This window comes from Oncorhynchus clarkii, chromosome 9, assembly GCF_045791955.1.
Source record: "Oncorhynchus clarkii lewisi isolate Uvic-CL-2024 chromosome 9, UVic_Ocla_1.0, whole genome shotgun sequence".
Lineage (NCBI taxonomy): Eukaryota > Metazoa > Chordata > Actinopteri > Salmoniformes > Salmonidae > Oncorhynchus > Oncorhynchus clarkii.
In genome coordinates this window covers 46773559-47052115 of record NC_092155.1, presented here as the reverse complement: position 1 = coordinate 47052115, position 278557 = coordinate 46773559, and the positions used below count along the sequence as shown (strand labels likewise).

General features: G+C 43.2%; 4 protein-coding genes across 10 annotated transcripts; all 4 read right to left on the bottom strand.

Moving 5' to 3' along the window:
* Positions 1–49337: 49337 nt before the first annotated feature.
* On the bottom strand, positions 49338–95031 carry LOC139416424 (potassium voltage-gated channel subfamily KQT member 2-like). Of its 3 annotated transcripts, XM_071165022.1 has the most exons (17): positions 94592–94989; positions 79368–79458; positions 78785–78911; positions 77986–78161; positions 77528–77653; positions 77137–77247; positions 76632–76727; positions 76335–76429; positions 72511–72573; positions 72068–72097; positions 68808–68864; positions 67460–67650; positions 59370–59417; positions 57979–58081; positions 57585–57716; positions 52589–52706; positions 51042–52079 (listed from the first exon to the last, which is right to left on the bottom strand). In XM_071165022.1, the coding sequence occupies exons 1-17, from the start codon at positions 94885–94887 to the stop codon at positions 51228–51230; spliced, it is 2712 nt and encodes a 903-aa protein (XP_071021123.1). In that variant the 5' UTR covers positions 94888–94989; the 3' UTR covers positions 51042–51227. The 3 variants fall into 3 exon arrangements, with proteins under 3 accessions (XP_071021125.1, XP_071021123.1, XP_071021126.1); XM_071165024.1 differs by lacking the exon at positions 59370–59417 and having other exon boundaries at positions 49338–52079; positions 94592–95031; XM_071165025.1 differs by lacking the exons at positions 59370–59417; positions 68808–68864.
* Positions 86010–91010, bottom strand: LOC139416425 (E3 ubiquitin-protein ligase TRIM39-like). The gene is made up of 2 exons (XM_071165026.1): positions 90894–91010; positions 86010–89226 (listed from the first exon to the last, which is right to left on the bottom strand). The coding sequence occupies exon 2, from the start codon at positions 89222–89224 to the stop codon at positions 87557–87559; it is 1668 nt and encodes a 555-aa protein (XP_071021127.1). The 5' UTR covers positions 89225–89226; positions 90894–91010; the 3' UTR covers positions 86010–87556.
* Positions 95032–98652: 3621 nt separating the features above from the next.
* On the bottom strand, positions 98653–215128 carry LOC139416423 (phosphatidylinositol 3,4,5-trisphosphate-dependent Rac exchanger 1 protein-like). Its single transcript, XM_071165021.1, has 40 exons — positions 214546–215128; positions 192000–192065; positions 191706–191828; positions 182004–182108; positions 179777–179878; positions 179146–179307; positions 172326–172459; positions 171821–171936; positions 168917–169066; positions 165706–165853; positions 153593–153693; positions 147994–148097; positions 145605–145654; positions 140581–140656; positions 140374–140446; positions 132848–132993; positions 130298–130390; positions 128402–128550; positions 128189–128274; positions 126915–127048; positions 124312–124438; positions 124010–124188; positions 123588–123749; positions 122923–123133; positions 116518–116791; positions 115647–115853; positions 109036–109124; positions 108753–108835; positions 108154–108244; positions 107833–107961; positions 107667–107708; positions 106683–106900; positions 105766–105868; positions 104444–104587; positions 103078–103192; positions 102620–102686; positions 101884–102059; positions 101539–101641; positions 100915–100982; positions 98653–100767 (listed from the first exon to the last, which is right to left on the bottom strand). Exons 1-40 carry the CDS (start codon positions 214687–214689, stop codon positions 100725–100727), a joined length of 4893 nt encoding a protein of 1630 aa, XP_071021122.1. The 5' UTR covers positions 214690–215128; the 3' UTR covers positions 98653–100724.
* Positions 215129–215642: 514 nt separating this feature from the next.
* Positions 215643–257312, bottom strand: LOC139416421 (ral GTPase-activating protein subunit beta-like). Of its 5 annotated transcripts, none has more exons than XM_071165017.1 (30): positions 257144–257312; positions 256186–256392; positions 255412–255614; positions 252235–252401; positions 249226–249412; positions 244322–244453; positions 243627–243805; positions 241752–241900; positions 241234–241459; positions 239145–239346; positions 237144–237311; positions 236622–236736; positions 236157–236304; positions 235982–236046; positions 235699–235843; positions 234780–234901; positions 234123–234305; positions 230799–230947; positions 230295–230482; positions 229742–229845; positions 226330–226485; positions 223364–223573; positions 222943–223101; positions 222647–222815; positions 222115–222234; positions 221648–221781; positions 219616–219724; positions 219306–219378; positions 218865–219013; positions 215643–218610 (listed from the first exon to the last, which is right to left on the bottom strand). In XM_071165017.1, exons 2-30 carry the CDS (start codon positions 256360–256362, stop codon positions 218414–218416), a joined length of 4485 nt encoding a protein of 1494 aa, XP_071021118.1. In that variant the 5' UTR covers positions 256363–256392; positions 257144–257312; the 3' UTR covers positions 215643–218413. The 5 variants fall into 5 exon arrangements, 4 of the variants coding, with proteins under 4 accessions (XP_071021118.1, XP_071021119.1, XP_071021120.1 ...); XM_071165018.1 differs by having other exon boundaries at positions 219616–219721; XM_071165019.1 differs by having other exon boundaries at positions 226330–226482.
* Positions 257313–278557: the final 21245 nt, after the last annotated feature.

The following is a 278557-nucleotide window of genomic DNA, read 5'->3' as shown; positions in this document are numbered from 1 at the left end:
AGGAATCAGCCTGATTTCCACAAGACTGGGAGATAAATTCACCTTTCAGCAGGACAATAACCTAAGACATGAAGCCAAATCTATACTAGAGTTGCTTACCAAGAAGACAGTGAATGTTCCTGAGTGGCCGAGTTACAGTTTTGACTTAAATCTACTTGAAAGTCTATGGCAAGCAGTGGCGATTTGCATGTAAATCGTGGTGGTGCAAAAAAAAGTGGGATACATTCTAGCAAAGCCACTGCACAACACTAAACAATACATTAATTGCACTATAACGGTGACAAACGGTGCCCACAAACTGGCCTACATAAAGCTGTCCCAACAGCAAAGACCCAACAGTAGTCCCAACACCTTACCACTGCTACACCTGGCTATCAGCGGAGCCTTGTCTGGCAGCGAAACAGTTAATTCAGCCTCATTTACTGCCTTATAAAAAACATAGCTGATATGGCTGACAAACTACGGCATAAGGGGACGACAAGTGGATAAGAGGCAATCCGTCATTTCGATTAAGACATTAATGAGCAAGCGACGACGGACGTAGTCAATATAACTATTTGTTCAGCACTTTTGAAATGTACAGGGCCAGAATTCAGAATATGGGCCGTTCTTACAGTGTACTCCCTGCACACCAAGTCAGAACCGTAGGATAAATAAAGGGTGCATATAAGCAGACAATGAAAGCTCTTACAATATTCGATGATTACATTTCTCTAAAACAGATTATAGGCTACATGTGCACCACCAAGTTAGAACAGTAGGTGAAATTAAGAGGTGACAATAGACCAAATTACTAGGGTGAGGCACACTGAACGGCGTTTGGGTCTTTGCGTGTCAAAAAAAGAAATAACACTATTTGACTCGTTAAATAAGCTTTTAATTTGAACCGTCAAATAACACAATTATATTATAGAATGTTGTGTGTGCTGAATTTGCACATGCAAGCCAAGCGCCACCACTAATATCAGTAGCACTGTCAAAGCTGTACAAAAAAGTCTGCAAACAATCACACACCGGCCACAAACGATGTGATTACAATACCGCGTTGGTGAAAATAGACCAAATTATTAAGGTAAGGCACATAGGCTACCAACAGCTTACCACACAACATACACTTAGTATTACTTTGTTAGTTATGGTATGCATATCTCCCGGGCATATGACATAATTTATGCAGCAGCATACAAGACATCTTTGCTCACTTAAGCAGGAAGGTGGCTCGGCAATCCTTTGTGGGCTAATTTTGTAATCAAACTTTGGCATCAAAGTCTGGCCTTCTCTGGATTCATGGTGAGAACTCGGGGGAAAAAACACACAGCCACTCCACTGAATAGCAGGCTAGCGGATTGCTTTGCAATGCTTGCAGTTAGCTACTGATTACTTCCAAACCACTCATTGTTGAATTAGCGATTTCCAACTTGTTGTGTAATGGGTATGTCCAATGGCCGATGAGCACCGATACGTTTTATCTGCAAATTCTGTTCATTATTTCTCTTCATATGACAAGGATTAAAAAGATTTGCCAGTAGATTGTCCACTTGATTCATGATGACTGCTAGCTAAGATTTTGAAAGTAAGATGTTGACATGAGTCCAATCAAAGCTACTGTACTGTACATATAACGTGATTTGACGTCATTTTATCTGTGGCCGATGACCTTGAGCCTTCTTGGAAGGGCACTTATAATATAACTCTACGGCAGGACCCAAAGGGCAGACGTTTTTGATGTCTACTCTTACTAAGGACTTAGACTTGGCCTGTGGCGTAGTGTCCCCATGAGTGACAGAACACTGAGCCGGTGCTATGCTCCTATTTTCTGCTGGCTTGCCCCACCACCACAAAAAGCACTGGGATAGGCTGAAACACCTGCATTTTGAAGCTGCCTTACTCAAGAAAACAAAAAAGAGACCATGTTTGTATGCAGCTTTATTAATTCAATTATATATATTTATTTTTACATAGTTTGCAAACTGATATGTGAAACTGACATGTGACACATAAAATAAAAAAAACACCTGCCCTGAATGATGAGTCGCCACTGATGGCAAGACATGAAAATGGTTGTCTAGCAATGATCAACAACCGAATTTGGCAGAGCTTGAACATTTTCGAAAATAATAAAATGGGCAAATGTTGCACAATCCAGGTGTAGAAAGTGCTTAGAGGCTTACCCAGAAAGACTCAAAGCTTTCATCGCTGCCAAAGGTGCTTCCACAACGTATTGACTCTTGGGTGTGAATACTTATGTAAATTAGTTATTTCTGTATTCATTTTTAATACATTTTCTATTTTCACTTTGTCATTATAGGGTATTGTGTGTAGATGGGTGAGAAAAAAATCTATTTAATCCATTTTGAATTCAGGCTGTAACAAGTGGAATAAGTCGAGGGCTTTCTGAAGGCACTGTATATCCGCTTTCTGAGTTTGGAACACTTCAGATTTCTTGCTTAAAAAATGGTCACATTATCTACCACTGCGTGTATACTTGACCGTTCAGCTGACACCAATTACTTGAGTATGTGCCATAGCTTACATTATTGATCGGAAGGTGTGTAAAAAAAAAAAAAAGTTGCCTTATTGTAAAATTGAAAAACACTGTCATTTGTTAAACCTTTTGATATTGCATTTACCCCATTCTGCATGCATTGCTGTGTCAGTGTTTTCTTCTTGACATGGACACACTAACTCTTGCTAACGAAGGACAACAGAAACACACAAAATACTGTATGTCCAAATAAAGAAAAAAAAGGTGAGGAGTCAGAATACCCTGATGACTTTGCCAGTTCATTAATATGGCTCTCTCCCTCTCCCTCTCTATCCCTGGAGGGTATAATCTGTTGGAAACACAATATTACTTTATATTACACACTGTTTGCATCATAGTGTGTGCTGTGGTCTCAGCGTAATTACAAATGGGAAATGAAACGCATCAGACAGGAAGGATCCTGCGATCATTGCCCTCCCCAAGGTATCTCATTCCCCCATATAAAGGTCCCACCCCCACAATGCATATTTGTTTTTAACACTATAAGTGACCTTAAGTAGCGTGATGTTAAATGAAACAAAAGCTCCTGGGAGATGGTGTTTGAGGTACAGGAAGCCAGCAGCGAGATCTTTCTAGATCCTTATTGGTCAGTTATTACTGTGGGGTACTTGTCATGATTGACAAAAAAAAAGGGGGTCTTAGTTTTATCAAAACTGGCATCCCGTCCCGTAATGTGAGGATTACAAAACGTAATCATAACAAAAAGATTGTTTGATATGTGTAACTACTCAAATATTCTACTTGGATAACAGGAAACTATTTGTAATGGAATTGAAAATATACAAACATATCGAGAAGAACGGTGAGGTTTTATATTGGTTTATTACTGTACTGCTGATATTATGGCTTTCCAATGTAGTCTTAATACTTCTTAAGTTTTTATTTTAATCAACCTCCAATAACCTTCTTATAATTAATATCTGAGCATGAATAAGGATGATAAATAAGGCTACAGGCCTTACCCCAATCATATGGCTGCAGAATGCAATTATGATCGGAGGATATGTTTAATGGTGATTCATGGTATAAACTGTATGGGGTTATGTTTAAGGTTATGGTATGTTCTCTCTCTCTGGTGTGTTGAGGACATCTGAGGGAGAAAGAGCTGAGGATGCTCCTCTGGGAGTCTGAGTGAGTCAGAGGTGTGACCAGCTTCTTTATTCCAAATACATTCTAAATATTGGGATATTTCACCTCTCCTAAAGAAAAAAAGTTTTGCGTGTAAGAAAGCTAGGCTTATGTAAACGTAAACTAGTGTCGTGTTAAAAGCTTTGGCACACTTTAAATATAATATTTGTATTATATAAATAATGTATTTGAAACTGGGTCTGGTTGGAATTAAAATCAAGAACAAATTCATTTAGATAGTACAGAAATATTTGTACATATTGTATTGTATGTATCGACCACCCATGACTTACTGGCGAGATGAGTAAAAGGCTTGACGAATAAAACATTGAAATAGAACAAGGAATTAGGAAGCTGCCGACTGCGAAATGTCAAGTAAATTAGAGGATTTCCAATGCATAATAAGAGCTATTTATCTCCGCTATGTGCAAACCACACGCTGACACTGGCCTGCTTGCATTTGGGTTTCCCTCGCATGTTGGGAATGACTCCCTCATCCATCACAACTCAACATGACAGGCCACCATGGCAGAACGCGCCAGGGACCTGCCTGTGAAGTGTCAACTCTGATCCCAGTTTGCTCATCTTACACCATTACCCAACCAGCCATGTGCAACTGTCCCAAAAGGTGATCCGTCAATGAAATCATCAGCGCTGAGAAAATATATCACCAGTCACCACTTATGCACCTCAACGGTGTGTGTGTGCGAGCCTGTTGATTGTTGAGGCTGTGGCGTGTTCAGTTTGGTGGTCAAAGTCACCCCCATTGGTGTCAATCCAGCCAGCTACAGATTGGTAATGGCACATGTAGTCTTTCTTACAACTATTTGTATTAACAAAAATACATTTAATTTACTCTTTATTAATTCCTTTCAAACTGAGACTACAAACACAATACAATACAGTGAGTGCTAGTCTTGGGCGGTATACCGTATACTGGGGCATGTACGTTTTTCAATAAGTTGTCATGTTTGTAGCTACTTTTAAGTAAATACTGTACCTGCAGTCAACTTGTGCAATATACTAGGAGATAAAGCAGATTGTGTTCTTCATTTCACCTGTAACATTATTTTACTTTACATTAAAAAGGCCATCAGACTGCTAGACAGGATTCATTAGCACATCATAGGCGGCTGCCTATAGACATGAATTAGGAATCACTGGCCACTTTTAGAAATGGATCACTAGCCACTCTAATAATGTCTCCGTATCTTGCATTACTCATCTCATATGTATAAACTGTACTCTATACTATTCTGCGGTATCTTAGTCACTTTAATTTGTGTGTAAATATTGCATCACCCATTTCATATGCATATACTGTATTCTATACTATGTCACTGTATCTTAGTCCAATGCCGCTCTGACATTCTTAATCCATTCCTTACTGAGATTTACGTATATTTTGGGTATATGTTGTGAAACTGTTAGATATTACTTATTAGATATTACTGTCGGAGCTAGAAGCACAAGTATTTCGCTACACCCACAATAACATCTGCTAAACACTTGTATGTGACCAATACATTTGATATGATTTAGATTTTTACCATAGTTCCCCAGAACAGTCACATGTTTGTCTGTAAATAGCACAAAGCTAGAGCAAGCTAGAGCAGGTGAGTCCAGCTGTGTATTGACAGGGGTCACATTTTATATTGAAAGTCAGTGTTTTATGCCTCAATAGAGTGATCAGGGACATGCATGTATAGTTTCACAGAAAATACATCAGTGCAACACATTCGGCAGAAAATTCTTTAGGAACATGGTGAAGTAAAAGTTGTCAAAAATATAAATAGTAAAGTAAAGTACAGATATCTCCCAAAAACTACTTAAGTAGTACTTTGCTCTAATGAACACCATACAGGAGGAACATCAGGTACTGTACAGTGTGCTACCTCAAGGCAAGAGAACTCCTCAGAGATCTAGATGGAAGTCATTTATCTGTCTCAGCATTTTGGGAGGTTGAAAGCTGGGGGGTGTTCCTCTCTATATTCTTTGCACCACTGGTATTGTGATGGTTTTGGGATGCTCTGCTGCCTCGGGACCTGGACGACTTGCCATCATTGAAGGAACCATGAATTCTGCTCCGTATCAGATAATTCTACGGGAGAATGTCACCCCATCCGTCCATGAGCTGGAGCTGGAGCTGAAGCACAGCTGGGTCAAGCAGCAAGACAATGATCCAAAACACACAAGCAAGTCCACATCAGAATGGCTTAAAAGCAAAACATTTTGTTACCATTGGAGACAAACCCAGAAATGTCGCCGTTAAAGCAGTTCTGCATTGAAGAGTGGGCCAAAATTCCTACACAATGATGTTAGAGATTGATCAACAACTACAGGAAGTGTTTGGTTGCAGTCATTGTGACTAAACTGCGGCAGGTAGCCTAGTGGTTAAGAGCGTTGGGCCAGTAACTGAAAGGTCACTAGTTCAAATTCCTAGGCAGGCAAGGTGTGAAAAAAAAGATTCCGTTCGGCCCTTGAACAAGGCAGTTAATTAAAACTGCAGTCTGTAATAATAATTTAAAAAACAGCCGCCTGACTGTTTTTTGGTAAACAGCTGAGACACGGGGTTGGAACATTTTTACCACTTAAATTCACAGACAATGCTGTGGATGCAAGGACTGATCATACAGGAAATATATTGTTTGAAACATGTTTTGAAGCTATACAGTGTTTGTTTACAAGACTAATTTTGACAAACAATAGAGGAAAACAAGTTTATATTTTGGGTACTGATGGTGTAAAACAGAAACTCAGAAGGCGAATGCATAAGTCATATTCTTCAAGAATCATTGAATGAATGAAGTCAAGCCTGTTCAGACAGGGAACCTGAGTGTTTACATCAGTTGTAGCATCACCTGACATTTCACCAATCGGATTCAACTCTCTTACTTAAGGTAAAAGTGGCCGTCTATTTAATCTATTTAAATTGACCAGTTCTGTGCAGGCCTCCTCCAGCTATGCGCTGATGTTTCTTTGTCACTTATTGCTGCTGTAACTATTGTTGTTACTCTCTATGCATTGTCTGTTTCTGCTAGCCCACCACCACCCAAGCCTCCACCTGTTTGGCTCTGCTTTTGTTCCAGGGGGGATTGGTATAGGATTTAACTTTGCTATGGCAGTGAGATGTCCTGAAACTACAGAACCTAAGGCCAAGACCTGATGTATTGCCATTTAATTTAGAAGAAATTGTAAAACGAACGTAGTGTTCCCTGTCTGAACTATGATTAATTTAAAAGTTTTTAAAAATGTATGTACAAATCACAGACTGCACCTTTAAAACAATTGTGCAGATCACCTCTTGGCCTTAGTAGTTCTACCACTCAAAAAAGTAGTAGAAGAGTGTTTATTCCATACGAATATGGCCGCTGATATCTTTACCTTTACAAGTGCCATGCCTACTCTGAACCAGTGCTTTTCAGATGTCATTACAATCACTGTATTAGATCACTGGGTTCAAATGCCAAGACCTCTTTGAATTTGGGTAAGCCATTTATTACATTACAACATGAATAATAATTACTGTGCACTGTGCTGGTGGACTGCTACAGTTGTTTGGATCTGGCCTAACAGAGGACTATAGAACATAACATTTGATTTGAATCTGGAATTACATTGATTACATTGGGAGGAGAAATCCATTCAATCAAGCAGAAATGCTGTCTTCTGTCCAAGTTGATTAAGCTTAAACACCAAAAAGTATTTGAATGTCCCACAGCCCTTGCTAACCTGGGTGCCAGTCTGTTTGTCATGCCAAACATGAATTGTCAAGAGAGCAGAAACAGACTGGCACACAGGCTAGGCCCTTTGCTACAATATTACTACCAACTACCATAAAAAGGGATAACTTTGAATGCACTTAAACTTAAACTGCATACCGACACTACATTACCAAAACTATGTGGACACCTGTTGTCGAACATCTCATTCCAAAATCATGGGCATTAATATGGAGTTGGTCCCCCTTTGCTGTTATAGCAGCATCCAATCCTCTGGGAAGGCTTTCAACTAGATGTTGGAACATTGCTGCAGGGACTGGCGTCCACGCATTGGAGCAGGTAGCGTTCTGCTGGCATCCGCCAAACCCAGATTTGTCCTGTTGGACTGCCAGATGGTGAAGAGTGATTAGTCACTCCAGAAAATGTGTTTCCACTGCTCCAGAGTTAAATGGCGGCGAGCTTTACACCACTCCAGCCGACGCTTGGCATTGCGCATGGTGAGCTTAGGCTTGTGTGTGGCTGCTCGGCCATGGAAACCTATTTCATGACGCTCCCGACTAACAGTTCTTGTGCTGACGTTGCTTCCAGAGGCAGTTCGGAACTCGTTAGTGAGGGTTGCAACCGAGTACAGATGATTTTTAAGAGCTATGCACTTTGGCACTTGTCGGTCCCGTTCTGTGAGCTAATGCGGCCACTTCGCGGCTGAGCCGTTGTTGCTCCTAGACGTTTCCACTTCACAATAACAGCACTTACAGTTGACCGGGGCAACTCTAGCAGAGAAGAAATTTGACGAACTGACTTGTTGGAAAGGTGGCACCCTATGACATTGCAACATTGAAAGGCACTGAGCTCTTCAGTAAGGCCATTCAACTGCCAGTGTTGGTCTATGGAGATTGCTTGGCTGTGTGCTCGATTTTATACACATGTCAGCAACTGGTGTGGCTAAAATAGCCAAATCCACTCATTTGAAAGGGTGTCCACATGCTTGTATATAGCATATTTTAAGTTCCGAAGTCTGCCAATAATGGTCCTTGTTCCGTCATCTAAAGAAAACAATGGATAGTAATCTGCTGTTGCTGCAACCTGAGGGCTGTGCCAATAGTTCCCAGCAATATGCCTTATTACATCTGAATATTTAGGCATAGCCTCACTGAGTTATGTTGTACAGCTGTTTTATTTTGACCACCCTCCCTGTACAAAGAGATAGTACTGAGTTATTGTCTCCATACTTCCACCAGCTACAGATAAATGCCTCTTTTGTCCCTTGTGGCGCAATTAGCAAGGTCTCACTCGGAACACTGCACATCGACATCCATCTTCAAGTCAACTCCTTTAAAACAAAGGTTTGGCTTTAACACAAATGACAGCCAAATAATGACCGTCCAGAGTATTTTTAGTCCCTGGGAAAAGTGAGAGTGCTATTCAAAGTGCCATTTAATTATATCCCGTGATTACCCACGTCTTGATACACACCTCTTAATTCACTTGATGAGTCTGGGCGCTGACGCCTTTGGGCATTTATCCAGTGCCTCTTTTAATCTAATGGAAGCTGTACAAATTGGTGTCCAGAATGAGTCCTTAACTGTTTTGCCCTTGTCTCACTCACACAATCTAATGAGCAGTCCTATTTCACATTCCTGAATACAGATTTGTCATTTAGTAAAAGTGCAGCACACATTACATCAACTTGAGGACAAGATGGCATACAGTAAGGATATCAACACCCAAATCAAATCAAATGTTATTGGTCACACACACATGGTTAGGAGATGTTATTGCGAGTGTAGCGAAATGCTTATGCTTCTAGACCCAACAGTATCTAACAGGTAATATCTCATTTGTTAACAACAAGAAATATAAATGATTAAGTCATTTGAAGGATAAGAGGAGATGAGACAACTCCAGTGGAATGGGACACACAAAGACCATTACCTTTCTCACTGAGGTACCAGTTAGGGAGAACAGTGGCACAGGTTGTGCGGCGGTTGATGACATCACTCATCAGTCGCAGCTATCGCTTTCATAGGTACGGGGCGGAAGAAGAAGCTGGATCCTCAGAAAAGATGGCCCTGATGGATGAGGCACAAAAAGCCAGGTTTCAGACATGCGCTACCAGAGAAAACTCAGATAATCTCTAATACTCATGCACACACTATTACACGCAAGTGCACACACACACACACACACACACACACACACACACACACACACACACACACACACACACACACACACACACACACACACACACACACACACACACACACACACACACACACACACACACACACACACACACACACACACACACACACACACACACACACCTGATGGCTCAGGTGAGCCCAGCAGTAAACACACTATGCAGAGAGTCGTTGCTAGCTGAACCCACAAGCAATGTAATTATGAATTTCAAGTTACGTATCTCTCAAACAGATCAATGGGAACCTATATCACATCACGCAAGTACACACGCACGCACACCTGATGGCTCAAGTTATGTATCTCTCAAACAGATCAATGGGAACCTATGTGATGTTCTACACTGACTTAATATGAAAGTTCAGATTATTCTAAACTGGGATCAGACTGGGCTAATTGTGCTCTTCTCTGTGATATTTCACCTTGACTTATAAACTGAATTATATGTAATGGCAAATGACGCACAGGTATGTTACAGGCTTGGTTTTAATTATACTGAACAAAAATGTAAATGCAACAGAATGTAAAGTGAGATAAAAGATCCCAGAAATGTTCCATACACACAATTTATCTCAATTATTGTGCACAAATTTGTGAGCATTTCTCCTTTACCAAACTAATCCATCCACCTGACAGGTGTGGCATATCAAGAAGCTGATTAAACCACATGATCATTACACAGGTGTGTAATACCCTTGTTTGAACTAGGTGTTGAGTTTATTCTTGTTAAAACCAAGTATTGAGTTTATTTGTTATAATTAATTGGTATTATATTTAAAAGGTGATTGAATAGCTCCTAAATTGTAATGTTTATTTTGAAGAAATATTTATTTAATGTATAAGTGAATAAGTTGGTTTACTTTTAAGTTTAAGTTATGACCAATACGGTCACTTGTTAAGCTGTGGCCAATGAGAGAGTGGACTTGGTTAACGGGAGGCCTGAGAAAAACAGAGAGGGAGAGAGACGTTGAGAAAAGGATGGACTTTTACATTAGGACCGTTGGTGAAGAAAAATGATAAAAGACGACAAAACTAGAACAAAACCCATACCTACTAAGACATACCGATGGAGTCCACCAGAGCTGTTGCCAGAGAATTGAATGTTCATTTATTTGCCATAAGCCACCTCCAAAGTCGTTTTAGAGGATTTGGCAGTACCTCCAACCAGCCTTACAATCGCAGACGACGTATAACTATGCCAGCCCAGGAACGCATCTGGTTTCTTCACGGGCAGGATCGTCTGAGACAAGCCACCCGGACAGCTGATGAAACTGAGGAGTATTTATGTCTGTAATAAAGCCCTGTTCTGGGGAAATGTTTTATTCTGATTGGCTGGGACTGGTGCCCCAGTGGTAGGCCTATGTGATCCCAGGCCCACCCATGGCTGTGCCCCTGCCCAGTCATGTCAAATCAATATATTAGAGCCTAATTCATTTAGTTCAATTGACCGATTTCTTGATATGAACTGCATTTTGCATTTATATTTTTTGTTCAGTATAGGTGTGGACGCGCACTGATTGGAATCATCCTTGTTGTCCAGGATGTGTTCCACCTGTGCTGGCACAGGTGATATTTAAGAGCTGCAGAGCCAATGCTCCAGGTGGCGTGAGAGATGTTGGAAGAGCTACACAGCTGTTTAGCGCTTCCTCTTTAAGTTGTTAAACAAAGCCTTATTATCGTGTCTACGTCCCAAAGCATGGGGACAACGACTCGGGAGAGCGGAATGATGGGTGCACTCCGGACAGGAACCTCTCCCAAAACAGGAGAGCTGCATCAGCTTTGATGCTATTTGAATCTGGGCTATATGAGAAGGTGAAGTCGAATCTAGCAAAGAAAAGGGCCCACCTTGCTTGGCGCGGTTTCAGCCGCCTTGCTGCCGTATGTGCTCCAGGTTCCGATGGTCGGTGAGGATGAGAAATGGGTCCATTGTGCCCTCCAGTCAATGTCTCCAAGAGCTCCTGGTCACCGATGTCATAGTTCCTCTGTGTAGAAGACAGTTATTTAGTATACACATGGTATACAATTTGTGGGTTACCTTGACGTTGGGATTGGACAGCCCCCACGCCCACATCTGAAGCGTCCACCTCCGCCACAGCGTAGGATCTGGGTGTTTCAGCAATGAGGTGAAACGCCCCTTCAGTATACAGAAGGCCTCATCGGTTGCTGGACTCCAGACCAATTTACGGGGCGATGGAGCTGAAGTTCCTAATGAAGCGGCGGTAGAAGTTGGCAAACCCCCAAAAAACGTTATAGCCCCTTTGTGATTGGGACTGTCCATAACCTGACTGCATAAACCTTCCTCTCCTCCATCACTCCCTGTGGACTGATCTGGTATCCGAAGAAGGAGACAGTGGCCTGATGGAACTGGCACATCTCCGCTTTCACATACAGGTGATTCTCCAGGAGGCGTTCCAGGACTACTCTGACGTGGGCGATGTGATCCTGCACGGTGGCAGAGTAGACCAGGGCGTCGGTGATGTACACGACCACTGGTGCCCAAGCATGTCCCGGAACACCTTGTTAACGAATGCATTGGCTAATCCATAAGGCATCACCATGTCCTCGTAGTGGCCAGACTTATTGCCTTACCTCCCTATTCTTCTACATTTGCACACACTGTACATAGATTTTGTCTGTTGTGTTATTGACTATAAATACAATTTAGATTTCCAAATAAATACAACATGCAACAATTTCAAATATTTTACTGAGTTACAGTTCATCACAGGAGGTTGGTGGCACCTTAATTGGGGAGAACGGGCTTGTGTTAATGGCTGGAGCGGTACACGTGGAATGGTATCAAATACATCAATCACATGGTTTCCATGTATTTGATGCCATTCCATTTGCTCCGTTCCAGGCATTATTATGTGCCGTCCTCCCCTCACAGCCTCCACTGCAGTTCATATAAGGAAATCAGTCAATTAAAATAAATAAATTAGGCCCTAATCTATGAATTTCACATTATTGGGCAGGGGCGCAGACTTGGGTGGGCCTGGGAGAGCTTAGGTCCACCCACTGGGGAGCCAGGCCCAGCCAATCAGAACGAGTTTTCCCCACAAAAGGGCTTTATTACAGACATAAATACTCCTCAGTTTCATCAGCTGTCTGGATGACTGGACTCAGACCATCCCGTAGATAAAGGAGCCGGATGTGGAGGTCCTGGGCTGGCATGGTTACACGTGCTCTGCGGATGTGTGGCCGGTTGGACGTATGGTTAAATTCTCTAAAACGACTTTGGAGGTGGCTAATGGTAGAGAAATACACATTAAATTCTCTGGCAACAGCTCTGGTGGACATTCCTGCAGTCAGCATAACAATTGCACTCACCCTCAAAACTTGAGACATCTGTGCCATTGTGTTGTGTGACAAAACTGCACATTTTAGAGTGGCCTTTTATTGCCCCCAGCACACGTTGCTCCTGTGTAATGACCATGCTGTTTTGTCAGCTTCTTGATATGCCACATCTGTCAAGTGGATGGATTATCTGGCAAAGGAGAAATGCTCACGAACAGGGATGTAAACACATTTGTGCAACATATTTTTGAGAAATACACTTTTGTGAGTGTGGAAAATGTCTGAGATCTTTTATTTCAGCTCATGAAACATGGGACCAACACTTTACATGTTGAGTTTATATTTTTGTTCAATTTTATTTTTCATGATATTTCCATAAATAATAACTGGCAATGTTGCATAGTTTTAGAAAGGGCTGGTTCTCATCATTCTGGTAAAAATATATATATATATTGCTGAGGTGTACTCACTTATACACTTAAGGAATAGCAAGCTCAAGTACATTGGAAAAAAACATGATTTTTTCCTATTCAACAAAAGTGGGGTAATAGGGCTTTAAATGACTGAAATGCTTTCTAAATATAGTAACAATCAAGTTATAAATGACTTACTATAAAATTTCACCTTTCTTATAACTGTAAAATAAATATGATCATACTTAGTGACAATACAATATTGACACCTTTTCACATAACTGACGAGAGACTTGTCTCCTAAACATCCACTGAGTGGCAGAGAAACACCATTCAAATGTGTGCACTCAATACAACTTTAGCTTTAAGCATGAAGTGACTTCGTCCATCTGTGACCAAGAGAAAGTGGTCTAGTTTCAATCCTATGAAATTAGTATACATTTTTCATGTTGAGAAACTCATTTAGCTGAGAATATCACAGCTAAATGAAACCACAACTGTTGGATTTGCTAGATTGTCGCCTTTCATATGCCGCCTACCCGGTTGGGTGTCTGTCGCTCAGAGAGAGAGCAAACCAATTATTTGTCTGGATAAACTAGAAAATGTGACACGTCACTCCATATTCAAATGTTGGGTCTGAAACCTTAAGTCAGCTCCGCTGAGAGAGTGGTAGCGAGAGCACACAGATGGGGCTTTCTTCCACTAGAAGTCACAGGACCCTTCGATGTTCACAGAGTGTTTGGTACACCAAAATGTCAGGCGGAACCGGTCCAGAACCACTCAAAGTCCCCAATATAGGGGACTTAACGTCTAAAAGTTAAAGACACTCGTACTACTTTATGAGCACAAGGAGCTCACTCTTGAGATAGCTGCTGTCCTTGTAGATGAGTTTGTGCTGACACATAGAACTACATTCACAAACAAAGTACCCAGTACTTATCCCTGCACAAAAAGTAATCCAAAGAAGTCACCTCCTACTACGAGGTATCAGTCTTTTTCCACAGTGCCCAAAGACAAGGATTGTCCGAGAACTGGTTCTACGTATCCGCCAGTGCTTCTTGTGGAAGCACACCAGCCCATTGGGGCGGCAGGGTAGCCTAGTGGTTAGAGCATTGGACTAGCATGTTCAAATCCCCGAGCTGACAAGGTACAAATCTGTCATTCTGCCCCTGTTCCTAGGCTGTCATTGAAAATAAGACTTGCCTGGTTAAATAAAGGTAAAATTTAAACAAAAATGTTTAATTAAGTTTCTGGTTGGGACTGATTTATCTCCTAAACAAGATTTTGGATTAGATTTGTATGAACCCTTTGTTTCAGATGCGTTCGTGTCTCTGCAGTGGTGGTGCTGTTAATCAGTCCCACCGTTCTGCCGGCACATTTGGATACCTTCAGTGGTTCCTCCTAAAAGTTGCATCATTCTGCAGCACACCTTGCGGGCTGCCGCACAATGTTATTTAATTGTCAGCCATTTTTTCTGTTAATGCAAGTTAGTGCTAGTTTGATCACCAGAGGGCATTACCAGAGAATTGAAAACTTTTTTAATAACCCATTTACTATGTAATAACATAGTATATGGGATTAATTGTAAGAAATTTGGCTTAACTAATTTGATTCATATTATGGCGTTTCTTTTCAGATAATAAAAAAAAAAAATGAAACCCTCAGGGTTTCCTCTAGGATGGAATGGAAAGTATGGTGCTGTACAACATTGGAGGATTCTAAATTGTTTGCCTTCATTAGACAACTTTGTTCCAATATTTATGTAAATCAGTGATATTTTTTCCCATAGTAATTTGTTAGGGATCCATAACTAAATCAACATCTGCATTTTGAAAGAGTATTTTTATCATTATTTTATTAATGAAAGCATAAAGATGCTGATGAAGAAATACAGTACTGTACAGTATATGCTTTTACATTAGGATAATAAAGCATTTAAAGCATTAAAGATATAAACCACCTGCGTTTGTTTACTTGGCTACTGTGCAGTCTGACAAGTAAACATAGCCTACAATACATACTATAGTAAACATGGGAAAGTGCCTAATTCCTTACATAAGGGAGAGCAGGCCATGTCTGTACTAGAGAATGGGAGCATGCGGGAGACCGGGGTTCAATTCCCAGACGGGAGAAAGGAGTAGGCTGTCCTTGTAAATAAGAATTTGTTCTTAACTGATTCCATATATGTTATTTCATAGTTGTAATGTCTTCACTACTATTCTACAATGTAGAAAATAGTAAAAATAAAGAAAAATCCTGGAATGAGTTGGTGTACTTTTGACTGGTACTTGCTTAATTCATTTGATTAATTTAATGGTGTTTCTATTCCAAGAAAAATGAAAAACCCTCTGGGTTCCCATTAGGATGGAATGGAAAATATGGCACTGTACAACGTGACTGACAGGGGCAGTACAGTATTGGGCTATTTAGCTAGAGAATCCCTGTGTCATGCGCAGGCAGGGCACATGGGAGACCGGGGTTCAAATCCCAGATAGGGAGGAAGGAGTATGCTGTCCTTGTAAATATGAATTTGTTCTTAACTGAACAATCCTCTAAATGTAATTATTGGAGGGTTTATTTACAAATGAGTGAGAATGTCTCACCCCATGTTCAAGAATTGCCTTTTTCTCGCTCACTCTAGGTTAAATGAAAACGAAATCTCCAAAATATGATTACTTTTAAACAACGCTATTATTATTATTAATTAATTTACAGTGCCTTGCGAAAGTATTCGGCCCCCTTGAACTTTGCGACCTTTTGCCACATTTCAGGCTTCAAACATAAAGATATAAAACTGTAATCGCAGCAAAAGGTGGCACTATTAACTTAAGGGGGCTGAATAATTTTGCACGCCCAGTTTTTCAGTTTTTGATTTGTTAAAAAAGTTTGAAATATCCAATAAATGTCGTTCCACTTCATGATTGTGTCCCACTTGTTGATTCTTCACAAAAAAATACAGTTTTATATCTTTATGTTTGAAGCCTGAAATGTGGCAAAAGGTCGCAAAGTTCAAGGGGGCCGAATACTTTCGCAAGGCACTGTAGAATTATATGAAATCCCCTTAGGATCTGTGAGAATATCTAAGGGGCTTTTATATAATTCTAAATTGAGTTTTGGGTAGAGTTTGGGCAAAGTGAGGAAAGGTGTGACTTTCTGTTACGGTGCGTGAATGAGGACCCAAAAGCGAATTAACGTAAACAGAGCTTCTTTAATAACAAAACAAAACGTAGGCTCAGATGGACCGGCAGGTTCCGACAGGACAGGACAAGGTTGCAGCAAACATGACGATAGTCTGGTTCAGGCATGAACAACACAAACAAGAATCCGACAAAGACAGGAGCAGAAACAGAGAGAGATATAGAGGACTAATCAGAGGGAAAAAGGGAACAGGTGGGAAAAGGGGTGACGAGGTAGTTAGGAGGAGACAAGGCACAGCTGGGGGAAAGAGGGGGAGAAAAGGTAACCTAACAACGACCAGCAGAGGGAGACAGGGTGAAGGGAAAAGACAGAAACAAGACACAACATGACAGTACATGACAGTACCCCCCCACTCACCGAGCGCCTCCTGGCGCACTCGAGGAGGAAACCTGGCGGCAACGGAGGAAATCATCGATCAGCGCACGGTCCAGCACGTCCCGAGAGGGAACCCAACTCCTCTCCTCAGGACCGTACCCCTCCCAATCTACTAGGTACTGATGACCACGGCCCCGAGGACGCATGTCCAAAATCCTACGGACCCTGTAGATGGGTGCGCCCTCGACAAGGATGGGGGGGGGGGGGGGGGGGGACGAGCGGGGGCGCGAAGAACGGGCTTGACACAGGAGACATGGAAGACCGGGTGGACGCGACGAAGATATCGCGGAAGAAGAAGTCGAACTGCGACAGGATTAATGATCCGAGAAATACGGAACGGACCAATGAATCGCGGGGTCAACTTGCGAGAAGTGGTCTTAAGGGGAAGGTTCTGAGTGGAGAGCCAAACTCTCTGACCGCGACAATATCTAGGACTCTTAGTTCTACGCTTATTAGCAGCCCTCACAGTCTGCGCCCTATAACGGCAAAGTGCAGACCTGACCCTCTTCCAGGTGCGCTCGCAACGTTGGACAAAAGCCTGAGCGGAGGGGACGCTGGACTCGGCGAACTGAGATGAGAACAGCGGAGGCTGGTACCCGAGGCTACTCTGAAAAGGAGATAGCCCGGTCGCAGACGAAGGAAGCGAGTTGTGGGCGTATTCTGCCCAGGGGAGCTGTTCTGACCAAGACGCAGGGTTGCGAAAAGAAAGACTGCGTAAGATGCGACCAATAGTCTGATTGGCCCGTTCTGCTTGACCGTTAGACTGGGGGTGAAAGCCGGAAGAGAGACTGACGGAAGCCCCAATCAAACGGCAAAACTCCCTCCAAAATTGAGACGTGAATTGCGGACCTCTGTCCGAAACGACGTCTGACGGAAGGCCATGAATTCTGAAAACATTCTCGATGATGATTTGTGCCGTCTCTTTAGCAGAAGGAAGCTTAGCAAGGGGAATAAAATGAGCCGCCTTAGAGAACCTGTCGACAACCGTAAGAATAACAGTCTTCCCCGCTGACGAAGGCAGTCCGGTGACAAAATCTAAGGCGATGTGAGACCACGGTCGAGAGGGAATGGGAAGCGGCCTGAGACGGCCGGCAGGAGGAGAGTTACCGGACTTAGTCTGCGCGCAGACCGAACAAGCAGCCACGAAGCGACGCGTGTCATGCTCCCGGGTGGGCCACCAAAAGCGCTGGCGAATGGAAGCAAGCGTACCCCGAACGCCAGGGTGGCCGGCTAACTTGGCAGAGTGAGCCCACTGAAGAACGGCCAGACGAGTAGGAACGGGAACGAAAAGAAGGTTCCTGGGACAAGCGCGCGGCGACGGAGTTTGAGTGAGTGCTTGCTTTACCTGCCTCTCAATTCCCCAGACAGTCACCCCGACAACACGCCCCTCAGGGAGAATCCCCTCGGGGTCAGTGGAGGCTACTGAAGAACTGAAGAGACGAGATAAAGCATCAGGCTTGGTGTTCTTAGAGCCCGGACGATAAGAAATCACGAACTCGAAACGAGCGAAAAACAGCGCCCAGCGCGCCTGACGCGCATTAAGTCGTTTGGCAGAACGGATGTACTCAAGGTTCCTATGGTCAGTCCAAACGACAAAAGGAACGGTCGCCCCCTCCAACCACTGTCGCCATTCGCCTAGGGCTAAGCGGATGGCGAGCAGTTCGCGGTTTCCCACATCATAGTTACGTTCCGACGGCGACAGGCGATGAGAAAAATACGCGCAAGGGTGGACCTTGTCGTCAGAGAAGGAGCGCTGAGAAAGAATGGCTCCCACGCCCACCTCTGACGCGTCAACCTCGACAATGAACTGTCTAGAGACGTCAGGTGTAACAAGGATAGGTGCGGATGTAAAACGATTCTTGAGGAGATCAAAAGCTCCCTGGGCGGAAACGGACCACTTAAAGCACGTCTTGACAGAAGTAAGGGCTGTGAGAGGGGCTGCCACCTGACCGAAATTACGGATGAAACGACGATAGAAGTTCGCGAAGCCGAGAAAGCGCTGCAACTCGACGCGTGACTTAGGGACGGGCCAATCAATGACAGCTTGGACCTTAGCGGGATCCATCTTAATGCCTTCAGCGGAAATAACAGAACCGAGAAATGTGACGGAGGAGGCATGAAAAGAGCACTTCTCAGCCTTCACAAAAAGACAATTCTCTAAAAGGCGCTGGAGGACACGTCGAACGTGCTGAACATGAATCTGGAGTGACGGTGAAAAAATCAGGATATCGTCAAGGTAAACGAAAACAAAGATGTTCAGCATGTCTCTCAGGACATCATTGACTAATGCCTGAAAGACAGCTGGAGCGTTAGCGAGGCCGAAAGGAAGAACCCGGTATTCAAAGTGCCCTAACGGAGTGTTAAACGCCGTCTTCCACTCGTCCCCCTCCCTGATGCGCACGAGATGGTAAGCGTTACGAAGGTCCAACTTAGTGAAAAACCTGGCTCCCTGCAGGATCTCGAAGGCTGAAGACATAAGAGGAAGCGGATAACGATTCTTCACTGTTATGTCATTCAGCCCTCGATAATCTATGCAGGGGCGCAGGGACCCGTCCTTCTTCTTAACAAAAAAAACCCCCGCTCCGGCGGGAGAGGAGGAGGGGACTATGGTACCGGCGGCAAGAGCTACAGACAAATAATCTTCGAGAGCCTTACGTTCGGGAGCCGACAGAGAGTATAGTCTACCCCGGGGGGGAGTGGTTCCCGGAAGGAGATCAATACTACAATCATACGACCGGTGTGGAGGAAGAGAGGTGGCCCTGGACCGACTGAACACCGTGCGCAGATCGTGATATTCCTCCGGCACCCCTGTCAAATCACCAGGCTCCTCCTGTGAAGAAGAGACAGAGGAAACAGGAGGGATAGCAGACATTAAACATTTCACATGACAAGAGACGTTCCAGGAGAGGATAGAATTACTAGACCAATTAATGGAAGGATTATGACAAACTAGCCAGGGATGGCCCAAAACAACAGGTGTAAAAGGTGAACGAAAAATTAAAAAAGAAATGGTTTCGCTATGATTACCAGAAACAGTGAGGGTTAAAGGTAGCGTCTCACGCTGAATCCTGGGGAGAGGACTACCATCCAGGGCGAACAAGGCCGTGGACTCCCTTAACTGTCTGAGAGGAATGTCATGTTCCCGAGCCCAGGTCTCGTCCATAAAACAGCCCTCCGCCCCAGAGTCTATTAAGGCACTGCAGGAAGCTGACGAACCGGTCCAGCGTAGATGGACCGACAAAGTAGTGCAGGATCTTGAAGGAGAGACAGGAGTAGTAGCGCTCACCAGTAGCCCTCCGCTTACTGATGAGCTCTGGCTTTTACTGGACATGAAGTGACAAAATGACCAGCAGAACCGCAATAGAGACAGAGGCGGTTGGTGATTCTCCGTTCCCTCTCCTTAGTCGAGATGCGGATACCTCCCAGCTGCATAGGCTCAGCACCCGAGCCGGCAGAGGAAGATGGTAGTGATGCGGAGAGGGGGGCAACGGAGAACGCGAGCTCCTTTCCACGAGCTCGGTGACGAAGATCAACCCGTCGCTCAATGCGAATAGCGAGTTCAATCAAGGAATCCACGCTGGAAGGAACCTCCCGGGAGAGAATCTCATCCTTTACCTCTGCGCGGAGACCCTCCAGAAAACGAGCGAGCAAAGCCGGCTCGTTCCAGCCACTGGAGGCAGCAAGAGTGCGAAACTCAATAGAGTAGTCTGTTATGGATCGATTACCCTGACATAGGGAAGACAGGGCCCTGGAAGCCTCCTCCCCAAAAACAGATCGATCAAAAACCCGTATCATCTCCTCCTTAAAGTCCTGATACTGGTTAGTACACTCAGCCCTTGCCTCCCAGATTGCCGTGCCCCACTCACGAGCCCGTCCAGTAAGGAGAGATATGACGTAGGCGACACGAGCAGTGCTCCTGGAGTAAGTGTTGGGCTGGAGAGAAAACACAATATCACACTGGGTGAGGAACGAGCGGCATTCAGTGGGCTCCCCAGAGTAACACGGCGGGTTATTGATTCTGGGCTCCGGAGATTCGAAAGCCCTGGAAGTGGCCGGTGGATCGAGGCGGAGATGGTGAACCTGTTCTGTGAGGTTGGAGACTTGGGTGGCCAGGGTCTCAACGGCATGTCGAGCAGCAGACAATTCCTGCTTGTGTCTGCCTAGCATCGCTCCCTGGATCTCGACGGCTGAGTGGAGAGGATCCGAAGTCGCTGGGTCCATTCTTGGTCGGATTCTTCTGTTACGGTGCGTGAATGAGGACCCAAAAGCGAATTAACGTAAACAGAGCTTCTTTAATAACAAAACAAAACGTAGGCTCAGATGGACCGGCAGGTTCCGACAGGACAGGACAAGGTTGCAGCAAACATGACGATAGTCTGGTTCAGGCATGAACAACACAAACAAGAATCCGACAAAGACAGGAGCAGAAACAGAGAGAGATATAGAGGACTAATCAGAGGGAAAAAGGGAACAGGTGGGAAAAGGGGTGACGAGGTAGTTAGGAGGAGACAAGGCACAGCTGGGGGAAAGAGGGGGAGAAAAGGTAACCTAACAACGACCAGCAGAGGGAGACAGGGTGAAGGGAAAAGACAGAAACAAGACACAACATGACAGTACATGACACTTTCAGGTTACAATAATACAACAATACAGTAAGTATACAGCAGATCCCCGATTGCCTTTGATTATGATGTGATAACATACTGTAGCACTATGACCAGGATCTCTATTCATTTAAGTGAGAAGATTAGGGCATTCAGGAGGAATGGAAAATCTACTGGAGACATTTCAAAAATACTGGTAGACTTGGGGATTTTGGTCACAGATAGTGGTATTCGCAAACACTCTCATCAGATGCCTGTTTTACGCCGAACTTGAAAGCCCAGGAAAATGAACAGGTACAGTACTACAATACTGTAAAGTAGGCCTAATAATGCTAAAAAATAATGCTTCAATAAATCGACTGCTGGTCTTTACAGTATGCAGCACATTTTTACATTGTATTTAATTTCCAGAGAGAATATTCAAGCCATCGACTCACTGATGGATGAAGATGATGAGCGATTGGCAAAGGCCATCTGTAATCTGCTGGCTTCAAGGCACAACATCAATGTCGCTCTAATCACAGTCAGAAGACAGTTGAAGAAACGTGCGTGTATTTATGGAAAGGCTCGGTAAGAAATGTTTTATATATATATACAGTGGAATTCTGAAGTTTACATACACATAGGTTGGAGTCATTAAAACTTGTTTTCCAACCACTCCAAAAATGTCTTGTTAACAAACTATAGTTTTGGGAAGTAGGGTTAGTACATCTACTTTGTGCATGACACAAGTCATTTTTCAAGAAATTGTTTATAGACAGACTATTTCACTGTATCACAATTCCAGTGGGTCAGAAGTTTACATATACTAAGTTGACTGTGCCTTTAAACAGCTTGGAAAATTCCAGAAAATGATGTCATGGCTTTAGAAGCTTCTGATATGCTAATTGACATAATTTGAGTCAATTGGGGGTGTACCTGTGGATGTATTTCAAGGCCTACCTTCAAACTCAGTGCCTCTTTGCTTGACATCATCGAAAGAAATCAGCCAAGACCTCCACGAGTCTGGTTTATCCTTGTGAGCAATTTCCAAACGCCTGAAGGTACCACATTCATCTGTCCAAACAATAGTACGCAAGTATGAACACCATGGGACCACGCAGCCATCATACTGCTCAGGAAGGAGACGCGCTCTGTCTCCTAGAGATGAACGTACTTTGGTGCGAAAAGTGCAAATCAATCCCAGAACAACAGCAAAGGACCTTGTGAAGATGCTGGAGGAAACAGGTAGAAAAGTATCTATATCCACAGTAAAACAAGTCCTATATCGACATAACCTGAAAGGCCGTTCAGCAAGGAAGAAGCCACTGCTCCAAAACCGCCATAAAAAAGCCAGTCTACGGTTTGCAACTACACATGGGGACAAAGATCGTACTTTTTGGAGAAATGTCCTCTGGTCTGATGAAACAAAAATAGAACTGTTTGGCCATAATGACCATCGTTATGTTTGGAGGAAAAAGGGGGAGGTTTACAAGCCGAAGAACACCATCCCAACCGTGAAGCACGGGGGTGGCAGCATCATGTTGTGGGGGTGCTTTGCTGCAGGAGGGACTGGTGCACTTCACAAAATAGATGGCATCAGGAGGTAGGAAAATGATGTGGAGATATTGAAGCAACATCAGGGCTTTCCATGTATTTGAATAGTTAACACAACACTTTTCTAGAGGTAAAAAATACTGTTAAAATTGTGCCAAAGCGTGCAAAACTATTTATGTAACATCTAATTCTGCCATAGCTGTGCCACATATCTCTTATGCAAAGGTCATGACACATTTCTTGTCCTATACATGATCATCCTGGGCTCTCGGGCATCTACCCCGAGCTGTTAGAACCACTGTTGAGTCGCCAGTCATTGCTGTATTGACCAGACCCTCCTGCCCAGTGTTGAGCTGCCAGATATCAACCTCTACTCTGCACCCATCATCACTGGATTGACCAGACCCTCCTGCCCAGTGTTGAGCTGCCAGATATCAACCTCTACTCTGCACCCATCATCACTGGATTGACCAGACCCTCCTGCCCAGTGTTGAGCTGCCAGATATCAACCTCTACTCTGCACCCATCATCACTGGATTGACCAGACCCTCCTGCCCAGTGTTGAGCTGCCAGATATCAACCTCTACTCTGCACCCATCATCACTGGATTGACCAGACCCTCCTGCCCAGTGTTGAGCTGCCAGATATCAACCTCTACTCTGCACCCATCATCACTGGATTGACCAGACCCTCCTGCCCAGTGTTGAGCTGCCAGATATCAACCTCTACTCTGCACCCATCATCACTGGATTGACCAGACCCTCCTGCCCAGTGTTGAGCTGCCAGATATCAACCTCTACTCTGCACCCATCATCACTAGATTGACCAGACCCTCCTGCCCAGTGTTGAGCTGCCAGATATCAACCTCTACTCTGCACCCATCATCACTGGATTGACCAGACCCTCCTGCCCAGTGTTGAGCTGCCAGATATCAACCTCTACTCTGCACCCATCATCACTAGATTGACCAGACCCTCCTGCCCAGTGTTGAGCTGCCAGATATCAACCTCTACTCTGCACCCATCATCACTGGATTGACCAGACCCTCCTGCCCAGTGTTGAGCTGCCAGATATCAACCTCTACTCTGCACCCATCATCACTGGATTGACCAGACCCTCCTGCCCAGTGTTGAGCTGCCAGATATCAACCTCTACTCTGCACCCATCATCACTGGATTGACCAGACCCTCCTGCCCAGTGTTGAGCTGCCAGATATCAACCTCTACTCTGCACCCATCATCACTGGATTGACCAGACCCTCCTGCCCAGTGTTGAGCTGCCAGATATCAACCTCTACTCTGCACCCATCATCACTGGATTGACCAGACCCTCCTGCCCAGTGTTGAGCTGCCAGATATCAACCTCTACTCTGCACCCATCATCACTGGATTGACCAGACCCTCCTGCCCAGTGTTGAGCTGCCAGATATCAACCTCTACTCTGCACCCATCATCACTGGATTGACCAGACCCTCCTGCCCAGTGTTGAGCTGCCAGATATCAACCTCTACTCTGCACCCATCATCACTGGATTGACCAGACCCTACAGCACAGTGTTGAGCTGCCAGATATCAACCTCTACTCTGCACCCATCATCACTGGATTGACCAGACCCTCCTGCCCAGTGTTGAGCTGCCAGATATCAACCTCTACTCTGCACCCATCATCACTGGATTGACCAGACCCTCCTGCCCAGTGTTGAGCTGCCAGATATCAACCTCTACTCTGCACCCATCATCACTGGATTGACCAGACCCTACAGCACATTGTTGAGCTGCCAGATATCAACCTCTACTCTGCACCCATCATCACTGGATTGACCAGACCCTCCTGCCCAGTGTTGAGCTGCCAGATATCAACCTCTACTCTGCACCCATCATCACTGGATTGAACAGACTCTGCCTCAGATGGAATGAAGGAAGGCCTTGGACCCTGGACCACCACCCTCATGTGCCAGTTTCTGGCTACATCATGCTCCAATTATTAACATGACCTACTTCTTTACTCCACACATCTATGACTACAGTTGAAGCTGCAAAGCTATATCTTGCACATTCATTCATATTTGATACCTTCAAATAAAGTAAACGTTTGTTTACTATGTTTCAAGATTATTGTTCCTGTTATTCAAGAGTTAGTAAGAAAACACAGGTTATGGCATTATTTTGTGCTGGACTAGAAGAAGTGACCTCAGTCTTACTGTTTACATTTAAACAACAGCTGAACTTAGACCAGTGCTTAGAGGTGGCTGTACTTTGCTTACATTTCTGTCCACTGTGTAGGTGTTGACGAAGTGGACCAGGAAGTTACAACACCCCACAAACTTACAGCGTCCAATAAGGGACAAGGGCAAAAACAGCAAAACAATATCAAAACAAGAAAGATTTTAAGCAGTAACATTGAATATGAAGATAAAGAATAATGATGTCGTCGCCTATAGAGCAACAAAAACTAGGAGACCCACATAAACTTTGTGGAGACAGTGAGAATAACTAAGAGCAACTCAATCCTCACACGTAAAAATAAATCATAGAGGAAGAAATGATTAATAGTTACATAACTAAGTTAAATTTGGGCATTACATGGTATTTGTCCAACAACTTGTCCAGTAGCTAGCTATGTGTAATACATGATACTTGTATTATGCAAACAATGACCTCTTAACTATACATTGAATAAACATGCATTGTATCATGTTACCGTTTTTGATGGTTGTACAGGTGATCTCCATCAGAGTTGAAACTTCAACTTTACAGGCTGTTGTACAGGCTATTACAAAAGTCCTGGCATGGTTTGGTTGTTTCTTCCCCTATTTACTACAGCGGCCTCATCAGTCATTCTACTAGCGTAAGATCTGTTTCCTCTGATTGGCCTGCCAGCTGTGATAATAATTAGGAGGTGAGTACCTTTCTGTCAGTTGAGACTGAGGAGATGGATGGGATATTAAAGATGTATGAGCGATTAATTGTGTTGCGGTGGCAGACAAGACTTACTGGTGTTCACGATCCACCACTCTCACCACCTTCAGTGGTTTGAGGCACACCTGCAGAGACCACCTTCTTACCTCTGGTGAGGTGTGCTGTGAAAATACATACAGTTGTACCACTTGTCTTTTTAAAGATTTGTGTACAGACATCATGCAACGTCTTTTCATCTCATGTAGAGTGGACACAGGACTGCTGTCAATATTAATACAAAAAATAGCTGAAGTTTGTGGTTGAATTTCAGCAGCACAGCAATTTCAAAACTGTCTCTGAAAGCATAAATGCATACAAATTATTGCCAAAAAGAGTCAAGACATCTTGCCATAATTATATGGAGTTCCATTTCCAGTCTTTTTTTTTTTATACCTCAACGCTCTTTTAAATATCACTAATGCATTAAGGGTCAGAGTGCATCTGATTTCTTAGGTGCATACCCAAGAGACACAGCTAATGGAGATTTTGAGGTGAAATGGCAAAACTGCTGAGAAGACAACTTTTTATATTCACAGATTTATCAGTCATGACTGTGCATTTTACAAAACAAATGCTTGTCAGTTCTTATTGAAATATGTTGAGGTGTTGAGTCTTTGGACATGTTCATTTCAACTTATGTATATTAATACTGTAGCATTTTAACAGAACAGAATGTATAAGAAAAGTATTTCCATTCTAGAAATCGTAGGGAAGGGAAGGTACTCATTGTGGAGAAGAAACTAATACATCTAAATTTAAGGTTGTCGACTTAACGACTTAATGGTGAAATGCTTGCTTACAAGCCCTTCCCAACGATGCGGAGTAAAAATATATATATTCAAATAGTAACACAAGTGTAATAAATACACAAGGGAGCTATATACAGGGAGTACCAGTACCAGATCAATGTGCGAGGGAACGAGGTGTTTGAGGTAGATACTGTATGTACATGAAGGCAGGGTAAAGTGACCTGGCATCAGGATAGATAATAATAGAAGTCAAATAAAGAACAGAGTAGCACAGCATATGATACGTGTAAAAGTGTGTGCGTGTGTGTGTGCGCGCGCGCACGTGTTTGTGTTTTGTTTCGGTGTGTGTGATTTGTGTGGGTGTATGTAGTGAATGTGTGTGAGAGTGTCAGAGTCAGTGTAGTGTGTGTGTGTATATAGTGAATATATGGGTTTTGTGAGTGTCAGTGTAGTTTGTGTGTATATAGTGAATGTATGGGTTTTGTGAGTGTCAGAGTCAGTGTAGTGTCTGTGTATATAGTGAATGTATGGGTTTGGTGAGAGTGTCAGTGTAGTGTGCGTGTATATAATGAATGTATGGGTTTTGTGAGAGCGTCAATGTGGTAGTGTGTTTTGGGTGGCTGGAGTCTTTGGCAATTTTTCGTGGCTTCCTCTGACACCGCCTGATATAGAGGTCCTGGATGGCAGGGAGCTCAGCCCCAGAGATGTACTCGGCAGTCCGCACCACCCTCTGTAGTGCTTTGCAGTCAAGGGTGGTGCATTTGCCATACCAAGTGGTGATTCAGCCAGTCAAGATGCTCTCGATGGTGCAGCTGTAGAACTTTTTGAGGATCCGATGGCCCTTGCCAAATCTTTTCAGCCTCCTTAGCGATGTGGACGCCAAGGAACTTGACGCTCTCAACTCACTCCACTACAGCCCTGTCAATGTGTAGTCACTTGACCCTGCCAAATCTTTTCAGCCTCCTTAGCGATGTGGACGCCAAGGAACTTGACGCTCTCAACCCACTCCATTACAGCCCTGTCGATGTGGATGAGGGCGTGCTCTCCCCTCTTTCTCCTGTAGTCCACGATCAGCTCCTTGGTCTTACTGATGTTGAGAGAGAGGTTGTCGTCATGGCACCACACTGCCAAGACTCATCTCATCGCCGCCGGTGATCAGGCCTACCATCGTCGTGTCGTCAGTAAACTCGACATAGAGTAATCCAGACACGTCTCTGCAAGGCATATAATATGGCATCTTTTCAAGTCTCTCTAATAGGAGACTCTCCAAAGAAGCTCATCCATCATATCCTCGAGTTACTGGACATTTGCCAATTGAATGGAGGGGAGTGCCGGTTGATATTCTGGGTCTCAATCTCACCACGTCTACACCTGCGGCATTTTGGTAGCGCATGAAACAAAGAAATGGGGTCCGGTATGAACAAGGGAACAGCTGAGCCAGAGGCGAAGTCGATTTTTGAAGTCAGAATCAAAGTTAGTAACTCTCGATCTGATGTCCAGAAGTGCTTGGCGGTCATACAGTATGTGATAATAGTATGAAGTTTCTGTACAAAGAAGATAAATATGAATAAGTCACAAAATAGCAAAGATGGGTTGGAACTCGTAAGATGTCTCCCTTCTCTGTCGGTGCCATCTTCTAGTCGTCCATAGGCTGGTGTAGCGTTTGGCCGGAGCATGGAGTTTGGATAGCCAGGGAAAAATATACTAGGCCTATAACTATTTCATACTCATTAATACAATATACTAAAGTATGCCTGCCCTTCCCTATCCCCAGTTTTGTTTGTACTTGGAATAGTACAACTGGACCCACTCCAGACCTTGAGCAGACAAGCACCATTATGTACTTTTATTCAGATCAGTCAGAAAAGATGACTCCTTGCTGTCCCCAGTCCACTTGGCCATGCTGCTGCTCCAGTTTCAACTGTTCTGCTTGTGATTATTATTATTTGACCATGCTTGTCATTTATGAACATTTGAATATCTTGGCCATATTCTGCTATAATCCCCACCCGGCACAGCCAGAAGAAGACTGGCCACCCCTCATAGCCTGGTTCCTCTCTAGGTTTCTTCCTAGGTTTTGGCCTTTCTAGGGAGTTTTTCCTAGCCACCATTTGATTTGAAAAGAGCTATTATGTGTCCTTATTTCAACTGCTATTGATAAATGATGACAGACAATTGGTTTATCCAGCCCAAGAATCGGCTTCGTAACTTTCCAGTCACGGAGGCCGGATCAAATCTGCATTTAATTTGTAACATTCACATGCTCCAAAATCTGGGGTGTATTCATAAGGGCACACCATGGCAAAATGTTTTGCAACGAAAAAACTAAAATTAGTTTAGTAGACAATTTCAGATAGTACCTCCCTGTTTCACTCTATTTTGGGTAGTTTTCTTCCATTTCTGGCCTGCAAAACATGGCTCTGGGGGAGTGAGTAAGCATGCCGTGCCATGAGACCAATGCAAATTCCACGTGTGACAGTTGAAGTTGCGTGGCACTGAACGACAAGGAAATCAATCGTGTGTTGTGGCTTTGTACTGTTGTGTTGAGTTGTTGTGACAGCTAGATTTTAGCTATCAAAAACAATTAAAGTAACTGTCCAGGGTTTCTATGAACGTCTATGTAACAGTCCAGTGTTTCCATATTTCTATAAAATATGACCTAAAATGAATTACAGTACGTGAAATCGTTTTCCTTCCAAATATTTTTAATTAAGTATGTTAAAAAGCAACTCTTCTGTGTTGGAATGGTGTGGGCATACCCCAACAACAGAATGGTATGGGTGTATACCAGTCGTAAAACATTAATGTGAGTACACCTCTGATTGGCCAGCTCATCCTCCTCACTTTCATGTTTTTTTCAATTTTTTTTCTCCCAAAAATGTTTACTTCGGCCCCAAATAATAGTATAGGATAAGTCAACAACATTAATTGGGTATGATTTTAGATTTTGACTGGACAACTAAGTTATAATATTCTCAATGCTGTTCTGCTTGCAGTTATGGAACCCTGGCCTGTTCACATGCTGTTTTCGACCCTCTCTCTCTGCTATGAAAAGCCAACTAACATTTACTCCTGAGGTGCTGACCTGTTGCACCCTCTATAGCCACTGTGATTATGTTTTGACCCTGCTGGTCATCTATGAACATTTGCACCTCTTGAAAAACAATCTCGCCTTAATGACCATCTACTCTTATAATCTCCACCGGCACAGCCAGAAGAAGAATGACAACCCCTCAGAGCCTGGTTCCTCTCTAGGTTTCTTCCTTGGTTCAGGTCTTTCCATGTGTTTTTTTCTAGCCACCATGTTTCTACATCTGAATTGCTTGCTCTTTGGGGTTTTAGGCTGGGTTTCTGTATCTGTATTTCTATCTGCTGATGTAAAAAGGGCTTTATAAATAAATGTGATTGATTGAAAATACATTTTATTGAATGGAGATTAGGTACTTTGAACACCATTCCCACCATGTCAGAAAATCTGACGAGACACTGCTAAATTATCCGGCCCAAACCAACAATACGCTTTACCACTGGGAACAGCTCATTGAATGCTTCTATTACTGAGGCATCCAACACACCGCTGCTTGGCTTTGTGATAGGAATGCCCCTGGGAGAAGATGACAGTTCCACATAGATTAATGAGAGCCCAGTCATTTATGCCAAATGAAAGAAATGCCAGGGATTGTCACTCACTTTTAGAGCTAGAGGGACATGGGGTCAGCACCTCTGCACAATAGAACCAGGGGTGATGAGATTGCAAGTCTGTGCAAGTAACTTGCATCTCAGCGGTCAGAAGCGGACCATCTGATCCGATCTGAAATGTGTGAAACGGTGCCATGATACAGCTCGTTAGGTATCGCCTTGTAATTGGCTATCCTTGACCCCCATGCTGTAATTCGATTGAAGTGATAGAGGAATCGAGATAAGCATGAGTGACTTGAGCCATCATCAATTTTAATGTATGAAATGAAGACCCTGCGGACCTGTCATCTTTGATTTGGAAGTGGCGAGCTGGAACTTCCTCTATTCCGGTTGCAGAAGTGCCACCTAAAATCTCTCTGAGCATGACACAACCAAGGACAGAAAGAAGTGGAGGGAGCTTGTTGTGGCCTCATGTCTCATACGGAATGAAGAAGAATAAGGTTGTGTAAGGACAATCAAATTTGACCCAGCATTTCTTTTCAGTATTTTGTAGCTAAATTTGAAATAGTTTTTTTTACAATGGATAAAAGTCAACTCAGAGCTGTAAAATTGTATATCATGGACTGGAGTTGAGGAACAGTGGAAATATATTCTGAACAAAAATATAAACGTAACATGTAAAGTGTTGGTCCCATATTTCATGAGCTGAAATAAAAGATCCCTGAAATGTTCCATATTCACAAAATTTCGTGAACAAATTTGTTTACATCACTGTTAGTGAGCATTTCTCCTTTGCCAAGATAATGCATCTACCTGACAGGTGTGGCATATCAAGAAGCTGATTAAACAGCATGATCATTACACAGGTACACCTTGTGCTGGGGACAAGAAAAGGCCACTCTAAAATGTGCAGTTTTGTCACACAACACAGATGCGTCAAGTTGAGGGAGCATGCAATTTTCGTGCTGACTGAATGAATGTATACCAGAGCTGTTAACAAAGAATTTAATGTACATTTCTCTACCATTAGCCGCCTGCGTCATTTTAGAGAATTTGACAGTACGTCCAACCAGCCTCACAACCACAGACCACATGTAACCACGCCAGCCCAGGACCTCCTGGCTTCTTCACCTGTTGGATTGTCTGAGATCAGCACCCGGACTGCTGATGAAACTAAAGAGTATTTCTGTCTGTAATAAAGCCCTTTTGTGTGGAAAAACTCATTAATATTGGCTAGGCCTGGATCCCCAGTGGGCTCCCCAGGCCCACCCATGGCTGCACCCCTGCCCAGTCATGTGAAATCTATAGATTAGGACCTAGTGAATTTATTTCATTTTGACTGATTTCCTTATATGAACTGTAACTCCGTAAAATCGTTGAAATTGTTGAATATATATTTTTGTTCAGTATAATTTTGCTTTGAACGTTGATACACCTGTAACTCCACTTTTGAGAAAATTATAATTGAACGTTTTGGTACACCTACTGGAGAGCTCTTTGTCTACACTCATTCACTCCCTCTTAAGCCTTAGCCCCACCCATCTCTTTAAGGATTCACATGTGAGGCCATGTGCTAAACAGAGTGAGTAAGGTAGTGTAGTAAACAACCAAAGATTTCAAGACTAAAAGGGGTGAAAGTAGCAGTAAAAATACATTTCATCTAGTCCTTGGCCTGTATCCTAATCTGACTTTGGTGCAGGTCATGTTGTGCTTCACATTACTGTCTCTGGTAAACACACATACTGTATCAAATAAAATCAAAATGTATTTGTCACATGCACAGGATACAGATGGTGTAAACGGTACATTGGAATGGTTACTTGCATATTTGCATATTAGCAATATAAAAAATAGAAAGTGTCCAGATGAAAATATTGTATAAATATTTTATAATTATTAGATGACACACTTTGATGGGTCATGATGGGTCATGTGAAATAAATCCCCTAGCCACATCTAGCTAAGTGGGTGGGTCACTATTGTCTAGACATGTACACGTTCATGAAATATAACAGATGGCAGTAATCACCCCCAGACACACCTGGCTAACGCGATGGGTCATGTGAAAGAGAGACTATAACCACCCACGGCCACTTGCACATCTGCGTATTAGCAATATCGAAAATAGAAAGTGTCAACAAAAAAAATAAGAACAAAAAGTATAAATTCCAGTAGAGAAAGAACAAAATAATATACAGTATGTACAAGAACAATATCAATTACGATATCAGTGATACTGGTGATAGATGAGGTAGTTATACGCATATACAGTTGAAGTCGGAAGTTTATACACCTTAGCCAATTCACAATTCCTGACATATAATCTTTAGTACAAATTCCCTGTCTTAGGTCAGTTAGGATCACCACTATTTTAAGAATGTGAAATGTCAGAATAACAATAGCCAAATCTGAGTTGTATTGAGGTAGGCTAAAGTTAGCCAGTTACAGTAGCTAGCTAGTTAGTTAGGTAGCTAGCTAGATACATAACTAGCAGTCTATGGTCTTTGGGGAACATTGGGGAACAACAAAATTTGACCACCTATTCTGCATGGTAGGGTACTAGTGTCCTTACTTTGGCTGTGCATCCTGCTGGAAGCATGCATTGTCAAGGCTGAGGCATGGTCAATTCGTATAGGGCTTTTCAGTCTCAATGGCCATGATCCTTTGATCACACTGATTCCGTGTTGGGGGTGATGAAACAACAGAGTCCCATTCAATGAAGCGAAGCGAAATGGGCGGAGGGGTGATTTGCACGTGGAGCTTGTCAAAAGGGGGTATTCATTGTTGACAATTATAATCCAAACCAAACATTAATTTACTCATTGTGACACACTGAGGTTCCAAACAAGACTGGCATTATTAACAAAATGATCGTACTTACACTTTGTAGTCAATCTTGACACTACAATAAATGTTTGATTCATATCGATGCCACGTGGCCGTTTTCAATGGACTACTTGGTCTGTTTGGAGGACACTGGGCAAGATGTCAGGACGGTGCATGTTGTTGACCTAAAGCCCTGCTACCCTCCAACATAAGAGCGGGATTGCAGGCAAAAGCAACACCTGAAGGATGTCTTCTTGGAGGACTCTGAGGATGAGGACTTCCCTGGTTTTTGTGTAGCAGGAACATGAACCTGCCAAAGCCTGCATCCTCTCTGTTTCTACCGGCTTTGTTTTTCATGGGGGAGGAGTGTGGAAAAATCCTGCACGGAGCCTTCACAATGCGTTTCCACATTAAGAGTGCATGAGCAGTCAGAAAGGAGGAAATAAATATAGCTCTTCCTGCTCTATGTGAATGGCTCTTGGTTGGCGCGACAGTTTTATAGTGTATGCAATGCTGCGGAAGTCTTGTTTATTTTCAGTGTGCTTAGCTTTTGAAGTGTTTAATTCGATCATCGGTGGCATGCACGGGTCCATTGGAATTTCACCCCCTTCTTCTTAAGGTGGTTGAGGGGTTTGGCGACCTTTGAAAAGTCAGGCACAAACCTGCAGTACCATCCTGCCATACCCAGAAAGCACTGAAAACGCTGTGAGTGATGTTGGAATTGAGAATTCCTGCACCACTACAACTTTAGTTGGATCTGCATGGATACCTTCAGCATTAACCACATGACCAAGGAACTTTAGTTCTGGCAAACAGAAATGACACTTCTTCAAGTTCAGGGTCAAACCTGAAGCCTTTAGTCTGTCAAAGACAGACTGTGTGTCTTGCAGTCTATCAGTGACAGAGGAGGAGTAGATTATGATGTCATCCAGATCATAATCTACTCCACACAATACCATTTCTTCCCCTCAGATCTCCCAGGACAGTCTCCATCAGCCTTTGGAAAGTTGCTGGAGCATTCTTAAAACCAAAAGGCATAACTTTGAAGGAGTACAAAACAGCAGGGCCGACAAAGGCAGTCTTGTCCTGACTGGCGGGATCCATTGCCACCTGCCAATATCCGCTGTTCAGATCCAGATTACTGAAGATGGATGCTCCTGCCAGAGATTCCAGTATGTCATTGATGGTTGGTAGAGGGTAGGCATTGTTTTCTGTTATGGCATTCTGCATCCTGTAGTCTACACAGGATCTATAACCATCATCGGAGTAGCCCCTTCGGAAAAAGAACAACTCCATTCTCCAACATGCTTTTGAGCTGTTCATTGAGAATTGCCAGTTTGGCAGGGGACAGCCTGTAGGGACGCTGCTTAATGGGGACTTCATGCCGGGTATAGATTTTGTGTTTGAAAACGCACAGACCTTACTATTAATCTCCAACATCTGGGAGAGCTGCCACCTCTCGTCATCCGACAGACATGCCTGTTCCACTGCTTGTTTGATGTAGAAATCAGCATCAGGTTTGATTTTGCTCTCGAATAGGAAGGGGGGTACGACTGTAATCAGGGTGATAGCTGGGTTCTCTGACTTCACTGGTGGAAAGTGTTTTTGTCTTTGTCTCTTCTTTGTATTTTCTCTGTCTTTGTCTTCGACTTGACCTAGTCCGGACTCTGAATAAGGTAGCAGGCTCCAGCCTGAAATCAGTGTATCAGGTTGAAATGGATGAGGCCGGGAATGGTCAGAGTGCAGCCGATAAGATATTTCAGACATTGAGATGTCCACTGAAGGACAGAAAGTCCAGGCCAAGGACTACAGCAAATGCAAGGCTTGGCTCTGCTCGGCAGGTTAATAGTCTCATCATGCAGCTTTATTGTCATATCAATCCAGCCCAAGGGTTCTCCATTGGCCAGGTACAATGGTCCAGGTTCGAGGCTCCTCATGAGGTAATGCCATGTTTCGCCACAGGGGCTCTTGCATCAGGGTGTAAGTTGCTCCTGTGTGATTATGGACTTCCCTCTCCAGTTTCTAACAGTCAGAGGAACCTATAGTTGTTGCGGAATAGGACTAAGACAGCTAGTTGTGCCTTCTGAAGGCTTCATGTATGCAAGCCACAATGCCTGTCTAGACTGTTTGTCTTCTGTCCTTTTCCTGAATCCTGACGCTGGCCATAGAGGGGGCAAGAGCCTGGAGGATGTTGGACTTCACATCTCCAGGACATCACTGGACTTTTGACTTGAATCTTGGGCACAAACTGCTGAGACTGTTTAGCCCCAGGAGAATTATTGGGTTGAAGGAACAGGGTTTTGAGTTTCGAGTTTAAAAAAAAATTATATCTATTTTTAATTGAACCTTTATTTAACTAGACAAGCCAATTAAGAACAAATTCTTATTTACAATGACGGCCTACCGGGGCTTGTTCAGGGGCAGAACGACAGCCTTTTACCTTGTCAGCTCGGGGATTCGATCCAGCAACCTTTCAGTTACTGGCCCAACGCTCTAACCACTAGGCAACCTGTCCTTCTCAAACTGAGTCCCAAGATGCACCAGATCATCCACATTCTGCACACGTTCCCAAGGTGGGGATCCATGTTCTTAAGAATGAGTTTGACCATCTCCTGCTCAGTAATGTCAGCCTTCCATCTCCTGCGTAGAACTCGATAGGAGAAGGCAAAGTCCCGTGTTGGCTCTGCTTCACCCTGGACTCTGTTACGACCTGTCCTGCCAGTTCATCCTCGTAGACCTCTGAGAGGAATATTTTTTTTTAACTCCTCCAGGGTTGACACATGTTCGCGGGCTATCTCCCACCAGTCTCTTGCTGTACCAAGGAGAACACTGCGGAGGGTAGCAATAACCTCCAAGTCAGTAAGAGGCCAGATAGAAAGGAAATCAGTGGAGCAACATCATCTTCTGAACTGCCAAAAGTGGGGAAAAATAGTTTGATCGGGAGAGAGCTCTTCAGAGGAGGCATGACAGTAGCAAGGGGTCTTGGGGAAATGGGAGTTCTGTATAACAATATCTTCAGAGGGGTCTTTGTAGGTCTACTGTACCTATTCCTATTCCCTTAATGGCAGACAAGAGGTAAACCCAGAGGGAGATGCAGAGGATTTGTCCAGAAGGGAAAACACAGCATTACCTCCTGGTGCAGCTCCTCCAGTTGAAGATCTGTGGCCTTCTGTGCTTTTTCCATCTCATTAACGGTCTCATTTTAAGTCTGTTCAATCAAACATCGTAGTTCCTCTGTGAGAGAGTTCTTCATGTCCTCCATAACCTCTTTCAGATAAGAACACACTCCCTTCACAACAAAGGCTGACTCCTCTGCTCTCTGTTTTTGTTCCTCCTCAAGATAGGTTATGACTAGATGATAGTTAGTTTCTATGAGTGTTTTGAGACTTTGCATTTTCCCTTGAACATCCTGCTTCAGAGAATCTTGCAAATATTTCTGTCTCTGAACAGTTTGTTGTTGGTTTTCCTCCATTTGACGGGCGAAGTGAGCCAACCTCCACTGCATATCTTTCTGATGAGCCTCCACACTTTCACTGAGTTTGTGAATGGCATTCTCCTGCATTGTCAAACTATGATTGGTGTGTGTCCATTGTTGTTCCCTTTGTCCAGTAAGCACAGACTCCTCCTCTCCCAGTCTGTCTGGGCAGAGTAACAGGAAGAGGTTGAGGGGAGGGTAATGATGGAAAGAGTCCAGCGACACTGAACATCAAAGGGAAGTGCATTGAAAAAAAGAAAGTCTGCTGCAGTGTAAAGCACTGGAACGATAGCGGAAAGAGAGAGAGAGAGCGAGAGGTCTTAGCTGTTGACTTCAGACTTGCATTTGCACTGTCTGTCCGTCTGATGGTTTGTATGTAATCCATACGATCCATAACCGCTGCGGTCCCATAAGATAACAACCACGACCTAGAGCGGTAACACCGAGTTAAACACTTTCCAACCTAAGCACGCTGAAAATAAACAAGACTTCTGCAGCATTGTACACACAATCAAACTGCCGCGCCAACCAAAGCCTTTTCACAGAGAGCCGGGACTGTCATCTTATTTCCTCCTTTGTGACTGCTGATGCGCTCTTAAAGTGGCAGCGCACGGTGAAGGCTCCGTGCAGGATTTCGCCACAAGTGTTGCATCTTGTAAATGTCCCCAGGGAATTTAGATCAATTCAATAATTGGCTGGTGTTGTATGATAAGCTGCCCTTATTGAATCAACAATCTATCACTTCATTTGGACAGTGCAATACGCACCAATTTCAAAAGGCCTAGATAAAGAGTTTAGCTATATCATACATTGTTGATTAACTCAATAGTTGTGTGTTTATAATTGTGTCTTGTTTATTTGTAAAATAAATCAGAAAAAAAATCATAATTTTTACAACTATTTTATTAACTGCCTAAAGCTCAAACTTGATAAAAAAACAAACTTTTATGCACAACTTTTACATAATGTTGACAACCTTTTAAATTCCTGGCCGACCATGCCAGTTAAACTCTTAAGGTTTGACAAAATCACAAGTGACCCTAACCAAAGAAGCAATTTAAGTCACGAATTGGAGCAAGACTAATTGTCTATGCAAATTGCCCTTATCATTTTACTTTTGTGCCCCCACCTCACCCCACCCCGCCTTCAATGAGAAAGCCTCCGTCTGGAATAGATGTGTAATGAATGTAAATGGTGCTATATGTTAATCAATGCCATACAGACAACCTTCTTTGCGCACCGCCAACATCATGGATCTTTGCAGTGTGCTGCCCTTGGTTCACATTAGTGGCATTTTGCTATATATAAATCAAATGTTTACAAGCCCCCCAGACACAGGGATACACATGGCTCTGGGAACCAAAGACAAAGGCGTCAGTGACAACAAACACCATTGACGGACAATCTAAGGTAATCTCAAACTTTTAAATATTTGTAGAACAGATAGATAGTAATGGATTGTTAAACTTGTTGTAACTGACCCAATTTATCTGGATTTCTTTACATTATAAAAGGGATGTGCGCAATATTTATATTATTATTATTATCATCATCATCATCTGTGGAGTTTATAACATATAATCAAAGACAGAGAACGCCACAATCAATCAATAGCATTTGTTCGATGCTATAATAATATCTTTGAATTTCTATACGACAATGAATATGAATGACAAGTTATGTAGTCGTTTTTTGATCAGTCTCATAGTGCATCTGATGAACATATTGATTTGATGCTCACCCAACAACCCCAATCTCAAAACATAAAGACATAGAGCAAAAATGTTTTTGATAAAACTATATGCTGCACAATGTGGTCAAATGGAAGGGATACACAGCAAAAAAAAACTTTGTTCATTGTTCAAACCAGCCAATCAAAAAGCACATCGGGCAGGCATTCTAGGCCTAGCATAAACTAAAAGAAACAAATCCACATCTGGATGGTCTCTCTTTTGACAGGTTTCCAATAAAGTGTGATTGCTAACGGCTTCATTGATTGTTGGTCGTTGTTATTTATCATGCTCTCAGGTCAATTACCTACCTCCACCTAATGAGTTAATGTAAACATAAATATATTTCCTTTCATTAAATGTGATGTGTATCTATTTCGCAAACAGCCAATAGTTGGATCCGTAATGTTGGATAAATGAGGTGGTTAGGTGAACCACACAAACAATGAGTAACCTTGACTCACTGAGATCTAAAGACATTAGGGCCCTGATCGAATGCTCACTGACGAAGTCTTGTGACTCACACGAGAACCAGATTCGGGACTTCAGGGTCGTACTCACTAGGTGCTAAACAGAAGAAAATGGACTGAAACGGGGAGGGACTACCTGAACTTATCCAAGAAGTAAAACTTGTTTTCGTTTTTCTCTGCAAAAGGTTTGGCTATGGTGTGCACTGATGAATACAATCTCGGTCTCTGGCAATGTTACTCGCCATCACATGAGCATAGTTCACAAAACCCCCTCTGCTATCTACATCAGCAAGGACACTCAAAGGATTTCACTGAACCTTCATTCCCACATCAGATCCCCAAATATCAGCTCGTCTTACTCAATTGTTTGTAAACAATGCAATTATAAACAAACACTGTACCGCCTCAAAACATGCAAAACATGGTTACAGCTACAATGTACAGTGCATTTGGAAAGTATTCAGACCCCTTGACTTTTTCCACATTGTTACATTACAGCCATATTCTAAAATGGATTAAATCAAAAAGTTCCCTAATCAATCTACACTCAATACCCCAAAATGACAAACCGAACAGTTTTTTTTTTTTTTTTTTTGCATATGTATTAAAATAAAAAATATATAAATACCTTATTTATATAGAAACAAATATTCAGAACCTTTGCTATGAGACTCGAAATTGAGCTCAGGTGCATCCTGTTTCCATTGATCATCCTTGAGATGTTTCTACAACATGTCCAAATTAAATTGATTGGACATGATTTGGAAAGGCACACACCTGTCTATATAAAAGGTCCCACAGTTGACAATGCTTGTCAGTGTAGAAACCAAGCTACGAGGTCAAAGGAATTGTCTGTAGAGCGTCGAGACAGGATTGTGTCGAGGGACAGATATGGGGAAGGGTACCAAAAAAAAATGGCAGCATTGAAGGTTTCCAAGAACACAGTGGCCTCAATCATTCTTAAATGGAAGAAGTTTGGAACCACCAAGACTCTTCCTAGAGCTGGCCGCCTGGCAAAACTGAGCATTCGGAGAAGGGCCTTAGTCAGGGAGTTGACCAAGAACCTGATGGTCACTCTGACAGAGCTCCAGAGTTCTTCTGTGGAGATGGGAGAATCGTCCAGAAGGACAACCATCTCTGCAGCACTCCACCAATCAGGCCTTTATGGTAGAGTGGCCAGACGGAAGCCACTCCTCAGTAAAAGGCACATGACAGTCTGCTTGGAGTTTGCCAAAAGGCACAAAGATTCTCAGACCATGAGAAACAAGATCCCCTGGTCTGATGAAACCAAGATTGAATTAACTCTTTGGCCTGAATGCCAAGCGTAACGTCTGGAGGAAACCTGGCACCGTCCCTACTGTGAAGCATGTTGGTGGCAGGATCGTGTTGTGGGGATGATTTTCAGCGCAGGGACTGGGAGACTAGTCAGGATCGAGGGGAAATGAACAGAGCAAAGTACAGAGACATCCTTGATGAAAACCTTCTCCAGAGCTCTCAGGACATCAGACTAGGGCAAAGGTTCACCTTCCAACAGGACAACGACCCTAAGCACACAGCCAAGACAATGCAGGAGTGGCTTCGGGGACAAGTCTCTGAATGTCCTTGAGTGGCCCAGCCAGAGCCCGGACTTGAACCCAATCGAACATTGCTGGAAAGACCTGGAAACAGCTGTGCAGCAACACTCCCAATCCAACCTGACAGAGCTTGAGAGGATCTGCAGAGAATAATGGGAGAAACTACCCAAATACAGGTGTTCCAAGCTTGTAGCGTCATACCCAAGAAGACTCAAGGCTATAATATTGTGTATAGATTGATGAGGGAAAAAAAACGGATTTTAATCCATTTTAGAAGAAGGCTGTAACGTAACAACATTTTGAAAAAGTCAAGGGGTCTGAATACTTTCTGCATGCACTGTAGATACAGCGTCCGTAGCTCTGTCTATCCATTTGTGTGGTTACATTTCTCCAGCTCTGTCCCTCAGCTGTCTACCAAAACTTGTTATTGTTTGAACTACAGATTGCCCCTTTACGTGCATTTACTCACAGGGAGATGACCGGGTTGGCTTTCCAAGGTTACACTAAGTGTCTGCAACTCCCTAGGTACCATCGTGAGTAAATAGCCCTACAGGGGTTTGTATTAATGATGCAATCAATTTCTCTTCGTATTGCCCTTCCAATGGGTTCAGAACACTTAAACAAATTGCCTGGCCCAGCATCACTTTCGTGAGTATGACAAAAACCCGCTTCCTGCCATTATGCCTATCAATCACTTCCTCTCCTCAGGAATTTATAGGCGATAGCAATACGTTGAAAGTCTAACCAGACCTTTCACCGAACAGCGGTCATGAATGACAGGGGGCAAGGTAAGGAACCCAATAAAAAGGAAACCGGTATTAGTATACAAGCTAGCCTAATTCCTTTTTATTTTGGGATTAATCACATCGGGGAAACCCATTGAGATCCTGATGTGTCAATGTCTTCATTTCAAGGTGGATTCTAGCATGGCCTTATCCCTCACTCGACACTTTCGCAACCACTGTGTCCAAATAATGTATAATTTTCTGTGCACTCCCCTTCATGGATTCGAATGAACTTGACTGGGCCATGATATTAAATGTTCGGGATCTTTAATGTTAAAGTTTCCAAACAGTGAAAATCCTGTTTTTCATCAAATTGGTTGATATTTGGATGAAACCAGTTCACAATAGTTTGACCCAAGTATGACAAAATACTGTAGCGGGTACATTGAAAAATTTGATCATAAAGTTACTGGTCTCCTCCCCCATGAGCAACCCATGTCAAGCGCTTGGATTCAGGAAGCAAGCGTTACTTCCGGCTTTATGCAACGTCACGTAAAGGCAAACATTTTATACACCAATGGTAGTGTTTTATAATCTTAACTCATTTAAATATGTAACGCATTAAAACCGTCATCACGTGTACATCATACGGAAAATAGCTCAAGCAGAATGTGGCAGAAAGATACTGGTATTAAACCCATTTTCAACTGTGTTATGACTTAGCTAGCAAGCTACTTACCAGCATGCCGGAAAAAGCACACTGTGTTGTGACTGGATGCCATAGTGTTCATTTAAAGTTAAACTATTTTCAGATGAATAAAGACATCAGCCAGCACTGGCTTCTTTTCATGTCGGGTGAACAGGCTGAGGCTGCACCTAAAATGACAAAAATGCAACGCGTGTAGTGCACATTTCAAATAAAGTTGCTTTAAAAAAAAATTGGGGACAACAATCGATGGGTCTTGCCAGGAAGCTAATCATGAGGACAGTACCATCATGACAGTGGATCTTGCAAGTGCTCAGAGTTGGATGAGTCTGACACGGTTGGCAACAACGTTAGCTAAAGCAACTGTGTATGCTTTAATTTGTGAAAGGTATTTGAGTGTGGGACATTTGTTTTATTGCTTTATGGTTACATTGGTTATTAGCTAGCTGCCCCCCGGACAGTCACTATATGTGTATTGTTCTTCCACCACGAAGCCCCCTGAGTGCCAGCCCACCAACAAAGGAGATTGACACCCAATGTAAGCTTCCAGTATTACCAACACCAACAAATTATTGATTTTATTTAACATTTATTTATCAGGGAGATGTACTGAGATCAGGGTCTCTTTTACATGAGAGCCATGAATTATATAAATTACAGAAAATACACACATCAAAATATAAATACAAAAGTAGAAAGAAAGAAACACATGGTATTGAAAAGCGAACACATTCATCAGTAATAAGGTCCTCAATCAGCTTTCTGAATTGCCCCAGAGGTACCAAAAAAATCAAAGTTAAGAACATCTTGAAGATTGTTTCATAAATAAGATGCATGATTTAGCTTGCTAGAGGATCCTGTCTCGGATGTACGTACAGAATAATACGAAATTCTCTGAGACCAGGTTGCAACCTACCCATAGGAGTTTAAGAACTGCCAGCAAACAGCTGGCACAAAGGACAGTTTTCCACAAAAGGAGTTGCGGTGTGTAGAGTATGTTATTTACCCCTGACAATAATTTCCATTCCATTGTGTGGGCAGTTGTCTTATAGTTGATTGGGTTGTTGATGTATATATAGCTCGTCATTGGGACAAATTATGATTATTATATTCTTTCCACTATCATCAAGCTGGAATGATAGACATTTTTGAAGATTCTATATCTACTCTCGGCATAGCTTCCCAGGCAAATACATCCACCAAAACTGTTGGTGGTGGCACCACCTTGATTGGGTCAGGACATCCCAACCGCCACCTCTAAAACAGTCACGGAGGAGTCCTCTTTTGATGAAAGTGACACTGCAAACAGATGCCCTGATGATGTTCCCTCATACCATCCAAGTGTCTCAAGGTTGGATGAATCGCCAATCAAACAGTAAGTGTAGATCTTCATGGCTCTGTCTTCTATATCATACTCTACCATGGCCTTCCTATTGGAAGAGGAATTGCCAGTCCCAATTCAATCCCTCCCTCCATCTCCCCCTTGTCCATAACACATCAATGTTTATAGATCTAAATAGTGTGGAAAGGTAGTAATGGAGGGCTATTAGTAATGGAGGGCACATTAGGGCTAAGGGAGAGGGTCAAGAAGTGAATTGGGACTGGTTGTGACACTGCTTTGAATGTCTCTACACCACACTTTACTAGATATCGAATAATTACTCCCATCCATGTGTCCTCAATTCCTTGTCTCAATGGCATTGTTCATTGGAGGAGGATACCGTTGATTCTCATCCATCGGGTTTGAAGAGGTTGTGAATAATAGAGACAACAGTGATGGGAGGAAGCAAGTATTTGACAGATAGTTACTCAAATGATTTTTGTTATGACCTTTACTAGGGGCTTGTTTTCTACTCATACTGTAAGAATGTAGATTCAACCACAAAACATTATTTCCATGATTGATAACGTCGATAAAGTAGCCTACATATATTGTCATCGTTTGAAATGTATTGTCTGGATACTTTTTGGAGTGTTGGGAGGTTTGTTGAGTCCTGTGAGTGTGTTCTTTCCCCACAGATCACCACCGAAATCCATGCAGGACATTGCAAAATACATTATGTATGAGGATTGCCTGTTGGAACTCTTCCAAGACTGCCCCATCTGCACAAGGGTGTGCCGTGAAAAAAATCACCACAACATGATGCTGCCAACCACCATGCTTCACCATAGTGAATGGCGCCAGGTTTCCTCCAGAACGTGACGCTTGGCATTCAGGACAAAGATTTCAATCTTGGTTTCATCAGACCAGAGAATCTTGTTTATCATGGTCTTAGAGTCCTTTAGGTGCCTTTTGGCAAACTCCAAGCGGGAAGGTTCTCCCATCTCCACAGTGGAACTCTGTCAGAGTGACCATCAGGTTCTTGGTCACTTCCCTGACCAAGACCCTTCTCCCACGATTGCTCAGTTTGGCCAGGTGGCCAGCTCTAAGAAGAGTCTTGGTGGTTCCAAACTTCTTCCATTTAAGAATGAGGGAGGCCACTGTTTTCTTGGGGAACTTCAATGCTGCAGACCTTTAATGTCTCTGACAAACACTGCCAACTGTGGGTTACCTTAGACAGATGTGCCTTACCAAATCATGTCCAATCAATGGAAACAGGATGCACCTGAGCTCAATTTCGAGTCTCATAGCAAAGGGTCTGAATACTTATAAATAAGGTATGTTTTTTATTTGCAGATGCAGGTTCGATACCCGTGCAGGCCGCCACCCATGAGGTGGCTTTTGGTTTTAATTTAGAATCCTCTATATGTAATTATTGGCGGAGAGTCAGGTCATATTTTTCTATATACTGTAGGCCTACCGTAGGCGACATGAGTCTCACTAGTGTTGAGTAATGTGATGTTAAAAGTGGTGTAGGTCTTGTTTATTTAAAGAGCATATTGAAGTGAGAAGCAACAGGATTTGAAGCAAAAGCCTACAACTATTTCAACACCTTTTCGCTCTGCTCTGAGACAAGCATGAGGACTGGTCTTGATAAATAAGAGATTTTTATTTCCACTTAATCACTGTTTGGGTATTGGTTAGACTATAATAAAAAAATTAGGGTGCAGAAATGTTATGCTCTTAGTGTAACCTTTATTTAACTAGGCAAGTCAGTTAAGAACAAATTCATATGTACAAGGACAGCCTACTCCTTCCTCCCAGTCGGGGAATTGAACCCCAGTCTCCCGCGTGCCCGCATTCCCAGGTTTACTACAGTATGTATTGTAGGCTATGTTTACTTGTCAGACTGCACAGTTGCCTAATAAACAAATACAGGTGGCTTATAGCTTCAAAATACTTTAAACTTGAAATGCTTTATTATCCAAATTTAAAAGCATATACTGTACTATCAGAATAAATATCACTGAATTAGAGAATTATTGGAACAAAGTTGTCTCATGAAGGCAAATAAATGGTTGCTTACTGGAAAATACTCTTTCAAACACACATGGTGAAGTTGTACAGCGTCACTATGGCTATTAGCAGGGCTATATTTTGGCCTTTATAAATATTATAAATTTTGGCCTTTATAAATATTATAAATATTATCAGATTACTGTCATTTTTTTGAAAGCGAAATAATCTCCAAAATATCCTTGTATATAGCCTTCCCGCTGTTCTGAGACAAGCATGGAGAAACTAAAATGTTCAATTATATTCCATGATATTCTTAAGATATATGTGTTGACTGAATATAAGCAAGTGATGTCTGCTAAATAATCAAGTTAGGTTTCTCCAGAAATAAATCATTCTAAATAAAAGGCTTTATTTACAAATTTGTGAGAATGTCTCACCCCATGTTCAAGAATAGCCTTTTTCTTGGCTCACTCTAGGTTAAATGAAATCTCCACAATATCGTAACTTTTTAAACAACGCGATTATTATTATTAATTAATTTATAATTATATCAAATCCGCTTAAATATTCTCACAGATCCTAACGGAAAATTCCGCTTCGATATTAATTTAGAATCCTCCAATTCTCTAAATGTAATTATTGGCTGAGAGTCACATCATTGAAAAAAAATATTTATTTGGTACAGCGCAACATTTTCCATTCCATCCAAACTGAAACCCTGATGTTTTAGTTGAGTTTTTTCTCGGAATAGAAACACCATAATATTAATACAATTAATTTAGACAAATTTCTTAAAATCAATCCCATGTACTATGTTATTACAAAAAAAATGTAAATTCTCTAGTAATGCCAATATGGGAGACTATCAAATGCTTCTCAAAGTTACTCTCTGGTGGTCAAACTAGCACTAACTTGCATTAATGTAAAAAATGGCTGACAATTAAATAACGTGCCATAGAATGCTGCAGCAGCCCGCAAGGTGTGCTGCAGTATGACGCAACTTTTAAAGGAAGAATCACTGTACATCACAAAAAAACATGTTTTTTATCATCACGTGTAATGCATAATGACTACAATAGTATAGTTTTTCCTAAACAAATGTGCATGTGGCATTAAAATTTGAAACAAACCCTTATCGCTGTCCCTGGCCGCCATGCATTTCAATGAGAATGCCGACCGCAGCAGGAATGCTGCTATTTAATATCAGCATTCCCAAGGCAAAGAAGCGAGATATGCTGTGACTCTTGTGAAGACAGATCCAACATAATGTAAGTCATAGTTTTTCATTCCAAATCTGCATCAATTTAGCATTTCAGGCACACAATAATTCTAAATACTAGCATTGAAAGTTGTACTTCTACAACACCAGAAAACACATTGCAGAATAAGTTGCTCACCACATCATTGAATTGATAGCATCAAAACTCAGTAAAGTATAGTAAAGAAAATATAATTCACTACCTATAACATTTCCCTTTTAAAACACATTACAGGCAACGTAGACAGACTCTTGGATCTCCTCTTCAACAAGGTCACCCTTGAACCAGCACCGTATGTGGCGAAGCTGTGCGAGCTGTCCATCCCAGGACCCGTCTGCCCAGTGTGAGAGGCCTGACAAGGCTGGATTTGTTTCCCATTTCAATCGCACAGTGCGTGACTGAAGCCTGCTTAAATTAAGCGGGGTACATGGGTCCCCCTACCCCCCTCTCCCCATCAATCTCTGTAGTTGGTGCTTTTTGGAAACGCAACCAAGTAATTCCTTTTTAAGTGATAATAAAAAATATAAATAAATGGTATTGTTTTTTCTAGCATTGGGACGGGAGATGACTTTTACAAATTGTACAAATGGGTCCTGCACACAGTAGGGGGCCAGGGTCCTACATTCGGCTTCAGGTTCTAATAATAATTGATGACACCATTATTTTGATGACTATTTAGAATATGCTGGCCTATTGTAAATGATCAAAGAAATGTAATTTATAATGCTAATGCAGAGGCACCAAGACATTGTCCAGTACATTTCTTATATGTTGTTTTCACCCTCATGTCTTAGCTTCAAAGCTTACTCAGGCTTTACTAATTTCTTGTGAAGAAGTGTATCCACTGTATTCTGTAATTAGTTACAAAACAATTGAAAGGCAATTAGGTATCTGACAAGCAGCAGCAATACACAACAGTCCATGAACAACTCTGTTAACCCATTAGGCCATTTGAGAGAAAAATGGGTTGAGACATAAGCTGTGTTGGAATTCTCATACTAACTGCACTAACCATACTATTTGTGACATAAATTGTGTATGTAGTATGCTTATTGGTCATAGTATGGATATAGTTAGTATACCAAAAGTTCCCGGATATCCCGCAATGACCACAACGATTTCAAAGAGCTGTCAGTCAAGGTAAACTCATGAATATAAGTGCCCCGCCCACTCAACCTGTTCTTTCAGGCTTCCTGATAGATGGAGATGAGATAAAAAGGTACAATTATGAGCATTTTAACTGCGTAAAAAGATTATAGGTGACGTTTCGGTCACTACAAGGCTGTTTTTACTTGGGAAAAACAATGACTCTGTGGGACCTATAAGAAAGATAGTGGAAACTCCCTCTAATGGTCCATGTTGGACACCAATCCAATGCTTTCACACGTGGGAAGGAACGAACAAGTGCACACTGGAGAAAAATGTATTATTGTGGTGCAGATGGAGCATACTAACCAGCTTCCCCTTCACCCACTTCAAATGACTGTCAGTCAGATAACATTCTCATTTTCTTCACATGAAGTGTACATTTTAACGTGAACTGATGGGGAGAGAAGGCCAAAATACAAATGGAATCCAGGTCTGCTTCTCAACTAGAGGACTTGATCGCCCTCTAGTGATATTTGGTTATCATTACACCATTCTGGTTCTATGGCTTGTTGAAGCCAGGAATTGAAAACAAAAATTATTGTTTCATTATGAAGTGAAACTAATGAAACAGAGCAATATTCAGTTTGGATTCTGACCTATGGTCATTGGTGACCCTCATCCTTTAGGGTAGCCTAGTGGTTAGAGCGTTGGACTAGTAACCGAAAGGTTGCAAGTTCATATCCCCGAGCTGACAAGGTACAAATCTGTCGTTCTGCCCCTGAACAGGCAGTTAACCCACTGTTCCTAGGCCGTCATTGAAAATAAGAATTTGTTCTTAACTGACTTGCCTAGTTAAATAAAGGTAAAATAAAAAAATAACTGAAAGAATCCTCCTCAACACAATCCCAGTGATGTACAACGTTTATTTTTGTCAACGCAGGTACATAACTACAGATATTACAGATGTAAAAGCTGTGGTAATTTCTTTGGGTTGTAACATTCCGGCAAGCATATATTTGGACAAATAACATTGCTCTTTTATCTATAGTTGTGAACAGTGCCTAGTATGGTGGTACTGAGACTGCAGTATTTTGGCTTCATGTAATGGCATAGACAGAAAAGGCAAAAGGGTGGTTCTGACAGTAACATTTATGTCTCAGTTGGGGAAAGTAATTAAGGCTTTGATGATGGACCTCTGATGCTACTAAACATATTGACAATGCTTGACTGCTTATTTTGACCTTATTCTTTTTAAATTGCATTTCTAGTTCTGCTCTCTTTTCTTCATTTGAATTATGAACATGAAACTGAATAACAACATAGAAAACGTGTGAGTTAAAGTGCATTGGGGTTACATTCAAATGTATGTTTTTCTTCGGGTCTCATTCAGTGCCATGAAATTATAACTAGCAACTACTAAAGTCTGCATATTCTTTGAATGAATCTGATAATGTCCCTGAAAAAAGAAACATTTGCAAGCAAGACTGCATTTACAGAAATGTTCCAAATTCTTAGCGCCATTACATACACTACCGTTCAAAAGTTTGGGGTCACTTAGAAATCTCGTTTTTGGAGAAAAAAAACGGTACACCAGTCTCAATGTCAACAATGAAGAGGCGACTCCAGGATGCTGGCCTTGTAGGCAGAGTTCCTCTGTCCAGTGTGTGTACATTTGCCAACCTTAATATTACATTTTTATTGGCCAGTCTGAGATAAGGCTTTATCTTTTCAACTCTGCCTAGAAGGCCAGCATCCTGGAGTCGCCTCTTCACTGTTGACGTTGAGACTGGTGTTTTGCGGGTACTATTTAATGTAGCTGCCAGTTGAGGACTTGTGAGGCGTCTGTTTCTCAAACCAGACACTCTAACGTACTTGTCCTTTTGCTCAGTTGTGCACCGGGGCTGTCCAATCCTCTTTCAATTCTGGTTAGAGACAGTTCGCGTTGTTCTGTGAAGGGAGTAGTACACATCATTGTACGAGATCTTCAGTTTCTTGGCAATTTCTCGCATGGAATATCTTTAATTTCTCAGAACAAGAATAGACTGACGAGTTTCAGAAGAAAGTTATTTGTTTCTGGCCATTTTGAGTCTGTAATCGAACCCATAAATGCTGATGCTCCAGATACTCAACTAGTCTAAAGAAGCCCAGTTTTATTGCCTCTTTAATCAGGACAACAGTTTTCAGCTTTGCAAAAGGGTTTTCTAATGATCAACTAGCCTTTTAAAATTATAAACATGGATTAGCTAACACAACCATTGGAACACAGGTGTGATGGTTGCTGATAATGGCCCTCTGTACACCTATGTAGATATTCCATAAAAATAAAACAAATCTGCCGTTTCCAGCTACAATAGTCATTTACACCATTAACAAAGTCTACGCTGTATTTCTGATCAATTTTATGTTATTTTAAATGGACAAAAAAAGTGATTTTCTTTCAAAAACAAGGACATTTCTAAGTGACCCCAAAATGTTGAACGGCAGTGTATATATTTAGGTTGAAGTCAATAATGCAATGTTGCTTGGTTTTATTTTCCTGTTCTGCCCACTTTCTGTCGATCATCTGTGGAATGGTTGAGGAAATGGTTGAGGAATGTAATTTAGTTTGGTTCCTACTTGCCACAGTCATACACATCCTATCTAAAGCAACTATTCTGTTGTACATGCGATGCAGTTCATTTATTATTATTTTCGTGCAGTTTTTTTTTATTAAGAAATTGACTTGACATATTTAACAGACACCACCAGTGAGATATTATTGATGAAAACTCAAAAGTAGAAAGCCTACCTACTAGCTTGTGTCTCAGTTCTACAACTCCTCCTCTTAAAAATCATGTCATGTGAATCTTGTCATCTCGCTCTGTCACCGTGCGGTTAAATAAGAGTGTAGAACTGTACGTTGTGTATTACTCTGCAGAACTCATTTAAGGCATGCGTTTCCAGGAGTCAGCACAGTGTTTAATAAGACCATACGCTTAAGAAGGGTTGTGCAGCGGCATCTACAGTATTCTCTATTTGTTTGCGATAATGTTTTCTACCAAGGACAACAGTACATAAACCACAGCACACAACCCATCAGCACATTACAGTTTGGCTTTTAGAATTATACTGAATTTGCCGCAAAAATTCATGATTAAATCATATACTAATGCCACTGATTTAACTGAGCGCCATATTCAGAATGAAAACTATTAGCAACAATTCAATTCTAATAAAATGTCATACTGGAATAAAACCAACAAGGCAGTGATCATTTTCGAAGGCTCAGCATAACCTAAACATACAGTAGGTGACTTGTACTGTAGGTATAGCCGACTGATGGGCTACTGTACTGACATATCTTCCAATATCCCCCCACATTTTTTGGTCCAGAGAAATCACTGAGTGTTCAGAAAGCGCAGTAGATATTAATCTTTTAACTTAAAATCGGCTTCAGTTCACATGAAAAGCATCAACTCAAGCATTTGGGTGATTGGACACCCTATCTAAAACAACTCTGAATACCTCAATGGTCATACACATACAATCACACAAGACAGATTCAATTGGGCCATTTTTTGTTTGTGAAAGTTTCAGTGACAAGCGTTAACATATGCAATCTTCTTGATCCTCCCCTCATATCTCAATCCATCCCAGCTCATACTAGGGGCCAGTTATTCTGATCCTAGCCTACTTGAGAGGTGGCCAGATTCTGTCTCCATACCCCCCTGCCCCCTCACCGCTGAAGGAGAGGGGCGAGGGGCCGCCAGGGGTGTACAGGTCTGAGTCTGTGTCTGATTCACCCTCAGCAATGAAGGGTCTAACCCTGGCGCAGAGAGATGCCCCTGTTTCTGCAGCCACCCCATTGAAGAACGACGCCCCAAAGAAGTCCTCCTTGGCCTGGGAGATGCTGAACCCACTGAAGGAGCGCTCCAGCTCCTCGTGGTCCACTGATGGGATGGACAGGGACGTGTCACTCTCCGCGGTGGGCAGCGGGGCCACGTCTGGCTGACGCCTCTGCCTCCTGTTGCGCTTCCTGCCCTGGGAGGAGCCCTCCCGGCTACTGCTCCCTCCTGCCCCGGAGGATGAGCGCTCGTGGATGGGTGGGGGAGGGGGTGGCAGGCGGAACAGAGAGGGGGAGTGCTCTCCGCTGCCCCCCCCTATAGGTGAGGGGCTGTTGGCCACACTGCTGTTCCAGGCGGGCTGGCTGAGAGGGTGCTGCAGCTGGTGCTCCCAGGAGGTGCAGGGGCGGCTGCGGCTGCCGGAGGGCGTGCCCAAAGACCTGGGCTCCGGGGAGCACTTCTTCCTCTCCACGGAGCGGAGGACCTCGGCAGCGGAGCAGCTCTTCTCCTTCTTCTCCTCCTCTTTCACCGTCTTTTCCTCCTCCTGCTTCTCCTCCTTGCAATCCTCGGGGCTAATGTAAGGGGGTGCAGGGTAGGCTTCCTTTGAGTTGAAATAGGCCTCTGTCTCAGAGCGCGGGATGCCCATGCGCTGTACGTACACGTTGACCAGGAAATCCAGCTTTCTGTCCATGGAGCCCACCTGCAGGAAGAGAGAGAGTCCCATAGAATCTCTGCATGTGTAGTGTAGCACGGCACTCCCCATAGACACTGATCTTAGGTCAGTTGGGCCTTTCACACCCAAACGGTTTGGGTTAGGATTTGGGGAGTGTAATCAGATTACAAACCACAAAGATGAACGGCTAAAAGCAATGGGTTAGAATCACCTGCTTTGGGGAGGGGAGGGTAATCTGATCCTAGATCTTAGATCAGAATACACACCACAGAGATGAATGGCTAAAAGCAGCAGGTTAGAATCACCTGCTGGTTGTCGACAAACTGTGGCGATTCAACATGTTGCATTGTCAGGAAAATGAACAGAAAATGATGGCCGATGTTCAGGTCAGAGGCGACAGGTGTCAGAACGGCCACCCCCCTGCTTCTAACTGTTCGTTGACACGGTGTGTTTTGTCTCTAAGGGCATTTCTACCAAGAGCCGGGACTGTTTAGGACAAAGAGGCTGAGATAAGGTCAGAGGAACACATGGCTTACCCGTTTCTCCACTTTCATCATACGTCCCATCATGCTGGGGTCCACCTCCTCTTTCTCCCCGTCACCGCCACCTTTGGCACCTTTATCTGGAGGACCTTTACCAACAATCTGGTCCACTCTGGCATTTAGAGAAAGCGATATCGAGGATAAAGCTATTGCTTTGATTCAGAGAGTCAAAGAGATGTGTTTTTAGCAAAAGGAAACATTATAGAGTAGACTAACTTCACAATTTACTAATCCCCCTCTGGATTAGTGAAGCAGGTGTATAAAATTAGAAAGGTAAGACAAAACTAGAATCATGTCGGTGAAGTTAGAGATTGGTCTTTTTAGAGTGCATATGGAATTGGTGCTGAAGAATGATCATGTTCTTTGACGCTGAAAATGGTGAGTTCCACGCCTCAACAATTATTGATGGGAAAAAACGACAACTATGAAAATGAGGAGACAACGTGGCATGCTTCACTATGTTTCAGGCTTCATTTCCACAGCTTCCTAACAGGGGAGCTCTCCCTCTTTCTCCGATACAAAAGCAGCCGTGTCAAACTCCTGTTGTGTAAGGCTACATGACTCAGCCCATTGCCTGTGCGTGTGTGCTATTGGCCTTTTCTTCAGAAAGAATGAGACACTGATTTCCAATGGAAATAACATATTGAAGGCCATGAAATGAGCAATTCAGCGACCATTTTAAACTTTTGAAAATGCCCTGCTGATTCACTTCTTAATGACATTCAGAATGAAAAGATCTATATAACTGTATTGCTATCACATGAACACTATTGAAGCGTCCAGGTATAATGCTTTATAACTTGTTTAAAGCATGTTCAAGCCTTTGATAATGTCTTCTATCAAGGTTTGTAATATGTTATGTCTCTTTATGGATAAATACTTAAACTGTCTCAAACAGGCTCTCATTTAGTCCGTATCATTATGAGATGAATACAGTAAGAGATTATAAAGGGTAGGGTCATACTAGCTCATGACAAGTCGTACAATACATTGTAATGGCATCATAATGCATTTTGCCCGGATGCTTTAAGTAAAGTATTACCACTATCACTATAAACTATGAGCAACATTTCCCCCACAACAATATCCACAAACGTTACGAAAGAAGAGCGTGAGGGATTGCTCAATCTACTACTTCTGTTTTTTTTGTGTCTTACTAGACTGCAAATCCACTCAGATGTCGACTGTCTAAAGACATGGTTCGGTCTATCGGGCTTTAGTTGGAGTGATACAATGAGCTGTCAAGTAGCCAGAGTTACAAAAGGGTTGTTATTCATCTAAATAAATACATTTGATGGCACTTTACTAGAGCCCCAATTGACGTAAAGACGTGTAGCAGAGTGACCTAATACCGGTCATAACAGGACATGATAACCCACTACACAATTATGGCACAATTATGTGCCAGAATTGTGTGAGTCAGTAACCTAGGACCTTCTGTAGACTTCTTATGGCGAGGAGGAGATTGGCCAGGAGGCCACACAATCATATCTACCCTGGCAAGGCACATAGAGAAGATGTGAGCGCAACGCAAAATGAAGCAACACATGGGAATCTGACCAAATACATGGACAAATAAGTCAAAATATATTAGCTTCTCAAACACTTTGCAGCTACCATGGTTATTTATGTCAAACATAGATCTAACATTTGTTACTTTCTCACAGTTGTGTGACTGGGTTGTCGAGAGAAATAAAGAACCACGTTAGCTATGAAATATTGGTTGTTGTTTTAACAGAAATTTACACAGGCCCTACAGTTTCATTGTTGGAATAGATGTACATATGTGTTGGACATGTATCATCTAATCAAAACAAATGTGGTAGTTATTTGAGGGAGAAAAATATATTAAATCGACATTTCCCTTGACTTGTTAAATACTGTTCAAGTGAATTAAGTTGTTTGTAAGCTATGAAACATCACATAAATGTGTCCGTCATCGGGATACGTGCCAGAAGAAGGCATAGCACACATAGGGGTGGATGTTAGTTTAGTGATCATCACAACATGCATGTGTCCAGTGACACAACAAATATACAGTGACAAAACCGTGTCAAATCTACAGTGCCTTGCGAAAGTATTCGGCCCCCTTGAACTTTGCGGCCTTTTGCCACATTTCAGGCTTCAAACATAAAGATATAAAACTGTATTTTTTTGTGAAGAATCAACAACAAGTGGGACACAATCATGAAGTGGAACGACATTTATTGGATATTTAAAACTTTTTTAACAAATCAAAAACTGAAAAATTGGGCGTGCAAAATTATTCAGCCCCTTTACTTTCAGTGCAGCAAACTCTCTCCAGAGGTTCAGTGAGGATCTCTGAATGATCCAATGTTGACCTAAATGACTAATGATGATAAATACAATCCACCTGTGTGTAATCAAGTCTCCGTATAAATGCACCTGCACTGTGATAGTCTCAGAGGTCCGTTAAAAGCGCAGAGAGCATCATGAAGAACAAGGAACACACCAGGCAGGTCCGAGATACTGTTGTGAAGAAGTTTAAAGCTGGATTTGGATACAAAAAGATTTCCCAAGCTTTAAACATCCCAAGGAGCACTGTGCAAGCGATAATATTGAAATGGAAGGAGTATCAGACCACTGCAAATCTACCAAGACCTGGCCGTCCCTCTAAACTTTCAGCTCATACAAGGAGAAGACTGATCAGAGATGCAGCCAAGAGGCCCATGATCACTCTGGATGAACTGCAGAGATCTACAGCTGAGGTGGGAGACTCTGTCCATAGGACAACAATCAGTCGTATATTGCACAAATCTGGCCTTTATGGAAGAGTGGCAAGAAGAAAGCCATTTCTTAAAGATATCCATAAAAAGTGTTGTTTAAAGTTTGCCACAAGCCACCTGGGAGACACACCAAACATGTGGAAGAAGGTGCTCTGGTCAGATGAAACCAAAATTGAACTTTTTGGCAACAATGCAAAACGTTATGTTTGGCGTAAAAGTAACACAGCTGAACACACCATCCCCACTGTCAAACATGGTGGTGGCAGCATCATGGTTTGGGCCTGCTTTTCTTCAGCAGGGACAGGGAAGATGGTTAAAATTGATGGGAAGATGGATGGAGCCAAATACAGGACCATTCTGGAAGAAAACCTGATGGAGTCTGCAAAAGACCTGAGACTGGGACGGAGATTTGTCTTCCAACAAGACAATGATCCAAAACATAAAGCAAAATCTACAATGGAATGGTTCAAAAATAAACATATCCAGGTGTTAGAATGGCCAAGTCAAAGTCCAGACCTGAATCCAATCGAGAATCTGTGGAAAGAACTGAAAACTGCTGTTCACAAATGCTCTCCATCCAACCTCACTGAGCTCGAGCTGTTTTGCAAGGAGGAATGGGAAAAAATTTCAGTCTCTCGATGTGAAAAACTGATAGAGACATACCCGAAGCGACTTACAGCTGTAATCGCAGCAAAAGGTGGCGCTACAAAGTATTAACTTAAGGGGGCTGAATAATTTTGCACGCCCAATTTTTCAGTTTTTGATTTGTTAAAAAAGTTTGAAATATCCAATAAATGTCGTTCCACTTCATGATTGTGTCCCACTTGTTGTTGATTCTTCACAAAAAAATACAGTTTTATATCTTTATGTTTGAAGCCTGAAATGTGGCAAAAGGTCGCAAAGTTCAAGGGGGCCGAATACTTTCGCAAGGCACTGTATGCTCTACATTTCTATCTGCAATAGTCCACCAGACTGAATAAGCCTGGACAATTAAGGCAGGGCTATTCAATTACGGTCCAAGAAGGGCAAAACATTTCTGGTTTCCCTTTTCAGAGTGGATGCGTTGCAACATTTTCTGAACGCCTCTTTTTCGATAGATAAACAACTGAAGCTTCTGCGCATGTGCAGGATTTGTATGGCTGCCTAGAGGATACACTGCCGAATTTCAATGCTGAATTGAGAATGGTGCTTGTTCAAGTAAGTTAGATCAAAGCAGAATCCATGTCTGCATGATCACATAATTATTCATTCATATTCGACATAACATAACTGAATATAATAGCATAATGTAAGACGAAAAACACCACCTCATTTCTTGTGAGATTTTAGGATGATTATTTTTCAAACATTTTGCGCAGCATGCCCCACTAGGCAATATACAGTATGTGCTTGGATTAAACACAGGTAGGCTACAGTTTGTTAAATTATTTCACTGTACATAATACAAAAACACTGGAGCTTAGGCCTGTATCATTCAAGAAAAATACCAAAATGCATATTCCCATGAAATTGATTGAGATCAAAGGGTTGGCATGCAGAAGCTGCATGGACATTTCACTGGTAAAACTGGAAGAATTATCATTCACAATTGACGGTGAGTAAAATGGAAAATATAGAGTGATGGGGAGGGTGAGCACACACAATTGTGCGTAAAGTAGAGGTAAAGAAACATATGTGCAGAACATAATGGGTGGGGGGGCGGAACGGGGCGGTTACCATTGGTAGCGTAGCCTTCCATTTTTTCCTTCTAATCAAGGACTAATTCAGACCTGGGACACGAGGTACGTAATGTCTCAGGCCAATCAATGACAAATATGTATCATTTAACTACCAGGCTAGAAATACTCCTGGCAGAACTTTGGCACTCCAGGGCTGGTAATTGAATTGCCGAGGTGAAGAGTGGCAGCTGTCAATGTGTGTCTACTGATGAAAAACCTGGTGGGTCTGTCGATGTTTGAGGTTCAAATAGTAGAATACTTTTTTCTTCTACATAGTAGAAATAGTATTTTAGTTTACTTTCTAATACTTTGAGTGTTTATTGAGCTAACCTTCCGTGCCAGATGGGTGGGTTTGCACATTGATCCTATTGTGCCAGACATGCTCAAACAAACACAGCTAAGCTAGTATTAAGAACAAAATAATCACTGTTCGAACACAAGTCTGTTTTGAGGTACAATAGATGTGAGCTGTGCTGGGAAAGGGTGTGTGACGATCGGTGAATGAAAGAATGGGGGAGGTCTTGCCTGGACTGTAGTTGCTTAATCCGACTCAGCATGTCCAAGTGGCCTGCGGAGTACTGCTCTATCACATCCATCACGTCGTATGGCCGTAGGCTCTCCTTAAACCTCCTCTTTGACACCAGAAACCTCATGATGCTGAAGCAGACATTTAGGAAAAAGAAAACAGAAATATGTCTTTTTCAAAACAAAAGCAGCTGTTGACACACTTTAGTATGGTAATCATTCAGAAGAATAGAATCAGATTTTCTATCAAATGTATTAATCAAATTATACTGCGTGCATGTTCATAAACAGGCCAACTGCCTTTAAAAATCAGAGGAACTCATTTCTAAAGTGCTAGTTTCTGCACAAGACACTGGGTTCTTCTGGTATGAAGTGAATATAAATCCTCTCTTACATTATTGCCCTAATTGTGACCTTCAACCCAGGAGATAAATCTTGAAGGAATTCACAGTTGCAGTTTTTATCATCCCCAACGTCCTCCCCGGGGAGGCAAGCCTCTATGGAGCAAAGACAAGGACACCACATCAACCACAATGTCAAAGCTTCAACCACCGGCTCCCATACATACTGTAACACCGTTATTGTGTCCAGATTAAGTCAAGCAAAGTTGGTGCATAGCCGTTAGCATCAACAGTGCAGTTCAGAGCTTCCAAGCCAGTGTGGAATGTTGGCACTGTTAGCATACCATAGCATTGGTGGAATTCAACGGTATTGATTTGTGAAACAACAACAAAAAGACTGAATGCAGGAATTGAGGGATCTACTACCGAACAGAGGCAGTTTAAGTCAAGAATGCTTTCTGATGAGGTCCCCTCCGTCCACCACCAATGACTCCACAGCCATGCATTACGTTACACTGCTAGCAAAACAGGCTCTCTAGTCATCTCAATAGAAATTTCAAGCTAACTAGGCTAACAATCAGACTATTTAAGTCCTTTTGGTGTTGGTCTGTACTGTGGTGCATACTGATTACAGTACATGCTGGTCTATATTTGGATAGAGTACATTGTTAAAAGGGTCCAGGAAAAAATTAGGAGATGAAATTAAGGTTTCTTCATGCATGTTAAATCAGGAACAAGCTGACCGCACTACTTTTAGAATTATTTACAAGTTACCTCTAGGTTATACTTGTTGGTAACACTTAACTTGAACCCTCTGTCATACAGGCAACTTAACTCGATGATAATTGACTTATGAGTTGTCATAAGCAGTCATAACAACTATAGCATAGCAATAATTCCTATGGACAGAGGATTTAAGTTGGCAAAGTTCAGCAAATTTGGACATGCATGGTTTCCAGGCGCACTGTCATTTGTAAACGTGTATATAAACAAATGCGCTGTGCTTTTGCTTCTTCCCTACAGCCAACCAATAAAACATAATTAGTTCTTACTTATTAACCCCTCAATTGCTGCAAAGAAAAGGAGAGGAGAGATATACAATAATGGCATAAACAAAATGAAAGGCATTTTATAAAACAATGCCAAAACAACACGTGAACCCACGTATGGAATCCTCAGTAAATTGTCATGTATGGGTACAGTACATGAAGGAAAGTCATAAGACGGCAAATGTTAAGCCATTAAAATCTTCACTATGACATTGTTTCAATGATAGGTCTATAGTATCATACAATGCATAGGCATAATGTGAAAAAAAAGCGATGCAATCTAAGTGTTAAGATGTTAGTTACAACTTATCATTTGATTAAGAGACTGATGTAGAATGTTCTCGTCATAAATATCAGTTAGCTAGTAAATACTAAAGGCCAGGGCTGTATCTAACCTGGAGAACTCTTCAGTCCAAAGTCTTCATCCTGCATTTCAATCAGCACTTTAACGTGCATGCCGCAGAGGAGAACAAACACAACTCATGAGGATCAGCTTGGTCATTCAATGTATACAGTTCCAGTCAAAAGTTTGGACACTCCTACTCATTCCAGGGTTTTTCTTTCTTTTTTACAACTTTCTAGGATAATAGTGAAGGCATCAAAACTATGAAATAACACATATGGAATCATGTGTTAAACAAAGCAAAACATATTTTAGATTTGAGATTCTTCAAAGTAGCCACCAATTGCCTTGATGACAGCTTTGAACACTGTTGGCATTCTCTCAACCAGCTTCATGAGCTAGTCACCTGAAATGCATTTCAATTAACAGTTGTGGAATTTCTTTCCTTCTAAATGCGTTTGAGACAATCACTTGCGTTGTGACAAGGTAGGGGTGGTATACAGAAGATTGCCCTATTTGGTAAAAGACTAAGTCCATATTATGGCAAGAACAGCTCAAATAAGCAAAGAGAAACAACAGTCCATCAGTACTTTAGACATAAAGGTCAGTCAATACAGAACATTTCAAGAACTTTGAAAGTTTCTTCAAGTGCAGTCGCAAAAACCATCAAGCATTATGATGAAACTGGCTCTCATGAGGAAGACCCAGAGTTACCTCTGCTGCAGAGGATAAGTTCATTGGAGTTAACTGCACTTCAGATTGCAGCCCAAATAAATGCTTCACAGAGTTCAAGTAACAGACACATCTTGCCGTGAAATATTCCATTAAAGTGAGAGAGACTTTGTCATTTCTTCAAACAATCATCTTTATTCAATATCGATTAATTATTGCAATAATGAAACCGTCGACCCCACACTCCGAAGTGTGTTGCCGAGTGCTTAACTAATAATGAATAAACAGATGATACAGTGCCTTGCGAAAGTATTCGGCCCCCTTGAACTTTGCAACCTTTTGCCACATTTCAGGCTTCAAACATAAAGATATAAAACTGTATTTTTTTGTGAAGAATCAACAACAAGTGGGACACAATCATGAAGTGGAACAACATTTATTGGCTATTTCTAACTTTTTTAACAACTCAAAAACTGAAAAATTGGGCGTGCAAAATTATTCAGCCCCCTTAAGTTAATACTTTGTAGCGCCACCTTTTGCTGCGATTACAGCTGTAAGTCGCTTGGGGTATGTCTCTATCAGTTTTGCACATCACATCCTCCTTGCAAAACAGCTCGAGCTCAGTGAGGTTGGATGGAGAGCATTTGTGAACAGCAGTTTTCAGTTCTTTCCACAGATTCTCGATTGGATTCAGGTCTGGACTTTGACTTGGCCATTCTAACGCCTGGATATGTTTATTTTTGAACCATTCCATTGTAGATTTTGCTTTATGTTTTGGATCATTGTCTTGTTGGAAGACAAATCTCCGTCCCAGTCTCAGGTCTTTTGCAGACTCCATCAGGTTTTCTTCCAGAATGGTCCTGTATTTGGCTCCATCCATCTTCCCATCAATTTTAACCATCTTCACTGTCCCTGCTGAAGAAAAGCAGGCCCAAACCATGATGCTGCCACCACCATGTTTGACAGTGGGGATGGTGTGTTCAAGGTGATGAGCTGTGTTGCTTTTACACCATTGCATTGTTGCCAAAAAGTTCAATTTTGGTTTCATCTGACCAGAGCACCTTCTTCCACATGTTTGGTGTGTCTTCCAGGTGGCTTGTGGCAAACTTTAAACGACACTTTTTATGGATATCTTTAAGAAATGGCTTTCTTCTTGCCACTCTTCCATAAAGGCCAGATTTGTGCAATATACGACATGATTGTTGTCCTATGGACAGAGTCTCCCACCTCAGCTGTAGATCTCTGCAGTTCATCCAGAGTGATCATGGGCCTCTTGGCTGCATCTCTGATCAGTCTTCTCCTTGTATGAGCTGAAAGTTTAGAGGGACGGCCAGGTCTTGGTAGATTTGCAGTGGTCTGATACTCCTTCCATTTCACTATTATCGCTTGCACAGTGCTCCTTGGGATGTTTAAAGCTTGGGAAATCTTTTTGTATCCAAATCCGGCTTTAAACTTCTTCACAACAGTATCTCGGACCTGCCTGGTGTGTTCCTTGTTGTCCTCATGAGACCTCTGAGACTATCACAATGCAGGTGCATTTATACGGAGACTTGATTACACACAGGTGGATTGTATTTATCATCATTAGTCATTTGGGTCAACATTGGATCATTCAGAGATCCTCACTGAACTTCTGGAAAGAGTTTGCTGCACTGAAAGTAAAGGGGCTGAATAATTTTGCACGCCCAATTTTTCAGTTTTTGATTTGTTAAAAAAGTTTGAAATATCCAATAAATGTCGTTCCACTTCATGATTGTGTCCCACTTGTTGTTGATTCTTCACAAAAAAATACAGTTTTATATCTTTATGTTTGAAGCCTGAAATGTGGCAAAAGGTCGCAAAGTTCAAGGGGGCCGAATACTTTCGCAAGGCACTGTATATAGGACCTAAAAATGCTTGGTCAGCGCTGGTTACAGTACTCCCATAAGCCACCTTGGTTATCTACACGGGATGTTGTTTTACCCCCAACCCGGCTTAGTTTTTTCCCAGATGCCAGGAAGATGAGACAATGAGAGATTGTTATATACTCCTTCACACTATCTCCATCTCGTGTCACACACACCACATAGTCTATGAAATTCAAACTTTAGGTTTTTAATCACCAAGTCATTGTCAGCTCAAGATATCTCCAGCAAAACCCATTTCCTTGACCATATGCCCAGACCAACAGCAGGAAGCTAGAGTGGAAACCATCTCTTTACAGAAACACAGAATTAAACAGAATAGAATCATCTTCCTATGTGTTAAGTATTAATTGCTAGCTATTAATATCAAACAAATTAGGTAAATACGCAATTTTTCTATCACAATCGCAACAGGAGTCTACGTGATTCAATGTCGAATTGCTGCTAAGAAACCACCAATAATAAGAAAAGACTTGCTTGGGCCAAGAAACATGAACAATGGACATTAGACCGGTGGCAATCGGTCCTTTGGTCTGATGAGTCCAAATTCGAGATGTTTGGTTCCAACAAGCAGTGTCTTTGTGAGACGCAGAGCAGGTAAAACTGTCTGTGATTTATTTAGAATTCAAGGCACACTTAACTAGCATGGCTACCACAGCATTCTCCAGCGATACGCCATCCCATCATCTGGTTTGTGCTTAGTGGGACTATCATTTGTTTTTCAACAGGACAATTCCCCAACATACCTCCAGGCATGTAAGGGCTATTTGACCAAGAAGGAGAGTGATGGAGTGCTGCATCAGATGACCTGGCCTTCACAATCACCTGACCTGAACCAATTGAGATGGTTTGGGATGAGTTGGATCGCAGAGTGAAGGAAAAGCGGCCAAAAAGTGCTCAGCATATGTGTGAACTCCTTCAAGACTGTTGGAAAAGCATTCCAGGTGAAGCTGGTTGAGAGAATGCCAAGAGTGTGCAAACCTGTCGTCAAGGCAAAGGGTGGCTACTTAAACAAATCAAAATATATTTTAGATTCTTCAAACACTTTTCGTTTACTACATTATTCCATATATATATATAATTTAATAGTTGGTGTCTTCACTATTATTCTACAATGCAGAAAATAGTCAAAATAAAGAAAATCCCTTGAATGAGTAGGTGTCCACACTTTTGACTGGTACTAATATATTTATATAAATATATATATACATATATATAAATATATATATATACACATATACACATATATATAAATATATATATATATATATAAATAAATATATACATACATACATATATATAAATACATATATATAAATACATATATATAAATATATATACACATATATATAAATATATATATAAATATATATCACCTCTTCAAATTAGTGGATTCAGCTAGTTCAGCCACACCTGATGCTGACAGGTGTATAAAATAAAGCACACAGCCATGCAATCTCCACAGCCAAACATTGACAGTAGAATGGCCTTACTGAAGAGCTCACTGACTTTCAACGTGGCACCATCATAGGTTGCCACCTTTCCGATAAGTCAGTTCGTCAAATTTCTGCCCTGCTAGAGCTGCCCAAGGTCAACTGTAAGTGCTGTAATATTGTGAAGTGTAAATGTCTAGGAGCATAAATGGCTCAGCAGCAAAGTGGTAGGCCACACAAGTTCACAGAACGAGATAGGCGAGTGCTGAAGCACGTAAAAATCATCTGTCCTCGGTTGCAACGCTCACTACACAGTTCCAAACTGCTACTGGAAGCAACGTCAGCAAAGTAACTGTTCATCAGGAGCCAAGTGTTGGCCTGAGTGGTGTGAAAAGTTAGACGAACAGGTGTCCACATACTTTTGGCTGCATAATGTCCGTTATTCCAGAGGAATATCCTGTAATATCCTACAGGAACATCCTGTAATTCTTCATTTTTAATAAATTGAAAGTTATTTTTATTTATTTTATTTGACCTTTATTTAACTAGGCAAGTCAGTTAAGAACAAATTCTTATTTTCAATGACGTCCTAGGAACAGTGGGTTAACTGCCTGTTCAGGGGCAGAACGACAGATTTTGTACCTTGTCAGCTTGGGGGTTTGAACTTCCGATTACTAGTCCAACAGTCTAACCACTAGGCTACCCTGCCTCCCCATGTCCGGAGGCTGAAGGTTTTTTTCTAGGTGTGGCGATATTTCAACAAGTCCAGGCGATAACATTGCTACACTAATAACAGGAGCAATGTTTCCAAGTTTCGAAACCATACCAAACCATATTCGGTATAGTGTCACCATAAAATTAGAATTGAGGAAGTGTGATTTTAATCATTACGATATTCTTCTGATCCGCAGCAGACATCCTAAATTCTCTAGCTCTTCTTCAGATGAGCTAAACAGTCAACTTGCACTTGAGATGTGTTTTAAAGGCTGAAAAAGTGAACTTTCCAAAGGTTCAGGTCAGTTGAATACTGCTTTGCCATCTAGTACATATACATATGAGATGAGTAACGTAGGGTATGTAAACATTATATTAAGTGGTATTGTTTAAAGTGGCTAGTAATAAAATTTTTTTTACATCAATTTCCATTATTAATGTGGCTGGAGTTGAGTCAGTATGTTGAACAGGCAGTGGCTCGGGTGGTTGTTGTCCTTGATAATCTTTTTGGCCTTCCTGTGACATCGGGTGGTGTTGGTGTCCTGGAGGGCAGGTAGTTTGCCCCCGGTGATGCGTTGTGCAGACCTCACTACCCTCTGGAGAGCCTTACGGTTGTGGGCGGAGCAGTTGCCGTACCAGGCGTTGATACAGCCCGACAGGATGCTCTCGATTGTGCATCTGTAGAAGTTTGTGAGTGCTTTTGGTGACAAGCCAAAATGGGAAAAAAATATGGTACTTTTTGGAGAAATGTCCTCTGGTCTGATGAAACAAAAATAGAACTGTTTGGCCATAATGATAATGCAAACCGAAGAACACCATCCCTACCATGAAGCACGGGGGTGGCAGCATCATGTTGTGGGGGTGCTTTGCTGCAGGAGGGACTGGTGCACTTCACAAAATAGATAGCATCATGAAGGAGGAAAACTATGTGGATATATTGAAGCAACATCTCAAGACATCAGTCAGGAAGTTAAAGCTTGGTCGCAAATGGGTCTTCCAAATGGACAATGACCCCAAGCATACTTCCAAAGTTGTGGCAAAATGGCTTAAGGACAACAATGTCAAGATATTGGAGTGACATCACAAAGCCCTGACCTCAAACCTATAGAAAATGTGTGCGTAGAACTGAAAAAGTATTTGCAAGCAAGGAGGCCGACAAACCTGACTCAGTTACACCAGCTGACAGGAGGAATGGGCCAAAATTCACCCAACTTATTGTGGGAAGCTTGTGGAAGGCTACCCGAAATGTTTGACCCAAGTTAAACAATTTAAAAGGCAATGCTACCAAATACTAATTGAGTGTATGTAAACTTCTGACCCACTGGGAATGTGATGAAAGAAATAAAAGCTGAAATAAATAACTCTCTACTATTATTCTGACATCTCACATTCTTAAAATAATGTGGTGATCCTAACTGACGGAAGACAGGGAATTTTTACTAGGATTAAATGTCAGGAATTATGAAAAACAGTTTAAATGTATTTGGCTAAGGTGTATGTAAACTTACGACTTCAACTGTATACATAGGCTATGCGCAGCACTTCGTTCAATTTATCAAATAACTTATTGTTTTCTTCCTCAAATCGTGATCAACACCTGTCAAACGCAGACATTTCTCTCAAAACACAGGGATGTCGATTCGCACGGGGATAGTATTGCCAGAGGAGTTCGCCAAAAAACAGTAGGTTATTCTGGCTGGAAATGTAAAAATTAAGACATGACAGATTGGGACAGGACTAAAATTACAGGTGGTGTTTGTGCTCGTTCACATACTTACATTACAAACCCACCCCCAGTAAAACAAACCCTGTTTAAATAAGGCTTAAGATGTTTGGTGTAGTATTTCTCATGTGAAAAACATTGCATGAAAACAAGTCGTCTCTCATTGAATGACAACAATCACTTCATTGAAGAATCCTGTCCATAGTTCCCACTTCTACTAGGAGTAGTATCGTTGACCAACCACCGACGAACGGGCATTGACATTGGCAACCTTACTCGCAACCTTACTCTGCATCCCATCTGCATTGTCTGACTGCAACATTAGTGCATCTTCCAGACACTAGACCGTAATTAAAGATGCATGCTGGGATCTTAAGCACTTACTGAATTAATTGAAATTAGTAAACTATCACATGAATTGCAACAAGTAACATATGGATGACGTAGTACACAATTGTGCACAATTTTCAGGGAACCATTTTTGGCTTGTGAGCACTACTTTCAAAACTTCTGGCTGAAATTATACAAAAGTTCTGGAGTATCACTTTAATGAAGTGCCATTGGCACATCCCTTAAAGACTACAGTTGGCACGCTGGGTGACAGCTGGCATGGGGCCACAGAGTAAAACGTCCTTGCACATCCTCTGAACTCCAAGTTGAGGACATACAGTAGAGCTAACGACAACAAACAGAAGGTTGTCCAGTAGATAACTATAGTCAAACAGAATGCTAGTCAGATAGATAGTCAAACTGATGTCTAGCTCGGGAGGTAGCTAGTGAACCTGAAAGCTGTACAGGTAGATACAATAGTAGTTCAACAGAATGCTAGCCAGGTATACAGTAGCTAGTCAAACAGATTGCTAGTCCGATACCGTAGATAGAAAACAGTATGGCTTTCAGGCAGATAGTCAAAGTCAAAATGCTAGTCAAGTAGCTAGAATGCTTGCCAGGTAGACAGCTGGTCAAACAGAATGCTAGTCAGGTAGACAAAGATAAGCAAATTGGTATTCCATTAGATGTCTAATCAAACAGAATGCTAGTCATGAAGACAACTATTTTTACAGAATGGTATTCAGTTAGATGAATAGTCAAACAGAAATGCTAGTCATGTAGACAACTAGTTTCACAGAATGTATTTAGGTACATGTCTAGTCAAACAGAATGGTAGGCAGGTAGTAGCTTGTCCAACAGAACGCTAGCGCTTGTCAAAGAATGTTAGCAAATAAAATTCACAGGTTCACTTGCTCACAATGGTTAAACACATTCATTGGACGATTGATCTAGGGGTTAGGCCTAATTAGCTAGGCAGATAGCGTATTTTCAAATATAATACTGGTCAAGAAGATAGCTTATTATCTTCTTGACTTGCATTATATTTCAAAATATGTTGTCAAGAAGATAATAAGCTATTTGACTATATATTTTCTTGCCTAGCATTATATTTGGTATCTGCCAAGCTAATTAGGTCCAACTCCTTGGACTATCATCCAATGAATGTGTCATACCATTGTGAGCATATGCACTGTTTTCTTTGTCTTTTGCATATCTGACAGCGTACTGTACTGCATAGCCTACTTTGCAACAGTGTAATGTCTATATAGGAATATTACAATATTGTTACTATCTAAAGAAGATAAGCTAATCACACAGAATACTTAGTCATATAACCAGTGGTGCAGATTTAGAATCTCCTCACCCTCTGAGTTTTGGCGCGAGGTGCTGCCCCTGGCACGGAAAGCATGCATGGCCCCTTGGGCCCGGTCAGCGAAGCTCCAGCTCGGCCCTCCCTCTGCCCCGTCTTCAGGCCCAGGGGACTGGGACCTCCCTGTGGCCCCAGCCATCTTGGAAGGACTAGGATGCACCTTGTCCTTTAGACTAGGCTTCCGGCTACAGGGACCGGTGAAGGAAATACAGAACGGAGTGAGAGGGAGATAGATATGTATGGATGATGCATCTTTTGCTGTGATGTAAGGATAATCCATGTGGGTTTGAGTTCCCATGGTGATATGACTCATGTGCATACTGTGCAGTATAAGAGCAATATAGGGCTGTGTCGAACAAGAGTTACTTTAGACATATTGTCTAGGCTGTGTTCACTATGTCTAGTTCAAGTATCATATGGGTAGGGAAACTAAAATAGCTTGGCAGTGTCAATGTGTCAACAAGTAGTTAAATAATCAAGAATACATTTTAGTCAACTTTAGTAATGATGTGGGCTTGACTATGTTGGCTATTCTCACTCATAAATATAGCATGTTAACATGGAGCCACTTACTGTATATCTATACCTGCTTATACATAAAGTAGTAATGTGATGCGAGCATAGTGTGATGTCTGAGATATGTCTGTGCGATTAAAGGTCTTACCTCTTACGGTAACTTAAAATGAGGCAATGTCCTACAGCGGAAGGAGCCTTTTCCGTGTGCACATAGTCGAGCATTCGGTCAGGCAAGCAGCAGAAGCAACAAGCAAGCATGCATGGGAAGCACAGTGATAGGCCTCGAAAAGAAAAAGAAGGGTTGTCATCTCTATGCAAAAAAGTAATCAGGTCATGCAGACAGGGTTAACCATCATGTCTCCCACTGTACTGTATGTGGGAATCATTTCAAAGGAAATGCTTGTTAGATACCAACGTAAAAGGCATGTTGTTTTCTTGCTTTTCAACAAAAGTTGTCAAAGGGATGACTAAGCAAAAAGCCAACAAGCGGGAAAAAAAACTGCATAAGAGAAACAACAAATCAATGCTCTGTCACAAAAAACTAAGACGTACATCTGTATTTTCTAGGAAGCTGTTCAGGTAAATGTGCTTTTTTACTTCAAAGAAAAAGTGAATGTCTATATGCTATGTGGATAATTTAATGTTACATTTGACTGATTCTCAATAGCTGAGGGGGATTAAAAAGAGTCAGCTAGTCATGTGCTTCATCTACTCAGCTGAACATGTGTCAAAAGTGGGAAAATATAAGAACAGATAGGAAAGTAAGGACAGGTATATAGAGACTTAAATACTTGCAGTGCAGATGTTAGTATCTGTGCAACAGTACCTATAGGTTCTCGGGCAGCACCCACAAAGCATGTCGTCTTTGTGTGAATGGTCAATACTGGACATTGGAGAGCGAGATAGTGGAATGGTGGGCAGTAGAGGAGACACAAAAGATAACAGTGATGGAGGATTTAAGTGCATCTGAAAAATGAAGTGGCTGGCCTTGTAATGGTCAGTAAGAGGATGATATGATGCAAGAATGAGCAATGGTAGAAGATGAGGAATGGTTGAAGACTTAGAACATATTCTAAGTACTTTGGTTAATCAGAAAATAATGGGAGAAAAAAAAACTGTTTGGAATGATATGACGAATCGGTTATCATTTTATAACAGTGGGGCCTTACACAATAACACAGGCCAACATACTGCATTATTAATGCAAGACCAGGAAAACAGGAAAATATACTTACTTAATAAAACTAAGAATTTGTAATGGTAAAGCGAGCGTTGAGCCTTTTCCTTTCCAATGATGTTTACACGTTTAGGTTGCACCTTGCATCACATACTGTAAATGTAACACCCTCTACTTGTTTCCAATAGGATTTGTATTTATTTGTTCAAGGAACAGAAACAGAACCTGGATCAAAAGTGATCCATACCTTTCTGGAAAATAAACATTGCAAGAATATTTTTTTGTCCCACAAAAAAAAACGCAACAAAGTGCATATGCAAAGCCCTCTGTCAATCAGAAACAGTAGGCAGAAATATCTACAGTCCACACCACAGCATTGGCTGTTAAATGTAATCGTTCTACAAATCGCAAAGACATGGCCTTACAGTGACCCATTATGAAATTCATATATGTTACTGGGTCACTAAGGCCATGTTCTCTATGCCGATGGGGTAATTAACACATTTCAAATGTTGATCTTGGGAAAGGACCTAGAATTGTGGATAAAAGCTTAATGTTGGCAGTGAGGGCAAAGTGAGCTTAGCTAGGGCAGTGGTTCCCAAACTGTCAGGGGCGCGGGGGTCCCCACCCCCTCAAAGAAATATATCTATAAATAGATAGATCAAAAATATATATAGAGTACCAGTCAAAAGTTTGTACACACCTACTCATTCATGGGTTTTTCTTTATTTGTACTATGTTCTACAGCAGAATAACTATGAAGTAACACATATGGAATCATGTAGTAACCAAAAAACAAATCAAATTGTATGTAATATTTGAGATTCTTCAAAGTTAGTCACCCTTTACCTTGATGACAGCTTTGCACACTCTTGGCATTCTCTCAACCAGCTTCATAAGGAATGCTTTTCCAACAGTCTTGAAGGAGTTCCCACACATGCTGAGCACTTGTTGGCTACTTTTACTTCACTCCGTGGTCCAACACATCCCAAACCATCTCAATTGGGTTGAGGTCAGGTGATTATGGAGGCCAGGTCATCTGATGCAGCACTCCATTACTCTCCTTCTTGGTCAAATAGCCCTTACGCAGCCTGGAGGTGTGTTTGGGTCACTGTCCTGTTGAAATACAAATGATAGTCCCACTAAGCACAAACCAGATGGGATGGCCTATCGCTGGAGAATGCTGTGGTAGCCATGATGGTTAAGTGTGCCTTGAATTCTAAATAAATCATGACAATGTCACCAGCAAAGCACCCCCACACCACCTCCTCCATGCTTCATGTTGGAAACCACACATGCGGAGATCCTCCGTTCACCTACTCTGCGTCTCACAAAGACACGGCGGTTGGAACCAAAAATCTCAAATTTGGACTAATCAGACCAATCAGTCCATTTCTTGTGTTTCTTGGTCCAAAAAAATCTCTTCTTATTATAGGTGATTCACACAGTCTTTTCTGAACAAATGATGTTGAGATGTGTCTGTTACTTGAACTCTGTGAAGCATTTATTTTTGGGCTGCAATATGAGGTGCAGTTAACTCTATTGAACTTATCCTCTGCAGCAGAGGTAACTCTGGGTCTTCCTTTCCTGTGGCCGTCCTCGTGAGAGCCAGTTTCATCATAGTGCTTGATGGTTTTTGCAATTGCACTTTAAGAAACTTTCAAAGTTCTTGAAATGTTCTGGATTGACTGACCTTCATGTCTGAAAGTAATGATGGACTGTTGTTTCTCTTTGCTTATTTGAGCTGTTCTTAACATAATATGGACTTGGTCTTTTACCAAATAGGGCTATCTTCTGTATTCTACTCCTACCTTGTCACAACGCAAGTGATTGGCTCAAACACATTTGGAAGGAAAGAAATTCCACTACTGAACTTTTAACAAGGCACACCTGTTAATTGAAATGGATTCCAGGTGACAAGCTCATGAAGCTTGGTTGAGAGAATGCCAACAATGTTCAAAGCTGTCATCAAGGTAAAGGGTGGCTACTCTGAAGAACCTCAACTATAAAAAAAAAAACATTTATTTGTTTAACACTTTTTTGATTACTACATGATTCCATGGGTGTTATTTCATTGTATTAAAAATAGTAATAATTTCATTGTAGTAAAAATAAAATAAAAACCATTGAATGAGTAGGTGTCCAAACTTTTGACTGGTACGGTAGATTGATTTAAGGAACTCATCCTGCTTTCAAATTAATCTTGAAGGTTGTAATAGTAGAATGAACAAGGTACAATTTCGAAATTGGGTTGGGCACCATCAGTTATCCTCTTCACGTGTCAGCCATTGCCTACCTTAGAAAGCGACTGTATATATAACTTGTCAGGAATGTCCAGATCAACTAGCCCAAGTCAGGCAACTTTTTTTGCTAGTTTTTTTTTTGCCCGTAGATGTTGTTGTAAGGTTTGAGTCATTCAAATATCTCATGAATACACATTAGACACTGCAAGAAAATTAGCTTCAAAACTGCAACATTTTCTCTGCACCCCATGGCAAAACGTGTAGAATTACAGGAAAATAAGCTTTGAACCTGCACATATAGAGGTGTGTGAACAGTTCGTGTCACGAACGGTGCCTGTGCGCATAGAAATAGATGGATGTTTCCCAATGCTGGAAGGGGGGCCTGAATAAAAAAGTGTGGGAACCCCTGAGCTAGGGCACTGTGGGTAAATGTAAGGCCACTGTTCTTGAAGGAGGATCTTATCAAAAAGGTACATCCATATCTGACACACATTGTAAAAAAACAAGACTCATCAAAACCTCAGTCCTTTCTGCCCCGGGACACACACACACACACACACTCCCTCAAGAAGAGTGCCTCAGCAGCTTTGAGCAGAATTGAAGTAAAGCCAAAAGGGGGTAGAAGAAGTGTGTGGTAAAACAACAAAGGCTGGTTGAATAACAGACCTGGGGGAGGCTTCTGTCTGAGAGTCCTTCCTTTGTTTCCAGACAAATGAAAAAGACACACACAGAGACACACAGAGACACACACAGAGACACACACAGAGACACACACACATGCATTTCCGTGACAAATCCCAACGGGCAGCATTATTTTGGTTATTAAAGTCAGAGAGGTTAGGACAAGGGTGAATATCTGAAAAAGTCAACAGCAGTAGCTATATGTCATTAAGATCCTCAGGACTTAGCATTTGGGTAAGCAAGCACCTGTCAAGTAGCAAGGGGAAAAAAAGAGAAACAGAGTTGTCAAGGCACTGACTTAATCGGGTGATTAGCAGTAAGTAACTGCAGCCCTGAGACACCACGAGACTATGCATTCAGGTGAGATTCTCCAAACAGAAAGAATTCTCCATTCACATAATCATCCTCCTCCTACTGTATATTCAGACCTGCTGAAGGATTTGGCCTTCAGATTCCTCAGGAGGTCCAGTTGATTGAGGGGGGGTATGAGCCTGGAGAGAGAAGATGAGACGGTTTTCATGATCTTTTATACATCCCACTGGAAGGCTAGTGCATGTCTTTCTAAAAAAAAAAAAAATGACCTCTTAAGTTCAGTGGCCCTCTCGTCTGGAGCATTGAAGCTTAACATTATACTGTTTCAAAATAGAACCATTCCTTAGACACTGCTGCACAGAACACAGTACGTGGCTCTAAAATGAAATAAAAACCAGAAAGCTGCTTTGAGAAAGCCAAATATTGCAGCCTGCAGATTAATTTCCCAATGATTCCAACAGACTTAGAAGGTAAACAGAATGATTCATTTTCAAAGTAGCTACAGTGCCTTCAGAAAGCATTCATATGTCCTTGACTTATTCCTCATCTTGTTGTGTTACAGCCTGAGCTCAAAATGGATTCAATATTTTTTTTTCTCTCACCTATCTACTACACACAACAACCCATAATGGCAAACTGACATTTTAGATGAAAAAACAAATGAAATATCCAATTTATGTAAGTGTTTACACCCCTGAGTCAATACTTTGTAGAAGCACTTTTGACAGCTATTACAGCTGTGAGTCTTTCCACACCTGCATTGTGCAACATTTGCCCATTGTTATTTCAAAATTCTTCAAGCTCTGTCAAATTTGTTGTTGATCGTTGCTAGACAACCATTTTTAGGTCTTGCCATAGATTTTCATGCAGATTTAAGTAAAAACTGTAACTCAGCCACTCAGGAACATCTACTGTCTTCTTGGTAAGAAACTCCAGTGTAGTTTTGGCCTTGTGTTTAAGGTTATTGTCCTGCTGAAAGTTGAATTCATCTCCCAGTGTCTGGCGGAAAGCAGACTGAACCAGTTTTTCCTCTAGGATTTTGCCTGTGCTTAGCTCCATTCCGTTTATTTTTTTATCCTGAAAAACTCCCCAGTCCTTAATGATTACAAGCATGCACATTACATGGAATGGGTCCTCATATCCTAAAAAAGTTCTACAGCTGCACCATCGAGAGCATCCTGACCGGTTGCATCACCACCTAGTATAGAAACTGCTCTGCATCTGACCGTAAGGCACAAGAGGGTTGTGCGTACTGTCCAGTACATCACTGAGCCCAAGTTTCCTGACATCTAGGACCTATATACTAGGCGGTGTCAGAGGAAGACTCCAGTCACGCAAGTCATAGACTGTTCTCTCTGCTGCCGCACGGCGAGCGGTACCGGAGCGCCAAGTCTACAACCAAAAGGCTCCTTAACAGCTGCTACCCACAAGCCATAAGACTCCTGAATAGCTAATCAAATGGCAACCCGGACTATTTGCATTGCCTGCCCCCTTCCCCCAACCCTCTTCTATGCTGCTGCTACTCTCTGTTATTATATACGCATGGTCACTTTTATAACTCTACCTACAGTGGGGCAAAAAAGTATTTAGTCAGCCACCAATTGTGCAAGTTCTCCCACTTAAAAAGATGAGAGGCGCCTGTAATTCTCATCATATGTACACTTCAACTACTATGACAGACAAAATGAGAGAAAAAAATCCAGAAAATCACATTGTAGGATTTCTAATTTATTTATTTGCAAATTATGGTGGAAAATAAGTATCTGGTCAATAACAAAAGTTTATCTCAATACTTTGTTATATACCCTATGTTGGCAATGACAGAGGTCAAACGTTTTCTGTAAGTCTCCACAAGGTTTTCACACACTGTTGCTGGTATTTTGGCCCATTCCTCCATGCAGATCTCCTCTAGAGCAGTGATGTTTTTGGGCTGTTGCTGGGCACGGACATTCAACTCCCTCCAAAGATTTTCTATGGGGTAGAGATCTGGAGACTGGCTAGGCCACTCCAGGACCTTGAAATGCTTCTTACGAAGCCACTCCCATGCTTCACAGTAGGTATGGTGTTCTTTGGATGCAAGTCAGCATTCTTTGTCCTCCAAACACAACGAGTTGAGCTTTTACCAAAAAGTTATATTTTGGTTTCATCTGACCATATGACATTCTCCCAATCTTCTTCTGGATCATCCAAATGCTCTCTAGCAAACTTCAGACGGGCCTGGACATGTACTGGCTTAAGCAGGGGGACACGTCTGGCACTGCAAGATTTGAGTCCCTGCGGCGTAATGTGTTACTGATGGTAGGCTTTGTTACTTTGGTCCCAGCTCTCTGCAGGTCATTCACTAGGTCCCCCCGTGTGGTTCTGGGATTTTTGCTCACCGTTCTTGTGATAATTTTGACCCCACGGGGTGAGATCTTGCGTGGAGCCCCAGATCGCGGGAGATTATCAGTGGTCTTGTATGTCTTCCATTTCCTAATAATTGCTCCCACAGTTGATTTCTTCAAACCAAGCTGCTTACCTATTGCAGATTCAGTCTTCCCAGCCTGGTGCAGGTCTACAATTTTGTTTCTGGTGTCCTTTGACAGATCTTTGGACTTGGCCATAGTGGAGTTTGGAGTGTGACTGTTTGAGGTTGTGGACAGGTGTCTTTTATACTGATAACAAGTTCAAACAGGTGCCATTAATACAGGTAATGAGTGGAGGACAGAGGAGCCTCTTAAAGAAGAAGTTACAGGTCTGTGAAGCCAGAAATCTTGCTTGTTTGTAGGTGAACACATACTTATTTTCCACCATAATTTGCAAATAAATTCATAAAAAATCCTACAATGTGATTTTCTGGATTTTTTTCTTCTCATTTTGTCTGTCATAGTTGAAGTGTACCTATGATGAAAAGTATAGGCCTCTCTCATCTTTTTAAGTGGGAGAACTTGCACAATTGGTGGCTGACTAAATACTTTTTTTGCCCCACTGTACATGTACATATTACCTCAATTACCTTGACACTGGTGCTCCCACCCATTGACTCTGTACCAGTACCCCCTGTATATAGCGACGCTATTGTTATTTACTGATGCTCTTTAATTATTTGTTATTCTCATCTCTTACTTATTTCTTAAGGTTTTTTATATATGTATTTTTAGGTATTTTCTTAAAGCTGCAATGTTGGTTAGGGCTTTTAAGTAAGCATCTCACTGTTGAATTTGGCACATCTGACCAATAGAATTAGATTAGATTTGATTTGAGTTTTCCACAGACACCATGCATCATGTGAGGTGAAATGTGTATATTTGGGGAAGTGAGCACTCAGTTTGTTTGTTTGACCTGACGAAGATCCGTTTCAGATGGAAACGTCAATAAAGCGGTGAATTGGGAGCTTTAACAGTGTCCGGGTCTTCTTCTTCTTTAGTATTCTTTATTAGCCCAGCACCTATGTTTTTAAGGATGTGCGTATGACCACAGACTTTTCTATAAACAGTATTATTGCACACAGAGTGAGTACATGCAACTTATTACGTGACTTGTTAGGCACATTCTTACTCCTGAACTTATTTAGGCGTGCCGTAACAAACGGGTTGAATACTTATTGACTCAAGACATTACAGCTTTTCATTTTTAATACAATTTTGTAAACATTTCTAAAAACATAATTCCACTTCGGCATTTATGGGGTATTGTGTGTAGGCCAGTGACACAAAATCTCAATTTAAAATTCAGGCTGTAACAACAAAAATGTGGAAAAAGTCAAGGGGTGTGAATACTTTCTGAAGGCCCTGTATTAGTTGTGCTTTGAAAGCCCAGCAGTATGTCAAAATGAAAGGTATTAGAGTTCAACTTCAAATTGGAAAGCCAGACTGGTTAGTGTTATTTCAAGGATATAAATGGAATTTCATTTCCAGGATATAAATGTATATAAAGTATAAAGAACAGATATGGTCTGTACCTGTACATTGGGAGAGAAACGTTCTCCTCATAAAAATCCCACGTCGACAGCAGATCAGTCCGAGCGAGATTCGTAGCGTAAAATCGCCAAGCATTCTATTTGTGAGACAAATGGTGTTATTTGCGAGTGATGCAGACAATGTCATAATGCAGAGGATGTTCAATGACCCAACAGGTGATATATAATTCAATAAAATCAGTCAGAAAGAACCTGGTAAAAAAAATCTAGAATAAAGTAAAATGGTACACAATGTGTCAGTGGGTGTGTCCAGACTAAATGGTGGTGCGTGTTGGCCACCTGTATCAGACCAGCAGCAGGTTGGCGTCGCTTCTCAAAATGCTTCTGTCTGTGCTGCTCCTGGACCTTCAGAGCAAAACCAGACCCCAGGATACCCTGCGCATGTGAGTAGGTGTGGATAAAAGAGAACATTTACACACCGTCAGAATATCTCTACCCTCTTGAATATGAACACCTGAAACTAGAATGTAGGACTAACAGATTAAAACATAATAATAATGGTTATCGGAACGTTTTAAATGCAAGTGTTGTACCAGGCCATGTTTTGCCTAAGCAGAAGCGCACAATTGAAGAGCACAACAACTCTAAAGTGTACTAATGACACAGAACATTGCAAAATGTTCCGGAATATAACCATTGGAGTTCATGCACTTGGCCGTAAGGCTAGAACTGTGAGTAAAGGTTTTACATCTCCTTCATATTCAGAAACATAATACAGTTAAATTAAGTTGCCTTCTGCACCATGAGGGTTTGAATTAGCACCTACAACGTCCCTCAAACTTACAGCTGGGAGCGCAAAGAAAGCCACTCCTATCATACTGAACATTGCAGCCAGCAGACGTCCATTCCAGGTCTTTGGGAACTTATCCCCATAGCCTATGGTGGTCAGGGTGATCTAGAGAAAGAAGAGGCATTTTCAACAGCACCTACAGTAATGCATACCTTATATAATACAGTGGTCCGCCAAAGCTGGTAAGTCAAGACCCCATTCCACGACAATACATTATACTTTCACAAGTGACGTTATGGCTCAGTTTTAGATATGTATTTTGCTGGGTACTGCAGATAAATTAGGGAAATATATTATTGGAAAGCTAACTGTAAGTCTGTCCTAATAGAAACATACTATTCAATACCTTGTGCACTTTCTAATTTGGAAATATGATTGAACTTACCAGCCCCCACCACAGGGCATCAGCATAGGTCTCAAACATGTCGTTGTCATCTTTCTCGACCGAGTACACCAGGAAACTAGCCAGGATGAGACAGAGGAAGCCTATGTACCAAGCAGTGATAAGTTCCTGGAGAAGAGGAACAGAGCATCAGATATAGAATTTGGTAACACTTCATGGTATGTATACATTCATAAAGCCTTTATAAATAATACATATTAATATCGGCATCCACCAAATCCACCTTTTCGGATTATGACTGGACTATGTAATCAAATTCATGAAGACACAGTTTATTCAAATTTGTAGATTGATTTACTTCTACCCAATGCCTTTTACGTAGGCTTTTGATTGTTTTTTTTTGCAGAGCCTTCCTTCCAAATCTCATCTCGCGGGTGAGAAACCTGGGCTCCTGAGGCTAACTAAACCCCAGCTAAACATATAGCCTTTCTAGCGGTCACCTTGCTGTGGGCATAGACCACTGATCCTAGAAGTTTCCAGGTGCCCCCGCGCCGGTCCATCCGCAACATGCGGAGGATCTGCAAGAAGCGGAGACTGCGGATGGCAGAGGTGGCGAAGACATTTCCCTGGGAGCCAGCAGCCAGCACCGACACAGATGCTATCAAGACCATGATGTCTAGAGGAGGAAGGATATTCACATCATGTCAATGGTGTTCCATGCGCTCACACTCTCAAGCCCACGATGTCTGGGGAAGGAAGGGGATTCACATAATGTCAGCAGGGTTTCCATGGCAACCAGCATCACCAAACACTGTTGAGATTGTGTTGATAGTGTTCAATGATTACTGACATCCTCCAACACTGAGAAGCCGACCCCACATGACAATCCCATGAGGCACTATTCAGGTGTTGCTATTTAATAACATGGTAGTGAACAAAATTACTTCAGAGAATGTGACTAGTGAACTGGTGTAGTTCAACACAGCCTTGTTTTAGAATGTTGATGTTAGCTTTTCCTTTTCTTACATAAGGTATGGGAGACTTGAGAGAAACCGACTACCCTTAGAAATAGAAAAGTAATTTTTGGTTTAAAAAAAAAGTGCTTTATGTGAATAACGCTTATTTTTATGGAAATGAGAACAGCAAAGTCGGAGGAAGAGGTAGAGAGAGATAAAAGGAGAGAGTGAAGAGAAAGGAGAAAGAGGAGAGAAGACCAGGACAGGGGAGTTGTAAGCCAGAACAGAAGAAACATCCTGAAAAGTGAGAGGTAGAAGGAGAAGAAAGTCTTTCTGTTCTCACCGATAACACAGAAAGGCTTGCGGGCGAATTTCAGCCTTCCCCTCCATCCTCTGTAGCGACAGCAGCAGCCCGCCGCCCATATCCTCACAATGTACTCAACTCCAAACACCACGATGGTCACTATTTCCTGTGGTAATTGGGAGCAAATTCAGTGTGTGGGCCTTTGTTCTTTTCAAGTACTTCTGTACTTCCTTGCCCAACACCTGTTTTTGGGGGGATGTGCGTATGACCACACACTTCCCCATTTCCTGTGACACATCAAATCACAGATGTATTATACTGCCACTACACCCCAAATCTTATCATAGTGCAGTACCATGCGCAACACAACCAGATGGCTAGAGTAGCACTTGGGAACTACTTAAGATTCCGAAAAAAGATAAGTGACATAAAATATATGAGTGGCTATAATGTGAGAGATATGAACCCGAGAGAACATAATTCATTTTAGGATTACGTCGGATTTAAAAATACATATTGCACATATTTGATTGCGGCACACTTTGCCGTCTTGAGCATAAAACGAGCGTGGAAACCATGGACAGAGCACAGTACTTTTCAGAGCAGACCACCACATACATACCAGAATGTACAAGGCAGTCTCAGAACTGTTCTTGAACTCGTTGATGGTAGCGAAAACAGAGAGGATGAGACAGGAAAACACCAACAGGAAGCTGAAAGAAATAAGAGGACATTAAACTATAGGCTCCTGTTCAAATAATTCAGAAATGCATCCTTCCTTGCTTGAGGTAAACACACATCAATAAGCAATTGGATGGGTGTAAGCCAATGTCACCACCCTATTACTTACCAATCCATGACTCAAGGAAGGACGGGTTTATTTCTGAGGTATTCGAAAATGGCCTGGTAGAATCCCCCATAAATGCTACCCGAACAGCTGGCTAGCTGTCAACAGTCCTTGACCCGGGTGGTACTTTTAAACATAAGCCAATTCCCCCATCTGTACATTTATGGCTGTAGCCGGGGGGGTGGACTTATAGTAAGTGATTAATGACTGCAAAGGACACTGGGACCTGTCACAGCCTTGGTCATAGAGTTTAATAAGAAGATCTGCTTGAAACAGTTTACAATTTCATTCATAAAATGCATAAGTTAAACGTGCATGAAACAAGTTTGCAGTCAGTTGGACCTTTCACTAATAATAATAATACATGTACATACCCTGTATGTTGAAATTGTATTTGCGTATTTCACAAGCACACAAAATAATCACATTACTTTCACATGTAGCCTAACCTGTCAAACAAACTGGAAACTGCTTATCCTCAACTGGCAGCTTCATTAAATAGTACCCTCAAAACACCAGTCTCAACGTCAACAGTAAAGGGGCGACTCCAGGATGCTGGCCTTCTAGGCCAGTGTCTGTGTTCTTTTACCCATGTTAAACATTTATTTTTATTGGCCAGTCTGAGATATGTATTTTTCTTTGCAACTCTGCCTAGCAGTACAGCATCCCGGAGTCACCTCTTCACTGTTGATATTGAGACTGGTGTTTTGCGGGTACAATTTAATGAAGCTGCCAGTTGATGACTTGTGAGGCGTCTGTTTCTCAAACTAGACACTCTAATGTACTTGTCCTCTTGCTCAGTTGTGCACTGGGTCCTCCCACACCTCTTTCAATTCTGGTTAGAGACCGTTTGCGCTGTTCTGTGAAAGGAGTAGTACACAGAGTTGTACGAGATCTTCAGTTTCTTGGCAATTTCTCGCATGGAATAGCCTTAATTTCTCAGAACAAAAATAGACTGATGAGTTTCAGAAGAAAGGTCTTTGACTCTAGCCATTTTGAGCCTGTAATCAAACCCACAAATGCTGATGCTCCAGATACTCAACTAGTCTAACGAAGGACAGTTTTATTGCTTCTTTAAATCAGAACAACAGTTTTCAGCTGTGCTAATATAATTTCAAAGGGGTTTTCTAATAATCAATTAGCCTTTTAAAATGATAAACTTAGATTAGCTAACACAACGTGCTATTGGAACACAGGAGTGTTGGGTAATGGGCTTCTGTACGCCTACGTAGATATTCTATTCAAAATCAGCCGTTTCCAGCTACAATAGTCATTTACAACATTAACAATGTCTACAACTGTATTTCTGATCAATTTGAAAAAATAGATTTTCTTTAACAAACAAGGACATTTCTAAATGACCCAAACTTGCGAATGGTAGTGTATATTTCAGGATGTTGTGTATTCCTGGAAATTATCCCAATTCTTATAAACATTACAGTTTTAAAAACATTGCTTGTTAATTTTTTTTTTTTTAAGTGTTATTTTGTCACAAATTCAGCTGAGGGTAAATTTCTGTACTGAATGAAATATTACCACTCTCTCTTTAAAACAATGTCTATCTTTAAACACAATCACCCTTTTGGTCTTTTAATCATATTTTAACATGGGCTTAATACCTAACACTTTGTACTTTAATTTAACATAGGGCAGGCCCTGATACCTCATATCCCATAATGCCCGGGAAGGAAAAACTGGGCATTGGCTCAACTTACCCTAAGGCAAACATGGCTATTGGCTCAACTTACCCAAAGGCAAACATTTTGACTATATTACCCCAGACAGATACAAGGATGCTCTTTCATACTTGGTTTAGGACCTCATATTGAAGCTTAGAGATCCCAACTGATGTATAGAACACTCTTAAAATGATCAAAAATGTAGATACAAGCATCATGAAACCGTTTAACACATTAAATTAAGTTGACTTGAAAATCTGTTGTTTTTCCTCACCTAACTTGCTTACCACTTTTCCCATGTGGTTTCCTCCTTCAGAGTCCATGAAATGGTGACCTCTTCCTAAATATTTGGTCAAATGATTCATTTTGTGTATGGTTTCCGAGAGACAAGGATGGCTCATCTTACCCCACTCTCCCCTACTGTATATCCTATTGTGTACATACAGTGCCTTGCGAAAGTATTCGGCCCCCTTGAACTTTGCGACCTTTTGCCACATTTCAGGCTTGAAACATAAAGATATAAAACTGTATTTTTTTGTGAAGAATCAACAACAAGTGGGACACAATCATGAAGTGGAACGACATTTATTGGATATTTCAAACTTTTTTAACAAATCAAAAACTGAAAAATTGGGCGTGCAAAATTATTCAACCCCTTTACTTTCAGTGCAGCAAACTCTCTCCAGAAGTTCAGTGAGGATCTCTGAATGATCCAATGTTGACCTAAATGACTAATGATGATAAATACAATCCACCTGTGTGTAATCAAGTCTCCGTATAAATGCACCTGCACTGTGATAGTCTCAGAGGTCCGTTAAAAGCGCAGAGAGCATCATGAAGAACAAGGAACACACCAGGCAGGTCCGAGATACTGTTGTGAAGAAGTTTAAAGCTGGATTTGGATACAAAAAGATTTCCCAAGCTTTAAACATCCCAAGGAGCACTGTGCAAGCGATAATATTGAAATGGAAGGAGTATCAGACCACTGCAAATCTACCAAGACCTGGCCGTCCCTCTAAACTTTCAGCTCATACAAGGAGAAGACTGATCAGAGATGCAGCCAAGAGGCCCATGATCACTCTGGATGAACTGCAGAGATCTACAGCTGAGGTGGGAGACTCTGTCCATAGGACAACAATCAGTCGTATATTGCACAAATCTGACATTTATGGAAGAGTGGCAAGAAGAAAGCCATTTCTTAAAGATATCCATAAAAAGTGTTGTTTAAAGTTTGTCACAAGCCACCTGGGAGACACACCAAACATGTGGAAGAAGGTTCTCTGGTCAGATGAAACCAAAATTGAACTTTTTGGCAACAATGCAAAACGTTATGTTTGGCGTAAAAGCAACACAGCTCATCACCCTGAACACACCATCCCCACTGTCAAACATGGTGGTGGCAGCATCATGGTTTGGGCCTGCTTTTCTTCAGCAGGGACAGGGAAGATGGTTAAAATTGATGGGAAGATGGATGGAGCCAAATACAGGACCATTCTGGAAGAAAACCTGATGGAGTCTGCAAAAGACCTGAGACTGGGACGGAGATTTGTCTTCCAACAAGACAATGATCCAAAACATAAAGCAAAATCTACAATGGAATGGTTCCACATATCCAGGTGTTAGAATGGCAAAGTCAAAGTTCAGACCTGAATCCAATCGAGAATCTGTGGAAAGAACTGAAAACTGCTGTTCACAAATGCTCTCCATCCAACCTCACTGAGCTCGAGCTGTTTTGCAAGGAGGAATGGGAAAAAATGTCAGTCTCTCGATGTGCAAAACTGATAGAGACATACCCCAAGCGACTTACAGCTGTAATCGCAGCAAAAGGTGGCGCTACAAAGTATTAACTTAAGGGGGCTGAATAATTTTGCACGCACAATTTTTCAGTTTTTGATTTGTTAAAAAAGTTTGAAATATCCATCTTTATGTTTGAAGCCTGAAATGTGGCAAAAGGTCGCAAAGTTCAAGGGGGCCGAATACTTTCGCAAGGCACTGTATCTTACTACTAAGCATACTACTTCTTCTACTACTGGTTATTTTTGATAACTCTTATTATGTTTGATTATCAAACTGCAATGTTGTGGGAACTAGCACAAGCACTTCACCTTTTATGCCTTCTGTAAAACTGTGTACGTGACAAACAAAATTGGATTTTTATTTGATTTAAGGCGCTTCTCAGTTATACTAATTCCATCCTCTGTTGGCAGTTGCACACACTATTTATAAACTTCAGGTCAGTCTTAAGTTAACACAGTGTTGGTGTGCTGCCAGATCCTCTAACGATGCCATCAGCTTGCTGTGCCAAAGCTCTGTTGTGAGACAGTATTTATTGCTTCTGTCGCTTGGTCAGTACCACCCCCGAGAGTGAGAAATGCTCCAAGTCTGCAGACTGTAGTCCACATTCCTGCAGTTCTACAGAAACCACTTTTTCTAGGCCATCCCCACATAACCCAGTATAGTAGCTTTCACTGGGACTGTTCGAAACAGAATGGTGAATGTGATTTGGGGAGGGATAGGAAGAGGCAGGAATTGGGTGTGTGCTTGGAAATAGATGGACAGAGACTGGTCTTTGGGAAGCTTCTTTAGGTGAACCATTTTGGAGCTAATCCAATTCGGGGCTAATGGAGATGTCCTTACGAAAGCAGATTTGTGGGGAGGGGGGGGGGGGGTTTAACAGCAGCTTTCAGAAAATGAAGCAGTCTGGCTAGCTAGATAAATCACACAGCTATGCCGCAAGAGACAGTAAACGACACTCCCGACCTGCAGTATAAATCGTTTGGTCTTACAACCCCAGTGGTAGTCAGGAGAGTCTAGGCCACACACAGTCACTACATAAGCGTGTTTGGGTCTGAGAAAAGCACTAGACTAAACACATGACGAGCATACCTTAGAAAAGCCTCAATGTATAGACAGTGGAGCTTGAATGAAGATTATTTTATGAAACTTTTCACGTCTCCTTTTAAATTTCAACAGTAGCTCATTATAGCACACACACACCTGATGCTGCCAAGCTCATTAGCACTCCCTGACAAGCACAGCTGTAACTGGTCAATGCCTAATAAGAGGGGTGGAATAGAACACTTTCCAAAGCAGCCAACCAATTAGACACAGTAACATTTTTCATTCAAACAAATAGCCGCCAACAAGAGCGCAATCAACTTCCCTAGATAGTCACTTTTGTAGTGACAATACCTAATTAATAATGCCTAATAGTGGAATAGACAGTGTGCGATTACACTCACAGCATATGTGCAGTAGATACATTACTACTGTTTGTGCTGTACTGTGGATGAGAAGAGACAATGGATCTGGTCACCTTGCGATAGAGCCACACACACACAAGTCAATAGAGCTCAATTTCCGTAACATCTCCGCTATTGCAAGATTGGCATTACTACTAAAGATACATTAGAGAGAAAATCACATTAATTAATTCCTGATTGTGCCTATACATAAAGGCACCTTGGCATCGCTCTGCTTGTTGCCGGATGTCTCGAAGTTTTCACGCGAGACAGGAATTGATAAACAATATGGAAATGGTTTCTTGGAACCCGAAAGAGCTGCACTTTCACTCAGTTGCAGATAAAGAAACATTGATCTGCCCCGCTCAGCAAGATGTCCAGACCCAGACATGTATATCTGCCTGGCTGGGTCTATGAGGACTTTAAGAGTGCAGTTGAAGCAGATTCCCCCAGATGACTTACCAGATGGGGAAGAAAGGGCCCCAAAGCAACATCCAGGCCTTCTGAGACTAAAACTGCCAATTGCAACCAATAGAAGCCAAACTGAGGTATACAATGACAGAGGAAACACAGTAGCAATACACTTTTTTTTTACTAAAACAATTGTCTGTTATGCTAAAAAATGTATATATTTAATGCAAGTGCTGCACTTCTGCTACTATTGATTATTGTGGAGACATGTGATGAAGGTTCTGAAGGAGCCCATCTGACACACAGTGCAGATACTATAGTGTTGCTAACATACCAAATATTTTCCTGTGTTCCTTAATGAAAATTAAGTAATTTCCTCTTAACAGTCCATGGATTTGTTGTTGGAGGACCATTTTATGATGAAAAGGACACTAAATATGATTCAGAATTAATTTAATACGAATTGGGCTGGTTAAGAGAATCAACCAATTACTTTACATCTGAATGGACAAAGCCATTGATTACGTGACACCATTCATTCCTATGTGTAGACTCGATAGCGAATTTGAAGCACTATTAGTGGATACTCACACTGCTCTCCAGGCAGGTCTGCCAGTTTTAACTAGCAGAAGTGACTTTTCATAGCAAGTTAGGATAATCTATGCAGCAGGCTAGGAAAATGAACGCCGTAGGTTAGTAGAATTAGGTTACGGTTAGGAAAAGGGTTAAGCTTGCTAAAACGCTAAAATTGTCTACCGATACGAATCAAACAAATCTAGCTATGACCAGGCCTGCCATCAGAAATCTTGGTTTCCCACCTATGCGATTCTGCACATTTGAAGCCAAAGAAGTTGGTTAAGATATCTCAGGTGGGCTACTCCATGAGCTACTCCAGGAAGTGACGTTGCAGGCAAACTCAGTGCTGCCCCCTCTCACCGAGTATCTTAAGTTGGAGGCCGAACGGGGTACTGCATTCTGCCATTAGCAACTAAAAACTTATTCTGCTAATAAAAATAATAACTTAAAATAATTGGTTCAAGAACATACATCTGGTGTAATAGAAGCAATTATTGGTACCAAGACTGTTTTCAAATGTATTTATCTTTTTATTTTTGTACACAAAGATTGACCATGAATATTGCCTTCTTCCCATTCACTACAATGGGGGATAATGTTTTCTGCAAACTGCCTGCAGTACTGTGGTCGGCCTTGAACTTTGTGGCTTCAATGAGAGGGGGCAGTCCTTCTCCCTTGGAATAAACACCAAATAAGAATACGTGCTGAATGTTTATTTGATAACAGGACATTGATTTGTCGTTCAAACCTTTTTTGCTAAATTCCAACATTAAAGGACGGTGTAATTACGGTTAACATCATTTCAAACATCAATACTCTGCAGGCTGCAGAGCATCTCCAACCACTTTGTACACTTTGGAATATTTAAAAGAGTCCAACTCATGCACCTGTGTAAACTGTCATAAAGCACTGTGGCATTTATTTTTTCTATTTTAAGAAAAACGCCCAACAAAACCTTTCACCTCACCCCAAAACGTACCCTCCAAATATACAGAGCAGTACTCCCTCTCCAGTAGCCCATTGATTATACACATATCATCGTTACGCATTTCAAGGAAATTAATATCAAGGTAACTGCCAAAATACTTGAGTAAATAAGGGATATGAAACATATTGAAAGCAGGTGTTTCTACACAGGTGTGGTTCCTGAGCTAATTAAAGGTAGACTCAGCGATATGATATGAGTAAACGGCATAGTGAGTACATTTCTGCAACAACTAAGAGCGTTGAAGTGTGAGGCTCAACTTCTCGGCTGTTTTAGTCCCGTGGCTATTACATTGTGAACAGTGTGAAGTGAACCCATGCACAGATACTGTCTGTGACTGTGTGAGAGCAAAGTCTTGCATCTCTCTCATCTGAATATCTGCGGTGATGCTTGTGGCAACGTCATTTCTGAGTCTCACGTTAAGCAAATTAACATCCCCATCATGCTTAGGGAAATGATTAAAAATGCTGGGCAGGCCATTATTTTGGCTGCCATGCCTATGCCCCCATCCACAGGGCACAAGTGGTCACTGAATGTTTTGATGAGCATGAAAACAATGTAAATCATATGACATGGCTGTCTCAGTCACCAGATCTCAACCCAATTTAACACTTACGGGAGATTCTGGAGCGACGCCTGAGACAGCATTTTCCACCACCATCATCAAAACCCAAAATGATGGAATGGTGTTACATCCCTCCAGTTGAGTTCCAGGCACTTGTAGAATCAACGCCGAGGTGCATTGAAGCTGTTCTGGCTCGTGGTAGCCCAACGCCCTATTTAGACACTATGTTGGCGTTTCCTTTATTTTGGCAGTTACTTATATATGCCACAGAGAAAAATAGGCAAAATAATAATGAATTCCTACATGATTGTGGAGGTAAAATATATGTTTTTGTATGAGGGGGACTTTGTCCATTCAATCTAAATGAAAAGCTAAAAAAAAACATTGTCAGTTGCACGCCTGATTAGACACCTAACTTTCTCACTGTGTCATTCCAATGCTGTGACCATTTTCGAAAAGCTGTATAGAAGTATCAACAATCACTTGACTGAATCAATTGCTGAAATCTAAGGTGTATCATCGAGAGATAAAATCTCATACTGATTGACGGACATGATCGGACAAATGATCAATGGGGCAGAGTTTTTATCATCCTTATTTATGCCTGTAAAGAGGTATGGGTAGAGTCTCTCAGTGAAGGTGCAGACGGTGAAAGAGTAGATATGAGACCCGGCCTCCACATCATAAAAGGAGACCTCCCCCTCCTCATAATCCACAAACACCCCCACCTTCTGAGGCTCCTCTGACAGAGAGAGAGGGACACTGGGCCCAGCGTGAGCCATGTACTCATCCCCATTCATCAGCCCAACAGTCCAGTATCCATTCACAGGACTGGGCTGTACATTCCCCTTCCTGTTGATGGACTCTCTGGCCACTCCCAAAGCCCACCTAGTCTTCCCCTCCACCTGCACCTCAAAGTAAAATCTCCCAGAGGCGAAGCCTTCATTTCCTAGTACACAGGGTACAGGATCAAACCTCTTTGGGTTGTCAAGGAAGAGCTTTTGTCTGTGTCCTAGCTTCACCTGTTTCCCATCCTCAGACAAAATGAGTTTGGGATTTGCCGTATCAGAGTCCAGAGTCACATCCACAGCTGACTGCTGCATTCTCTCCAGCTCGGTCTCACACAACTTCTCAATCTCTTCATAAAGCGTCTCCTCCAGTTGAGACACAGCTCTCCTAAGGGTCCCGACCCACAAACCGCTGTGAACCCTGATCTCAGACCAGTCCTTGGTGCGTGGAAGGGTGCAAAGCGATGGAGAGCTCTGGAGGACGTGGAGGTGGTCCTCTGTGTTTGACAGCTTCTGCAGATCAGTGAGTCTCCTTTGTAGTTCAGTGATTTCCTGATCCAGCTCTTTGATGAGCCCTTCAGCACGCCTCTCTGCTGCTTTCTGTTTCACCTCAATCACCTCAATGAACTCAGCCTGGCTATTCTCAATAGCGCGCACCAGAGTAGTGAAGACATGCACGCTATCTTCTATCTCTCTCTCTGCACCCCTCTTCCTGAGTGCTATTGAGTGTTCCATCTGCTTCACCTTCTGCAGTCTGTCCTTGATCATCCTCTGCACTTTTCCCTTGGTTTCCCACAGTAGACTCTTCCTCACTCCACTCTCTTCCTCTATGGGGACAGTCTTGTGGAACTTGTGGTCTGTCTCAGTGCAGAACTGACACACACAGGTCTGGTCGCTCCTACAGAACAACTCCAGGGGTCGTTGGTGCTTCTCACACACCCTGTCATCCAGGTTCTCCACAGGGTCAATTAGCTTGTGTTTCTTGAAGGAAGCAACTCTCTGATGAGGCTCTAGGTGAGTCTCACAGTAAGAAGCCAGACAAACCAGGCACGACTTCAAGGCCATGAACTTCCTCCCAGTGCAGACATCACAGGCCACTTCTCCAGGCTTGGCGGGGTGCTGTTTGAGTGTGCTGTCAGCTGGAGCTAGCTTCCGGACGTGGGCGGCCATTTCAGAAATAAAAGTATTGACACTGAGATCTGGTCTCTGTTCAAAAGCCTTTTTACACATTGGACACTTGCATAGCCCCTTAGCGTTCCAGTACACTCCGATACAGGCCATGCAGAAGTTGTGTCCACACGGGATGGAGACTGGGTCAGTGAACACATCTAGACAGATAGAGCACTGGAACTGCTCTTCAGACAGGAGACTGTTGGAGGAAGCCATAGCTGAAAGAGGCCAAAAAACATGTTATTATTTTCATGTGTCAATATCAGTCAGTGGAGGCTCCTCAGAGGAAGAAGGGGAGGACCATCCTCCTCAGTGAATTTCATAAAAATAGTGAAGTTAATCCTTTTTAAAGAAAACTATAGTAAAAATATTCACGTCACAAAATAACTGATTAATCACACTGTTTTGCAATGAAGGTCTACAGTAGCCTCAACAGCACTCTGTAGGGTAGCACCATGGTGTAGTCAGAGAACAGCCTAGCTCCATCCACTTCTGGGTACATTGACTTCATTACAAAACCTATGAGGCTCATGGTTCTCACCCCCTTCCATAGACTTACACAGAAATTATGACGACTTTCGGAGGACGTCCTCCAACCTATCAGAGCTCCTCCAGCATGAACTGACATGTTTTCCACCCAATCAAAGGATCAGAGAATGAGTCTAGTACTGAAAGCATAAGCTACAGCTAGCTAGCACTGCAGTGCATAAAATGTAGTGAGTAGTTGACTCAAAAGAGTGAGAAAGACAATCGTTGAACAGTTTAGAACAAATTAATTTCTTCAAAAATTGAAGGAGACGCAAAAGAGAGAGAATGCAATATTCTATTTTTTCCCACTTTCACTTACTTAGCTAGATAATGCAGCTAGATAGTTTAGCCTACTCAAACACCTGGCTCAAACAGAGGGATGCTATTTTAGCTAGCTGGCAATGACTATCCAACACCGGAACTCTTCCAAGTCAAGGTAAGCTTTTGGTTTTAATAATTTATTACCACTGGGGCCTGCCAGTGTAACTGCTAAACTGCTCACTGTACTGCATGATTGTAACAGGTTTACTAATGCGTTAGTTCCATTAGCTATGTTGACTATGACGTTACTTGAGGTAATATGGTGAGAATAATGTAGGCTGTGTGTAGCGGTTAGCGGTTATGATATGAAGTTGTGTCTTGGAAAGGTATTTTCATTTGTCACAGACAGCTGATGTGCTGTGCATTGAAGTCCACACGCGAAGGGAAAAGGTGAGGAGGAGAGCGCGTAGATGTGAGAAGGAATACAGCGAGCTGTTTGTATGTGCTATGAAAGTGAACTGTGTTTACGTGTGATCAGGGTTCTATTCATTCCGCCGAGTCGGTTGAAAAACGTTTCTAAAACGGAAGCAAACTGAACGAAACAGGGATGAACATACCTGAATTTGTCCAATAGAAACTCTTGTTTGCAACTGTAGGACAAATAATTACACCCTAAATCAGCTAGATGCAAGCAAGAGTGTGCAAAGTGGTATTGAATGTGTCAATGTATTGAATGGCTGTCCATGTGTCACTGGCTGTCAGGTAAATTTTAATTCATTCATAAGCTGGGTATAGGGAAAATTTGAGTATCATGTAGGAGCCTGAATGGAATATGAATAACAGTCATCCAATATGTGGTTATAGAAATAAGGCCATGTTCATAATTTAAACTTTTTTTTTTAATCGTCCTCCCTCATCTTAAACGGCACCGACCGCCACTGATATCAACCCGTGTAGTAACGTCAAACTATACTATTTTAACCATTCTTTAACATATTATATCATGAGAGTCAAAAGCAGACAGGATAATAATTAGGGCTGTCATTTGTTTAGTGTCTAATCTTGTCCAGGCAAAGCTCTTAATTTTTCTACTCACCTCAGTGTGCAGTATGTTGTTGACTGTTCGTTCTCCTCTTCGGATCAGAGAAAAAGGATAACAGTGACTGGGGATTTGGTACAGTTACGTGGATATACTCTTAAGTTTCACTTCAGCAAAATTACGTAGTAAGCCCCTCCCTTCTCCATAGTGATGACTAACCTCTGCTCTTAAAGGAATACTGCTTTAAATAAGGTGTATATTTCATTTTACCACACAGATGCCAACTGATAAGGTTTTTGTGTTCAAGAATATTGTATAAACATAATATCATTGTGCCGACATTGTAGCTGTAGCTGCTTCTAGGCTAGATTGAACAGACTCAAATGAGATGCTCAAAAGCTACTGCTAATGCTCATGTTCTGTGTTAGAAAAAGTTACCTGCCCATACAAACACACAGGAGATTTTGGAAGGTACTGTTGTAGTCGTAAGATGATGTAAACGAGTTTTAATGACTCCAACCTAAGTGTTTCAACCACCATGTTGTCATGGCTTTAGAAGCTTCTGATATACTAATTTACATCATTTGAGTCAATTGGAGGTTTATCTGTGGATGTATTTCAAGGCCTACCTTCAAACTCAGTGCCTCTTTGCTTGACATCATGGGAAAATCAAACGAAATCAGACCTCAGAAAAAAATTGTGTCTCCTAAAGATGAACGTACTTTGGTGCGAAAGGTGCAAATCAATCCCAGAACAACAGCAAAGGACATTGTGAAGATGCTGGAGGAAACAGGTACAAACGTATCTATATCCACAGTAAAACGAGTCCTATATCGACATAACCTGAAAGGCCGCTCAGCAAGGAAGAAGCCACAGCTCCAAAACCGCCATAAAGAAGCCAAACTACGGTCTGCAACTGCACATGGGGACAAAGATCGTGCTTTTTTGAAAAAGGTCCTCTGGTCTGATTAAACAAAAATAGAACTGTTTAGCCATAATGACCATCATTAGGTTTGGAGGAAGAAGGGGGAGGCTTGCAAGCCGAAGAACACCATACCAACCGTGAGGCACGGGGGTGGCAGCATCATGTTGTGGGGGTGCTTTGCTGCAGGAGGGACTGGTGCACTTCACAAAATAGATGGCATCATGAGGTAGGGAAATTATGTGGATTTATTGAAGCAACATCTCAAGACATCAGTCAGGAAGTTAAAGCTTGGTCGCAAATGGGTCTTCCAAATGGACAATGACCCCAAGCATACTTCCAAAGTTGTGGCAAAATGGCTCAAGGACAACAAAGTCAAGGTATTGGAGTGGCCATCACAAAGCCCTGACCTCAATCCCATAGAACATTTGTGGGCAGAACTGAAAAAGCGTGTGCGAGCAAGGAGGCCTACAAACCTGACTCAGTTACACCAGCTCTGTCAGGAGGAATGGGCCAAAATTGATCCAACTTATTGTGGGAAGCTTGTGGAAGGCTACCTGAAACGTTTGACCCAAGTTAAACAATTTAAAGGCAATGCTACAAAATACTAATTGAGTGTATGTAAACTTCTGACCCACTGGTAATGTGATGAAAGAAATAAAAGCTGAAATAAATCACTCTCTCTACTATTATTCTGACATTTCACATTCTTAAAATAAAGTGGTGATCCTAACTGACCTAAGACAGGTCATTTTTACTAGGATTAAATGTCAGGAATTGTGAAAAACTGAGTTTAAATGTATTTGGCTAAGGTGCATGTAAACTTTCGACTTCCACTGTACATATACAGGTCTTAACATGCAGTGCCCATGGACTATCCCTTGACTGACACTCTCCTGGTTGAGAAATGGGGCACAGTGTGGAATTTGTTGTTGTTTAAAAATGGACAAGCCCTCTCTTGTTTTCGCTTTGACTGGTGTTGGAACACTGACAGGATAGAAGAGGAGGTAAGATGTCCTCAGAGAGAGCGCACAAGAGAGAAAGAGGGAGTGAGATAGAGAGAATACCACCACTTCCAAGTATTGATCCTTCACACATAAAATCCCAATAAGACCATAGACCGAGCCTAACATTTCTGGATTGTACATCAAGACCAGCATGCAGCTGGCTAGCCGACACAAATATGAGCAAAGTTTTGCTTCAGCTCCTGGAAGAAGAAGATGGAAAACAAGACAAAGTGCCATCTCTGCATTTCGAGATGTGATAGAAAACCCTTGCAGGAGGACAAGATTTGACTGAAGACAGCACATGCCAGTTATATAAATCAGCTGGCCTGAACGTAAAACAAGACTAAATAGATTAAATGAGGTGGATGGTATAAATGATGCATCACGGCGAGCACACAAATGGGATAGAAGCAGAGCTGTAGTTGCTTTACTAGCTCCCATTTTGAGAGGGTGGATACCGTGTATACATTCACAGGTGCCTTGATACCATCTTGCTAGGAGGTCCACTGCATTTTCACTATGGGCTTTCGGGCTTCCACAGCAGTCATGTGATTAGAATTCAACAGCCTATTTAACCTGCCATTGTGGCGTGTGTGGGTTGCCTTTGACACAAGCACGATGTGCTAACAACATAGATCCTGTCTAAACGAGAATTTGATTGGAGGCATTGGTAACATATCACATGCCTATAGGCTACATGCTTACCATATAAGATGACAGCTTACTACATGGAAGTAAGGCATTGTCTAGGTTAGATGATCCTCTACGAGTCTACTACCCACTAGCAGCTAATTTCAATGATGACCCCCAAAAGCTAACCAGGGTCAAATGAGGGTTGAGCTTTGAGTAGCTGTTACAGTATCCCATTATTAATGGTTGACGACAACCCCAACAGGCAAGACTCAGTTAGGCTACTGTAAGTGTATTTTAACGAGGCAAATTTTGGGGTATTCAATTTCTGAGATTTGTACACAGATTTCCTAGCTTTGTTCCAATTTCAGCACGTAGGCCTACTACACAACAAAGCTGGCTCTTCATTAAATAGGTCTACAAACAAATGAAGCAGTTAAGGTGCAGAGCAACTTCATGCCATCACAATCGCTCATTAGGCCTGTACAATGTATCCGATTTTAACTAGAGCCTCAGCAGTGAAGTCCCAGGGTGCTGGACGCCCTCATAACTACTACACTGATCAATTTGAATGACTCAGAGACAATGACTTGCTTGCTTGCGCGTTAGTCTAATACATTTGGCAATATACTTTTTTGGTTGATGCGGTTGTCATGCATATTTCCTGATACAGTGCCGCTTAGTATCGAGAAGCGTGTGTGTATGTGTTGGCCCGCCGGACTATACAGGCCATGCATGACTGCAACGTCAATTAGTTAAAGTATAGACGCCGCACGGGAGCTGTCCATCAGGAAAAGGTGCTGAAAGAAAATAGGAGCGCCAATTGGAGAGGGGGGGGGGGGGGGGGGTGCGGGTTACTAAAGGTTTGGCACAAAGTTGGCAAATAGGCCTGCTATGCATGTGAATGATTGCATGGATGTTATGCAGGGGGTGGATTAGCCTAAATATTGTTTCCCTATGCAGATAAGGGCTGTGGTGGTGGTGATTCACACTAGTCTACTCCTGCTCAACCCTTTTTTATCTGCAGAAAACGCATCACTGAAGAACAATGGCTACAAGTCCAACTTCACACCCCAAATACCTACGCATGATATGTCTTACCCCAACCTATGGCACTACATTCGGGGCCACATAATATTAATCATGCTTGTCTAGCCTCTAGACTGTTCCATATCCGAGTAGCTTGGTATACTTACACATAAGCGTGGTAAATAAACGCCCATCCCCGCGGTCTTTCAAGTGCATTATATAGAAAATTCTGTAGTTTCCTATAGCTGGGGTTTTTCTTCGGCGTTCTCCCACCTCTTATTGCACTGGACCTCCGTCTGCATAGGATACTGGTCCGCTTTGTGCTTTCCGAGCCCGCAATCAGCTGCGCCCCGTCCCTGCTAGATTCGGGAGCCCCGGGGTCCAATCCGACAAAGCCGACTTTGTGCTTCTTCTCTCCGGCTTGAGTTGGGTAAACCCCACCGTTAACATTTTTCTGCACCATTCTAAAGTCGAGGTGACTCAAACCGGGAGTTTTCAATCTCGTTGCGGGTTGGCATCACTGGTGAGTGTTGTGTGTGCTCGTAAATGCAGTCGGTGTCCCTCTGGAATAGCAATTGCAATGTCCATGCGATTGCGAATCTGCAATGTGTAGCCTATACTGTATAGGCTTCTCTCTCAGCTCCTTCCGGCCATCTGACAAGCTTGGGTAGGGGGAAATGCGCTTTAAATATTTAACAATCTATACACGTAGGCCTAAGCTAAATTATATAAAAAATGTATATACTTAACAAAAATATAAATGCAACATGTAAAGTGTTGGCCCCATGTTTCATCAGCTGAAATAAAACATCCTCAATTTTCCATAAACAAAAAAAGCTTATTGCTCTCAAATTTTGTGCAGAGATTTGTTTACATCCCTGTTAGTGAGCATTTCTCCTTTGCCAAGATAATCCATCCACTTGACAGGTGTGGCATATCAAAAAGCTGATTAAATAGCATGATCATTACACAGGTGCACCTTGAGACATCTGTTGCATTGCGTTGTGTGACAAAACTGCACATTTTAGAGTGGTCTTTTATTTTCCCCAGCACGAGGTGTACCTGTGTAATGATCATGCCGTTTAAAATCAGGACTGGCCATCAGGGCCTCAGGGCCTGATTCCTCTCGAGATTTCTTCTTAGGTTCCTGCATTTCTAGGGAGTTTTTTCTAGACACTGTGCTTCTACATCTGCATTGCTTGCTGTTTGGGGTTTTAGGCTGGGTTTCTGTATAGCACTTTGTAACTTCGGCTGACGTAAAAAGGGCTTTATAAATATATTTGATTGATCAGCTTATTGATATGCCACACAATAAAAGGCCACTCTAAAATGTGCAGTTTAGTCACACAACGCCACAGATGTCTCAAGTTGGGGGCTTGGGCAATTGGCATGCTGAGTGCAGGAATATCCACCAGAGCTGTTGCTAGAGAATTTAATGTTCATTTCTCTACCATAAGCCGCCTACAACGTTGTTTTAGAGAATTTGGCATTACGTCTAACATGCCTCACAATCACAGACCACGTGCAACCACGCCAACCCAGGACCTCCACATCTGGCATTCTTCACCTGCGGGATCGTCTGAGACCAGCAACCCGGACAGCTGATGTAACTGAGGAGTAATTCTGTCTGTAAGAACGCCATTGTGAGTGGAAAAACTGGCAAATGGATGGTTTAGGATGACCTTAGAACTTGCTAATTTAAAGTCTAAGTTGTAAACAAGATTCATGTATGCAAATACAGAGGCCTCAATGGATTGTTAAGAAATTCTAAAAGGATTCATTCCAATATCCCTCTTTGCCATCATTCAAGTATTGCTCCTCAGTCAACACTCCCTTCAAGTTATGACAGGGTAGAGCATAGCCTCAGGCTTTCACAATATCTTGCACACAGGTAATGCAAAGTCTTCCTTAGTCAAGAAAATAGAAACAAACCTAATCATCCTGTATGTTGCTTCCCTAACATGTTCACAGTTGGGATTGAGAGTAAAGTATACATGCTACAGCAGTAAGGCTCCCTCCCTGAATATCTTATTAAGGTAAGTCTTGGAGGGCCCCTGTATGGAAGACTGGAAGCCCTCTAGAGACAGGCCTAATGGTTGAAGTGGTGATAGGGGCAGTTGGACAGAGAGCAATTAGACTTCCCTCAGATAGAAAACGGCTGTGTAAAATCAATGTACAGTCGTGGCCAAAAGTTGAGAAAGACACAAATATTAATTTTCAAAGTCTGCTGCCTCAGTTTGTATGATGGAAATGTGCATATACTCCAGAACGTCATGAAGAGTGATTAGATGAATTGCAATTAATTGTAAAGTCCCTCTTTGCCATGCAAATGAACTGAGTCCCCCAAAAACCCTTCCACTGCATTTCAGCCCTGCCACAAAAGGACCAGCTGACATCATGTCAGTGATTCTCTCATTAACACAGGTGTGAGTATTGACCCGGACAAGGCTGGAGATCACTGTCATGCTAATTCTGAGTTCGAATAACAGACTGGAAGCTTCAAAAGGAGGGTGGTGCTTGGATTCATTGTTCCAAGGAGGGTGGTTAGTGGTGCTTGGAATCATTGTTCCAAGGAGGGTGGTGGGTGGTCCAAGGAGGGCGGTGCTTGGAATCATTGCTGCCAGTAAGATTGCACCTAAATCAACCATTTATCGGATCATCAAGAACTTCAAGGAGAGCGGTTCAATTGTTGTGAAGAAGAATTCAGGGTGCCCAAGAAAGTCCAGCTAGCGTCAGGACCGTCTCCTAAAGTTGATTCAGCTGCGGGATCGGGGCACCACCAGTACAGAGCTTGCTCAGGAATGGCAGCAGGCAGGTGTGAGCGCATCTGCACGTACAGTGAGGCGAAGGCTTTTGGAGGATGGCCTGGTGTCAAGAAGGGCAGCAAAGAAGTCACTTCTCTCCAGGAAAAACATCAGGGACAGACTGATATTCTGCAAAAGGTACAAGGATTGGACTGCTGAGGACTGGGGTAAAGTCATTTTCTCTGACGAATCCCCTTTCCGATTGTTTGGGGCATCCGGAAAAAAGCTTGTCCGGAGAAGACGAGGTGAGCGCTACCATCAGTCCTGTGTCATGCCAACAGTAAAGCATCTTAAGACCATTCATGTGTGGGGTTGCTTCTCAGCCAAAGGGAGTGGGCTCACTCACAATTTTGTCTAAGAACACAGTCATGAATAAAGAATGGTACCAACACATCCTCCGAGAGCAACTTCTCCCAACCATCCAGGAACAGTTTGGTGACGAACAATGCCTTTTCCAGCATGACGGAGCACCTTGCCATAAGGAAAAAGTGATAACTAAGTGGCTCGGGGAACAAAAGACCGATATTTGGGGTATGGCCAGGAAACTCCCCAGACTCCCCAATCCTATTGAGAACTTGTGGTCAATCCTCAAGAGGCGGGTGAACAAACAAAAACCCACAAATTCTGACAAACTCCAAGAATTGATTATGCAAGAATGGGCTGCCATCAGTCAGGATGTGGCCCAGAAGTTCAATGACAGCATGCCATGGCGGATTGCAGAGGTCTTGAAAAAGAAGGGTCAACACTGCAAATATTGACTCTTTGCATCAACTACATGTAATTGTCAATAAAAGCCTTCGACACTTATGAAATGCTTGTAATTATACCTCAGTATTCCATAGTAACATCTAAAAAAAATACCTAGACACTGAGGCAGCAGACTTTGTGAGAATTAATATTTGTGTCATTCTCAAAACTTTTGGCCATGACCGTACAAAGCAACCCAACATGGCATCAGTGTTTTCATTTCACATCATTCGAGAGGGCTGACATGATTGATCCAAAACAGAATCTTACAAATATGCAAGAGTGAAGATGTAATGGTGTCTCTGTGGGTACGTGTCTATATTTCCATATCATCATCATAATGACCAGGGTGAGACCACAGACTATGAATTAGAACACAATCAACCACAACCACCATTGTGCACCCACTACAAAACCACCACATACGCCTGGCCAATTAGCCAATGATGGACCTTCACTCACACAACTGGATTAAATGCAATAAGTGGTGGACTCCATGATTATGGAGCCTGAAGTTGTTCTTGGGAGGGTCCCCTAAGAAAAAAAGTCAGCTTAACAGAAAGGTGGATCACAATTTGGGGTAACACGTATTTTTACAGTCATAATTAGTATCAATGTATTTACCTGGAATTAAGAAACTGTATGGGTACCTCAATACTTCTTAGAATTCAACAATGTTTTGTGAATAGCATTTTATTTTACTAGCTTGTTAAAGTTCAATTTACAAATGGTATTTTTAGAAAGAAATATTCAAAAACGTATTTGTACAATTATTTTCAGGCAACATAAAATTGCAAATAAAGTATGTACAGCGATGAGAAATTAAAACAAGTAAATGTTACATTTCTATCAATAGGTGACCTGGTAAGAGTGGAACAATTTATCAATTGATCACTTAATGACAGCTATGCCAACACCAGAGGCTGCAAAGAGAATTTAAACCTGGGTGTGTTCGGAAAACATACAAAAATAAATGTTTTGCAACAGAAAACAAAAGTAAGCATTTCGAATTGGACAAGTCCAGGTAGTCCCTTCCTGTTTTACTTATTTTTTTTCTTCAACATTGGGTGCCACATTTTTTACACATTTGGTGCCTAATGAACATGAGCCTCAACTGGGACCTGACAAGAGCTTCTAAATAAATAACAAGGACTGAGCAACTAGTCAGAGTGCAGCATCTAGACACAGATACAAACCAAGCTAAAAACGAAAGTGGAGCCATTTTAACGGTCAACAACGTCGTCAGTGTGGGTATATACGCGACACCAAAATCCGTCCCTGTCCAAATGGACAATATGAATTCCCCCAAAAGTTAAAACATTTTACATACTATATTATGTCCATAAAAATAATCACATTTAAATTATAGCATTAACTCTGCTGCCAATGGCATAGATATAGACCATATTCTATTTTCTCTGACAGAGACATTGGTTACAGTAAGTATATACAAGAAATATAACATCTTCAATAAAATAACGCTACTGTTTATCAAGAGTTAACTTCACTGATCCCTTTGTTGTCATCATCCTCGGGACAGTTTACAGTGCTTTGTGCTAACACTTCAGAGTAATTAGATGAATCCTTGTGCTCATTTAAATATCGAAACATTAAAATCAAATCGCAAAGAGGTCTTGTGAGTTGGCTGAGTCAACAGGAGGCAACCTCCCACTATTAATATTACTGAATATATATTAATACTTTAAAAGGCTTAAAACATTCCAACCTGTTGACTCGGGATGCAGATTGGAAAACACAAAAAAACTCTTGAGATTAGATAAAGTTAGCTTGTTCCCCCGACTCAGATTAAAACTCCCCTTCCTATTCATTTTTAACAAAACTCCCTGCATTTTAACACTTGTCAACACATCAAACTCCCGAGGAAATAACAAAGACAAAATCAAAGCATAAAAAAATAGATAAGGAGTTTAAAAAAAAAATCAAAACATGGCATGCCATTGCTCCATTAAATACTGCATGATGCGTAGGCTGGAATGCTTTCAATTCTTGAATACCTGATATTATTGAGTAATACAATAAATCACTATGCGTCATAGTGCAGTAATACAGTACTCACACTAGCCTACAGTAATTGCACATTCGCCGCATGCAAGGGGGGCTAAGGCAAAGGGCAGCCCATTACCATCCATCCCTATCATTTCACCCTTCTCTCCTCCTTGATGCAGTGCCTTCTGTTCCTAGCTGCAATACCAGACACGCTGTCTGACGAAGATACCACACACTGGCGTTGCAGTCCAAGGCAAAGTGGATAAAGAAGAATGTCTGCTACAAGCGGTTTTTGCGTTAATCCAGTTGATAATAGCCCGGTGTGAGCATTGTCGTGGTGGCGGACATATTTTTGTTAGGTCATGTCTTGTCTGATGTCACCATCCCCACACTCCTCTCTAGGTTCCCAGCAATGAATTACCAGGTTAGTGACGGGTTGCCAGGTCAGTGACAGCAGTCTCATGTCACAGGGGGGGAGGCTATACAGGACACCACGGACCCTGTGGGATCCAGACACTTGATGTTCCTGTGCTAGAATGTTCCATTCGGGGACATGGTTGGGGGGGTACCACACTTATGTCTATGACTGGATGGGAGAGGAGAGCAGAGAGCTCCCTGTTCTCCCTCCTCCCCCATTCTACCTTACCCATTCATCCATGATCTCTAGTCACCGAGGCTTCAGTATATCGCTAATACAAAATAAATTGCTCTACTAGGAATAAAAACACAGCACCCCTTTCTTTTATAGATCTCCGTCTTGGGGTGGTAGACACAACTTGAAGAGCCTGTGGGAAAGGAGGAAAAATAAGAAATGAAGATCTGGACTTAGCGTAGCCTGCATCCAGACCTGTTTGTGCTGTCGAATCCAACAGCACAAACAGACCTGGAACCAGGTTAGTACTTTCAAACTACTTTGGAACTATTGTCTGTACCTTGGGGCTGCGGGTGGCATCTGATCCATCACTTTGAGGTTTTTAGCCGAGATCTCTACCCTGGTGCCCTATCAGAGAAAAGAGGGTGAGACAATGTTGACATATTTACACTGAGGACAAGTGCCCACGTAGTTCTAGCTCCTGTACCCAAATCATATATCTGCTCAGACAGTGTACCTAAAGTTGTATTCCTACTTAATGCCTTTAGGTTAAGAGCGACCCACACTTATTGGTGAAAAACAACTGTGTAAATTAAATGTACCCGTTCCACTGCATCGTATGTAGTGATTGTTTTAGAATGAACCAAGGTTAAAAGTGAAGTCTTGTTTGCCACTTCGGTACTGCTTGGTAAGGCTATGGTATACAGTAGGTGGAAGTTGCCTCCTTTCATGTTCAGTTTCCATTAAATATTAACAAAGGTGATAGAGAGATCTGTGTTGTAATTATTATGCACCAAACGGAAGAAAACGGACTGAAACATGGAGGCACTACCTGAATTTGTCCTATAAGAAACATTCGGTTTCCATTGCAAAATGTTTTGTTACGGTGTGCCCTAATGAATACGACCCAGGTCCGAGATCTGTTGCTAAGGATGTAAAGCGCTGATGGGTGTGTTCAGGGCACCTGTTTCCGCATGATGTCCATGGTCTGCATGATGCAGCGGGGCATGAGGCTGTGGTTCCGCGCCAGGATCATGGCCTGCTCCAGGGTCACGCTCAGGGTGCACCTACTCAACACAAAAGGTCAGAGGTTAGTAGGTCAACGGTCTTTTAACTATGTGTCATGCGAGAACAGTGTTATGTAAAGGCTGAAAATACACCATTTTGAGGTGGGTAAGGCATACATTGCATAATGCATGTTTAAGCAATACATCTGACACAGCAATGCATAGACATTCATGAGTGTTTGCTCAAGCTGACACGTAAACTGTCAGCCCTTATGTGTCACTTTCAAGTTCAAACGACTGACCTTTGCATGCCGGTGGCACACATGGTGATGTGGCAGGCGCCCAGGCGGTTGCACAGCTCCGAGGACACACACAGCACGCTGACGCCCGACAGGTGGCCCGCTGCGTTGGGACGCACATTCAGGTACGAGTGCATCAGGCGACACAGGTCGTCCAGGGTGTTAAGGGGTCGTAGGAGCTGGGGGGGACAGAGGTTTAGGGGTTAAAATCTTAAAGGTGTACTCCAACTTTCCTTTCAAAAGTACTGCCCCTGGGCCTCCCGAGTGGCGCAGCGGTCTAAGGCACTGCATCGCAGTTTTAGCTGTGCCACTACAGATTCTGGGTTTGAATCCAGGCTCTTTTGCAGCCAGCGTTGACCGGTAGACCCATGGGGCGGCGCACAATTGGCCCAGCGTCGTCCGGGTTAGGAGAGGGTTTGGACGGCAGGGATGTCCTTGTCACATCGCCACAGGCTGGGCGCAGCGCACACTGACACGGTCGCCAGGTGTACAGTGTTTCCTCCGACACATTGGTGTGGCTGGCTTTTGGGTTAAGTGGGCATTGTGTCAAGAAGCAGTGCGGCTTGGTTGGGTTGTGTTTCGGAGGACGCACAGCTCTCAACCTTCACCTCTCCCGAGTCCATACGGATACCCCGAAATTGGGGAGAAATAGGGGGTAAACATAAAAAATTAAAATATATATTTAAGTACTGCCCCTGAGCTTGTTTGTAAACAGAGAGCCATTGTGATTTCTGTTTACCTGGTCTATCTTCATAGCCGTGGTGTTGGAGTCAGTGGGTAGATTTGACTTCTCCAGGTAAAAAGCCCTGTTAGAACACAATGAGTTATTATTCAATATGAACGCAATTGACCAATGAATTGACCTGTCGATATTCTATTTACTCTGTAAAAACTTCAGACAAAAGTCAATTTCTACAGCTAATACAGTAGCCAAACTAATCAGCATAGGAATAAAGTAGTTCAATACATTGGTGGGTAGTACAATACATATTACCATATGTCAGGTGACAACCTGGGTTTGACTATGTCAGTGGGTAGTACAATACATATTACCATATGTCAGGTGACAACCTGGGTTTGACTATGTCAGTGGGTAGTACAATACATATTACCATATGTCAGGTGACAACCTGGGTTTGACTATGTCAGTGGGTAGTACAATGAATATGACTGTATATAAAGTGTGTAGATTTCTACCTGAGTTTTCGGTAGTAGGCTTTAACCTTCTCGAGTGAGACGGCGTTGGTACGCTGCTGGAACTCCTCCATGGACACGCAGTCCTGTTGGGACACTCCCTCTGGCCTCTCCAGGGCTGACCATGGGACAGAGGTAACACATTAACAACACAGTACACCCACCCACACATACATACATTCTATGACCCGCGCTCACATTCTATGACCTGCGCTCACATTCTATGACCTGCGCTCACATTCTATGACCTGCGCTCAGCAGGTTTGCGTGTATGTGGGACAAGTAACCACATTGTGACCTACACATCGATAACACTTCACATCTAAAAGTGACAGCTCTACCAAAGTCCGTCTCTGACAAGTGAATCTGTATTCAATTCAACAACTGTATTCCATAGAAGCGGCCTATAGGTGGCGCTCACAGCCCGTTTATTCCTAGTTCTCTGACTGCAGTACGGTATTACATTTCATCACAGGCTTCTTCTTTGAGGCAGCCACTTAACAACGTGAGCCTTCCCTACAGGGTTATTGTCCCAATTGGCACGTGTATGGAAAATGAATGGTTCCCTAGCACAGGGAATCAAGCATTATTCCAGCCACTTACTGACCCGGTGCAGGTCGAAAGAGCGCCGCAGTGAAAGAATAGAGGGGGAGCGGCTAGATAAGCACAGAATACATTTCCCGGTTAGACTTACACAGTCCGTCACTCAAATGGTAGTTACGACAATGTACTGTATATAGCAAATCCTCTAGAATTAGTATTTTGTTTGTGAAACTCTATAGCCACTTTCACGCTGGCATTTTCACTAGAACATTTAGCACCTAATCAGTTAGGAGATTAAGAGATACTGATTCAATGCCCTCTGTTAATGTACTGTAAATTATTATAGATATATGGGGCTAGATCCCAAACAGCCCCCTAATCCATTTTTCGATAGATTACTTTTGTGCACATTTGGGATGCAGACCGAGAGGTTGGCAGGACTTCTCCGGGAATGTTACAGGTGAATATATGAAGAAATTGTTCCATACATCTAATTTCTACTGTATCTGCAACACTGTGTGCATAGTCAAGATTATAGCAAATTGATAGGGTAAATGCCTCTACATTGTGAAGATCTGTGTATTTGTGAACCTGCAACATATTTCCTTAACGTTTGCTTAGTGCATTTCATCAAATTCCATCCAATGCCAATTGACTTGACTCGACTCAATTCAGTGAACTGTGAATTCAGCTAACTTTGAGTCAATGATGATTCGACTCAACTCAGCGAACTTTGATTGGTTGATGATTTGACTCGAGTCGACTCAATTGAGTTCAGCCATCTTTGCGTGGAGGTAGACTAGAGGGCTGTTCTGTTCCTACTCACCCCTGGTGAAGAGCACGGTGTGCAGTTTGAGGCTGCCCCCGTTCTGCAAGCGAGTGGGGAGCTCACTGAAGTGGCAGCTGTCCAGATACAGGGTGACCTTTAGGGCCTGCCGGCTGCCCTCCACGTGGTAACACACCGGCGTGTCTGGGGAACACAACACAACACTGCTTAGTTTGGCTTAATGTTAAATGAGTTCATAGAGTTCTGTGGCTGTATTTATTAACCGTCTAAAAAGGCAGAGCGCTGATCAGTTTGGCCCTTCAGATCATAACAGAAGCAGATTATTATGGACAGGGAGGAGCTGATCCGAGATCAGCACACCTACTATTAGACGCTTGATAAATACGGGCCCTGGTTGCTTTTCCCTTCACTTAGGCATGAGGTGACTAGTACACACTGGACCACTGATTGACGTAGCACGACGGTTTACTTACAGATAACAGCGATCAGAATGTTGCATTTAAATCCTGTTACACAAATACAACATTAGTACTCTGCGTTCTATACTTGGCAACATCCACCGATCCCTTACATATTTCATTTGATGGGTTGGTAGTTAATCAGACATAGGCATCATTGGTATGGATTCTTGCTTCAGTGGCCCACCAACACCATCCAAAGCTATGGGGGAAACCCTAAGAACAACACAACCCCCTGTGAGGTCAGCACATCGCCTCCTGAAGACCATCTACCCATAATCCTTTTGGATTGAGTGTGATGGTTTAGACGAACCCTTCCTCTCTGCTTGCTGAACAGCCTTTTATCAAATCAATACTGTCAGGCGAGCGCACAGCCACAAACAGACTGACTGCCTAAGCAACGGCCGCGCCATTCTGCTGAAGTGGGCATGTTTTCCAAAAAGCGATTTCAGTGTAAAAAGGTTTTTAAAGGAGGGGGGGAGGAAGGGGTGTGTGTGTGTGTGTGTGCGTATACAGTTATGCTTACTGCCGAGCAGTAACCTAGAATAGTACATCCCTGTTTTATCCGTGGCTTTCTCCCCCAGAATGTGAAATGCAACTGATGTGCTTAGAGCAGCAATCTCAGCTCACCATACTGCGGTTCTTGAAAAGGAACAGACTGGAAAGTCTTTCAGCGAAGCTGGGTTTGACCGAGGTGTTTCATTCGAAATTAAGCTGCAATTGTAAGAGGGGGAAAACTCTGGGTCTACAGTAACAAAGCCCTTTGTTGTGGTTGACATGCAAGGTGTGTGTCTGTGTGTGTGTGTGTCTCCAACCGCCACACGTAATCACCACTGACAACTCCGTTGACTGGCCACCGTTGCTAAGAAAATATGTGGTTGCTATGGGAAAGGGTCTACTTACTTGCGACCAGGCATTCATCCTCCAGCTGGCGGAAGAACACAGTGACTTTGTCCAGGTCCAACAGGGCCGCCTTGGTATCCTCCAGCATCGTCCTCTCCTCCTTCTACACGGTAGAGAGAAACCAAAGAGCTCAGCTAACAGGCCAGGGGCAGTATTCACAAAGCGTCTCAGATTAGGAGTGTTGATATAGAATCGGTTTTTCCTTTTAGATCCTAATAAAGACGATTGTGTGGACCTGATCTTAGATCAGCACTCTGAGACTCTTAGTGAATATGAGCCCAGGGCTCACTGTTTCAGCTTAGCGGCCAATGGAGACAGCGGAGTGTGGAAAGAGGACTCAGACAGTCAATGGCACCCTTCTTTCTGGATCAACACAGTACAGAGCCATTATAGTTACACCCTTATACTATTATATTGGTGATTCCTTGATGGCTAGACATTTCTACATTGGTGCCCGTATGCCTATGGTACATTGCTGTTTTGAATTGTGTTTTTAATGTGTATTTTTAAAAATGTTTTTTTTTTACTGGAGATAAAACATCTATGAAAAAACAGGTATTTTGACCTCAACGGAGTAAGACAAAAGTTCAAATAGAAATGAAATAGTTTAATATTATTGGTTAAACTTAAATCAAGCACAACTCCACTATTGTGACCCAAGTCTGCCGACTGTCCAAAGGTAAATAAATCACATCAGTAAAGGTTTAAAGTATTTGTTCAAAGCAGCAGGGCTCTACAGTCCTGTTCCTGTCGTGCCACCCTCCTGTAGGTCATCACTCCAACCCCAGTTTCAGCTTATCAACCAGCTAGCCATTAGAACCAGGCGCGCTAGATCAGGGTTGAAGCGAAAACCTACAACATGGTAGCTCTCCAGGAACAGGGTCGAGGAGCCCTGCTTTACAGTCGCCGTCTCTTACCACGTGTGGCGCCAGTGAGGCCTGGAAGTTGAGCAGCACGCCAATGGCGGCCGCCTGTTCCAGCCACTTGCGACTCGTCTCCTTGCTGTCCTCCTCGTACTCGCCGGCGTTGTTGAAGCGGGCACGCAGTGCCGCCAGGAGCTGCTCGGCCAGAGTGCACACGGCACCCGCCGCACTCTGGCAGAAAATCACGTCCCGCCGCAGCTGCAGAGCCGTGTCTGGGGTAGGGAGGAGGATTCTTTTTTAACCTTTATTTAACTAGGCAAGTCAGTTAAGAACAAATTCTTATTTACAATGACGGCCTACCCCGGCCAAACCCTAACCCGGACGACGCTGGGCCAATTGTGCGCCGCCCTATGGGATTCCCAATCACGGCCGGTTGTGATACAGCCTGGAATCGAACCAGGTTCTGTAGTGACGCCTCTAGCACTGAAATGCAGTGCCTGAGACCGCTACGCCACTCGGGGGAAGGGGAAAATAAGATGAGCATTTTATTTTCAGAGAAATTTTCTTTACTAACTTATTACAGGACATTTACAAAATCAGCAACGTACAAACAATATGGAAGGCAGGGGATAGACTATACAGGGAATTTTCCAAGTGACTAGAGGGAGGAGCACAGAGGAGAATAGTGGAAAGAGGTGAGCGATAGGCCGGTGGAAGAGAGGTAAGAGGAAGGGAGCAAATTGAAAAAGAACATTCTAGAGAGAGAGAGGTGGGAAGGGTAAAAGAAAGAGGGGAAAGAAAGAGCACGAGACGGTCGGTAGACGGGCTTTTTGACAACCGTTCTTACCATCAACCGGACTGTCCTCAGAGTGGTGTGTAAACTCTAATCAAACATAGCCAGGGGGTTTACAATCTGCTCTATCACACTGACTCATTCATGAGGACAGGACCATTAACAGCCGCCATATGGCACAGCACACTTCAAAGGGAACACACACACACACACACACACACACACAAGGCTGACATAAGGCTTACCTGTACATTTGAGCAGGGCCAGAAGGAGCTGGTTCTTCCCATCTACAGAAAAATTTGGATTTTATTACCTAAGTGATACGCATGTGTTTCTACTGTAGCTATGTGTTTGTGTGTGCGATGCATGTGTTACATGTGTGCTTATGGTGCTTGTGCGTTTTCTACTGACCATCCACAAATCTCTGTAGGCTCTCCACCAGTGTCTTGATGGAGCTGGGCAGGTTCCAAGGGTCCTCCTGGATGTTTTTGTGGATGATGTAGCGACAGCGTACCGTCCAGTCCTCAGTGTGACGGAACTCTGTTCAGAAAACATGATGTGTCAATGAATTAGCAATATAAAATTCTAGGACAATTCTTCAGTGTAACACCATTTCATATCTATCTATACACACACACACACATTTATCAGTGATACCCAGACAAGTCTCTTTCTCTCTCTAAACAAACATGCACACCTTACACACTCACACACACTAAATGTAGCGGGCACCTGGCTGAGTGTGGTCGGGGTGAAAGTGCTTGGTTTCCTCGCAGGCCTTGGTCATGACGGGCCCTTTGAGCAGGCTATTGATGGAATCCACCTGCAGATGACAGTCACAACCAGTCAGACAGAGGCTGGCCTCAGTCCCTCAACAACAACAGGAAACTGGGGCCCCGGGTAATTGACAGAAGCCAAAATGGCCGTGTCCCTCAGGGAGTATGGGAGAGGTCAAAGGGCATAAGATGTGTAAGAGGAGATGCGAGGAAGATGACAAACAAAACAAAGTACTGCAGGTGATTACTACTACTGATTACGATAAACATGATCTGTGCCAAATGTTTCTGAAGGCTAATGGAAAAGCTGTGTGTGTATGTATATGAGAGAGAGAGCGAGAGAGAGAGAGAGAGTACGTGTGTGTGAGAGAGAGAGAACGTCTGTGTAAGGGTGTGTACGCATGTTGGTGTATGATATTAGTGCCAAGCAGTGTTTACATTACACACAACACCGTGGTAACCATTAAAAGCATGGCTTACAAAAACAGAGTGAGATGTGGGTTGGTAAAGCCATTGAAGCTGATTGCACAGAGGATAGTGGTAGAGATGCTGCACCTGGTTGAAAAGGTGCTCCAGACAGCCATGCAGCTTGTCCTGCTTGTCTGAGGGAATCCTCATGTCACAGGGCAGCTCGTCACCTGAGAAAGAAAGGAGGAAAGAAAGAGACCGGATGAAAGAAAAAGACCGGAAGAAAGAAAGAAAAATAAATAAAGAATAAACTGGACACCATTTACAAGGAGATTCTGAACATTTTCCCACATAAGGCAAACCAATGTGGCTTCTTTAATGCTAGAGGGGTATGAACATCTTAGTCTAGTCTTCATGAACTGTTTCTTACCTGAACCCATCTCGTCACTCCCCAGGTAAGAGCTGTTGCTACGCACACTTGTGTATGACAGGACAGAATCCCTGTTACTGTTACATTCACTGCAACACACACAGACAGGAGTTCATACACACACACACAGAGAGAAAGAGACAGCGAGAGACACACAGAGAGAGAGAGAGAGAGAGACAGTTGAATAACAAACCAGAGTTCATTCCCTACAGACAAAAACACCAAGTCAAATGTGGAGTCTGTCTTGTAATTATCCAGTCAAATAATCCGACTGACTGTCTGAAATATAGTCAGAGAGAGCAGTAATCAAATGCTTCTCACAAACAACATCAACTTACTTCATTGGCGTGACTAAAATGCATTCCACCGTACTGTTGTAACGTGTGGCTACACCAGTGTGCCAAACAAGAATTTGATTAATAAACACCAGGTAAGTTGAAGTCAAATGATAGTTAAACATTAAAGGCGATGCCCCCACCATCCCAAAAGATTTAACATATAGTTTTGCCTTAAAGGGTTCGAAAAACATATACATTTAGAAATGTGTTTCCATTTGTAGTCAGTGGCTAGTTTAACAAAACCAAAGAGTGGATTGCTGTCACTCCTTGTCCTTATGGTAAGGAAAAACGTATGTGCTTTCACTGAACTACACCTTTAATGCTGAAGATTTATTCTCTTCCTATATTACCCCTACATTTTCAATGCATTTTAATAGCTAGATATGTGTCTCATCTTGCCTAAAATGCCTTTGGATGGCTTTGCTGAATATTTTCAACGGAAGGTCTTAAAAAGATGATGAGTGTGAGCGCAGAGACGATTTACTGTGTTGCAAATTGCAGATTACACAGCTACTCTTTGTGAATGTCGTGTGTGTACGTCTTGGCATTATGATGTCAATGCTGAATCATACGAATGTAAGGAGACAGAAGTAGCATTGTCATCGCGCTTCCCGTTACAATAATCACTTTGTTTTGTGTTCCTATAACCATCGAGCTCGGCAACAAAAAAAAGGCCCACAATGTGAACTGGATGCAACGCCAGCATAATGCAGGGAGGGGCGACCCGCGGGCCACCCCCCTTTTGAAGGCCCTCGGGTCAATTTCCACAAACAAACAAAAATAATAAATACTAATATTTTGTGACGTTACAGCCTTATTCTAAAAATGGGTGAATGTTATTTTTTCAATCTATACACAATACCCCATAATGACAAAGCAAAAAAACAGGTTTTTCAAAATCATTGCAAAAATAAATATATTCACTGGAATATCACATTTACATAAGTATTCAGACCCTTTACCTTGGACAGCATGACACTACAAGCTTGGCACACCTGTATTTGGGGAGTTTCTCCCATTTTTCTATGCAGATCCTCTCAAGCGCTGTCAGGTTGGATGTGGAGCATCGTGTACAGCTATTTTCAGGTCTCTCCAGAGATGTTCAATAAAGTTCAAGTCCGAGCTCTGGCTGGGCCACTCATGGACATTCAGAGACTTGTCCCGAACACACTGTGTTGTCTTGGCTGTGTGCTTGTCCTGTTGGAAGGTGAACCTTCGCCCCAGTATGAGGTCCTAAGTGCTCTGGAGCAGGTTTTTATCAAGGATCTCTCTGTACTTTGCTCCGTTCATCTTTCCCTCGACCCTGACTAGATTCCCAGTTTCTGCAGCTGAAAAAAATCCCCACAGCATGATGTTACCACCACCATGCTTCACTGTAGGGATGAGCAGTGCCAGGTTTCCTCCAGACATGACGCTTAGCATTCAGGCCAAAAAGTTCAATCTTGGTTTCATCAGACCAGAGAATCTAGTTTCTCATGGTCTGAGAGTCCTTTAGGCAAACTCCAAAACAGGCCTTTTACTGAGGAGTGGCTTCCGTCTGACCACCCTACCATAAAGGCCTGATTGGTGGAGTGTTGCAGAGATGTTTGTCCTTCTGGAAGGTTCTCCCATCTCCACAGAGGAAATCCAGAGCTCTGTCAGAGTGACCATCAGAACTTCTTCACCGAACTTCTTCCATTTAAGAATGGAGGCCACTGTGTTCTTGGGGACCTTCAATGCTGCAGAAGCTTTTCGGTACCCTTCCGCAGATCTGTGCCTCAACACAATCCTGTCTCGGAGCTCTACGGAGAATTATTTTGACCCCATGGCTTGGTTTTTGCTCTGACATGCACTGTCAACTGCGGGACCTTATAGGGACAGGTGTGTACCTTTCCAAATCATGTCCAACAAATTGAATTTACCCACAGGTGTACTCAAGGATGATCAATGGAAACGGGATGCACCGGAGCTCAATTTCAAGTCTCATAGCAAAGGGTCTAAATAATTATATAAATAACTTGTTTTTATTTTTCATAAATTTGCAAACATTTCTAAAAACCTGTTTTCGCTTTGTCATTATGGGGTATTGTCTGTAGATTGATGAAAAAAAATAATAATGTATAAAATTGAGCACACAGCCATGCAATCTCCATAGACAAACATTGGCAGTAGAATGGCCTTACTGAAGAGCTGTGACTCTCAACGTGGCACCGTCATCCAACAAGTCAGTCCGTCAAATTTCTGCCCTGCTATGCCCGGGTCAACTGTAAGTGCTGTTATTGTGAAGTGGAAATGTCTAGAAGCAACAATGGCTCAGCCGCAAAGTAGTAAGCTACACAAGCTCACAGAATTTGACTGCTGAGTGTTAAAGCTTGTAAAAACTGTGTCCTCGGGTCCAAACTAACTCTGGAAGCAACGTGAGCACAATAACTGTTCGGCGGGAGCTTCATGAAATGGGTTTCCATGGCCAAGCAGCCGAACACAAACCTAAGATCTCCATGCGCAATGCTAAATGTTTGGCTGGAGTGGTGTAAAGCTCTCGGCTATTGGACTCTGGAGCAATGGGAAGACCGAATCTAGGTTTGGTGGATGCCTTGAGAACGTTACCTACCCGAATGCATAGTACCAACTGTAAAGTTTGGTGGAGGAGTAATAATGGTCTGGGGCTGGCTCATGGTTCTGGCTAGGCCCCTTAGTCCCAATGAAGGGAAATCTTAACGCTACAGCATAAAATTACAGTTAAGACGATTCTGTGCTTCCAACTTTGTGGTAACAGTTTGGGGAAGGCCCTTTCCTGTTTCAGCATGAGATCCATACAAAAAATGTTTGTCGAGACTGGTGTGGAAGAAACTGTTATTTAATTAATTTTTTATTTAATTAGGCAAGTCAGTTAAGAACAAATTATTATTTACAATGACGGCCTACCCGGGCCAAACCCGGAAGATGTTGGGCCAATTGTGTGCTGCCCTATGGGACTCCCAATCACGGCTGGATGTGATGCAGCCTGGAGTCAAACCAGGTACTGCAGTGACACCGCTTGCAATGAGATGCAGTGTCTTAGACCACTGCGCAACTCGGGAACTTGACTGGCCTGCACCAACCCCATTGCACACCTTTGGATGAATTGAAACGCTGACTGAGAGCCAGGCCTAATCACCAAACATCCTTGCCCGACCTCACTAACAATCTTGTCGACCCCCCAGAAATGTTCCAACATCTAGTGGAAAGCCTTCGCAGAAGAGTAGAGGCTATAGCAGCAAAGGAGGGGGACCAACTCCATATTATTGCCCATGATTTTGGAATGAGATCTTTGACAAACAGGTGTCCACATACTTTACAAGCAGGTGTCCACAGCCATGCTGTGTCTCATTAAATCTTGCAAAAATGTATCTCCACCCTATGGAAACATTTGTTGAATTGCATGAAATTAGCTTTAAACAGAACATTTTCCTCTCTGCCCCATGGCAAAATTTGTATAATTGCATGAAATGTGTTATAAAATGGCCAAATCTTCTCTTTGCCCATTGGTAAAATGTGTCAAATTGCATTAAAACTGCAACGTTTGCTCGGCCCATGGCAAATTGTGTAGAATTGGAGGAAATTAACACCATCATGTAAAAATGTTCTCTCTACTGTTAATAGGGGGGCTGCTAAAATGTTTTTCCTCACAGTGTGTGTGTGGGGGGGGGGGCTACGCACATGTGGGTACCCAGACCCACGGGCAACTGCGGCCCCTCATGATGAGTTCAGCATTTTGGGCTCCCATCCCCATCAAAGTTGCCCATCCCTGGGTTAGGGAGTTCTTAGTGAGTCAGAGTCTTGTCTCTGACATTGTTTGCGTCTTATTGTGTCTCTAAATGGGCTGCTGGATCATTCCCGACAAACTGGGACTGAAGAGCCAACCGTTACGTAATACACCCAGGGCTTTGGCTTTGACTCTCTCCTCCACGCACACGGTCACACTCAGGCACTCGTGCACACTCACACAAGTTCTCCTGGGAGAGGGTTCTAAATTTAGTCGCATCTCGTGGCAGGTTTGGAGCGGCCCACCCTCACCAGATGTGACGAGACTGACTGTCTAAGAGACAAACAAACCAGACTGGTGGTGGGTGTACAATTACCTCTTTCTCTGTCTGCGTCCACCCATCCATCTGCTCATTCCTCTCCTCCTCCTTTCACTCGCCGTCTTTCACTGTGGTGACCTCGCCCCTCTATTTTCCTCTCCAAGACTCTCCAAGCCTTTTGCTGTTGACCTTCACCTTACCCTATCCTTCCTCCTCTGTGTTTTGTCTGGCTCACTTCATCTCTCCCCACCTATCGTTGTGTCTTTCTCTCCAATCATCATGAACGCCTTGAGAACGCATTTATAAAGTGCTTCTCGTCCCAGAGCACATTGGACGGCCGGACAACTCATCCCATCCCGTATCAAACCTATAACACCCTCTCCATATATATTTCTACTAACAAGCTAAATGCAAATATTGTTCCCAGCCTCTTCTGTGCGAGGTTAGCACCCTATTCCCTATGTAGTGCACTACTTCTGGAAAGACTCAAAACAAAACATTAGGAACATCTTCCTAACAAGCCTCAATTCGTCGGGGCATGGACTCTAAACAAGGTGTTGAAAGCGTTCCACGTTGACTCCAATGCTTCTCACAATTGTGTCAAGTTGGTTGGATGTCCTTTGGGCGGTGGGCCATTCTTGATACAAACAGGAAACTGTTGAGCATGAAAAACCCAGCACCGTTGCAGTTCTTGACACACTCAAACCGGTGTGTCTGGCGCCTACTACTGTATCCTGTTAAGAGGCACTTCAATTTTGTCCTGCCAGTTCACCCTCTGAATGGCACACATACACAATCCATGTCTCAATTGTCAAAAAGCTTAAAAATCCTGATTTAACCTGGTTCCTCCCCTTCATCTACACTGAGTTAGCAAGTGACATCAATAAGGGACCATAGCTTTCACCTGGTCAGTCTATAATGTTTCACACACTCAGTGTAGTACACTTATTTTGGCCAGAACCCATGAGGGTCTGGCCAAAAGTAGCGGACTGTATAGGGAATAGGGTGTCACTGCAGATGCAACCTGAGGGAGCTCACTAGACCCTGTACTGTGGGTGGCTGTTGGCTAGAAGGAGTTGCGCTTGCTGTTCTTGCTGTAATGACAGACTGGGCAGAGAGAGAGCGAGAGAAGCGCAAGCTACTCATTTAGCCTCTATTACACACTGCACTCTCGCCAGGAGCTGACCACTGCTCTTAGTGGGTGGTAGTGGGCGGAGGCCGTGGACCGGTGCCTGAAAGACACTACCACCGCTGCCAACAACCATCTGAATGAACTCAAGCTAGCGAGGAGGTAGCACAGTGACATCACTGAATACATTTCATGTTGAGCTCCCCGATTCCTTTTTTTTTTTTACGTGTGACTCGACTCCCCACATCTGGAACCTATTGGGAGAGTCGGAAGGAACCCGATGCCATCACAGTGGGAAATATAAATAAAAAGAGAGGGAGATCTTTGTTGTTGGTTTCACATGAAGCTGGCTCACGGAAACACCCATCTTTTTTTTTACTATACATTCAGTTTTCTATGTTTACTTTACCATGGTGAAACAGAGCACATTCTCATTTGCGAGAATTTAAAAAAAAATAAAAATAATTAAACTAAGCGGCAAGTCCGTTAAGAACACATTCCTATTTACAATGGAGGCCAAACCCGGACGCCGCTGGGCCAATTGTGCGCCGCCCAATCACGGTGATACAGCCTGGAATCGAACCAGGGTCTGTAGTGACGCCTCTAGCACTGAGACGCAGTGCCTTATACCGCTGCGCCATTCGGGAGCTGATCCAAGATCAGTGCCTAAGGGAAACGGAGTAGCATTGGAATGACGGACCCTGTTGTGAGGTCACATTGGATAAGTGACACCTCTCCTCTGTCTTTCACCCACAAGTTAATTGCCCACAGCAGAAATAAAATCAGATAATCCTACCCCCAATACTAACCTCAACCATTACAGTGGATGAAGACATATCTAAACATGGTTAGGGGTAATCTCCATCACCTCCTCCACCTCCACCTTTTAACCCATTGCACTACTTTTAGTATTATGGTGATTTGTATTGTATAATATGCTTGTGCTTTGCCCTCCCTTAAGAGTTTTACGCTGGGCATCCATAAAAAATGGCTCTATAATGTACATCTGATTGGGAAGAAGCACCAATTTAAAATGTCCAAGACAAATTTCCCTTGGGGGACAACAAAGTGAATCTTATCTCAACTCTCATCTTATCTTACCTGTACGAGTCCCTGTAGCTCATGGTGTCGTGGCCCGAGTCCTCCTGGTCCTCCTCAGTCACCTTGAAGCAGACCCTCTTGATGCCCCCGTGCTCTGCTTTTTCCTGGTCCCCCTCCTCAGGGGCCACAGAGGGGGGCTGGCTGGCCTCGTAGGCTGGGGGCTCGCTGCCCTGCGGCTGGGTGGGCTCCGTGATGGACGACAGCAGGCTGCAGTTATCAACCGTCACATACGAGGAGAAAACACATTAATATTTATTGCTTTTATATGTGCACACATATCTTTTACACACACAGTAGAGAAGATTTCCCCTCCTTCCAATGGGGTAGTGGCTTCACGGCCTGTTGCTGTTAGCCCAGTCCATAAACAGTTTTGGAGTGACAAATTCCCCTGTTTTGAAAGTATCCACATTAAACAAGCAAAAAGGGCAGTCAGACAAAGGGGGTTTGGCGTGGGTCTCAGGAAGGCTGCCTGGGGACAATGGTTTCATAATATCTTGGCCTTCCAGCTTTCCATATTCATGCAGAATAATAACAGATCTTCAGAGGAAAATGTCAACGAATAGACTACAGGAACTAAAAATAAACGACGGTGATATATCATTTGGCGATTCCAAAACCACTCATGTCATTTTGGGTGCCTACATGTGTATTATTTGGGTACTCACACTATTGGGGTACCTTGGGTAAAGGTATTTAGCAATGATACTCATACATACAGTATATCGGGCCGCAGTATTTAGCAATGATACTCATACATACAGTATATCGGGCCGCATTATATCGGTTCGTGGGCCGTGTCTGGCTCGTGGGCCACCAGTTTGAGATCGCTGACATGGGTACTTAGCGAGGATTGTCACATATGTGTACTTACACATCTATCTGGGTGACGTACTGCCTCATTTCTCGGACAGCGATGTCAAGGCGGCTGTAGAGGCGGATGTATGCGTCCTGGATCTCCATGTCCTCCTGTTTGAGCAGGAAGCTGAGGCCTTTCCCCCGGTGGGCCTGCTGCCTCCTGTCTGGAGTGCCCTCTACAGAGCCCTCAATGTCCCACTCCCCCTCCTCTCCCAGACCGCTGCAGCTGTAGGACGGGGCACCCATGCTTGTCACACAGTGCTGGGTGTGGGACATTGGGTTCAGGTTAGCTGTGGGGAGAGAGAAAATAAATAGATAGATAAATAAAGAGGTAAAGAAAGGTAAATGAAGTGAAAGCAGCTGTACAACACAGAAAAGCAGAGGTAGAAATAGAGGAGGGAAGAAAGGGAAAGAGGGAGAGAGAGGAGGAGAGACAATCAACTCTCACTTCCAGAGACCCATATCTACACCAGATGTTCAGTCTTCATGCACAATAACACTCTGGTGAATATACGGCCTATCGTTTTCACAAAAACTGTGCTTTTAAATGAAGGGCCTTATATATATATATATATATATATATATATATATATATATATATATATATATCGCTGTTCTATGTACATTCAAACACTCCCTGAAACACTTCAGCGAGCAGGCCTTTCTAATCGACCTGGCCCGGGTATCCTGAAAGGATATTGACCTCATCCCGTCGGTAGAGGATGCCTGGTTATTTTTATTTTTTTAAATGCCTTCCGCACCATCTTAAATAAGCATGCCCCATTCAAGAAATTTAGAACCAGGAACAGATATGGCCCTTGGTTCTCTCCAGACCTTACTGGCCTTAACCAACACAAAAACATCCTATGGCGTTCTGCATTAGCACCGAACAGCCCCCGTGATATGCAACTTCTCAGGGAAGTTAGAAACCAATATACACAGGCAGTTAGAAAAGCCAAGGCTAGCTTTTTCAAGCAGAAATGTGCTTCCTGCAACACAAACTCAAAAAAAGTTCTGGGACATTGTAAAGTCCATGGAGAATAAGAGCACCTCCTCCCAGCTGCCCACTGCACTGAGGATAGGAAACTCTGTCACCGCCGATAAATCCACTATAATTGAGAATTTCAACAAGCATTTTTCTACGACTGGCCATGCTTTCCACCTGGCTACCCCTACCCCGGTCAACAGCACTGCACCCCCCACACCAACTCGCCCAAGCCTTCCCCATTTCTCCTACTCCCAAATCCAGTCAGCCGATGTTCTGAAAGAGCGGCAAAATCTGGACCCCTACAAATCAGCCGGGCTAGACAATCTGGACCCTTTCTTTCTAAAATTATCTGCCGAAATTGTTGCAACCCTTATTACTAGCCTGTTCAACCTCTCTCATGTCGTCTGAGATTCCCAAAGATTGGAAAGCAGCTGCGGCCAATCCCCTCTTCAAAGGGGGAGACACTCTAGACCCAAACTGCTACAGACCTATATCTATCCTACCCTGCTTTTCTAAGGTCTTCGAAAGCCAAGTCAACAAACAGATTAACAACCATTTCGAATCCCACCGCACCTTCTCCACTATGCAATCTGGTTTCAGAGCTGGTCATGGGTGCACCTCAGCCACGCTCAAGGTCCTAAACGATATCTTAACCGCCATCAATAAGAAACAATACTGTGCAACCATATTCATTGACCTGGCCAAGGCTTTCGACTCTGTCAATCACCACATCCTCATTGGCAGACTCATTAGCCTTGGTTTCTCAAATGATTGCCTCACCTGGTTCACCAACTACTTCTCTGATAGAGTTCAGTGTGTCAAATCGGAGGGCCTGTTGTCCGGGCCTCTGGCAGTCTCTATGCGGGTGCCAGAGGGTTCAATTCTTGGGCCGACTCTCTTCTCTGTATACATCAATGACGTCGCTCTTGCTGCTGGTGAGTCTCTGATCCACCTCTACGCAGACGACACCATTCTGTATATTTCTGGCCCTTCTTTGGACACTGTGTTAACAACCCTCCAGACGAGCTTCAATGCTATACAACTCTCCAACTGCTCTTAAATACAAGTAAAACTAAATGCATGCTCTTAAACCGATCGCTGCCTGCACGTCCAGCATCTCTACTCTGGACGGTTCTGACTTAGAATATGTGGACAACTACAAATACCTAGGTGTCTGGTTAGACTGTAAACTCTCCTTCCAGACTCACATCAAACATTTCCAATCCAAAGTTAAATCTAGAATTGGCTTCCTATTTCGCATCAAAGCATCCTTCCCTCATGCTGCCAAACATACCCTTGTAAAACCATCCTACCGATCCTTGACTTCAGCGATGTAATTTACAAAATAGCCTCCAATACCCTACTCAATTAATTGGATGCAGTCTATCACAGTGCCATCTGTTTTGTCACCAAAGCCCCATATACTACCCACCACCGTGACATGTATGCTCTCGTTGGCTGGCCTTCGCTTCATACTCGTCGCCAAACCCACTGGCTCCAGGTCATCTACAAAACCCTGCTAGGTAAAGTCCCCCCTTAACTCAGCTCGCTGGTCATCATAGCAGCACCCACCTGTAGCACGTGCTCCAGCAGGTATATCTCTCTGGTCACCCCCAAAACCAATTCTTCCTTTGGCCACCTCTCCTTCCAGTTCTCTGCTGCCAATGACTGGAAAGAACTACAAAAATCTCTGAAACACTTATCTCCCTCACTAGCTTTAAGCACCAGCTGTCAGAGCAGCTCACAGATTATTGCACCTGTACATAGTCCATCTATAATTTAGCCCAAACAACTACCTCTTCCCCTACTGTATTTATTTATTTAGCTCCTTTGCACCCCATTATTTCTACTTTGCAAATTCTTCCACTGCAAATCTACCATTCCAGTGTTTTACTTGCTATATTGCATTTACGTCGCCACCATGGCCTTTTTTTGCCTCCCTTAGCTCACCTCATTTGCTCACAAGGTATATAGACTTATTTTTCTACTGTATTATTGACTGTATGTTTGTTTTACTCCATGTGTAACTCTGTGTTGTTGTATGTGTCGAACTGCTATGCTTTATCTTGGCCAGGTCGCAATTGTAAATGAGAAATTGTTCTCAACTTGCCTACCTGGTTAAATAAAGGTTAAATAAAAAATAAATGTAAAAAAATTATACTGCCTTGCGAGTCGTGAAGAAATGCCTAGAACGTGACAAAAACACAGTAAAATATGTTTTATTTGTTATTTGGTATTGTGGTCTAATTCTATGTCTTGTTTGTGGAGCCTGAGGGTGTAACGTTAGCATAGCCTACCATTAAGTCGAGGAGCTCCTATACTTTGTGCACATTCCAGCCCTGAGCACTCCATGAGGCTACTAAATGCCCTAAAAAAGCAAACATTTTGTCCATGCATTTCTGACCGCAAAGCCAATGAAGCCTTCACTTTGGAGTTGCTTCCTCCCCCATGGCTGTCTGAGTGTCTCTGTGGCTCGGCACAGAGCGGCAGCTGGATGACAGGCCAAACGGCAGGCTACTGAAACCACAGAGAGACAAAACAGACAGGAGGACCACATGGGCCCATAGAGATATATACAGTTGAAGTCGGAAGTTTACATACACTTAGGTTGGAGTCATTAAAACTCGTTTTTCAACCACCCTACAAATTTCTTGTTAACAAACTATAGTTTTGGCAAGTAGGTTAGGACAACTACTTTGTGCATGACAAGTTATTTTTCCAACAATTGTTAACAGACAGATTATTTCACTTATAATTCACTGTATCACAATTCCAGCGGGTCAGAAGTTTACATACACTAAGTTGACTGTGCCTTTAAACAGCTTGGAAAATTCTAGAAAACTATGCCATGGCTTTAGAAGCTTCTATGCCATGGCTTTAGAAACCTCAATTGGAGGTGTACCTGTGGATGTATTTCAAGGCCTACCTTCAGGTGCCTCTTTGCTTGACATCATGGGAAAATCAAAAGAAATCAGCCAAGACCTCTGAAAAATAATTGTAGACCTCCACAAGTCGGGTTCATCCTTGGGAGAAATTTCCAAACGCCTGAAAGTACCACATTCATCTGTACAAACAATAGTACACAATTATAAAAACCATGGGACCACGCAGCCATCATACCGCTCAGGAAGGAGACACGTTCTGTCTCCTAGAGATGAACGTACTTTGGTGCAAAAAGTGCAAATCAATCCCAGAACAACAGGACCTTGTGAAGATGCTGGAGGAAACATGTACAAAAGTATCTATATCCACAGTAAAACGAGTCCAATATCGACATAACCTGAAAGGCCGCTCTGCAAGGAAGAAGTCACTGCTCCAAAACCGCCATAAAAAAGCCAGACTACGGTCTGCAACTGCACATGGGGACAAAGATCATACTTTTTTGAGGAAGGTCCTCTGGTCTGATTAAACAAAAATATAACTGTTTGGCCATAATGACCATTGTTATGTTTGGAGGGAAAAGGAGGAGGCTTGCAAGCCGAAGAACACCATCCCAACAGTGAAGCACGGGGGTGGCAGCATCATGTTGTGGGGGTGCTTTGCTGCAGGAGGGACTGGTGCACGTCACAAAACAGATGGCATCATGAGGAAGGGAAATTATGTGGATATATTGAAGCAACATCTCAAGACATCAGTTAAAGCTTGGTCCCAAATGGGTCTTCCAAATGGACAATGACCAAAGTTGTGGCAAAATGGCTTAAGGACAACAAAGTCAAGGTATTGGAGTGGCCATCACAAAGCCATGACCTCAATCCTATAGAAAATTTGTGGGCAGAACTGAAAAAGCCTGTGCGAGCAAGGCCTACAACCTGACTCATTTACACCAGCTCTGTCAGGAGGAATGGGCCAAAATTCACCCAACCTTTTGTGCCAGCTTGTGGAAGGCTACCTGAAAAACTTCTGACCCACTGGGAATGTGATGAAAGAAATAAAAGCTGAAATAAATCTCTACTATTATTCTGACATTTTACAATCTTAAAATAAAGTGGTGATCCTAACTGACCTAAAAGAGGGAATTTTTACTCTGATTAAATGTCAGGAATGGTGAAAAACTGAGTTTAAATATATTTAGCTAAGGTGTATGTAAACTTCCGACTTCAACTGTATACACGGAGTATAACAAACATTAGGAACACCTTCCTAATATTGAGTGCTCCCCCCCACCACCCCCTTTTTACCCTTAGAAGAGCCTCAATTCATCAGGGAACAGAATCTACAAAGTGTCCAAAGTGTTCCACAGGGATGCTGGCCCATGTTGACGCCAATGCTTCCCACAGTTGTGTCAAGTTGGCTGGATGTCCTTTAGGTGGTGGACCATTCTTGATACACAGGGAAAACTCAGCAGCATTGCAGTTCTTGATACAAACCGGTGCGCCTGGCACCAACTACCATACCCCGTTTAAAGGCACTTCAATCGTTTGTCCTGCCTATTCACTCTCTGAATGGCACACATACACCATCCATGTCTCAAGACATAAAAATCATTCTTTAACCTGTCTCCTCCCCTTCATCTACACTGATTGAAGTGGATTTAACAAGTGACATCAATAAGGGATCATAGCTGTCACCTGGATTCACCTGGTCAGTCTATGGTATTCTACATGTTTTGTATACTCAGTGTATAATGTTCTATTTCCTTTTGTGGATGGGCCGAGGGCGACACCTGTTAAGATCTCTCACTCCCTCGCTCTCTCTGACTCTATATCCGTCTCTGTCCTTTCTCTGTTTATCTCACGCTCACTTTCTCTCACTCCCTCTCTGTCCCTCGCCCTTTGTCCCTTGACCTAACACCGTCTACAGTAAAGTAATCTGATGATCCCCATCTCCTCATCACCCTCTTAATCTCTGGAGAATATCCCACCCGTGGTGCCTTGGAGGGCCCGCTTTGGTGACATCACTCATCCCCCACAGAGAAGAAGGCTACACGTGACGGCGTGAAAGGGAGGGTCACCTGAGGCTAATGGAGGTTTTTAATGGGCGACCGGCGGGGACGATTAGTGGTGGGATTACAACTACATTACTGCTAATTTACTGTGGGAATTGTCCCGATATACGGCTCAAGGTTAACAAGGTTTGGTTCATCACAAGAGCTCATAGTCATTTGCACAATGGGATTTCATTGGTCAGAGAGGGTAATTAGTTGAAAATGGTCTCATTGTTTGAAGCCTTAAAGGCTGGCAGCGTAATGTTGTTAATAAGGGGATATTGGCTATTGTTGGCAAAACTCAAATGTGACTTGACTTACACAGAAAAACTGAACTTAGCCATGGATATGATTCCAACTGGGCTCTATTGTCGTATTTGCGTGCTGTTCTTCTCAATGTGTAAGCAAAAGGTATGTGTGTGTGTGTCTCAGTTCATACATGCACGTGCGTCTTATGCGTCCATGTGTGTACACACACACACACACACACACACGTCTGCTCGCCCCACCTTGGTCGGGGTCCAGGCCGAAGAAGGAGTTCTTGCGTCCAAAGCGGATGCTGAAGGCCCTGCCAGTGGCCGTGGTGGTCTTGGGGTAAGATACCTGCATCAGGTTGACGTGGCAGTTGGTGGGCACAAAGTCCATGCAGCCCAGTGGGTGAGGCCGCACACCCGCCTGCTTGAACGTGGGACACGCCTTGTTCCTCAACTCCTGGGCAAACTGAAAACAATCACACACACACACAATGAAGGAGATTGAAATTGGTACCTTCGCCGCTATAAGATAATGATGGCTCAATGCTCACTGCTGATATGTGTGCCTTGTCTGTGTGAGTGGGGTGTAGTTGGTGCTGAATTTCTGAAGTGGGTGTGTGTGAGTGTGTGTATGTGTGAGTGAGATGTAGTTGGTGCTGAATTACTGAGGTGTGTGTGTGTGTGTGTGTGTGTGTGTGTGAGTAAGTGAGTGTGTGCGTGAGAGTGGGGTGTAGTTGGTGCTGAATTACTGAAGTGGGGGGGTGTGTGTGTGCGCGAGCGTGTATGCTTGAGGAAGAAAGGGAGAGAGTGAGTGTGCGTGTACTAAAGAGTTGAAGACAAGCGGCAAGCAGTCCGTGTTTGTAGCTGCTCTTGCACTGCATATGGGGCTATGAGAGACAGAGATCCTGTAGTTCCTGTACCTGCTGGTAGCTGCTGATTCGTCGGCGGATGCTCTCCAGCTTGGTGTCACAGATGTTCCTGAACTCAAACTGAGGCATCGACACCACGCGGTCGCTCTGTGAGATCAGCTGGCTGCAGTTGCGCACAAAATGACTGTCGTCACCGGCAAAGGCCTCCAGGATCTGACAGGTGAAAACGAATGATTTAAGTCATGGAACTGAACAGCATGCAACTTGGGAAGCATTCACTCCCATTGTTGTCTGTCATAAATGCTAATGTTAACGAGTCGTTGGCTGTGGCTAAGAACAGAAACCCATAGTGCCAATGCTAGAAGAACACAACAACAATATATATGTATTGTGGCCAACCTGCTCCAGCAGTATACCACAAACTGCTGAGCAGTGTTAGCATGCTAATGCTAGCAACAACAATGGACATGTACTTTGGCGGTGAGGCTGAAGCAGCCCTTGGGCTCCACCATCTTCTCCAGGACGTGGCTCTTGATGCCGGCCGTGCTGACGTACTCGTACACCACGCCATGCTCCAGGTGCACGTTGTCAACCATCATGCTCACCAGAGGCACAGAGTCATCAGACATGGACAGCCTGCTCAGGCTATAGTCTGGATGAGACACAAAATACAGGACGCTTTTAAGTACACACCTGTTGTTGGATAGATGGGTAGATGGACAGAGACAAACCCACACATACAAACCCACAGTGAGGTAAGTATACACTACAGTACCTGTTCCATTCCTGGCATTCTCCTCCTCTGTCTCAGAGCCATTCTCTGCTGGGCAGGCCCTGAACGACCCCCTGAACGACCCCCTGTCCTCCTCAACATCCTCAAATGCCCGATACACCCACTGATACTTATAGGACACAGAGAGGGACACACTGGAGTCAAACATTGGTGTGTGTTTCTGTACATGCCATCATACAGTTTACTTAAGTATTCACACCCGAGTAAATACTTTGTAGAAGCACCTTTGGCAACCATTACAGCTTTGAGTCGTCTTGGGAAAGGGGGATACCTAGTCAGTTGTCCAACTGAATGTATTCAACTGAAATGCGTCTTCCTCGTTTAACCCAACCACTCTGCATCAGAGAGGTGCAGGAGGCTGCCATAATCGACATCCACGTCTTCGGTGCCCGGGGAACAGTGGGTTAACTAACTGCCTTGCTCAGGGACAGAACGACAGATTTGAACCTTGTCAGCTCGGGGATTCGATCCAGCAACCTTTCAGTTACTGGTCCAACGCTCTAACCACTAGGCTACCTGCCACCTTTGGTAAGTCTGTATCGGCTTTGCACATCTGGATTTGGGGATTTTTCTCCCATTCTTCCTTGCAGATTTTCTCAAGCTCTGTTAAGTTAGATGGGGTGGCGGTGACTCTTCAAGTCTTTCCACAGATTCAATGGGATTCAAGTCTGGGCTTTGGCTGAGCCACTCAAGGACTTCCACATTCTTGTTCTGAAGCAATTCCAGCATTTCTTTCACTGTATGCTTGGGGACACTGTCCTGTTGGAACGTAAATCTTCATTTACAGTCTGAAACAGGTTGTCATCAAGGATTTGCCTGCATTGTTTCCTCTATCCTTACCAGTCTCCCAGTCCCTACCGCTGAAATGCATTCTGATAGCATGATGCTGCCACCACCAAGCTTCACGGTAGGAATGGGGTTAGACTAGTGATAAGCTGGGCCTGGTTTTCTCCAGACATAGCGCTTTGCATTCAGGCCAAAGAGTTAACATTTTGTCTCATCAGACCACAGAATCTCTTGCCTTACACTCTCAGAATATTTCACGTGCCTCTTCACAAACTCCAGGCGTGCTGTCATGTGCCTTTTTCTCTGGGGTGCTTTCTGTTTGGCCACTCTCCCAATGAAGCCCAGATTGGTGAAGTGCTGTAGAAACTGTTGTTCTTCTGGCAGGTTCTCCCATCTCAGCCAAGGAATGCTGTAGTTCTGTCAGAGTGGTCATTGGGGTCTAGGTCACCTCCCTGACCAAGGTCCTTCTTGGCTGGTTGCTCAGTTTGGTTGGACTGCCAGCTCTAGGCAAAGTCTGGGTAGTTACATATTTTTTCAATTTCCCAATGATGGAGACCACTGTGCTCTTGAAAACTTTCTACATAGTAGAAATTGTTATATAAACTTCCCCAGATATATGCCTCATCACAGTTCTCAGAGATCTACAGACAGGTCCTTGGACTTCATGATATAGTTTCCACTCTGACATAAACTGTCAACTGTGGGACCCTCTAAATCATGTCCAAACAATTGAATTGGCCACAGGAATTGGCCACAATAGACTCCAATCAAGTAGTAGTGACATCTCAAGGATGGTCAAAGGAAATTGGAGGCACCTGAGCTGAATTTGGAGTGTCATCGCAAAGGGGTGGGAATACATATGTAAATTAGGGATCAATAAAAGTGCAAAAATGTAAAATAAATATATGTTTACACGTTCTCATTATCGGGTATTGTTTGTAGATGGGTGAGATAAAACAATGTTTTAATCCATTTTGAATTCAGGCTGTAACAACAACATGTGGAAAGAGTCAAGGGGTGTGAATACTTTCTGAAGGCCCTGTATAATGCATTTTCTCTCAGAGAACATGGCACTGGTTCAGGAAACACACTGGCAATTAACCAGCTGTGTGAATGAACTAACAGAGACATGGTCCAAACAGAGCAGCTCTGAGGAGATTTGACTGGGCAAGAGCTGTTGGGATAGGACAAGAGAATCCAGGGTCAACATCAACAAAGCAGGGGATTGGATAGGAGGAGAGGAGCAAGAGTAAATATCAACACATCACCTAATAAAAAAGCACCACGGTACATCCTGCTGGGTCCCAAGCTGGATAAAGCCAAAACACAGTATTTGACGCAGTAGGAAAAGAAAAACAAGGGGGGGGGGGAAAGAGGTCTACTGGCAGAAGACTGAAACTGAGAATCAGGAAGAACCCTAGTTGTGACGCAACAAATAAAAATAAAACCTTGCATGTGACACTGTAGAAGGGAACACACTAGTTTGGTAGAAAAACATCTTGACACGGGTAGAAAAGTAGCAATGGTTTAAGGCTCTTCTTAAAGCTACATTAGGCTATGGCAGTGTTCTCCAATCCAATCCTGGCGCTTAGGCACTTGATTCAACTCCTCATCAAGCTTTTGATAAGTGGAATCAGGTATGTTAGTGATAAGGTAAAAAGGACCTTTGGGGCCCCCAGGACCAGGATAGGGGAAGACTGGGCCATGCCTTTGTGGTTGAATCTCACCATCTCCGAACATTTGTCTCCCCTAACGCTATGCAGACAGATTGAAACCAATGGAAGTGCTAGGTCTCTCACCATGTCGGGGTGTTCCTGCTGGGAGGAGGTGAAGTGCTCCAGGACCTCCTGGTAGTCACTGAGGTTCATGCTGTTGCCGTTCACCTTCAGGATACACTGACCTGGCTGGAGGCCCGCTGCCGCCGCCTCCGACCCTGGGGTCACACAGGGGTCAGGGATCACATTTGGATATGCCGCAGGGTTGTCATTGTAATTGCAATGCAGTCATACTTTTAGTCACACCCCCCCCAAACAAAAGTTCTACAAATTGTTGTAATATACTGTGGGTGCAATGCATTTTTTCTTTTAAATCTAGTCCTTCATGTAAATATGTATTTTAATCAATGTAACCTTCATCCCATTGAAATGAAGAATCGGTTCATCAGAAAGAGATAAGCACACAATGAAGACATACGTGGGTGGAAAAACTTCTAATAACTCCTGGTAACACTTTAGCTGTGCACTAAACAGATATTCCTGTCCCATTTTAAAATAGCAGGCCTAGCATCCCTTTCCCTGTCATCCACCTCACACAAAGCACACAGCGCCATAACATCAGTTTAGCAGCAACCCCTCCCAGCCGTCAAGTAGGGCCCTGATTTAGGAGATGAGAGTGTGCCTGGAGAGTCTGACATCATTCAGAGACAACTCATATGGGGCCGGTAGCTGGAAGGAACCCCACGCTTCGCAGCCTGCGTGTGTGTGTTTGTCCTCATCCCTGGATGCTACAGAAAGGAGTCAGACATTTTTTCCGACCTCCTCTTCCAGCTGTTTTACACATTTGGACCAATCCCTCGCTCGCAACTCGATAGCCGTAAATCTCCCCCCTGCTCTTCTTTCGCTTCTTCTTTTTATATAGTATAAACATCTGCCTAGCAGGCAGTGTACCGGGAGAATGTGGCCCAGGTGGTTGTATTAACAAAGAGGAGTTAAGTTGTGTGTGTGTGTGTGTGTAGGGGGGAGCACCGTCTTTTAGGGTTTTAACTTTGAGCCCTAGCGAACATGTGGTCCAAAAAAGCAGAGCCTCAGTAAAAGGGAACTGAAGCTGACAGGTGCATAGCTGGAAGATAACGTTACCTCCTCCTATAATTTAAAGACAGGTTTCTGGCATGTATTCTAGCATTCCAGGTTCCCTCCCATAAATGGTCTATTAGCAGACAAGACGTGACTAAATCACGAGCCATTTAACATACGACGCAGTACATATTTCCTGTGTGTGGTGTCACGTCCAATGAGTGAACCCCAAGACTCAAGGTGACATTCAGAGAGAGCCAATCAAAGCGGTTGATACTCACCTTTCCTTACTGCGTGTACATGAGGTGGGGCGGAGCCACAGAGTTTGAAGGACAGGGGATCTGGAGTGTCTGGAACCTTCACGATCCTAAATCAACAAGGGAGTGAATCAGAGACTGGCCAAACACAGCCTGTGTGTCAAGTTAAGTGTGTGTGTGTAATGAAATTGGGTATGTGTATATGTGCATGTCCATGCTTGTACTACTGTAGCTCACTCCTTGGCCTTGGTGTTGACCAGCAGGCGTAAGGAGCGGCGGATGCAGAAGGCCTGGTTGATCATGGTCTCCACCTCCTGGAAGGGCCTGAGGAACACCAGGTCCTCGTTGATGGTGAAGATCTTCCTGCCCGCCTGCAGCCCCGCCATCTGGAGAGGGAGGACGGAGTGGAAACAACACCGGTGAAGTGTCCGGATAGGTTGTCTCATCATTTCATGCTAGATCAGCGGCCATTTTGATTTGCAAATGTAAAAATGCTTGCGAACAATTTGACCAGATTTCGCTTATAAAACCTGGTTAAATAATGTGGAAAGGCATTCAGGTGAAATCTTAATGATACATTTAAAAAAAAAAAAACGCTAATGAAGAAGGGAAGCTCAACGATATGAGCTTTGCACATCTGCCCGCCATTTGCGGGGCATTAATGCATATTGAACTGTGATGGGTTTTGCGTGCATGTGTCTGGTCACGTCGTGAGAATAATGCATCCTCTATATCCTCTCTGGCTCGCCCAGGACCCAGGGACCAGATCCGCTTGGCTTTGGTTGCCTGCGGGGTTGGCTTTGGAGGACAGACCAGAATAGGGACAGCCAGGCACAGTGGCCCTCTGAATATGTGTGTGTGCATGTTTGGTATTCTCCCCCCCGACCCTCTTAGAGTCCCTGGCTCTCCCAGGATTTTTCACTGGGCCCTGTGAATCAGCTGAGCCTCATTCACAATGCTGGCACACACACACACACACACGCTCTGTGTCAGCCAGGACCGAACTAAACTGGCACTGTCTGGAGCAGAGAGGCAGAGGCGATAGAGGGGGCTGTGGAATGAGATGGAGGGGACAGGGAACAAGGGAGGCGAGAAAGACCGTAAGGGACAGTTAGGGACAGTTAGGGAAGGAGTGCAGTAAGGCTGTTTCCCCCAATCCCTTCACTCAGAGATGACTAAGTCAATGTTTGCCTACAGCATGCCTCAGAGGTTTCCAAGGCAGGAATGAAACGTCTCAGGGTGACCCTGACTCCTTGGGGCTGGCGCTACCTGCAGTGTCCCTATCTCCGCTTGTGGGGAGTGCTGCATTCCTGCTGCCTGACTCACAGCTCCACACATTGTGTTGGCCAGATTGGCTATTAAGGGAAAGGTCAGCTTTCTCTCTCAAGCAAACAGGCAAACAGGATGACATGGAGCGCAGGGCAGAGGGGAGGGCGTGGTGACCAGACCACAAGCAGATTCCTGTCACTCCCCTTCTGAGGCAGAGGGAGAGAGACACACATCAATAGTCTGAATGGCAACTGTCAGCATGAGCCTGTTGACTCAACCCTTGGACTCATCCATTTGTAAATAACATTGTTTATATACAAGAGGAGATGTTATTGACGGGTTGTCTTGTCTTTTAGATCTTTGTTTATGTACAATTGCTTTGGAAATCTCACTGAGGGCTTTATTTAATCCGTATCATGGAAGTTCAGAGTTACAGCATGACATTATTCCATCCCAACACTAGCTTCTCTGATTCAACCAATCAACAAGATACCAAGACCCTGATTAGTTGAGTCAGGAGAGAGGAGAGAGAGAGTAGAGGTAGAAGGCTGTCCTCCCATAAGGCTGCAGGCAGAAAGACAGATGGAGACGTGTGCAGGCGCGTACATACGCACACGTAAGCACACACACAAAGAGCTGGGATGTCGTGTTGTGGCGTGTGGTGGCATTGAGGAGAATGTGAGCAGGCATGTCTAATGTAATACGGCTGATCTGATCCCCACACTGAGAATAGATGCCCTGAGGAGAGTGACAGAACCACCAGCGCCTGAATCACTGGGACTAATGGACTCTGTCAGTGAGAAGGAAGAAGCACAGACGTGTGTGTTGTCTGTGTGTGTGTGTGTGTGTATGTAGACTCCTCACCTCGGCGTGAGAGCCCCTGGTGACAGACTTCACCACGATGGCCTTGTTCTTCTCCTCAATTTCAAAGCCGTAGTCCTCCTCCTCAGGGTGGATCTGTGGGGAGAGAAACAAAGAACACAACATCGACCAAGGAGCTTGGAAGGCATTGATTGACATTGACTAATTCATTCATCCATTGCGCAAAATGAAGGAACCAACAAAATCTGGACATTTTGTCTGGCAATCACTGTGCAGGTCAATGACAACCGAATGACACAATGGCAATGAACAGACCTGGGTCAAATGCGTACGTCACATGTGGGTTTATTTGGGACGATTCCATTACCGAGCACTAACAGTCACACGGTGGGGGTTATCTCCCTACTGCAGAGTTGTGATAAGATGGCTATCGCTAACACCCGTCTGAGGAGACTGCTACAAGGAGAAAGACTAAACAATGGGCTCAACAATGCAGCATCAAGGAGCTGTGTGTGTGTGTGTGTGTGTGTGTGTGTGTGTGTGTGTGTGTGTCGGACTATCACTTCAGTCATAGCTGTAGGGAATGGGAAGGATTAGCATTTGAGCTAATCATCAGGGATGGGGGCGTCTCCTAGGCAAAATAAAAATGGTCCACTTCCTCGTTCGTTCTGCTGACGAAACGCTTGGAAAAGCTAATGCACTTATGTTAGCTGGACACAACGTAACTCGATGTAGCTCCCAGTTTCCCACCCTTTTCTGAGGTGGGTTTGACCTTTTACTCTCATTCTTCTAGCACCTGTTGGTGGATGTCACAGCGGAGAGTCGCACGGTGTTGATGCATCGATCAAGAGAGACCAAGAGCGTGAGAGGAAGGGGCCGAGAGAGAGAAAGAGTGTGAGAGAGACAGAACATTAGATGAAGAGAAACTAATATAGAAAGAGTGACAGAGGGAGAGAGAGAGAGAACGTGAGAAGGAGAGAGAGAGCGAGAGAGAATGTGAGGAGAGATGGAGAGATGGAGAGCCACACAGGCAAGGCTGTCTCAGACACACAAAATTAACAGTCGAACAGAGACACCGCCATGTTCCTTTCTGCTGTGGACCCTACTTTTCAAATAATGAGACAGCTTTTCTTCAGAGTGCTTCAGGGGGGGGGGGGGGGGTCCCTTTATGGCAACAAACGGACATGTCCAATCAAGGGTGAGATGGTTAAAGGTCAGAGAGACATTTCTGGCAGGCCTTCGGAGAGCTTTGTAATTAGCCTCTTCACACACAGTAGGGGGGTATGTCAAGTCTAACTGCAGCTCACGCATGGAAGCATGTATGTGATGGTTCCTCTTTGAGGACCATCTTCTTCAAAAAGTCTCCACCACGTCCTCCTATGCATTTCAACCGAACTCATGAGCGTTTGTGGGTGTCGATATGTGACATTCCTTACATATTGTCGATTTATATTTATTTCTTAGCTTTTTAGCATTCAAACGGAACAAATGTTAGCGATTGTTTTCGGTTTGACTACGGGCAAACCATCAAACTGATCTCATCAGTTTAAAATGGTTCTTCCTGATGCTCGCCTCCTATGAGACCTCCACACACACACACACACACACACACACACACACACACACACACACACACACAATTTGTAAAAGACAACTGCCATTAATACGCTGTTGGATCAGAAGGACTTCAAAGCCCTGTCTCGTCTTCAAAGGCGTGAGGAGGAGATTTTTGAGCTGCAACAGCCACGGGGGATGAGACATCTTCAAGTGCTCTCTGAGACCCACATCCAGATGTGGTTCACGCCGTCACGTGTACGCACAGGCCTTGTGGAGCGGAGTACAGGACATGGCTGTTTCCAAATCATGCCCAGACCACTGGGGAAGTCGAAAACCTAGTCCTCTAAATAACACTGAGTGGTAGCTTATTGGTACAGCAGTGGATAAACCATGCAATGAATTACTGGCAAATAATTCTGTATAGTGCTGTTATGATCATACACAGATGCAGGTGTTCATTTATGTGCAAGTGTGTGCAAGTGTGTGTTCATGCCTGTGTTTACTTACATTCATGCGTGTGTGTGTACTGTATAATGTTCATGCATGTAAGTGTGTGTGTACATTCATGTGTGTGTGAGTATACGTTTGTGTGTGTTCATGTGCGTTTCGGTGTACACGTTCATGTGTGTGTGTGTATACGTTCGTGTGTGTGTGTACATGCGTGTGTGTATACGTTCATGCGTGTGTGTGTTCATGTGTGTGTGTATACATTTGTGTGTGTGTTTGTTCGTGTGTGTGTGTGTATATACGTTCCTGTGTGTGTGTGTGTATACATGCGTGTGTGTCTGTGTATACGTTCCTGTGTGTGTGTACTCATGTGTGTGTATACGTTCATGCGTGTGTGTGTTCATGTGTGTGTGTATACATTTGTGTGTGTGTTTGTTCATGTGTGTGTGTGTGTGTGTATATACACGTTCCTGTGTGTATGTGTGTATACATGCGTGTGTGTGTGTTTGTATACGTTCCTGTGTGTGTGTGTATATACATGCGTGTGTGTCTGTGTACACATTCATGTGTGTGTGTAGTCACGCTCACCACCAGGGACTTGGCCAGGATGTTCTCAATGAGCTTGAAGTCATTGCGTTGCAGCTGCTTGCTCTTGGAACTCGTGCCCTCCATCTCCTCGTCAGCATAGAAACGGAAGAACTGCGATTCGTCTTTGAACTCGCTCTTCTCCAGGACTGTGAGAAAGAAAGGGAAAAGAAAAGAGAGAAGTGGTGAGCTAAAGAGAAATGTGGGTCACAGCAGCTTCAAGTAAAGTCTGCTTCTGAAAAGGAATGGCACCCTATTCCCTATGTAGTGCACTACCACTGGTCAAAAGTAGGGCTGGATATATATATAAATAATACACCTTTAGCCACATACTACCACTGGTCAAAAGTAGTGCTGGATATATATATATAAATAATACACCTTTAGCCACATACTACCACTGGTCAAAAGTAGGGCTGGATATATATATAAATAATACACCTTTAGCCACATACTACCACTGGTCAAAAGTAGGGCTGGATATATATATAAATAATACACCTTTAGCCACATACTACCACTGGTCAAAAGTAGTGCTGGATATATATATAAATAATACACCTTTAGCCACATACTACCACTGGTCAAAAGTAGGGCTGGATATATATATAAATAATACACCTTTAGCCACATACTACCACCGGTCAAAAGTAGGGCTGGATATATATATAAATAATACACCTTTAGCCACATACTACCACTGGTCAAAAGTAGGGCTGGATATATATATAAATAATACACCTTTAGCCACATACTACCACTGGTCAAAAGTAGGGCTGGATATATATATAAATAATACACCTTTAGCCCCATACTACCACTGGTCAAAAGTAGGGCTGGATATATATATAAATAATACACCTTTAGCCACATACTACCACTGGTCAAAAGTAGTGCTGGATATATATATAAATAATACACCTTTAGCCACATACTACCACTGGTCAAAAGTAGGGCTGGATATATATATAAATAATACACCTTTAGCCACATACTACCACCGGTCAAAAGTAGGGCTGGATATATATATAAATAATACACCTTTAGCCACATACTACCACTGGTCAAAAGTAGGGCTGGATATATATATAAATAATACACCTTTAGCCACATACTACCACTGGTCAAAAGTAGGGCTGGATATATATATAAATAATACACCTTTAGCCACATACTACCACTGGTCAAAAGTAGGGCTGGATATATATATAAATAATACACCTTTAGCCACATACTACCACTGGTCAAAAGTAGGGCTGGATATATATATAAATAATACACCTTTAGCCACATACTACCACTGGTCAAAAGTAGTGCTGGATATATATATAAATAATACACCTTTAGCCACATACTACCACTGGTCAAAAGTAGGGCTGGATATATATATAAATAATACACCTTTAGCCACATACTACCACTGGTCAAAAGTAGTGCTGGATATATATATATAAATAATACACCTTTAGCCACATACTACCACTGGTCAAAAGTAGGGCTGGATATATATATAAATAATACACCTTTAGCCACATACTACCACTGGTCAAAAGTAGGGCTGGATATATATATAAATAATACACCTTTAGCCACATACTACCACTGGTCAAAAGTAGGGCTGGATATATATATAAATAATACACCTTTAGCCACATACTATCACTGGTCAAAAGTAGGGCTGGATATATATATAAATAATACACCTTTAGCCACATACTACCACCGGTCAAAAGTAGGGCTGGATATATATATAAATAATACACCTTTAGCCACATACTACCACTGGTCAAAAGTAGGGCTGGATATATATATAAATAATACACCTTTAGCCACATACTACCACTGGTCAAAAGTAGGGCTGGATATATATATAAATAATACACCTTTAGCCACATACTACCACTGGTCAAAAGTAGGGCTGGATATATATATAAATAATACACCTTTAGCCACATACTACCACTGGTCAAAAGTAGGGCTGGATATATATATAAATAATACACCTTTAGCCACATACTACCACTGGTCAAAAGTAGGGCTGGATATATATATAAATAATACACCTTTAGCCACATACTACCACTGGTCAAAAGTAGGGCTGGATATATATATAAATAATACACCTTTAGCCACATACTACCACTGGTCAAAAGTAGTGCTGGATATATATATAAATAATACACCTTTAGCCACATACTACCACTGGTCAAAAGTAGTGCTGGATATATATATAAATAATACACCTTTAGCCACATACTACCACTGGTCAAAAGTAGGGCTGGATATATATATAAATAATACACCTTTAGCCACATACTACCACTGGTCAAAAGTAGGGCTGGATATATATATAAATAATACACCTTTAGCCACCTACTTGGACATTCATTCAAAGGCAAGTGACTAGCTGCTAATTCAACACAGGTTGGGGTGAAATACTTGCTTAAAGGTTGCAGTGTGTGTTAGTTATATCATTTCCTAGGATATACCAAGGAAATGCCAGTGGAAACATTACCGTCAATTCTTTCACTCGGGTAACCCAACCCCACTGTCATTCATCAGAAAGGGACAGTGTGTGTGCGTGTTACTCAAAAAAGTGTTTTCATAGCCATGTTGGAAGGACACTCTGTTCTCCTCTCTGATCCTGTCTGTCTCAATCTTTCCATGAAAACAGCTTCCCCAGTTTTTCCATGACTAGACAGCGCACTGTGCACTTGGGAGTCTGATGTCATGTTATTGTATCGAGCCAACAGTGGTCGATGGTGGCTGTGACAGGTGTCAGTCTGTCTACCTGTCTGTCTCTCTGTCAGAGTGAAGGGTTGTAAAGAACAGTGGTATCTGGGGTAAAGGCACACAGCTGTATGGGAGACCATCTGGGAGGCCAAGCGGAACAAAATCAGTCAAACGGATTTGTGCTGCACACACACACACAGTCCGGCACTATGCCAAAACATTTAAGCCTAGGGGGCATTTCCAATCGGTCAGACGGTGAATCCTTTGAATACCTTTAATACCACCTATTCAAGTTGTCAAGAAACTCCCAATATACACACATGCCCAACCCACAGAGAGAGAGACACGCACACTACCACTGACACTAAATTGGTGTCCCATTGAAATTGGTGACTGCTGTTATGAGTGTGAATTCAATTGGGGAAGTGAATACCACAGGAAAGCTCTGAACCCTTGAATAGCGTCTGTTACTTATAGCGGTGTTCCCCTGCTATTACATAAAGCAGACAATGTTGATGTTGGTCTGCAGCCTTTCATTGTATGAAGCTTTGCAGGGCACTTGCGACCCGCCTAAGATGAAATATTTAGGAGAATGCTGCGTTGCTTGATGTACAGTACTGCGAGAGAGATGGGAGAGAAAGGAGAATGATACAGGGACAGAGCATGTGCACGAGAGAAATAGAGGGAGAGAGAGAGGGGACGAAAGGAAAAGGGACAGAGAGAATGTGCTTACGAGGAAGTGGGTGAAAGAGAGGTTAAGAGAAAAAACACAGACATACTGACTGAGCTGGGGCATGTGAAGGAACAGCTGAGGTGAGAAGAGACATGGTATGCACTCAGCAGGCAGAGAAGAGACGTGTGAACTTGAAAAGGAGAACTAGCCAGCAGATGGCATCGGGAGGTGTGTTTGTGTGTCAATACTGTATTAGTGTGTGTGTGAGATTGTGTGTGTGTGTCTACTAAACTTTTCAGGACCCTGTCTTTCAAAGATAATTCGTAAAAATCCAAATAACTTCACAGATCTTCATTGTAAAGGTTTTAAACACTGTTTCCCATGCTTGTTCAATGAACCATAAACAATTAATGTTACATGCACCTGTGGAACGGTTGTTAAGATACTAACAGCTTACAGACGGTAGGCAATTAATGTCACAGTTATGAAAACTTAGGAAACTAAAGAGGCCTTTCTACTGACTCTGAAAAACACCAAAAGAAAGATGCCCAGGGTCCCTGCTCATCTGCGTGAATGTGCCTTAGGCATGCTGCAAGGAGGCATGAGGACTGCAGATGTGGCCAGGGCAATAAATTGCAATGTCCGTACTGTGAGATGCCTAAGGCAGCGCCACAGGGAGACGGACAGCTGATCGTCCTCACAGTGGCAGACCACGTACATCACACCTGCGGGACAGGTACAGGACGGCAACAACAACTGCCCGAATTACACCAGGAAAGCACAATTCCTCCATCCGTAATCAGACTGTCTGCAATAGGCTGAGAGAGGCTGGACTGAGGGCTTGGAGGCCTGTTGTAAGGCAGGTCCTCACTAGACATCACCCAAAACAATGTTGCCTGTGGGCACAAACTCACCGTCGCTGGACCAGACAGGACTGGCAAAAAGTGCTCTTCACTGAGAAGTCGCGTTTTTTTCTCACCAGGGGTGATGGACGGATTTGTGTTTATCATCAAATGAATGAGCGTAACACCGATGCCTGTACTCTGGAGCGGGATTGAATTTGAGGTGGAGAGTCCGTCATGGTCTGGGGCGGTGTGTCACAGCATCATCGGAATGAGCTTGTCGTCATTGCAGGCAATCTCAACGCTGTGCGTTACAGGGAAAACATCCTCCTCCCTCATGGTACCTTTCCTGCAGGCTCATCCTGACATGACCCTCCAGCATGACAATGCCACCAGTCATACTGCTCATTCTGTGTGTGATTTCCTGCAAGACAGGAATGTCAGTGTTCTGCCATGGCCAGCGAAGAGCTCTGATCTCAATCCCATTGAGCACATCTGGGATCTGTTGGATCGGAGGGTGAGGGCTAGGGCCATTCCCCCCAGAAATGTCCAGGAACTTGCAGGTGCCTTGGTGGAAGAGTGGGGTAACATCTCACACCAAGAACTAGCAAATCTGGTGCAGTCCATGAGGAGGAGATGCACTGCAGTACTTAATGCAGCTGGTGGCCACAGCTGTTGACCCCCCTCAGAGAGACATTATTCCATTTCTGTTAGTCACATGTCTGTGGAACTTGTTCAGTTTATGTCTCAGTTGTTGAATCTTTTTACGTTCAGACAAATATTTACACATGTTAAGTTTGATGAAAATAAACGCAGTTGACAGTGAGAGGACGTTTCTTTTTTGGCTGAGTTTATAAGTGTGTGTGTGTATATGCGTAGGACGTATAGTAGATTGTGCTGGTTCGAGGGCATTCAAAGTTCACAAGGATATAGCTGGCAAGCTATGGAAGGTCTAGCCTATTTCAAATCAGAATGAGCCCTGCACTCACCATTGTTTCACTGGTGAGCAGAACATTCAGTCTGGTTTAACCAGGCTAAGGAAAGAGTGTTCCGTGGTTCAATTCTGCGACCAAGACTGCGAACGTGGGAATGCCAAGGAACACTGCAAATACTGTTGATGTTGACAACAGTGTGGTCTGATTGTGATTTATGGTCATCGGACTTGAATCCATCGTATGGATGTGGGAAAACTTTCTACAGTCGTGGCCAAAAGTTTTGAGAATGACAAATATTAATTTCCACAAAGCATGCTGCTTCAGTGTCTTTAGATATTTGTCAGATGTTACTATGGAATACTGAAGTATTATTACAAGCATTTAATAAGTGTCAAAGGCTTTTATTGACAATTACATGAAGTTGATGCAAAGAGTCAATATTTGCAGTGTTGACCCTTCTTTTTCAAGACCTCTGCAATCCACCATGGCATGCTGTAAATTAACTTCTGGGCCACATCCTGACTGATGCCAGCCCATTCTGGCATAAATCAATGCTTGGAGTTTGTCAGAATTTGTGGGGTTTTGTTTGTCCACCTGCCTCTTGAGGATTGACCACAAGTTCTCAATAGGATTGGGGAGTCTGGGGAGTTTCCTGGCCATACCCCAAATATCGATCCTTTGTTCCCCGAGCCACTTAGTTATCACTTTTGCCTTATGGCAAGGTGCTCCATCATGCTGGAAAAGGCATTGTTTGTCACCAAACTGATCCTGGATGGTTGGGAGAAGTTGCTCTCGGAGGATGTGTTGGTACCATTCTTTATTCATGGCTGTGTTCTTAGGCAAATTGTGAGTGAGCCCACTTCCTTTGGCTGAGAAGCAACCCCACACATGAATGGTCTCAGGATGCTTTACTGTTGGCATGACACAGGACTGATGGAGGCGCTCACCTCGCCCCAAACAATCGGAAAGGGGATTCGTCAGAGAAAATGACTTTACCCCAGTCCTCAGCAGTCCAATCCCTGTACCTTTTGCAGAATATCAGTCTGTCCTTGATGTTTTTCCTGGAGAGAAGTGGCTTCTTTGCTGCCCTTCTTGACACCAGGCCATCCTCCAAAAGTCTTCGCCTCACTGTACGTGCAGATGCACTCACAACTGCCTGCTGCCATTCCTGAGCAAGCTCTCTACTGGTGGTGCCCCGATCGCGGGGAAGGAGACGGTCCTGGCGCTTGCTGGACTTTCTTGGGTGCCCTGAAGCCTTCTTCACAACAATTGAACCGCTCTCCTTGAAGTTCTTGATGATGCGATAAATGGTTGATTTAGGTGCAATCTTACTGGCAGCAATATCCTTGCCTGTGAAGCCCTTTTTGTGCAAAGCAATGATGACGGCACGTGTTTCCTTGCAGGTAACCATGGTTGACAGAAGAACAATGATTCCAAGCACCACCCTCCTTTTGAAGCTTCCAGTCTGATATTCGAACTCAATCAGCTTGACAGAGGGATCTCCAGCCTTGTCCTCGTCAACACTCACAGCTGTGTTAGCGAGAGAATCACTTTGCAATTCATCTGATCACTCTTCATAACATTCTGGAGTATATTCAAATTGCCATCATACAAACTGAGGCAGCAGACTTTGTGAAAATGTATATTTGTGTCATTCTAAAAACCTTTGGACACGACTGTACGTGTACCGACTGACTGTCATAATTTGGGCACGTCCTAACTTCCATTTTGGTGGAATTTTCACTTCATCATTGCATGACTAAGTGAGAATTTGACATAAGTGGAAGTTAGGGTTCGTCCCAAAGTGAATAGGAACACCTTTCAAGTGACAGTTACAGTATGACAGTTAGGAAAAATATCATGCAATAATCGAGTGTTACTGGTTTACAAGAAAACAACCGAACAGGAATGACAACTGACACCTACTGTGTGAGGAAGGAAATGGTTAACGTGGAATGTTATGTTTTGATTATAACATGATTAATAACCGAATCTAATAACAAGGAGTATTATTATGTACTCTGGCGAAAATCAGAGAAACACTTGAACCCAAGCAGCAGAAACTTCATGCAAAAGTGGTCAAATAAGGACTAGTATTGCAGACCCAATTTTCCTTGTGGCTGTAAAAGCATTGTAGCATGGTGTGTGTGTGTGTGTATATATACAGTGTATCACTCAGTGATGTGTAACATGTGCTGGCATAAATGAATTCTATGAAATTTTGTTGCAGTCCCTGACCATCGGCTCAGGGGAATTATAAGCCTGATGAAAAATGTTACGCAATATCCCCGATGTACCGTATGTCATTCAGTCACGTGACACGTGACGCGTGTGTGCTGCACTGACCGTGGTGCATGAAGCCATTGTTGCACAGTCCAACCCCCAACGTCACCGCATCCTCACGTGTGGAACAGTCACCCTGGGAAACAGAATGGAGGTACAAATCAAGCTTAGACTCAGTGGGGAGCACGGCTGGGGCCGCCACTCCAGTGTGTGTGCGCGTGTGTGTGTGTGCGTGTGTGTTGCGTGTGCTCCTGTGTGTGTACACTGTACCTGTGACAGAAGCCAGTCAACCAGTTTGCTGGCAGGCACCACAGACTTGAAGGTTTTTAAATGGTAGTCTCTGTCCCTGCAAGGGAGAATGAGACGGAGGGAATAAGGATATGGTTTCAAAGCTAAAGGCATCAAAAACACATTCAAGCAAGCAGGTGCACACAAAATACATTTCCCAGAACCTTAAAGATGTTATTACATGACATGAAGAAAATGACATTATGCGTTATAGAAAGTTTTTTTTAAACGTGTAAAATAACTTTATTAACTAAAATAGGAATAACTTGCACCACCACCATTTTCTATTCAGAGGCATCAAAAAATACATAATATAAAAACAGTTTCCGTATCAAAGCCTATACAATTACAGGTTTGGAAATCTAGTTCACCCTGAGGCGGTGGTTGGGTTTTAGCAGAAGTCCCTAAGCAAACTGACTTCATGTAACAGCACATTGTCTTCACTCATTTTCCTCACATTTTAAAATGCTGTGAGCCATTTGGATCGCAACATAACTAAATATTCACGAGTCAAGACATCCAGACAGAGCACAATTCAAACCATTTCCAACATGTAGAAAAGGATCTGAGCGATCATGGAGTACAGGCCTAGATAGGCTATGGCAGAAAAACAAGAAACATCTTCAAAAATATGTTTGCTTAGTTTTCCGTTTTCCTTCGACAAGCAATAAGGCATATTCTGTATTACTTGTGTCTGTTAACAATGTTATGGCAATGATAGAAATAAATCAAATCTGTCACACATAAAACCAAAATACCCTTTAAAACGAAAGCTTCAGATGTGTGCAGTAGCTTAAAAAAATTTCAAGAAATTGTAAACTTCCTAGAGTATGAATCTTGAAATTCAGATCCACATGTCAGATTGCATGCAAGCCAGCTATCATCATTTGTGCTTTTTGCCTTTCATATGTTGTCATTCATTTCTCTCATTTGGCCCTTTCTTTCCCCATTAGGATAGTACACTGTACAAAACATTAGGAACGCCTGCTCTTTCCATGACAGACTGACCAGGTGACAGCTATGACCCCCTATTGATGTCACTTGTTAAATCCACTTCAATCAGTGTAGATGAAGGGGAGGAGACAGGATAAAAAATAAAACAATTAAGTCTTGAGAGAGTTGAGACATGGATTGTATATGTGTGCCATTCAGAGAGTGAATGGGCAAGACAAAAGATTGAAGTGCCTTTGAACGGTGTACGGTAGTAGGTGCCAGGCACACTAGCTTGAGTGTGTCAAGAACTACAACGCTGCTGGGTCTTTCACACGCAACAGTTTCCTGTGTGCATCAAGAAGGGTCCACCACCCAAAGACATCCAGCACACTTGACACAACGGAGGGAAGCACTGGAGTCAACATGACACCTTGTAGGATCCATGCCCTGACAAATTGAGGCAGTTCTGAGGGTAAAAGAGGGTGCGACTCAATATTAGGAAGGTGTTCCAAAATGTTTTGTTCAAGACGGAGAGATTAAGTGTTGTAGGGCGCACAGAGGGAAGTTTGGGTGCTGGGGGTGTTGCAGCACCCACTGATAAATTGAAATAACTTTGCCCAAAATTACATTACTCCCATCTGAACAGACATGAATAAAACTATTCAAAATACTACACCAGGGAGCATCATTTAGCGGTGGATTAAATTGGATCACAAGTACTTACAGTCGGGAAGATCACAATTTGGGCAGCAAGCGCCAAATATAGAACAGCTTATTGCGTTGTGGCCATAGAAGGATTTTGGAACCTCTAACCCTGGCTCTTTTACTGTTAAACTCAAAGGGTACACTATCAATGGCTGCCAGTCCTGACTTGAATGAGTTCGCTTTTTCAGTTCTGCCCACAAATGTTCTATAGGCTTGAGGTCAGGGCTTTGTGACGGCCACTCCAATACCTTGAATGTGCTGTCCTTAAGCCATTTTGCCACAACTTTGGAAGTATGCTTTGGGTCATTGTCCATTTGGAAGACCCATTTCTCGACCAAGCTTTAACTTCCTGACTGAGGTCTTGAGATGTTGCTTCAATATATCCACATCATTTCCCTCCTCATGATGCCATCTACTTTGTGAAGTGCACCAGTCCCTCCTGCAGCAAAGCACCCCCACAACTTGATGCTGCCATCCCCGTGCTTCAAGTTTGGTATGGTGTTCTTCGGCTTGCAAGCCTCCCCATTTATCCTCCAATATGACCAAACAGTTCTATTTTTGTTTCATCAGACCAGAGGACATTTCTCCAAAAAGTCCCATCTTTGTCCCCATGTGCAGTTGCAAACCATAGTATGGCTATTTTATGGCAGCTTTGGAGCAGTGGCTTCTTCCTTGATGAGCGGCCTTTCAGGTTATGTCGATATAGGACTTGTTTTACTGTGGATATAGATACCTTTGTACCGGTTTCATCCAGCATCTTCACAAGGATCTTTGCTGTTGTTCTGGGATTGATTTGATTCTGTCTCTAGGAGACAGAATGCGTCTCCGTCCTGAGCGGTATGACGGCTGCGTGGTCCAATGGTGTTTATACTTGCGTACTATTGTTTGTACAGATGAACGTGGTACTTTCAGGCATTTAGAAATTGCTCCCAAGGATGAACCAGACTTGTGGAGGTCTACAATTCTTTTTCTGAGGTCTTGGCTGATTTCTTTTGATTTTCCCATGATGTCAAACAAAGAGGCACTGAGTTTGAAGGTAGGCCTCAAAATACATCCACAAGTACACCTCCAATTGACTTAAATTATGTCAATTAGCCTATCAGAAGATTCTAAAGCCATGACATCATTTTCTGGAATTTTCCAAGCTGTTTAAAGGCACAGTCAACTTAGTGTATGTAAACGTCTGACCCACTGGAATTGTGATACAGTGAATTATAAGTGAAATCATTTGTCTGTAAACAATTGTTGGAAAAATGTATTGTATCATGCAGAGTAGATTTCCTAACCGACTTGCCAAAACTATAGTTTGTTGAGTTTTTGAAAAACAAGTTTTAATGACTCCAACCTAAGTGTATGTAAACTTCTGACTTCAACTGTAGTAGTACACTTATCATAGTTGGGATTTAGTCCAGAGAAACTTGAAAATGTATCCAGTTCCCCAAAAAGGCCCTTCAAGTTTGAAGATTTAGGACTCAAATGAAAACTTGAATGATCGGCGTTCATTGATACTTTTCTATGTACTCCATACATTCTTTGGCCCTTAAAATCTTATATCATTAGATGTTTATAGTTATCAGTTCAATGGCCATAATAAAATATGGCAACCTTGTTTTACGCCTCTTGACAATTCAAAGTTCAGAGAACTTACAATTTTTAGTTATTTTACATGACTTTCACCCATTTTATGAGAGATAATCCAAAATTGAAAAAAATCCAGGCACTTAAAGATTCTAGACGTACTGAAGGCTTTCTCTGAGAAGTGACCTTTATTTTAACATAGGATTGTTTTACACGAGTTTTGTCCATCTTATTGAGAGAATCTCCAAAGTTGGAAAAATCCAGGCACATTAAGATTCTAGACATACCGTATCAAAGTATTCTCAAAATCTGCTATAAAAAATATTCCTGGTTTCCTTGTATTCTCAATAGTTTTCAATTATTTCTAGTAGTTGTCTAATGTCTCCAGTATATCTTCCCTTTACGAATCGCGTCTGATTGCTTTGAAAAATGTCCGGTAATGTCCAACGCATACAGCACCTGTTGTGTTCTTGACACACAAGTGTTGTGTGAAAGCTCAGGTCAGTGGGTGTACTACCAGTGACATTTATTTCAAGTTGCTGTGAACTTCTATGGAATGGCTGCTTGAATTGCATAGGAGATGGTAAAAGCTGATCCCTAGACTAATTTAGGATCAGGTATTTCTTCATCCCCCTAAAAGGATAAGATTAGGATTTGGGGTAGAGAAATAAAGATAGCTTTTTGTCACATAAATCTGTAGTTAGTGGTAACTCCTACCATCTAAACTAGGCTCTTCTTGTAGAGGAAGCAGATAAGCGAATCAGGAAGCTCTGAAAATAAATTGGATGGTTGAGTCACGTGAACGGTGGAACGTTTGGAGAACATTATCATTGCGTTTGCCTGTGAATCACAATGTGGTGAATTATGTACAGGGTGTATCTCTACTGCCCTACTGTATGAATGATGGCACGCTGACCCAAATGGGATATTAAATGAGAGTGAGGTGCTTTGTCACTCACAGGTACTATAATGATCATACAGCTGCATGGTCCTGTTCAGTCGGCCACACCGTTGCACAATGTTTTGCAATGGAAAACAAAAATCTGTGTCCTTAACTAAAACCTTGTACGACCCAGTTAACGATAGCCATTCAGAACTGGCAGGCTGGTAATCACAAAACTACATTGCAAATATCAAACGCGTCCAACAGTGTTACATAATGTGAGAGTGGCAGGGCGACATATTTTTATCAGTGTGATTTTTTCCAAACCCCTGATGTTTTGTCTGAAATGACAGGACTCCCTGGCAACAACAATCAGTGCCCCAGAGCAAAAGGGAAAGGCGTTGGCACTGTGTGTGTGTCTTGATTTGCTTGACGTCCTTTCTCCAATTTCAGTGCTACTGGTGAAGGTGACTTGTTGGGTAAAATTAAGATTGATGGAGTGCTGTGTTTGTCAAGGGAGGTGGGACGGGAGAGTAAACGAGTGCGTGGGTTGGGTGTGCGTGCTTATTATGTACTTCAACAAAAATAATGTTAAATAAATTTGTCTGACTCAGCAAGGCCGACGTTTAGGTTTGCTTACACGCGACAGCCGCCCTCTCAGAACTGTCTACGAAACTTCAAACGGGCAACTCCAAGCTGAAGGCTGACACATTAACCCACAGCAGCGGAGCAGAACGAGATGCGGACGGTTGCCAGATTAGGCGCAGGGAGGGAAAGGTGTGAATGGCAGCAGCACTCATGTTTGTTCAGTATTTCATAGATTGCGGTGTGGGCTGAATATGAATCCTGTATGAATATGTATACGGATGCACCTGGACAGAGGGGGAGGAGGAGGAGGGATACCTACTTGACAACAGGGGTGAACAGGCTGTGCAGGCGACAGTAGAGCCTCACACCCTACGGGAAGAAGAGAGAGAACGAGATTTGATTCACTGTATCCTCAACGGGAAAGCCTCAAACTCAGGGGCAATTCCACAATAAAGAAAAACCCCGGAATGAGTAGGTGTGTCTAAACTTTTGACTGGTACTATAAGGCTAATGTTTTCTTAGTCTCCCATTGACGTCAATGCATGACTATGTGACCATTTTACTTAAGAGACAGTTAGGATTAACCCAGAGATTGCAAAAGCAGAAGCAGTTCTGTAGTATGTCGGCTAGAGACATCTGCCGGAAGTTGACTTCTTAAAAAGAGGCAATCTGCAATCAGTACATACATTTTTGGACTTTTAAATGAATGATATATAGCCATTGATTCTTGAATAATATAACTTATGAATGCCTAATAAACTTAGTTCAACTGTCTTATCATCATAACCCAGCATATAAGTGTTTCACACCATTGTTTGTAAATAATGCAATAGTAAACAAACACTGTTTAGCTTCAAATCATGGTTTTGGATAAAACTACCATTTTGATCTCAAGTGCATCCATAGCTTGATCTATAGATTTGAGAGTGGTTACATTTCTCTAGCCCCATCCCTTAGCTGTTTACCAGTTTAAGTGGGGGGATGACAGCTTTGTTAGTAGTTCACACCAAACAAATGTGAGTCAGTCAGATATGTTCAGACATCAAAAGTATCACTAAGCTCTGATCTCTTGCCCTCCTCAAGTCCTACATCCCAGAACGACTTTGCAGATTTCTCTACATCTATGGCTATCGCTGCTAAGTGCACTATTGCTGTTTTTCCATTTGATATCAATTTAATTTAAAATGAGATAATTGAGGATTCCACATTTTTCTCATAGGATTTGAAGTAGAATTGAAGTGGAATTGACCCAAACCCTCATATATACTTTCTGAAGGCACTGTATTCACACCCCTGGACTTTTTCCACATTTTGTTGTGTTACAGGCTGAATTTAAAGTGGATTAAAATGTAGATGTTTTTGTCGCTGGCCTACACACAATACCCCAGAATGTCAAAGTGGAAATACGTTAAGACATTTCATTCAAAATGAAAAGCTGAAATGTCTAAAATGTGCTTAACAAGTCACATAAGTTGCATGGACTCGGTGTGCAATAATAGGGTTTAACATGATTTTTGAATGACTACCTCATCTCTGTACCCCACACAATATCTGTAAGGTCCCTCAGTCGAGCAGTGAATTTTAATTCAACCACAAAGACCAGGGAGGTTTTCCAATGCCTTGTAAAGAAGGGCACCTATTGGTAGATGGGTAAAAAAAAAAAAAAAAAAAAAAAAAAAAAAAAAACACTGAATATCCCTTTGAGCATGGAGAAGTTAATTACAGTTGGGATGGTGTCTCAATACATCCAGTCACTACAAAGATACAGGCATCCTTCCTAACTCAGTTGCTGGAGAGGAAGAAAACAGCTCAGGGATTTCACCATGAGGCCAATGGTGACTAAAACAGTTGCTCAAAGTTTAATGGTTGTGATAGGAGAAAACTGAGGATAGATCAATAACATTGAAGTTACTACACAATATTAACCTAATTGACAAGAGTGAAAAGAAGGCACTTATATTCCAAAACATGCATCCTGTTTGAAACAAGGCACTAAAGTAATACTGCAACAAAAAAAATGTGGCAAAGCAATTAACTTTATGTCCTGAATACAAAGTGTTCGGTTTGGGGCAAATCCAATACAACCAGGACTGCCCATATTTTCAAGCATAGTAGGGGCTGCACCATGTTATGGGCATGCTTGTAATCGTTAAGGACTGGTGAGTTTTTCAAGATAAAAAAGAAACAGAATGGAGCTAAACACAGGCAAAATCCTAGAGGAAAACCTGGTTCAATCTACTTTCCACCAGACACTGGGAGATTAATTCACCTTTCAGTAGGACAATAACCTAAAACACGAGGCCAAATATACACTGGAGTTGCTTACCAAGAAGACGGTGAATGTTGATGAGTGTCCGAGTTACAGTTTTGACTTAAATCTACTTGAAAATCTATGGCAAGACCTGAAAATGGTTGTCTCGCAAAGATCAACAACCAATTTGACAGCTCTTTAAGAACTTAGAAAAGAATAACGCAAAAAGACTCACAGCTGTAATCACTCAGGGCTGTGAATACTTATTTATGTCCATTTGATATTTATGCATTTCATTTTCAATACATTTGCAAAAATGTCTAAAATCATGTTTTCACTGTCATTATGGGATATTGTGTGTAGATTGGGGACACAAAATATTTTTGTGCAACAAGAAAATGTGGAATAAGTCAAGGAGTACGAATACTTTTGAAGGCACTGTAGATAGATACGGTACCTTTGACATAATGTCCTCCATCTCGCTCCTGGCCTTATAGGTGCCGTCGTCGTAGCGGAAACGGTACAACACCTGCTCATTCTTGAACTGGTGCTTGTCGGACACTGAAATGTCAAGAAAGAAATAAGGAAGAAAGTGAGATGTCAACAACTGATTGGTGTAATAGTTAAACATTCATCACTCTCACACTTAATTTAACCAGTAGGGTTGTTGTTGAGTATAGATAAACACTTACAGAACATCCACTGAGCCAGTGCAAGGGGAGACCCGTTGAGTATAGATAAACACTTACAGAACATCCACTGAGCCAGTGCAAGGGGAGACCCGTTGAGTCCAAAGGGGAAAACACAGGGGGAAATCGGTGTGCGGTTTTGAGATGCTGAGACTCGACGCACACAGAGCTACCAATGACCAAAGCATGTATCTCTCGCTCTCCTGCCTTCTTTCCCCGCAACCCTCTGCTGTCACGCTGAATCTCAGTCACCATTACCTGTCCCCCATCGCCTCCCCCCTTAAGGTCAGTGCCTAATGGGTGACAGCCCTGTCCCCCGGAGGCCAAAGCCATCACCGTCAGTGGCCTCCGCAATCCAACAACCCCCCTAATCCAGTCAGTGTCGTCTGTGGGCCTACTGAGCCACCGTAGGCGGTGTCAGAAATATGCAGGGGTCGCTCAGTTTCGGAGTGAGACGGCTTTCAAAATTCAAGTCTGTTATTGCCTTAGACGCAGTGATTCTCTGTCAGCGCCATTCATACACTATTTGTCTGCGTATACGTGTCTATAATTTTCTGTTTTCAATGCATAAAATTGGGTGATTCTCACGGAATCTTGGTTTCAAAGATTTCAAACATGAAATCTTTAATAAGACTTGCATCAACAAGTCTTTTTATGGCTGATCTCTCATTACCGCAACACCTTCCAAAATCTACAACCTAATATTTTTGATATCGCATTGACATATTTTCATAATGATGTGGCAAACCTGAAAGAACATAACCTATAGATTCTGCACATGCATTTCAAAGCAAATCACTATTTTTCCCATTCATTAGATGAACATTAAATGAACACCTGTGGCGCTAATGATACACAGGTTTCGGAAAGGAGGTTGATGATTTCGGTAATGACAGTAAGTATATTAAGACTGAGGTATGGATAAAAACTTAACATTTAATGTTGAATATAAATGAGATAACATTGGCACAATCATGGATTCAAATTCAATCATTTTCATTTCGCAGTGCTTCAAAAAGTACATGACATACGTAGCCTAAAAACAGAGAACAAAAACAACACGTACAAAAACAGAACTGAGCTGAACACAGTTTCAGCTGCTCAAAACAGAGTTTTGGCATCTGGTATGCTGGTACCACAGGACACAATTCTATCAGCCAGGTTTTCCCATCAGGAGCACCCTTTCCATGGGACGCCTCCGTGAAATTCCAGGTTACAAGCTTAAATCCTCGCACGAACGGCACTGTTGAGGCTCGGTAAAAGTTGGTTCTATTCCAATAGAGATGTGGGCCCATCTGAAGATTAAATGGATGATCCTGGCATTTGGATGCTCCTCTCATATGCTCCTCAGTACTGGGTCAAGGTGAGCCCATGTGGCTGTGTGCTGAAGACAGGCTGACAGCGATGGAAAGGACTCCACCCTGCCCCCACCGAGATAAATAACTCCCGTATGGAGGGTCACCTGCTGGTTTCCACCTCCAAAGGGAGTTTATTTTATTTCCCTGGTGTATTTACAAACGTAGTTCTCACTGTAGTCTGTGTGAACCATTACGTCATTCTGGGTCAGGGTCTCGATCAACTCAGTCTTTTCAAACTGGTGCTTGATGTTACAAATTTGTCTGGAAAAGTTTGAGAGGTGGTCCTGTTTGAGGCCCACCAGCTTTTCAATGGAGGTATGCCTCTTCTCAAGAAACCCATTCCTCACTTCTTTCTCTTCAGTGGACCCATCTTTGCATTTCTCTGTTATTGGTACAGATTTAGTGACCCACTCCTCCCATACGATGATGTTTTCTTTCGTTGAAGGATCCAGTGTTGTGTGAAATGTCTTATGCTTGAATTTGCTGTATGTCCTGTAAATGTCACCGTCACGACACACACTGGCCTGTACAGTGTCCCTTGGAGATGATGTTTCTATGACCCCAAGCTGGTGCAGCTTCATTCTCTTCAAGCCAAAGTTTACATATATATGTTTTGAAGCACATGTTTCTCTGTCTGTGACTCTTCGCTGACCAATCCAAAATGGCTTGAGTTTAAAGAATTGAGCCTTGGAAAGGTTGTGCCTTGGATTCTCAGACAGAAATCATCTATGAAGATTTGCCATTCGTTAAGGCTCTCTTACAGAATATCTGGCTCTTTTTCCGGAGTTCCCATGTATTACAGTGGAGACTTCATCTTGATGAAGGAAGTGGCTAACAAGTGTGCGCATTAGTTTTCTCTGGCTGTTATTGGGTAATGTTCTCTGAGGACCTCTCTTTGTAGTTTTCTGGACCAATGGCAGATTGGCAGACCAACCTCCATGTTGACAATTACCTGCTTCCTCTTGGCCATCATCTCTAGTCTTTTCAGTATTTTCTTCAAGGTTGACCAGCTCTTTGGTCCTCCCCAAAAGCTTCTCTTCTAAATATTGCAACTTTGACCTTGATAGAAGAAACTGTTCCTCTTTTTGGGTAATTCCTTTGGGGTAGATGTCTTCATTGGTCCTGGTGTCTGTCCAGATGTCTCTCTTCTTTTAGGAGTTGAGTTGATGGCAGGGACATTTACCCGCTGAGGTGAGAATGGCTGTTCTCCTGGGGAGGCTGTGCCTTCTTGAAGATTTTGAATAACTTCATTTGCTTCTTGAACATGTTGAAGTGTATCTTCTTCCTGGCTTGATGGTGTCACGTCCAATACAGCTTTTAGCTGTTTCTCCTGTAATACCTTTGAGTTTTCCCACCACTGTTTTGTCTTCTTTTCATGTTGCTTCTTTGTCAGATCTCGAGTTCTCTTGATTTTACAATTTTGCTTTAGTTTTTTTTACACCTGGAAATGGAAAGGAAGCATGACATGAAGTGAGCATGTCTCAAAACATGGGAAAAAATCTTACTGTTATGGACACGTCATCCTATAGTAGAGACTGAATGGCGTACTGATTGTGTGTGTGTGTGCGCGCGCGTGTGTGTAGACTTCCTAACACTGTAGGGTATTGACTTCCTATAGACACTGTATGAGGGAATAGGCTTCCTATTGATATATATATATATATGCTAATTACTCTTGCTGTAACCTCTCCAACCCCTGACCTCTCTCTCTCCTTCCTTCTGTACTCTTCCAGCAGTTCTGGGTTGGTGTAAACCTTTTCTCAGAATTTTGTCAGGCTTCGCTAAAGCTTTCTTTTTGTCACTTGCTGACTGTCTGCAATTAAAACGGGACATCAAGCAGAATATCAACAGTTAATAAATCATATTTAAATTAAATAGTTCATAATATATATATATATATTTAAAAAATAGTCTGTATGATTAAATTCTCTATTCCGAAACAGATGTTCTCTCTACCGCAACTGGCCTTAAATAGCAGCGGTAAGTGAGAATGGTGTTGCGGAGGATGACAAACCTTAGCATGCTTTGCTAGCAATAGAGAAGCCATGACGACACATTTTTACTCATTGTACACAAGACATTAATGAAGTATATTTTCATAGAACATTTTACATGTAACATTTTTCTAAATGTGGAAAACTACCTGTATCTGTAATGATAATCAATAGTGCCGTGTACGCAGCCTGACAAGGAGAATGTCTAACTTTTAACTGGAGAAACAAAGACATCTGCTTACCTGGTAGCCATCTTGAAGGTACTGGCAGATGTGTTGCTTCATTCAAATTCAAACTTTATTTTAAATTGTCTGTGTGTGTGTGTGTGTGTGTGTGTGTGTGTGTGTGTGTGTGTGTGTGTGTGTGTGTGTGTAAACAGTCCTTCAAAAATGTTGCGGGGGATGAGAACATCAGTCATTGACACTTTTCCAAAATGTTTTTATTATTATTAAAAAGTATTATTATTATACATGAAAATTCTTTTATTTTTATGTAATTTGAAAACATCTAGTAAAACATCAATTTATTTATTTTTTAATATTTGTATTTGTTTATATCTGTTTAAATTACAACATAACATATATTCAGACAGAGCTGGACGTGTCGCGGTAATGAGAATTTCAGCAGAAAATGAATTCCTGTCTTGGTGCAACACTATCTTTATTATGATATTTTGTTATATTACTAAATTACATGTTTTATATTTAAAATCATTATTGCCATGGTATTTCAAATGGCTTAAGAATGTATATAGTAGGAGGAAGAGAGAGAGCAAGAGCCAAAGACAAAGAGAACCGGAGAAAGAGAGCGAGAGACATACAGAGAGCGGGAGAAAGAGCGAGAGAAAAAGAGAACCGGAGAAGGAGAGCGAGAGACGGAGAGGGAGAAAGAGCGAGAGAAAAAGAGAACCGGAGAAGGAGAGCGAGAGATGGAGAGGGAGAAAGAGCGAGAGAAAAAGAGAACCGGAGAAAGAGAGCTAGAGACGGAGAAAGAGAGCTAGAGACAGATACAGAGACGGAGAAAGAGAGCTAGAGACAGATAGAGACGGAGAGGGAGAAAGAGAGCTAGAGACAGATACAGAGAGGGAGAAAGAGAGCGAGAGACAGATACAGAGAGGGAGAAAGAGAGCGAGAGACAGATACAGAGACGGAGAAAGAGAGCTAGAGACAGATACGGAGAGGGAGAAAGAGAGCTAGAGACAGATACAGAGACTGAGAGGGAGAAAGAGAGCGAGAGAGATACGGAGAGGGAGAAAGAGAGCGAGAGAGATACGGAGAGGGAGAAAGAGAGCGAGAGACAGATACGGAGAGGGAGAAAGAGAGCGAGAGACAGATACAGAGACGGAGAAAGAGAGACAGATACGGAGAGGGAGAAAGAGAGCTAGAGACAGATACAGAGACTGAGAGGGAGAAAGAGAGCTAGAGACAGATACAGAGACTGAGAGGGAGAAAGAGAGCTAGAGACAGATACAGAGACAGAGGGAGAAAGAGAGCGAGAGACAGATACAGAGAGAGGGAGAAAGAGAGCGAGAGACAGATACAGAGACGGAGAGGGAGAAAGAGAGCGAGAGACAGATACAGAGACAGAGAGGGAGAAAGAGAGCGAGAGACAGATACAGAGACGGAGAAAGAGAGACAGATACGGAGAGGGAGAAAGAGAGCTAGAGACAGATACAGAGACTGAGAGGGAGAAAGAGAGCTAGAGACAGATACAGAGACTGAGAGGGAGAAAGAGAGCTAGAGACAGATACAGAGACTGAGAGGGAGAAAGAGAGCGAGAGACAGATACAGAGACAGAGGGAGAAAGAGAGCGAGAGACAGATACAGAGACGGAGAGGGAGAAAGAGAGCGAGAGACAGATACAGAGACAGAGAGGGAGAAAGAGAGCGAGAGACAGATACAGAGAAAGGGAGAAAGTCAGAAATAATGACCGGATGATATGAAGGACAGAGACTGAGAGGGAGAAAGTCCGAAATAATGACCGGATGATATGAAGGACAGAGACTGTTCTCTCACCGTGGTGGATGATGCCATTCTCCAGCAAAGCTTGACCCAGGTTGACCCCCTCATCTGGCTTGCTGATCTCTCCACTATCTATCAGCCATGACACAAACTCACTGTGGGGAAACAGACAATATATATATATGTACATATATTAGTGAAATAAAATATAAATGCAACATTTAGAGTTTTGGTCCCATGTTTTATGAGCTGAAATAAAAGATCTCTATATATTTTCCATGCGCACAAAAACCTTATTTGTCTCAAATTGTATATTTGCCAAGATAATCCATCTACCTGACAGGTGAGGCATATCAAGAAGCTGATTAAACAGCATGATCATTACACAGGTGCACCTTTTTCTGGGAACAATAAAATTCCACTCTAAAATGTGCACAACAATGCCACAGATGTCTCAAGTATTGATGGAGCGTGCAATTGCATTGCTGACTGCAGGAATGTCCAACAGAGCTGTTGGCAGATACATTTATATTACATTCTCTACCATAAGCCGCCGCCAACGTCATTTTAGAGAATTTGGCAGTACATCCAACCGGCCTCACAACCGCAGACCGCATGTATGGTGTCGTGTGGGCGAGTGGTTTGCTGATGTCAACGTTGTGAACAGAGTGCCCATGATGGCGGTGAAGTTATGTATGGGCAGGTATAAGCTACGGACAACGAACACAATTGCATTTTATCGATGGCAATTTGAATGCACAGAAATATCGTGTCGAGATCCTGAGGCCCATTGTGAGGTCAATTTCCTTTTAAAAGGTATCGGAGACCAACAGATGCATATCTGTATTCCCAGTCATGTGAAACCCATAGATCAGGACCTCGTTTATTTATTTAAATTGACTCATTTCCTCATATGAACTGTAACTCAGTAAACTATTTAAAATTGTTGCACGTTGGGTTTATATTTATGTTCAGTAGATAGATTGAAAATCTTTTAAATGACGTATGTTATCTGTTGAAAGTGAGTGCATACTTTCTTTGTGAACAGTATGTGGCCCCAGCAGGAAACAAACCCAAGCCACACAGGTCTAAAGTTCTGTTAAAAAATACTAAAATCACAAGGAATTCAGCAAAAAAATTGTAGAATTTAGGAAATCTGTTCACCGATTATTCCCACAAAATAAATATAAAAAAGAGATGTGATTTGTCTCTCAATGTTGCCAAAATCCATCTCGCTCCATCTTCTCCCCCATTGGACTTCCTCTCATCACCATATTTGGTGGAGAGTGGAAATGCCAACTGGATGCTTCAGATTTATACATTCGGTGAAACATCTAGCTCGTTGTTCTGTCAGTGACGTAGCTATCAAAACAGTGTCATTCGTCGATATGGGTTCTTGCGACAATGGCCCCCGTGCATATTGGGTGCTAATTGGGTAGCCACACAAGCTAGCTAGCCTTTTAGCTTCCCACATCGCCATGCGAAATAAAATCGGATTTAAAATGAAATATGCCCTGGCAAATAGTTATACTTGCCGGTGTAACATAATATATTATCTCAGTTTGACACGCTGCTTCAATGTATTCACTCCCTTATCAGCTAAAAATAGAAAATCATTTTTTAGTCACAAAATAAAAGCACATGGCCACCTGTTTTTAGGCTTCCAAATAGCCTAGAATAACGTTATTTCTAAACAAAATACTTTTTGGAGGATTCTGATAAGGCTACAATGTGGTTTGGTTTATTGTTTGAACACCCGCTGAGATTATAATATTTAGTTATCAATGCAACATAGGCTATTTGTCTAATGCCAAGCTAAACCAAGACAGCAATCTTAAATATAAAGTGATTTTGAAGTAGAGTAAATTCCCACATCACCATGTGAAATAATCCGATTTATAATGAAATAATACGCCCTGGCAAATATTCTTACACTTGCCGGTGTAACCTACAACATGATCATAATTTGATTTGCTGTTTCAAAGTATTCACTCCCACATCAGCTAAACATAGAATATCATCATGTTTTGGTCACAGAGAAAAAGCACATCTCTCGCAGCTGTTTTTACCAATAGCCTGGAATCAATAGTTATTACTTTTAAAACAAAATACATTTTTAGGGGAGTTCTAATACGGCTACAATGTTGTTTAGTTTACTGTTTGAACATTCGCTAAGATAATATTTATTTATCAATGCAAAATAGGTTACTTTGATGCATGGCCTATAGATCAAGGAACCAAGTGCCTACACCCCGCAAGGAATGATACGGTGCCTTACAATCTTCATGTGGCACGGGAATACGTAGAATGTCGGAGCGTACCCTTTTGTGACGGAAAACGACATTGTGCTACGCTCTGTAGGGTCCGTCTCCGTAGGGTATAAATAGCCCTTTAAAGTCCTTTGTAACATAAGCTCTCCCAAAGCTACTTCTGCCTTCTCTCCCCTCCCTTTCACTCCTCTTCCTCGTCATCCCCTAACCCACATTTCCTCCCACTTTCTATCCCTCTGCTCCTTCTCCCTTGCTCCCCTTGTCTCCCCTCCCACCAGCCTTAAACCCCATCTTTCTCCATTTATCCATCCATCCCTTTCATTTCTCGCTCCAAAAAGTGCCAATTCATGGCTTGTGTGGTGCCATTCATACAGAAGCTCTCACATAAATACAGATTCTCTCCTCAGTGTATTCTCCCTCTTCTGACACCAAGTGTTGGACAAATGTTTGGAGAGGAGAAAATTACATTTCCCTCTGCTCAATCTTCCACGCCACTGAGCAAAATCAATTCCCCGGAGAACGAGGAACAGTGAATGTGAGCGTGTGTCTGATTGTGTGAATGTGTGTTTGAGCGAGCATTCCTGCGAAAGCAGGTTAAATGTGTGAATCCTATGTGTATGTTCATGCAAAATGTGTGTGTGCGTGCGTGCATGTGTGTATGTGGGTCATTCCACCAATTCGGTGCCTTTTGAGATGTGTAACTTGGTAAAAAAAAAAAGGGGAAAAAAAGTGATTTCAACAAACAAAAACAACATAATAAAGAGCACATGTTCAACTTAAGAAAAAACGTTCTCCCATCAAGAGGTTAAATAAAATAAATGACTATAGTAGGTGCCTGTGAAATGTCAAATTAAGTAACAGGTTGACGATTTCATAAAAATAAAAACAAATCTGCCATAAATCCCCTTGTGACAGGAAATAATGGAAGCTTGTGTGCAACAGCCAGGGGCAATTGAATGCAAGCTTCACAAAAAACATGTCATTAGTCAAATATTTCTAGCCTGACTATGGGTAACAGGGTTGCCGTGTTACGATAGAGCCTATCAGTTTTCCACCACAAAACACCAGAAAATGGCCAAAAAGTTTAGAACCAGCTCACCTACTTCTCAAATATGATTGAACTATTAGATGTATGCTGAACGAAAACCTAAAACGCAACAATTTCAAAGATTTTACTGAGCTACAGTTCATAGAAGGAAATCAGTCAATTGGCATAAATTCATTAGACCCTAATCTATGGATTCCACGACTAGGCAGGAGTGCAGCCACGGGTGGCCCTGGGAGGGCATAGTGAGTTGCCCTTTGTGCCCACTCCCTTACCCTAGAATTCTGTATTTCTTTGTGACTAATTTGTATACAGGTAGACCAGAAAATCCACATCCCTGATTGGCAGATGAGTGGCAACTCTGATTAGAACACCTGCTGCTCATTTGTTGTTCTTTACAAATTCTGTTTTTAAAGCTGGATGTGGATGTCCTGGGCTGCCGGGGTTACACATGGTCTGCAGTTGTGAGGCCGGTTGGATGTACTGCCCAATTCTCTAAAACGACATTAGAGGTGGCTTATGGTAGAGAAATGAATATTAAATTCTCTGGAAAGAGCTCTGTTGGACATTCCTGCAGTCAGCATGCCGATTGCACACTCCCTCAAAACTTAAGGCATCTGTGGCAGTGTTGTGTGACAATACTGCACATTTTAGAGTGGGATTTTATTGTCCCCAGCACACATGCTGTTTAATCAGTTTCTTGATATGACACACCTGTCAGGTGGATGTATTAACACATTTTTTAACAAATTTGTGCAGAACATTTTAGAGAAATAAGCTTTTTGTGAGTATAGAACATTTCTATTTAAAATATCAAAGGGACGCAAAAGGCCCTCATTTCGTGGAACGACCCATGTGTTTGCTCTGGTGCAAAAGCAGCCTTGACGTGCGATTCCTGTGCATTTGTTTTCATAATAAATGTGTACGTGTGTTCATGAGCATTCCTGCGAAAGCAGACCAAATGTGTGATTTCTGTGTGTGTTAATGCCAAAATGTATGTATGCATGTGTTCATGCAATGTGTATGTGTTCATGCAATGTGTGTGTGGTCTTGTTCTATCCTCGGACCTGAAATCCCCCAAAGTCCCCACAAGGATAGTAAAACAAGGAAAAGTATCACATCCCCACAAGCAGTAAAGGCTATTTTAAGTTTAGGGGTTAGGGTTAGGCGTTAGTGTTATCAAATCAAAGTTTTGTGGTCACGTACACAGATTTGCTGATTTTAATCGCAAGTGCAGCGAAATGCTTGCGTTTCTAGCTCCAAAAGTGCAGTAATACCTACAGTAGCAATAAAAATACACACATAACCAAGACAAATAAAAAAATAAGTTATATAAGATGAGCCATGACTAGAATACAGTATTTCCAGATGAATTGAGTGAAACTGTATGTAAACATTGTTAATGTGACCATTGTTCAATGACTCTGTAGATGGAATGCCTAAGTTTCAGGGCAGGGTACTTGGCGGAGGCCGGATAGTGGTGACTGTAACAGCCTGATGGTCCCAGCTTTGATGCACATGTACGGTCTCAGCCTTCTAGATGGTAGCGGGGTGAACAGGCCATGCCTCGGATAGCTGAGGTCCTTGATGATCTTCTTGGCCTTCCTGTGACACCGGGTGCTGTAGATGTTCTGAAGGTCAGTGTGCCCCCGGTGATGCTTTGGGCTGACTGCACCACCCTCTGTGGTTGCAGATGGTACAATTGCCATACCAGGCAGTGATACAGCCCGATAGGATGCTCTCAATAATGCATCTGATTAATTTTAATTTTGTGAGGGTCTTAGGGGCCAAGACAAATGTATTCAACCTCCTGAGGTTGAAGAGGCCCTGCTACGCCTTCTTCACCACGCTGTCTGTGTGAAGGGACCATTTCAGGTTGTCAGTGATGTGCACACGGAGGAACTTGAAGCTTTTGACCCGCTCTATTGCAGCCCAGTCGCTGTGGGTGGGGTGCTCTCTCTGCGGTCTCTTGTAGTCCACAATCAGCTCCTTCATTTTGTTGACTTTGAGGGAGAGGTTATTTTTCTTGCTACACTCCGCCAGGGCTCTCACATCCTCCCTGTAGGCTGTCTCGACATTGTTGGTAATCAGGCCTACCACTGTTGTATCATCAGCAAACTTGATGTTTTGGAGTTGGAGACGTGGCCATGCAGTCATGAGTGAATGAGGAGTACAGAAGGGGGCTGAGCATGCACCCGTGTGGCCCCCATGTTGAAGATCAGCGTGGCGGTGGTGTTGTTGCCTACCTTCACCACTTTTGGTCGGCCCATCAGGAAGTCCAGGACCCAGTTGCACAGGGAGTGGTTCAGATGCAGGGCCCTGAGCTTAGTGATGAGCTTGGAGGGCACTATGGTGTTGAAGGCTGAGCTGTAGAAGATGAACAGCATTCTTACATAGGTATTTCTATTGTCCAGGTGGGATAGGGCAGTGTGCAGTGCAGTGGCGATTGCGTCGTCCGTGGATCTGTTGAGGCGATATTCAAATTGTATTGGGTCTAGGGTGTCAGGTAGGGTGAAGGTGATATGGTCCTTAACTAGCCTCAAAGCACTCATAAATGACAAAATGCAATGGGTCTATAGTCATTTAGTTCAGTTAACTTCACTTTCTTGGGTACAGGAACAATGGACAGCTTGAAGCAAATGGGGATAGCAGACTGATATATGGAGAGATAGAGCATGTCCGTAAACGCTCCAGCAAGCTGGTCTGCACATGCTCAGAGGACGCGGCTTGGGATGCCGTCTGGGCTGGCAGCCTTGCGAGGATTAGCATGCTTAAATGACTTGCTCACGTCAGCCACGGAGAACGAGAGCACACAGTCCTCATGAGCGTCAGGGGCCCACGGCTCTAAGGTGTTTTCCTTGAAGCGGGCAAAAGGTATTCAGCTCGTCCAGGAGCGAGGTGTCCGCAACGTTGCTGGCTTTCCCTTTATAATCTGTGATCGTCTGAAGTCCCTGCCACATACGTCTCGTGTCTGAGTCATTGAATTGCAACTCCAGTTTGTCCCCGTACTGCTGTTTTTCCTCTTGGATTGCCTTACGGAGGTCGTAGCTGGTCTGTTTGTACACGTCCATGTTCCCAGTCACCTTGCCATGGTTAAATGCAGTGGTTTACGCTTTCAATTTTGCGTGAATGCTGCCATCTATCCACATATTTTGATTATGATAAGTTCTAATCGTCACAGTGGGAACAACACCATCTATGCACTAGCTGATGAACCCAGTCACCGAGTCAGTGTATACGTCGATACTATTCTCAGGCGACCCGAAACATTTCCCAGTCCACGTGTTCAAAACAAGCTTGAAGCATAGATTTGGACTGGTCAGACCAACGTTAAAATAGTCCTTACCACAGGAGCTTCCCGTTAAAGTTCCTGCCTAGGTGGGGAGAAGTAGAATGGAGGCGTGATCTGATTTGCCTAAGGGAGTGTGGGGGAGGGCCTTGCAGCCATCCTGGAAGGGAGAGTAGCAATGATCCAGAGTCAGTGTTGCACAGGTAACACAGGACATCCGCTGATAGAATTTTGGTTTCCTTCAAATTTTCTTTATTAAAGTCCCCAGCTACAATAAATGTGACCTCAGGATATGCGGTTTTCAGTTTGCATGTAGTCCAGTGTAGTTCCTTAAGAGCTGTCGCAGTGTCGGCTTCGGGGGGAATATACACTGCATGTGACAATGACCGAATAACGGGGACAATATATCCAGGAGAGCCATGATTCCCGTAAAACAGAGTACTTTACAGTTCCTGATGTCTCTCTGGAAAGAGACCCTTGCCATCAGCTTGTCTATTTTATTGTCCAGGAACTGAACATTAGCAAGTTTTATACTTGGAAGCGGTGGATGGTATGCATGCCGCCTGAGTCTGACTAGGACCTCACTCCTTCTACCTCTTCTCCGGTGTCAATGTTTTGGTACAGCCCCCGGGATGAACAGAGCTGCCTCGGAAAGGATCCAGGTCAGGGAAAATCTCATTTTTGCTTGAATTCCTGGTGAGTGACCACGGATCTAAAATCCTAAAGTTATCATTTCCGGCTGTAGGTAATAATACAAGAAACGTTCTGAGAAATAACACACACACACACACACACACACACACACACACACACACACACACACACACACACACACACACACACACACACACACACACACACACACACACACACACACACACACACACACACACACACACACACACAAAAAGACATACTACTACTACTAGTTGGCTAGAAGCTAAAAACAGGGCAACCGTGTCTGTCCTCACTGTCTGGTCCTCCATTTAGGTTTAGTGGTAAAGGTTAGGGTTTAGGGAAAATAGGATGTTGAATGGAAATCAATTTGAGGTAGCCACAAGGATAGAAAAACAAGTGTGTGCGCGCCTCGGTCTGTGTAAGCATGCTTATGTGCCCTGCTGCAAAAGCAGAATAAAAGTGTGATTCCCGCGTGTTCACGCCAAAATGTGTGTGGGTATCACTGAGAAAGCAGTAAACGTGTGATTCCTGTGGCGTGTGTCTTCTTGCTAGAACACAGACACCTTGAGCCATCTGCTCCCACCTGAGCTCGTCTGTCCGGTTGACTAACAATGGGAATATTTTACCATAAATAAAAGAGTCACTCATGACCTACTGAATTGGGGTACTGCTTTTTTTGGCATGTGGTGGTGTTGGTGGTATGTGTGTGGAGGTGATTGTCAGCCAGATCTGTGTAGTGCGCCCTTCACAAATGTGTTTTTTTCAGACTGTGTATGTATGTGTGTGTGTGTGTGACAGTGTGTGCGGCTGCGTGTGTTTTTCAAAGAGACATGCTGCTGATTGACATTGGCAGAAGGCTCAAGTGGACTCTGGCCAGGTGGGGTGTTACGTAAGCGTTCTGGTTCATTTTGACACTGGAGCGGTCACACAGAGGAGTAAATCACTGCTAATGATGAGAATACAGAGGCTGTGTGTGTGTGTGTGTGTGTGTGTGTGTACACGTGTGTAACTGAAGCTTCATAAATTCTTTACCTACAGTATGCTAGAATGAGGTCTTCCAAATTAGCTATTGGAAATATTTTTATCAGTCAGTCAACAAGAGGCTTGCTTCCTCTTGAACAAGGGACCCGAGGTAAAAATGTCAAGTAGGTACCCTTGTGAAACAGGGCACTAAGTGTACGAAACATTATAAACACCTTCCTACTATTGAGTTGCACCCCTCTTTCGACCTCAGAAGTGTAAAATTAAGGACAATATCTTTATCAACATTTTGCTATTCAGCTTTATGGCTTAAATTTTAAATAAGCATGAATTTATTTTACTTTATTTTAAATATGTTCCATTATTTCTGATTGGGTGGGCAAAATTCAATTTTAGGGTGGGCAAAGCCCAATCCAGCACCCTCCTAGAACCGGCCCTGGATGTGATTTCTGAACAATGTGTGTTTTTCAATGCAGCGGAAGAGTTTAACTTTCCAGAGCAGCTGCAAAAGACACACAGAAAAATACACCAACCAGTTAGTTTCAAACAATCTGTTACATTTAGTCCTTTCTTCATTCCACCCCTGGTTTTTAGGGGTTATGTTTACACATGCAGTGTAAAATAACTTTGTTCAGGGAATGTGTGGCTGGAAAGTGAGGATCATTTGAAAAACAAGTAAGCCTGCTGTGACAACCAATGAGTATACAAAACATTAAGAATACCTCCCTAATTAAGTTGCACCCCTCCCCTTTTGCCCTCAGAACAGCCTCAATTCGTCGGGGCATGGACTCTACAAAGTGTCCAAAGTGTTCCACAGGGATGCTGGCCCATGTTGACCACAATGCTTCCCACAGTTGTGTCAAGTTGGCTGGATGTCCTTTGGGTGGTGGAGCCTTCTTGATACACACGGGAAACTGTTGAGTGTAAAAACCCAGCAGCGTTGCAGTTCTTGACACAACCCGGTGCACCTGGCATCTACTACCATACCCCATTCAAAGGCACTTCAATCTTTTGTCTTGCACATTCACCCTCTGAATGGCACATATACACAAGGTCTCAATTGTCTCGAGGCTTAAAAATCCTTCTTAAAACATGTCTCCTCCCTTTCAACTACACTGATTGAAGTGGATTTAACCAGTGACATCAATAAGGGATCATAGCTTTCACCTGGATTCACCTGGATTCACCTGGTCAGACTGTCATGGAAAGAGCAGGTGTTCATAATGTTTTGTAAACTCTGTGTTGCCTTGATTGCAAAAAGTTGTTTCTAATGTACAAGATTCTAATCTGTAAAAAAAAAACAAACAAGCCTTTCTTATTACACAAGTAATAAGAAAGAAGAACCATGGTTCCCTCCATGGTTCTTCCTTTCGTGCCTAATGAATACAGACCTGACCCTGGTGCATTGCCATACCCATGATGCAATACAGGCCCAAAATGTGGGCAGACACACAACAACAACAGAAAACACAGCAGCAAATGGGGTGAGAATGAGGAAGGCTAAAAGAAGAACCAAAGTGTGACCAACCACCCAAATACGCTGCTGACAAATGGTGGAATTAAGGGAGCTGCGTAAATAAGAGGCACTACCAAATCGGCATTCTGCATGAGATTCATTTAATCTAACAACCACACTTAGTGTGAGCAATGCCGTCTCCCGAAGTGAGCTATGCTAATTTATAATAAAATCAGAACTAGAGCGGTTAGAGAGGAATAGAAACAGGAAGGGAGGGAAAGTGAGAGACTCTTGTTCACTCTACAGTGAGGTGCTGGCAGGAGATAAGAGTGCTGAAAAAACCCCTAGTGCTTACATGGATCGCTTTTCACAGACAGCCACGGAGAAGAGAGAGCAAGTGCGCACACGCACACACACACACGCACACGCTCGCACGTGCGATCACACACTCAAACACAAACAGCCTATATGGTTGCATTAAGAGGTAGAGTGCTTTTCCTGGAAAAGGATACATTAGGAGTCCGAACTAGATGTCTAGCAGAGTGAGCAAAAATACAAAATAATCAGAAAACATGGATGGCTTGACGCACTGAGCTTGTCTGGGTACGAGACAGTCAGTAGAGTGAACATCTTCGGGGAAAGAAAAGGAGGGGTTATTTTATTGTCATTTTATAGCACCTCGTCTTCGATATGATAGTAGTTACCTTCCGGGACAAAATCTTGACTTAACCGCCATATTTGGTTTATATTTGAGTTGTCAACAAACGGGAATTCTTCTTGAAATAAATCGCCCGCCCGTTGAAATGCTTGCGTTGATTCGTGGGGTTGAAAACGGGTTAGAATGTGTACGTTGACCACTTATTGGTGTCATCAACCAAAAACTCCATTGATTTCCAACGTCATTATTTTGACAGATGACATCGATAGATGCTGGTTGGCTCAATGTATTTTTGCCCATTGGGGATAGTGAACTTTAACCCTTTACCTAGTTGTTAGAGTGTTGGACTAGTAACCGGAAGGTTGCAAGTTCAAACCCCCGAGCTGACAAGGTACAAATCTGTCGTTCTGCCCCTGAACAGGCAGTTAACCCACTGTTCCTAGGCCGTCATTGAAAATAAGAATTTGTTCTTAACTGACTTGCCTAGTTAAATAAAGGTAAAATACATTTTTAATTAAAAAAAAAAAAAAAAAAACTTTACTAATCGAATACAGGAAACTACACTACCTGTCAGTGTACTCTCAAATAATACTGAAAGCTGAAGATACAATGAAAACAGCCCCACCTATAATGCCCATCGAATCTTACCTCCCTGACATTTCATTGCAGGTTGCATTGCGGTTTACAGTTCTATAGAAACTCATTAAATATTTCCCTTGGATGCTGACTCTCCATAAAGTAAGCTCCAGTGATCACCATCACGGTTTTACCCTCTTTTTTATATTCACCCCCCCCCCCCCCCAAAAAAAAATTGTGCCAAATAATAAATAATTTTAATAACTGTTCGGAATCTCGCAAAACACTGTGTGGAGCTGTGGGGCATAATGGAAAATGCATTACTGGAGGCAAACTAGGCCCTCATTGTTCATTCACAGCATTGAAAGACTGGGGGGGGAGCTGCTTAGTCCAGCAGCTCGCTGTTGAAGGGTCTGTCTAATGATGTCCTAGCAGTTAAAGGGAAGGTCTCTTCCTTAAGGAAGCTCTATACGTGTCGGTTGAAAACAGTCGCCTCCGACAACAAGTTTGTGGCTCCTAACACAGGACGGAAAACAACTCCCAGTCATCTCACTCATCAGTTGGGGTTGGGAAACTGATTGTGTTAGAGTGTGTGTGTGTGTGTGTGTGTGTGTGTGTGTGTGTGTGTGTGTGTGTGTGCGCGCGAGCACGTGTGCACATGGATGAGGAAAGGCCGGCAGACTCAGGAAGCGCCTGCTTAATGATACGGTGTGTAAGGGAATCAACTTAGGCCGTTCCATATGCAAGGGTGATTACAGTAGGTATCATTATGGCAGGCTAGGAGAGATGTAATGATAGGGCCAGGTTAGGCATTCTGCCATTCAATTCCTCCTCTACTTCTCAGTGGCCGGTAATTATATGCAACAGAAATTAGTCATGGAATGGTTCGATAGAATGGATGGAGCCCTTTTCAACACAACATCCCTGTTGTGATCCACCTCCCTCAGAACTACAGAATGTAGGGATTTCAAATATTATTATCAATGTATATATAATATGATCACTATTAACAGCAGAAGTTTTGGTTCAGTGGAAGAATCCCACAGTTTTCATGTATTTGTACCTCGAAGAGGTCTTAAAAGTACCCTTGTTCCCAGTTGAAAGGTCACCCCCTCAACTGAGCACCTATTGTTGTCATCCAACCACTGTACCATTTGAGATTTCAAGCTTAGCCTGCACAAAGGCAATGGACTGTTCAGTGTGGAAGAACTCACTTTCCCATGAAGCACTTGGGAACGATGCTCAGCTTCCGACGCCGGTCCTTGATCAGGTGGCGGCTCTTGGTCATCATCATGTGGTAGAGTTTCTCGCCCTTCTCGGCGATCATCACATAGGCATCCCGCTCCATCCCCAGCTTCAGACCTGCAACAGACAAACACTCAAGGGGTCAGACACCAAAGCATTTTGCATATGACGTTCATTATCGAAAGCCTGAGTTGACTATAAACTGTTATTAATATATTTCTAACCCAACAGTGAGTCTAGGGGTAACGATAAACTGTGTGGTCCGAGAATGTGTATGAGTGTGTGTGAGAGAGAGAGAGATAAAGACTACAGATCATTCCTCTCACTGCCTAAGACATCATGCTGATTCACATGTCTGACACTCTGGCTGGTATGGGGGGGGGGGGGGGCAGCAGCTATTGTCCCACAGTGCCAGCAAAAACAAAAGAGGGCCCAACACCGAGCCCTGAGGGACTCCATTTCCTCCAGTCTGCCCTCAGACATCTATGCGTTTCAGCCCCCGGGGGGGAAGAGCCTGTCACGGGGCTGTGAGAAGACACAATGCCCCTGCCTGTAGGGTCCCGTTGGGGTTTCTGACACGGTACAGGGGTAGGAGAGGAACGGAGCATGGCGGCTCGCATCTGTCGCCTCCTATGGAGGGAAAGCCAGAAGTTAGTCTGTCCAGGTCTAGAACAATGTACTGTGTCGCCTGCTAATGTACTGTGACGCCACAGAGTTCTTTATCTTTAGTGTAGAGCAGCAGTTGTGTTTACCAAGCTGCAACACCCTTGAGTGAGAAATATGTTAAATGATGACAAATATGTACAGACAATTCAAAACTAGTCTGTTGATGTTGAGCCCTTTGAAGGTCCAGCATGCTCATAGAGCTTCTAAACCGTAACTCCAACATGGGGCTCTCTGAGCAGCTTAACTCCACTGTGGGGCTAACTGAACTTTGGAGCGTCACTGTGGCTCTCTGACTGGCTTAACTCCACAGTGGAGCTCAGTTAGCTGCTAAACTACACTGTTGGGCTCTCTGAACTTTGGAGCTCCATCACCAGGCTCTCTGACTAACTCAACTCCATTGTCAGCCTCTCGGTCCTGTTAAACCGTGGGACTCAGACAATTCCAACAAAATTTGCGGGGGTGCCAGAGCTGGGTGCCGCTGATGAAGGTGGGGTTGGATTACACTTGACAGCAGCTGGAGTGGATTCAAACAAAGAGTCATTGAACAGAATGGGGTCTGGTCCTGGTGCAAGGGGCCCCCGGCCCTGGCCTGCTGGTCCAGCTGTCAGAGCCTGTCCAGAGGCCCCCTCTTCCCACTCTCACTGGCACAGGCAAACAGGCTAACATGTTAGCCCACTCATTTCCCCTCAGCCTCCAAGAAAACACTGATAAGACGATCCCAGCCCCATCCAGCCGGCAGGGCAATAATAATGGATCTGTCTTGGGAGTATTTAAAAAGGGGCCACAACCAAAATGCCGACTAAAGCCAGTGCAATGGCAAAACAGGGGTACATTTAAAAGAGGTGTGCTGGTGGAAACTGGGATTCAACAATGGGTTAGGTATCAATAGTGAAACGGGGATGAAAGGGATGTGGTCAAGCCTTCCAGATGTGGGCCAGGTTGGTGGTTGGGGGGGGGGGGGGGGGTTGGCTGCACTGTGACTGATCTGGCATCTGTTAGCCTCAGGTCAATTTCCGACTGCCGTAACCCAATACCCAACATGGCCCTTGGTACTCTGCAAAGCTCCACGTCTTCATTTTAGCCACAGGACCAGGTGACCGCTCGCACAAGTCCATGTGGAAGGCTCATTTGCTATATTTGCAATAGTAAAGCTACAGTTTTTGTAAACAGCTAGAACACAGGTATGGTTGAACGTTCAAAACCCCTCAGCTGTTTAAGTTGAATCCTTCCCATACACTTACAGCTTGGGTGGGAAGCAGTGGTGATTTCTGCCTCCAATGCTATCAGGTGTCACCATGCCTACAGGCACAGAAGTCAGTAAAAGCCTTTCAAGCTTTATTAGCCCGCCCCAATGCGCACGCAAACAAAAAGACAGGTGGCCAGTGCTGAACAGGTGTCCTTACTCCTCATGTGGAGACACTTTAGAAGTCAAAAGAGGGGGGGGGGGGGTGGAGGCAAAGTCATTAAACAAGAGGAGTAAGAGTGCTCGGCTTACAATGACGTTTTGAACAAATAATCCATCTTCCCCAAAATACATGTTTTCAATGTGTAGTCAAACACTACCGCAAATAGCACATTTTAACTAGAGAAAGAGGTATTTTAGTGCCATTCTTTTTTTTAGAGAGGACCAAAAGATCATTTTATTCCAGTGCCAGGATGTTTTGGGTGTGACTCGATTTGAACACACTATTAAATTGCACAGTTCATGAAAACTGCTCCCAAGCTGCTAATTCATGCCAAATGTCTGCAATCACTCCACACCAAGTCGCGAAACGGCATACAAAGTGTGTTACGGGGCCTCATTTTCATGCCACGGTATAGATGGGTAGACAAAACAGAGAGAGAACAGAGTGGTGTCACAGACTGACAACAACCCGTGACCGGGACTGTGTTGCAATACTCTCTAGTGAGCTGCCGTTTCTGGCAAGCTGCTACTGGCTGTTCTATTTCAGGCTCTTGCTGGATCGAAGATTCTGTTTTTAGCGCATCTTGAGATTGTTTGTGAATGAACTGTTGTATAGAGTGTGTTCTCCTCTCGGGAGTGTTGATTAGCAAACATGGATCTCGTACTGCATGGTAAGAGGCGGCTGGCTCTTTCTTTTGAATGGTAAACTCCAGACTGTTCATCTGCATTCATTTGGTATTAAAGTTCTAGGTCCTTATACCACAATCTTTATGTATTTATAAAACAAAAGCCAGAGAGAGAGAGACATACCATAATCCACATACCATAAGCATACCACAACCGTCCTAGTGAGGCATTCATTTGCATGCATATTGTATGATCCCTCACAACAGAGGGACTCCATTTGTAACCTCTTGCAAAGCTAACCATTTATTTATCTGAACCTTAATTGTGTTAGCTCACCATAGCATAGCGTTGTTGAGATACTGTAGAAGTCTATGAGGTCAGAAAGTAGAGCACAATCGGAAAACATGATAGCCTTACATTCTCAAGGGAGGTGGGAGCAGGGCTCCAAAAGCGAGGACATGCCCCTTTTTTGTTAAACTCACTCTCTCTCTGCTCTCGTTCCCTCAAGATGGCGTCGAGCCACTTCTGCTTGTCCTCCGAGTTCTTGGCCATGCAGACAAACCACTTGTTCTTGGCCGTGTTGTGGATCTTCCAGCCGTTGGTCACCGTGTAGTTGTTGCTGTGGTAGTCGGCTAAAACAAGAGGTAAAAAAACAATTAACGGACCATGGTACACACCCGACATGTGACTCCTCTTCTAGAAATAACCTTTATTACATTTAACCTCAATGCTGTTGATGGACATTGATATGAATACTGTATTAGCTTTCCTTGGGGATAAAACATGCAGTGTTCATGAACTCGTGTTGACCTCAGAAGTAACTGGGAAGGTAATACAGCCCAGCCACAACACTCTCAAGCTTCACTTGTCCTTGAAATACCTCAGAGTTCAAATATCCATCAGACTGTAAGTACTGCTAATTAAAATAACAAACAATAACTGACTAGTAAAAGACATCTTTCCGCTGACTCGACAGAAAGGTCCGTCTTGCTTCCGCCCTCGCATTCCCTCTCTTTGTCTCCCTCTCCTCTCAGCTCCATTCCAATTTGACCAGCTCTTTGGCTCTAGGTGACTGTAATGCATAATGAATGGACTGGGGGTAATGGAAGTACATTAGTGTAATGTTAAAAGGTCATATAAATAGATGTGAAACCACCTGGCCCCGAGGGGGGAGGAAGCATAAAAATAAAAAAAAGGGCTAATGGTGTCTAGGTGTGCGTGTATCAAACAATAGTGGACGTGGGAGGAGGGTAATGTTGTTGCATTCATCTGAGTGTGATGAATGCATTCACGCCAAAACACTCGTTGAATTGCTCTTCGTGTGAATGGGAAACCTACCGTCAGAGCATTTCAAGGTTGTGCTCTTCAGTGGAAGAACACAGGCCCGACAAGACAAACTACAAATCTCATTCAAACAGATTCATTCAATATCCTTATTACTCTAAACATATTACTTTAAATCAAGGCTCTCCAACCCTGTTCCTGGAGAGCTACCGACCAGTAGGTTCAAACTCCAGCCCTAATCTAGCACACCTGATCTAATAATTAGCTGGTTGATAAACTGAACCAGGTTAGTTACAACTGGTGTTGGAGTGAAAACCTACAGGAGGGTAGCTCTCCAGGAACAGGGTTAGAGTTAAAACCTACAGGATGGTAGCTCTCCAGGAACAGGGTTGGAGTGAAAACCTACAGGAGGGTAGCTCTCCAGGAACAGGGTTGGAGTGAAAACCTACAGGAGGGTAGCTCTCCAGGAACAGGGTTGGAGTGAAAACCTACAGGAGGGTAGCTCTCCAGGAACAGGGTTGGAGTGAAAACCTACAGGAGGGTAGCTCTCCAGGAACAGGGTTGGAGTGAAAACCTACAGGAGGTTAGCTCTCCAGGAACAGGGTTGGAGTTAAAACCTACAGGAGGGTAGCTCTCCAGGAACAGGGTTAGAGTTAAAACCTACAGGAGGGTAGCTCTCCAGGAACAGGGTTAGAGAGCCCTGCTTTAAAATTGTCAACTGAACGGTATAAAAAGCACAGATATTTCAGGGCTTCTACAATGCTACAAATCAACACATTAATACCCTTAGACACATCCAAGTTAGACACATACAACTGGCAGTGTAAAAATGGCACATGACCTTAGTGTCACTATTAGGTTATATTGTCTCTCTGAGAAACACAGAGAGAACATATTTTTCTTTGTGGTTACCTCTGAACGTACCAGGCGATAGGCAACAGCCCCGGGGCACAGAAAGGAGGCATGTGAGAGGAAGAAGTGCATTTCTACCCCTAAGGCCCTAAAGCAAGAGCTACATGAGAAAACAAAATCAGACCTGGGTTCGAATAGTACTTGAAATCTTTCAAATACTTTGAATGTTTGCTTGAGCCTGCCTGGAATGCAAGATATGTGGGGTTGGCAGTTTTGGGACAATTTTATTGTTTCTATGAGCCTGGTAAACTCAATCAAGCAAAGCTAAAATATTTAAAACATTTCAAATACTACTTTAACCCAGGTCTTGCAAAAACAGGCTAGTGTGCAACAAATCGCTAGAGCAAAATGAGCAGAACAGTGTGGTAAGTTGGTAAGTTCCAGTTCCTGCAGCAGCAGCTATCCCAGAAGTTCAAAGGTGAGAAACACAGGTTGTGCATCCTGCCCGAACCAATGTAAGACATTATCACCGCGAGCAAGCACTCGTCAAATCCATTTAACCTCCCTATCTACCGTTAGTCGTTCAAAGTGTGAGAAACCTATGCAAGATTTTATAGTTACACCCAAACTATTAGCGCTCGTCAGATTTGTATCACCTACTCCATCAGTGAATTCATTATCTAGTTTTTGAAGCATTAAAAATGTAACACTGTAGCATAGATAGAATAGATCTGTGTAATTCGTTTAGGATTTTACGTCAGCCAGACCTTTAGAGAGTTAATCCCACATAAATAGAAAGAAAATTCAATGATCAACTGATGGAGGACAAATGTGATAAATGACTAAACATGGATGAATGATTAGAGCAAGGGATGATTGTATGAATGAATAAATGGAGGGGTGAATAGCAGGATGATGTTCCTACAGTGTGGTGAAAAAGTATTTGCCCTCCTTCTGATTTTCTCTATTTTTGCACATTTTTAATACTGAATGTTATCAGAGCTTCAACCAAAGCGTAATATTCGATAAAGGGAACCTGAGTTTACAAAGACGACATGGGTCGCCATTATGCCTGGCGAAAACCAAACATTGCGTTCAACAGTAAGAACCTTAAAACTGTCAAGCGTGGTGGTGGTAGTGTGATGGTTTGGGGATGCTGTGCTGCCTCAGGACCTGGACGACAGAAAGGGGACAAAATACCTTTTCACAGCACTGTACAGTATATGAAGACTGGTGAGACTGGCACAAACCTGTTCCGTCCTCGACGTTTTCCACCTCCATCACCTCGGTGTTGATTCTTCCTCGGAACAGGTACAGGGGACCGTTGATGGACTTGGTCCTTTTGGTGGACTTCTTCCCAGAAACCCTAGGAAATTGAACAGAAATTTGTGAAAAATGGTTTGTTTTTTCTGCACAGAAAAAAATAAAATGTTGCTAAAAATATTTATAACTAAATACATTTTAAAAACAACTTCACAGTCCTGAAGCACGTGCACGCACGTACACACACAACGTTAGGTGGACTTGTTTTGATTGTTTGTAAAATGAGCTTGGTACACACTACACAAAACAGGATTTGGGGATTCACTCGGTTTTTCCATGTCTGGCTTCTTTCTGCCACTGAATGAACACACGTTGTGCTCATTCCTGCCACTTACCTCTCCACCATCTCGCTGATTCACCCCCTCACAACCTCCCCTGCTTTCCCTCCCCCATCCCCCCCTTCCCTACATCTCCTCCCTCCCTCGTTCTCACCTGGACTTCCTCTTGCAGTAGACCAAGAGGTTGTCGAACAGGAAGAAGACTCTCTCCTGGATGTTGCCGGCTGAGATCTTGAGCAGGTTACCGTGGAGCAGCAGCTCGGTGCAGATGTCAGTCAGATTGGTGCCCTGGGGACAGTCAAGAAAGGACGGCAGTTAACCGCTGGTGCCTGTTGTCATCTCTCAACTTGAAGTGTGTGTGTGTGTGTGTGTGGGGGGGGGGGGGGGGGGGTTATTTGTGTGTGTACGTGTGTCTATAACAATGATTCTATTTTACACAGCATGTGTTTACCTTCAGAGTGCACAACCCCAGTCGAACAACAAATTGCAGCTGTGAGAATTCACACATCAGATGACATTGGATTCGGTTTATACTAAACTAATAGTTTCATTGTGCTAATAGGATGGAATGAACAACAGACGACACCCTCACTCCTACTGTTATACAACCGAACAATAGTGTATACAACAGTCCTTCCCTAAACTTTGCCAGTGACCCTTAACACAAGACAAAAGTCAGCTGTGCACTGTTCTTCATCCCACAGTGGTTAGACAAGTTTCCAACTGGCTCCCGAACTGAACTGAACTGGAGGAAACTAGTCTAAAATGGGGAGGAAACAAGATTTTGTTTAAATAGTGCCAGCTCTGGGTCCCAAAGGGACATCTGGTCAGACTTAAGACAAAGCCTGTTTATTTTCCCCTGCAAGCCACATACCACTCGTACGGTGAGCTGAGACGTAACATGTGAAGCATTCCAGGCATTTCCCAACGCTTCCCTGATATGTAATGTCATGGCAGTGTTGGGACTCGCGTTATGACCGGTGGAAAGCCACTGTAATGACAGTTTAGTGGCAGGGTACTTCATGTGAAGTGTTGCTCGAATCTGGATGGTAAAACGTGAGTTGACCGTGCACTCCGTGGACTCCTTCTCCTCTGCAGCCACAGCCAAAATGTATGTAGTCACATGTATGAGCATGCACACAAACACTGTCCCTTCTATATATACGATCTGACGCAAGTTCTTAATTGAAAGATTCATCTCGTTTCATAATTCATTAGGTTTTCCGTTTTAGCCTAGTCGGGGGGGGGGGGGGGGGGGGGGTACATATTGCTGGTTGACGTCATCAAGTACGCATGGACGTCAACTCACACCGCAAGGTACGAGAGCCAATTAAAACCTTTTAACGATCCTAGGCCACGACTTTGTCAGTGAGTCACTATTTAGTCATTAGATGAAGTCATTTTTAAAGCTGTATTTGCAGGGTTTTACATTAGCTCATTGTAAACAAGAAACCTAAAGGGATTCCTTAAGGTTGACCTATGGGATTCTAGCTGTGACATTAATTATGGATGGGGGTGTTTCAGAAATGGCACCATTACATATATAGTGCATTACTTTAGACCAGAGCCATATGGGACCTCCCCTTTGGCCTCTGATCACAAGGTAATGCACTATATAGGGAATAGGGTGCCATTTCAGACAGGAATTCAATCAAACCTACACCATTGCAATTAACCACACACATGCCTCGTAAAGTAATAATTGGTAATATAGAGTGCATGTGCATGGATACATTCATGCCATACACGTAGCCATAACAAAACATCATTGTTCAATGGAACGCACCAATCTAAATCAACCGGAACTAAGCGTGCCCATGTGTGGACTCTGGATCTCCTGCCCCACCCCCATTTTTGGTAGAGACACCAAACACTCTTTTATGGTTGGACTTTACCAAATGTAACTGTCTCTTTGATGTCATTGAGAGCAAACCACTGTAGCCGCCCAAAACCAGACCCCCACTACCATCCATAATTGATTCCTCTGCCCACTACATCTCTGACAGACGCGCATAGCTCCACCCGAAAAACAAGATTATCCTCACTCTTGTAGGTCAGGTGCATTCCAGTCGGCCTAGCAGACGGTTTTACATTTCACCCGATCGATCAAATTCCATGTTTAACTGTGCAGGAAGGCGGGATGGAGGAATGGATAGAGGATGACAGAAGGAGGTGTGGTGGAAGCAGGAGGGCTGTCTGTTTATTAGAGCAAAGCTAATGCGTCTGAGCCCCGATTCTGCACTATTACCTCCCCATTATGAGTGGAGAGGTGATTACACTGGAGAGTGGAGGAGTGGAGAGGTGATTACACTGGAGAGTGGAGGAGTGGAAAGGTGATTACACTGGAGAGTGGAGGAGTGGAGAGGTGATTACACTGGAGAGTGGAGGAGTGGAGAGGTGATTACACTGGAGAGTGGTTACACTGGAGAGAGTGGTTACACTGGAGAGTGGAGAGAGTGGTTACACTGGAGAAGTGATTACACTGGAGAGTGGAGCGGCGATTACACTGGAGCGGCGATTACACTGGAGCGGCGATTACACTGGAGCGGCGATTACACTGGAGCGGCGATTACACTGGAGAGTGGAGCAGTGATTACACTGGAGAGTGGAGCAGTGATTACACTGGAGAGTGGAGCGGCGATTACACTGGAGAGTGGAGCGGCGATTACACTGGAGAGTGGAGCGGCGATTACACTGGAGAGTAGAGCGGCGATTACACTGGAGAGGCGATTACACTGGAGAGGCGATTACACTGGAGAGGCGATTACACTGGAGAGGCGATTACACTGGAGAGGCGATTACACTGGAGAGGCGATTACACTGGAGAGGCGATTACACTGGAGAGGCGATTACACTGGAGAGGCGATTACACTGGAGAGGTGATTACACTGGAGAGTGGAGGAGTGGAGAGGTGATTACACTGGAGAGTGGAGGAGTGGAGAGGTGATTACACTGGAGAGTGGAGGAGTGGAGAGGTGATTACACTGGAGAGTGGAGGAGTGGAGAGGTGATTACACTGGAGAGTGGTTACACTGGAGAGAGTGGTTACACTGGAGAGTGGAGAGAGTGGTTACACTGGAGCGGCGATTACACTGGAGAGTGGAGCAGTGGAGCGGCGATTACACTGGAGAGTGGAGCGGCGATTACACTGGAGCGGCGATTACACTGGAGCGGCGATTACACTGGAGCGGCGATTACACTGGAGCGGCGATTACACTGGAGCGGCGATTACACTGGAGCGGCGATTACACTGGAGCGGCGATTACACTGGAGCGGCGATTACACTGGAGCGGCGATTACACTGGAGCGGCGATTACACTGGAGAGGCGATTACACTGGAGAGGCGATTACACTGGAGAGGCGATTACACTGGAGAGGCGATTACACTGGAGAGGCGATTACACTGGAGAGGCGATTACACTGGAGAGGCGATTACACTGGAGAGGCGATTACACTGGAGAGGCGATTACACTGGAGAGGCGATTACACTGGAGAGGTGATTACACTGGAGAGGTGATTACACTGGAGAGTGGAGGAGTGGAGAGGTGATTACACTGGAGAGTGGAGGAGTGGAGAGGTGATTACACTGGAGAGTGGAGGAGTGGAGAGGTGATTACACTGGAGAGTGGAGGAGTGGAGAGGTGATTACACTGGAGAGTGGTTACACTGGAGAGAGTGGTTACACTGGAGAGTGGAGAGAGTGGTTACACTGGAGAAGTGATTACACTGGAGAGTGGAGCAGTGGAGCGGCGATTACACTGGAGAGTGGAGCGGCGATTACACTGGAGCGGCGATTACACTGGAGCGGCGATTACACTGGAGAGTGGAGCAGTGATTACACTGGAGAGTGGAGCGGCGATTACACTGGAGAGTGGAGCGGCGATTACACTGGAGAGGCGATTACACTGGAGAGGCGATTACACTGGAGAGGCGATTACACTGGAGAGGCGATTACACTGGAGAGGCGATTACACTGGAGAGGCGATTACACTGGAGAGGCGATTACACTGGAGAGGCGATTACACTGGAGAGGCGATTACACTGGAGAGGCGATTACACTGGAGAGGCGATTACACTGGAGAGGCGATTACACTGGAGAGTGGAGAGGCGATTACACTGGAGAGTGGAGAGGCGATTACACTGGAGAGTGGAGAGGCAATTACACTGGAGAGTGGAGAGGCGATTACAATGGAGAGTGGAGAGGCGATTACAATGGAGAGTGGAGAAGTGATTACACTGGAGAGTGGAAGAGTGGAGAGGTGATTACACTGGAGAGTGGAGAGAGTGATTACACTGGAGAGTGGAGCAGTGGAGAGATGATTACACTGGAGAGTGGAGCAGTGGAGAGGTGATTACACTGAGAGTGGAGCAGTGATTACACTGAGAGTGGAGCAGTGGAGAGGTGATTACAATGAGAGTAGAGCATTGATTACACTGAGAGTGGAGGAGTGGAGAGGTGATTACACTGGAGAGTGGAGCGGCGATTACACTGGAGAGTGGAGAGGCGATTACACTGGAGAGTGGAGAGGCGATTACACTGGAGAGTGGAGAGGCGATTACACTGGAGAGTGGAGAGGCGATTACACTGGAGAGTGGAGAGGCGATTACACTGGAGAGTGGAGAAGTGGAGAGATGATTACACAGGAGAGTGGAGCAGTGGAGAGATGATTACACAGAGTGGAGCAGTGGAGAGATGATTACACAGAGTGGAGTAGTGGAGAGGTGATTACACTGGAGAGTGGAGCGGTGATTACACTGGAGAGTGGAGCGGTGATTACACTGGAGTGGAGCGGTGATTACACTGGAGTGGAGCGGTGATTACACTGGAGTGGAGCGGTGATTACACTGGAGAGTGGAGCGGTGGAGAGGTGATTACACTGAGAGTGGAGGAGTGGAGCGGTGATTACACTGGAGAGTGGAGCGGTGATTACACTGGAGAGTGGAGCAGTGATTACACTGGAGAGTGGAGCGGTGATTACACTGGAGAGTGGAGCGGTGGAGAGGTGATTACACTGAGAGTGGAGGAGTGGAGAGGTGATTACACTGGAGAGTGGAGCGGTGATTACACTGGAGAGTGGAGCGGTGATTACACTGGAGAGTGGAGCAGTGATTACACTGGAGAGTGGAGCGGTGATTACACTGGAGAGTGGAGCAGTGATTACACTGGAGAGTGGAGCAGTGATTACACTGGAGAGTGGAGCAGTGATTACACTGGAGAGTGGAGCAGTGATTACACTGGAGAGTGGAGCAGTGATTACACTGGAGAGTGGAGCAGTGATTACACTGGAGAGTGGAGCAGTGGAGAGGTGATTACACTGGAGAGTGGAGGAGTGGAGAGGTGATTACACTGGAGAGTGGAGGAGTGCCGAGGTGATTACACTGGAGAGTGGAGGAGTGGAGAGGTGATTACACTGGAGAGTGGAGCAGTGATGACACTGGAGAGTGGAGGAGTGGAGAGGTGATTACACTGGAGAGTGGAGCAGTGGAGAGGTGATTACACTGGAGAGTGGAGCAGTGGAGAGGTGATTACACTGGAGAGTGGAGAGGTGATTACACTGGAGAGTGGAGAGGTGATTACACTGGAGAGTGGAGGAGTGCCGAGGTGATTACACTGGAGAGTGGAGGAGTGCCGAGGTGATTACACTGGAGAGTGGAGCAGTGATGACACTGGAGAGTGGAGGAGTGGAGAGAGTAGGAATAATGGGCTAAAGAGAGGGAAGTAGGTAGGGAGAGGGGTATTGTCTTTCATGAGGACTGACTGTGATACAGAGTGAGTAGACAGAGGCTCTATGTCCCAATACTCATTCACTCTCAGATATGTTTTCACCTCTAGGGGTCAACGTAAAGTGAATCAGAGAACCAATCCCAAAAACAGATGTCCAACTGCCCCCACATCAGTGGCTGGAATCAAATGAGAGTCATTAAACAAAAATGCCAATAACAATCCTATATCAAGACAAGTCTGATTGATCTGTGGAAGGAACAGACGACATGGTGTAATTTTTCCCCCACATCGTTTATCCTTGTTAAACACACAACAGTCTCTTGTTTTGTCACATTTTTGACAGACAATAGCAGGGGTGAAACGGTGGCATATTTCGTCAGAGCGAGGCAAATCTTGGCAGGCTTTGAGTGTATGTGTGTGTGTGTGTGTAGGATGCCATTGTGAGGCCCTCGCTTTTTCCTCAAAGGGTCCCGCGTGAGACTAGGCCCTGCCTCATCGGGCTCTGCCGATTGGGCAGGGTGCCCTTTGGCCTTCCCATGGCTCCTGAGCGGGCAGATTGTCCTCTCCGGGGCCCAGGGGGCCTGAGGAGAGTCAGGGGACAAGGGCTCTGTTGTGGAGGGTGAGGGAGGCGTGAAAAACGCACTGGGCACTCTGCTCCGCTCCCAAGACCTGTCTGTGCCCTGTGCACACTGGTAATCTGGGGGAAGCTGGAGGAGGGTTTTACTGTCACAGAAAATGAAGTGGTGCTCAGTATTTAGTGGACTCTCAAAAACTGGCCTAAGCTTTTTCGCCACAGCCGTGACTGAGTCAATGAGGAGGACAGTGTGTGTATGTGTGTGTGTGTAAACCATTGACAAATCTAAACTCTGAGCTTCCCTTTTCCGTCTCTTTCCTGTCATTCAAACCATTTCTATATAAAGGAGAACCGTTCTGCTCCCTCGCCCTCCTAACTATCCTCTCTCTCTCTTACTTCTCCTCTCTCAATCTTTATTCTCACCTCCCACCCCTCTCCATCTCTCCTTCCTCTCATCTTTATCGCACACTTCTCTCATCTTTCTAGCACCCCTTCCCTCCCTCCTCTCGCTCTCTGACCCCCCACCCTTCTGTCGCGCCGCTCATCTTTAAACGCACACGTCTCTCCCCCTCTTTTCACCTTTCAGTACTTTTCTCCTCCTCCCCTCCCCTCAATGGTGACCTATAGGGTGCATCCTAGCCATGGTCTAGAGTAGAATAGAATAGAATCCCTCACCTCCCAGCCCTCGATGTGCGACTGCAGCTGCTCCAGGGCCTCCAGTTTCTCCATCTGCCTCTTGGTCTCGTTGATGTTGGAGCACACTGCCTTCATGGCCTGCAGGGCCTCCTCCACCGCAGGGTAGTCCGCGTGCTTCTTGGGTGTCCGCTTCAGCAGCTCCTAGAGGCGGGGGAGAGGCGAGTAGAGTGGTCACTTGGTCAGGTCATTAACGGGTTAAAGCCAAAGTCAAGACGTCTTCAGTAGAACTACAGTATATAAAACAGCCATTGATAATGCTCATTATTAGGAATCATCTCAACAGTATTCTGCAGAGTCAACGGTGGATAGAGTTGCATTTAGAAGTGGAGAGGTCAGTTAAGATTGCGGGATGATGGATGAACAGAGTACTGGGGGAATGTTAGGCTGGAGGGGGGAGCGTGGAGGTCGGACATAGGATAGTGAGGATGAAGTGGTGGGACGGAGAGTGCGGATAGAGTTTTGTGGAGAAGTTGGAAAAAAGGGAGAAATTGGACATGGGGTGGAAAATAAAATATTGTGCGTGGTAGGAGTATGGCAGACAAGGTCGGAACGTGTGTGTTTATGTTCGTGTATGCGCTTGTGTCATTCTCCTCGGATCCAAGGGCCTTACCTTCAATAGGAGGGGGTACTTGCAGATCCTCTGAATGGGCGATAGCAGGTACCCCTCCAGGGGAATGTCTGTGCTCTTCTTCCCTCCCAGCAGCATACAGTGCTGGAACACAAACAAGACACAGATGTTAACAAAACTGTCATTTATCAAACAGGGACATCTATGGCCTATGACACATCCTCCATCTTGTTTGTGATTCTTCTAGAAATGTAAGTTGGTAACCCCACTAAAATGATGATGTGAATTGGTTGAGTGCAAGAAGCTAAATCCAGAACACCACAGCATGTCTTCAGTGTTGCATTAACAGCCTCAATGGGGATCGGGTGGCAAACTGGAACTAAAGTCATGCTTTGAAAAATGTACCCAAGAAATCAGTTTGGTGGTGAAACCCTACTGAGGGTTCTTCAGATGAGAGTGAGAGAGAGCGAGAGAGCGAGAGAGCACGAGAGAGAACGAGAGAGAGCGAGAGAGAGCGAGAGAGAGCGAGAGAGAGCGAGAGAGAGAGCGAGAGAGAGCGCGAGAGCGAGAGACAAAGCTGGTGGGTTCCCTTCTCTGTGCTTTATTTCCAGTAACCAGGTCTGTCAAATGTGAAGTCCCAGAGGGCAAGCATGAGCAGCATTCACCACAAGATCAAAGGCCAAACTAGATACGCCGCATGAAAATACTTTGGTGTAGAAAACAGAAAGCACATCATTGGTCGGTATAGTGCACATATTTCATTTGAAATCACATTCCACCACTTTCAACTTCATAAGGCACTCTGAGAAGAAACAGCAGTGTTGTGCTCATGCAGTTTTTTGGTTGAAGCTTACGCTTGGGGGCTGGGGGGAGGAGAGGAGCGCAAAAACTTACTGCAAAATTGTGTGATTCCACAGATTCCAGCCGGCTTGGCAATCCTGACGCAATCCCCTTCTCCACCCCTCTCTCTCTTTCTCTAGTCTTCTAATCTGAACCTTATTTCCATCAGTGTGCCTGCAGCCAAACTCCCTCCGAGAGCTTCTCTTTGACCTCCTTTCAGCATACTTTCACTTTACTCCTCTCAGCTGTACAGCTTTGTTTTGATGTCCGTGTAGAGAGAGACGGCGTACATATTCAGTGCTTGTCAATTAACATGGAAATATCAGCTCAAATACCGCAAAAACATGGAAATGGAACGAAATTCAAGAGAGGAAACAGATGCACCGATGGCTCTTCATGCCGCACCACCCTCAAATATCATTATAATACTAATAACGATTTGCATTTATAAATCATGACTAATTAATGCAAAGCTTACATCCAAATGTGATTATTCATCAAGCCTCCAGGCTCCCTGCGATTACAGAAGGCATCGTCTCCATGCCAGAGTTCATCAACTGACTACACCACATTCCTAATTCCCTCACTCCACATCATCCACAAAAAGCACTGTGGACTACCATGCATTTTGGGTTGAAACCAGCCTACAGCTTCAACCTGTGGAGTTCAGACTTGTAGCTTAAAGGGTCATTCCGCTAAAAGTTGAGATGTATGGGGAGAATCCTAACATCCACATATGTCAAATGTATCTTAGTCTCCCATTGACATCAATGCATTTGACTTGTGAAAGTACGGATTTACCCCCCCATGTGATGTTCCACTAGCAGCCTGGGATAGAATGTACAGAACTCAACTAGAACAAGTTCAGGTCAGTCAATAATGAGACGGAGGAAACACATCGGTGTCAACAAGGCTCAGATCTTCCAGCCAGCCGTGCCAATGTACCGCAGCTGGACAGCTCACACCAACCATGACATCATCTTAGGAAGCGCAATCAAAGGCAGTTCCTGTGTTCATTGTTGAGGGGCAAGAAGGGTTGTCAAAACAAGGAAACAGCTGGACATCTGGTGACAAAACGACCCTGTGGTTACGTCGTGAGTTTGCCAGAGCGACCTTTTTCTAATACCTGTTATTTTTTATAACAAACATAAACATGTAAACAGAAGATGTGACATTATGAAGAGGATAGAGAGAAGGATGGTGATTGGGACAGAGGTGGAAAATGATGACACAGGGGAAGAGGATAAGGGAGAAAGTGGGAGGAAGAGGTGGACAAGAAGAGGTGGTCAAGGAAGAGGGAGAGAGCATGGTGTAAGAGGAATAGAATGGGAGGAAGAATAGATAAGAGGAAGAGAAGATTATTTTTCTTCAGAGAGAATGAGATATGTAAAAAGACGGTGAGAGTTGGTGTCAGCGGTAAGATCCTCACCAGGAGGAAGGTCCTGATTTCGGGGATCTTGTTGAGCTCCATCAGCAGCCGCAGGGCTTTCTCGTGGTTACTGCAGTACTCCCCATACACCGAGAACCGCCCCTTCTGAAAGATGGAAGAAACACAATTCAGAAACCTGATCTGATCCGAATAGAAAAACTTGGCATTGAATATTCTGGAACAGAACAACTTTTAGTCAAACACAGATATCTAGTGATAATGTCGCAACATCAGTTGAATTGAAGATCAACTCCTATACACATAATTCCAAACAATTAAGATTACAATTCTGATGAGATGTGCTTTCCTTATTTGGGTAAATATTGAACTGAGAAAGCCCTCTGAACTTCCTCTATTCACACTGACATTGTTATGTGGATATACTGCACTGTATAGGTTTAGCCACTGAAGACTTTCCTCATGATCACTTAGTTATATGATAGCTATGCGCATAGGTTCAATGCATTATTTACCCACCACTAGAGACAACATATAGGCCTAAGGAATCTATTCCTCAGAATTTAAATGTAGGCTTCAGCCCAAAACCCGATATATAGGCCTTCAAGTCATTAGGAAGTGAAACCAGCTTCAGTGTAGGGCCTCCTCACTCTGCTCTGGTTGGTACTGTAACCAAAACTGTGCTGCGGTCACCCGAAACAGCGGCAGGAAGTGAAATCTTAGCTCGTGCCTGCGAGGCTAGCATATCCTCACAACCTTCAGAGAAACGCTACACTCGCTCTCTCTGAAAAGCTGGACGTGTGCATTTTAGGTAGCGACTTAAAAGGCAGATCAATATAGGAGGCACTGAGTCACTCCTTTGATGCTGTTAAGTTTGTTTTTGAATCTTCAAATATTGAGCATGAGGTAAGAATGCTGCGTAGCATTTCTATCAGGCATCCAACGTTAAATACACGAGGTCACTGTAAAACTGATGGGGCCAAGCACCATAAAAGGTTCACAGGGTAACAATCTCTACCAGGTGCACCATTGGTCTCAGTGTCTCCCTCTTGCTCTCCTCTCCCCATTCTAAATGTCGACTCTCACAGCTCTTTGGAAACAGTATATCAAAGTCAACCTCAAGAGGCCATGCCGCTACAGACTAGTCTAGCCATCCATCCTCCACCTCCTCTCATGCATGCGTCAGGTCCACATGGCAACGCAGCAAGAAGAGAGAACTAATCTGGCTTGTATGTAACATTACAGTACGTTCAGCAATCTCTCCGGTTCCCATGACGAGGGTAGATTCAAAGTGTGTCACCGTGTTTGGCGGCTGTAAACGGCGAAGCAACAGAGGGATAGCGTAGCCCAGGGCTCCACTGTCACACACAGACAAAGCCGCTGGCTGGCAGGGCAACAAAGTCCGAGGCATCACCGGGAGCAACAGCTAGCCCAGTATATGGTGTGAAACACCAACAGAAAAAACGAATTAAAAAAACTCAAGACAAGTAGCCTTACGAACAGCAAAATCACTAGCCTATGTCAATCTACTATACTCCATAGTAGAAAAGTTGACCTATTCTATTGGTTAGTTTGTTGAGAGAAAAAAAAGAGCCTATTCCAAACAGACTCTGGGACAATTGTGGGAAGGTAGATCCCACATTCATACAACTAGTAGCCCTAGGCTACATTAAAAAAAAAAAGGTCTGATGTAACAGATCAGAACGTTTAGCTTAAAAAAACAGTTTAACCTTTTTTTATCCGTCACATTATACACGCAGCCATGCACACAAGGCAGTAAACTCGGCGCAAATGTTCATTCAATAATGCAATTAGCGGGAAAACACTGATGTCAAAAAGAAGTGAGATTAAAATACATTTCCATTACGAATTTTGAAAGAGAGGAGATCTAATATCTTACTTTAAATCAAGGCAAGACATGCCTCATAATATCTATTAAAACGTTCCGGTTTCAAACAAGTATATTTTGGATAGCCTACTGCCTCCAGCCCACTTGTGTGACCCGCTGATGAAGCCTGTTTGAGATGATGCCGTTTTACACATGTATTTACATCGACTGCCTTTTCCATCAATGAATAGACTAAAAAGCATTATTTCGCAATGGGATTTTTTTTTCTTAATCCTGGACATTTGTCCGGTGCCAATTTAATTTATTGGCTTTTCTCAAAAGAAGTTTTGGCCAAAAGCCGGCTATTACCGGAAAACGGAAACCTGGTGTGTGTGAGAGAGAGAGTGAGTGTGCGTGCATGTCTTCCCGGACACTTGCATTCAACTTTTCTGATGCAATGCTTAAAATACCAAATATTTTTTTTTTGTTTTTTTTTTTTGAATTTTACCCCTTTTTCTCCCCAATTTCGTAGTATCCAATTGTTGTAGTAGCTACTATCTTGTCTCATCGCTACAACTCCCGTACGGGCTCGGGAGAGACGAAGGTTGAAAGTCATGCGTCCTCCGATACACAACCAACCAAGCCGCTGCTTCTTTAACACAGCGCACATCCAACCCGGAAGCCAGCCGCACCAATGCGCCGGAGGAAACACCGTGCACCTGGCCACCTTGGCTAGCGTACACTGCGCCCAGCCCGCCACAGGAGTCGCTGGTGCGCGATGAGACAAGGAAACCCCTACCGACCAAGCCCTCCCTAACCCGGGCGACGCTAGGCCAATTGTGCGTCGCCCCACGGACCTCCCGGTCGCGGCCGGTTACGACAGAGCCTGGGCGCGAACCCAGGACTCTGATGGCACAGCTGGCGCTGCAGTACAGCGAAAATACCAAACTTCTAAGCTCATGGCCACCTCATCATAACAATCAACATTTATTGACTGAGTTTCCATGGAACATCACAAGAAAGTTAAGACCATGAAACGTCTTTGACCCTCTTAGACTACTACTAGGCTTAGAACAGAACTTCCTAAAGGCCCAGTGCAGTCAAACTAGATTTCCTGTGTGTTATAAAAATAAATATATATAACACATACATATACAATGCATTCGGAAAGTATTCAGACCCCTTGACTTTTTACACATTTTGTTACATTATAGCCTTATTCTAAAATGGATTAAATCTCAATCTACACACAATACCCCATAACAACAAAGCAAAAACAGGTTGACCTTTTTCCTAATTTATTAAAAATAAACTATTTAAATATGACATTTACATACGTTTTCAGACCCTTTACTCAGTAATTGGTTGAAGCACCTTTGGCAGTGATTACAGCATAGTCTTCTTGGGTATAACGCTACAAGCTTGGCACACCTGTATTTGGGGAGTTTCTCCCATTCTTCTCAAGCTCTGTCAGGTTGGATGGGAGAGCGTCACTGCACAGCTATTTTCAGGTCTATCCAGAGATGTTCGATTGGGTTCAAGTCCGGGCCACTCATGGACATTCAAAGACTTGTCCCGAAGCCACTCTTGAGTTGTCTTTGCTCTGTGCTTATGGTCATTGTCCTGATGGAAGGTGAACATTCGCCTGAGGTCCTGAGCGCTATGGAGCAGGTTTTCATCAAGGATCTCTGTACTTTGCTCCATTCATCTTTGCCTTGATCCTGACTAGTCTCCCAGTCCCTGCCGCTGAAAAACATTCCCATAGCATGATGATGCCACCACCATATGGATGGTGCCAGGTTTCCTCAAGACGTGACGCTTGGCATTCAGTCCAAGGAGTTCAATCTTGGTTTCATCAGACCAGAGAATCTTGTTTCTCATGGTCTGAGAGTCATTAGTTGACTTTTGACAGCCCATTTGTAGTTTGCCATGTTCATTTAACTGAGGAGTGGCTTCCATCTGGCCAATCTCCCATAAAGGCCTGATTGGTAGAGTACTGCAGAGATGATTGTCCTTCTGGAAGGTTCTCCCATCTCCACAGAGGAACTCTAGAGCTCTGTCAGAGTGACCCTTCTCCTTTTACCACGATTGCTCAGTTTGGCCGGGTGTCCAGCTCTAGGAAGAGTTTAAAATGTTTTATATAATCCCTTTTAGAATAAGGCTGTAACGTAACAAAATGTGGAAAAAGTCAAGGGGTCTGAGTACTTTCCGAGGGCCCTGTATATATGGGCTCCCGAGTGGTGCAGCGGTCTAAGGCACTGCATCTCAGTGCAAGAGGCGTCACTACAGACCCCGGTTCAATCCCAGGGGTCTGTAGTTCCTGTTCCCAAGAAAGCTAAGGTAACTGAACTAAATGACTATCGCCCCGTAGCACTCACTTCTGTCATCATGAAGTGCTTAGAGAGAATAGTCAAGGATCATATCACCTCCACCCTACACGCACTTCAATTTTCTTAACCCCCCAATAGGTCCACAGACGATGCAATCGCGATCACACTGCACACTGCCCTATCCCATCTGGACAAGAGGAATACCTATGTAAGAATGCTGTTCATTGACTACACCTCCAAACTCATCATCAAGCTGGAGGGCCTAGGTCTCGACCCTGCCCTGTGCAACTGGGTCCTGGACTTCCTGACAGGCCACCCCCAGGTGAAGGTAGGAAACATCTCCACTCCGCTGATCCTCAACACTGGGGCCCCACAAGGGTGCGTTCTCAGCCCCCTCCTGTATTCCCTGTTCACCCATGACTGCGTGGCCATGCACACCAACTCAATCATCAAATTTGCAGACGACAAAACAGTGTTAGGCTTGATTACATACAACGACGAGACAGCCTACAGGGAGGAGGAGGTGGTGAGGGCCCTCAGAGTGTGGTGTCAGGAAAATAACCTCTCACTCAATGTCAGCAAAACAAAAGAGTTGATCGTAGACTTCAGGAAACAGCAGAGGGAGCACCCCCCTATCCACATCGACAGGGCAGCAGTGGAGAAGGTGGAAAGTTTTTGTTCTTCTGTGTTCATATCACCAACAAACTGAAATGGTCCACCCACACAGACCGTGTGGTGAAGAAGGCGCAACAGAGCCTCTTCAACCTCAGGAGGATGAAGAAATTTGGTTTGTCACCCAAAACCCTCACTAACTTTTACAGGTGCACAATTGAGAGCATTCTGTCGGGCTGTATCACAGCCTGGAACGGCAACTGCACCGCCCACAACCAAAAGGCTCTCCAGAGGGAAGCGCGGTCTGCACAATGCATCACCGGGGGCAAACTACCTGCCCTCCAGGACACCTACAGCACCCGATGTCACAGGAAGGCTAAAAAGATAATCAATGACAATAACCACCTGAGCCACTGCCTATTCACCCCGCTTCAATCCAGAAGGCGAGGTCAGTACAGGTGCATCAAAGCTGGGACAGAGAGATTGAAGCTGTTTTTCAATCTCAAGGTCATCAGATTGTTAAACAGCCACCACTAGCACAGAGAGGTGGCTGCCTACCTACAAACTTCATATCACTGGCCACTATAATAAATGGTCACTTTAATAATGTTTACATATCTTGCGTTACTCATCTCATATGTGTATAATGTATACTGTATCCTTCACTATCTATTGCATCTTAGCCACTCTGTCATTGCTCATCCATATATTTTATACTTACAGTGCCTTGCGAAAGTATTCGGCCCCCTTGAACTTTGCGACCTTTTGCCACATTTCAGGCTTCAAACATAAAGATATAAAACTGTATTTTTTTGTGAAGAATCAACAACAAGTGGGACACAATCATGAAGTAGAACGACATATTGGATATTTCAAACTTTTTTAACAAATCAAAAACTGAAAAATTGGGCGTGCAAAATTATTCAGCCCCTTTACTTTCAGTGCAGCAAACTCTCTCCAGAAGTTCAGTGAGGGTCTCTGAATGATCCAATGTTGACCTAAATGACTAATGATGATAAATACAATCCACCTGTGTGTAATCAAGTCTCCGTATAAATGCACCTGCACTGTGATAGTCTCAGAGGTCCGTTAAAAGCGCAGAGAGCATCATGAAGAACAAGGAACACACCAGGCAGGTCTGAGATACTGTTGTGAAGAAGTTTAAAGCCGGATTTGGATACAAAAATATTTCCCAAGCTTTAAACATCCCAAGGAGCACTGTGCAAGCGATAATATTGAAATGGAAGGAGTATCAGACCACTGCAAATCTACCAAGACCTGGCCGTCCCTCTAAACTTTCAGCTCATACAAGGAGAAAACTGATCAGAGATGCAGCCAAGAGGCCCATGATCACTCTGGATGAACTGCAGAGATCTACAGCTGAGGTGGGAGACTCTGTCCATAGGACAACAATCAGTCGTATATTGCACAAATCTGGCCTTTATGGAAGAGTGGCAAGAAGAAAGCCATTTCTTAAAGATATCCATAAAAAGTGTTGTTTAAAGTTTGCCACAAGCCACCTGGGAGACACACCAAACATGTGGAAGAAGGTGTTCTGGTCAGATGAAACCAAAATTGAACTTTTTGGCAACAATTCAAAACGTTATGTTTGGCCTAAAAGCAACACAGCTGAACACACCATCCCCACTGTCAAACATGGTGGTGGCAGCATCATGGTTTGGGCCTGCTTTTCTTCAGCAGGGACAGGGAAGATGGTTAAAATTGATGGGAAGATGGATGGAGCCAAATACAGGACCATTCTGGGAGTTAACCTGATGGAGTCTGCAAAAGACCTGAGACTGGGACGGAGATTTGTCTTCCAACAAGACAATGATCCAAAACATAAAGCAAAATCTACAATGGAATGGTTCAAAAATAAACATATCCAGGTGTTAGAATGGCAAAGTCAAAGTTCCGACCTGAATCAAATCGAGAATCTGTGGAAAGAACTGAAAACTGCTGTTCACAAATGCTCTCCATCCAACCTCACTGAGCTCGAGCTGTTTTGCAAGGAGGAATGGGAAAAATGTCTCTCGATGTGCAAAACTGATAGAGACATACCCCAAGCGACTTACAGCTGTAATCGCAGCAAAAGGTGGCGCTACAAAGTATTAACTTAAGGGGGCTGAATAATTTTGCACGCCCAATTTTTCAGTTTTTGATTTGTTAAAAAAGTTTGAAATATCCAATAAATGTCGTTCCACTTCATGATGGTGTCCCACTTGTTGTTGATTCTTCACAAAAAAATACAGTTTTATATCTTTATGTTTGAAGCCTGAAATGTGGCAAAAGGTCGCAAAGTTCAAGGGGGCCGAATACTTTCGCAAGGCACTGTATATATTCTTATCCCATTCCTTTACTAGATTGTGTGTATTAGGTTTTGTTGTGGAATTTGTTAGATATTAGGTTTTGTTGTGGAACTGTTAGATATTACCTGTTAGATACAGCTGCTATGTCGGATCTAGAAGCATAAGCATTTCACTACACTCGCAATAACATCTGCTAACCATGTGTATGTGACCAATAAAATTTGATTTGGGCTGTAACACAACCGGCTGTGATCGGGCTGTGATGTGGTCGTCCGGGTTAGGGGAGGGTTTGGCCGGGGTAGGTTATCATTGTAAATAAGAATTTGTTCTTAACTGACTTGCCTAGTTAAATAAAGGTTCAATAATAAATATATATTCATTCCACACCATGAGGTTGGAATAATAATGTTAAAAGGATGATTATGCATTTAGTGTAAGAGCCTTTTGAAAAAAAGACTGTTTTTCAGCCTGTTTTGGTGGAATTACGTTTTGGCCTGCCTGGTGATATCACCAGGCGGTAAATGGGTTAATAGACCAATACGAAAGTGTTCCATACCTCTCAGCCAATAACAGCTCATTTTAAGTTTCCCCCTCCCCACTCAGACAGTCCAAGCAAACTTCTTGCAATTTTTTGTTTCTGTTTTAAATTACACTGGTAAAAAAAATATCCAAAAAATATCACAGCAAGGTACTTAATTGTTACCCAGAAATGATTTGATATTGAGATAAATACAGCAGCATTGGACCTTTAAGGACTTCTAAAAGTGAACATTAATCCATCTATAAGCTTACCTTATGGGCATTTCTTTAAGTTCCTGAATGTGACCTGTACAATTCCAAAGCCAGGTCAGCCTTGAAGAAACTGGGCTCCACTTGTGCTCAGAATAGCTCAAAGAGTGTGTTTGTGTCTTTGATAAACACTTGGTTTTCTTCCTTTTCCATCAGTGGAATTTCAGCAGGATAAGAGGGGCAATAACAAACACAGGGCAAATAGGAGTGTCAAAGCATAATGAGTCTATTTAAGAAGGGCCATAATATGATGACTGTTAGCTTGGGAGAAAGAGGCCTTGGTCAGGGGACAGCCCAGAAATAGAGCAAATATTGACATCTGTATCCTTCCGAATTAACATTCTCTAGTAGTTTTTTGGGGGTAGGTTTGTGTAATCCTCCTCCTCACGCCAACATGGTTCAAACGTCAGCCAAAGGTTCTACCCAGGTTTGGTTTAGTCTGCCGGTCGTTGAACACCCCCCAATGATTCAACAACATGCACGCCTTAAAAGTCAACATGGTGGCGGGTGATATTTGAGGCCCACTGGCTACTATAGGCTGGATTCCAATCCAATTTTCCACTCTCACTTCCTCTCTCCCTTTGATGAATGTAAGCTTTATCAGGCACTGGGAGTATGCTTTTGAATTGGAATCAAGCCATTGTGCTGGTTTATACTGTGGCCTCTGAGCAACACTGAAATAAGACAGATCTTCAGAGAGAGGAGAATCTGTATGCTGCGATTGTGATTGACAGTGAATGGCCCGCTCAACAATGCTGGGTTATAGTGTGATCTAAGCAACATTGGAATAGACAGAGCTTGAGAGAGATAAGAGGAGAATCAGGATGTATTTCTCTGGCTTTGATTGACAGCAGAACAATGCTGGGGGTTAATCAGATCTCAGCAGGGGTGTCTGCTGTCACTGGGGTCAAGGGCAGGAGGCGGAGTGCACCAAACGGGAGCAATTGATTGGGCGAGAGGTGTCGGTGTTGAAGGAGAGAGAGGTCACAGACAGAGAGCCCTGTAATGAATACGGAGCTACAATGCCAGTGGCCATGTGAAGATTCTCCCCACTACACCCACACAACTTATTCTGAGAGCTCTTGATTGGAGTATTCTACAGTATAGTAGTCCAATTAGAAAACAAAGCTTGGTTACCACCTCCTTGAGGAGGCTACTCTCAACATCCTTTCAATCAATAAAATATTGATAGTTTTAGTTTGACTACAGGAGCTTTCTGTTTGAACAAACACCCTTTACAATGTGCTTTCTGTCAGGTGACAATCCTCAAGCTAATTCCTCGCTCTACAAAGTCCCCTAAGTGTGTATGTGTGTGGATGCGTGTCTCTGCGTGTGTGTCCATGTGTCTGTGTGTGCGCAAGAGCAACTAGTTCCGCCATTGTCCCATTGATGACTGACACACCATCTCTTCCCCCGACACAGGCAGCTCTTTGTTGTTCCCAAGGGCCAAACGAGTTCAAAAGGGGGGAGGGGGGTGTCGGGAACTGAGGGACGGAGGGACGGAGGGAGGAAAGCAATCTGCTGAAGGGGATGCAAGTGACAGGGGCCTTGCATGGGGTTGGCGAGGAACGGATAGAGGGGTCTTTCTGGCTGACAGGATGCAGGCTTTTTCGAGGGGAGGGGGGAGCGGGATGGGGGAATTAGCGAGGGAGGAAGAGAGGGAGTGGATTGTGTGTATATTATTATATGAAAGTTGTCAAAGGCCACTTTCCCATCAGTTTTGATCTTTTATCCTAACTGCAGGTCATTGAAACAGTGGATAGGGTGTGAGAAGTAGCGTCAGAGCGTAGCTGGGCGTTTATGCTCAAGCCGGTCTCTGTGTCCATATATATGTGCACTGCAAGCGTGTGTGTGCATGGAAGTGTGTGTCACTCACAAACTGGAGGAAGACTTGTCCGAGGGAATGCCCTGGCTGTGGCTCCGGGTGCAGGCTGGCCTCCACTGCAGACAGCACCTCTCTGTGAACGTCCAGGATTGACTCAATGTTGGAGAACAGGATCTGTGGTTGCAGAGAGAGGGTGCGTCTGAAATGTCATCCTATTCCCTATATAGTGCACTTATTTGGACGAGGGCCCGTAGGGCCTCGCCACATTTTGTAAAAAATATTTTATGCATAGTAATTTTTGTCAAAGCATCATTAGGATAGTTTTTAATGGGCGGCTATATTTACCTTGACATGCTCAGGCGACAGACACTGTTGCTCTTCGGCAGTTTGTCGGATTCTGTGCAAAAAGGCCTGCATGAGGAAAAAAAGAAAAGAGAAAGATAGTGGTTAGGTTCATACTGCATGTATCATACACTAGGTGGTATATGTACAGCAATATATGATATGGGGGATTGCAGTCGTCAGTTTACTTTAGATTTAAGGATTAGGTTGGGGGTGAACTTCATCCGGTGAGCTTCGTAAATATTATGGTCTCACCTGTGTTTAGCTTAAGCTCTGCCTCAACATGCATACAGAATCCCCGTGGTACGTGTAACTAATGTACTGTAAGCCCTTGCTAATAGAAGACGCTTAAACCAATGTACCTGGGAAATCGTCGGAGACACCTCTATAAATACCTCAATTATTGAGCATCACACTTTTTTCCATTTCCTCGATGTAGCTGTGCGGTGATAAGCCCACGTCAGACTGAACAGCTGCTCAGTGGCTCGCAACAGTGTGTTTGTGAGCACTGCGTCTCCCTGCAGAAAGCTGACCTGTCACTCAAATCCTGACAAGAGAAAACTAAAAAAGGGAGCGGTACTAGAATGCCCCCTCTGTCTCTTTCTTCCCACCTCACTTCCTCTCAGGTTGATTGTCTGTCTTTGAATGTCTCTCACAACTTCTACGAAGCATACGCTTGCCAAATAGGAGCAGTGTGTGTAAAAGAAAATGTATGTGGAACTTGATCATGACGCCTAATAGACAGTCCACAAGGAAGCAGATTGCTCATCCGACATTTGCAAAGTGGACCCCAACCTCTTGTGGGGTTTGGAGGCACTGCTTTACATCTCCTCATCCCTATCCACAATGACAGAGCAGGCAGATGCACACACGCAATAAAATATGTAGCAATAAAATATGTAGCAATAAAATAATCCCCTTACTGCAAATCCCACCCATCTGGCGCTCCAGGCAGACTAGAACAAATGCTCCAAGTCTTGGAAAGATTTCAAATAGGGCTTGAACCCAGGTCTGGTGCTGTTCTGCTTTGGGATGGTTCAGGACGGGTGAATTGTGCTCCAGGCATAATATACTCATTAATCCTCCCATATGGTGACTTGTACCATGTCCATGTTGAAGGAGTCCATTCATGTGGAAGATTGCCCCCTGGCATCTTAGAAGGAGGGGGGGGGGGCAAGAAACAAGGACTTCCACACTACATGGTGAGGAGGACAGGGGGATGGGCATGGAGGAGTGGTGGGAGGGGGGTTAGGGTTGGTATAGAATGGGAGAGGAGGGGAAACGAGAGTATCTCGAGTCACAACTTCGTAGTTCGTACAACTGCACCATGGACGGTCTTGCTCTTAAAATGTCTAAATGTGCCACAAAGATGTGGAGGAAGGGGGTTTGTATAAGTGTGCGAGGCCGCAAGCAACAAAGAGGTCCTTTCGGTGTCTGTGTTACATCCAGACACCAGTGATTCTCACCTGGGCTGTATTGGCTATCGGCAGTGTTCCGTCACCAAACGACTGCACTTGTTTATTTTAAGACAAGAGGGGGAAGCTTTGTCCATCTCAAATCGCCATGCGCCGCTACCAGCATCACAGAATGGGGGGTGCAGATCAGGTAACACATTGGCCGGGGGGGGGGGGGGGGGGGGGGGGGGCATGGCTGAATATTGAGGAGTCAGTATCCTTAAATTTAAACAAAAATTATAATACATTTAAAAACAGGTGGCTGGCAAGGAAAAAGCAGACAAAACAATAAACAATGTGTAGAGAGTAGACATCACAGATTCATGCTGACAGGAATCTTCCATTGGACATGCTTCTAAGATGACTATTCACTTGTTATTTCCAAATCAATTAAGGTGGTAGATTACGTCTGACACTGTTGTTTTTCATATGTCCAGGGCTCAGGTTGCCCTTTATGCAGGTTTTTGACGTCAGTGAACAGGCATCGGGGCTTTGGTTTTCCGCTTCGGTAAGATCAACCTTTCTCTTGTTGTAAATAGGCAAATCAAGGTAAGGGAGGACACTACCATGGTTACTATTGTCGTTTCTCGCTAGGGGAACGTGACAGAGAGGTGGAAGGCAAGCTGCCAGAGGACTCGACTGACCCCACAGTTAGAGCTGCTGTGATTGGGTGAAACCGGCATTCTAGGAGTCAAAGGGCACAACTTGACCCCCATAGGCTGTGACGTTTGGTGAAAACTAAGGGACGAGAAAGAAAAAGCATTATGTGCATTTCTGTTGGGCACTCCCCACTGTGGTTGGGGTATGCTCTATAAATTCATTAGAAAAGTACAATACGCAAGGTATGCATGCCAACAAAAAAAAGCTAAGCGAGTCATAAATAGCAAGCAAGGTTGGGGTCAATTCAGTTAGTTATTTTTTGTCAATTGAATTGAATACATTTTAATTCATGAATTGTCATAGAAAACATTTTATTTGAATTGACCCCAACCCTGATGGCAAGACACCTGACACTGCATATGTAATCCACTGTGCTCTTACTGATAGCTAAAAATAGCATGCAGACTACATTTAGGTAAATCGTCAATACATAATGTGCTAATAACAGCACGTCAAATGATACACCGACCAGGGACACAAATTTCATTTTGGAGATCCTCAGATTCATCTCAGTGATTAATCGTCTGCTACTGTACGGTGCAAGGTCAGGCACAGCTGGTGAATGGAGCAGAGGAGCAATATTACAAATCCAGGGTCTGTAGCCAGAGGGGCTATGGGCTGGAAGGGTGAATTTGTTCATATGGCACTCCCAAAGGAGATCAGTTCATTCTTAAACTTGGCTTGCCAGACAAATGACCGCCAGACGGTCCAGTATTAGACACTCCAGAAATGTTTTTACTTTTCCTACTGAAAAGCCAAATCTCAAAGTATTTAAGTAGCATACAAATACTATTAATCACAGCTAAACCACTGAATGCCTGACTCAATATCTCAACTTGTAGTTTAGCTTTGGTCTTGAGATATAAATACACTATCCAGTTTGCTAGCAATAGGTTATACAGTAGGGATGAGAGTATCACTTGTGGTAATTGCCACAAGAGTCTTCAACCTTGTGTGCACTGTCTCAGTCAGTGCTTGGTTTCCAGTGTGCGATCTGGACAGAGGCATACTTGATTGATTGTTGGAGCTCCAAAGAGACTTGCGCACTCTGTCACTGTTGTGTTTTTGGTGGCTTGCTGCCAGTGCCAACACACTCAGCGTGCATGTGCACGCACACACACACACCTCTGCACAACTGTTCAGTCATACACCATAAGCCACAAACAACTTTGAATGCTAAATAAACCAAACCATTAATTCTTCTACCAAAGGGGTACAATAACACTAATGAATGATTCATCACCCAGGCCCCAATCGTCAATTCCCCGTACGAAACCCCTTCTCTTCCAGACAGCCATACCTCTAATTGTTGTGCCCCTCATGAGCCACTGAGGGCTTTGTCAGGATTGCCTTGGAGATGTGCTTTTATTGCTCTCTCTGGTCTGAATACATTCTGCCCCCCCCCCCCCCTCCCCCTCTCCTAAGAGCCCACCTGCTTTCAACTCATTACTGAGCCCGACTCTGGGGTCTGTGGAAGAGGAAACGATTAAATCCCACCCGTAATAACCAGGTATTAGAAAAATGCCACCCAATATTAAACCTATCTATCTTGGCTGGGTCTGGTTATTTCCATGCTTTAGCGAGAGAGTCGGGGGAACGCTAGGTATACGAATCACAGTACAGCCTCAGTGACAACATATTAATAATTAGTTCATGCAGAATGTTCACTTGCAACATGGTAATTGTGTGGACTGGATGATATGAAGGTAAAAAAAAGAAAAAGGAATGTTTTATCACTTTGTATGTAAACTGTCAAGTCTTTGGTCTGCAATGTCTTTTTCATTCGGTGTCGGAACCCAGTAAGACTAGCTGTCGCCATTGGCGTCGGCTTATGGGGATCCTTATTACATTAAAATCAACTTTGATGCACAAGCTGGTGCTGCAGACCTAGCTTCAATATGTTATTTCAATGGTCAGAAGACTACGTGCAAGGGAACTGCTCACTTCCCTAAACAATGAGGGTCAACAGCGCCACAACAACCATTTTGTGACACCTTCAAGAGGCACTAAGTCTGTGTATAATTCTGAGTGAGCCCCCTTTAATAAGCCCACGGCGATGCATTTCCTCACACGAGCGCCCTTAGCTTTTCATCTGCATGCTAACTTTTCATTGCTATTTTCACAAACAGCACTCCTGTTACTCCTCATTAACAAACACTACTACAAGTCAATTAGTTTAGACAACATTTGACAAAAGTCCCACTTAGGTCTAGTACACAGAAGCCCAGTTACAAAGGATTTGCTGCTGTTTATTTTCTTTCTTTGTTGGTGCCTCTGGTGTGCAAACAGGAAATGAAAACTTCTTTTGTCTAAATCTATTAAAAAGTGTTTCTTTTTTTCAAGTTAGATATGCGGTGGCTGGACTCAGAGGGGAAGGGGAAATAAACAAACAATGCACACAGAGTGAGTGAAGATCTTCTGGCTGGCTCGCAACACAAAAGCTGCAAGGAGGTTGTCCTGCGACAGGAAGTGAAGCTTTGTGAAGAGAGGAAGTGTGCGAGTGACATGTCGGTTTGAACATTTCCAATCAGGACATGCATGAACAGAACTGCTGGTTTTGTGCAAACAACACACTGTAAGAAGTTAAGACAGAGCTGCAGAGTGTACAGTAGTGGGCTACCGCTAAATTAATAAGTTCTTGTTGGAGAATTGAAAGTTGGGAAATTATCATAGCATTAAGACTAACTTTGCATTACTGTGACATTTAAACATATTAGGTACAAAAGTCTTAGGCCCACAGATATGATTAATGCAGTTGAATTCTGAACACAGGCTATATCAAATGCTTGATTGGTTAGGAACCGCAACAAAACCTTGGACGTCACCATAAGAGACATAAGGCTGCACTACTACTACTACTCATAAAATGGGTTTGTTAGGGTTTTATTTATTTCTACTTCCATACTCTTTTTATGTCATAGATGAAGAGGAAGCGCAATGAGAGCTAGTAGCCAACGCCCAACCATCACCACAGACAGATAGATAGCCTTTCTCTGCCACAAGCTGCCGGAGGCATGCTCAGCCAAACGTGGTCCAGTCTTGTATGACCAACAGCCAAAGGGTCAGATGTGGGTTGGTGACCGGGTTCGCTGTTTGTTGTGAATTAGCGAAGCGAGGAGGGGCCAGACCGAGAGGTGTGAACGAGCAGACGGACCATATGCTGGCGTCGGGCTCTCCATTCGCTCAACTGGAAAGTGACTGGAGAGTGAAAAGGCCTGCTGCCTCCAACGTCTGCCCTCTGATTGAAGAGCCTGGGTCGGGTTCACTGGGTATGCCACAGAAAACATATCTGAAATGGAGCAATGAACAGTGACCTTTCTTATTGGAAGGTAGTTGGCGACCTCCTCCACTTTAAAACGCTCTCGCCCGTTTCATGCCTACGGAACACAACACTGATTCTAAACACACTATTTTCTGACCCTAAGCCAGTCTGACGACAAGTGGTCCCTATGAGCTAAGCTCGCCAATCTAAACATGATTGTGTTCAAAATTCTAAAATCACATTAAATACGGACGTAGAAAGAAGGCCGCTTTCAAATCAGCTCCTATTTGAGACAATTCTGTTGAGAGTGGTAATGGTAACACCAGACTACATTCATTAAAGCTTGACTTCCACTGGTTGTGTGGACCAAATCAACCCCATAGTCCCTGTGATGCAGTTGTTTCCATAAGGACATGGGGGAGGAAGTGCTTCAGCTATATCTCCTCTTTACATTGTGAAATAACAAGCAACATCTATCTGATGGGGAAATCTAAATTGGCACATTCAGTAAGAAACCAAAAAAAGTGGTGCATTCAGCTGGGGATTAACTGATAGAGAAGTGGATCGTTTTGCTATGTCATAACAGCCGGCGGGAGCGTTCCAAGTTGCGAAAGTGGGGTAAAATCAGAGATCCTCACACAAAGTCAGTCAGCTGTAGTGGCGATGCTGGAAGTGCCATCACGCTGTTAGCACGTGGGGTCTGTTCAGGAGGTTACAGCACGTTCAGCTAGAAATGTTTTGAGTAGAACAGGGACTGGCGTCATCTCTACTCATTACATTTCTATCTGCAATGTTCCGAATGTTTCCCCTCACTGAATACACACGTGGATTCACGAGAGGAAAGGGATCCCTTTAATGGGGTTATAGACGCTCTGAAAAGGTTACCCAGATTCATTTAACAGGATTAATCAGGAGATTCACGGCACCTTGACTAGGAATGTTCTACTTCACAACCTTATGAATGACACAGGGGGTTGAAGAGGGGGCCCCTCTCGGCTGATTTGTTAAATGTCTCAAAGGATGTTCTGTTCCGTTTGGGCAGTTAACTGGCGTTGAACTAAACATCACCACTTTGTCCGTGTATCGACATTTTTTGCACAACTCATGGAGTGTGCTCACTGCTAAGTCACATTGACATAGTGACACTCTCCAAACATCAACAATAACAACCAAACGTCTGACTGGGGTTGTCAAAAGTCCTACTGTTGAGTTACCGTCATTCATCTTCCCACGTTCCCTCTCCACATCAGTGATGGGTGTGTTTAAACAAGGAGCCAAAAAGGATAAGCCTTTTTCAGTCCTTCATTCAATCACAGACAGGAGAGCTTTTTCGTGGATCCCATGCCGCTAATCTGGCAGAGGGGTAGGCAGAAAAAAAATAATGTGATGCTAAAAGTAGCACGGGGTTTCTTAAAAAAAATAAGTGTGTGCATTTGAATAAAATTCTAAGCCCTCTCTCTGCACCTCATGTGATTGCTGTTGCTGAGGGCTGAGGGGAAAGGAAGAGGGAGAAGAGGGGGAGGGGCAAGAAAAAGCAGAAGTCACAAAAGGAGCCGCTCGTCCATTGTGAAGAGAGGGGAGGGCAGAAGACGTGGTGGAGGAGGAGGGCAGAAGACGTGGTGGAGGAGGAGGGCAGAAGACGTGGTGGAGGAGGAGGGCAGAAGACGTGGTGGAGGAGGAGGGCAGAAGACGTGGTGGAGGAGGAGGGCAGAAGACGTGGTGGAGGAGGAGGGCAGAAGACGTGGTGGAGGAGGAGGGCAGAAGACGTGGTGGAGGAGGAGGGCAGAAGACGTAGTGGAGGAGGAGGGCAGAAGACGTGGTGGAGGAGGAGGAGGGCAGAAGACGTGGTGGAGGAGGAGGGCAAAAGACGTGGTGGAGGAGGAGGGCAGAAGACGTGGTGGAGGAGGAGGGCAGAAGACGTGGTGGAGGAGGAGGGCAGAAGACGTGATGGAGGAGGAGGGCAGAAGACGTGATGGAGGAGGAGGGCAGAAGACGTGATGGAGGAGGAGGGCAGAAGACGTGGTGGAGGAGGAGGGCAGAAGACGTGGTGGAGGAGGAGGGCAGAAGACGTGGTGGAGGAGGAGGGCAGAAGACGTGATGGAGGAGGAGGGCAGAAGGTTGGCCGGGGGAAGGGTGGCAGGTACATTTTGCCACTAAACTCCTGCATGGTCTCACGCATGCCTTTATTAAGCAAATGAAAAGGCTGCTATTTTGTGATAGGTGGCTGTAGGGGAAGTGGCCTAAAGTATTAGTGGTATGATGAAAAAGCAAATCAACCACTGGTTTCCAGGAATTACATCTGGGTACGACCATGGGCAAAGTGAAAAAAGTATGTGCGTTATTATGGTTATCTTTTCCCTGTGTGTGCGTGCGCACCTGTTAAAGAGGTCAGTCAATTGAGGAGAAAGATCCCTATTTCACCTTCTCTGGTAGGAACCCTTTCATGGGTCAATGAACAACTGTGGGTGTGAACAGGAAACACATGGAGAGGAAAAATAAAAACGCAAATCGGCACCGGTGAATACATTTAGGAATCTTTCAAAATGTAACAGGATTGGAAGTCTTCCACTTGTAGGCAGTCTACTGGGCAAAAGAAAATGATATGGGAAATACTCATAAGAAACAGGTACTGCATATACTTCTAAATACATGCTGCCAACCCCATTTCATGATTCGTAATGGGGCAGAACTCTCTCACGGTAGTCTAGCAGGTCTTACATAACCAAGCATTGGGGTGGGAGTCAGGGGAGAGACTGGTACAAAGCTGGAGAATTTTCCTGTTTGCTCACCAGCGATGGCTACATCAGCATTCAGCAGCTATGGTCGTCGATGAGCACCAGGCCAGCTCAGTCACAAGAGAACCCAGTGTATCAATAACATAGCCAAGCACTAAATACACTTGTCAGGTTCTCTACCCAACCCCCCTTTTCAATTCGCTCCAGTTCCCACACCAGTAAAAACGAAGTTCCTGAGTGAATTGCAGATCCAAGCTTTGTCCAAGTAGCCTAACATCGCAGTTCACCGCCCACAACCCCCCCAAAAGAAAACAAGCTAAAAACAGTAGTGTCCACCAAAAAAAGGGGCTCTTGGTTTTTTGCTGGGAAGGGAGGGAGAGATTTGGCAGTGAGGGTGGACAGGGTAGTCTTGGAGAGGAGGCCGAGGCCCTTTTGGGTCGACATGGCATGAAATTGAAGAAATAAATGAAGAAATCCCCTCTTTGTGGCCGGGCCACAGCAGAGCGAGAGAAAGGGCCCCATCGTGTCACCACCATGAAGGGAACCCCAACAAACCCCCTTTTCTCTCAAGACGTAAATTATCTGACCCCCCTCTAAAATCTCACCCTCTCCCCCACCAGCCAACTCTCTCCCAAAAGCGACCCTCTTGGCCAAGTTCATCGCCAACACAAAGTCCCCTTTGAGTCTTCTCCTTTTTCTCCCCGTCTCACTTCCGCTTTAAAAGGCTTTAGAGTTCATGGTTCTTTGAGTGGCTCACACGGGCGGAAGCTGGCTCGCTACGGGGGACGAGTCGGTCTCCTCCATTCGATTAAAGTGGTGCTGTAGACAGGAAGACTAGAGCAGAATCTTCCTCTCAAAGACAAGAGAGACCCTGTGCGGTCTTCTCTGAAGGTCTGAGGAGATTGTCAGTCGTTTAAATGGAACCAATGACTTCAGAAACATTTGCTCGTTCGTCACACACAAGAAGTCTCTCCATACATGACACTTTGTCTGGGGGTTGTCGGAAATCCCGCAAGAAGCTGTGCTTTCTAACATAGCTGAAAAACCAACGTAAAACGTTGTACTAATTGGTTCTTGAATGTCTAGAAGGAATGGGATCACAATAATAATAATAATAATAATAATTCTAACCAAAACAAATGAGTTCCTGCAGCTGTGCTGCTAGGACCCATAATTAAACACGACTCCGTGAGAATGGAGGCTTCTATCATGACAGGGTACAGTGTACAATGCATCTCATATTGCTACTTGCCTGTAAGTGAGAAGCCTGAATATTCAAATACCTCTGGGTTGCAGAAATGATGAAATACAGCACGTCCTCTGAACCAGGGCCTTTTTATTGGCCCAGTGGAAAAGAAGTGTGTCCAATTGGAGGGGAGGGTCTTTTTAACCATCTCATTTGGGGGTAAGTGTTCCCGACTTAACAGTCGCTGAACGTGTAATGAATCGGTTATAAATATCCTTTTATGAGCTCTTGGCTCTTTCAAGTCGATCCGCCGTTGCTGCCACATAATTATGGACAGTCCCCTCCCACACACACACACACACACACACACACACTTCTAAACAATAATTACAGACTTCCAAAGCCAACTCTATAATGTGCGTTTGCGTGAGAAGTACATAGTAGTGGGGACGTGTGGCACTGGAGATAACATCTAGGGACAGAGTCGAGAGGCCGTCTGGATGTGTGTCCACTGTGAAAGGGATCAGTGGGACAGGGTGAGCTGGAAGGTTCCACTATGATACAGGCCTAAGTCTGACGGTGATGTAAATCCATTTAAATTCAATCACTTTTTGACAGCATCCCTTTTAATTTAAACACAACTTTCCATACTGGAGACTTACATTTCCCTCACTAACTTTAAACATCAGCTATCTGAGCAGCTAACCGATCGCTGCAGCTGTACATAGTCCATCTGTAAATAGCCCACCCAATCTACCTACCTCATCCCCATATTGTTTTGATTTACTTTGCTGCTCTTTTGCACACCAGTATCACTACTTACACACCATCATCTGCTCATCATCATCTGCTCATCTATCACTCAAGTGTTAATATGCTAAATTGTAATTACTTTGCTACCTTGGCCTATTTATTGCCTTACCTCCTCATGCCATTTGCACACACTGTATATAGACCATTTTTTCCCCTATTGTGTTATTGACTGTACGCTTGTTTATTCCATGTGTAACTCTGTGGTGTTGGTTCTGTCGCACTGCTTTGCTTTATCTTGGCCAGGTCGCGGTTGTAAATGAGAACTTGTTCTCAACTAGCCTACCTGGTTAAATAAAGGTGAAATAGAACATTGTTTTAAATACATTGGACCTGAATGCCAAAACATTTCAAATTCACCCGATTTGCATATCATGAGACATCCATGTCTTCCTCACTGGAAAACAGAAACAGTTCAGCTTTGATATAATTTAAAAGCTTACGGGGGGTTGTCAAAACATTGACATTATTCATTCCTCTAAAAACTCAGTTTAGACCCACTGTACATCATCTGAGGTGTTTGTGCTGTGCCCGCCATCGGCCGAGACATAACACGCTCTTGTACACAGGGTGGGTGTTATTTCAAATCATAGAAATAGGACCCATCCCTTCAGACAACTGCAATTTAGCTGGCACACCACTGAAAATGTCAATTTAAATTTACATTTCTACTTCTAATTACTACCCAAAGACGGCCAACGGTCCACCCACTGTTGAATGTCAACTTAAAATGGCCATATCTATTATCTAGATTTCAATAGGTTTCCTATAACAGTATAATTTAAAACAGATATTCCCATTCAAGTCAACATTCTCTGATGTGTGGACCTCCAACCATCTTTGTGGTACCATTTTAAAAAGTTGACATTTAAAATCTATTCCCATTGTAGTAGATGTATCAGTAGTGCTGAGAAATTAGTGCTTTTTGAGGACGGTTCGGCTTCGGTTTGATTATTAAAAAATACTAAATGAATTTGATTCTGGTTTAGATGATTTGGGTTGAATGCTGTAAAAGTCCCATGATGGTAGTCTCATTACTGCTCATCACTCATTTATTTCACATTACTTTAATAAAATTGTTCAGTTGTGTATATTACATTTGTTTTATTTGATGACTTTATTTCAATTCCACGTCATCATCTCTATAGAGCTGCTGCCCTATGCTGTCTGACAATAATCACTACTTTAGTGCTTCTTCAAAGTAAATAAGGCATACTTTTATGACTGCTGAATACCAATTATCAGTTAATTACCACAGGCGTAAAAGAAAAACAGACCGGACAAGTAGATGCGCAATGGGTTACGGTCATTGTAGTCAATTACCATGTTTTATGCATTAAAATATGTAGACTTTTGGCCTGTTGGAAACTACAACTCCCTATTAGATCGCACAGTTTAGACTGGATCTGATTTAGCCCTAGAAAAAACTGTGCAATGTGTGCATTGATCTAAGAAAATAACTTGTGTTAATGTGTCTGAACCGATGGCCGGCACAACAAAACCTTGATGTAAAATAGGGTCTAAGATACAAAACATGCAAACATGAAGAAGCATTTTAGATCATTGACATGAAATAAATAAATATGCTTTTAAAATGATATCAATCTCAACCATTTATCTTTTCCAGCGATGAAGACAGGATGTCTCATGGTATGATGGGGTATGCCAAAATTGGTCAACTTTGAATGTCTTTGTCTCTTGAATGTTTTGAAACTCATGTCCAAAATGTCACCTTCTGATCACTTATACAATGAACAAATACATATGGAAGGTTTCATTCAAGTCAAAATGGGTACTGTCAGAAAGAGATTGAATTCAAATGGATTGGGTAACTTGTGCATCTCCACTCCATACTGCAGCCCCTTTTATTGCTGTTCGCTAGATAAGATTACCTTCTAACATTTGATTAATGTAGAGGAATCGGGAGTTATTGACAGCATTGGAAGTATAGCTTCAATATGTAGTGAAATGGTTAACCATATTAATCCTAGTGGTACAACATGAGGTGTGTGCATGTGTATCAATCAGTTCGACATAAGCAGCGTCATTGAGACCCGCTGAGGAGATGGCTCGTGGTGGAAAGTGCATTAGCACCCTGGCATACGATCACGGCCATAATGGGATCAAAGCAGACACCCACTGGTCCTGAATCAGACAAGAGGAGCGGAACCAGGCAGAGACAGTACCGTAGCCAATAAACAGTCCCGATTCAGCTGAACGGTGTTCTCTCTGTGAAGCATTGTTCCCAGCCAGTTAGTCACCAAAACTGATGAGAGAACAGTCAATGGCATATTTTTTTTTTCACCTCTATTTTAACCAGGTAGGCTAGTTGAGAACAAGTTCTCATTTACAACTGCGACCTGGCCAAGATAAAGCAAAGCAGTTCGACACAAACAACAACACAGAGTTACACATGGAATAAACAAACATACAGAAGAAAACAAAAGTCTATATACAGTTTGTGCAAATGAGGTAAGATAAGGGAGGTAAGGCAATAAATAGGCCATAGTGGCGAGGTAATTACGATATAGCAATTAAACACTGGAGTGATAGATGTGCAGAAGATGAATGTGCAAGTAGAGATACTGGGGTGCAAAGGAGCTAAATAAATAAATACAATATGGGGATGTGGTAGTTGGATAGGCTATTTACAGATGGCTATGTACAGGTGAAATTATCTGTGAGCTGCTCTGACAGCTGGTGCTTGAAGTTAGTGGGGGAGATATGGGTCTCCAGCTTCAGTGATTTTTGCAGTTCGTTCCAATCATTGGCAGCAGAGAACTGGAAGGAAAAGCAGCCAAAGGAGGAATTGGCTTTGAGGGTGACTAGTGAAATATACCTGCTGGAGCGCGTGCTGCGGGTGGGTGCTGCTATGGTGACCAGTGAACTGAGATAAGGCGGGACTTTACCTAGCAAAGACTTGATGACCAGGAGCCAAATGGTTTGGCAACGAGTATGAAGCGAGGGCCAGCCAACGAGAGAGTACAGGTCGCAGTGGTGGGTAATATATGGGGCTTTGGTGACAAAACAGATGGCACTGTGATAGACTGCATCCAGATTGTTGAGTAGAGTGTTGGAGGCTATTTTATACATGACATTACCGAAGTCGAGGACCGGTCGGATGGTCAGTTTTACGAGGGTATGTTTGGCAGCATGTGTGAAGGATGCTTTGTTGCGAAATAGGAAGCCGATTCTAGATGTAATTTTGGATTGGAGATGCTTAATGTGGGTCTGGAAGGAGAGTTTACAGTCTAACCAGACACCTAGGTATTTGTAGTTGTCCACATATTCAGAACCCCTCCCCTCCAAGTCAGAACCCCTCCACCATGACACATCTTCTGATCAGATGGTACCATGCCATCTTTAACTGAACCCAATGAGACTAGTTTTACAACAGTAGAAAAATACAGGTAAGTCAAAATAAAGGAAACACTAACATAGTGTCTTAATAGGGCGTTGGGCCACCACATGTCGCCAAAGCAGCTTCAGTGCATGACAAAGCGAACATTCAACGTAAGTGCATGATTCGTCCCTGAAATAGGATTCCCTCAAAACACTCAAAGAGTGTTCGCCCACTATTCCAATACATCTCATATTTAAGGACGCATGTAGACACGGAGCACAGTCAATTAGAGGTCTTAAGATAAACCACAAGGAGTCACACACCCCATCCATCACTACTGTCACAAATCAACCTTCTATTAGTCTTCAACTAGGCCGGGGTGCAGAAAGTTCAACATCAGAACTCCAATTCAACGTTAATCAAAACCCTTTGGCGCTGTTCATGGATGGAGAGTGTGTCAGAATGGAAGGTCTACTACGGTCGTAGCGTTTGGTTGTGGTCAATGTTTCTCAATAGAATGGTGACCTTCGCCCCCGTCAATCCCCCACACATCTGGTTCTGTTTGACAATCCTGACAAACGTTTCGCTGCCCAGCAGCCTCTGTCCACAAACTGTTCCAGGCAATTCCCAAAGGGCGCTGATGGGAATTCCTGGATAGTTCTCTCTGTGTGACTGGCTGACATGCCATTGGGTTCAAATCTAAACTTTTACAGGCATCCTTCCATTCTACCTTTTCACTTGGGAGGAGAAAAGAAAACGCCCTGTTCAATTAATGGGTATTGGCTTGCTCTGGGAAAGTACTTGTCTCGCTTTTGTTCAGGTCAAGATGTCAAGCGGGCATTGATGGTCTCCCATTGCTGCCTTTTACAAGGGAGGCCATGTAACTAATTCATCATATATCACCCATTTCGAAAACACTTTGTGTGACCATTAACATTCCTTGTCGTGACTTTTTTACATTGAAGGCTTGTGTCACCGAAGTGTCCTCATTCAAACTGAACAACACATCTGGATAGACTTCACTTTGTCCACGTACTTCAGTGTGCTAGAAAACAAACACACAGGCCAATTGAGAATGTCACTGACGCCTGACAGGGAGAGAACAGTCTTTCAACAGACAGTGCTGCTATGCCTATGGTCTTGTATTCACCGCGACTATGCAGAGAGATCCACGTTTATCTGATCTCATGAACCACCATTTACCCCTTGAATTCCTAAAGCAAATGCTTCTGCATTAAATCAATCATTACGGCATCACAGAAAATGATTTAACACCACAAAGAATTTAAAAACTAGAAGGAAGAAAGATATTATATATATATATATATATATATATTACACATACATACATACATACATACATTGAATTCAGAAGTTCACATACACTTAGGTTGGAGTCATTAAAACTCATTTTTCACCACTCCACATTTCTTGTGAACAAACTATAGCTTTGGCAAGTTGGTTAGGACACCTACTTTGTGCATGACACAAGTAATTTTTCCAATAATTGTTTACATGTGCAGTTGCAAACCATAGTCTGGTTATTTTATGGTGGTTTTGGAGCAGTGGCTTCTTCCTTGATGAGCGGCCTTTCAGGTTATGTCGATATAGGACTTGTTTTACTGTGGATATAGATACTTTTGTACCGGTTTCCTCCAGCATCTTCACAAGGTCCTTTGCTGTTGTTCTGGGATTGATTTGCACTTTTCGCACCAAAGAACGTTCATCTCTAGGAGACAGAACGCGTCTCCTTCCTGAGCGGTATGATGTCTGCGTGGTCACATGGTGTTTATAATTGCGTACTATTGTTTGTATAGATGAACGTGGTACCTTCAGGCATTTGTAAATTGCTCCCAAGGATGAACAAGACTTGTGGAGGTCTACAATTCTTTTTCTGAGGTCTTGGCTGATTTCTTTTGATTTTCACATGATGTCAAACAAAGAGGCACTGAGTTTGAAGGTAGGCCTTGAAATACATCCACAGGTACACCTCCAATTGACTCAAATGATGTCAATTAGACTATCAGAAGCTTTTAAAGCCATGACATAATTTTCTGGAATTTTCCAAGCTGTTTAAATGCATAGTCAACTTAGTGTATGTAAACTTCTGACCCACTGTAAATGTGGTACAGTGAAATAATCTGTCTGTAAACAATTGTTGGAAAAAATGACTTGTAGAAAGTAGATGTCCTACCCGACTTGCCAAAACTATAGTTTGTTAACAGGAAATTTGTGGAGTGGTTGAAAACAGAGTTTTAATGACTCCAACCTAAGTGTATGTAAACTTCAGACTTCAACTGTATATGTACAGTGCCTTGCGAAATTATTCGGCCCCCTTGAACTTTGCGACCTTTTGCCACATTTCAGGCTTCAAACATAAAGATATAAAACTGTATTTTTTTGTGAAGAATCAACAACAAGTGGGACACAATCATGAAGTGGAACGACATTTATTGGATATTTCAAACTTTTTTAACAAATCAAAAACTGAAAAATTGGGCGTGCAAAATTATTCAGCCCCTTTACTTTCAGTGCAGCAAACTCTCTCCAGAAGTTCAGTGAGGATCTCTGAGTGATCCAATGTTGACCTAAATGACTAATGATGATAAATACAATCCACCTGTGTGTAATCAAGTCTCCGTATAAATGCACCTGCACTGTGATAGTCTCAGAGGTCCGTTAAAAGCGCAGAGAGCATCATGAAGAACAAGGAACACACCAGGCAGGTCCGAGATACTGTTGTGAAGAAGTTTAAAGCCGGATTTGGATACAAAAATATTTCCCAAGCTTTAAACATCCCAAGGAGCACTGTGCAAGCGATAATATTGAAATGGAAGGAGTATCAAACCACTGCAAATCTACCAAGACCTGGCCGTCCCTCTAAACTTTCAGCTCATACAAGGAGAAGACTGACCAGAGATGCAGCCAAGAGGCCCATGATCACTCTGGATGAACTGCAGAGATCTACAGCTGAGGTGGGAGACTCTGTCCATAGGACAACAATCAGTCGTATATTGCACAAATCTGGCCTTTATGGAAGATTGGCAAGAAGAAAGCCATTTCTTAAAGATATCCATAAAAAGTGTTGTTTAAAGTTTGCCACAAGCCACCTGGGAGACACACCAAACATGTGGAAGAAGGTGCTCTGGTCAGATGAAACCAAAACTGAACTTTTTGGCAACAATGCAAAACGTTATGTTTGATGTAAAAGCAACACAGCTGAACACACCATCCCCACTGTCAAACATGGTGGTGGCAGCATCATGGTTTGGGCCTGCTTTTCTTCAGCAAGGACAGGGAAGATGGTTAAAATTGATGGGAAGATGGATGGAGCCAAATACAGGACCATTCTGGAAGAAAACCTGATGGAGTCTGCAAAAGACCTGAGACTGGGACAGAAATTTGTCTTCCAACAAGACAATGATCCAAAACATAAAGCAAAATCTACAATGGAATGGTTCAAAAATAAACATATCCAGGTGTTAGAATGGCCAAGTCAAAGTCCAGACCTGAATCCAATCGAGAATCTGTGGAAAGAACTGAAAACTGCTGTTCACAAATGCTCTCCATCCAACCTCACTGAGCTCGAGCTGTTTTGCAAGGAGGAATGGGAAAAAATGTCAGTCTCTCGATGTGCAAAACTGATAGAGACATACCCCAAGCGACTTACAGCTGTAATCGCAGCAAAAGGTGGCGCTACAAAGTATTAACTTAAGGGGGCTGAATAATTTTGCACGCCCAATTTTTCAGTTTTTGATTTGTTAAAAAAGTTTGAAATATCCAATAAATGTTGTTCCACTTCATGATTGTGTCCCACTTGTTGTTGATTCTTCACAAAAAAATACCTTTATATATCTTTATGTTTATATCTTTATGTTTGAAGCCTGAAATGTGGCAAAAGGTCGCAAAGTTCAAGGGGGCCGAATACTTTCGCAAGGCACTGTATGTATGTGGGAGTCCAAGTAGGATTAAAACAGGGTGATCAGTCCAATATAGACAGTTCAATGCCAAACACGTAGCTCGATATGTGCTTCCCTCCTATGCTAATCCGCTCAGAAATATCTGTAACATTTTGAAAACATAGCCACAGGGTATGTGACATTATGCCACTGCGCTACTCCAGAGGTTTAGACACGTTAACTAGATTCCTCAAATTCCTGATGCAGTCTTATGCTTCGGAAAGAAATGGCTTACGAGCACACATGACTAGAAATGAAACCAAGATTAGTTGGGCCTGACACTTTCCTCTTTTTGTGTCACGGTGTGGCTGTAATCTGTTGGCTTGGCAACATAACGGCTGCAATAAGGTACTAATTGTCTTGAGGGAGACCGAGCGCTGTGACTTCTTAAGGAGCACGACATCAAATGCATACCTCCCATTGGAGGGTTAAGCCTTGGCCCTGGGTTTGGACAGAACTGTAGGGCTTGTGTAACGGAATTGTCACAGTGTTGGAAGACAGGATGGGATACAAAGACAGGGCCCAATGGGGGGGCAATTTACGTGAGCTTTGGGGAGGAGTAGAGGTCTCCTGGATATGCTGAGACTTAAGATTTTATTCAATCAAAACCTTGAGCCAGTTTCAAGGGTAAGACAAAAGGCAGTACTCCTCTTGCGCTGCCTGAAATGTGTATTTGGACTATTTTAAATCAATAAAACAATGCTTACCACGTAGAATCTAAAGAAACAACTGGATATGTAAGCACATTTTCATAGTGTAGAAGGACTGCTGTTCGTCAGACTCTACAAGATATTGGCTGCTTGGCTACCCATCCACATCGCTCTGGCCAACTGACGTTTCTTCTCCACGATAAGTCTGGATTGGCCTCCCTCCCCAATGAGTTCTAGAACGCGAACACATTCCGACCACTCTGATTGGTCCCAGAAACCGATGGGTTGGGCCAGAGCCGGCCTACATGATGACGTTATCAACTTTGATACTCTGATAGATTAGAGACGATCCAATCACTGATACATTTGTTTTGTACAACTCCTCTCATTTTCAAGTAGCACAAACGACTTCAAAGATGGAAGTTTCAGACTGGTTGTATGAAACGATCAATAGAGCAGCGGGAATAAATTCAGGGTGAGTAGACAGGTAAAGATATTGGGCCTTTGGCTCCTTATTGGTCACTCATCAAGTTGAGGCACATGATGAGCTTTCGTGTCAGGCCTTTGAAGTCTTATTAAGAAGCGTATTTAAAAGGGCCAGAAACAAACTACTTGGCAGGAGTCGGGACCCAGCAGCAACCCCCCAGCGCTTCTATTCCAGACCCTTCCATAAAGACACGACGGGGCGTTTTCCCTTTTGCAGAGTAGAGTCTGGTTTGTTAGTTAGAGCCCTGGAGTTGGGGTTACAGAGTTGAAGCCACCGGCGCAGCAGGCGGGAGTTATAAACGGACCTATTTATAGTAGTAGACACCAGGGCAGAGAAACCTGATGCTGGTGTATCCTAGTGTGGAGAGATGGCGGGATGATGGAGAGAGCAGCTTAGAGAGGAAGCTCAAGGCTGACTTCCTGTGTGTCTTCCAAGGTAATGAGCACAGCCTTGTGGGTCATCCTGTTTGTTCAACCAGGCTTGTCATTGGCCCCACCACAGCTGGATTGGCCACAGGAGTCAACACCAGCTTGGCAGCAAGGGGAAATAAAGAGGATTTGAAGGTTTCACCTTTAAGGAGGAAACCACAGACATATCCTCGGTCATATACTCACTGGCATGGGAAGGAACACTCAAGCACACACACAAATCAGATGAACCCCCTTACGAGTAAGTTATCTAGTGTGTGTGTGTGTGTGTGTGGCCAGGGGCGGGTTACAAAGGGCTACATCTCCAGATGTTTCCTATTATAGGTTATGGAGTATCAAATGTTTCAAAGTCATCCCTGAACCACTTCCATCTTTTCCACATGCGCACATGACAGACAGTGGTTGACAGAGGTTATCACCCAGCTAATCAGAACATTACGATAATACAGAGTTTTAAGGCCATGTAGATGTCCAGGGTTGAGTTAAGTTGGAGACCGTAGCAAAATGCTTTGAAACGGAAAACCAAATAAGTGTTCTAATTGGACAAGTCCTAGATGGTAAATATTCGTTAAACTTTGTCTAAAAACGTTCTCTCCCTACTGAACACGACCCAGGTCGGGTGGAGGTTTGTGGGAGAAGCGTGTCGAGGTTTGGGTGGATATTATTGCCAATTTGTTTTTTGCAAGGCTCCAATGTTGTGACGAGTGGTCAGGATGCAAAAAGACATCTCATTTACAAAAACACCAATCGTTGTAAAAGTTGCATCTCCTTTTTTCTAAGGTTTGCTTAAATGTTGTGGAAATCCCACACCACATCCACACAGGATGATGTCACTAACCATATTCATGCCATATCCTACATTTTGTAGGATAATGTCGGGAAAATCCGAGCTGATGTGAGCAGAAAAAACTAGCGCCGCACTCCAATTCTTCAGAGAGCTGATCAACGCAAATAAAGCACCGTACCATTTAACAAACATGAGTAGATACCAGTTACCACCAAAGACTGAAATTAAATTAAAGTGAGCTGTCCAAATGCAAAGCATCGGTTCTACTAGTCCCCCCCCAAAAAATGGGACCGGAGATCTGTAATGACATTGTGGCGCAAAACGAATCCTGTTATCCCCACCCAGCCAATTTGATATGCTCGCTGGCTTCGGTAATTGCCAAGAGATAAGGGACGTGGGTTAGAGATGTCAAAAGCTCGATAAACATTTCTGAGTGTCATTCCGCTCGTACGTGTATCGATTGTGTGTTTGATGCAGACTAGTTGCAACACAAAAGGTGGGGGAAACAGAATCGATGGCGAGAGCAATGGGGGGAGGGGGTATTCTTTCATCAACCGCTGCGCCTCCATTTCACCCCAGCCTCTCTCATAACCAGCGAAGATTATGAACAAACAACCAACCAACCGACCAAGTGTCTCTCAAAGAGGAAACGCTGTGAGGCTTAGTGGTCAGTACAGTATCAGATTACACTCTCAATCTCCCCCAAGGTGATCACTGACTCCCCATCTATCGGCTCAGGTGTCTTCAATGGGGGGAGAGAGAGAGACTGGGGCTATCTTTACTAAAAACATATGGCCTCAGTCCTGGCCCATCTAACCCCCAGCCAGACAGTCCTTATCAACACCAGATTGGCTGTTTGACGACAAAAGCTTGGATTCCCGGCAGGGAGGGGAGAAGGGAGTAGCATAGCATTATCGGATTAGCCAGGATTGGAGCGAAACTGATTTTATGGATGTGTTGGAGACTTTCCACAATCCGCTGAGCCATTGATGCCACGCCATGGCCGTCACTAGATCAATGGACTTTGGGTAGCATGTGAAGCACACAAGATCATACACAGACACACATATATAGCCACATGCACTGCCACATGCACTCACACAAAACCGGGTGCCATGAAAATGAGTTTTACAACAGTTGTAAATAGTATTATCAGCCTTATCATTACAACAGCAGACAGTTGATTCTGCAATTGTCCATAAACGTAAGTCTCTAGAGTCTAACCCCTGGAGTGACGTGAACGGGTTAGTTAAGTGGACAGCAGTGTGCTGCTGTTGGGGCTATCCACCCCCTGGCCCCATCTTCACCTGAGCAAGCATGGGTTAAATTAAGAGATGTTACATGATGTAATGGGAGGCAAGAGGCTGCGGTGAGGGGAAGTAGGGGGATGAGATTCAGACATTGCCTGTATGTTTTAGAAATACATAGAAGTTGGGAGTTATGGTGTGTGTTTAGTCCCCGGTTGCTTTACACCAGTTAATGAGGTTTGTTGACCGTTATGCAACGCTGCTCCACATAAAGTGAATAATAAATTGGGGATTAAACGTGAAGAGTATTGGGGATTAAACGTGAAGAGTCATACAGGTCTAAAAATGAACAGTTGATTAGTTTAATGCTTGTTCATTACTTACTCTACTTTCATACACTATTCCCATAGAACAACCCCACCTTCATGTTCATGCATAGCCCCCTTCCATGTTCAGGCTCTCCATGGGAAGTGTGTAAGAGGACAAAATATTGAGTTCACCCCAGCACAGAATGCCTATCAATTGACTGACAGCCCTCTTTTCAAATGTGTAAAATCCATTGGGCACATGTCATCATTCTTTCCAGCCCTTGGATGCTTATCAATCACATGTGGTCGTTTGTATCTTACAACATATCTGATTCAAATAACCAACTCATCATCATCAAGTTTGGATTATTTGAATCAGTTGTGTAGTGCTAGGACAAAAACCAAAACGGGGGGGGGGGGGGCAGGACCGAGTTTGGGAAACCCTGTCATATAGTAGTTTGCAATAGCCATGGTTCAAGGTTAGGCTGTCATCATCCATCAACGAGGCCACCTGCACTGTGCATAGAGACGACGGCCCGGATAATGGGAGGAGACAACACAGGAGACTGGAAACAAAGAGATGACAAGGAGAGGTGACAAATTGAATTGCCACCTGCAGCTGGTCTAGACTCGAGCTTCGGGCACAGCGGTGTGTTCTCGGGTGACGCGTGAAAAATGAGCCCATTCATTATTCAGATGTGATTATAGAAAACGTGATACCTAACACTTACTATGAAGTGATACATTGGCTCGCAATTATCAATGAATAAATGCACACCATTACTGTCGCGAATCAGCGGGAAACCAGGCTACATCATTTGAATTGCGCTTCTATTAAATTCACGGTTTCATCAGAATTTACAAGATGAAGACGTTCCAAAATCAACGGTGTTGTACTAGCCCAAGGCTGTGAAGTCCCCGTTCCCCCAACGGAAATTATAAAATGCAGCTAATCATTATTATGGACACCACTCTACAGGCTGCCATCAACAGAATGGTGAACTGTCGCTACACATTAAGACCAAAAATTGGAATGTGATTCAGCCAGCCTAGCACAGCCAGCAGCACCCGTAGAAAGCTGGCCATGACTTCACTTTCTGCAAGGGTGTTTGTTGCCAGCAATTTGTGATACAATGATACAACTGCTTGCCAACAGCTGAACAATATAAATATCCTGTCTGGCAAGTAGCCATGGGTTCAATTGAGGCAAAGAAAGAGCGATCAAAAACTTACCGATTGAAGGAAAAGTAATACCCGAACGTAATCCCTCTCGGTGTTCAAAATTTCATTTAAAACACAGAGCCTCAAGCGTTGCTGGCGGTCCGAATCTTTGGTGCCGTGAACACCGCCGTTATCATGTTGCCCGTCTTCTTCCATAATTTATATTTATCCAAAGAGTAGGAAAATAACACGTTCAATTATTATTTATACTTGGTTCACTGCAAAAGTATTCCGAGTTAGTTGCAGTTTAAGTCCATTTTCAACACCGTATCTTCAAACCCCAATGCAATGATGCGCAATGCGTATAAACTTCAACAAAAGTAACAAAACAAAAACATGCGTCTTTATTCTGATTTTTTTTCTCTCTAGAAAAGACAGAGACACTGCAATAAACGACGAATGACTGCTGATCGATTTGCGAGATCCGATTCTGCGACAAGAAAATAACTTCAGCTGAGAATGTACAGCTCACAATAAAGGCTGAGGATTGCTAAATCACATGTTCTCGAGATGGTTAGTTGTGTGTCAACATAAGTTTTGAGGAGACGACAGCACATGATGCAGGCAGCAGTAATTTCACAGACTCTCAGAAGGCAGTCTGAAAAGCGCTTGTTGTCCTCTTGGCTTCTGTGGGGAATGAGAGCAATGCAACAACGTGCCAGTGGTCGCTTTCAGAAGTGCAGCAGTGTAGGGACTGTCTTTACGTTAACATTGCGAATTTAATTAAGTTCAACATCAAATAATTCATTCTGCACCTCTTAAATACATATGCCCAGTCATTCTTTCAATAAGGCTGCCTACTTATTTTTACTTTATGCATGGCACAAACCAGGCCTATTGAACAAATTGATGGGCAAGTCAATGGAACAGGCTGCAAATTAAGTCGACTGTTTTATGGATTCAATTTAATATTTTAGAGGACTGTCATTATTATGAAGAGGGTCTGAGAAACAATTTGCTACCACCAAGTTCCTACGGACTCGAGCACTGTAGCTGAACGCCAACAGCAGCAGTGTCCGATTTATAAATGTCAGCGCAAGGGGACCTCTTGTGGACTCATTCGTAGCACAGCATCAAACTCAAACAATCCACTCATGCAGAGAACATTAAAAAGTGTGATTCAACTTTATTCCTCAGACACCATGTAAACAAAGGTTGGGGATCAAAAGGATTAAATGAAAAGATAAGTTTTAATCAATGCAGGTTACATTCATTTTCCACTGTGATTCTCCCAGACAGTTGCATACATACATACATTTTGTTTTTGCCTTTTTAAAAGAGGAATGCAACAGACAAACCTCACCATTTCTTATATTTTACATATAATTCTTCCTTTCTGTACAACACAAGTTCTTAAATATTACCAAACGACAAATAAGTAATTCAGGATAAGATTAGCTATTGATTGTATGCAATTGCTTTGATTAACTAATATTCCATACTTTTTTTCATTAACAAAAAAAAAGGTAGGCTATGTGCAAAAGCACATACATTCATAAAACCGTCAAAAAGTAAGACAATCTAATTCAATGATAGATTAAACGTCATAGACTAAGGGGTCTATTTCAGACAAATAAATATCTATTCATTTTTTTTCCAGCTCCTGTGAAAAGTGTGTGTAAAACCCTCCATTGTCTACATTGTCTGAATATTATATGCCCACGGGGAGTAATTGGTGCCTGTAACTGGATTTAGATGTAGCCTATTACAAACAAGTTGTTTTGTTTTTATTTGAATTTGACGAGTATTATTCACTGTCTTTTTTGGGGTCTTATCAATAGTAAATTCAATGTTGCTTTTTGACAACATCTGGCATGTCCAATTGGATTGGATAACAAAATAAAGGAAATACACAACTTGAAGCATCCACATATTTAGCCAGGGAGCACCTCAACACATCTAGAACTTATTTATTCATCAAAACCCAGCCTTTTCGCACCACACCGCCAGCTACTCTACCCATAATTCCTACTGTGAAAATAGCTAAAATATTTCTGACACACCCCTGGACCTATAGTGCTACCGCCCCATTGCGTTAGGTTTGTTAAAATAGATCCTAAGTCTTTTCGTCATTTACATTTCACAAGATAAAACTCTTCCTTGAGTATATTTCCAAACTGCAGACCACTGTAAAAAAAAGGAAAAAAATAAATAGTAAGTAAAAAAAAACATCTATATAAAAATGTGCCCCAGTGCATAAAGACTAAAGATCAAATAAATATGTATGGAGGTTTATCCTTTTCAATCATTGCCATAAATAAATGCACATTATTACTGGCAGACAGTAAAGGGTTCGCTTCAGGGCTTTTAAAAGCACAGTAAGTAAACAAAAATCGGTAAACCAATTGCAATACGCAAAGTAAACTCACGATTGTATAGATGGAATAAAACTGTTAATTTGCAGTGAATATGAAAATCTGTTAATTCTAATCATTTTCTGATTCCTAATCACATGTAACTGTACTTGACTTTTCCTTAATACAACTAGCCTATCAGTCAACTTGCCATCCAATGAAACAAAGTGTATTTTCGCATAACGTTTTCTTTTAGAAGATACAACAAAAAACATAATAGATCTTGAGACAATCTCACAATTCAAAGAGACCAACACCGTTTCTCCGTACACAAGGAGATGCATTTCTGATAAAGAAAAAAAAAAGTGTGCCTTCTTCAGAATGGAGAAGAACCATGTGCCATCAGCAGAAAGGAGAAGAACCGTATGCTCATCTTCCATCACTTCCATGTGTTGCATCACGCATCCAGTATAGACATGCCGTTGCGTGGGATGGAGTGACTGATCTGATTAGACTTGCAGACGAGACCAGAAACACCTCAGATGCAATGTTGACATCTGCAGTCTCACACAAACAGTGCAATATGACCTATATGTCAAAATGGTTCAGTGCCGGAACGAATAACACTGGTCTACTTCATTGTAAGAACAATATCTATGCAATCTCTCAGTTAGCAGCTGACCAACATTAAAGGGATAGTTCACCACTACACCTTAAAACTGGTATGAAAACAGAATAATTTAGATAAGGGGGTGAAGTACCCCTTTAAATGTCTTTGCTTATTTTTCCATGTTTTGAGACTCAGTAAGTAAGCTGACCAATGCCTAATATTGCTGCAATGTTCAACTCCATTCTCTCAATGACATGGAAGACTTTGGACAGATACATGAGAGGAGAATGCTTTTTTTAGATAAGATGTAAACACTTTCAAAGTAATATATGGATCTATCGCGTAAAATGTCTTGATCCAACTGCAGTTCACCAAATCTCTCACCACAACCACCCGCACGTTATCGGCCCAAATCCCAGATTTGCATCCAAATCCCAGAGTCTCTCCTTCCTCTCCCCATCTGTATCGATATGATACATGTAAAATGATCAAGTAACCCTATACTAGGAGTCTGGTCCATCTACATTTAGGCTACATCTTCATTAAAAACAGAAACTCTAAAATGGAGAATTAAAAGGCCAATAACGTTGTCCACTCTTCATCACAATATTAAAACAAGACCAAAAGTAGATTATCCTATTGCAAATTATAGAGTGTCAGAAACTGGTGCCACAAAGCATAGAGTAGACTGATAAGGATGTGCAGTATATTTTCAATGCCAAGTGTCCCGAGCTTAACTGGGGCTTAGTAGCCACCAAAAAGACAGGCTCAGATGTGTTCGTACTACAAATGCACTGCTTGCACCTGGGTAACAATTTTTTTGACACTGCTCTCGATGTCAATGGCAGCGTTTGACATAAATAACAAAATAGAACTGTATAAATATAGAGAATCTGGGGCTGTGTGTGTGTGTGTGTGTGTGTGTGTGTGTGTGAGAGTGTGTGTCTGTTAGTGTTTTTCAAAGGGAGGGGAGGGGTCAAAGGTGAACAGGCCTCCCCTCCCCCACGTCTTGGAAGAGTGAGGTGTAGAACTCGGGCTCCAGCTGCTTGTTGCGGTAGCGGTGCACGACGTCTGCAATCTTCTGCTTGCGCCGCACGTGCGGCGGGCTGTACGTCTCGCTCTCCAGTCGCTTCCGCCGGCACACGTTGATGACCGTTTGGCGCACCAGGAACCCTGGGTGAAAACAGCAAGTAGAATGTGACATAATGAGCCAAACAAAATAGGAGTGGAATTTAGTCATATTTTTAGTTTGTAATATCCCAGGGGCAGGATGACAAAACCGCCAACACGGCAATGGGTAGAGAAGGAAGCATAACATAAATGACTAAGCCAGAGAGAGACCGTTGAAATTAATCTAGAGGTAGAAAGAGAGACAGAGAGAGAAACAGAGAAATGAGAGATTAGAGAAAAAGAGATGATTTGGTCACCTAGTGCTCTGCGGCTGACCACCATGCCGTCCACCAGGGGGATGACCATGTTGAACTTGCCCATGGCCCCGTGGAGCCTGACCCGGAACAGACCCGTCCTTAGGGGGTGGATGAAGATCAGGGGCATGTCCTTCTCCAGGAGCCCAGACCTGAAGAGGGGGAGAGTTGAAGTGGAGGAGGGAAAGAGGTGCAGAGAGAGGCCGGTGGAGTTTGAAGAAAGACATGACATTTCCATTCTATTCAACAGGAAATATGAGACTTGGTCTTCACTATCACAGTGTGATGTAAACTAACCTACTGAAAATGTGACACAGTGGATTTTAGAGTGGCCTAACTTTAATTTGACACAATATTGAAACACTTACTCAAGCTTAATTTACAATAGTTTTTGGTAAGTGTTTAGGGTTAGTGTTTGGTTGGGCGTGGGTCTTAGTAGCCTACCTGCAGGAAGTGCTGTTGTTCGCCTCCAAACCAGTACCGGTTTCCGCCAAGAGATCAGACAGAGGGAAGTTCTCTAGAGGAAAAACAATAACGGGGCCATTTGAGGGGAAACACCTTCAACAGTTTCTCACTTTGGTTTCTCACTTTCAAAAGGCAGGTCCTAACGGAACAGTAAAAAAAATCATGAGTGGTCTCATAACATTGTACAAGGACAGACATCAGAAATGACACAGAGCCATGATGACGTAAAGTGAAACTGTACTAGGGGACGCACAATGGTTTTTAGGGGAAGTTATCGGAGGCTGTTTACCGATGTCATCGTAGCGCTCCACCCAGACCACTAGCACCTTAGTCTCAGGCCCCAGGGGAGGGGCAGTCTTTCCTGTGGAGGACCTCTTAGTCTTCACCATAGAATTCTGCTAGAGGAGAGAGATATAAATACACAGGCATAGGGTTGTCGAGACACTGTGAGATTTAATCTATTCCTCAAAAGAATGCAAGAAACCAGCATTCAAATATGTAAACTGTATCCAATTTAGTTTAGTTTAAAAAGGGCCAATGCAGCCATTTTTATTTCAATATCAAATAATTTCTAGGTAAAAATTAAGTACCTTAATGTTATTGTTTTCAATTCAAATGGTCAAAAAGGAAACAAAAATGTATTCCTTGCAAAGAGCCATTTCTCAAGCAAGAATTTTGCTAGGACTGTCTGGGAGTGGTCTAAGCGGTGAGAGAAAAACTGAAAACTAACTGTTATTGGCAGAGAGGTTTGGAGCTCTTTCTCATCAGTCTATTACAGTGCCTTGCGAAAGTATTCGGCCCCCTTGAACTTTGCGACCTTTTGCCACATTTCAGGCTTCAAACAAAGATATAAAACTGTATTTTTTTGTGAAGAATCAACAACAAGTGGGACACAATCATGAAGTGGAACGACATTTATTGGATATTTCAAACTTTTTCAAACAAATCAAAAACTGAAAAATTGGGCGTGCAAAATTATTCAGCCCCTTTATGGAAGAGTGGCAAGAAGAAAGCCATTTCTTAAAGATATCCATAAAAAGTGTTGTTTAAAGTTTGCCACAAGCCACCTGGGAGACACACCAAACATGTGGAAGAAGGTGCTCTGGTCAGATGAAACCAAAATTTATATTTTTGGCAACAATGCAAAACGTTATGTTTGGCGTAAAAGCAACACAGCTGAACACACCATCCCCACTGTCAAACATGGTGGTGGCAGCATCATGGTTTGGGCCTGCTTTTCTTCAGCAGGGACAGGGAAGATGGTTAAAATTGATGGGAAGATGGATGGAGCCAAATACAGGACCATTCTGGAAGAAAACCTGATGGAGTCTGCAAAAGACCTGAGACTGGGACGGAGATTTGTCTTCCAACAAGACAATGATCCAAAACATAAAGCAAAATCTACAATGGAATGGTTCAAAACTAAACATATCCAGGTGTTAGAATGGCCAAGTCAAAGTCCAGACCTGAATCCAATCGAGAATCTGTGGAAAGAACTGAAAACTGCTGTTCACAAATGCTCTCCATCCAACCTCACTGAGCTCGAGCTGTTTTGCAAGGAGGAATGGGAAAAAATGTCAGTCTCTCGATGTGCAAAACTGATAGAGACATACCCCAAGCGACTTACAGCTGTAATCGCAGCAAAAGGTGGCGCTACAAAGTATTAACTTAAGGGGGCTGAATAATTTTGCACGCCCAATTTTTCAGTTTTTGATTTGTTAAAAAAGTTTGAAATATCCAATAAATGTCGTTCCACTTCATGATTGTGTCCCACTTGTTGTTGATTCTTCACAAAAAAATACAGTTTTATATCTTTATGTTTGAAGCCTGAAATGTGGCAAAAGGTCGCAAAGTTCAAGGGGGCCGAATACTTTTGCAAGGCACTGTATCTCCTTTAATGCCAGGCATGCCAAAACTCAATCCCACCAAAACAGGTGGGATTTTTTTTCAAACAGCTCATCATAATTTTCCCAATTACACAGTATTATTGCAATCACAGTGTAGAAATATATATAAAACACAGAAAAAAAACACATTTTTGACTGCATTGGGCCTTTAAGTCTTGAAATATTTTTTGGCTATATAGGCCAACAAAGTTTTATTTATATATATATATATATATATATATATCAACAGAACAGAAAAAAACAGACAAATCTTAGACTTGATGGTTCATGCCACTACGAAAACCCGGTTGAATCAGTCCTCTCAGTTGGTAGAGCATGGCGTAAAACGTATGCACAGATGACTAAGTCGCTTTGGATAAAAGTGCCTGCTAAATGGTATATATTATTATTAATGTAGGATTGTGGGTTAATTACCCTTTGGGAAGCTGCTAGGTTGTCTGAGTGGTTGGGGAAGAGCTCCAGTGTTAGCTTGGGTTGTTTTACTAAACTAGGCAGGTCTGTGTGTGTGTCCGCCTCCACTGTAGAGTCACTGTGCACCGAGGAATCCTCTGTAAACACAAAAACAGCTATCAGCCACCCAGGGATGGGCAAAACTGTATCTTCACATAGGCTGCATTAAAAATACATTACACAACAACAATAAAAACATCAAAGTTTGTCAGATGTTTTACACTTCAAAAGGGATCTACCATTAACATAAGACCACGTCCCAGGCCATCTGTTCTGCCACAATCCAAAATTAATGGAATAGGTAAGTGGACTCATCTTGACAGAGTACTTTTGAGGTCTGAAAACATCTGACAAACCTTAATGTAATGTCCCTTTAAGACAAAATAAAATGACAATTTAAATACAAAATACGAGCATTTGTAAATGCTGACCGGAGTCTGTCAGCGATGGAACGACAAAGGCGATCTCAGTCAGAGCGTCGGCGTAGTAGAGCACCTTCTTCTCCCCGTTGAATACAGAACCTCCCGTGTCCCCCGGTGGAGCTGCCTCCTCTATGGCGACAGAGCAAAATATGAAACATTACATACTTACCTCGTCTGAGATATAGAATTAGAATAAGAAAATGTGTACTATGGCTCGGGCTAACCAAGACATCTTTTGGCTATCACCCTGGCTTTATGAAGCATTACCTATTCACCCTGACCGAGACATAGAATTACAATAATAATCTTTGTTATGCTGTATCTATAGCCTGAGTCAACCAAGACATCGCCCTGGCTTTAGCTCAGCGAGCGAACACCTTCAGTGGTGAATGTATCACACTGACAATATACGCCCAGATCTTCATCTTTTAACTTTTTACTGAGACCCATGCACATGTTTTAGCTTTAAAAGCTAATCCCCTGAGATGCACCAATAGCCTGGGTTCCATGTCGGTTACGACCCCTGTGGTGAGTGGCACACCTATCTGTTGTGAGTCGTTGTCGCTGCTGCAGGAGTTAAGGGACCAGCTGGTGTCCAGGTGTCCGGTCCAGCCGGGGTGCCGGCCCACATCCACGGGCCAGCCCAGAGACAGCAGGAACTCCAGGAAGTGGGGCTGGACACTGGACGACGTCTCCACGTTCCTCAGGATCTACCAATTACAATGTATCATTCACACAGTGGATCAGGATCTACCAATCACAATGCATAACACAGTGGATCAATACAAACAGTGTAAACTGGCATGAGAAAATTAATCAAAAGTAATAAGTTCTCACCTCGTGGCTGGTTTTCTGTCCCGCCCTCACGTAAAACACAAAGACAGTGTCAAAAGGTCGGCATGGCAACAGGTCCAAGTAGGCGATGTCATCAAAGAACCCTGGCATTGAGGACTCCAGTCCGATGAGGTGAGGGGGTAAACGGCTGTTGCCCGGTTCCTGAAGTAAGAGAGTCAGTACAACGTGAACAGGTCATGCTTTAGAGCTATGGCCCCTTTTCAATCAAACCCAGAAACTGGATTTTGCGATAGGTGAAGGCAAGACGGTAGCTGACAGAAGGCTAGGCAGAGAGACCAAACATAGAATTGAGATAAATTATAACATTTTCCATAAACAACAGTGGCCAACCACTGACAAACTACAGTTCCCAACCACTGACAAAAACTTCAGTTCTGAACACTATGAAACTACAGTTCCAAACCTTCAGAGCCTCTAGAGATAGGAAGCCAAAGTGAGAGAGGAAGAGGCGGGCTGTCTGGAACTCCTGGGCGGGCAGAGGGGGCTTGCAGTCAGTCAGGGGGTCTGGGAATGACTTGGAACTCCAGACGTCCTCGCTGTGGCGCTCCAGGGAACACTCATACTCAATCTGCTTGGTCATCATGCTGCGCAGCCTATCATGCTGCATCCCCAGCTGAGAGGAGGTCGGACAAGGTCAAGTTTGTGTGACTGGAGGCAACTATAAGGATGCAAAGCACTCACCAGGGTTAGGTTAAATTTGATTTAAATTCAGGAAGTAAACTGAAATTCCTATGAAACAAAATGTCTTAACTGAATTGTGACCCGATTCAGGAAACTAGGCGTATGTCGCAGGTCACGACTTCACAGGAGACAGTTAAAAAAAAAAAAAGTGTTTTTTAGCAGAAATGCCTTCTCGAACATGTGAACTTTGATGTGCCTTAATAACAAACTTGTATGTCATCTGTAAATACGAATAACAATATTTAAATTATGAGCCTTGTTGGTTAAGCCACAGAAAAAGATAACTTTCCCACTAGCCATGTTTGGCTGAGGTAATGAGCGGGCTGGACATGCAGAGAGAGGAGAGAGGATTGATCTGCCATATAGAAAAGGTTCTGTCTATTTGAGCTGGTCGGTCTGTGTTGGTAATCCTGTCAAATGCAGCCTTTTTTTAATGTAGTGTGTAGTGGAGCTGCATAAGTGTTGCTCTCCACTTTCTGGAGGATTAAGTTTTGAAATCTGCGGAATTAGAGTATGATAGCTAAAGCGATGGAGAAAACATCTGCCTCCGGATTACATCTTCAAACTAAGGGCAATTGTGGCATGGCGTTCGTGACAGGGAAACGCGTCCATCACGCATGATGATGTATACAGGTAAGATAGGCTAGCATTAGCTAGCTAATTTCTCAGATGTTACACGTTTCTCATTTTGACAGGAAGTGGTTTTAATTCAAGCTAAAGTTTATTGTTAGCTAGCTAGCTAACATTAGCTGGCTGCCTATCTGATATTATTCATATCCCAGAGCCGTTTGCTTTTTTAGTTAGAGCCTAATGTTAGCTAGATAACATTCAACCTGGTTGGTTAGCTCCCAGCATATTCATGCAGGGTAGTAACGGCATGATTTGCCACTGTGTTAATTGTTGTTTAACTAGCTAACGTTACGTGATGTGTGTGATCTTACACGTTGTTTACCTAGCAAGGTTCATTGTTTACCTAGCTAGCTAGCTACAGTGGGGGAAAAAAGTATTTAGTCAGCCACCAATTGTGCAAGTTCTCCCACTTAAAAAGATGAGACTGTAATTTTCATCATAGGTACACTTCAACTATGACAGACAAAATGAGAAAAAAATCCAGAAAATCACATTGTAGGTTTTTTAATGAATTTATTTGCAAATTATTGCACATTTGGTGGCTGACTAAATACTTTTTTGCCCCACTGTACATGTCTTAAGCTAGGGTTAGAGCGTTGGACTAGTAACCGGAAGGTTTCAAGTTCAAACCCCCGAGCTGACAAGGTACAAATCTGTTCTGTCTGCCTGTTCTGTCGTTCTGCCCCTGAACAAGCAGTTAACCCACGGTCCCTAGGCCGTCATTGAAAATAAGAATTTGTTGTTAACTGACTTGCCTAGTTAAATAAAGGTTAAATAAATAAAATAAAGTGTACAACACCCGATGAATATGGCCGGTGTCAGTAAACGTCGCAAAAAAGCGTAATGAAATTGTTGCTAGCAGAGCTGCTCAGGCTATTTTCATTTTATCCAGAGGTAAACAAATCATCTGCCAGAGCATCAAGTTTGCACTCTAAACGCTCCGCGAGCGAAACGAGATGGGTGGGGCTAAAGCTTAAGAGGGTGTGAACAATGCTGAATGGGTGTAGTCAAAGAGCTCTTCACTAGATACCAAAACATTCAAAGGCCATTTTCTCAAAAGTGAGTTTACAAGTTTATCAAATTCAAAGCAGAATTACTTCCCCATTGTTCCTCAAAAATGCAGTGTGATATACCATTTTGTAGCAGTCTCTACTTTTATCCAATGTAAAAAACAAAATGTAAAATGTTGCAACATAAAACCGAATCCAGGTGGTGAGTCACAATGTAAATGAAATTGACCCCAATCCTGACACACACTCAAACCTCACATTGTATAAGGTTTGTAAATATATTAGTGTATGTACCTGAAACTGTACCCACCCTATAATCTTAAACAATGCAAGTAAACCAAGTTCTGCCACAACCATACCTCTACCAAAACCACTGAAATCAAGAACAGATCAATGTTAGTCTAAGGGCTCTATTAATATCTGAATAGCATAATTAAGGCAAAACAACAGTGTTCTGGCATTGATATAATAGAGCCCCCAGTAACCCAGATTAGATAGTTAGGGAATAACATAATGTGAGTATTCTCCATTTTCCACCCATCAGTGATCTGGTTAACCTTTGACCTGCCTCAGACTCCTGAAAGATCGGACAACTCACATGTGGGTGATTATTCTTCAGTGTGTATGTCACACTCGCTTCATCCTGTCAGTTCATAGAAGACACTTGACTCCACAACAACAATATACCCAAATAATATTAAGTCTCCATAAACACATTTTACTCTCTTTATGCTCTGTGCCAAATTTTCTCTTAAAAAGTCATTCACTTTAGAAATAGCTTATATTGCACTACATTTTAGCACTGATAAGGACTGTGTTCAAATACACTCACCTACCCTCCTCTACTTGCATTCTTTCCTTCCTTCATGACCATGGATAGTTGAAAGAACTGGATAGGTGAAAGAACTAACATGAAAACCTATCAAGGTACTTTCAAATTGTTAGTCGTGAAGGGGAGGATAAGAAAAGTAGGATTATCAAGAGTTTTGGCACTTTACCCTATGGTATCCTAACTATTGGGGTCGTGGTGCGGTTCGGTCCATCTCACCTCTTTGTTAACGATGTCGTCCAGGTCTGGGATGCTGACGTCGGCTTTGACCAGGGGGATCTTGTCCACCTCCTCAGGGAAGGGCCTCTGCTTGACAGTGTAGCGAATCCCCACGTCATTGTTAGGCCCTGGGCGGCCCTCAGGGACAAACACCTGCTGTAGGAGAGCAAGGAATTATTATATACAGTTGTGTTAATTTTAATAACAATGGTGTATTCTTTACTGTTTAGTATTAGTATTAACTGCTGGTGTAAACAGCTACCAAAAAGATGGGATATGTGTGTGATATATATATATAAATAAATAAAAACTCAGCAAAAAAAGAAAAGTCCCCTTTTCAAGACCCTGTCCTTCAAAGATAATTCATAAAAATCCAAATAACGTCACAGATCTTCATTGTAAAGGGTTTAAACACTGTTTCCCATGCTTGTTCAAAAAAAAAAAAAAAAATTAATGAACATGCATTTGTGGAACGGTAGTTAAGACACTAACAGCTTACAGACGGTAGGCAATTAAGGTCACAGTTATGAAAACTAAGGACACTAAAGAGGCCTTTCTACTGACTCTGAAAAACACCAAAAATAAGATGCCCAGGGTCCCTGCTCATCTGTGTGAACGTGCCTTAGGCATGCTGCAAGGAGGCATGAGGATGCAGATGTGGCCAGGGCAATAAATTGCAATGTCCGTACTGTGAGACGCCTAAGACAGCACTACAGGGAGACAGGACGGACAGCTGATCGTCCTCGCAGTGGCAGACCAGGTGTAACAACATCTGCACAGGATCGGTACATCCGAACATCACACCTGCAGGACAGGTACAGGATGGCAACAACAACTGCCCGAGTAACACCAGGAACGCACAATCCCTCCATCAGTGCTCAGACTGTCCGCAATAGGCTGAGAGAGGCTGGATTGAGGGCTTGTAGGCCTGTTGTAATGCAGGTCCTCACCAGACATCACCGGCAACAATGTCGCTGGACCAGACAGGACTGGCAAAATGTGCTCTTCACTGAAGAGTCGCAGTTTTGTCTCACCAAGGGTGATGGTCGGATTCGCATTTATCGTCAAAGGAATGAGCGTTACACAGAGGGCTGTACTCTGGACCGGTATTGTTTCGGAGGTGCAGGGTATGTCATGGTCTGGGGCGGTGTGTCACAGTATCATCGGACTGAGCTTGTTGTCATTGCAGGCAATCTCAACGCTGTGCGTTACAGGGATGTCATCCTCCTCCCTCATGTGGTACCCTTCCTGCAGGCTCATCCTGACATGATCCTCCAGCATGACAATGCCACCAGCCATACTGCTCGTTCTGTGCGTGATTTCCTGTAAGACAGGAATGTCAGTGTTCTGCCATGGCCAGCGAAGAGCCAGGATCTCAATCCCATTGAGCACGTCTGGGACCGGTTGGATCGGAGGGTGAGGGCTAGGGCCATTCCCCCCAGAAATGTCCGGGAACTTGCAGGTGCCTTGGTGGAAGGCAAGAACTAGCAAATCTGTTGCAGTCCACGAGGAGAAGTTGCACTGCAGTACTTAATGCAGCTGGTGACCACACCAGATACTGATTTTTACTTTTGATTTTGACCCCCCCCCCTCTTTGTTCAGGGACACATTATTCAATTTATGTTAGTCACATGTCTGTGGAACTTGTTCAGTTTATGTCTCAGTTGTTGAATCTTATGTTCATACAAATATTTACACATGTTAAGTTTCCTGAAAATAAACGCAGTTGACAGTGAGAGGACGTTTCTTTTTTTGCTGAGATTATATATACACACACACACAAAGTGGCTTGTGAAAGCATGAACCCCCTTCGCATTTTTCCTATTTTGTTGCCTTACAACCTGGAATTAAAATAGATTTTTTGATTTACACAACATGTGTAAAGATGAAGATTTGAAGTTTGAAGATGCAAAATATTTTTTATTGTGAAAAACAAGAAATAAGACAAAAAAAAAACAAGAAACCTTAAGTATTCACCCCCCAACGACAATACATTGTACAGCCACTTTTTGCAGCAATTATAGCTGCAAGTCTATTGGGGTATGTCTCTATAAGCTTGGCACATCTAGCCACTAGGATTGTTGCCCATTCTTCAAGGCAAAACTGCTCCAGCTCCTTCAAGTTGGATGGGTTCCGCTGGTGTAGAGCAATATTTAAGTTATACCACAGATTCTGAATTGGATTGAGGTCTGGGCTTGACTAGGCCATTCCAAGACATTTAAATGTTTCCCTTTAAACCACTCGAGTGCTGCTTTAGCAGTATGCTTAGGGTCATTGTCCTGCTGGAAGGTGTATCTCCATCCCAGTCTCAAATCTCTGGAAGACTGAAACAGGTTTCCCTCAATTTCTCTGTATTTAGCGCCATCCATCATTCCTTCAATTCTGACCAGTTTCCCAGTCCCTGCTGATGAAAAACATCCCCACAGCATGATGCTGCCACCACCATGCTTCACTGTGGGGATGGTGTTCTCGGGGTGATGAGAGGTGTTGGGTTTGTGCCAGACAGTGTTTTTCTTGATGGCCAAAAAGCTCAAATTTAGTATCATCTGACCAGAGTACCTTCTTCCATATGTTTGGGGAGTCTCCCACATGCCTTTTAGCAAACACCAAATGTGTTTGCTTATTTTGTTCTTTAAGCAATGGCTATTTTCTTGCCACTCTTCCATAAAGCCCAGCTCTGTGGAGTGTATGGCGTAAAGTGGTCCTATGGACCGATACTCCAATCTTTGCAGCTCCTTCAGGATTATCTTTGTTGCCTCTCTGATTAATGCCCTCCTTGCACCTGGTCTGTGAGTTTTGGTGGGCTGCCCTCTCTTGGCAGGTTTGTTGTGGTGCCATATTCTTTCAATTTTTTAATAATGGATTTAATGGTGCTCCATGGGACCTTCAAAGTTTCTGAATTTGTTTTATAGCCCAACCCTGATCTGTACAACTCTCTACAACTTTGTCCCTGACCTGTTTGGAGAGCTCCTTGGTCTTCATGGTGCCACTTGCTTGGTGGTGCCCCTTACTTAGTGGTGTTGCAGACTCTGGAGCATTTCACTTCACCAATTTGGACAATTTTGTGTATGTCCATTACATGAAATCCAAGTAAAAATCAATTTAAATTACAGGTTGTAATGCATCAAAATAAGAAAAACGCCAAGGGGGATGAATACTTTTGCAAGGCACTCTGTGTGTGTGTGTGTGTGTGTGTGTGTGAGTTCGTTAAAAAAAAGAAAAAAAGAAAAGGAGAGTAGTCTAATCTTGACAGCTTCAGATGGTGCCTGCTCTTGGTGAAGGCCTCTATTCTGCTGTTGGATGGTGTTGCTGGAGTTGGCTCCATTAGTTTAGTATGCTAGCACACTTACAGTACGGAGTGAGTGTGTAAAACTGGCAGACCAAGGTGGCACAGTGGGCCAACTCCTCTCACCCTCTGGTTGGCCCGTGCTCCTCTGGGCTGGTGGAAGAGTTGCATAGTCCAAGCGTGTCGGCCGGCCATGCCCCGGATTAGGACCGTCACTGACGGGCTGGGGTCTGAGAAGACAGCAGAAGCAGTTACACCGGGCTCCCAGTGAAAGTGGAAACCAACTACTAGTTTGAGCCAAAATTGCCACCTGACTAGCCACCTGCCACTGAGATGCCTACTCACTGTCATAAGACACTATCCTATTTGCATTTATGTATCAGTCTCAGTACTGTTCACTTTACAAGATGAGTCAAATTGAGTAACACAAACATCAACTACAACAATATTACAAACTGTAAATAAATATAAAGAACGACAAGAATCATAAATACCATAAAGGACAACGTTACTAAAGCAATAATACATGACTGGGCGTGAATTATTGTGGTTATAAACAAGGCTGCGGTGCGGTCTTCGCCTCGTACCGTCTACCACCACAGCCGTGCTAGTACCACAGTAAATCATAACCAAAGTGAATTATTGCTTTAGAAAACGGTTTGACACGCACCACACTCACTCTGCTCATTGCCCAGTGGCTGCTCCAGCATGGCCAGGATGACCGAGTTGTCCAGGACAAAGTAGCGGAAGTTGCTGGGCCCCGTGGCGCTGAGCCGGGCGTAGCGGATCAAAGTGTCCTCGTTTAGCAGGCTGCAGGTAGAGGCCGGGCCGCTTGGGGATGGGAAGGCCCCCAGGACCTGCATAATACTGGACAACAACAAGAGAGGGAGGGGAGGGACAGATAGTGGTTTCAAAGAGTCTAGACTGATCCCCAGATGGGACTAACAAACATTAATAATTTGTTTGATTGGTTATTAATGGACCATGTGTAATTCTGAGCATAAATGCAGTCATTTCTTTTAGAGCACACTGTAGCAAAACCTTTTGAATCAGAACAAAAATCAGCATTTCTTATTGGACAAGTATGGGTAGTCCCACCCTGTATCAACCACATTCCTTCCAGTTGGTGTCTAATGAACACATCCAAGGTGTTTAGTGCATTGTGCTGGATTTAGAGCCTCACCAGGAGAGGGTGGCCTCTGCTGCATCCTTGACCCTCATGGAGGCGGGGTTGTGCTCCTTCTCTCCCTTGTGTCTCACTTCCTGCTCCTGTTTGGACTTGCTGCCTGAGATACCCAGCTCTACAATTTCCAATACCTCCATCAGACAGTCCTGACAGAGACGCACGTCAAACACAGGCATCACGCTACACATATTTAACTCCACATACACTACCGTTGAAAAATGTGGGGTCACTTAGAAATGTCCTGGTTTTTGAAAGAAAAGCACATTCTTTGTCCATTAAAATAACATCAAAATGATCAGAAATACAGTGTAGACATTGTTAATGTTGTAAATTACTATTGTAGCTGGAAACGGCAGATATTTAATGGAACTCCTGTGTTCCAATGGCATGTTGTTAGCTAATCCAAGTGTATAATTTTAAAAGGCTAATTGATCATTAGAAAACCCTTTTGCAATTATGTTAGCACAGCTGAAAACTGTTGTTCTGATTAAAGAACCAATAAAACTGGCCTTCTTTAGACTAGTTGAGTATCTGGAGCATCAGCATTTGTGGGTTCGATTACAGGCTAAAAAATGTCCAGAAACAAAATAACTTTCTTCTGAAACTCGTCAGTCTATTCTTGTTCTGAAAAATGAAGGCTATCCCATACGAGAAATTGCAACGCTGTGTACTACTCCCTTCACAGAACAGCGCAAACTGTCTCTAACCAGAATAGAAAGAGGAGTGGGAGGACCCAACTGAGCAAGAGGACAAGTACATTAGAGTGTCTAGTTTGAGAAACAGACCCCTCACAAGTGCTCAACTGACAGCAGATGGGAAAAAGAACACAGACACTGGACAGAGGAAGATTGGATAAAAGTGTTACGGACAGACAACACTAAGTTTGAGGTGTTCGGATCACAAAGAAAAACAATCGTGAGACGCAGAAATGTCAAGCATGGCGGAAGCAATGTGATGGTCTGGGGGTGCTTTGGTGGTGTTAAAGTGGGAGATTTGTACAGGGTAAAAGGGATCTTGAAGAAGGAAGGCTATCGCTCCATTTTGCAACGCCATGTCATACCCTGTGGACGGCGCTTAATTGGAGCCAATTCCCTCCTACAACAGGACAATGACCCAAAGCACAACTCCAAACTATGCAATAACTATTTAGGGAAGAAGAAGTCTGGTATTCTGTCTATAATGGAGTAGCCAGCACAGTCAACAGGTCTCAACCCTACTGAGCTGTTGTGGGAACAGCTTGACTGTATGGTACATAAGTGTCCATCAAGCCAATCCAACTTGTGGTAGGGGCTTTAGGAAGCATGGGATGAAATCTCTTCAGAATACCTCAACAAATTGAAAACTAGAATGCCAAAAGGTCTGCAAGGCTGTAATTGCTGCAAATGGAGGATTCTTTGACGAAAGCAAAGTTTTAAGGACACTATTATTTCAATTAAAAATCATTATTTACAACCTTGTCAACATCTTGACTATATTTCCTCTTCATTTTTCAACTCATTTCATGTATGTTTTCATGGAAAACAAGGACATTTCTAAGTGACCCCAAACTTTTGAACGGTAGTGTATACAAAATGTTAGTCTACTCTAAAATCCACTGTAACACAAAGCATATTGCAATTTGGCACATTGCTGTTGAATAAAACACAATGGACTTAGTATAGACCTACTGCCAAAGCCATTTTACTGTGTAAAAGTTCAGTTATGACACATTTGTCATTAGTCATTTAGCAGAACCTCTTATCCAGAGCTACTTGCAGTAAGTGCATCCCACTAGGTTAAGCAGGGGGAAAACAACCACATATCTCAGTTATTGCAAGTGTTACACTTATGATATGGTGGGTAGTTTAGTGTTAGCACAGTTAGGCAACACACTACCAGGATACACTTCCACACACCATACCCAGGTGGCAGCACCAACCGGGTCAGTGGCGGGTGTTAAGCCTTATTAAGCCCACAGGTGGAGGCAATGGGGAGACGAATAGTGTGCAAGCTTGCAGAGCCAAGAGGCTGCAGGTTTTTATTTTCTTGGTGGCCATGTGGCCTTTGGTTTTGGGTTGAATCATTAGTTTGGGACATGTCCTTTTTAGTATACATTTGAAGTCGGAGGTTTACATACACCATAGCCAAATACAATTAAACTCAGTTTCACAATTCCTGACATTTAATCCTAGTAAAAAGTCCCTGTCTTAGGTAAGTAGAGAGTATGATTTATTTCAGCATTTATTTTGTTCATCACATTCCCAGTGGGTCAGAAGTTTACATACGCTCAATTAGTATTTGGTAGCATTTCCTTTAAATTGTTTAACTTGGGTCAAACGTTTCAGGTAGCCTTCCATAAGCTTCCCACAATAAGTTGGGTGAATTGTGGCCCATTCCTCCTGACAGAGCTGGTGTAACTGAGTCAGGTTTGTAGGCCTCCTCACTCGCACACGCTTTTTCAGTTTGCCAACAAATCTTCTGTAGGATTGAAGTCAGGGCTTTGTGCTGGCCACTCCAATACCTTGACTTTGTGGTCCTTAAGCCATTTTGCCACAACTTTGGAAGTATGCTTGTACATTTAGAAGACCCATTTGCGACCAAGCTTTAACTTGCCGACTGATGTCTTGAGATGTTGCTTCAATATATCCACATAATTATGTCAATTAGCCTATCAGAAGCTTCTAAAGCCATGACATAATTTTCTGGAATTTTCCAAGCTGTTTAAAGGCACAGTCAACTTAGCGTGTGTAAACTTCTGACCCACTGGAATTGTGATACAGTGAATTATAAGTGAAATAATATCTGTAAACAATTGTTGGAAAAATTACTTGTGTCATGCACAAAGTAAATGTCCTAACCGACTGGCCAAAACTATAGCTTGTTAACAATAAATTTGTGGAGTGCTTGAAAAACAAGTTTTAATGACTCCAGCCTAAGTGTATGTACACTTCCGAATTCAACTGTATATGTATATCGGTCAATACGCTTGGGCTAGCTGGCTCTGGACCTGAGGTAAGGTTGCTGTCTCCTGGGTACATACAACACAGTCCTCATACACTGATTTCTCACATACACACCTTAAATCAGGTTACGGACCCCTAGAATTAGCGAGGGTATCAATATTAGCAAGCTACATATTAGTTTCATAACACGAGGAGACCCTCCTTTAAAATAGCTGCTATCAGCAGAATCAGTGCCAGGAAGAAAACATGTGCAGGTGTGAGCGCAAGAAAACACAAGGACTTTTTTCCACCCTACTGTCCAGATGGCATATGGCCATCTGCTGAATCATTTTACTTTTACAATCTGGCTTGGAATCCAGTCTAGACTGAGGTGACCAACCTTCTCATCCAGCATGTCTGGGTGCTCGGTCAGCCACACACACAGACACTGGAAGGCTGCTACGATCATGGAGTGGAGGTCTCTGGAGTGAAGGGGGGCTGGCCGGCTGCATTGGTACACAATGTAACCACACACTGAGCTGACGGCACGCTTACGGTCCGCAGAGTCCACACACGCCTTCACCTAAGGACACAGAGCCAGAAACACACTTTAGCTGTACATGTACAGTGGGTTGGGTGGATGCTAAACCTTAGACTCCTTTTCAATGTGTTATCTTTTTATTGAGGGTTATCCCTTGCAGAAGAGTGTTTTACAGCTGGGTGGAAGTTGGGTAGTGGCTGGGTCTGGTGTGGTGGACTGGTGTTAAGTCTCAGCATGTGCAGTTGTGATAATAAAAATATAATGGATTTATACGTAATGAAGGTAGGTTGTGTGTTGGGGTGAGGTTGGGGCCGGTGTATTTTAAGTCATGTTAAAGCTGGAATGTGTTTGGGTACTTAGGTTAGAGATGGGGTGGGAAAGAAAAGTTGGAATATATTAAAGTTCAGTATACTCCAACCTCATCTCGAAGTAAGGTCTAGCTTGTGTTAGGATAGTGTACAGTAGTTAGGTTTAGTGTAGTGTAGTTAGGTCTAGCATGCGTTGTTGTGGTGTCACCTTGGCCAGGCCAGCCAGCAGCTCCAGGGCGGCCAATGAGATGCTCATGTCGGACCTCCACTGGGAGTTGAGCCTCTGGGTGACCAGATGTATGCTGCGCACCAGGAGGCCCGCCGCAGTATCTGTAAAAGCTAGAGGATGTAAACCCCGAAACACCACCACCACAGATGGACCACCCCATGACTCGTTATCTGAATAATGACCTCAATAAGATCTGATCATGTGGTAGCCTTCCATAACACAGCACACAGAAGATACACTAATCATGTGAAATATCAGATGCAGTGAGAAACCGGAAGTAAGCGTTAAACTCAACAGGTGAAAACAGAATTCACACAGTAGCAAAAAAATGAATGGCTTTTTAAGATAACTGCCTAGAGAGCGATAAAGTTATAACAAATATAGTGTTGAGGGATAGTCTTTTCCAGTTCAAGACCAGTAGCACAGCATCACAGCAAACAAGTGTAGTACTTGCATCACATACAGATCATTTTTACCCAGCGCTTTTTAACTCTGTATATCACTTTCACCACGTTGGCTATGGACAAATACAGTGATGTTAATTGAGACAGTTGCATTTCTAGAATATTGACCAGGTGTCAGTACTTGTGAATGGAAACAGCAACAACATTCAACATCTGAGTGAAATGAATACGCTAAATAAAATCATTGTAGTATGGCTATCGTGCTAAACAATACATAGCATGCCTAGTCTGACCTTACCGCAGCCTGCTTGTGAAAATGGCTATTGGTTACAATCGGTTATCATAGTAACAGTATATATAGCAATTGTGCTATCGCTAGCTAGTTAGCATGTAGTAAGTCCTTATTGTAGTCTGGGACGTGGCTACAATCAGTTATCATAGTAATGGTTATCGTACTAAAAAAAGCTAGTTATACTTTAAAGGACTAGCTTTACCATAGTCCCGAAGTAGCGCCTGGGCCGGGCGCTCTGAGTCTGGGCTGGTGGCCTCAGTGCCAGTGCTGCCCCCGCTAGTAAAGCTGAAGCTACTGCTGGTGCGGCTGTGGCCCTTCAGCCCCGCGTGGCTCCCATCCACACTGCCCTGGTACCGTACAAACACAGGGAGACAGAGCGCGTTAGCAAAGCCTCCAAACTCAACTCCATTGAGCCATTTGTTTGTTTGAGTCAATGACGGTAGTTTGGTTTATATCAACACCGACCGAAATCATAAAGGCCTTACCGTTTCAGTTTGTGCACCTATGGACTCCAACAGAGCAGAGTCTTGAACAATATTAAGCATTGCACCTGAAAGGATGAAAATGTATAAATTAAATACATGTAAGGGACAAAAAAAAAAGACAAGAAATCAAGAGAGAGCAAGAGGGAGAGAGAGAGAATGGTACTGAGTGGCAGACCTAGGATGAGCTGGGTGTTGTTGGGGTCCGTCTCTGTCTGCAGGGCTCCGATGAGGACGTTGACAAGACGTAGCCTCAGGGACAGGAAGGAAAGGGACTGGTCGTGGGGTGCCCCATCATCATCACTGAACTTCCCCTCCAGAAGAACCTACACATCAATCAAATCAGTCAATCCTATTGATCGCCCTACCCACAACACAAAATCAAGCTAGCATTACTACAACTGAAGTTAACAGAACTGGTGTCCACCACATTATATTTAACAATGCAAGTCAGCTAAGAACAAATTCCTATTTGGTTACTGGCCCAATGCTCTGACCACTGGGCTACCTGCCGCCCTGGTATCACTCTTATCAAAGTGTATTGGGAAATAATATATATTAAAAAACATTTTTACTAGACTAGATGATGTAATGTAGTCACCAGACACTTACAAAAAAGCCAAGGTTGTAACAATTTCCATACCTCGGATTTGACGTTGCCAAAGTGGTGTGGGAGCGGCAGCATGGCCAGTAGGATGTGGATGGAAGCCCTCCTCAGGTCAGTGGGGTTCACGTACAGCTTGAACTTAGACAGCTCCCTGTAGCAGAGGGGGACAGTACCCTATAATTATAATTTCTAGAGCATAGAAATGATCTGAATTGTTTTGCTATGGTTGCTCAAGGAATTCCCATTAAATAGCATTAGCTAACATTACAGATATTATTAGCCCTGGGACAACTTCCATGGCATTCAGATGGTCACAGCACCAGAATGGTCTGGTTTTTGGTCATTGTACCCCAATTATTAAACAGCTAAATTGTTTATTCATGCGTGATTATTATTTTTTAAATCTGACTTAGCTTTCGCATTTGTTAGGAAAAGCGTTCAAGTAAGCATTTCTCTGTACCGTTTTACATCTGCTATATCCTGTTCACCTGACAAATAAAGTCAGGTTTTATTTAAAATATACTATTGGGTCTGTTTCAATAGATATTGTATTGTCACCTGTCTGGCAGAATGGTCTCCAGAGCTGAGATGAAGTAGGGGACCACCACGTTGACGCCCTTCAGGTCGGAGCAGAACAGAGAGGAGGAGTTGAGGATGATGCTGGAAAGCACGGGCCTGCAGATGAAGTCAGAGATCTGGAGGCCCTGGATCAGAACCATGTAGAACCTGAGGGGAAAAGACAGAGGTTTCATCAGATCAAAATAGGAACCATAGCGATTGAACTTGCAGCGGGTCAAAATATTAATTTGGGTAGCTATATGAGGAGCCTGACAGATTCAAGACTAACACAAATAGTGAATAATTGAAAGGTAACACAAATGCAGAGTTAAGATACCTCCACACATAGGCCCACATACAGTGGGGCAAAAAAGTATTTAGTCAGCCACCAATTGTGAAAGTTCTCCCACTTAAAAAGATGAGGCCTGTAATTTTCATCATAGGTACACTTCAACTATGACAGACAAAATGAGAAAAAAAAAAAATGCAGAAAATCACATTGTAGGATTTTTTAATGAATTTATTTGCAAATTATGGTGGAAAATAAGTATTTGGTCACCTACAAACAAGCAAGATTTCTGGCTTCACAGACCTGTAACTTCTTCTTTAAGAGGCTCCTCTGTCCTCCACTCGTTACCTGTATTAATGGCACCTGTTTGAACTTGTTATCAGTATAAAAGACACCTGTCCACAATCTCAAACAGTCACACTCCAAACTCCACTATGGCCAAGACCAAAGAGCTGTCAAAGGACACCAGAAACAAAATTGTAGACCTGCACCAGGCTGGGAAGACTGAATCTGCAATAGGTAAGCAGCTTGGTTTGAAGAAATCAACTGTGGGAGCAATTATTAGGAAATGGAAGACATACAAGACCACTGATAATCTACCTCGATCTGGGGCTCCACGCAAGATCTCACCCCGTGGGGTCAAAATTATCACAAGAACGGTGAGCAAAAATCCCATAACCACACGGGGGGACCTAGTGAATGACCTGCAGAGAGCTGGGACCAAAGTAACAAAGCCTACCATCAGTAACACACTACGCCGCCAGGGACTCAAATCTTGCAGTGCCAGACGTGTTCCCCTGCTTAAGCCAGTACATGTCCAGGCCCGTCTGAAGTTTGCTAGAGAGCATTTGGATGATCCAGAAGAAGATTGGGAGAATGTCATACGGTCAGATGAAACCAAAATATAACTTTTTGGTAAAAACTCAACTCGGCGTGTTTGGAAGACAAAGAATGCTGAGTTGCATCCAAAGAACACCATACCTACTGTGAAGCATGGGGGTGAAAACATCCTGCTTTGGGGCTGTTTTTCTGCAAAGGGACCAGGAATACTGATCCGTGTAAAGGAAAGAATGAATGGGGCCATGTACCGTGAGATTTTGAGTGAAAACCTCCTTCCATCAGGAAGGGCATTGAAGATGAAACATGGCTGGGTCTTTCAGCATGACAATGATCCCAAACACACCGCCCGGGCAACGAAGGAGTGGCTTCGTAAGAAGCATTTCAATGTCCTGGAGTGGCCTAGCCAGTCTCCAGATCTCAACCCCATAGAAAATCTTTGGAGGGAGTTGAAAGTCCGTGTTGCCCAGCAACAGCCCCAAAACATCACTGCTCTAGAGGAGATCTGCATGGAGGAATGGGCCAAAATACCAGCAACAGTGTGTGAAAACCTTGTGAAGACTTACAGAAAACGTTTGACCTCTGGTATATACCCTTTGTTGGCAATGACAAAGTATTGAGATAAACTTTTGTTATTGACCAAATACTTATTTTCCACCATAATATGCAAATAAATTCATTAAAAATCCTACAATGTGATTTTCTGGATTTTTTTTCCTCATTTTGTCTGTCATAGTTGAAGTGTACCTATGATGAAAATTACAGGCCTCTCTCATCTTTTTAAGTGGGAGAACTTGCACAATTGGTGGCTGACTAAATACTTTTTGCCCCACTGTACAGCAGCGCAGCACGCTAGGATGAAACTGCCGTTTTACCTGGACAGGTAGACTGGGAGAATGTCCTCTCCAGTCTTCTTACTGCAGAAGATGCGGCACAGGGTGCCGCAGGCCTCGGCACGGCCCGCCTCGTAGCTCTCGGGGAACTCGTTGGTGTCGAACATGGGGTTTGACACCATGGAGTCGGTGGACATCTGGGATCCCTTCCTTCTCAGCTCCAGACCCACCTGAGTGGCTATGGCTGTTGAGGGGACAGAAGGAGACACAGGAGTGAAAGGAGCCCGGAATGGGACATCCTCACACGTGAACGTGTGAAAACAGATAGAAACACACAAATAGAAACGAAGACATAAACGCACGTACAACACATTGAAAAGTGACCAAACACACATACACATTAAAAGTACACAAACTGAGGTAAATACTGTACACAAACTGTGCAGACACAAAATGAGACAAGGAAATCAAACCTAAATGGCTACAAAACGCACAGACTCACACACACATTTACGCGTACGAACGTAAATCAGCAGGCGCACAAAGAGGGACGTCTGACACAGAGTTTGCCATAAAAAGTGTTGTCTTTATCATGGGCTAAGTGAATGGAATTAAAGGTTTGAAACTTTTACGTGAACATCTTTTCCCAACACAAGTTGTGAGAAGACGTCGGCACAAAATCTCTGTCAGCTCAGCTCCCTTGTACTTGCATTATGATGACGTCACTCAAGGTACAGACATTTACTTCATGCATTGAGGCACCAAACCAAAATTCTATAAACGTATAAGTGAACTGACAACACAAGGGGAAACAATATGAGAACAATGCGCTGAATTCAGGGCAAACCAAAAAGCATTAGTGCCACGATAGATATAAAGTCAATGGAATATGGTGGTGTGGTCACAAACTGGCAACGCTATGTCGGGACAGTGGCGAGGCTGTGTGCTCCCATTCCATTTCCAACCCGCAGAACATTGAGAGAACGTTGGCGCAACGCTCAAATGACGGTGGTGGGGGTAAAAGGTAACGATGATGGGCGATGATGACCATGGAGAAATTAAACCAAAGCAGGATTCAAAGAACTGACTGCGAGTCAAGAGAAAAGCCGCAGCTCCTACTTACAAGATTTATAAGAAAGGAGAATTTGGATAAAAGAGGCTGCAAGATAACAGAAATAGTGGAGAGAGAAATCAAAGCATATCAATATTCTCTCAATTCATTCTAAATGCATGAATTGTGTTTTTCCTCCTCAATGGATGACCTTTCATCCTGAAACTGTTGAAACATCAGACATGGTAGACACGAGTCAGCATGCAGGACAGACACAAGCACCAAAACACGAGATAAGAGACCTCGACATAATGATCCTTTTCTACCTTTTTACATGTGCTTAATCAGTGTTCCCCAATCCTGTTCTTGAAGAACCGCCGTATTGCAGGACTTTCTCCCAGCTTAGTGCCATCACACCAGGGTCGCATTTATTTGGCACCAAACTGAAGAAAATGGACTGAAACAGGGACTGACTACCTGAACTTGTCCAATAAGAAACACCCATTTCCATTTTTAGCAAACCATTGTGCGACTGAGAGCCCTAATGAATACCACCCTTAAATCAACTGATCTCTTCTTGCCCTTGATGAGCCGAATCGGGCAGATCACTACTGAGCTTATGGCTCTCCAGGAGCAGGATTGACAATCAACCCTACAATAGTGCCGTCATCTCCTACAATCATAAGGCACAAGACGGAACTACACAGACACATGCAGAAGTTCATTGTGTGTTTCTGACAGCATAAATTCAATCTTGTGACCACTGCAATAAAACACTGCAGATGGAGACATTGAATGTACTGACTGGGGAAATGCGCAAAGGCGCATCTAGATTGAATTCTCCATCCTACAGTGTTCAGTGGAGTGGAATGTCAATTAGACTAACTGATATCAGAGTGGTCTCCACACAGTGCTTTAGCAGATGTGAAAAGTAGTGCGAGAGAAAAAAGAAAAACCACAGTCCTCTGACCCCAGCCCACTCCACCCAAAACGCACACAAGTCCAACCCTTAACCCAACACAAAGACATGCATCCAACCCAACCTCCCCCAGTCAGTCAGTCAGATCAGTCATTGCTTACCAGTCATGCTGGGGTCTCGGCTGAGGCCGCTGTGGAGCTTGCAGTGCACTAGTGCCGCGTCAAACAGCCACTGACCGAAGAGGTTGAGGATGCTGTTGACCTTAGGCCTGGCTGGGGCGGGCAGCGGCTGCATCTCCCAACTGCTCTGGGTGGGGCTGGCCAGCATGGTGGGTGACGACGACAGCTGCTGGGACGCGGACACTTTGGCTGGCTGGGCTGCACTGCCCTGTAAGGGGAGGGTTTAGTCTGAGTTAGAGCACAGGCATTCAAATCCGGGCCACTAACAATTTTTTATTTCAAATACTTTAGCGCCACTGCATCTGGCGAGATTGAACCAATGGAGTAGTCGACGAAAGTGCAAACCCCACCCTGTCCGGCACTCCAGACAAGCGAGATTGAACACTCAAAGTACTTGAAAGAAAACAAATTCGGTTTGAAACCAGGTCTGCTGATGTAAGCACAGTACACAGGCCAAGATGACGTATGCACATGATTTGTAGGCTATACAGTTGACTTACCGTTAAACTCTTGCTGGCGGTTTTGGTGACCACGGTGTGTCGCTGCTTGCGGCTGTGTGGGGGCGTGGTGTTGTTGGAGGAGGGAGGGGACATGCTCAGTCTGTTGACCGGTGTGGGCGGGGCACTGTCGACCCTGGGCCGTGATATGCCTGCAGAGGAGAAGGGGGCAGGTGCCAAAACAAGACACACCCAATAGTCTGAATAACCAGCGGTTGTGGCGTGTCCTGCCTCTGATAGAATGTCCTCTATTACAGTGGAAAAACAAGCCTCTGTTCCAATACCTTTGAAATGCCATTGATTCTCCCTTCCTTCCTTGAGGTTATCACTGATCTGTTTGCAAAGGAATTGTTTCCACCCTATCGCCTTCCCTAATTCAAGTGATCAGATCAGTGATTACCTCAAGGAATGGAAGAGAAAAAAAGTGCACATTTTAGAATACCTCTTTCTGGTTTCCCTTCAGGTTAAAACTTCAAGACTTCTTAAGAGGTAAGAAAGCAACATCCCATGTAAACAGGATTGTGTTAACCCCATGTTTGTCCAACCGCACAGCCAATAGGTGTTAATAGGCAGATTATAGAGATATTACTTGTGCCTGTGCTTTTTCAGGACTCATTGACACACTTAAAACATAAGACTATTAGGGGGTATCAATTAACTTATGCCCAAACAACAGAACAATGCTACTGTGGTATCAGTTGTTGAACTGGCTGTCATTGACTAGTACAAGTCACATCTTGCAGCTCTTTATAAACCATTTGAACCATCAAATCAACCGAAACAGCCCATTTGAGTGTAATAGCGAGCCCTTCAGCCCAGTTTGACTTGCCAAAACCTCCAGAGGACCATGACAGAACGGCCTAAAAACGTCCTCGGGACAAATCGGGTACTAGAAAAAAAAAACTCCAGGGGACGACGACACAATGTCCAAAGAACGTTAAAGTGACCTTCAGGGGACCATGACACAACGTCCCAAGAACATCCCTGGAACTATAAAAAAGGTTCCCTTGGGACCATCATGCAACGTTCTAAGGCCCAGTAAAATTAAAGTCCTAAGATTGTCCTAAAAAGGCCCTACATGTTCCTCAATGTCATCTTGTAAATAGAGGTAAATAGACAAAGGGCCCCCAGAGAACATTCCCATGGGACCATCAAGCAACGTTCTTAGAACGTCAGTGGGATACCGTCGCGCAGAACCCCTTAAGGAACCTAATGGGAACGTCGCTGAATGTCCTCAGGACATCCCGTTTACTGGGCTTACCCAGTATGCAATCCATGCTTTGGTTTAGTTTCCCTGGCACGGTTTCCAAATTCTAACATTTTAGCATTTGTGGCGCAAACCCCATTCAAGTCATGGTACCGATATTAGCAAGCAAAAAACGATTGTGAAGCTCAACAAAATCACTTGCAGGTGTTTTGAACATGCACGAAAAATGCTAAAATTAGTCCCATGACTTGAATGGGATTTGTTCCACAAATGCTAATGTGCACATTAGCATGTGGAAACAGTGACAAAATTAAAACAAAGCATAGATTGATGTCATACCTTGTCCATAGACTTCTTATAAGGTAAGGAAAACAACATGTCATTTTGTAATTTGGGTGAACTATCCCTTTAAGGACAAATTGACACTTTTATCAGTTCAAACTGCTGACAAATACTGTATGCAAACAAATTCAGACCAGGGTTGGGGTCAAATCCATTTCAGGGAGTAAACTGAATTCCAATTACAACTTTCCTAATTGCCTTTCAATGAGGAAAGCAAAGTGTAATTGGAATTTGTTAACTTCCTGAATTGACCCCAACGCGGATTCAGACTAGAGGTGCACCGTGTTGCACCACCACTTGACCCTGAGTGACGGAGGTCGTCTTCTCACCCAGGAAGGCGTCCACCAGGCAGCTGACCCCCCGCATGGCCCTGAAGAAGATCTGGGGAAGCTGCTTGAGGCAGGGGTGCAGCACTACCTCATGGGGGATGCCGCTCGAGTTGAGGAACTGCTCCTGGAACTTGGGTGTGGTGCTAACCAATGTCGGGTTGCTCAGATCCACGGGGTTGCTGCGGAAACCACAAGGGACAGGAGAGAGAAGTGAGGATGGATTGACACACACTGAGGGCCTCATTCACTGACACAGACCTGTATTAATGGGTGGGGTTGACAATGTGCTGGGAAAATATGTCTAGAACATTGAATGGCATTAGCCACAGCAAAAAAAGGGGGTTGTAGTCATTAGGCAAAAGACAACATTTTTGCTAAAAAAAAATGTATATATTTTTTTTTAATTAAAGTTCTTATTGGTCCAGTTCCCTCAATGTTTCAGTTCGATTTCTTCCATTTGGTGCATAATTAATACGACCCAATATTATGTGGCCAAGAAATAAAGTAGATGAGGAAAAGAGGGCATGTAAGGACATCACCAGGGCACGTATCTACAAAGCGTCTCAAAAGGTGGAGTGCTGATCTAGTATCAGTTTTGAATTTTAGATCACAATGAATAAGATTGTGTGGAAAAATCCTAGATCAGCACTCCTACTCTGAGATGCTTTGTGGATATAGGCCCAGAACTTCTCTACCTCAGCATGTGGAGGAAGCGGAACCAGGTCTGGGCAACACAGTCGTTGTCCATCTCTACTGGAATCAGGTTGGCATCCTCATCAGGGACTTTAAACGGGGGGAACGAGGGGCCATGGGTGAACCGCAACAGCCTGGGTGAAAAGTCAACACACAGACAAGACGCACATGCAGACACACATACACACACAATTTAGTATGCCCATTTCCTCCTCTCTGTCATGATGTTTTAAATTGATAGTGGTACTTCCTGCAAAATGAAATAGCAGATACTGTTTCTCTGCTCTCACAGTTCTTTTTGAACCAACTGAAAACTTCAGAGATTAGCTACAGTGGTGTGAAGTACTTAAGTAAAAATACTTTAAAGTACTACTTAAGTAGTTTTTTGGGATATCTGTACTTTACTATTTATATTTCAAACTCTTACTTCAGTACATTTCTAAAGACAATTATGTACTTTTTACATGCATTTATCCTGACACCCAAAAGTACTCTTCACATTTTTTATTTTTAACAGTAAAGGAAAATGGTCCAATTCACGCACTTATGAAGAGAACCTCCCTGGTCATCCCTACTGCCGCTGATCTCGTGGACTCACTAAGCACAAATGCGTGTTGGAATGTGCCCCTGTCTGTCCATAAAAAATATATATAATTGCCTTTTGGTTTGCTTAATATAAGCAATTTCAAATTATTCATACTTTTGATGCTAAGTATATTTTTGTAACTACATTTCCCTTTGATACTTAAGTATATTTAAAACCAAATACTTAGACTTTTACTCAAGTAGTATTTTACCAGGGGACTTTCAATTTTACTTGAGTCATTGTCTACTGAGGTATCTTTACTTTTACTCAAGTATGACAATTGGGTACTTTTTCCACCACTGGTTAGCTACATTACAGGGAAAGTACAATGCCAGACAGTAATCCAATAGTCAAATTGACTCACTAGATATGCAAATCAAGGGACAAGATGTCTAGATAGTAGCTTTTAGAACAACTACTAAGTCAACACCAGAGCACCCACACAATAAGCCAGGAGAGTGGAATTGGAAAACTGCTAAAATAATACCACCAAAGAGGGCGACTAAAATTAAATTGAATTAAGTCGCCCTATGGGTCGTTTCATGAAACCGTCCCTTTGGGTAGTGTAACGTTTTGGCAAGTGTAAAAATATAATACAGAACCAGTCTAAAGCTTGGACACACCTACTCATTCAAGGGTTTCTTTATCTTTACTATTTTCTACATCAAAACGATTTAATAAAACATATGGAATGATGTAATAACCAAAAAAAGTGTAAAACAAATTCAAATGATAGATTCTTCAAAGTAGCCACCCTTTGCCTTGATGACAGCTTTGCACTCCTGGCATACTCTTGGCTGCTTTTCCTTCATTCTGCAGTCGAACACATCCCAAACCATCTCAATTGGGTTGAGGTCAGGTGATTGTGGAGGCCAGGTCATCTGATGCAGCACTCCATCACTCTCCTTCTTGGTCAAATAGCCCTTACACAGCCTGGAGGTGTGTTGGGTCACTGTCCCGTTGAAAAACAACTGATAGTCCCACTAAGCACAAACCAGACGTGATGGTGTATCGCTGCAGAATGCTGCAGTAGCCATGCTGGCTAAGTGTGCCTTGAATTCTAAATAAATCACTGACAGTGTCACCAGCAACGCACCCCCACACCATTACACCCCCATGCTTCACGGTGGGAATGACACATGCGGAGATCATCAGTTCACTTACTCTGCGTCTCACAAAGACACGGCGGTTGGAACCAAAAATCTCAAATTTGGACTCATCAGACCAAAGGACAGATTTCCACCGGTCTAATGTCCATTTCTCGTGTTTCTTGGCCCAAGAAAGTCTCTTCTTATTGGTGTCCTTTAGTAGTGGTTTCTTTGCAGCAATTCAACCATGAAGGCCTGATTCACACAGTCTCCTCTGAACAGTTGATGTTGAGATGTGTCTGTTACTTGAACTATGTGAAGCATTTATTTGGGCTGCAATCTGAAGTGCAATTAACTCTAATGAACTTATCCTCTGCAGCAGAGGTAACTCTGGGTCTTCCTTTCTTGTGGCGGTCCTCATGAGAGCCAGTTTCATCATAGCGCTTGATGGTTTTTGCAACTGCACTTGAAGAAACTTTCAAAGGATTGACTGACTATGTCTTAAACTAATGACGGACTGTCGTTCCTCTCTGCTTATTTGAGCTGTTTTTGCCATAATATGGACTAGGTCGTTTACCAAATAGGGCTATCTTCTATATACCACCCCTACCAGGCTCCCGAGTGGCGCAGCGGTCTAAGGCACTGCTTCTCAGTGCTAGAGGCGTGACTACAGACACTGGTTCGATTTCAGACTGTATCACAACCGGCCGTGATAGGAGTTCCATAGAGCTGCGCACAATTGGCCCAGCATCGTCCGGGTTTGCCCCGGGGTAGGCCGTCATTGTAACTAAGAACTTAACTGACTAGTCCTTAACTGACTAGCCTAGTTAAAACAACACAACTGATTGGCTCAAACGCATTAAGGAAAGACATTCCACAAATTCACTTTTAACAAGGCACACCTGTTAATTGAAATGCAGTCCAAGTGACTATCTCATGAAGCTGCTTGAGAGAAAGGCAAGAGTGTACAAAGCTGTCATCAAGTTAAAAGGTGGCCACTTTGAAGACATTCAAATATATTTTGATTTGTTTAACACTTCTTTGGTTACTACATGATTCCATATGTGTTGTTTCATAGTTTTGATGTCTTCACTATAATTCTACATCTACAATGTAGAAAATAGTAAAAATAAAAATCCTTGAATGAGTAGGTGTGTTCAAACTTTTGACTGGTCCTGTATATACATACACATTTTTACATTCTGTCGTGAAGAGCACATGCTCAACTTGTTTTTCAATCTCAAATAAAAAAATATATATAATTATAAGTGAATTTAAAAAAAGATACAACCTGCAATATCTAACTTTTTGGGCGACCCAACCAAATTCACATAGAAATGTGACATAGATCTGTCATTCTCATTGAAAACAAGTCTAAGAAGTGGTAGATCTGTTCTTGTGTGCCATTTCTATGCTTCCCATTCTGAAGTTTCATTTTAGCGTCTTTTACTTTCGCTTTTGTACACCAGTTTCAAACAGCTGAAAATACAATATTATTGGATATTGAAAAGATTTTACACTGTAGTTTAAATGGTAAAAGTATTATCTACACTATACTTGCTTGTTTTGTCAAACTGAAACTAGGCAAACTATTAGAATTGTAGCAACCAGGAAATGGTGAAGCAATTTCTGTATAATGCATCTTTAAGCGCCAAATAAAGTAACAGGATTGAAAATAATCTTAAATCAGCCATAAATCCCCTTGTGACAGGGGGAATGGAAGCTTGTTGAGTGCAACATGGAGGGGAAATTCCCCCCCAAAACTTCACAAAAATGTTAAAACATTTCTAGCCTGCCTATACGCTGAGTGTACAAAACATTAAGGACACCTGCTCTTTCCATGACAGACTGACAAGGTGAATCCAGGTGAAAGCTATGATCCCTTACAGTTGTCACTTATTAAATCCACTCCAATCAGTGTAGATCAAGGGGAGGAGACAGGTTAAAGAAGGATTTTTAGGCTTTTAGACAATTGAGACACAGATTGTGTACATGTGCCATTCAGGGGGTGTCTTTGAACAGGGTATGTTAGCAGGTGTACCGGTTTGTGTCAAGAACTGCAACATTGCTGGGTTTTTCACACTCAACGGTTTCCCCCGTGTATCAAGAATGGTCCACCACCCAAGGGACATCCAGCCAACTTGACACAACTGAAGGAAGCATTGGAGTCCACATGGGCTACCATCCCTGTGGAACACTCGACATGCCCTGACGGATTGAGGCTGTTCTGAGGGCAAAAGGGTGGGTGCAACTCAATATTAGGAAGGTGTCCCTAATGTTTTGTACACAGGGTTGGCGTGTTATGCTGGACCCATTCAGTTTTCAACCACCTGAACATTTTCTAAAAAAGCAGAACCAGGTCACCTGCTTTTACACTATGATTTGACTATTAAAATGTTGAATGTTTATCTTGAATGGAATGTTTTTACCATATTAAAATGAGAGTTCAGTTCACGTAACAGGGTTGACCTTAAAAAGAAGGGACAAGCATTTTTGACTTCAGAAATTATCTTCAGAAATGACTGTCAAAGAGACAAAATTACTACGGCTTTACACTGACGGTGAAAACTCGAAATGTTGGGGTTAAGTGGGTTAAAATCCTTCTAAAAGTCACAGAGGGACATGTCAAAAAGCTGAATCTTGGCACTTTAGCAAGTCTTTATTGCAGATGTATTGAATTTTCCGTGTGGTCTAAATTAAAAAGGCCCTTCTTTTAATTTAACAGGCTTTTAAAATTCTATATTGGTGCACAATTTCTACTTACAATATCAAAACGAATCATTTCGTCGAACGACACCTATACTATAGTGCTCACCGAACAAAACGGTCTTTGTCTTTAATCCAAACTAATTGAACAGAATGGTACTCAAGTTTTGTATTTTTTGAGTGTCTAAATAAATACCAACAAAGGAACACAACACATAAGCTCTTCTTCAGAAAGTGGGAATGAAAAGAATCCCCACGTTCCATGTTACATGCGCCCCCCCCCCCCAAAGTGGGTGATCAGTCACCTGCTAGCGTTGGTTTTCCTTAGCAATGCTGGCGCAACCGGGCCCTTCGGTTTGTGAACCTCAACCCTCTAAGCTTGGGTGCCAGTCTGTTTCTCCCCTCCAGCCAACTCCTTAAGGAATTGTCATGCCAAACATTGCAATGACAGCAATGGAGTTTGCAAGAGCACAAACAGATCTAAGAGCAGGTTACATCACTCTCCCAATCAGGATAAGTCAGTCACCTGGAGGTGAGGGCGCAGGCCACCCTGCTCCACTGCTCCACCACGGGTGGGTGGTGCCTCCAGTTGGCCAGCATCTCCTGAGCAGTCTTCCAGTAGGGCGGCGTGGGGAAGCAGCGGGCGCACGCCAGCAGCCACACCTCAAAAAGCACCGCCATCAGCTTCTCCGCCAGCTTCTCTGCCACACCCACTAGGCATGGGGGCAAAAGTGGGAGAGGGTCAAAGGTTAACAGGATGCTGAGAGTCATTTATGTTTAAATACTCAAAATGAAAATCAAGGCCATCTATTTCTAGTTACTCAAATAAATCAAATGAATACTAGAAGTATTGCTTCTGTCAATTGGCTTACCCAAAACTGGGCTCGAACCAGGGACCCTCTGAACACATCAATAACTTATATTAGTCCTGTTTCACACATGTATAAGTGTGTATTATACGCATGTGTGAAATGGAAATGTATTGTTTGTTTATCCCACCTCCCCCTGAGACACCCTTGAAGTGTGGATCATGGCCAGGATCAGCCATTATCAAATGTGACACTGGAATAATTAGGGTTAAGTGCCTGGCACATTTGTATGTGTGTTGGAGCATCAGCGTGCGTAGCGTGTAGAGCCCTGAGTGTGCATAGAGACAGAGCAAAAATAAGAATAAAATACATGAACTGGGCTGTCTGCACCACACTCTGTAGCTCCATGCGATCGAGGGCGGTTTTGCCATAACAAGCAGTGATAGAGCCAGTCAAAATCTCTCAATGGTACAGCTGTATAACTTTTGGAGGATTTGAGAGCCCATGCCAAACCTTTTCATCCTCCGGGGGGCGCTGACATGCCTTCTTCACGACTGTACGCATGTGGGCCATTTAAGTTCTTAGTGATTTGGACACGGAGGAATTTGAAGCTCTCGACCCGCTCCACTGCAGCCCCGTCGATGTGAATGGGGGCGTGCTCACCCCCGGTTTCCTGTAGTCCACAATAAGCTCCTTGGTCTTACTGACGTTGAATTGCAGAGCTACTTCTAGGTCTCAGAGAGTGACGTCACCAATTGAACAATACTAGCGCAGGTAATTACAGCGCTTTCAGAAAGTATTCATACCCATTGACTTATTCCACATTTTGTTGTTACAGCCTGAATTCAAAATAGGTTAAAAACAGATTGTTTCTCACCCATCTACACAGAATACTCCATAATAACAAAGTGAACATTTTTTGCAAATGTATTGAAAATTAAATACAAAAATCTCATTTAAATAAGTATTCACACCCGAGTGTTAGAATCCCCTTTGGCAGCGATTACAGCCGAGTCTTTTTGGGTTAAGTCTCTAAGAGATTTGCACACCTGGATTGTACAATATTTGCCCATTATTCTTTTAAAAATTCTTTAAGGGCTGTCAAATTGGATGTTGATCTTTGCTAGTCAACCCTTTTTAAGTCGCCATAGAATTTCAAGCTGATTTAAGTCAAAACTGTAACTCAGCCACTCAGGAACATTCACTGTCTTCTTGGTTAGCAACTGCAGTGTAGATTTGCCGTTGTGTTTTAGGTTATTGTATTGCTGAAAGGTGAATTAATCTTTGAGTTTCTGGTGGAAAGCAGACTGAACCAGGTTTTCCTCTAGGACTTTGCCCGTGCTTAGCTCCATTTCATTAATTTTTTATCCTGAAAAACTCCCCAGTCCTTAACAAATAAAAGCATACCCATAACATGATGCAGCCACCACTATGCTTGAAAATATGAAACGTGGTACTCAGTAATGTGTTGTATTGGATTTGCCACAAACATAACACTTTGTATTCAAGACAACAAAAAATTGCAGTATTACTTTAGTGCCTTGTTGCAAACCGGGTGCATGTTTTAGAATATTTTCATTCTGTTCTATCTTTTCACTCTGTCAATTGGTTTAGTAATGTAGAGTAACCACAATGTTGTTGATCCATCCTCAGTTTTCTCCTATCACAGCCATTAAACTGTGTAACTGTTTTAAAGGCACCATTGGCCTCGTGGTGAAATCCCTGAGCGGTTTTCTGCCTTTCTGGCAACTGAGTTAGGAAGGACGTCTATCTTTTTAGTGACTGGGTGTATTGATCACCATCCAAAGCTTAATTCATAACTTCCCCGTGATCAAAGGGATATCTGTCTGCTTTTTAATTTTTAATTTACCCATCTACCAATAGGTGCCCTTCTTTGAGAGGCATTGGAAAAACTCCCTGGTCTTTGTGGTTGAATCTGTGTTTGAAATTCACTGCTTGACTGAAGTACCTTACAGATAATTTTATGTGTGGGATACAGAGATGAGGTAGTCATGTTAACCACTATTATTGCACAAAGAGTGAGTCCATGCAACTTATTGTGTGTGACTTGTTCAGCATTTTTTTACTGCTGAACTTATTTAGGCTTGCCATAACAAAGGGGTTGAATACCTATTGACTCAAGACATTTCAGCTTTTCATTTTTAATTAATTTGTAAAAATGTATAATTCCACTGACATTGTGGGTATTGTGTGTAGGCAAGTGAACATAAAAATCTAAATGTTATCCATTTTAAAATTCAGGCTGTAACACAAGATGTGGAATAAGTCAAGGGGTGTGAATACTTTGATGGCTCTGTAGCTAGCCATTTCAAATCGGATACACTTAATCAATTCGCTCAACAGATGCAGTCAGCGGTTAAACTGAAAAGTAGTGTAATGTGGGACTTTCAGTACACAGATAAATCATGTTATGCAGTGGAACAGATGTCTAATTCTAGAGTCAGTCAAACCCCTGCTATACTACGCCTTTACTGGGGCCATGTTTAGACCATCTATTCCAAAGTTCTAAAAGTGCTAAGATATGAACAATCTGATAAAAGTACCAAACGTAAGAAAACAAACAGAAACAGGGAGGGACTACCTGGACTTGTCACACAAGAAAAATTCATTTTCTGTTACAAAATGTTTTAAAACGTTGTGTGCCCTAATGAACATGACCCTGGGAAACCCAGTGAGTTGTGGTGTGGTGAGGAGACGGGGCTGACCTCCAATGGTGGGCGGGGCCAGCAGCGTGTCATTGATCCGGAGCAGGAAGAGCAGCAGTACCTCCCAGGTCTCTCTCACCATGGAGACGGACTCCCTGGCCAGCTTCTGTACTGCCGTCAGCACCTGCTGGCACAGCCGGATGTGGCTCAGACTGTACTGCTCCGGCCTGAGGGAGAGGGAAGAAAGGGTGTGTGGGGGTATGAGAAGGGGGATGTGGTAGAAGAAAAAAAGAGGAGAGTGTTTGAGGGAGTGAGTGTGTACGCGTTTCATGTGTGAGTGTCAGGGTTTCAGTTAACCGGTAATAGCCGGCTTTTGGATGTAATTTTTTTTTTTTTACATTTTTTAATCTGTTAAAAAAGCTGATAAATAAAATTGGTACTGGCCCATTGTCACCCAAAAAACATTCCATGGCGAAATAATGCTTTTTATGCTATTCATTTGTTGAAAAACATTTAACCGGTCATGCTTATCTATGGGGTTAATTTGAATAATTTTGTGGAAATAAATGTATATATAATATATACACAATGCATTTAGCGGAAAATCTGTCAGACAGGCCCTTTATAAGCCCAATCATTGCACAACAATTCTAAATGTAATCTTATGTTAAAAATAGTTTTTTGGCCACGATTAAAAATAGCTAATATTTGTATTTCTCAACTGGTAATTGAAGTGCACTTCCCATTTGCCAGTCAAATGCATAGGCAAGGAAAGAACAGGCTTCATCAGTGCGTCACACCACTTTGCAATGAGATGGAGGCAGTATGCATTTTGAAAACATATAGCTACAAATTTGAAACCTGAACGTTTTATTACATATATTTTTCCTAGGCTTCAAAGTAGCTCAGGAAAAATTCTACCATATCCGGACGCAATTGTTTTAGACTTCCAGATGCCATTGAAACCAGTAGCCTATTTCTCTCATGTTCTATTGGTTATTAACTTTCATTCATTGTCCGATACAAAATAGATGATTGTTCAGTTGCGACTGTAGAGGCCCAGCCAGGCATATACTATACAAAAGTATGTGGACACCACTTCAAATGAGTGGATTTGGATATTTCAGCCACACCCGTTGCTGACAGATGTTTAAAATTGAGCACACCGCCATGCAATCTCCATAGACAAACATTGACAGTAGAATGGCCTTATTGAAGAGCTCAGTGACTTTCAACGTGGCACCGTCATTGGATCCAACAAGTCAGATCATCAAATTTCTGCCCTGCTTGAGCTGCTCCGGGCAAACTGTAAGTGCTGTTATTGTGAAGTGGAAACGTCTAGGAGCAACAACGGCTCAACCATGAAGTGGAAGGCCACAAAAGCGCACAGAACAGACAGAACAGGGCTGCCGCGTGCTAAAGCGGTCCTTGTTTGCAACACTCACTACCGAGTTCCAAACTAGCTTTGGAAGCAATGTCAGCACAATAATTGTTAATTGGGAGCTTCATGAAATGGGTTTCCATGGCCGAGCAGCCGCACACAAGCCTAAGATAACCATACGCAATGCCAAGTGTCAGCTGGAGTGGTGTAAAGCTCCCCACCATTGGCCTCTGGAGCAGTGGAAATGCGTTCTCTGGAGTGATGTCTGGCAGTCCGACAGACGAATCTCAGTTTAGCGGATGCCAGAAGAACACTACCTGCCCAAATGCATAGTGCCAACTGTAAAGTTTGGTGGAGGAGGAATAATGGTCTGGGGATGTTTTCATGGTTCAGGCTAGGCCCCTTAGTTCCAGTGAAGGGACATTTTAATGATATTCATGACAATTACATTTTAGACAATTCTGTGCTTCCAACTTTGTGGCAACAATTTGGGGAATGACCTTTCCTGTTTCAGCATGACAATGCCCCTGTGCACAAAGCGAGATCCATACAGAAATGGTTTGTCGAGATCGGTGTGGAAGAACTTGACAGGCCTGCACAGAGCCCTGACCTCAACCCCATCAAACACCTTTGAAATTAATTGAAAAACCGACTGCGAGCCAGGCCTAATTGCCCAACATCAGTGCCCGACCTCACTAATGCAGCTCAAGCAAGTCCCCGCAGCAATGTTCCAACATATAACAGAAAGCCTTCCCAGAAGCGTGGGTGCTGTTATAGAAGCAAAGGGGGGGACCAACTCCATATTAACGCCCATGACTTTGGAATGAGATGTTCGACGAGCAGGTGTCCACATACTTTTGGTTATGTAGTGTAGTTTGGAAAGCAAATGGCTTTAAATTAACAAAATTCTCAACTTAATTGAGCGAACAACAGAAAACGTATAGCCTGTCCTATTGGCATCAGCGGAGAGCATCGGCCATATCCCAGGTGAGTGCACACTGTGCATATTCACTCTTTAACAATGTTGGGTCAGTTCTACTTAAAAGTTTGTTTTTGGACAATCATTTCCTCCTCCGGTTTAGATGGACATCATATTCTATTTGTGTCTCCCTTTCTCGTAGGCCTATAAAATGTACAATGTATTTTTTATTGATTGTATGTCAGTGTTGGCAGAGTAGGCTACCCTGTAATTTGTCATATTAAAAAAGATTCTGCTAATATCTCCAGTCATATAAAGTGTGGTAGAATTGCATGAAAATGCGTTTTTCCAGTACAAAGAAAGCAGAAACGTATCTGATACAGCCGAGGCCTCTACACGACACGCGCTCAGCCATCTTTTTTTGCGACCAGTGATTAAGTTATATTATTCGCCTAAATGATGATCCAATCGAGTCATCACATTATGAATAGTATGCTATTTTACATAAATCGCGATGATGCATGTAATGCTTTATTATAAAAGTGCCTTTTTAATGGTGAAAATGTGCTTCCCCAAAGACATAGTTTCCCCGTGATTTTGCTTTTCGTTACTCGTCTTGTTGGCTGAGGAAAATTAAATGTGGACAGGTATTCTAACATCTTCAAAGTGTACGGTAAGGACACAAGTCATTATATCCTCTACTTGCATGTTCTGTTAAGATTAATTACCATCATTGAAATGTGATTTCAGTCATTCTGAGCACCGTGGGTGGACGCCCTAATCAGATTACGCACCCAATGCATATGGGTCCGGTACATTTCTCAAACGTCCGGTAAATTAAAATGCTGCCGGTCAAATGACCGGAGATACATTTTCATAACGGAAACCCTTATGTGTGTGTGTTTTGTGTGCATGCTCAGCTCAACTGTGGCTGTACCTGGGTAAGAAGACGTTGTAGAGGTGTTTGAGGATGGTCTGGACGTACAGGTTGGGCTCCTTCACCACCGGCTGTGGAATGGAGTCCCGGGGCATCACCAGGGCCATCATCCAGTCTGTGTATACGTCCACACACAGCTTCACCGTGTCCCCCTCCAGGGGAAGAGTTAGGCCATAGCACAGTACCTCCATGGTCCACTTCACCTGGAACCACAGTCAAAGAGACAGTTATGCCCGATTCACACTATAGCTCCAAAACGAGCCAAACCCAAGTGTACTGGGCTGGCCTGGTAACGTATCCACCATAGTTGTGCTTACTGTGCTGCAATGGACAGCGTAAAGAAAACATTTGAGCCAGCAGAGTACGGTTCAGATCAGCCCAAGTGTGAATCAGGCATTATAGGCTACCCTTCACGCTTGTGAGCCAACCCAAACCGTACTGTGATGGCTCAAATATTTTATTTTCAGTGTCCAATGCAAAACGGTTTCAGGAAGTGTATCCCGGGCCAGCACAGTACAGCTCGGCTCAGCTCAGCTCTGTAGTGTGAAATGGTCATGAGGCATCTACTACCCTCTGATCCACTTGACACTGCTAATGTGACAAATTGGGGTCGAATAACTGTTTCTGCATCCAACAATGCTACCTATGCTTGGCAAGACAACAACAAGTTGGCTAAGGCAGAAACAGACAGACGTCACCCAGGCTAGCCTCATGCAGAAAGGCCCCATTAACTCTACCCCACATCAATGACAATGCTCTCTGTCCATCCCTCACCTCTTTGTCCGTCTTGAGGATGTTCTCGGTGGCCATGGGGATGGCGGCAGTCCCCAGGGGTTTGACCACTGCGTTGGCCACCTCCAACCCCACGCCTCCAGGATACGTGTGAAGGACACTGAGGTGGCCCTGGTCACTCTGCACCATTAGGTGCAGCGAGCGCCAGTCTGAGTACATTGTGTAGCGGCTCCACTCTACTGTTTCCACCTGCACAATCAATGAGCATAAATATAGCTCATTAGCTAGGTTCCCAGTAATATGGTGAAGATGTTGCATGACTGTCATTTTGCCTTTGTGTGAGGAGAAGGAATTGGTAGGTGCAAGGCAGTACAAGACCTTACACTATTCATAATTTGACTCCAGCCATAACTAGCAAGCTAAAAGGTAGACAGTGAAAAGTGGACGTCAATACCCGTTAGAGATAAGTAACTACCTGTATCATGGAGAAAATACATGCATTAACCTTAACGTTACTAGCTAACGTTACCTACACAGCTAAGACCCAGCCAACTAAATATTAGCATACGCGTAGATAGCTAGGTAACGTTATGGTTCATACTTGAAACGTTATGGAAACACAGCATGCTAGCTAGCTAACTGGTTAACCTGAGCTAACCCCACCGTAGCAACTCAAACCAGGAAGCATCTGCAACGCTAGCTAGCTAACCTCTCTATTCCGCTCATCAATAATAATAATACTAACCGCTAACGGCTAGCTGATAGCACTGCCATTTACCTAGCTAACCAATTCGTTGTGACGGTAACCAAATAATCAAATCTTACCAGCTTATTCATGTTTACCAGCTAACGAATTCCCGTAAAGGGTAAGATAATTTAGCATTTACTGAAAGAGCACCAGTTACCTACTGTTAATGCTAGCTAACGTTAGCGGTAGCAAGCTAGCTAAGTTACGTATTGCTCGATCAATTGAAGCAAGCTACGGGAATTTTGCATTTACCTGCTCCAAGGAAAATGGTTTTCATAACAAGGTGACTTGTCTTCACAACACCAGCTATCCCAATTTAGGCATTCTCCAACAATGTCAAGGCTAGAGGACTACGGTGCTGCTTCGGCTACACTGAATCAAGTAACGCAAAATCCTCAGCTGACTGCTGTCATTGGCAACCGGAGGAAGACGATGTTGAATGAGCGCCCCATGTGGGGAAGTCGAAAACAGGTTGTCCACATGGACAACGAGTGGCTTCATTCCTTGTGAACTTTCCCTGCGCTGAGAACAATGTGGTCTAAGCAACTTCCAAGTTAAATGGCTTTCATCCAAGATAGGTGCAGATGACGGCACACACACATAATGGTAGATGCCCACCCCACAAATAATAGTGTGTTTAGGAACTTCACAGGTGAATAAAATATATAGGCCTAAACTACACTGGACAAAAATATAAATGCAACATAAAAGGGTTGGTCCCATGTTTCATGAGCTGAAATAGTCAATTTACCTGGTAAGCTGACTGCAGGAATGTCCACCAGTGAATTGGATGTTAATGTTAAAAAATGAACAAATAATTAAAGAGCAACAATCAAATAACAGTAACAAGGCTATATACAGGGGGTACCGGTAATTGAGATAATATTTACATGTAGGTAGAGGTAAAGGGATAACAAACAGAGAGTAGCAACAGCGTAAAAATGGGTAGCCATTTGATTAGCTGTTCAAGAGTCTTATGGCTTGGGTTTAGAAGCTGTTAAGAAGACTTTTGGACCTGGACTTGGCGCTCCGGTACCACTTGCAGTGCGGTAGCAGAGAGAACAGTCTATGACTAGGGTGGCTGGAGTCTTTGACCATTTTTAGGGCCTTCCTCTGACACTGCCTGGTATAGAGGTCCTGGATGGCAGGAAGCTTGGCCCCAGGGATTTACTGGGCCAAACGCACTATCCTCTGTAGTGCCTTGCGGTCAGAGGCCGAGCAGTTGCCGTACCAGGCAGTGATGCAACCAGTGCTCTCGATGGTGCAGCTGTATAACTTTTTGAGGATCTGAGGACCCATGCCAAATCTTTTTAGTTTCCTGAGGGGGAATAGGCTTTGTCGTGCCCTCTTCACGACTGTCTTGGTGTGTTTGGACCATTCTAGTTCATTGGTGATGTGGACACCAAGGAACTTGAAGCTCTCAACCTGCTCCATTACAGCCCCATCGATGAGAATGGAGGCGTGCTCAGCCCTGCTTTTCCTGTAGTCCTCGATCATCTCACCCATTGAGCCTGTTTGGATGCTCTGGATCGATTTGTACGACAGTGTGTCCCAGTTCCCGCCAATATCCAGCAACTTTGCACAGCCATTGAAGAGGAGTGGGACAACATTCTACAGGTCAAAATCATCAGCCTGATCAACTCTATGCAAAGAAGTTGTCTTGCGCTGCATGAGGGAAATGGTGGTCACACCAGATACTGCTGATTTTCTGATCCACGCCCCCCTACTTTTTTTTTAAGGTATCTGTGACCAACAGATGCATATCTGTATTTCCAGTCATGTGAAATCCATAGATTAGGGCCTCATGAATTTATTTCAGTTGAGTGATTTCCTTATCTGAAATGTAACTCAGTAAAATCTGTGAAACTGTTGCATGTTTTGTATATATTTTTGTTCAGTGCAGTTGGAACTGCATGCAGAACAAACTCGCTCTTTGTAAAGATAACAACACATCTACAGAGTGTCGAGACCACACCGAGACAGAGTAACTACTCTCAGGTGAGTAGAGTGATGGGGGGATATGGAATATTTTATTTGGCAAATCTTCCAATATACTGTTGAACATAATATAATCTACGGGCATATCAAAGTTCCAGAGTGGGATCTCTGCTAGTTTTAAGGTTATGGCCTATTTTAGACAGAGAAATTGGCATAGAAGGCAATGTAACCAATGTAACCAATCACAGCTCTGCTTTTACTTGTATCATTGCACATCTTACAAATCACCAGCAGAGGGCGACGATTTTGGATCCAATTACACATTCACTGTTGATAATGCTTGGAAATTGGATCATAACTCTAAAAGTAGCAGAGATCCCAGTGGAACTTTGATGTACCTTAGAGTATATTATGTTCAACAATCTATTGAAAAACGACCTAAATTAAAACATTTATATTTTGAATATTCATGTTTCCATTTTTCAATATTCATAAATGAATGTCAATTCTTTGGGGAGAAATCAAAATACTACTCATATTACCAGAGCAAGCAGTAAAGCTTCATGTGACACCAATGTTTGCTTTGTAGCACCTACAAATGAAACACTATGGAGTGTTAAAGGAGGCCTGGGTAAGGTCAAAATGTAATAAATACAGTGCCTTGCGAAAGTATTCGGCCCCCTTGAACTTTGCGACCTTTTGCCACATTTCAGGCTTCAAACATAAAGATATAAAACTGTATTTTTTTGTGAAGAATCAACAACAAGTGGGACACAATCATGAAGTGGAACAACATTTATTGGATATTTCAAACTTTTTTAACAAATCAAAAACTGAAAAATTGGGCGTGCAAAATTATTCAGCCCCTTTACTTTCAGTGCAGAAAACTCTCTCCAGAAGTTCAGTGAGGATCTCTGAATGATCCAATGTTGACCTAAATGACTAATGATGATAAATACAATCCACCTGTGTGTAATCAAGTCTCCGTATAAATGCACCTGCACTGTGATAGTCTCAGAGGTCTGTTAAAAGCGCAGAGAGCATCATGAAGAACAAGGAACACACCAGGCAGGTCCGAGATACTGTTGTGAAGAAGTTTAAAGCCGGATTTGGATACAAAAAGATTTCCCAAGATTTAAACATCCCAAGGAGCATTGTGCAAGCGATAATATTGAAATGGAAGGAGCATCAGACCACTGCAAATCTACCAAGACCTGGCCGTCCCTCTAAACTTTCAGCTCATACAAGGATAAGACTGATCAGAGATGCAGCCAAGAGGCCCATGATCACTCTGGATGAACTGCAGAGATCTACAGCTGAGGTGGGAGACTCTGTCCATAGGACAACAATCAGTCGTATATTGCACAAATCTGGCCTTTATGGAAGAGTGGCAAGAAGAAAGACATTTCTTAAAGATATCCATAAAAAGTGTTGTTTAAAGTTTGCCACAAGCCACCTGGGAGACACACCAAACATGTGGAAGAAGGTGCTCTGGTCAGGTGAAACCAAAATTGAACTTTTTGGCAACAATGCAAGACGTTATGTTTGGCGTAAAAGCAACACAGCTGAACACACCATCCCCACTGTCAAACATGGTGGTGGCAGCATCATGGTTTGGGCCTGCTTTTCTTCAGCAGGGACAGGGAAGATGGTTAAAATTGATGGGAAGATGGATGGAGCCAAATACAGGACCATTCTGGAAGTTAACCTGATGGAGTCTGCAAAAGACCTGAGACTGGGACGGAGATTTGTCTTCCAACAAGACAATGATCCAAAACATAAAGCAAAATCTACAATGGAATGGTTCAAAAATAAACATATCCAGGTGTTAGAATGGCCAAGTCAAAGTCCAGACCTGAATCCAATCGAGAATCTGTGGAAAGAACTGAAAACTGCTGTTCACAAATGCTCTCCATCCAACCTCACTGAGCTCGAGCTGTTTTGCAAGGAGGAATGGGAAAAAATGTCAGTCTCTCGATGTGCAAAACTGATAGAGACATACCCCAAGCGACTTACAGCTGTAATCGCAGCAAAAGGTGACGCTACAAAGTATTAACTTAAGGGGGCTGAATAATTTTGCACGCCCAATTTTTCAGTTTTTGATTTGTTAAAAAAGTTTGAAATATCCAATAAATGTCGTTAAACTTCATGATTGTGTCCCACTTGTTGTTGATTCTTCACAAAAAAATACAGTTTTATATCTTTATGTTTGAAGCCTGAAATGTGGCAAAAGGTCGCAAAGTTCAAGGGGGCCGAATACTTTCGCAAGGCACTGTATGCTAACTTTGCTCAATTATTTATCAGTAATGCTATCAGATACAAATGTCAAATATCAATGTCAACAATCCTACCTCCGAAGGACTATTCTATAGATTACATTTCGTAGATTACATTTTCTTTTTTGTCTGGGTTTCGTGAGGAATCATTTAAATGGCTCTAGAAATCATGATACATTTGGTTTTCAAAGTGAATTATACCAGAGATACTGTATATAAATGACGAGATATAATAAGAACAATGGGAGCCATTTTCCCAAAGGCTGGGAGGCACGTGGTCTGCTTATCGCTCTATTCCAATGTGGACAGATTTTGATGGGAGTGGACCCTCTCGCTTCACCTCTTTCTCCCTGATTACACTGACTCATGACATGACTCTTATTAAAGCTGACTCATTCCTGAAGTCATTTCATGGATTCTATTTTATTGTGTTTCAGAAATGGAGCCCCCCAGTAGTCTTCTGTCTGTAGATCAGTTCCTTTGCCTGGATGTGTTCAATGAGCCAGTCTCCACTGCATGTGGACACAACTTTTGTATGGTCTGTATCAGCAGATACTGGGATACCACTGACCTGTGTCAATGTCCACTGTGTAAGCAGGCATTCTACAGAATACCAGAGCTAAAACTCATTACAGCATTCAGAGATCTTTTAGATCATTTTAAGAAGATGAGAGATAGAGATCAGTCCCCTACCGAGCCCGGAGAAGTGGTCTGTGAAGTCTGCACAGTGAGGAAGCTCAAGGCCCTAAAGTCTTGCCTGCAATGTCTCACCTCTTACTTTGAGACTCACCTGCAGCCTCATGAGATAGCCCCTGTCCTGAAAAGACACATATCTGATACACCCTGTGGAGAAACTGGGAGACCGGATGTGTAAGAAGCACAACATATTTGTGGAGCTGTTCTGTGAGACGAACCAGATGTGTGTGTGTCAGTTCTGCACTGTGACGGACCACAGGACTCACCACCATGTCCCTCTACTATAGGAACAGTGCCGAGATAGGAAGGCACAAGCGCAGCAGATGATCCAGGTGTGACTGCAGAAAGTGTAGGAGATCCAACACTCAGAAAAGAACAGCAAGAAAGACGCAGAGAGAAACCTAGCAGACAGTGTGCAGGTCTTCACTGCTCTGCTGTGGCCCATTGAGAGAATCCAGAGTGAATTCATTGAAATGGTTGAGGAGAAGCAGAAAGCATTAGAGGCAGCCTGAAGGGCTCATCAAAGAGCTGGAGATGGATATCACTGACAAACTGAGGAGGCACACTGAGCTGCAGCAGCTCACAGACACTGAGTACCTCCTCCACGTCCTCCCGAGTTCCCCATCCCTCTGTACCCTTCCACACACGAGGACTGGTCTGAGATCAGGATTCACGGAAGTCTGAATGAGAGGAGAGTGAGGCAGGGTCTTTCTCTGCTGGAGGAGACTCTTCATAAAGATATAGAGAAGTTGAGAAGTTGTGTGATGATCCTGAGCTGAAGTGGATTCAGCAGTGGTCAGTGGATGTGGCTCTGAACCCTGACACAGCAAATGATTATCTCATCCTGTCTGAGGACAGAAAACAAGTGAGAAATGGAAACACACAGAAGGAATTCCCTGACAACCCAAAGATAATTAAATGTTAACTGTCTGTCCTGGAAAAAGAGGGCTTAAGTTCTCCTCGGGGAGATACTATGAGGTGCAGGTGAAGGGGAAAGTGTATGGAGGTTAGGAGTGGCCAAAATCAACCTGCATTTTTTTTTTTTTACTGATCCCTGAGTGTGTGATGCTGGACTGTGAGATTGAGTGATGGCAGTGCTTTCCACAAGCACAAGAAAAAGTAGCCAGCCAGGCTCCCCCGGGCTTGGGTGGTGTGATTATTTTTTTTGGTCTCTGGTACATTGTAATGCTAGATTGTATTTTCAACCAGCAACTATTAGGAAATAACACTTATCAAATATGTTCACACTTTTACAGTGTTAGTTTCAAGAGCTGTTGTACAGTTTGATATAAAACACAACATCATTTTCACTGCACTGGGCCTTTAAAGACGCTGGTGTTAATCATGGGCTTTGCTACACAGAAAGCAGCAGTTGACTGCTCCATTGTTAACACTTTGATTAAATCTTTAGACTTAGATCAATATCTTTGAAAATACCATGTAAGTATCATTATCTTACATAACAATTCAACCTGTTTTATTTTATCATATTTTGGACCAGAGTGAGGCTTTCACTCCACGAGCCTACCTATTGTCCCTGCAGTGAGGATGATTCACCATCTTCATTGAATGTTTTCATAATTTATCTACAGATAATGGCTAAAAAGCCTAACAGTATGTAAATTAGGGAATCGAATTAACAGCTCCCTTACCGATGCGATTCGGAAGGCTACTGACAAGTCACACATTTTAATGTCACTGAGAGGCAGTCCTAATGGACTTCATATCAAAAATACAAACAAGCTCTTTAGTTTAATTATCCCAATGTGAAACTATGGACATATAACTACGTTGTATGATTTATGAATGTCAAAGATATGAGATTTGACTTTATTCAGTCAGTTCGACACCTTTTATAACATAATCAAGCTTGCTCTTCGTAAATTAAAACACAGTAAATAGTACAGTATATGAAAACCTCCAGGGTCCAATGTAAACTTTTTTTCTTACTGGTCCGGTCGGGCAAGTTGGACAAAAATCTACTGGTCCGAACCAAATTTTACTGGCCCAGACATGGTGTAGTTCTTAAATGCATTGGGTTTACACAGGGCCTATTGGTTGGCATGCTTTCTCTCTATGTTCAGCTATTAATAGGCTACATTTGGTTATTATGATATGTATTAAAAAGCTGTGTAATATAATTAATTTAGCAATGTAAGTCATTACTCTATTGTATTAATAGCATTGTATTAATTGCATAATTTTTTTGTTTCTGAAGTATGTCATTTTGAGAATATTGTAAAATAGTATGCTGCGCATTTAAGACAAACTTTCCAAAAGAGATATGACATGGCTACATTAGGCTAGCCAAGAAAAATAGCATAGCCATGGAAAGTAGAGGTCCTGAGGGTGCAGTTCTTTGGACAAAAAAATAGTGGACTAGACCTTTATTATTAAAGTAGAGAAAAATACTCCTCAACAACCGTAGCACACAACACAAATACCCAGTTATCGAGAGCCGGGACAGACAGCAGACTGTCAACCCAGCAGTGTTTCCCTGTCATTGCTCACTTTGTGACTGACAGGCGCCTGTCCTATCAATAGATTGCTAGAAGATGCATATCGTTCATTCTAGCGGGAGAGGATTTTTTTCTGACTACCGAATTGAAAATGTAGCCTAGATAAACTAAATTAAAAAGGTACTCGGCTGAAAATGACTCTGTAGTCGGCTGGATGGGGATACGTGTGAGGCCAACACTTCTGGGGCTTCGTCAAGAAAAGGGTGACGGTGGTGAAGGTGAGGGTGTTTGTGGATTATGAGAAGGGTATGGTCTCCTTTTCTCCTTTCTCTTACTGTAATTCCCACCCAATTTTCGGGCTACCCAAGAGGAAAAGCCTGCAAATAAGAGGCAGGAGAGGGGGGTCCTGGCAAGATTAGGGCCAGGGGAAAACAGGGCGGACAGGACATTGGATTCAGGTAAATCGAGAAGGGGAGGGTTATGCCTCTTCATCAACAGCAAATGGTGTGCTAACTAGCACAGCGTAAGTCTCTATCCATTGTTCACCTATCTTGGAATACATGATGGCCAAATGCCGACCCTTCAATCTCCCAAGAGAGTTTTCAGCTGTTATCATAATTACTGTTTATATTCTATCTCAGGAGAAGAAAAACAACAATCTGGCCATTAACAAATTGTACGAGGCTATAATCAAGCAGGAAACCATGCACCTGGAGGCTGCTTTTCTTGTTGCCGGTGATTTTAATTCCGCGTCGTTAAGACACGTAATGCCCAACTTCCATCAACACGTCTCCTCACGCCACTAGGGGCGATAAAGTCCTAAATCACATGGTGCTAGAGGGTGTTGCGGACAGCCCAGTACATCACTGGGGCCGAGCTCCCTGAACATCCTATTTCAGGCGGTGTGAAAGGAAGGCCCGGAAAATTGTTAAAGACTCCACCCACCCAAGCCATAGACTGTTCTCTCTGCTTCCTCACGGTAAGCGGTGCCGGAGCAACAAGTCTGGCACCAACAAGCTCCTGAACAGTTTTTATCCCCAAGCCATAAAACTGCTAATTAGCTAACAAAATGGCACTGACTATGCAGACTTACTCGCACTGACACACACACATTCATACTGACTCTACACACACTCACGCATTCACACACTCACATACAATCATCATATATGCTGCTGTTACTCTGTTTATCATATATCCTGATGCCTAGTCACCTTACCCCTACCACTCAAGTATCCCTGGACATTGTAAATATGCTATTGGCACTGACCCTGTTACTAATCCTGTAAATACCGTGCCTTCAGAAAGTATTCATACCCCTTGACCTACTCCACATTTTGTTACGTTACAGCCTGAATTCAAAATGGATAATATGTATTTTTTCTTTCTCACCCATTTACACACGATACCCTATAATGACAAAGTGAAAACATGTTTTTAGACATTTTTGCAAATGTATTGAAAAGGAAATACAGAAACATGTAATTTACATAAGTATTCACACCCCTGAGTCAATACTTTGTAGAAGAACCTTTGGTGGTGATTACAGCTTTGAGTCGTCTTGGGTATGTCTGTATCAGCTTTGCACATCAGGATCTGGGGATTTTCGACAATTCTTCCCTGCAGATTTTCTCAAGCTCTGTTAAGTTAGATGGGGAGCGCCGGTATACAGTAATCTTCAAGTCTTTACATGGGATTCCAGTCTGGTCTTTGGCTGGGCCACTCAATTACTTTCATATTCTTCTTCTAAAGCCATTCCAGCATTGCTTTGGCTGTATGCTTGGGGTCATTGTCCTGTTGAAACACAAATCTTCACCCCCAGTCTTAGGTCGCTTGCACTCTGAAGCAGGTTCTCATCAAGGATGTGCCTGTATTTGGCTCCATTCATTGTTCCCTCAATTCTTATCAGTCTCCCAGTCCCTGCCGAAAAGCATCCCCATAGCATGATGCTGCCACCACTATGCTTTACGGTAGGGATGGTGTTAGACAGGTGATGAGCTGTGCCTGGTTTTCTCCAGACATAGCGCTTTGCATTTAGGAGAAATGTTTACATTTTTTCCTCATCAGACTACAGAATGTTTTCACCACTCTAGAAATTGTTTTATGCCCTTCCCCAGATGCATGCCTCATCACAATTCTACCTCGGCGATCTGCGGACAGTTTCTTGGACTTGTCAACTGTGGGACCTTTATACAGTATATAACAGTTTTGCTTCCGTCCCTCTCCTCACCCCAACCTGGGCTCGAACCAGGGACCCTCTGCACACATCAACAACTGACACCCGCAAAGCATTGTTACCCATAGTGCCACAAAAGCCGGGGCCCTTGCAGAGGAAGGGGAACAACTACTTCAGGTCTCAGAGTGAGTGACATCACCGATTGAAACGCTATTAGTGCGCACCACCGCTAACTAGCTAGCCATTTCACATCAGTTACATATAGACAGGTGTGTTTCTTTCTAAATCATGTCCAAACAATTGAATTGGCCACAGGTGGACTCCAATCAAGTTGTAGTGACATCTCTAGGATGATCAAAGGAAATTGTATATACCTGATCTCAATTTGGAATGTAATAGCAAAACTCCGGGATGCTGGCCTTCTAGGCAGAGTTGCAAAGAAAAAGTAATATCCCAGACTGGCCAATAAAAATAAAATATTAAGACAGGCAAAAGAACACAGAAACTGGACAGAGGAACTCTGCCTAGAAGGCCAGCATCCCGGATACGAGATCTTCAGTTTCTTGCCAAGAATAGACTGACGAGTTTCAGAAGAAAGGTCTTTGTTGCTGTCCATTTTGAGCCTGTAATCGAACCCACAAATGCGGATGCTCCAGATACTCAACTAGTCTGAAGATGACCAGTTTTATTGCTTCTTTAATCAGGACAACAGTTTTCAGCTGTGCTAACATAATTGCAAAAGGGTTTTCTAATGATCAATTAGCCTTTTAAAATGATAAACTTGGATTAGCTAACACAACTTGCCATTGGAACACAGGAGTGATGGTTGCTGATAATGGGCCTCTGTACACCTATGTGTACACCTATTCCATTAAAAAATCTGCCGTTTCCAGCTACAATAGTCATTTACAACAAGTTGAGTTTTTTGTTGTTGTTCAGACCAATTCTTCCAGGTCACGGCACCAAATGTTAGCAGTTGATGTTACTCTTCAATAACACAGACCCCAAAGCAGATCAGGGGGAGAAAAATAGGTTTAATTCAAAGAGAACAAATCATGTGGGGAGGTAGATTGTAACTATGTAACGATGTGCACTGAGAGTCGGGAAGCAAGTAGAGGGAGTGAATGTTTTAATAAATAAACAGAACATAATACAAAACAAGAACCTCGAACAACGCACAGACATGAAACAGAAACAATAATGCCTGGGGAAGGAACCAAAGAAAGTGACATCTATAGGGAAGGTAATCAAGGAGGTGATGCAGTCCAGGTGAGTGTCATGAAGCACTGGAGCACTTGACAATGGTGACAGGTGTGCGGGATAATGAGCAGCCTGGTGACCTAGAGGCCGGAGAGGGAGCAGACATAACAATAACCCCTCCCCGACGCGCGTCTCCGGCCGCAGGACACCGACCAAGATGATGATCCCGGGATCAGGAGCGGACCGGTCACCTCTGCTGAGACGCGGGAACCTGTCAATCCGGCTGACGACCTAGAGCGCCGGAGAGAGAGCATACGTGACAGTACCCCTCCCCGGTGTGTTCGGCTCCAGCCGCAGGGTGCCAACCCAAGGGGCGATCCCGGGGATCAGGAGCGGACTGGTCACCCATGGAACCTGACAGACCGGCTGAGGCATGAGAGCCTGACGAGCTGGTGGAAGCAGGAGAGCCTGACCATCCGGCAAAGACATGAAAGCCCGACGAGCCGGCTGAGGTAGGGAAGCCAGGCGATCCGGCGGAGACATGAAAGCCCAACGATCCGGCAGGGGAGCCTGGCGATCTGGCTGAGGTAGGGAAGCCAGGCGATCCGGCGGAGACATGAAAGCACAACGATCCGGCAGGGGAGCCTGGCGATCTGACTGAGGTAGGGAAGCCCAACGATCCGGCAGGGGAGCCTGGCGATCTGGCTGAGGTAGGGAAGCCAGGCGATCCGGCGGAGACATGAAAGCCCAACGATCCGGCAGGGGAGCCTGGCGATCTGGCTGAGGTAGGGAAGCCAGGCGATCCGGCGGAGACATGAAAGCCCAACGATCCGGCAGGGGAGCCTGGCGATCTGGCTGAGGTAGGGAAGCCAGGCGATCCGGCAGAGACATGAAAGCACAACGATCCGGCAGGGGAGCCTGGCGATCTGGCTGAGACATGAGAGCCTGTAACGGCTCCCGGACGCGACGTCTTTATTCTGACTATTAAAATTAAAATGTGTGTGACGATGATGACAGGTGTGCAGGATAATGAGCAGCCTGATAGAGGCTAGAGAGGGCGCACACGTGACATAGATGGTAGATGTTCATGCTCCCCTGTCCTCAGTGATTCTCTCCACAGAACAATGGGACAGAATGTAGTTTTATAACCCAGCCCTAGCCTGTGGTTGACCAATTAGAATACCTTGCAATAAAACTGGGCCAATGGCCAAATAACAAGTATCCTATTTCAGGTTCAATGTACTGTATAAACAATTTGGACCAATGAGAACTTGCCATGTAGCTATGAGTCCCGGACTGAAATTCCTCCTATGTCTCTGACCCATTGATCAATGCTTCTCTATTACAGAAAAAACACTATTTCCATTGATAATTAGTAATCTATTGACTGCTCGTCCTCTGCATTGTGTATTTATTTAAAATTATTCTTACATTATTTAAATTTCTTATTTAATTTTCAATACAATTGCTAAAATTTCTAAAAACATGTTTTTACTTTGTCGTTTGAAAAAAAAATCATATTTAATCAATTTTAAATTCAGGCTGTAACATGACAAAATCTGGGATAAGTCAAGGGGTATGAATATTTTCTGAAGGCACTGTGTAGCTTACATATATTCTCATGGTCTTATTTATATTTATTGTGTGTTTTTGTTCTACTTTACTTTATTTTATAGTACCACTGATATTGATTACTGCATTACTGGGAAAGAGCTTGCGAGAAAGGCATTTCACTGTACTTGTGTACTTGACAATAAAACTTGAAACTTGAAACTCCTTTTATGATGTGAAGGCCAGGTCTCATATTTACTCTTTCACAGGCTAAGCCTTCATTGGCTGCATTCCAAACACTTAACAGACACACCCTATCCCCTCAGCCCTCAAATTAAGTGGACACTTCTGATGACGTATCAATACGTCTGACGAGTATACACTTGCAGAGCAAGGGGCGAGGGAGGAAGGAATGATTTTTAAATGGACCGCCCTTGCCCGGAGTCTTGTCACTTGTTCATACCGTGATGATTGTGTTTTCAGCCACTGGTAGCTTATGGGTGCTTTATATGCACTACAGTCAATTACGATTGCATGTCTACTTATATTAAGTATATATGATATGTATGTATGATAGCTATAAAATTAAGGGGCTTTCGTTGCAAATTTCCCTTGCTTGGCTAATCATTTGAACCGACAACAAATATGGGATTCCCCCAAGGGCATAAGGCAAGGATAAGTGGACGAGGGTGTGTCTTTTATGATTTTGAAACGCAGCCACTGAGAAGCTCTATCCATACTTCAGCCCTGGTGTTTATAGTTCTGATAAAAACACAGCCGAATTGGTAATTTCTCCTATCAATCACACAGACTGAGTTAGTCCAGGGGGACTAAGTTTGAGTACTTAAGAAATTGACCCCTGCTTCTTTCTTTTGTCAAAGAAATCACTGATCTGCCATTGTAAGATTGGTGAGAGCAATGACATGGACACCATGTCTACACTCATCCACTTAGAGATCAGTGATTACCTCCAGGAAGTACAGCACATGGATGCTTTACGCCGCATGTAATTCATTGGAGACAAAATGGTTATGAATCATTTTATTGAGATATAATCTGTCATGTGATTGTAAGATGTTCTCAATGTGTTATTAAATACACTTGTCATTGCTTACAATTCCAGCCACTATGAGTGTTCTCTATGTTCTCGCTCTCAGCTGCAAGTTATTCAGTAGATGTTCATATTCTTCTTGCTCTCTGAAAGAAATATATATCGTTGTTGGAAAAATGGTTCACATTGTTTTCATGTCTGTTCATTTACATTGTATTCTCTCTATCCAATGTATAGCACATACTGATTTGTATTTGTTGTAATCATCATTCCTTGCCCTTACCAGTAACGTTTGTGGGGAGAAGGTCACGGCAACTTTGTCTGTGTCCGTTGAGAATTACTGTAACTTTCTCTCCAATGACAGATGTCTGACTACTATCTTGTCTGACAGACTGACTACTCACGCCAGTAACAAAGTTACACGTTATTTAATCTATGGTCACTCTCATGCTCTCATACATTTTGAATCTGGAATTCCGATTGAATTATCAGGACCCTGAATTTTTTTTATAGGACACTCAAAATATGGAATGTATTGCTGGTGGAAAATAGTTTTATTTGCACACAGCAAGAAGGACACAGAAAGGATATACAGTACACCTAAGAGCATGCTTGGTGAAATTACTGGTCTTTGTGGCCCATTACTTGACATTGAATCTGCCCTCGTTATGATATATTATGTACATTTCACTCAAAAGGATGCAATTAGTCAAATGAGTGATCATGCCCTCTGTTTGAGCAGATCCCCACATTAAAAAATACTATAGTATACTATTGTCATCCCCTGATCTGTTTCACCTGTCTTTGGCTTGTCTCCACCCCCCTCTAGGTGTCACCCATCTTCCCCATGATCCCCAGTGTATTTATACCTGTGTTCTCTGTTTGTCTGTTGCCAGTTCATCTTGTCTCGTCAAGCCTACCAGCGTTTTTCCCGTACTCCTGTTTTTTTTCTAGTCCCTGTTTTCCCGGTTTTGACTATTCTGCTTGCCCTGGCCCTGCCAGCCGTTCTGTACCTTTCGGACTCTGCTCTGGATTAGTGACCTCTGCCTGCCCTTGACCTGTCATTTGCCTGCCCCCTGTTTTTGTCATAAAATGTGTTACTTTGAACTATCTGCATCTGTGTCTTCTCCTGAGCCATGATAACTATGTTATAAATAGTATTAACTGTAGTGTTTTTGCGGACATGACTGTAGTACAGTTTACTATAATATACATACAGTATAGTAATTACTGTAGTGTTTTTGCAGACTAGTATACTGTAGTATTTACTGTAGTGTTTTTGCAGACATTACTGTGGTATTTACTATAGTGTTTTTGTTTTATTATCTTTGACATAGCACCCTTACAAAAAAAGATTACAGTTTTGAAACTGCAGTAAAAGTGCAGCAATTGAAGTCGACTATGATATTTTGTACACAGTAATTGCAGAATAACTGCAATAACAGAATAGTTGTACTGCACTCTAACTACAGTGTGCTGCAGTTACACTGCACCCTGACTACTATTTTTTTGTAAGGGCAGTGGGGGCTTTCTCCTTGAGGAAACCTACTGGACAAAATACTCATTGAGCAAATTTACCGTAACCTGTAGGTAGGAAGGAAGGACTGAGGTTTGAACTGGTACAGTAGTTCAGAGCTTCTGCTCTTTTCTATAAACTGCAGGGTTACTGTGTATGGTCTATACATGACATGTAGGTTTCTCACTTATGGGTGGGTGTCACAATGCCTCGAGTGGTGGGTGCGGAGTCAAACGCAGAGAGCAGAGGATACTGGGGAAACTGGACTTTATTTCGCTTTCCAATGCTAACGCCCAAACCAACAGGCGAAATAATCACAAAAATGTCCAACCCAACACAGAGCACAAACAATCAGGAACACTACACGCACAACCATGACTAACAGAAAACAAACCCGCAGAAAAACAGGCGGGCCTAACAGGCTTAATAAATAGTCCTGAATCAAAAACAAAATAAGAGACAGGTGCAACCAATAAGACAAAACAAACAGAACAGGAAAAGGGGATCGGTGGCAGCTAGTAGACCGGCAACGACGACTGCCGAGCGCCGCCTGAACAGGAAGAGGAGCCACTTTCGGTGGGAGTCGTGACAGTGGCACAAATTGGGATATGGGAGAGGGGAATGGGCAAGGTTTATGCAAATTAAATACTGTAGTATATACCCCTCAAACTCAACTCTTGACCTCAAGCCATTTCCACTGCATTTTTTCATTGTTCCCCTCTAATTAGAGACTGAATTAGACCTGGGACACCTGGTGTGTGCAATAAATGATCAGGTAGAACAGAAAATCAGCAGGCTCCGGACTTTGTAAGGTAAGAGTTGAGTACCCCTGGTATATAATATAGTAATATGCAGTGTTTTTGCGGACTGTAGTGTTTTTGCGGACATTACAGTAATATTTACTGTAGTGTTTTTGCAGTCTGTAGTATACTGTAGTATTTACTATAGTATTTTACATTATGCTACAAAATGATATACTAAGTACTGCAAATTGATGATGTCACGTTCTGACCTTTATTTCCTTTGTTTTGTATTTATTTAGTATGGTCAGGGCGTGAGTTGGGTGGGCAGTCTATGTTTGATTTTCTATGATTTGGGATTTCTATGTTTCGGCCTAGTATGGTTCTCAATCAGAGGCAGGTGTCATTAGTTGTCTCTGATTGAGAATCATACTTAGGTAGCCTGGGTTGCACTGTTTGTTTGTGGGTGATTGTCTATGTTAGTGGCTTGTGTCAGCACAGGTCTCATTTTGTAGCTTCACGGTCGTATTTGGTTTATTGTTTTTTGTTACTCTTTTGTATAGTGTTCAGTGTTCTCTTTATTAAAATTCACTATGAACACATACCACGCCGCATATTGGTCCTCTGATCCTTCTCGCCTCTCCTCTTCAGATGAAGAGGAGGAAGACCGTGACAAATGAGGGATACTACAGTGTGTAGTATAGTATTCTACAGTACAGTACAGCCTCTGAGTATCACAGAAACACAACACTTGTGTTTCTGTGATGTAATAAAAATAACAACAATTTTATACAAATTGCTATGGATGAAATTGATCGAAATAACTGTACCAAACATGAAAAACATAAAAAAACATGTGTTTTTAAACATGAACTTTGACAAAAAATGTGTGATTTCTTTTAAATATATTACCCAAATTGGCACTTTTAGGGTTACAATATTTATAACCCTAAAGGCACCAACTGGAAAAACATACATACTGTATTATATAGAACTATGTATTTGTATATAAAAGCTAATAAAAATAAAATGCCTCAACCCTAAAAGCAGCAACATATTGTATAATGTTTTTCCAGTGTTACCCACCAGCTAAAAGTAGAACCTAACAAGTAATGATTTTGTCGAACATTTTTGCCAGAGGTTAAACCACATAAGAAGAGGATCAACGTGTATTCAAGTTGGGCCTGAGGTGAACTGAAGTATCAAACTGATGTTCAGCTCCAATGAATGTCTCTTCTCAGAACTGGTTCTTGTTGTAGAAGGAACGATAATGGGAATAAATGGGCCTCGAAACCATGATGTCATACACATATGTGTATGTTGCATAGTGGACCACGGGAGGGCGATGTCACCATAGGTTGTGTGGTGATGTAAGAGGATTGGTAGAGGAGCTCTTTATTCACTAGAACATACTGATTGGGATTTTGTAAGCTCTACTATGATTATTGATTAGATATTATTTCCAGAATCTTTATCAATGTTATTAAACAAATCAAATAACTACACCAATCATTTACCAGAATTAAACAGTGGTAAAAGGCACAATCTATCCCCAAATACTGTTGGAGATTGGCAAGATAATTAATTGACTGTTCATGCTTACAATGGGGCACTTTAGGATGCATTTAATGTTTTTCCAGAAATACCAAACCACAAACGTTAACTACAAGAGGTTTTATAGCACAGGACATGTGGGTTGGGTGCAATAACTACTGTCCTACTGACTTGTGATAAGAATCCCTCTTGTACTGTCCTGCAGCAACCTAATGGAAGGCCCTGTCTCCTTAAAGGAGAAGTTCAGTATTCTCATTCACTTTCAATTATTTGGGTTGGGGTATAAAAAAAACAAGAGGTTTTATAGCACAAGACATGTGGGTCAGGTGCAATAACTACAGTCCTACTGACTTATGATAAGAATCCCTCTTGTAAGTGTACTGCAGCAACCTAATGGAAGGCCCTGTCTCCTTAAAGGAGAAGTGCAGTGTTCTCTCAGTAATGATGCAGAAAAATTAATCCATGCTTTTGTCACGAATTCTTCTACCGAAGGTAACCCCTCTCCGTTCGGGCGGCGCTCGGCGGTCGGCGTCGCTGGTTTACTGGCCACCACCGATCCCTTTTTCCTTTTCTGTTTGTTTTGTCTGTGATTATTTTTCACACCTGGTTTCATTTGCGTTAATTTCTGTGTGAATAAGGGTAACCTGTTGCTTGCCTTAGTTTGTGCGGGATTAGATTTGTATTTACAGTTTGTTGTTTTCACGGTTACGCACGTGTATTTGAGTGTCGGAACTGTGTTTGCTCCTCGGTGCGTTTGCACGAGTTCTCAGTATCGAGAGCGTAGTTTGTATTTTCGACTGTCATTTTTGTGTTGGTGGACTGTCTGATTAAACACGCTTCTCCGACATCCCTGCTCTCCTGCGCCTGACTCCTACACCTCTCACATAGGCGCACGTTATCACAAGGTTAGACTACGGCAATGCTCTACTTTCCGGCTAACCGGATAAAGCACTAAATAAACTTCAGTCAGTGCTAAACACGGCTGCTAGAATCTTGATCAGAACCAACCAATTTGATCGTATTACCCCAGTGCTAGCCTCTCTACACTGGCTTCCTGTTAAGGTTAGGGCTGATTTCAAGGTTTTACTGCTAAACTACAAAGCATTACATGGCTTGCTCCTACTTATCTTTCCGATTTGGTCCTGCCTTACATACATACGTATACGAGACAGCAAGACCGGCAGAGATACTCTGAATGATCGGATATGAAAAGCCAAATGACATTTACTCCTGAGGTGTTGACCTGTTGCACCCTCTACAACCACTGTGATTACTATTATTTGACCCTGCTGGTCATCATTGAACATTTGAACATCCTGGCCATATTCTGTTATAATCTCCACCGGCACAGCCAGAAGAGGACTGGCCACCCCTCATAGCCTGGTTCCTTTTTAGGTTTCTTCCTAGGTTCTGGCCTTTCTAGGGAGTTTTTTCTAGCCACCGTGCTTCTACATCTGCATTGCTTGCTGTTTGGGGTTTTAGGCTGGGTTTCTTTACAGCACATTGTGACATCAGCTGATGTAAGAAGGGCTTTATAAATACATTTGATTGATTGATTGATTGATTGATTTTGTCATTCACTTTCAATTATTTGCCTGGGGGGGAAAAGAAAACGTAAAAAAACTGGTTTATTTACATTGCACTTTACATTGCATGTTTTGCTAACAGTGGCAAAAGGAGGCTGAAGTTTTTAATGTCTGTTTTAAGAAAAAAATAATCATGGCCCATAGACTACTTTTACGATAAGGAACCATCTAACCTCAAGTTGTAAAATACTGAAATACATTCTGGATACACACAGGAAACTGTTGAACATGAAAACCCCAGCAGCGTTGCAGTTCTTGAGAAAAACCAGTCCGTCCTGCATCTACTACCATACCCCGTTCAAAGGCACTTCAATCTTTGGTCTTGCCAATTCAACCTCTGAATGGCACACATACACAGTCAATGTCTCAATTGTCTCATGGCTTAAAAATCCTTCTTTAACCAGTCTCCTTCCCTGCACTGATTGAAGTGTGGTAGGGTGGTACACGGGAGTCGCACTGTGGTGGCGGTCTGCCAGCCCCTTTTGACGGTGGACGGTGCGCTGGAGTCTCACGTGAGCATCACTCCAGACTTCTTCTGCATGCCTGAACCACTCATCAATCGCAGGAGCTTCGATCTGGCCTGGGGTCCACAGAGCCAGGGCCGGCTGAAAACCCAGAACACACTGGAAGGGGGTCAACCCAGTGGAGGAGTGATGTAGCAAGTTCTGAACGTACTCCGCCCATGGAAGGAATCGAGCCCACTCTCCCTGCCGGTCCTGAAGTGACTCCTCAGGAACCTCCCCAGCTCCTGGTTCCTCCTCTCCATCTGCCCTTTGGACTGAGGCCTATACCCAGAAGTGAGGCTGACCGTGACCCCGAGCTTCTCCATAAAGGCTCTCCATACCTGTGATGTGGATTGGGGGCCATAATGCCGGAAGACCTGCTGGAATAGTGCCTCAGCAACCTGGAGAGCAGTAGGGAGACCAGAAAGAGGGATTAAACGACAGGATTTTGAAAATCTATCCACAACCACCAAAATGGTGGTGAAGCCATCAGAGGAGGGGAGATCAGTAAAAAAAGTCAATGGATAGATGGGACCAGGGATGCTGAGGCATGGGAAGGGGAAAGAGTTTCCCTGCTGTAGCTTTCTGGGGGGATTTGGTTTGGGCACATACGGAACAGGAGTTGACGTAGCGAGTGACGTCCTGCGCCAAGGTGGGCCACCAGTACTTCTCAGAGATGGATTGGGTAGTGCGAGAAATACCTGGATGTTCAGCGACGACAGCTGTGTGTGCCCAGGTCAACAGCCAATCCCTTATCCCCGTGCTCCTTCTGCTGTTTCCTGAATTACATGTTGGAGGTTCGCAATTTCAGTATTGCGCAAATGCTGCCATCTATCTGTCAGCATTGAGGAGCACACCACATCAGTCACTGGCTGTATCAATAAGTGCATCGAGGACGTCGTCCCCACAGTGACTGTACATACATACTAGAGGTCGACCGACTATGATTTTTCAACGCCAATACCGATTATTGGTGGACCAAAAAAGCTGATACTGACAAAAACAGTGTTGGAGAAGAAAGTGAAAGTGCAATATGTGCTATGTAAGAAAGCTAATGTTTCAGTTCCTTGCTCAGAACATATGAAAGCTGGTGGTTCCTTTTAACATGAGTCTTCAATATTCCCAGGTAAGAAGTTTTAGGTTGTAGTTATTATAGGAATTATAGGACTATTTTTCTCTATACCATTTGTATTTCATTTACCTTTGACTATTGGATGTGCTTATAGGAACTTTAGTATTGCCAGTGTAACAGTATAGCTTCAGTCCCTCTCCTTGCTCCTACCTGGGCTCGAACCAGGAACACAACGACAACAGCCACCATCGAAGCATCGTTACCCATGCAGAGCAAGGGGAACAACTATATTAGAAGGCTCAGAGCGAGTGACGTTTGAAACGCTATTAGCGCGCGCTAACTAGCTAGCAATTTCACTTCGGTTACACCAGCCTCATCTCGGGAGTTGATAGGTTGAAGTCATAAACAGCGCAATGCTTGACGCACAACGAAGACCTGCTGGTAAAACACACGAAAGTGCTGTTTGAATGAATGTTTACGCGCCTGCTTCTGCCTACCACCGCTCAGTCAGATACTTAGATACTTGTATGCTCAGTCAGATTATATGCAACGCAGGACACGCTAGATAATATCTAGTAATAACATCAACCATGTGTAGTTAACTAGTGATTATGATTGATTGTTTTTATAAGAAGTTTAATGCTAGCTAGCAACTTACCTTGGCTTTCTGCATTCGCGTAACAGGCAGTCTCCCTGTGGAGTGCAACGTAGAGAGAGGCAGGTCGTTATTGCGTTGGACTAGTTAACTGTAAGGTTGCAAGATTGAATCCCCCGAGCTGACAAGGTGAAAATCTGTTGTTCTGCCCCTGAACAAGGCAGTTAACACACTGTTCCTAGGCCGTCATTGAAAATAAGAATGTGTTCTTAACTGACTTGCCTAGTTAAATAAAGGTATAAAAAATTGAAATAAACAAAAAAAAAACATTTTAAAAATCGGCGCCCAGAAATACCGATTTCCGATTGTTATGAAAACTTGAAATCGGCCCTAATTAATTGGCCATTCCGATTAATCGGTCGACCTCTAATACATACCCCAATCAGAAGCCATGGATTACAGGCAACATTCGCACTGAGCTAAAGGGTAGAGCTGCCGCTTTCAAGCTGCGGGACTCTAACCCAGAATCTTATAAGAAATCCTGCTATGCCCTGTGACGAACCATCAAACAGGCAAAGCGTTAATAGAGGGCTAAGATTGAATCATACTACACCGGCTCTGACGCTCGTCTTATGTGACAGGACTTGCAAACTATTACATACTACAAAGGGAAGCCCAGCCGAGAGTGCTTTCCCACCTGGACAAAAGGAACACCTATGTGAGAATGCTATTCATTGACTACAGCTCAGCGTT

Coding starts and splice junctions, on each gene's coding strand:
- LOC139416425 (XM_071165026.1), bottom strand. CDS start 89,224: ATGGCTTCCTCCAACAGTCTCCTGTCTGAAGAGCAGTTCCAGTGCTCT.
- LOC139416424 (XM_071165022.1), bottom strand. CDS start 94,887: ATGGTGCAGAAAAATGTTAACGGTGGGGTTTACCCAACTCAAGCCGGA. Junction 77,248..77,527: donor ATGCCCTGTGGTGGGGGCTG/GTAAGTTCAATC, acceptor TTCTTTCTCTAG/ATCACCCTGACCACCATAGG. Junction 52,080..52,588: donor TGATGAAAGTGGAGAAACGG/GTAAGCCATGTG, acceptor CTCTTCCTGCAG/GTGGGCTCCATGGACAGAAA.
- LOC139416421 (XM_071165017.1), bottom strand. CDS start 256,362: ATGTACTCAGACTGGCGCTCGCTGCACCTAATGGTGCAGAGTGACCAG. Junction 235,844..235,981: donor TAGGTGCACAAACTGAAACG/GTAAGGCCTTTA, acceptor GTACGGTACCAG/GGCAGTGTGGATGGGAGCCA. Junction 229,846..230,294: donor GCCACTGGGCAATGAGCAGA/GTGAGTGTGGTG, acceptor CTGTCTTCTCAG/ACCCCAGCCCGTCAGTGACG.
- LOC139416423 (XM_071165021.1), bottom strand. CDS start 214,689: ATGGAAGAAGACGGGCAACATGATAACGGCGGTGTTCACGGCACCAAA. Junction 140,657..145,604: donor CTGTTCACCCCTGTTGTCAA/GTAGGTATCCCT, acceptor TCTCCCTTGCAG/GGACAGAGACTACCATTTAA. Junction 103,193..104,443: donor CACCGTGCTCTTCACCAGGG/GTGAGTAGGAAC, acceptor TCCCATGGTCAG/CCCTGGAGAGGCCAGAGGGA.